General features: G+C 43.7%; 2 protein-coding genes and 1 long non-coding RNA gene across 4 annotated transcripts in view; 1 reads left to right on the top strand and 2 right to left on the bottom strand.

The window, feature by feature from the left end:
• Positions 1–12,189, bottom strand: part of LOC125642530 (homeobox protein CDX-1-like) — a 15,296-nt gene extending 3,107 nt beyond the window's left edge. The window contains exons 1-2 of the mRNA XM_048864070.2: positions 11,748–12,189; positions 1,599–1,744 (exon numbers count right to left, since the gene is read on the bottom strand). Of these exons, the coding sequence (XP_048720027.1) occupies positions 1,599–1,744; positions 11,748–12,189 (588 nt within the window). The remainder of the gene's footprint in view (positions 1–1,598; positions 1,745–11,747) is intronic.
• A 71,442-nt stretch (positions 12,190–83,631) lies between these two features.
• Positions 83,632–268,050, bottom strand: LOC125642670 (vascular endothelial growth factor receptor kdr-like). 2 transcript variants are annotated; one of them, XM_048864348.2, is made up of 30 exons: positions 267,084–268,050; positions 210,134–210,230; positions 205,670–205,893; positions 189,816–189,943; positions 184,150–184,312; positions 182,290–182,426; positions 180,339–180,519; positions 179,431–179,548; positions 176,430–176,605; positions 162,989–163,139; positions 157,191–157,308; positions 145,388–145,496; positions 137,011–137,304; positions 133,534–133,680; positions 131,342–131,467; positions 130,449–130,555; positions 129,001–129,136; positions 127,371–127,475; positions 124,790–124,906; positions 120,805–120,893; positions 118,651–118,816; positions 117,891–117,988; positions 116,767–116,889; positions 116,546–116,657; positions 109,103–109,202; positions 108,389–108,494; positions 106,138–106,262; positions 103,765–103,843; positions 100,431–100,531; positions 83,632–89,234 (listed from the first exon to the last, which is right to left on the bottom strand). In XM_048864348.2, the coding sequence occupies exons 1-30, from the start codon at positions 267,145–267,147 to the stop codon at positions 89,030–89,032; spliced, it is 4,002 nt and encodes a 1,333-aa protein (XP_048720305.2). In that variant the 5' UTR covers positions 267,148–268,050; the 3' UTR covers positions 83,632–89,029. The 2 variants fall into 2 exon arrangements, with proteins under 2 accessions (XP_048720305.2, XP_048720306.2); XM_048864349.2 differs by having other exon boundaries at positions 124,790–124,903.
• LOC142073230 (uncharacterized) lies at positions 142,492–219,536 on the top strand. Its single transcript, XR_012669996.1, has 3 exons — positions 142,492–142,626; positions 202,849–202,930; positions 219,489–219,536. It is a non-coding gene; the product is annotated as an uncharacterized LOC142073230 (long non-coding RNA).
• Positions 268,051–288,358: the final 20,308 nt, after the last annotated feature.

Here is a 288,358-nt window from a genome sequence, read left to right as displayed (position 1 = left end):
GCCCCTTCCTGAATGGCAATAAGCTATATGAGTATAACTACATCCACAGTGGGGTGGTGGTGAGGCGTTGTAACACGGTAACCATACTGGCATAATTAAAGCCCTAACATACAGCTTTTGTGATTAGAGGAGGCCTAAGATACAAGGTAACTCAAACATTACATGACTGGGCTGAATATTCACAGAAAGTGAAACTTGAATTAGTAATCGTGGGCATACGTAAATCCAGATATGAAGAATTTGTTTATCCAATCAGGGAATAAATATATATAATGTGACTCAAATGTCCAGTTAAAACAACTCAAGTGTCTGGTAGTCAAATATGTGTAATGAATTACTTGCTAACTCGCTGCAGCTCAATACTTATTAATGAAATTTAAGCCTGTTTCTCTACTTCACCATATGTTGTCATTTACACCTTTGTAAATTGAGGACAGACTGGATGTACAATGCTACCAATCTGATCTGGTAGCTTTTACATCCACTTTGCACATCACATGGTACAAAAAAGAGGAGAGTCAGGCACATTATTCATTGAACAACTGGAGAAATCTTGATGTTTTTGCAGACAATTTGCAAACAAAACAAGGTGAAATTGTTGCATATATTACCCAACAAGAATTATTCAGAGAGCTCAATCAATAAAACTCATAATTCTGTATTTCATTGCCTAGTTTCAGTGCAATGATTAAAGGATCTCCCAGGTAACATGAAATAGAACATATTATGTTAGCCCAAGGAATAATTATATGCATTGCTCTGTGGGTGATCCAGCTAGACTTCTTATCTCAGTGTCTTGCTTCCTGGACCAGCTGGAGTTGGAGGTGTTTTAGAGCTAGAGGCCATGTTTCCAGCTCAAGTGGTAGGAGGAAGAAAAGGCTGGAAGCACTGCAGGAGCAGTGCACAGCCATTGCAAACACCTGATTTAGGAGTGTGACATTGATGGATTCCAGAGCAAACTTTATTCAGCTCTTGGCTAGAATATAGAACCTCAAGATTAGAGGATAGAATGGAGGAAATATTGAGGGAGGAGGGAATCGTCAACGTCAAAAGGAACCCAGGGGATAAATAAATACCTTCCTAAATATACTTGAGCTTGTCAACTGGACTTACTATGTCTAAACTAAGGATGAAATCCTGGCCCCATTGAAGTCAATAGCAAAACTCCCATTGACTTCAGTGGGGTCAAGATTTCACCCTAGGACTTTTTGCTAAAATTTCCCACCAGGTTAGACAAGCCCCCTGGCAGCTGCTGGTGTTTTAAGACCATCTCATCTGTCCCTATTCAGAGCAGGTCTAAACAACACTGCTTAAAAGGCTGCCAGAGGCCAGTGCCTTGTCTGTACTTGCACTAGCATCATTGCCACCACTGGTACAGCTGAGTCCGTGGTAGCAATGGTGGGAAATGTGGAGATAAGGCCAATGGGAGTAATCACACTTTGCTGAATAAGTTACTGGTTTGTACATTGCAAACAGAGTCCAGCCATGTTGTCTGGTGCTTAGAGACATTAGGATGCTTGTGTTTTTAACCAGTCTTGTCATCTCCTGATCAACAATAACAATGCATGGGAAATCCGAGTATGTGAGCCATACTCTACCTGTCTCTCGGAAAGTCTTAGGTTTGCTGCAAGTTCAGACTTCCTCCTGATTGTAATGTATCTGTTGTAATGAAATTCCTTCTCCAGTTCTAATCTCTGATGATCTGTGTAAACCACCCGGTACTTCTCTCTTGTTCTTGTTTTACCTGTTTTGAAAGAAAATAGCTTCAAGCGAAAGTTTTTAACTTCAATAGCATAAAATACCTGTTTTACATTTGAAAAAATGTTCCTGAAAATTCGAGGCCTGATTCTTCTTTCACTTCCTCCAGGGTAAATCCATTGACTTCAGTAGAGTTAGTGTTGATTTACACCACATTTGAATCTGACCCATAGACTTTACTTTTGTTCTTAAGTAAACTGATGACAAATGGATGCGCAGATTTCTTTATCAGCACATTTTGGGGAGGAAGTGTGGTTTTGTGATTCAGGATTGGTAGTTAGGAAATCTGAGTTCTATTCCTAGGTCCGACACAGACTTCCTCTGCGGACTTAGGTAAGTCACAAAACATCTCTATTGCTCGGTTTCCATAAACAGAGATGATACCTGCCTCAAAGGGGGATTTGTGAGGCTTCTTTCACTGTCTGTAAAGCACACTGTCTGTCTGGCACTCTTGGTGCTGTAAAAACAATCATGATAATGATTGATATGTGCCGAGTTTATTATTATAGTTTGATTGGCGGCTCTTTTTGTCCCTTGGGTTAAAAGATGGAGACAAACTATCTCTGCCTGGATGTCATCACAAGGAATGGAAGTATGAAATATTTTCATTTGAAAATAGATAGAGATTGAGAGAATGATAATGCTTGATGTAGAGACCATGCTAAAGTTGCAGCATCCGGTGTTTTACTAATCTCGTTACATCATTTCAAGTCTGGGTCCGTGACATGGCTGAACATGGCTGACATGGACTGTTAAAAAGTAATTGTGAATGTCAGCAGCCATTGAGGACAGATCCAGACATCCGGAATTTCTGGCCATGTGGCTGCAACTTTATTAATTCCATCAGGATAATTTCTCGAGGTAAACAGTCCTATTAGCAGTAAAAAGGGGGAGGACCATAGATGCTCCTTTTGTCACCTCCCTCCCCTCCCCTTTGTCAAAGCTTAAATCCAGTCAGAGCATCACAGAACTAGTGATTATTAATAGCAGTTTAAAACCAAGGCCTTATCAGAGTCTGCATTACCCCAATGCTAAACAGCTCCTTAAAACTCAGAGCCTGCATTAGTCTCAAGGCCCATTATGGCCTGCAACCTGTCTGGAGAATGCACGTGCCTGGTAGGATGGCTCATGCTTACTCACAAACCCTTTTCCTGAGAAAGGTGTGTTAATGCCTGATTCTCAGGGAAAAGGGGGACTTCCCCAAAACCACCCAAAAGGCTACAACTTTATTAATTCCATAATGAGACAGCTTCTTCGGGCAGCCAGTCCTAGCAGCAGTAAAAAGGGAGAAGACCATAGATGCTTCCTTTCTCACTGGCCTTCCCCCTGTGTTAATGCTGAAGTCCAGATCATCATGGCCCCAGAACCAATCACAATGGGATCCTACTCCGTGACTAGAGCTCCTAGGTGCTACCTCATTACAAATAATTAATAAATTATATTCTGCCTATGGCTATGAATGATACCTGATCTAATGAGTGTGACAGACTTGTTTTCTTCTGGGGTCTCTGTTCACCAGGATTGAAGAACACAAGGTCCTACTCTCTGAATTTTTAGCCTCCATGATACATATAGCTCAGCCTTGGGCAAGCACTATGTATTAACATGTATTTAAGTAATCTGGACATTTCTCGTCAAATCTGTATAATCTGAAGACAGGCCTGAACATTTTGGTGTGGAAAAATATTTTTGTCCATCTTCATACTTATTATTCATATTTGTTTGTTTGTTTAAGAACCAGTCTGTCCATAAAGTCAAGAATACTTTCAACCAAGTCTGACACCTTCCCCAGGAAAGAGTCCCACTGATTCAGCTCTGAGTACATTGGTTTAAATCTGTCGTAACTGCACTGAAGCCAATGTAGATAACACCAGTGTTATGCTGGAGTGAGAGCAGAGTCAACCCAATCATGCTTATTCCAATAGTCAAGTTAGCTGTGATGCCAATTCCAAAACACTACTGACAAAAAAATTAAAGAGGTCCTGAAAAACAGCAGTAATTCTCTTCAGCCTACATAGATATCAAGTACATTTGTTTTCATTCATTGGAAGTGTAAATTGTTTGTTTAACACATGGTCACCTGTGGTGCTTTAATGCCTTACTTGATATTTTTTAAACTTCTTTTGATCTCTCTAGCCTGTGTTTTTGTTTAGGTTTTTTTCCCCTTTAAATGTGAATTTGGGGTCATTCTGTGGAACAAAATGCCTAAAATGTTTCCCTAAACTCTCCATTGTGGTGTTAAGATGAAGTACACAAAAGAGCTACAAGGTGATCTTATCATGAACTCTATTCACATTCAGAAGCCATACACAAATATCAGATCCCCTTTTATCTCCAAATGTACTTGATATCTATGTAGGCTGAAGAGAATTGGAATAAGCACGACTAACCTCTCAGTTTCTGATTTTAAGTATTAAACTCTTATTATCCATCAGGAGGAATTTTTATTAGCTTTTTAAACTGAAATAGAAGCTAAATACATTTGCAGAACTCAGCACCTATTTGTCTATACGTGTCTTGCTTGTTTATTATCATGCAAATACACTTCTGTTTCTTTTTAAATATGATAGTACTTTATGGTTCCTTTATTAAAGGCAGCAGAAATTTACAAATCTAGTTGAGATGGGTTGATTTTTTAAAAAGTAAATAAGAGCAAAATTCTCTATGATTTGCCTGGTGTGGCTCTTGATTTAAATATTCTGCTTTTCCTAGGTGTTCAGAATCCTTACGCACCCACTGGGAGAGGAGAATATCAGAGCTGAGGTCTGCCTGGCGCATCTAAGAAGAGAATGTTTTATTGTCCATTTAAGTCAATGGGACTCTTTCCAATTCCTTTATTGGGAGCTGGGTCAAACCCCCATTATTCATACAGCATTTTATATTGAGGGTGAAGGAATACGTTTTTCATACACTTGCCAAAGCTAAATCAAAACAAACTTCCCAAACCAAAAGTTAACCCCAAACCATTTGCAAGATTATGAAAGCCCTGTAATTCCATTCATTACATTTAATGACATGTCTCTCATTCTTTCTGGCCCAAATCCTGAGGATCTTGCTCAGTTTTTATGCAGCCAAAATTCCAAGGCTGTAAGGATTTGGCCAATAAACAACAAAGATGCTGCTGTTGGCTTTTTCACAGTCCTTTTGGAGACAATAATTACAGTTTCCCCCTCTAAAGCTGAAAAATAAATTTTAAATCCAACCTTTAGCCAACCCTCCTAATTTTACTCAGGTGAATAGTTTCACTGGAGTCTATGGAACTACACAGGTGAGTCAAGTGAGCAAAATTTGCCCTATTTGGCTTTTTTTCCCCCTGAGTCTTTTCCTGATGCCAGACTGGTATCATCAATGTGTGGTATCGATTTAACTAGAGATGTTCTCTCTTGGGGGACTCTGTCATGGAATTGCACATGTTTAGGCTTGATCTAACAGGCTAGCAGAAGTCAGAGGTCTAACCTACTTTGTAATATGCCCTCCAAGCAGTAATACATGGATAGCCTGGTTCTGAAAAGCAGCTTAAGTGTAGGGAAGTTTGAAAATTCATTTGAAAATGCCTTTGGAAAAATTGGGTTCACCTGACATTTACGACTTAAACTGCACCTTGCAAAAGGGTTTTAACAATTCCACAGAGGGAAGGCTAGTTACTCTAGCAATTTTTGTGACTCTGGTCAGGATCTAAGTGGGGGGAAGGGAAGAGCTTTCCCATTGGTCATAAAATTCACAGAGCATTTCTTCTGAAGACAATAAAGCTAGGAGAAGGCCTCTTTATTTGCTGTGAAAATCATCACCCTTTCCGGCAATATAACTGCTGAAGAAAAGAGGGAGAAGGAAGAGACAGGGCTGCATATCAAAGCAAAGAGAAGTGTTAAAAGGGTCTGTTGCCTCAATATGACAGATAGGCCTCAAACCCCAAGACAATGTAGCCCAGGGAAGAAAAAAAATACTCTCAGACCTCACAACTAGTTTACAAAGCAAAATAAATTAGCATTAGAACTGGCCCGGGCCCCTTTTTCATTGCCTCCTCTCTCAGCTGTTTAGGAGCTTCTGTCTTATGTGAGCTAACATCCTTCATAAAAATCTAGCATCTAACTATGCCTATAGAGAGAGCTAGATCAATACTACAGTATCATATTAATTATAGAGGCTCATATTTTGGTCTCAGTTACATAGGTGCAACTTGTGCCAGAGGGGGGTAATGGGTATACCTAATTAAATGGGAGGAACTGAAATTAGTAGAATGGAGAACATATTCTGGCACAAAATATGTTCAAGACACACAATTCACATCTGGATTCTTGTATAACCCACTATTTGAGGGTGAATGGATTGGAAGTATCGATTCAGTCCATTGCAAAGACAGAGGGCATTTTCAAAATTCAAATCCAAATCTGGGTTTTGATTTTGCTTGCCCTTGGATCCAGAGTTTTGCTTTGAGCCTGTCTCTAAATATGCCTGGGGTTACTTTGTAGAGTAGTGATAGAAAGGGCCAAACTCATCCTTGGGGTAACTTCCCTGACTTCAACAGAGTTATGAAACCAAAGCAGTTTTGAATTAATTAAGACAAGGAACACTTTCCCCCATTCTGTATAAGATATTCATTAATAGTTAAAATACAGGGTTAGCATCTTTCCATTTCAGAAGCATTACATTGTCCCAAACCTTCATACATGTGTATCTGTAACTTTACTCCCAGGAAAAGTCCCATTGAGTTAAGTGGGACTACACATATGAGTAAAATTACTTATTTGCTTCAATTTTACCAGGATCTTGCCCCATGTTTTCAAAGTATGAACAAAATTCTGTCTCAGATCTGAATGATGGGTCTGGGAGAAGAAGAGCAGCATACTGGAGTCAAGATCCATCATGAGACTTTAAGTGCAGAATTTTTCTTTTTGTTTTGTTGACTTCTGCCTGACTTGTAATACCTGGATTTTCTACTTTGAATCTAGTCTGTTGTTTTATGCTAAAACTCATGGGCCAAATTCTGTTCTTGGTTTTGCCAGTATAAACTTGGAGATACTGCACTAAGGTAAACCAAATTAGATCAATTGAATCCAAAGCAGAATTGCTCTCCATTTTCCCCCCACTACCCTCTGTTGATTGAATGGATTCCCTACCCAATAGTCTGATTTTTGGCTATCAAAAGTGTACAAGCTGTTGAAGGTGTGGATAGATTTGAAAGTGACCAGATCAGAAGAAATCTGCTTTTTGTGATTCTCTAAAGCCAAGGAAGCAAGGGATGAATTGAAATTCCTAAAAGTGTTACGTATATTGTTTTATATGCAGTGTTGTAGCAGTGTTAGTGCTCTCTCATACATTCTTTAGACATTCAGCACCTTGCAAGATTGGGCTTTTGAAAGGAATGTGATTCTTTCCCACAATATTTTCCCCTTTCTAAAGATGGTAAGGGATGGGATTTCTATGCTCTTCAAAGATTAGATAATCTTTGTGGGTAGTGCATGCGCCAGTGATGTCATCAGCATCGCTCATCATCAGGAAGTGTAGCCTGTGTCCTAAGAAAGCTGTAATTAAACAAGGAAGATATGCAAAAAGAAAAGGAGTACTAGTGGCACCTCAGAGACTAACCAATTTATTTGAGCATAAGCTTTCGTGTCTTCATGTGCAGGAAATTACAAGCTCTGCCCATAATCAAAGTTTCCCTCCTTTTCCCTTCTTTACACCATCAGAAACCCTTCTTACCCCCTTTCTATTTAATGTCAGGTCTTCTCTTCCACCCTACAGATGTGTGAAGAAATTCACACTGCTGGTGAAACTGCTGGAGAAGCAAGTTTTCACCAGTGTCACAGAAATACTTTGTTGGGGTATGGTTTCACTGCAAATTTGTTGCTATTTTTTCTAAAAACAAAAAGTGACCTTTCTTCCTCCTCAGTGAAAATGACAAAATAGCTCTATGAAAGTAGTGAAGCCAACTTGTGGTGATTTGTAATGTTTTCCAGGGTGGATTTTCTTCCACCTTCCATCAAAAATTGACCCTGTGAATACTTTTGAAAATATGGGGGGAGCTTCCATTTTTTTTTCACATAAAGCACCCTACAGTGATAGTTGGCCTGGCTTTGTTCTGTGCTCTGAGTGGTAATTTTTTGGAGGGCAGGGGGATAAGTGAGAGGAGCCTTGGTCCAGCTATATCATTGGATAAAAAATAGTAAATATTTAATATTCAGCATTTTCTCCGTGGAATTGCCCTTGAGCCTTTCTCTGAAGTCTAATACATTTTGTTTTCTTCTGCATGCTCAGCACCTTCATCCATGCAAAGACCAAGCACTCAATCCTGCATCCACTGCAGTTGATGAGAATGTTGGCATTGACGTTGGTGGGTGCTGGCTCAGAACCCAATCCCTCCAGTTCTAAAGCTGGTAAGAGAAGGCATTACAGCTCAAAATGAAGCATGTCTTCCAGCTTGAGAATGATGGACCACAGTCAGATTATCTCCCGAATGGTAATGCATTCTAGCACCACAAGACTTATAGGCTGGCCTCTAATATTAAATACTAAAACCAGAGTTTCCATTGGTGTAGCATAGTTCCATTGACTTGACTTTACACCAGGAGAGGACCTGGTATTAATATTGCTTTAAAAAAAAAGAAAGAAAAATGGCTTAAGGTAAGAGTATGTTGCATTCCTTTTTTTCCCTTTCCAGATCCATAGGAATGATAGGAATGAAGAACAAAAGGTGGAAAGATGACCAGGGGATAAGAGAAGAGTAGAGAATAGGTTAAACATTTTCCTTCCACATTCATCAGGGCATGAGTCCAGAAAACAACAAAGAAAACCCACCACAAAATCAGTGTAGGGCCCACACCTGTAGCCTTTACTCACATGTGTGGACTGCTCATGTGAGTGATCCTAATACAAGTAGCTCTGCTGACTTCAAAGGGAATTACTAATAGGAGTAATTTTTTGCAGGATTGCAAGGTTATCTTGCAAAAATCATCTCACTTTAATATAATTGTCTCAATAATTAAACTGTATTTTTATTGGACATGGCACTTAGCTGTATTGTTATAGTTTCACAGCATTTAAAGAGCAAATAGTAATTTATTCATCTGATTCATTTCTTCCACTGGTTGAGGGACTGTAGGTAAGTCAGCCTCTGAGCCTCAAGTTTTCCATCTGTAAAATAGGGATAATACGCTTACCTACTTCACAGGTTGTTAGATTTCTAATTCAACAGTGGTCCTGATCCTGCAGTCCTTGCTTAGGCAAAACAACTCTTGAAATCAGTGGTGATTTTAGCCTAGAGAGACTCCTGGATAGGGATCAGTGTCTGTACAGTACAAGGCTTTGAGGGTGCAAAGTGTAATGGATTCAATCCTACAAAGTGCGGAGCTTGCTGATCCCAATCCAGCAAAGCATTTGAACATGTGTAACAGGACTACTCATGTGCTCAAGGGTAATAGGAAAACTCACGCTCAAAATTAAGCACATGCCGAAGTGCTTTATTGAATCATGGCCTATACTTGTTGTGTGCTGCTGCTGTTAATTTTAATTCTGCTGGAAAATGGGGAAATATTTGCTCTTTTGAAAACAAAGATAAGAAGAAACAGGATTAGGGCTAGAATCAGGGCCCCACTTAGACAGCTGTTGTATCTGAGCTGAGCTTTCCTGGCTTAAAAAATAATTAGTAAAGGGAAGAGGAGGCAGGAAAGAAAAGCTGTTGTTTTGATACTATTGTTCAGAATGAAGCAAATCTTTGACAAGGACCTGAGGACCTGATCCAAAACCCATTAAGTCAATAGGCTCCCACTGAATATCAGTGGGAGTTAGTCCCCCATAGGCATTTAGGCCAGATCCTCAGAGATATTAAGGCACTTAATTCCCATTGATTTTAATGGGAGTTATGCTCCTAAATACCTTTGAGGATTTGGGCCTTGGATAATAATTATTTGTATATTTGCGAGGCTTGATCCTGCAAAGAGCTGAACACCTTCAACTCCTTTTAAGCACAAAAAAGTTGAGGGCGCTCAGTGGCTTGTAGAACCAGGTGCTGTAGAGTGGAAATGTGTTAGCAGCACCCTGAATTCCTACTAGGTGCCCCATGCCTCAGATGAGTGTGATGCACTTTATAGGATCAGGCCCTGGCAGGATGAGTGTGAAAGAGCCTAAGGTTTGCTAGTTAGATGGGTGATCGGAATGTTATTCTTTGTTATTTATAATACAGGACCCACAGTATGTTTGGCACTGCACAGCCAGATAAGGAGACAAGTTCCTGCCGCCTAGAAAGACAGGAATAAAAATACAGGTGGGGCTCAGGGGAAGAAAGAAAAAGTAGTGTGGGGTCTGTCGGAGTTCGACAATTCTGGCTGGGGGTGGAGCAAGAGGAGATTATTTTATTTGGAATAGGTTTTCCTGCCATCTGGTGTGTTACCGCCAACTCTCTGTAGCTCTATATTCTTGACAGCATTTCTTAGACTCCCACAGGGGCTTGTGGCAACCTGGGTTGTTACTTGGGAGACATAGTGTCACTTTTAGATTTGAGCCCCTATACTGAAAACACTTATGAGTAATCTCATTGCCTTCCCTGGGACTACTCACAAATAGGATGCACTATGCCAAGGCATAATGGCGGGATTAGGCCCCTGGTTTGCGTTTCAGTTGGGGAATGGTGAGTCAGAAGCAAATACGATTTTAAAAAAACCTGGTGCATATATTTATTTTTAGGGGGTGAACTGTGCTGTCCTTACTCATCCAGAGTAGTACCCTACTCCACAATTTATCCCACTGATTTCGGTGGGATTACTCACGGAATTAGAGACTATTCAGCATTAATAAATTTATCACAATCTGGCTTTAGGAAATCTGATGCACCATTTTAATGTATGATTTTCTGTATTTCTTTTGACTGATGATTTAAGATTTCTTTTTTGTTTTTACCCCAAAATTGACAGTTTTAATTCCTACTTTAAAAAACCCTCAACATTGCTTACAGTAGTGCATGGGGCAGAGATTGGGAGAGAAGAAAAGGAAATTTCATGAACTGCAACTGATTGAAGGACTCTGAGCACCTCCAAGAGGTTCTGAGTGCCTCCAAGAGGTACGGAGGCCAATGGGAGCCAGGGGCGCTCAGCACTTCACAGGATCAGGTGCCTTCACAATTAAGTTTTCCTTAGTTCTTTCCAGGCAGCCTTTTTGCTTCATTTTTGCTTTTTTGCTTTTCTGAATGCTTCATGACTTACTTTTACGCATAAGATGGTAAATGCAACCTATTGCTTTTACTTGCTCACTATTATAAATCAGAAATTGACCTGTCAAGGTATTTGACTAGCTGGGTAACCATGGATGTCTGTATTCCTGCCTTTTCTAAGACACCATCTATAAAGTGAAGTAAGCCCTTTCATCCACTCTCATTTATTCACTCTTGAAATGCTAATTTTTTTAAAAGGAGCTATGGTATTGACTCTGTGCTAGTGGGATGATACTACAGATCTTATTGAATCTAGTGGGCCTATTTACCTGAGTAAGGTCTGCAGGGCCAGAGAGAGCATTTCTATTATAATCCCTGTTTCTGACACATTTCCAGATATATAGTTTTGGCCTGTATTTTTTCACGCTTACTGTGAGACCAGAGGAAAAGTAATATGGAAAGTTACAAAAAAAATTCAATGCTTTTAAAACACTTGTGATCTTTAAGATTCTCACTGGAATCATATTCTTCAATGATCCAGTTACTCCATTTCACATTTTATCACAAATGGAGTAACTTCCCTGCATTGAGCAGTTTTTTTACAGCCCAAAGAGGTTGCTTCCCATGTGCCCGAATACTAAAAATTAGGAATGGCAATGTAATAAATCAGCATGTGATCAAAGACATCATTCAAGAGCAGAATCAATATTTAACTGATAGTAAAAGAACCCATCAAAATGATCAGGATTCTTCCTCTCACTGCATACTTCCTAGCTTTTCTTTTGAACTAGAAACTGGGTAAAAAAAGTGAAAGCCCTTCTCAGCATAAACCTCAGTACCCACATACCTGTGGAAGTGGATTGCACCGTTTTCCTCATCCATTCATAAGAGCTGTGCCTTTGACTGTTGGGAGAGATTTGCTCTGTGTTAATTGTACCTAAAGGAGGTAAAACCCCAGATCCAGCAGGATTCAGGGAATTGTAATCAGCAGAGCTGTAGGAGATCTGTCCCGGAGATGAGCCATTGATTTGTGCAGCAGAAACTGTACTGGAGGGTCCTGGGCCATAAGTATTCCAATCCTCCCTTTGCGTGCCATAGTGAGATCCCCAAGCTCCCAAAGACTGTCCTTGGTTGTCCATACTTGGCACATGATGATATCCCATGTAATCTGAATAGGATGGAGTGGAGACAAAGTTTTGCACTGGCAGGTTGTTGTTGTTGCACCTTACAGATCCTGGATACATGCTGGTTTCTTTATCCAAAAGATAACTCACGTACATGATGCTCATAGCCTGGCTTTGTCTTGCCAGGACATCCTGCTCCTCACAGTGTTTGTTTGATCTCTTCCTGCCTTCCTCTTTCTTTCTCTCTCTTTTCTAGCCCCAACTGGCTCTATAAATGACTCATGCTAGCCCTGATGTCTCTTTACTACACATGATTAACAATGGTGTTACCAGGTGCTGGTAGTAACAGTTTACTAAGGTTCTGCCTGATGTCACAGATAACTGCCTGCCCCAAAATTACATTTGCATTCAAATGAAGGGCTGACCATCCAGGCAGCCCCACCTTGCTGCTAGTTCTGGTGCTTCCTTTCTCACAGATTTTTTATGTATCCATCCTGGTCCCATCCCCTTTAATACACTCTGACCTGCCTTAGTCTTGGAGCCATGTTCCACACATAATTAACCTAAGACTTTCTTAGAAAGCTAAAGAAATAAGCTGGTTGAACACTAAGTGGTTTCTAAAGAAGTTTTTATATGAATACACTGAAAAATACAGGAAAATATGAGTAAGGAAATGCTCACCACTGTTGTTATTATTTGTTTCATGCCTGCAGTATGCTTGGTACTGCACAGAGCACAGGGGAGGACAGGTCCGTACCACAAGGAGCTCACAAACAGAATTAGAGTCGAGGCTCTAAGGCTATGTTTACACCAGCAAGCTAACAGCGGCACAGCTGTATCGATGCAGCTGCACTGCTGTACGATCTCTCGTGTAACCACCCCCAATGAGCCGCCACCGACATAGCACTGTGCACGCTGCCACTTATGCCAATGAAACTGATATCACTCAGGGGTGTGGGTGTTTTTTCACACCCCAGAGCGACATAAGTTTTGCCGACATAAGTGGTAGTGTAGAGATGGCCCAAGTTACATTTGTCTAAAACCAGATATCTGTCAGTTCAATAGTTCCTTCTCTGGTAAAGAGCCAGAATGTTCAATGCCAAAAATTCTCTTTTATATTGAAATCTAAGGACTACAGTACACAACACTTACTCAGTAGCTGTGCACTTACTCACACAGGCTGCCTCGTTGTCTTCAATCCTTACTCAGGTTGGTGAGTACTCACAAACCACAGCAGTTCTATTCGTTTTAACCCATATCGCATTGTTAAGGACATACATAAGAAGACACAGTGTTTACTCACAAAAAGAAAAGGAGTACTTGTGGCACCTTAGAGACTAACCAATTTATTTGAGCATAGGCTTTTGTGAGCTACAGCTCACTTCATCGGATGCATACATCATCGGATGTCTACTCACATGACTAGTCCCCTTGACGTCAGTGAGTCTATTTCTAGGTGTAAGTGCTTGCTGCTGTGAATAAGGATTGCGTAATCACACCCAGAAATTTAACAGAAAGACACTCTGTTAAGATTCAGAAGAGCCCCAAGTTTGCCATCATCTCCACATAAGTTGTGATTGCTTATCTGTAATTTCCCTAAATAAACCCTGTTTCAGTTGGGCCATATTCTGCTACCATTACTCACAATGAGTAGCACCCCGTAAGCATCAATACGTGAAGCAGAATCTGGCCCTTTATCTTTGAAAAAAACTGTATGAGCAGCTCAACTTTCATGAACAACCCTACAATAACAAACTTATATGGTATTAATAGAGCAAAACAATGCAATTAAAAAAATTCCCACTTTTAAGCTTCTAAGGGACTGTTTATTAATCAACAGTGAGGAGAGAGGGGATAGATTTTTATAAATGAGGTGAAACACCTCGGCACTGCCCCTTATGAAAGTGCATTGTATTTTAGTTTTTGGGAAAGCAGGGTCCCCTTTAATGATGTGGTACTTAATTGCACCGTTATTAATGAGCTGACATGTTAAAGGGATATGTCTGTTAAACAGGTGCAAAGTATAATGATGTCTTCCTTTCTTCAGAGGTGTATTTTTTCTTTAAGGGTCTTTTGCACTTTGACACTGTTTAAACTTACAGGTCCCTCCTTCTGATTCCCAGAAGGAAAGAATCTCATCACACACCTGACAACGCCTCTGCAGTTTCCTCTTATGAGAGATCAATAGCCTCAGGCCCTGGCCACATTAGGTCCTGGATCTGTGTTTGTGGGAATCTTTTTAGAACATGATAGTAGTGCTGGGTGAGTGGTGCAAACAATTTTCCATTACTATTTGTTAAAAATGTTAAATTAATTCACTTTGGCAGCCATGTGCCCCTTTGCAGTTTGCTTCCTGTTAGTGTGTGCATCACTGTTTTACTGACATAATTGTTGAAAAGGAATTTATAAAATCCTGGGGGTGAATGTTTGCAGAAATTAAATTTTGCATTTGTGTATATGCATATTTATTTATCTATTTATTGTATTATCATTGCACCTAGGGCCCCAGTGATACACCAGATCCCATTGTGCTAGATGCTCTACAATCACAGAACAAAAAGGCTCTTAAACTCATCCAGTTAGCTCAGGTACCCATGTGACTTATTTGGCCAAACAAATTTAACCAATAGGTATCAAATAGTTGCAAAGAACTGTTCTTGATCAATCCACAGAGTTAAAGAAAAAGAGAGAAATGAATAATGAATACATTTGAGGAAATGGATCTGGATAATCCACAAACACAAAAAGAGGTTAAGCTTGTTAAATAAATGATGGCTTATGGGTCAAATCATTCATCTGTACATGGCAGAGTCCTGAACATGTTGTTATATGACACTTGATCTATCCATGTGAGCGGCATGCATGTCAGCGGGATGCCACACTGGTATAAAATCCATCCGGTTGGATTAGGGCCTTGGTTTAGAGTTCCTTGTATAGATGGGTTCAAGCTGTATTGTGGAACCATGCTACAGTCCTGGGCCATAAAGTCAGTGGAGCTGTGCCACTTCACACCATGGGAGAAATCGTCTCCTGTTGGGAGAGAATATTTTTATAATACAGTTTGGTTTTATCTTTACCAGCAAGATCAAGCCCTATTAATTTCTCTCTCTAATTACCTTTCTGGTGTTTCTAGGGTGCCAGTCATTTTAGTGTCTACATATTTTGAGCCCAACACATGATTAGGACTCTATTCTGTTAACTTCCTTCATGGATTTCTCTAGTGTCTTTGACTCCCCCTTCCAGCACCTTGGAAACAATTTTAGGATCTAGTCAATGAGAGTTGTGGGCACTTAATAGCTGACAGGATAGGACCCTTAGCGAAATGGCTCAACAGAAAGATTGCTTGCTCTTTGCAGGAACTTCATTTAAGTTTCCTTTCCTCTAAACCCCCCCCACCTATTTTTGTACCCCTCCCGTTAAAAACACACACACAACATAACCCCTTCAAATGCAGGGGTAACAATAAATCAGTCAGAGAAAGGGTCAGCAGCTGGAGTGGAGCTCATTTACTGTAGCATTAGTCCCAGCCCTCCAGTTGCTTTCAGTATGTGTATTCAGCATTGTAGCCCTGTAACCCTTAAGAATATAATAAAGTAATGACCCACAACACCGCAGGGGAGATTGGCCTCAGCAGCATAGTTTGGATCGTGACCTGCTCTTCCCCAATGTTCTGGAATATTTGTTTTCCTAGACTGTAGCAATGCTAGAATTCTCTACATTACTGCCGTAACATTGTTGTAAGAGAGAATTGTTTTGAATCATACTGGTGATAGCATGGCTGGCTTATTTGTTGTCCCATTTGTTATCATCTTTCTATATTTTTATAAGTAAGGAAATATAAAATTCTTTAGCTAATGCCAATCTTTTAAAGTAAAAGAGTTAAGGAAAAATGAGGTTTCCCACCAGTCTGTTGTCAGTCTTAAATCTGGAGATCCCTATGTGGTGTAGTATAAATATCATTGACTTGTATATAATGTTTTTTTTTTAATCAATCACTTTATCTGTTATGATAATAACTCCCTGTTTTACAAGCTGGGAATAATGAGGCTTTCCACTTTCTGTTCTGGTTTTGCAACATGACTCCCAGAATCAGGAGCAAAGAGCAGCCTGTGTCTAGAAAAATACATTCCTATTGTTTATTCCTGCCTTTTTTCTGTGTCTTTGTTGTGTCACAGACCCATCTTTTTATTTTCTGTTGGATTTTAGTTTATGTAGAGATGTGTAGACATATTTGTATATTTTTATCTTACCAAAAATTGCTCACATGTAGTATGACACTTCTTGAAAATCTGTCATGCTGAGAAAAATAGTTTTGGTTTAAGCTAAGAATTTTTAAAACTATAAATACTTAACATCAAAGGGATAACAGAAAGACAAAAGAGAATGCAGGAAATAGTCAGCCTGAAGGAGTTCCCTGCCACTACATAGTTTCTGTATGAAACAGTGTATGAATCTATTTAGTTACGTTGCACTAATACAATACATCTAAACATTGATAACATCAAGAATCACGATTCACTTCACAGAGAGAGTCAACAGATAATGTTTTTTTGGCCCCCCTGAGTTACCCAATGTTTCTGAGGCTCTAAGACTTGATGCTATTTAGACAGAGGCTCCTAACTGGGATCTGGAAATTGAACAGTTCAAAGTTTGGGAAATTTTGGATCCAGGGTTTTAGTTCAGGCCCCTTGCAAATTTCAGATCCACATGTGGATTCTGAACTCCTCCCCTCCAAATTTGAGACCATTTGGATCTGGGGCTTTGCTTCAAGTGTTCTTTGTTCCAGTGATTTTTACATTGTTTTGGGGTGCTGAATGCATTGATTCAGCTATATTTGACTCCTGAGGCTTCTCCTGATGAGCGTCTGTTCTCTGACACCATCTGGGAGTCCCTCTGTTGTGCTCTGTGTTGATGGGTGATGCTTTCATTGTGTCTGTTCCTAGGGCACTAGCTTCCTGCCCCCTACACATACGACTCAACCCAAAATAGACTGGTTAATCAAGCAGCTAGGCACCACGCTACTTTGTATGCAGTAACGAAGATCGTTTCAGTATCTCATCTTGAAAATAGAGCACCTTTCCTCTATAGTTTCCCACCCAAAACCCGCCAACCTTGATTAAACAAACAAAAAAAAGAGATGAAAATCCAAAGCTGGTGCATTGTGCAATTTCTGGCATCTGTCCAGTTGTGGCAGGATCTTTAAGGGAAGCAGATACAGTGCAGCCTCTTTCCAACCAGATGATAATTTATCCACAATTCCTATCAGAGCTGGGTTTGGCTTCTGAGGTGCCTGCAGCATAAGATATGAATGAGGTTTTTGCATTGAACCATGCTACCTCCACAGCTGGTGGAACTAAGGCTTAAACCTTCTAGGGACATATTTTATCCTCCGTCATTGTGAAAACTGCCATAGATGATGTTAGGATTTCTGCACCAAGAATCAGGCTGTGATGTTTCACGCTTGTCTGGTAAAGTTGACCTGGGCCTTGTAAAATCTAGTAAAACATCGGTTGGTTTTTCCACTGATGAAAGAGCATGTCTGTTGTTTAGTATGGTGACTCTTCCAGCTATTCATAGCCATATCTCATCACTGGTAGGGCCTGCTGTTCGTCCTCAAAGCAGACATGGTTAGATTTAATGGGAATATATCATTAAAATCCCCTTTTTGCATGGGCAGTATTTGTTCTGATACTTGGTATGGGGGAAGATATTGATCTGGTATTCGGGGGAAATGTGAGAGCAGAGAGGGACTGAGATGTGTGTTACTTGCTGGGGGAGGGGTGTCTGGGAATCTTTCTTGGTATAATTGATGCTGTATTGGTATATTTTCCATCACCAGACCAAATAGGTGCTCCTTACAAGAAGCCATCCAGGGGTTTGAGGGATGGGAGTTGCTGAGTGGAGAAAGTTCCTTCCTGAATGGAAGCTGAAGAAACTCAGCCCTTTACAAGATTGGGCCCTTCCTCCATTCCACTCCTGTGAATATATTTTGAGGGAAAATATAACCCTAGTATTCCCTCGGTTTGTTGTCCTTGATTGGCTCTGCTAGGAAAGGGGCATATTCTGATCTAAATAATTTCATATGCTTCAGTGACCCAGACAGGCAGCCGGTATCACATCTACCTTTTATATGTGTACTATAGTGAGGAGTGGTTTCACCTTTTCCCTACTGAGAGCCTCAAGTGACACAGTGGGGAAAAAAGCTTGAGCCCTCTCTACAACACAGCTTTCACCATGCTGCCACCACATTGGAGCCGCCCTGGTTGTGAATTATGAGTCCTAATTTTACTATTGTAGACAAGGCTGTGTGTGTGAACAGCACAAGGGAGGAGAATTTGAATGTCGGATCTGAATGTCTTTGACATTTTAGTATTTTCAAAGCTTCCAGAACCAGATTGTGTGATTGGATCAAATGCTCATCTTTCGCTCAGCATGCATAAATCTTCCCCCTTAGTTATAATATTTGTGTGACTGCTTCTGACACCCCAATACCTTTGTGTTTGGCTCTGAGAGTTGTTGACTAATTTTGATCACTGGATAGATTAGCCAATAATAGGACTGGATTGTGATGATCCACAAAAGCATGGGAAAAAATAAATCTCAAAATTAATCAGTTATTGCATTCAGTGAACAATGTTTGACTTTTTTTATGCTTTTTAAAGGCATTCTTAAGCATTATAGCATAAAAGGATCTATTTCCTCTTCGTCTGTGGGTGTAATCCCCAAGCGTATCAAAGACAGACTATTTCTCTGAGAAAACAGATGCCCCATAGATCTAGTAAAGTGGGTAACAGGCCTGTGTTTTGGATTCATGCTGAGAAGCCAAAGTGCAGGTGGAAATGACAGATAGTCATAGAAACTGGAAAGAAAGGAATATTAAGCTAGAGATGAATCCCGAACAACCCCCAAATCCATACTCTCCCCAAATATGGAAAGTCTTAAATCCATATTTTGGAGTTTGATCATTGTCTCTCTCATTGTCATTCCTTCCCCGTCTCTGACCAAAGCAATGGCTTCTCTGCAAAACATTCTCAACTGCTTAGTTCTAATAGTTTTAACAGTCTGGGGTTAGGAAGAAACTTTCCCCAGAAACATTTATTGAAAAAAAAAAATTCCTCTATGCAGGTTTTACATTTTCCTCTGCAACATCTGGTACTGACCTCTAACTGAGACAGGATACCAGACAAGATCATTACATTGGTCTGATGCAGGTCTGGCAGTTCCTCTGTTCCTAAATGACCAGGCTTCCACTGCTTCCTTTAGCTATTCCACAGTGTAATAGATCTGAATAAGTGACTTTCTGAACCTCTGAAGTTGATCTCTTCCAAATCTCTAACCACATGAATACTCCTGGAGAATGCAGACCTACACATGTTCTCCTGGGGTTCCACTTGGTTAGCTAGAAACTGGCAGCACTGTGGGATTTAAGGTGTAAATATTTATTTGTATAACTTAGCCCTCCTTCTGGTGATGTTTATATTTAGATTTTCTCCTGTCTCCTTGCCCCTTGTAAAAGAAGGAAGAGCTTTGATGCAGCTCCAATACAATAAGGCTGACATCAGATGGTGAGCTCTCTTCTGTTTCATTTTGGAAACATTGGGGCCAAATTTAACAGCAGCATAAATAAATGCAACGGGGGTGGCTCTGTGAATTTGGCCTTTATGTTCCATAAAACATTTTATAGTAGTCCTGGAAAAGCAGAAGTGACTGTCACTTTTTTTAAAGATGAATAAGAGAGAGAAAAATAGTTACAGGATGTGCTGTCGGGGGGAGGGGGGAATACAACCATGGTATCTCCTTTTATTTTCTTATGAGCTGTTCACTTTCCCCCGGAGCAGCAGCAAGATGGATTTTGAAGACAGATGTTGCACTGGAAAACAAAGTCAGGGTTTCTTTCAACTGCAAGACATTGATCGTTTTACTTGTGTGAAGCAATGGGGACAGCTAGTGGTCAACTGTCTGAATCACAGGGAGACACCTCCCATGAAAAAGTGGAAACATTCCTTGTTCTGCATTTCAAAATTCTTGGTATAGTCACTGCATTCTATTCTGTTCTAATCTGTTCTGTTCTGTTCTGTTCTTATACTGAAGTGCTCAGTATTATAGTGTCTGAGCACCTTGAAGTAGAGCATTAAGTAATGTGACTAACATCTGCCACTTGTTTGTTCTCTCATCTTCTCCCCAAGGGGAGAACTATATGCAGTAGTGTTTTGTTTTGGATTTTTTTTTTATTGTGGTGATTTTTGCCATGCTACTTCAGCTAAGCGGAACACGTATGTGCTGAAAATCTGAAGTTGTGCATTCAGAGAACATGGAAGGCTTTTTCAAGTTTCAGAGTAACAGCCGTGTTAGTCTGTATTCGCAAAAAGAAAAGGAGTACTTGTGGCACCTTAGAGACTAACCAATTTATTTGAGCATAAGCTTTCGTGAGCTACAGCTCACTTCATCGGATGTCTCTAAGTGCTTTTCTCTTCCACTAGGTGTCATCAGGTGTGAAATGTACCGAGACAGATTCTCTGATCCATAATGTCAAGCTGTCTGAGCTCCAGATATCTACCCTGTGTGATGCAGGAAGACTTTTAAACACATAGGACTGGCACTCTCTTATCCTTCACCTTATGCAGTCATTTACAACAGTACAAACTGGGTATAAAGTGCTACCAGATGAGAACGCTAGTACAGCCACTGTGCTGTGCTGGAAATGGCTACACAATGTGCAGAGTAATGGTGTGTGAGACCCACAATCCTGTTGCACCAGTGTTGTATTCTGTTAACAAGAAGTTGTAGTTTTGAAGCATTTTTCTTCTGTTAATAGATATATACCGTTCAAAAAGGCTCTACTGTTGCTGTGTAAATGATTGAAACTTCAGAAGTCCATTGCCTCTCTCTGTTTTGTAAAGAGAGAGCTGAAACCTCTGAATGGATAGTCAGTGTGGTGTACTGGTTGTAAGACAAGAATAATCATCAGGATTCCTGGGTTCTAGTTCCAACCTCTGCCACTGACTTGTTTTGTGATATTGGGGCTGTCATTTAATTGTTCTTCAAAGTATTCATCTGTAAAATGGCAGTAAAATGGGTGTTGGTATAGTTTGATAAATGTTTATAAAGTGTTCTGAGATCCTTGGATGAAAGCTGGCATAGAAATTTTATTGTAAGCAATTTTCTTTTTCGTTGCATGAGACAATGGGTAATAATTATATAACACAAATATTTATTGATGTAGCAGCTAGGATGCAAATGGGAAAAACAACCACATAACAATCCTCATAATGTTGCCATCTCTTTCCTTAACTGTTATTTCAGGACATGCTGTGCTTTGAATTTTTAACACCTCATACTGGGCTGGATCTCCTCAGGCTGTGTGAGTCATGCCACTTACTTATGTGATGTGATTGAAAGTGACAGAACGCTTGCATTTGAACATGAGAAACCACTACCCAGTGTGACATGAAAACATTGGGCTCTGCCTGGTAAACTTTCCAGAACAAAGTACAGAAGGATTCGTGACCAGTGTCTGATGCCTTGTCAGTTTGTGTCTCTGGAGTCACGCTGGCCCTCCCCCAATCAATCTGATGCCCAGAGAAAGGGGTGGAAAAATCCAGCCTACAGGCAAGAGTCCCATGCAGGTCACTCTGTGTCTAAAATGTCAACAAGCCTGAGGCATGAAGGGAGGCTTTTCCTCCATGTGAAGAATCTACATTCACTGGGGTGGGCTAATGGATGAATTCTGTGACCAGTGGAGCTAGGAAAAATGTGACTAACATTGTGTTGGACTGATGTATTTACGTACCTGTGTATGTGTGTGTAGCACTACTGTTGAGTAGAGGGAATGTCTCAGACCTGTGTCCTTATTTATCCAATTGGGAATAAAGCCACATTATTTTTCACATATGAGAAAGTGACACCTTGACTTTTAAATCCCATCTGCTGGGTGAAGTACTTCATGCCCAAAGTAATAGGTTGGTGGTCTCTATGAACAGGGGTATCCTTAAACCGTGAATTATGTCACCTGAGATGTACCATGAGAGCACATGTACCAGTCTGCAGTTAGATATTGGCCTTGAGGTCCAAATGTGGATCGCTAGAACCTAGTTCCCAAATGCAGTGCTCTGGCACATGGAGGACCCCATCTCCGTTGCAATCAGATAGTACATTTTTTAAAAAGAGAATAACGTCCAAAACATGGTAGTCTGCGATTAGGTGACCCACTACGATAAACTACAGATACATTCCCTATCACAGCCACTACAGAGTAACAAGGTGGGTGAGATAATATCTATTATTAGACCAACTTCTCTTAGTGAGAGATAAGATTTTGAGCTTATACAGAGCTCTTCTTCAGGTCTGGAAATCTGACTTAGAGTATCATAGCTAAATACAGGTTTCAGAGTAACAGCCGTGTTAGTCTGTATTCGCAAAAAGAAAAGGAGTACTTGTAGCACCTTAGAGACTAACCAATTTATTTGAGCATGAGCTTTCGTGAGCTACATCTGATGAAGTGAACTGTAGCTCACGAAAGCTCATGCTCAAATAAATTGGTTAGTCTCTAAGGTGCTACAAGTACTCCTTTTCTTATAGCTAAATACAAGTTGGAACAGATTATTTAACATAAGTAGTTAACAGATACTTCAAGGGATGATTCAAGGTGAAGTGGTCCATTAACACCTGTCTAGTAATAAGGAGGAAGGGAAAGGGGAGAGGGAAGCAGTGGGAAGGGGTGTTGTTAGTGGGTTACAGATTGTTGTAATAAGCCATAAATCCAGTGTTTCTATTCATTCTATGATTTTTAATGTTTGGCAAAGTAATGAATTTAAGCTCCTAGGCTCGTCTTTTGAAAGTGCTGTGCAGGTTTCCTTTGAGGATGATGACAGATAGGTCAGATATAGAGTGATGGTTTTGTGAAAAGTGTTCACCCAGAGGTGATATGGTGTTTTGTCTTTTATCATTTTCCTGTGTGAGTTCATTTGAGAGCATAATGATTGTCTGTCTGGTTTACACAGTTGCTAGTGGGGCATGTAGTACATTGTATGAGATACATCACACATTGTGATAGACATGTGGAGGACCCATGGATCTTGAAAAGGTGTGTGTGGGGGGGGGGGCGGTGTTGATCATTGTAGTGTGGAGATATGGCTGCAGGTTTTGCAACTGTTAATCTGGCAGGGTCTGATGCCGCTTTAAGTAGTTGTGTCCTGGCCTGTGAGGAGCTTGCTTCTGATGATGGATTTGGTGAGGTTGTGAGATTGTTTGAAGGCCAGAAGAGAGGACTCAGGAAAGATTTATTTCAGGATGGGTTCCCCATCGAGTATGGGTTGTAGTAGTTTGATGATACCTCATATGAGTTCTAGTGTGGGATGGTAGTTGACAAATAGGGGTGTATGGTTGGAGGGGGTTTTTATTTCTGTACTGAAGCAGGTTCTCTCAGGATATTTGAGTGGCCTGGTCCATGATGAGATCTACTTCTCTGATGGAGTGGCCTTGTTTGGTGAAAGTGGTTTTGAGTGTGTTAAGGTGTATACCCCAGCTACTTCACCTTGAATGGTCCCTTGAAATATGTGTTAATTGCTTGTGCTAAACAATCTGTCCCACCTTGTATTTGGCTGTGACACTGAGATCCGGTTTACACCACAGACCAATATCGGTATAACTATGTCACTCAGAGGTGTGAAAAATCCACCCCCCTGAACAACCTAATCCCCCATGTAGACAGTGCTATGTCCACAGGAGAGCTTCTCCCACCAACATACCTACCACCTCTCAGGGAGGTGGATTAACTAAACTGATGGGAGAGCTCTCTCCTGTAGGCATAGAGTGTCTTCATTAAAGTGCTACAGTGATGCAGCTGCAAAGATGCAGCTGTGCTGATACAGTATTTTAAGTGTAGACTTGCCCAGGTAAGTGTCCCAGACCTGAAGAAGAGCTCTGTGTAAACTCAAAAGCTTGGCTCTTCCACCAGCAGAAGTTGGTTCAATAAAATATTATCTTACTCACCTTGTCTCTCTAATATCCTGGGACCAATGGCAACAGCAGCACTGCATACTAGTCATTCATGAACTAAAGAACAGTCATAGAAATAACCTCTCCTTAACATAATGTTGTCCACTAGATGGCACTTTTAATACATAGCAGAGGCAAACACTCCACTTCCTATTAGGCCCCTAAATCACCTGCTATTAGAATTAAGTAGATTACAGCTGGTAAGTGACCAAAATAAAGAAGGTTCAATTTACTGTGGCTCTGAAGCATCTTTCACAGCTGCTGGTACCATTTACATGAATCACTGATTAAATACCCAACCCAGTGTTGCAGAAAGTTGAACTGACCCAAACATTAAAAACAGGGGGAAAATCATCTTGATATTGGAAAAATAAAAAAAATTGGTTCCTTCCTTCTCCACAAATCAAAGTTTGTAATGTTGTTTAAACAGCAAATTCTCTGCTGTGTGTCCAAGCAGCAGCCAAACCAGGGCACTGAGATTCTTTAGTGATGGAGGGTACATGAGCTGGCATGATATTTCACTGGCATGCTCCATGCCTCTGCTTGGCCTCTCAACCCAGCTCATTTCCCATGCTGTCTCGGCTCTACCTGCCCACTGAGGAGAGGAGGAAGGTAGAGCACGTATAAATAAAATGCTGGCCTCTGCCAAAAACTGACAGCAACAGAGGGCAGAGTGAAAAGGGAAATAAGGGAGAAAGAATAAACAACACAAAGGGAAATAGGAGGTTGAAAGGAGGAAAGTAAAAAGGAAGCCCAATAATAATAGCGCATTTAGAAAGTAGTATTTTGTACTTACCTGATGTGTTTCATCCCAGTTTCAAAGCACTTTACAAACAATGCTGTCATGAAATAGACATGTATGATACCTATTTTATACATGGGGGGACTGAGAAGCAGAAAGACTAATTCATCCAAAGTCACACACCATAGAACCCAGGAGTCCCGGTTCTCTAACTCTTAAACTCCTATAATTTTCACCACTGCTGAAGCTGCACCAGTAGGAAATTTTACTAGAAAAATCAGTGAGGACAAGGAATGATTCCTGCTTTGTCTATGCTAGCCAGCCAAGCTGTGTTTGAAACTAATGTGGTTGGAGCCATGCTTAACCAGAGGACAAATTATATTTTCAAACATGGGTCAAAGCTGAGTAGTGGACCTAGGACCTAATAAGGCTGTGTCTCCACCATAGCACAGGCATTGATCAATCTGGGAGACAGATAAAGCACAACGCTTTCACCTCTGACCAAGAGTCAAGTTTCATTGAAGTGAATTTAGTGGTAATCTTAAATCACTTTCTTGTTCCAATAAATACACCACCTCACTTCTGCCACTTAGCACTTTACAGATGATGTTCAGCGTCTTAAATTCTTTCTTTGCAGAGGTACCTTAATGAGGTCAGGAAGGATGTTCTGGTGGTTAAGGAACTAAATAGCGATGTAGGAGAGCAGGGTTCAATTCCCAGCTCAACCGACAGACTTCCTGTGTATTCTTGGGCTAGTCACTTAATCTACCCTTTGCATCAGTTCCCCATCTGTCTCATAGGGATAGTACTCCCCTGCTTCACAGTGTTGGTGGGAGGATGAAATCCATTATGAACTGTGCAGAGATTACTATAATGAGGTCCATCTAAGTACCCAGACAGATAACTTCACACACACTACTGTACAATAACCGAAGAAGAATAAGATGAATTATATCTCTTTCAACAAGCTCTAGTTACAGAGGAAAATGTATTAAATTTCCAGGCCTTTTTAAGTGAAGAGTAGAGCCATGCAAATCTGCGGATATCTGTTTTATATCTGCGGACCATTTTGGCTAATTGCGGACTGGATGCGGATACAAATTTTGTATCCATGCAGGGCTTTAGTCAAGAGCTTTGCTCAGGGACTTCTACCTGAGCAGCCTGTGTTAGGAGCCAAAATTATTCAATGAACCCACAAAAAGCCTTTAAGCCATTTATTTTGACAGTGTCTTTGCTGAAGGAAGCCATTCAGAGTTAGCAGGCTAGCAATTAACATGGTTAAAAATTCACTATGAATGGGATAGGATTATTAAAAATAAATCCAATACGTTTGCTTCACCCATTCTGATCTGTTCAATGTCTTTCCGCAAATCCCAGGGTAAATGCATGAGCTGGAAGTATATGTGAGTTCAGTGTTGGAGTGAAACCTCCAGTGTCACCCTGAAAGAAGAAGCTGTGAAGTGTCTTGTGTAGGTGGTTTGTAAATGTACAGCTGTTGCTTAAATTGCACAGCATCTGCAAAATGAAGCAAAAGCCTGATTTAAAAATAGAAATGTGTGGGCGATGAGACAAAAATCTGCCTCTCTTGGAAGGTACCATACCTCTCTCCTTCACACAACTGCCTCTTTTTGTTGTAGCCTAAGTTTTCTAATTTTCTGGTAGCTTGGAGTCAGATGTTCAGTAACATAGATCTAATCCTCAGAACATCAGGGGTGTCACACGAGCAAAAAAATACAGAGGCAAAACATTTTGGTTTTGGAAAGACATGTCCCAGAGAGCTCTCTGCTTTGCTTCAGAGGAGCCGAGAGAAGGGGCTGCAGCAGTTTTTTGCATAAGTACAATTAGCATGTAGAAGTCACTGCCACAGGATAGTCTTCAGACCAAAAAGCTTAGAAAGATTCAGAAAAGGATTTGATAATTGTATGAATAATAATATTCACAGTTATTAAACACTAGTTTAAGGGATCTAAATCCTCATGCTTCAGACTTTAAGTTGCCTGGGGTTAGGTACAAATTTTCTGTATGTGTTGTCTGATTTTATTACTCATTCCTCTGGAATATTTGGTTCTGTGTTCTGACTGCTGTGAAGGATGGGATACTTGACTAAGTGGCCCATTATTTTGATTGTGCAGGGCAATTCTTATGTCCACAGTTATAGGCTATAAAATAATACCTCACACTTTTATAGTACCTGACATTCCAGGATATCAAAGTATTTTACAAATAATTTTCATCTTTACACTTCCATCACCTAAATGAGTATTTTGCTCAAACTTAATTGGTTACACCAGAATAGACATAGCTGATGAATCAAGCATGTGATATTTTGGGAACAGATGATCACCTGCATAAACACCTCTATAAATAGCATTTATAAATAACTTGGTATAATAATATACAGCAAGGGTATTTTGGGAATAAAAAAATCATGGATATCAAAGTGTTTTTGCACATTTGCTGTGTTTAACATCCCAAATCCACTCTTCCTGAATCTGTCTAGTTACTTATATGGCCACCTTTGCTGTAGCATATGAGCACCTCACAGACACTAATTAATTTATCCTCACAACACCCATGTAAGGTATGAAAGCATTAGCTACTTTTTTGGAGGGGCAGTTGGGACACAGAGAGATTAAGTGGCAGAGCAGGGAACTCAACCAAATATCCAGAGCCCTGATCCAATACTGTGACCACAAGTGTCTCCTCCTCTTTCACCTCCTCTCCTGCCCCCTTTCTTCCCATTGTACTTTTTTGTTATGTCACTAGTGGGTGTGTAACCATGAAATGGAGGACTTGAGCCAAGGAAGCTCTGGTGGGAGAAAATTCAGTAGCAGTTTCAACACTGCAAGTAAAAAGTAAATGTCAAAATTGCTCCACTGTATTCTATCTTCATTTTGCTGCAACCCTTTTGACCACAGACACTACCATCCTGATGTACGCTTTTAAATTCCAGAATAGGGACTAGGGAATTCTACTTTGATAGGAAGTTTTTACTCCTGACATTGCATGAATGGAGATATCCGCTAAAGATATAGGAATGAAATTCATGAGCGAGTCTAAACGATGTAACTTACACCTTCTTCTGTTCCCCTTCAATATGTAAAATTTGCCACTTTAGAATCCAGTTTGACTCAGTGGGCTGAATTTGAAGGTGATGTGGTTTTTGGGAGTCTGAGAAGTTCTAACTGAAGATGTGTCTACGCTACAGAGAATATATTGGCCTAGCTATGTCAGCATAGCTATGCTGGCATAACCGTATAGTACAGGCACAGCCTACACCGACGGAAGGGGTTTTTCGGTCTGTGTGGAAACACCACACTACCTCCCCAAATGATGCTAGCTGTATTGATGCAAGCCTTGTTCCATCAATGTAACTAACCCTACGCTGGGGGTTAAGTCGGCATCTCTGTGTCAGTCATGGGTGTGATTTTTTTCACATCCCTGACCAACGTAGCTATATTGACAAATGTAGCTCAGGTCTAAACTAATGTAATTTACATGGAGAGGATTCTAGATGAAGGCGTAAATTACATCAGTTTACATTCTCTTTGATTAATTTCCAAAGGTGGCCTGTAGTTCAGCATCTGAATTTAGGTTTAAGAAGGTGCTGTTTACAAATCACAGCAGTTAGCACAAGGTGGCTTTTCAGTAAGTTCTTTCTCTCTTGGTGTGTGTGTCTGCTCTGATGCTTCCTTGCCACAGAAGGGCTTAAAATTAAATGTTATAACCCCAAATCAGGCTCAGTCCCTTGCCAAGTAGCACAGAGATACGTTTCAGCTCTGTAACCAGCACAATATGGCTCTTGCCAACATGGCAGGATATCAAAGGCATTGTGTAACTAAACAGCACTCGATGTTGCTATGGCAGGCGTTTCTCAATAGCCATCAGCTTCATGGAGGAAATCTCATGAATATTGCCGAGTAAACAGAATTATTGTACCAGTGCTGTTAGTTCCACACAGCCTCCGGGGTTGAAAGGGCCGTTTGCAGCACGTGGCTGTCTCAGTTCATGAGATGCCCTCAGTGACACCACTTAGCAATGAGTCATAAATCTTAGAGAGAGGGAAGTGCAGTCCAGAGGGGGATTAAAAACTTCCATACTGAGTTACAGAGTGAGGAGTCATCACAACTCAAAATGGGTATAGTGTTAAAAGCTGGTTATCAGTAAACCAGCACAGCCCAAAACAAGCTTGGAGGTCACAATGGAGACCTCTGGTGTCCTACTGCTAACTCTCCAGATATGTTCCTGGCTGTTTAAGGGTTGTAGTCTTTGGTGGGAATTATAGAAACTAGAACATGTATGCAGATAATTGCCCAGCGGGTGTGAAAATAACCATGTAATTCTTCTACTATGATGCTTACATAGCATAAGAATGCTGGTGCTTTGTAGGTGGTCAGCTGCATATACGTATGGAAGAATATACGGGTATATCTGCAGTATCCAAAGAGTTAACTATGTGAGTAACAATGCTAATACATTGCAGTCATATAGCACCTTAAATCCAAGCATCTCAAAGTACTTTGCGAACATATGGAGAAGATCATATGTGTATATTTTCAGTCTTCAAAGAGTAAATACACAATAAACATTAATATTTTCACACCTCCATATTGTCTTAGATCCAAAAATGTCCAAAGTGCTTTTCAGTCATGAGTAAATTAAACCTCATAACACCCTTGTGACATAGAGATTAGCGTCATTTTGCAGATGGGCCCACTGAGTTGGCCAAGGGAACAGAGTGAATCTGTGACAGAGCCAGGAATTGAACCCATGAGCTCTGACTCTCTGCTCCTGCTAGCCACTAGACAATGCTCCTTGCTATATGATTTATTATATGCTTTACACTAGATCAACAGATGTTTAGCAACTATTCAAGCTTCTCCCATTCCCAGGTGATTGATGCCCTAGCTATTTCTCTCTGCAGGGCTTCTCAGGACCCAGCTGTGAACATCAGCTAGTGGCCTTGTTATTTTGAATTTCTGGGAAAACTAGCACATGGCAGTCCAGAATAGTTTCATTTTGAGGTGACATATCCTAATGTCATTCCTTCGCTAGTAACAGCATTCCGAATCTGCACAGCAAACTCGCCTGGACTGGAGAGCTTCTTTGATGCCTGTTTGTGATTTAAACAGGCTGGATGGATTGACACTGTGTGAAGGGTCACGTCTGTAGAGTTTTCATTCCTAACATATTACAAATGACTGGATTTTTTGACCTTTGTTGTTTCTCAGACTAGACTGTTTCAGTTAATGAGAAATTGCCGTGTAATGTCTCCTCTTATCCTCTCTTTGTAGGTAGTCTGTGCTTTCAGTATCATGAGAAATTTCCTGAGCTAGTGTGGGGTCAGAAGAATGCTAACATCTCTCTCTCACTCTCTCTCTTTGGAGGGGAGAGCTAAGTCCGGTCCCACAGGAGCCCCATCCATAATGATCTTTCATTGAACATTATGAAAAATGGATTATGAATATCTTAGCATCAGTTTGGTGCTGCAGTTCAGCTGCCCAAATAAATATGCCTGCTTTGATTTAGAACATATTCCCTGTGGGTGAGTTAATGAGCTCTTTTGTGAACCCCAAGGGCTCTTTCTTGTTGTCCAGCTTCCCATCATCTGACATACTTCTTGAATACCATGGGCATGGGCCATAGCAGATTCCCAACACTGCAGCCAGCTACTTTTCTCAACAACTGGGCTGAATCCATAAAATGTAGTTCTTGGAGATTATTAATCACTGACTTTATTTATTAAATACAAAGATTGGAAGCCCCCATATCATATACGTCTCTAATATGTGCAGCCATGTGTTCCTGCCCTCATCCTCTGCCTCTCTTTCTTCTTTGTTATTTTTCTCCCACTTGTCACACCTCATCCCTGTTTAAACTTAAGTTCTTTGGGGTAGAGACTCCCTTTTATTTTACATGTGAACAACTCTTGGGACAGTGGGGCCCTGATCCTGAATGGGACCTTGGAAAGCTTCTGTAATACAAATAATACATAATGATTCCACTCTGAAAAATGAATCTCTACCAGATTTGCTCCTCATGTGAGTTCAGGATCATACCTACTCATTTTAGTGACCAAAATAAAATAAAATAAAATAAAATTACAGTTTGATGTTTTTTGTCCTAGTCCTGCAGAGCCAATTTAGCTGTGGGAGAGGGAGCCGGAGTCTGTTCCTTCTTGGATATTTACCATCCAAATTGTTTTTTAAGTTCCAGTCAGTCGCACCTGTGCAAATGTTCAGAAAGCAATGAGGCTGCTGAGGTGACAATGATGACCTAATCTGAAGACGATGGGATTGCATAGGTGCAACTAAGGTCCTTAATTTTCCTGCACAATCTCTATTGCTGGTGATATTGAAGTGAACAGAAAAGGACCCAGCTTGACTCTATGGGTCTGAGCTGAGTTTGCAGGGCTCTTGGTCAGAAAAAAACATATTTTGGGGGGAAACTCTGCACAACTAATACAGGAAACATTCAGAGACAAAGTTAGCACCCCACAAAGCCATTTTTAATAAATCACTTTTGAGAGAAGAATTGTCCTCTGTCCTGTTCTCAGGATCAATTATAGCCCTTCATTCAAAAGCTGTTAGGTTTAGACTACTATGGAGATTACTTTGGCTATTAACATCAAATGACATCTGGCAAATCTACCAACAAAAAAAAAATCCATTTATTCAATACTCAAAGTATACCCACCAGCAAATAACCCAAACCGGCACACCCGTCCAACTTTTTTGAATATTAACATATGATAGACATGCCTGATTTATTAAATACATGCAATCAGAGAGTTCACTCCATTTAATAAAATCACCAGAAACAGCATGTTATGGGTAGTGTAAAAAGCACACACTGTAATTTCAGTACCACCCTGTTAAATAGCCTGATGGATTCTATTACTGTATGTTCCTCTAAAAAAGAGCTCTCTATTGTAATGATTATTTGTGATAATGTGTGATAATGATTTGTAAATCTGTTAAAACTTCCAAAATAAATAAATAGTTTTTAAAAAATTAACGTTTCTGATGATGCCATATTTAGAAAAAAGCCTATCCAAGAGGATCACCGTTTGGGACGAGAACATTGTCAATATTTATTTAAGTGCTACAAAATTATGTCAGCTGTTTGGGTCTGGGACTGTGTTTTTGTTCTGTGTTTGTGCTGCACTTAGGACGATGAGGTCCCTGTCCATGATTGGGGCTCCGAGGTGCTACTACAATAAAAATAATAATAGTAGTCCAGGTCTAATACAGAAAAGGGGCTCTCATATATAATATTTATAACCTTCCCTTTAAAAGAATAGCCATAATCATATATGTGATATTGATTCTTCAAGAACTTCATTGATCTTAACTCTCAAATGTTTTTCCTGCCATATTTCCTTCTTTGTTTAGAACAGTTTCTTTATTTCATTTAGGGCACCGGAAATAGTATTTGAGGCCCAAGTCTCTGTGGGTGTCTCTTTTTATAAAAGCCTTAAAACAGGATATCCCTTTTATCAAAATAAACATAACATTTTGTTTTTGGAAAACAGGAAGGGCAGGTCATGGACTGGATGGCAATAAAGATTGGTACTGAGATTTCCAAACCTGGATCTGAAACGTTAGCAAAAGCCGTACATAACAAAACCGTGAACCTTGTCTTTTGAAGGTTTGCAAGAAAAGGAAGCCCTAGCAGGAAATGTTAAAAGGAACCTGTTTTCTTTCCTTTGTCTAAGGATTTATCTTATCATCCACTACCATGGGCACTTCAAATGCAGACTAAGTTCTAAGCATTAGGACAATTCTTTTTATAAACCACAGGTTTAGATATTAAGTCTGCTGACCAACGCATAAATACAAACAAAACAATGTTTTCCTTTCACAGTGACCAACCCCATGCATCCGTTCCTGCTTTGAAAGATAAATAAATGTTATGAAAAAAACCGCAAACCAAACCAAAACTACTATAGTCTTGGTGCAGAAGTTTAATGAGCCATCTGTAGCTCATAATATCAACTCTTGGTAGGTCTGTCAAGTTGCAGGCGTATGCTCAGGTGTGGTTCTGCTCTGACAATTGACTAAAAACAGTAGCCTCTTCCTCGAGAAAGCTCTCTGCTCATGTTAGTGACGTGCATCAGCAATTGCTCCTTTTTTGTCCCTGTTAGCTTTGCACAGTTATTGAAGAGGGGTATAGATTCCATTCTGCCTCCAGTGTCACCAGTGGAATTATGCCTGGATTCCGTACTACTTCATGGATCATCAGTGGAATTTGGAGCTGGCATTTGATACATCAAGTCTCGTCTCAGGAGGGGGCTTTTGTATGTAAAATATTTTTGAGACCCATTTCCAGCTTCTAGTCCCTTCCCGCTGGCTCCTCCAAAAAATGGCTTGTTCTGGATCCTTTTTCCCTTTTAATTCCCTGTCCCATCCATAACTCCATCTATGTCTACTGAGTTTTGAGTATGGAGAGCGCAGGGAGAGGCCACTGAGGATTACGCGCTATTCTCTGAAAAAGTGATATTAGGAAGTGTGATGAGGAAATAGCAAGTGGATCCACCACTAAACAGATCTATCAGCCTAACCTATCCCTTCACAGGCCTCTGATACAACTACAGCCACAAGCCAATGTAACAACAGTAGGGCACATACCCAGCCATGCACAAGACACCAGGTTTGGGCAAAAGATACTTTCTTCCCCAGCTCTGCTTAGATCGTCCCACACAAACTTACTTATTCAGATCTTACATAAGAATGGAGGGGTGTGGAGCATTTGACCCTAAAGTGTGGGTATGGAGTAGCAGGATGCCTAGAGTACTAGTCATAGTACATGTCATAGTGTTTGGGAACCACCTGCAGAGGAGTTAAACCCAGTAGTAAGTGCCGTCTCTCTTTCTCCCTCTCTGTGTGCATGTGCACTGGCTGCTCCAACACAGAAACCCTAATAACATCAGTGGACTTGGTAATGCAGATGAAGAGTAGTACTGCACTTGTCCCTAGAGGAGATGAGATGGCCTGGTCATATTTCCATGCACGCAGAATATGCAGGAGTCCATAGCAGAGAACTGAATTTGAGGGAGAGGAGGATCTTCCTTTGGGAAATATCAGCTGTGACCCCAGCAGGCCAGGTGCTAGCTCAGGCCAGAGACCCCATGCCTCAGTGGAGCTGTGACAAATACATAGATGAAATCAGTCTGGCTCATCTGTGTGTTAGTATTGTTAAAATAGGTATTAGAATGATAAGAATGTGCTCGGTGTTTAGACTTTATTGCCGTTACGTGCATTAATCTCACTTATAACCTCTATATCCCTTATTGTAAGGTAATATATGAGCACTTGTATTATGAGCCTCGGTGACGGTGCAAATCACCGGACAGGAGAGAGACATTAACTAGTGTGAAGTGGTGATCTCCAACAGAAGGTCTTATGTCTTGTCCAACAGGAAAGGTCCCTTGTGGTGGGACGTTAAAGAAGAGAGTAGACATTGGTTGTCTGCCTTCCCTGCCACAAAGATGAGTCATGTAAGTGATTCCTCTTCTCAGCTGAATTTGCAGCTCAGAGCAAAAGTGAAGAGAGGGGTAAAAACCCCTAACAAAAAGCAGTCTCTCTATGCTGTTTGGACTCTGGGGGCAAGGTTTATTAGGCATAAGCAAGAGATCTCAAGTAGCCTGGGTTAGTCCTAAAGGACATATAGATCTTGCTTATTATAGAAACTTCTATTACTTTTTGAAAATTAAGATTGTAGCTCATTTGTGTATATGTTTACCTGCTCTAACCTTGTAAATAACTCTTTTGTTTTCTTTTCCTATTTAATATATCTTTATGTGGTTTATTATAGGATTGGCTACAAACATTTTTGGTGTGAAATCTCAAGTGCAATTGACCTGGGGTAAGTGAGTCATCTATTGGGACTGAATATTGCTGTTTTAATTCTTGGGGTAAAGGACCATCTATCACAAAGGTCTGCTCACCTGGGTGGTGAGATAGATCGGAGTGCCCGAAGGGTCTGTCTGTGAGTCCATGTTAAAGCTGTTACAGTGCCTGATGAGTTTACATTTGATAATTGGTTGGTGAAATCTAAGTACAGAACTCACAACCAGTTTGGGGTTTATCCCTTGCTTCCTAACAGTCTGCCCTGAGGTTGTCACTCATGCTTTCGAGTCACATCAGGCAGCATTACATCAGCATCAGCTGGATGACTGATTGGTGAGGAGTCGCTAAAGAGAAAGGAGCGGGGAGCATTCATATAAACTTGGCATTCCTTATGATTTGATCCCTTTGCTGCTCTTAGGTAGCGGTAGCTCCCAAACTGGGTTTTAGGCAAATCTTACCACTTCTGTTTGTTGGGTACAACACAAAGTTCCATCATGGTGAGATTTACCTTGGGTCAAGTAACTGATGGGAAGGATGCAGCAAAGATGCCTTGGAAGGCCTAGGTAGTCCTGGGGAATACTAGTGGAAAAGTTCACCTTCTTGTGGTTCTGGCTCAGTGCAGTGAATACACTTAGCCTAATATAAACAACCAACCACCCATTCCTAACCGCTAACTAATTTACAAACACATTGCTGGAAAGAGATGCAATGAGATTTCAGGACATGCCAGAGTGCCTTTCTGGGACTGCTGAAAGCATTTCGATTTGCCTGATGAATAAGTGACACAAAAAGCAAAAAGTTCCAGCTGACACCCACTGTTGCCTTTTCAGCAGACAATCCTGTCACTGAGTGAGGCAAGAGGGAATCCCAGCTATTCACACTCACACAACTCAATCCAAACTCAGCAAAGTGGGTTTCTCATTGCCAGCTGGCATGCCCCAAGGTGATAGCAGATCTCTGAGCACTGACCGCACCTGTTGAAAGACTTATTACTGTGATTTATTTTCCATTACATTGCCCGCGGAAATGGAAAGAATTGGCCTTGTCTGTTGATGTGGATCATGAAAAAGAATTATACTCCTGAGCAGCAGAATAAAGTAATCTCTTCCAGGGACCAAGTGGATTGTGCATGGCACAGAATTCCTGGAGTTTGGACAGGTCATCATGCAGTACTCATGGTGCTGAAAGGAACCTGTGTGCAAAGACCTGAAAGTCAGGAAACAAAGAGATGTTCCTCTGTTTATAAATGCTTCCACTGAAGTCCCCATATATGATGTGCAAAAGCAAAGAGACCTCAGGCTGGCCCAGGGTCACAGGAATTGCTGTGTCACAAGAGATCAATGGTTCTTTGAGTCTGGCATCCTGTCTCCAACTCTGGACAATATTAGATGCTTCAGAGGAAAGTGTAAAGACTCTATATGCACTAATTTGTGTTGCCTTTATATCAGCTTGAGAGTTTGTTTCATAGTGCTCCAAACACCAGCATATCATCTGCAATGGCTACAGCTTCATGTATCCTGGCATATATTTATGCTGTTCCATGTTGGTTATTAAATGTAGTAAGCACTGACATTTCTACGTGTATTTATTTTCCAGTATTCAGATCCTCGCATACACTGGACATTAGCCAGTTTACTTGTTACTGTATCAGGCATGTACCTGGTAATATTCTTCCTTGATTCTCTTGTACATGTCTAATAGATCTAGCCACAGTCACAACTTTCCTGTGCCATGGTTTCACCACTACCATCATGGAGTTTTTCTGCTCTATAGGAATTATATACCTTAGTAATTATCATCAACTTTTCCATTCTCAAAATATCTTTCATCATTTGGTCTCACAGAGCAACTGGGATTGTCCATGGAATGTGTACTATGAGATCCACAGTTGTACTCACTTTGTTCTTGTACTCCTCAGGAAAATGCTCTAATCCATGAAATGTATCTTTGTATTCTCTCATTTGGTCATCTGGTTTAGCAAGTGTTAGTATAATATCTCCTACTGTCATTACCAGTTTGATCAAGTGAAGATCCAACCACACTTTGAGACCAACTGCTGGTGGTGCCTCTGTGTTTACAATGTAGGATTTTAGACATGTTGTATCCTCGTGCTCGGACATTACAGTGTATCTGTTTCTACATCCAGTGACTCACTTCTATAACAAAACCTGGGTAGTTGTTGTAAGGGCTTATGTGAGCTTTAACTCTTTATACAATTTAGTGGATACTACATTGACTCGTATGTTTTAGAATGTGCTTACGTCCTGGATTAAGTGTAGTAAACAAATCTGAATAAATAAATATCTTGCAGCAGAGAGTTCTACCGGTTAATTGTAAATTACAGAAAAACAACTGATGGCTTGGTGGCATCATGCAATGGAAAAGCTGTATCCCTTTTGCACTTCCCCTCTGTACACCAACTCCAGCTGAGCTAAGGGACGGACCAATGGTACTTCACTTCTAGTCAAGATGAGGTTCAAACAATGAAAAAGGTTGCTGGTCTGGGTTTTTGAACAGATTCAGCCCTTATACCTAGGTTTTGTAATACAAATAGAAATGGTATGAAATTAATAATAATCAGTACAAAGGAGGGTATTTTTTTAAATGCAAACATCCTCCCGCATGCAAAGTTTGCAACCCAAACTCAACAGCATTGTACAAGTACACAGCAACAGACCAGGAACAAAAATGAAACTAGACCAATAAAGTGCTGTACAAAGGAAACAACAGCTGGCTAACAGTAACCAGATTTTTAAAAAATATTTCTTTTTCACTATTCTGAAATAGTACAACCTGTGCAAAGAATATTTTTAAACCATTTTTTCACTTGACAAGTTTCCTTAAAAAAATTAAATATAAATAAGTATGAGCTGCTTTAGGCTGCATGTTTCTTTCTTCTTTTTTTTTTAGGGGTTACAGATGGTGTTTGGGATGTGAGAAGGAGAAAATAAAACCTCATCATGTGACCAGACTATTTTTAACTGTAATACTTTTACCTTGTCTGTTTTTGTTTAGTAAGCACATGTGATGATCAGCAAGGAAGAAGGATTCTCAGTATTCCCTGATGTCTCTGTGGTGAGAGGATTTTAATGGTGGGAATGGGATAGGGTAGAATTTATTTTCTTGCACACTCAATGTATCATGGAAGATATGGGTATTATTTTTACTCCCCTCTGGTGATTGTGGGCACAGCATGAGTAATCTGACTTTCTGGACATAAGAGGGTATGCTCTTGTAGATCACCTGTAGCACCTGTAACATACAGAAAAATTGGCTTCTAGCTGGAGACTAGCTTGGCATAGAGCCCCTACAGATGTTAGTACATAGCAACATACACTATGTAAGTAGGACCATAGAGTGGGATTTCTGCTAAGTTCACTCTTAATGTCTGGACACAACTTGGCAGGCTGAGATAGTCCTTTGTTGGCTTTGTAGGTCATAGAAAGGTTGGTATTTAGGATCAGAGGGATGAAGCCAGGGTCCCTGTTGTTGGTTTTGTTTTCCCCAAAGGTTTGGAATGGAACCATTTTCATTTTGTGTAGGGGGTAGGGACAATAAATAGTGTCCAGATCTCCTGATCATTAGGGTGAGATTGGAAGTATTTTCCAGTTGGGATCCAGTGGATGGATCAGCAGAGTGGGTAAGTAGTTAGAGCACAAGTTTGGGAGCCAGGAGACCTCTCTTCTAGTCCTGACTCTGGCACTGGCTCATTCTGCAACCTTACACAAGTCACTTAACCTCTCTGTGCCTTAATTTTTCCATCTATAAAACAGGGATAATCATATTACATTCCTCCAAAAAGTTCTTTGAGCTCTTTGGATGACAAGGGTTATGTAAATGTGAACAATCAGCATTACTGATGTATATAATAAGGAGTAATACAAACTAGAGGAGGCATGGATACTATTACTGTGACATGAAATTTCTGACGAAGACAGAGGAGTTGCAAAAGAAATCCAGGTTCTTGAAGGTACTGGACAACAAGCGCATCCCTTATAAGCTTCCAAAACAGGATTGCAAGCTCATCTGTGTGGTCATGAGCTAGGTACAAAATAATTTCCCTGCCTCAGGCACAACCACTAATAAATAAACCAACATGTCTAAAAGGGCAAAGACAGACTCTGTTTTGCAAACACTTTTCAGCTTGAATGTTTCCAAGGCAGCAGTTTTATAGGTTGTGATTTAAACCTCAGGTCTGCCCTTTTAAAATCATTTAAAAAAACCTAAACTCTGTCTCCCCCAAGCTCACCATGTTGGCTGCTTCAGCCTGAGCCGCTCACTCTCCCTGTCAGCTTTGAGTCACCTCCACATCCACCCCCTCCTATCTCCACAACTAGGAGGCAGATGGTTGTTGCTGGAATTAGCGAGTCACTGGCAGTACCACCTGCTGCAAAGTTTCCTGGCTCTCATTAGCTTTGCAGTCATCCTTTCACAAAGGAGGAGCAGGAGGATGGACTTACAATGTTTCATGGGACTTCCTTTGTGCTCCCTTTCTACTGTGTGACACATATGAGGAATAGTTCCCTTTGCCATGCTCATTGGGCACTGTGGTTCACCCAAAGCAACAATGCTGTCAAGTTTCAGCTACAAGGCAGATCAATTAATGGCAGGGACAATGCATTTGTTCAGAGCAGAAAAGAGAATACAGAGGTGTGTACACGGGTGCCGGAATAATTTGTATAGTGGGGATGTTGAGAGCCACTGAACCAAACTGTACACCCTGTTTATGATGGAAACTACTTCAAGCCAGGAGGTGTGGCAGCATCCCCAGCACCTCTAGTTCCAGCACCTATGTGCTTCTTTAGTCCCACTGGAGTATGCAACCTCCTCTATAGGATGCAATAGTAGCGTTTGGACAGGGCAGATAAAGGCAATCAATGGCTGTAGTCATATTGCAACACAGGGCTTCCTTGCAGTCTCACCCTATGCCCACTTGGGGGGCAGCAGCATGGGACCCCCTTCTTCCCCCAGGAGCATTAGAATCTCCCCTTCTGAACAGCAACAGGGATTCCCTCTGCTCCCTAGAGAGGCAGGTGACCCCCAATAGTTACCCTAGCAGCCGGGTATATTGGCTTGGGTAAGTGGGTGGAGTTTTTCTCCTGCTGCCACACACAGAATTCTCTGCTGGAGAGGTACAGGCAGGGCTCTCCAGAGCAGTGGGTCATGGCATTACCATTCCAGTGGGATGCCAGGGGCAGTTCTCCTCTGTCAGAGTTACTGTTTCAGGCTGTCTGCTGACGTGGGCAGACATCACTCTATCATCATGCTTTGTTCATGTTTTCAAGGTTATTTTTGAAACCACGAGGGGTTAGAAACTTTTCTTTATTAATGAAAAGGGAGATTCTGATGGGCTTATCTGACCTGAAGAGGCGGGCACTAGGCACACACCTCTGTCTTAATCCGGCAAGATTTTATAGTAATTTACTACGTTAAACAATTTGCACCCTCCCATGCGAGCTAAGTATTAATCCCATTTCACAGCTAGAGGAAACTGGAGCCCAGAGAGGGTTTGGGCATGTAACCACATAGTGATACAGTTTCAGAACCAGGATTAGAACTCAGGAGTAGAACTATGTGCAGTATTTTTGGTGAACAGTTTGTTTGCCAGAAAACGCAATTCTGGTTGACCGGCAAACATTCACAGATTGGCATCGACTTCAGCAAATATTTTTGACCAAACTGAAAAATCAAAACATTTAAAAAAATGCCTAAAGAAAATGTTGTTCAACTCTTCGATTTGCTGAAAAATTTTGTTTTCAATTTGACCAAAAATGAAACTTTTTTATTTTTTGGAATTGCCAGCAAATCAAAAATCCGTTATTTCCCAGGAATTCCTGACTCCCAGCCCTTTGCTGAGATTACAAGATCACAAATCCCCATTATGCAGCTAGGTTGCAATAGTGTTCATGCTCGTTCATCTTTCTTTGAACAGACCTATTTAACATTGCAGTGAGATTGTGATAATCTCTTCTCCTGTTTGCACAGTGTTTGTCTTAACTGTAGAAGGTTGCGCTTTGTATCCAGGATGTAGACATATTTCTGAGCAGCTATTATCATTATTCTAAACACGTATTTGCCTTTTTTCAATTGCATTTCATTAAGGAATAATCCATGCACCGTGTGGACAGAGCTCAGAAGAATAAGACTGTTAAAAATCTCTATTATGACAGTCTTTATTCTGTTACAATAACTGGTTAGTTTGAGACACATCCAAAAATATGAAAGTGGTTGCCAGTCATCTGAATCTGTGCAGCATTTTGTTGTTGTCCTGCCTCAGCACAGTGGGCTGGACTTGATCTGTTAAGGTCCCTTCCAGCCCTATATTCCTATGATTCTAAAGTAAAATGTCTTATTCTGGGTTAGGGGTGTTCAGAAAATACCTAGTAACTCCATGACACTGACAGTCTCTGCAGCATGGAGAGTGTCTGCTATAGGTCACAGCTTTCAATATCTTTAACCAGTCCTCTTGTGTGCAAGTTGTTTTGTGTGTCTCCTCCTCCCTGGTTTTACCAGACATGACCTACCTTCACTTAGAGCGCTCCGCACTTGTACGTACCCTGCCTTTATATCAATCAACCCTCCCCCAGGAGGTATTTATTATTTGTATTATAGCAGTGCCTAGGGTCAGGGCCCCAGTGTGCTAGGTGCTGTGCACACACAGGAAGGGCCACTGCTCCACAGAGTTTACAGTCTAAGCAGACAAGGCAGGAAAAGGGAGGGAGAGAAAAAAAATCAGTGGCCGAGCTGGGAATAGGTTATCATCATTGTTGTAGGTAATTATTAATATTCTCATCCCCTTTTTAGAGTCTGTGCTAGGCCTCTTGGAGACAAAGCACACAACTCTCCACTTAGCTGGAGAGAAGCCTTTAGACCACCTTTGTGCCCTCCTGCTTCTGGGCTGCTCTGGGGGTCATGGTGACCCTTGGCGTGACTTTGACAGCCTCGGAGGTGGAGGTGAGGGCAAAAGATCTATCTGGCTTTAAGATTAAACTCGATAAGTTTATGGAGGAGATGGTATGATGGGATAACATGATTTTGGTAATTAATTGATCTTTAAATATTCATGGTAAATAGGCCTAATGGCCTGTGATGGGATGTTAGATAGGGTGGGATCTGAGTTACTACAGAAAATTCTTTCCTGGGTATCTGGCTGGTGAATCTTGCCCATATGCTCAGGGTTTAGCTGATCGCCATATTTGGGGTCGGGAAGGAATTTTCCTCCAGGGCAGATTGGAAGAGACCCTGGAGGAGGTTTTTCGCCTTCCTCTGTAGCATGGGGCACGGGTCACTTGCTGGAGGATTCTCTGCTCATTGAAGTCTTTAAACCACGATTTGAGGACTTCAATAGCTCAGACATAGGTTTTTCGCAGGAGTGGGTGGGTGAGATTCTGTGGCCTGCGTTGTGCTGGAGGTCGGACTAGATGATCATAATGGTCCCTTCTGACCTTAGTATCTATGAATCTAAGTCTAAGACAGGCTTTGGCATGATGAGATGAATGTTAATCTAAGTGGGGAGCAGTGAGTATTATGCTTTATTCCCACTTGGCAGCTGATCTGGAAGCTTTGTTGAAGTTGCAGTCACCCTCTCCATAGCGGGGTGGATGTAGAGATCTCTGGTGCAGATCATGTGAAACCTTCAGGTAAGAGGGCCCATAGGAGAGGAAAACTCAGAGAGGCTCCCCTCACAGAGTTGCCTCTAAATTCCTATATCAGGGGTGGGGTGAAGGGATGGGTCTTGCCTCATACCTAGCTCCCTTGTAGAAGCAACAGGTCCAGCTTCCAGGCTCTACAGATCCCCCAAGTTCAGCATTGATTTCAAGGGATCTGGCAGAGGACCCAGGCATCTGAGTGGTTGCAGGCAAGAAGACAGGCTGTGAGAAATGGGCCTGGGGCTTGATACCTTTTGAGTGGCATTACTGCGGATGCCAAGGGGATGATGCAAGTCACTTACACTGTCCCTCCCCACTCATCCACATGCCTACATGCAGATCTACTCCATCACGCAGAGCTCTCCACGAGGACCAGGCTGGGGGAGGGTGGAACAGGACAATGTAGGCACCTGCGACACACACCTGACCCCCAGCTCCATCCTGCATATGAAAGGATGTATCCATGCAGAGGGCGGGGCATATCTTTGTGTGCAGACCTAGGGGAAATGGTCTGCTCCACAGTGACAGAAGGAAAAGGGTGGGTAGGGATATGGTCAGGGAAGGGATGAGGATCGTGTCACTCTCCCACTATCTTTGCTGCTTTGGGGAAAGGTTTAGCATTGTCACATGCCTGCGGGGCCCCCTCTCTGCACAGAACACTCCAGACCTGTGACCCCTGGGCAGAGGGGTGGGGTGGAGGACTTGTCTTTTGTTGAAAGCATGGAATATAAAAGCCTCATGGAAATGCTTGTAAAAATAAAGTCATGGAAGCACCCCGATTGTGTAATGGGTGTTTGGGTGTCAGGGGCTGTAAAGGCCCATGTCACTTGGAGCTCTGCTGGTTAGAGATCAGCTGTGTAATAGCAGTATAACAGCACTCAGGAAAAAACAGTTCCAAGGGTGCTGTGTCTGGAGGGGCTGGGGTTTATATTTTTATAGTTTGACAAGCCCCATGCCTTCTTTTGGAATTCCCCCAGTGAGGAGCCTTCCCTCCCTCTTCCATGGCATCCAAGCCCTGGAAGTGATCTTCCACAGCTATTTGCCACGTTCACAAGAAATTTCATCACAACCCCAAGAAATGGTTTTTAAAGGAGAAAGAGGGGAATTCTTGGCTGCGCCGTGGGAGATGTCATATCTAGGTGGGAAAGCATCTGTAAGGCTCCCACGAGGAATGCTCATGGAGTGGGGGGCACCTGCTACGCACAGCCAGGTCTGTGTCTTCCTACTGCAGGAGGCATGCCAGGGGCACCTCAGGTGCAGAAGAGGGCAAACTTGAGGAGTTCTTACACCTTACTTATTCCCGAGTAGCGCACTGGTCCGCAGGGGTCAGTGCAGTCAGGGAACAAATTAAGGCAGCTCTCAGGGTTGCTCTAACCTGCATTAGGGAATGAAGCAGCCCCAGGCTAGGGAAAGAGGTACCAGCCACCTTCTTGAGGTGCCTGCATTGCTGTCAGCACCACTACAGGGATGCTTTTGCTCAGGTCATGAGTTGTTTGTTCTATCTTTCTGTGGATTTTTTCTTCAATTCCATTGCGCCAGAAGTGCACCGGAAGTAGACAGGCTGCCAGCATTTTAACCCCTGTAACATAGATTAACTACGAGCACGGCTAGACAATATGGTGGTTAAAAGGCCGGTTTACAGATTGTATCAGCGCTCCTGATGTTGCTACCCCAGTGGAGCTGCACCAAAGCTAATGCAATGACGTGAAATTTGAAGGAAAATGCTAGCATAGACAGTCTGGTGTGGGTGGGTGTGTTATGCAGAGATGCGTCTTCTTTCCCTTCTTAAGATTAACTTTAGCTTCCCCCTCCATATCTCATTTTGACCACTCTTCTCTTTAATTTCACTAATATTAAATGGATCCACCTCAGCTTTTACACGACACATTGTAGCCATGGGTAGATATTTGGGGGGGGGGGGGGGAATTTGGTATAGATAGCACAAGCCAATTTAGAAATATGAGTTGTTCAAATGTTTTTATACATGTGCATGTATATATGAAAAGCATGGTGTACATATATGGAAATATACACAGATGCATACAGTATGACCTTCCACCCAGTGCTGCCCAGGGGTAATGCTTGCTACTTCATCTCTCCCAGCATAGTGCATAATGGAAAAAATTTGATTCAGATAGCGAGATATAACTAATTTTGATACCTGTGGAAGGAAAGGAGGATGGATGGTGGATGCCTAGAGGATTGGTCCTCGCTGAGAAGATATACACACACAAACACACAGAGTTTTTGTCAATTCTGCAGAAATTTAGGTCTTGCCCTCAGGAACACTCAGTATGACAGTGCCCTATAGCATTTCTAGTGCAGGTATAGGATGCTGCCTGATCCTTCCAAAGCAGAAGGCAAATGCTAGAGCCTCTGCCAAAGGAATAATTGACTCCAAGTTCCTCCTCCACCTATCTTCCAAGTCCTGGGTTTAGGGTGAAGCAAGAGCAGATGAAAACACCTAGGCCTAAGCCAGAACTTTTTCAGGTTCTGCTCATAGAAGGCTGGGTTGTCATTCACTCTGGCTAGGGAAGGAGCCTGAATTCAATGATTACCAAATCCCTCTTCAAGAGAGTTTCTTTTATTGAGCTCTTGATTAATGCGCCCTTTGAATGCTCCACATTTAAAGTCCACACGACACAGTATGTTACTGATCTTGAATGCCGAATGAGCTCTGTGACAGAGAGTCCCTATGGTTGTAAGGAAACTCCAGGCCTGCATGTAACAGTCAGACAGTCAGATTTATCGCGGAGTTTCCTTGTTTTTATTAGTGGGTGGGACAACATTGAAGTTCATTCAAGATGTATTTTGGTTCTTGAACTTCCTCTGTTTTAGCTCATACTTCAGCAGGAAGAAAAAAGTAAATTGTAGATTTCAGAATTACATAATCTTTGTTTTTTCAAATTTTTATGGTTTATCAAATGATTCAACATTTTGGGCACATGACTGCACAGACAGGCAGCATAACACACATCAGACATCCTGGCGGATGAAAATTGTAATCATAGCACACTCACCTTTGGCTGGTTCTCTCCTCCAAAGTACCTTGGCTATTTTACAGATTGAAACAAGCGAGTGGGAAGTCTAATTGTCTAGCCCCTGTTTTGATTTGCTCCTTTATTAATAAATACTGCAGCAATGGTCTGCAGTACTGCAACAACATTATGATGGTTGTAGTATTTTTACAACTGCACTATTAAAAAATTTATTTTGGTACCTTCAATGCCCAATGTAGCTCAGATTTAGGTTCTTATGATGTTCCCCTTCCCACCAGTTATTCCATCAACCATCTAGCACATTTCTATCTCCTACTCCTGCCTTCTTTCATGCTGCTCTTCTACATGAGCTTTCCACGCACATTCCTCCTAAAGACTCACTTTTTCCACATAGTCAATAAACACCTATCTGAGCCAATAAAAACTATGTTCAGCTAGTGTATGGCTAGTAACTGATGGCTCTGTGGGTTGTGGACTGCATCGTTACATGTCTAAAGATGCTTTTTTCAAAGTGTCAAGCAGCAAGATTTTGAAAGACAAGTGAAAATTTCATCTCTACCCCCTGCTGTGTGAGCACAGCCAGGCTTATGCCACATATACTGCCCCCCAGGTATGCTTTTGTTGAGAGGACTACAATGGACAAATGTTTCTCAAAAAATGTTTCTTTGGGTAACTGGCAGGTTTTTTTTGGTTTTTGTTTTGTTTTTTTAAGTCAGGCAATTATCAATACATCTCTCTCCAGTCTGACTGCACTTGAGGTGTTAGCATTGATCATACTGTGGGTATGGGGGGAGGGATAGCTCAGTGGTTTGAGCCTTGGCCTGCTAAACCCAGGGTTGTGAGTTCAATCCTTGAGGGGGCTATTTAGGGATCTGGGGAAAAAATTGGGGACTGGTCCTGCTTTGAGCAGGGGGTTGGACTAGATGACCTCCTAAGGTCCCTTCCAACCCTGATATTCTATGGTTCTATGGGTAATGGCAGGTCTACCATAGCTGGCTACAGGGACAATGAATCAGCACATTTCAAATTGCTAGCTATAGCAATGGCCAAAACCCAGGACTGACTTGCTCTCCAAGGGGAGATTGGATTACCAGTAAATTGAAATGTATCTCCAGCAGGTAGTTCCAGTCAAACCCCAGTGCCAAGTATTTTTAAAAAGCACCTATTTCCCTTCCAGGAGCTTCCACACATTGGGCCAGCTGCTTGCCTTAATAACACCAGTGCACATGTAGTCCTTTATATTTATCTGTGTATCTACCACGGAAGTCTTATATAGATATCTGTATGCATGCATGTTTAAAAATTATTAAGTTGCCTCGTTTCCCTTTAAATAAGCAGCCTCGGTGGCAGATTGGTGGCTTAAAGCACTGACATTACTCATGTTACAGCTGAATGCGTCCCGTGGAATTGTACTCAGCTTGACAATGGAACGCAAACAGCAGGCACGAAATGTGACAAGGGCAATGCAAAAAGAGTCCAGCCCTCTCTTCTAAAATGGCGACCTAGGCCTAACAGAAAATGGAGTCTGTTGGTTAAATCATTGCGGGCTAGAGGCAAATGCTGCAGCTCACCAATCCCATACTGTGGTTTACCAGCCTCACCCTTTGGACTCTATACTGCAGCTGATAGTGACGGACATAAGTACCACTTACACTGAACTGTTGCCATTTCTTCTGGAACAAAATATCTTCAAGTCCTCTGGAAGCTGGAAATCCCAGGTAGCAGAGGGTGACCTCCGCCCAACACCTGCCTTTGAAGAAACAGTCATTCAGTCTGGCTTACACTTTATTTGGTAATAGACAGACATTTCACAGATAAGTCTCATTTGGCATCCATCTGCCTTCCTGGCTAACGCAGAGCCGTTTGCATGAGGTACTTCTGCTGATTAAATGTTTCACTAAAGCTCCACATACAAATGACACTGTAACAAAGCCCTGGCTATCTAGCAACGACTCACAGTTGCCACATTGCTGCACAGAGTGGTCACCTGAAACACCACAGAAAGAGCAGGTATGGAATGCAGACCCTTCTGCTCCGAAAGCACAGGCTCCGGACATTGAATTGCAGGAGAATCTCCACGAGCTGTTAGCAGTGTAGGGTTTACAACGCTTTGGAGTAGTTCTGACTGTCATGTGGAAGTCCATGGCAACCATACACACTAGTCAGTACTTTACAATAGCAGAAGCAGTCTTAGAGGTGGGCAAACTGGATAAGAAGTTTTGGGGACATTTTTCTCTACAAAATTCAGGCCTTCCCCTCCATTCCTACTGTTAAATATTTAGTCCATAACCACATGTCTCACTTCAATTACTGCAACCTCCCCCTCTTTCCTATCTCTGATTTGTACATTACAGCCTTCAACACATTGCACTAAAATTTCTCTCATATTAGTGCTCAGACCACATTTCCTCCTCCCCCACACTCCCTGCACTGACTTCCAATCTCCTTCCATATGCAATACAAATTCATCCTCCCCTCGGCCAACATGCCTGCCCCCCCCAAGTTGATTTCAGGCCTGGTCCTGGCTACATCTCATCTCCCACTACTTACTGGTTCATGCCATCTCCCCACCCTGTTTTTTTTTTTCCCCTTGACTGAATCTGCCAAGAAGTGTGGCTTCTGTGATGTGGAGACAGACTTAGACTCACCAGCTCATTTCACGTAGGACAAACAGCCCTCAGCTGTTAATGACTTTATGTCGCTGCTAACTTGCGATTGAACGTTTTTAGTTAAATTGACAGAGCAACGTAGATGCCTGCGCAAGCAAGGACATATACCTTAGAGAGCAAAAAACATTACATGCATTTTTTAGACCTGTTTTTAGTTGTTCAACTTCAAATACAATTGTTCTTGGGCTATTAAATAAAGAACAAAGCTGAAACAAAATCAGTTGTTCTAAAATATAAAGTAAAAGGGGAGGAAGAAGGGTTTTGTGGGCAAAATCCTTATGACTGACCTTCTCAAAACATACACTTTGCATGTAAGTACATCCACATGTGCGACCAAGAGATGTAAACATGCACTAATTATAGGTCTTGAGAAATGCCACGCTGTACTAGTGATGCTGCATGAACACAGGAAGGGACTACAGTGCCTCCCAGGGATAGATCTAAATTGTTGTGTCTAATTTTGGCCTTGCTTGGTTTCCTGAGGTTACTGTTAGCAAGAGGCAGCAGAGCTGTGGGTGGAGCAATTCATGGGAGCAGCACTTGCTTCCCTTCTTGGCAGGTCAGCCAGAGAACCCTGCTGGACTGCACGTCATCTAGCCTCTCTCGGGCTGCCGTACAGGTGATCAGGTGTGCCAGCTGGATACTGTTCAAAAGAAAACCCAGTGAAATTTACCAGTGAATCTTTAAATAACTTTCCCTTATCCTGTTTTCTTTCAGTGTTTAGATGATGCAGGGGCAAGCCATGCTTTTCCTGCTAAGTTGTCTTTTGCCTTTCAGAAATGTCACAAAATCTCAGCCCTAAATGACCTTTATCCTGTTCTGTAATGTGTAGCTGAGGGGACTGGAAAAAGGGATATGAAGCTTTACACTCCTAGGTCGCTATTTCAAACCTGGCCCAGGTAGCTAGTAGCCTAAGTGGTTACCACCTACTAGCTGTAGTATGAGTTGGATCTCAATCTACTTGCTAGCGGTTTTGAGCCCACCTAACAAGTTATTTAGCACCCATTTGTTGGTGGTTTTAGCAGATGTCTTAAGAACTGGATGGGGTAGAGAATTATTTCCCTCCTCCGAAGTAGGTAGGTCCCAAAAGGTCAGGTGGAGGTTCTTGGGGCAGCATTGTGTGGGGGAAGCTTGCATTGCTATCAAGCCAGTTAAGCCGATACAAAGAGAACGTCAATTTCACCTTATAAGAAAGCTACATTCACTCTTTAAAATACAAAATCCTGGGTAAGGAGGGCTCTGGCTGTCTGGATGAGCAAGTTACCTCCTTTTTCTGTAGAGGTACCAGGAAATTTTTTTTCTGATCATCAGTTCTAACATTTGTTTTTTAATAAAAGAAAAAAGGACATTTAAAGGACATTCTCTAGTAGTTTTGGCCCAAAATGTAGGATCTTAAAATTCCATGAAATAATTGATTTTTTTTTTTAAATTCTAACAAAAAAAAATTGTGTTTCAATGCAAACAATGCCAAACATTGAAACACTGGGCTAGGGCAGGACTGCCAGGAAATGAAACAGACTGGAAACTGAGTTGAAACAAGAATGAAGACAAGTTGTTTGCTTTCTTTTTTTTAACCTTTTGAATTATTCTTATCTTGCTCCAGCTGCATACATTGGAAAGACTCAATCAGATTTTTAAAATAGTTTGTTTTAGTAATCTTACCTGTTAGTAACACAGGTAAACACATTTTTTTGGTTTAACTGACAATGTACTTCACACTGTGAGGTTAAATATACTTAAAAACACAGTTGCCATTACCTGCGTGACTAATAGCACCTGAGATTAGTGAAATAATTGTCCCTTTAAGGTGTTTTTAGTTAATTGCATTGCAGTTTGTAAGTGAACACAGTTGTAGTCACCTGTAGCCATTTGTACTGTATGTGTATGTGTAACTACCTCTCCTGTGATAATCACCCAGAGCACCAGCACAGTTACAGCCTGAGAGAGTCCTTACATTCAGAAAAGTGCTTGCGTAAAAATGACACCTTTGCAGTCAACAGATCTTCTCCCTGTATATACTCAGATTGGTATAGGTATCTGCTTACTTAACAGAGAGAATGTGCTTTAAATTACTTTTTACTCCAGCTAGCCCTGCAATGTCAGCACTGCTAGGGCAGGGGGAAGGGGATTCATAGTCTGGCTCACACATCAGCAGAATTGTTAATTACATTCCAATTGCAGGGCCAAATGCTGCCCTGAGACCTGTTTCTCCCCCTTGAAAACAATGGGGCTGCCCAATTGTACATGATGACTGAATTTGGCCAGCAGACTCTCTATTACTTGTCGCAGTGTATAAGAATCTCTATTATTGGTCATGAGAATTGACTCAGATCCCAGGCTGAGTTTGAAAGGCTAGTAGTTAAGAACATTAGTTTACTTGTACATGGAGTGAGTGTGATCTTCAGATAGTGAGACTAAATAAACATGAAATCCCACTATGCAGTTTTCAGACTAGAACTGCACTTTATATATGTTTTAAAAATAATCTATATTCATAAAAAGACTATCAGACAACCTATGTCAGATGAGAGCTACCACCTCTTTACCTAGCTGGAGAGATTGTGCAGGTAAACGAAATGTACAAATTACCCACAAAAGTACACTCTGGAGAACACTTACTGATTGCTTGCAAAATGAAAGAAGTCAGTAGTTCACTGAAGGCTGATATGAAGAAGTAATATGCTTTTACAGTTCCTATGTTTAAAGATTATACTTCTATGAACAGGTTTAAAGTCCCCGCTTCATCATTTTCCTGATTTAATGGTTTGAGTAATCTGTTTCTGCCAATGTTCATATAAACACTGACAAAATTACATTCCTGTTTATTAAGCTATAGAGCAATCATGGAGCTGTCTACATAGATGCTACAAGGTACCTAATTCAGAGACATGGGATGCACCAAATACCATTCAGCTTTAAGGGGATGCAGACATCAAGCCACATTCTGAATTCAGTTACACTAATGTAAAAGCACTCAGTTGACTTCAGTGAGGTAACTCCATATTTACATCTACGTAACTGAAAGCAGAATATGACCAATTAACCTGTGAGAAGATCTCCATTGGCCTCAGTTGGTTGAGGTACTTATCTGGCAGCTTATAGTTGGGACTCCTGCATATTTCCCAGGTTTTCTGATACAGAACTGTCTTCTTGGATTGTTACAGATTTTTTTATTCTATTAATAATATTTATGTTACAGTAGTGTCCTCAGCCAGGTCAGCTCAAGACCCAGGAAGCTGAACATCTCTGTTTTGCAGCTAAAGGCTGCCCAGGCCTTCTCTGTTCTGACTTCTGCCAGTTCCCACCTGGGAGTGTGCACTGAAAAAGACTTTTATCCTTCCATCCTACTTCCCTTTGCACTGTCTTGGGTGATTTTTAGGGAAAAGAGTCCCCAAAGTAGAGGGAGAGTAAAGGACTATTTCCAGCTCAAGAACAGCAGGCACCACCAAAGTGCTCAAGGATAATCAAACCCTGATGCGAGATAGTGGGCACATTTGTCATGTTCTTTGCTAGATCAGCTTTGGTAGCATTTGCTGCCATGTAGGAAATCTGAGTATACCCCTGGACCTGGGCTCATTTTGCAATCTGGCAGGGCCTGAAAGCATCCCAGAATTGGCCCAGGCATGTGGGAATCCATTACTTTGAGAGACCTGGCTACCAGCAGGTAGAGGGAAATTCAGTGACAGAAAAAGCTTGTAACCATAACTATATATCTATATATATGTAACTATATATCTGGCTATCAGGAGGAGAGGGAGATCACCCCAGAAAAATGTTTCATGGGCAGATAAATGGTTAATATAAAAGATATATAAGAAAAACACATAACCCAGACACAGTGCACTTGCTCATGACAGTCTTGAAATAGCAAGTGACAAGGCAATAGAGCCACTCAGCCACAAGTGGTGAGATCCCTCTTTGCATAAGAGCAAATGTCTTCCTCTTCTCACTGAGTAAGCCTGACCATCAATGTAGTAACACTTCTTGTGCCTGCAATCTCAAACCCAAGCCCAATTAAATTCTGAAGGCTGAAAGTCTCTTCCCCGCACCATTGGAGTTTGCAAAGCACAGAGGAAAGAACTCATCCTACTCACAGCATGGCTCCAACCTTTCAGTGTGTTGCTACAGTCACAGCACTAGAACGTGGGATTGAACTGGGGGGAAGGGGAGAGTAGTGTTTCACTCTTGCAAACTCCACCCACAAAACCAAATTCCATCCCAAAGGATGCTAAAATGAGACGCCGCTCATTGTAGATTATTCAGATGTTCGAAGTTTGATCATGCTCTACTGGGCTCCTTTGGCTTGCCTCCCCTCCTGGCATCGGCTACCCCTTTGGACACTGCTAAGCTCCTCAGTGTTCACTACCCTTTAGCAGGCCTTAGGTGCACCACTGGTTCTTCTGGGTTCTTTGAGTGTGCCCCAGGTGCAGATGCCTGTCTGGGCTCGTCAAGCTTGATTGCTCATTAGTGGGGGTTGGAGGCCATTCAAAGTAGACTGCAAAGATCTTCATAACCTGATCAGATTCCTTTCTTGCATGCTTTGATTTGCAGTGAATAGTTATAATTCAAACAGCAAAACCATTAGTTGTTTGATTCCTATATTAACATCACTTTGGGATCAACAGAAGAAGCTCACACTTCTCTGAGCTATTGCTTTGGGCAGTCGGCTGACTGAATTCTCCACAAGTTATTTAAGATTTTCTCGACTGTATTCATTATTTAAAACCATTTCCCAAACAATTTATGCAAATTCTGGTCTATAGACCAGTCATGAACAGTTTGTTGTGTTTATTATTCGCCATTTGACAAAGTTACAGGTCTGCATTAGACCATTTCATTTTCAAAGTCTTTTCATACAGTTCCATCAAAATGTTGTCTTCACCCTCTAACAATCAATACCTCTTGTGATCCAAGCCTTTCCCTGTCTATAACACATGGTACCTGATGTCTGCAGTGTCTAGTGGTATTAGGTAAGCACCAGGGACAAGAGAACACATATGTCCCTTTCTCATTACACTGAGGCTGGAGTGTATTTTGGAGAGTTCAGTGTATAGGGTCAAATCCAGCCATTGTGTAAACAGGTGAAACTCTACTGAACTCAGTGGCCCACTTATGTCAGGAAGGGGTTTGTCCTATGATCTCAACACACACTCTTGTCAAGGAGGCTTCAAACAAACCCCGGGGAAATAAGAGAAATTTTTTGTTTTCATCTTGCTTAGCTGTTACCTTTTGTTTTTTTGGTATTATTATGGTAGCAGGTAGAGATCACAACCAAGATCAGGACCCCATTGTGATAGGCACTGTATAGACACATAGGACAGTCCCTGCTCTAAGCTTACAATTGAAAAAGACAGATGAAGGATAAGAGAAAAGAAGTATTATCTCCATTTTACAAAGAGGGAAGTTGAGGCACAGATAGATTAATTGACTTGCGCAAAGACACACAGGAAGACTGTGGCAGAGCTAAGAATTGATTTCCTGCATCCCAGCCTTGTGCCTCAACTACAAGACCATCCTTCCACTCTGGACTCAGCAAAAGGACTGTTCAGTGTCTTATACAGACCAGGCAGCAGCTGGTTTTGCTGAATCCTCGTTGGAAATGAACCAATGAAGGGAGAACCAGTAGCATATTGCTTCTGCTGCTGGGTTTAAAGTATGCACCTTTTCACATTCGTGAATATTTCCTCTTTTAGAAAAGGTTGCCTGGGTGAAAGGCCCGAGTCATTTTCTGTACAAAAGGGGAACAATGGTGGAAGAAACCCTGGGCTAGAGTGAGCACCTTTTCTTCTGAATGCTTTTATCTTCAGAGGCAAATTGCAGGCTTTGGGCTGTTGTGTGGGAACAATACTTAGGAAGATCTTGTTGAACCTTATCTCTTCACCTGAGAGCATTCAGCAGCCACATGGGTGACCTATTTTGATCTCACTGGGGTAGAAAACAACTGCATAATTAGGGCAAGTTTACCTTTAAATAGTAGTTTTCTGGATTAACAACAACATACGCAGCTGTGGATAGAATCAGGAATATATTACACTCATTGTGCCCACCACCAACTGAGGTTTGCTTTCTCTTTGGCAGGGTTTAATTTAACCTCCCTGTGTTCCCAATTTTAAAGTGTAGTTCAGTAGTTTGAAATATAGAAACAATATACATCAGGGGAGTTTAGAGCAATGGCCCATGGAGTTCTATAGCCAGGCCCATGGTTATTCGTCTTTAATAGAGGGACTTCCCATGGGGGCACATGTCCCTGTACACAATCTGTCATCTTGTAATATGAAATACAGTCCTGAATCCTTCCAATTCCACCTGGCCTACAAAGAAAATGTACAGGAACTCAGTACAGTACAACTCAATGACAACAGACATTTCCTTCTGGCAAGACAGGCAGAATGTGAAGGTGCCAGGACCTGCCTTCCCCTGAGGCCAATTCCTACTGGGAAAGCATTACCGCCACAATACACTACCACAGTCGGCATTCATTGGCAGGAGCAGCAGAGGCCCAAAGGACAAAAGAAGCATGGACACCCAGCCTCCCTCTCATCCCTAGACTCGCCCACTGGATGCCCAGCACCACGGCCTGTTGGCAGGACAACATGGGGTAATGGGCACTGCCTATTTTGCACCTATTCTGTGGCAAAAAGAGAATTGACACTCCGGGACTGTTGGTCTGACACTGTCCACCATCTGCAAATAAAAGAAACTGCCTGTGTCTAAAGAGAAAAGTCCCTCAGCCTGGCAGACATACTGAGTGACCCAGTCTTTTCTATCTGATGTACCAGTAAAAAAGATTTGAGAAATATTTTATGTATTAATGTTCACAGGCTAGTTAGAGTTTTTCAGGACATCAATCCTCAAAATATGGAAGAAAAAAATACTGCAATGATGCACACCACACTGCCCTCTATTGAATAGAATCCGCATTGCTCAACTCTGTGTCATAGGCCCTATGGCTAGCAGACAAAGGAGATTCTCCTTCATCTTAATTGCTAGGTATCAAGAGCATGTGAAATTCTGGGAGGCCACAGGATGCAGCACAGTGACGAACAATTTCCTGAGTGGGTCTTCCAGAGACAACTGCTTGAGCTAAAAAGCCAAGTTCTCTAGCTGAGAGCTTTAAGAAACTCATCCTTTGTGGATTGGGCACGGAGAATGGCACATAACACACTGACTGGAAGGTTACAGACTTCCCTCTGGAGAGAAGGAAGCTCATTCTGTGCAGCTGAGGCACACAACAGTTTTCCATTGAATGCATCCGATGAAGTGAGCTGTAGCTCACGAAAGCTGATGCTCAAATAAATTTGTTAGTCTCTAAGGTGCCAGAAGTACTCCTTTTGGCGAATACAGACTAATATGGCTGCTACTGTGAAACAACAGTTCAAAGTCCCTCCCGAACTACATGTCGGGGAACTTAATTTCCCAGGAAAAAGGAGGGAAGGAATCTGTTTAAAGTAGTTCTTCCCTTAAGGAAGAGTCCTATCAAATTTTACAGGGATGAAACCAATAAAACTATATTATTGAAATATTTCTTAATATCTGTAGAGCTTCAAAGAAAGATCATTGCTATAGATTTTGTTTAAACCATCCTAAAGATAACAGATGTAGCTTTTCTTTGTCTCACACTTTACAAATTCAGGTGCTGTCTAGGCTGGAAAACTGAGGACTGGAAACACTAGTGAAATAGTGACTTCACAAGACACAAAGTAAATGTTGAGCAATAAAGAGGGGAAATGAGTCTTAGTCACAAGTGTTTAAAGTTCTTTAATTCTTTGTGTTTAACACCTGTTTAACATTAATGATGAATTAACATTGTAGATAAAGGAGGTGAGTTAAAATTCATCCCTTCAGTTAAGGGATTAGATCTCCTCATGTCTTTGAAGGGGTGTAGATTGTGTTAGCTAGCTCACTAACCAACACCTGCTATAGAGCTGTACTCAAGTCAAAGCAAGTTAGATTTTGCCATGTGTGAAACTTAGATTTTAGCTCAGCCACCTTAGCAGGAGATAAAGAATGACTAGACTTACCTTCCCTAGAGTTTTAGAAGGCTTTAGTTAGATCAAGCAACAGGCTAACATGAGACCTTTAAATCCTAGTTTAGACAAGGCTACAGAGCTCAAAGGCAAAGGAATTGAAGTATCTGATATTTCTAAGGTTAAAAAAATAAAGATGCAGAAAAATAATTTTAAAACTTTCCAGGCCTTCTTCATAAATAAGAAAATATGGTGGACACTCAGTATTTCAAAAATCATCCCTTCAAACAACTTTTCAGAACCCACCCCCTTGGACAAAGCAAGTACGCAGGTATTGCAGACTCCCGTTAAACAAATGAAGCCACAGGACCCAACTTGCAAAATTATTTTTCCTTTGGGAGCTCCAAGAGTTATTTTACTCTATGCCAAGATTTTCAAAAGTGATTATGGAGGGCAGATGTCTCAGTTCTTGGATGCCCAAATTGAGACAACTTAAAAGGGTCTAATTTTTAGAAAGGAACGAGCACTCGCCCTCTGAAAATCAGGACCCTTTGAGATACCTTAATTTTAACTCCCCAAAACACAGGCTCCCTCAATCATTGGTCACTGCTGAAGATCTTGGCTTAAGTCCCTGGGGAAACCAGGTACCAGTAAAGAAGAAGCGCTAATGTTTTAAGAACATAGGTGGGGATAAAACTGCATAGCTCCCTCCAGTCTTTTACAGGAAACTATTTCCCTTCCACAGTAAGTAGCACAAGGAGCCCCAAATGCCAACAGGGGTTTTGTGATTTAACTTCTGAGATCTCCTATAAGTTTATGTAGTAAATAGCTGCTCAAAACTAGAAGAAGAGGCTCTAATCTTAGACAGGAAGAGATTGTCTGAATTACCTACATGCTCAGTAAAGCACTTAGCTTTCTTGTGGACTGATGGATAGAGTCAGAGACTCCATTTGCAGGTTCTGTTCTGAGGTAGCCCTAGGCAGCTTCCTCAGCTGATATGCCTTTTAAGGGCAGCCAGCTAAAGCACACTCCCTCAGGGCAGTGCCCTGCTGTTGAGTCAGCAGAATATGGGAAAGGGGAGTTTCCTTGCATACCCCTTCGTTTGTATTTATTTGCCTGAGAGTTTGGAGGAGAACAGTCAAAATGAGGAACTTTTGAAAGGAGTAAATCCCCATTTTGGAATAGAATGATGTATTTAATCAGTTTGCTTGCCTGTGCTGCAAAGCATTGTGGGAGGGGGAGGTTATAAATCTTCTGCCCCAGGAAGGGGGTGGTAACATTATGAGCTGCGGTGTAGGGGGAGAAAGTGCTTAGAAGTTGGGTTGCTGAAAACAGAGACAAGAAAGTCTTATGTTTCCTTTGTGTTTGGTTTTGATTTGGAAATAACCCTGCCAATGATAGTGTAGGGCAAATTAGTACTAGCTGGGGGATGAGGAACCTTCTAGGTCTTTTCTATGATGCCTCAGACATCTTTATTTTTTAGCTAAGGTCTCCATTTTATCAGCAAAGGCCTTCAGTTCCTAGCTCTTGCCTTTGAACTGTTAAACACTCAGCCCTGTTCCAGAACACACTGACCCATGAAGAAAGATTTGACACTCACCTTTATATAGTTTGGCTAGCTAGTGACCAAGTGAGATAAAGGAGCACTATTAAAGGGGTGTTGAAGCATCATGAAAGGACAATTATTATGTGGGGTAGTCCAAAGGGACTGATATAATTGAAATTAAGTACAGCAAATATAGACCTAGTATCAGGGAAATGTTGGTGCTGGTGGAAGCTGTGGAAAACTCAAGGGAAATGTTGAATTGTTTCGGACCAGACACAGCATTTGAAAATCTGCCATAAGGAATGCTTCTGCAATGGCTGGGTGGTGGAGTTGTGATCTAATAGGGTTTGTTTCATCTCTAATATCTGTTATTTATATATTCACTGTTGCCCCTCTCACAGTCTTCAAGGGTCTGTAAAACTCCACATGTTGTCTATGAACAGGGTGGTGAATCCTACAAGAGGGGATCTCCTGTGGTTTGAACTGCAGTCCTCTTTGGCTTTAAGCCATATCCTACCAGGAAAATGCAGAAGCCCTTGCACCTCACAAGCTTCACCATTAGATGTCTCTGTGACACACTGTTGCTCATCACTTCACACAGCCCTGCATTTTACATTGCAAGCAGGGCTGGGACAGTTATTGCACTGGTTTGCATTCCTTTTTTAGCAGCACACATGCATACAACCCTGTGGTGACAGCCACTTTAGAAATGCTGAGAGGTTAGAAGGAGGCTTTTAGAGTGGATCTTTGAAGTATTCTGCTGTTACATTGCGTGATTCAGGAGACTCTTTTCCAGTCCCAAATGTTCCTGAAATATGATCTTTGGAGATCAAATGCAGTTTACCTACATTAATGAGTGAATCTCTTGGTGTAGTGCTTTGAATGCATTAAGTGCTGAGAATGAAGATTACTGTAGCCATTGTCCATCCACCTCTCAAATCTATTTGAGCTAGATTTATTGCATTTAGTGACTGCCTTGAGTATAGGATGATGTTGTCTCCCTGTCCTAAAGGGAGTACAGTGAGGAATTAGTCTCAAAGATACAGCCCATCTCTGGTGGGAAGGAGAGGTGCCGGGTCTTCTATATGGCAGTGGCAGTATGGGAAGTAGGTATAGGGATTTCCCCATAATCATCTTGGGGAAATTTGCAGCTTCTGTGTGTAAGGGAGCAGTCTCTGTATTCTCATGAGTGCAGGGCCCGTAGGAAAATGCATAGAGTACATGAGTTGGGGAAGTCTAACTTGTGGTAGACCTAGATGGCTGTCAAGTTTACAAGAAACTGTTAACTTACTAAAAATGCAGAAAGTCTTTTAGAAAATGTTTAGTATAATATCTGCTTTAGCCATGACATTGCATAAGGATCCATCTTCCTCCCCCGAGATTGCTGCACTTCTATGACTGGTGATTAATCATTATAGTAATATTTATATACATACATCTTCTCTCTAACAATCTCAAAGCAATATCGATGTACACATTATTTAAGCTCCTTGACAGCCCTATGAGGTAGATTTTATAATACCTATGTCAGAGTTGGGAACAGAACTCCAAATTCCTGAGTCTCAGTTCCTTACTCTAATCATGTATAACTACTAGATAACAACACAACATAATTCTTGTGGGTGTATTTATATATCTATATATATATCTCAAACTAGTCTGTGAGTGCTGTAGAATCCTTCTAGATGAAAAACACTCTACAATATATTATTAATTTACAGTAGTGCCATAGGGTGTACATAGAAGTGAAAGGTGTAATTATTATGTGGTCAATGAAACAAATGTGGTCCCGTAGCTAACACACAAATTATGGATCTATGTTTGTTTCAATAGTGACCTATTAGCTGCAGAACTACATACACTTCAATGACAACACATTAGATATGGATTTGCATTCATTTGCATGGTGAGACATTAGCTGTAGACTTTGTTCCGTGGCCGTGGGCTAGCTAAAATATAAGTCAGCATGGCTTTTTACAGCAGCTTTTTATTCTATGAAAATTATAGAAACAAATTCCTATTAAGCATTACATATAAATAAAAGAAAATTTAGAGAAATAGTTACAAAAGTCAGCAACATTATAGTTAACATAAGTAGCCTGAATAGATTTTGACCGTACTCTAACCCTGCTGTGCACCTCAGTAACTAGGAATATATTTTCTTAACTCTGCAGTTCCTTGCTTTCATGTATTTTTATTAGAGCACTGCTATTTAAATAAGAGGATGTAAGTATGCGTGTATATATAGTCACATGCATATCCAACTCATAAAATATTTGTGAATAAGATTTTCTGGGCATAAGATAAGAGCTCTGTTATTATTTATCTGCTGCAGTAACATGATAGCATGATAATTCAAAGAGAGGCAAATGCATTTTATTCCATATGCCTTTGTGCCATTCACCTTGGAGAAAATAAGATAGAAGACTTTGGTGGTATAAAAATAGCACACGGCTAAGGAGTAGGTGGTTGGAATTTAAACTTGGGACACTGTATTTGATCCTGTTCTTTTTTCTTTTTCTTTTTCTTTTCCCCCCAGTCTTGCTCTGTAAATTGCAGTCCAAGTAGGATCAGAATAGTTGAAATGGTTTGTCAGTGAAGTCACTGCCAGAATGGGCACTCCATGGAATTTGTTCCTAATGAGATTATTAAGCCTGTGTTTACTCTGTGGACTCTGAATCACCGATGTAAACTAACACATTATTATTTTGCTGCCAAGATTGCATCAGTTCATTTTCTTTTCTGAGAGTTTAAATCCGATGCAGCAGGGTCCCCCCAGGAATGTACAGCCATGGTGTATGGTACAGAATGGTTATAGCTGCAAGAGGCTGTCTTCTTGAGGAGGGTCTTCGTCTTGCCCTGGGAAAATGGCCTTTACCAAATTGCCAGCCAAGTGAGTGCTTCATAATCATCAGAGGTTGGCTCTAACCAAAACCTTGGACTTTGAAATAACTGAATTTGGAATAACAGCAAACTTAGCAGGTTAGGCTTATGTCTTGATAATTAAAATAGTAAATATGTTGCTATTCTTATCCCACAGAAATCTCACATAAGACCACACTGGCTTTGCTGTGTCAGTGCCGTCAGATGCTGCATGACCCAAATATCAAGTAGAAAACCCAGCTGTGGTTTAATACATTTAATTTTTAAATAAAGCTTAAGGAGTTTTAGCTTCACAGCTTCTACCTGAGGGAATAATTTCATTCACCACTGAAGTGGAGGCATCTATAGATGAAACGGCTATGTAGGAGTTGTGTATTATTATTATGGGGAGGAATGAAAACCACACGATGACACTATGCAGCAATTTAGACTCGGAAGTGAAGAAAGATGCTGTCTCCAATTAAAACCCCAGGGGAAATTTGAGGAAGGAAAATCTAATTACTCAAGCAGGAATTTGGCCAGGACACTGAGTTTAATATCCCTATTCTTCCAAAAATGGCCAGGGGATTTTAAATGACAATTGATCACTGCTGGTTTTATGTCTTATCCAAAAGATGGCACAGCACAGTGCTCCTTAACACTATACTGGGACTTTGCTTTAGCATGAAGAGCATAAGAATTGCCATACCAGATCAGACCTATGGTCCACTGCTCCAGTATCCTATCTCTGACAGTGACTGGAAAAAGATTCTTCAGAAAAGCATACAAGAAACCCCCTGATGAACCAGTATGTAGTCAACTAGAAGAAATTGTTTCATTAATCCCAGGCAGTTAGTACAGGGGTGGGCAAACTACAGCTTGGGCGGCTGCATCCAGCCCTTCAGACATTTTAATCTGGCCCTCGAACTCCCGCCGGGGAGTGGGATTGGGTGCTTGCCTCACTCCAGTGCTCCAGCTGGGAAGTGGGGTCGGTGCCTTGCCCCGCTCCAGCTGGGGAGTAGGGTCGGGGCCGTGCCCTGCTCTGGCGCTCAAGCCGGGGAGTGGGATTGGGCTCCACGTGTGCCATGGCTCCGCAGGCTCCTGGAAGCAATGGCATGTCCCCCTTCCGGCTCCTACATGTAGGGGCAGCCAGGGGGTTCTGCATGCTGCCCCTGCCCCAAGCGTGGCCCCCGCAGCTCCCATTGGCTAGGAATCATGGCCAATGGGAGCTGCAGGGGCGGCGCCTTCGGACAGGGCAGCACACAGAGCCGTCTGGCTGTGCCTCCATGTAGGAGACATGCCGCTGCTTCCGGGAGCTGCTTGAGATAAGCGCTGCCCGAAGCCTGCACCTCTGACTCCCTCCCGTGCTCCATCCCTCTGCCCCAGCCCTGATCCCCCTCCTGCCCTCCAAACTCCTTGGTCCCAGCCTGGAGCATCCTCCTGCACTCCCAACCCCTCATCCGCAGCCCCACTCCAGAGCCCGCACCCCCAGCCAAAGCCTCCTCCCATGCCCTGAACTCCTCATTTCTGGCCCCAGCCGAGAGCCCGCACCCCTAGCTGGAGCCCTCACCCCCTCCCACAACCCAACCCCCACTTTCGTGAGCATTCATGGCCCGACATACAATTTCCATACCCTGATGTGGCCCTCGAGCCAAAAAGTTTACCCACCCCTGAGTTAGTGGCTGGTTTATGCCCCAAGAGGTTGAGAGGGTTTATATTCCATATACTTTTTGCTTTAATTTTTACTAGTATTACTGTAGATAGTCTCATTATTCATATAAATGTCCCTTTTTTGATCCTGCTAATGTTTGGGCCTCAAGAATATGATGGGACACTGAGTTCTGCAGGTTATTTATGCATTGTGTGAAAACCTATTTCCTTTTACCAGTGTTAAATTTGTTGTGTGCAGTTTCATTGCATTATGAGAAGAGGGAATAGGACTGATGATGTTGGGAATAGTTAAGAAAGGGATAGATAGTAGGACAGAAAATATCATATTGCCTTCATATAAATCCATGGTACGCGTACATCTTGAATACTGCGTGCAGATGTGGTTGCCCCGTCTCAAAAAAGATATATTGGAATTGGAAAAGGTTCAGAAAAGGACAACAAAAATGATTAGGGGTATGGAACAGCTTCCATACGAGGAGCGATTAATAAGACTGGGACTTTTCAGCTTGGAAAAAAGATGACTAAGAGGGGATATGATAGAGGTCTATAAATCATGACTGGTGTGGAGAAAGTAAATAAGGAAGTGTTATTTACTCCTTCTCATAACACAAGAACTAGGGGCCACCAAATGAAATTAATAGGTAGCAGGTTTAAAACAAACAAAAGGAAGTATTTTTTTCACGCAATGCACAGTCAACCTGTGGAACTCCTTGGCAGAGGATGTTGTGAAGGTGAAGACTATAACAAGGTTCAAAAAAGAACTAGATAAATTCATGGAGGATAGGTCCATCAATGGCTATTAACCAGGATGGGCAGGGATGGTGTCCCTAGCCTCTGTTTGCCAGAAGCTAGGAATGGGCGACAGGGGATGGATCACTTGATGATTACCTGTTCTGTTCATTCCTTCTGGGGCACCTGGCGTTGGCCACTGTTGGAAGACAGGATACTGAGCTAGATGGACCTTTGGTCTGACCCAGTGTGGCCATTCTTATTGTCTTATGGGTGCCAATTTTTGCACTATTCATTCTTTTTTATCTCTCTGCCATGTACCCATTTTATTCATCTCCTCTCTAAGCTACATAGTCCTGCCCTAATCTTTTTAATAAAGAGTGCTGTTTCTGAGGGAACAGTACTTCTTTCTGAATCACCCATACTACTTTTTGTAGGTTGGTGTTTTCCATGAGAGGTTAGCTTTTATATATATATAATCTCCATAATCCAAAGAATTAAAGAGCAATGTTAGTGTCTGTACAACGTATCAGCATTGTTATGTTCTGGGTCATTGCAGATTTATTCAGTCATCCATACAACTGGTTTATGCTTTAACCAGGTTTGATTTGGTCTATTAGGTATTAATTTGTTTTGCATCCTTGGAGGAAGTTTCACTGTCAGTGCAGGATGAACAGAGATTTTGTCTACTAGGAATTCACTCTTTAGGTCAGTTTATTCTTAACTCAATAAATGTTATCTCACAGGAGCTCAAAAATTCCTGTAGCTTTATTAGAGAATCAAATTTACATTAAAACACAGCCACAGGTGATTTCTCTTACTTAATATTTTGTTTACAGACCTGGTTACATGGACATAGCAAAATAAAGGCCCTTGGTATGATGTAGTTGTCAAGTAATAACTCAAGATGAAATCAGCATCTCATCACAGGTAGCAGGCCCATCAATGCTAGTATAACTCCAGGGATTTTAGTATTTAACACCAGGGCTAAGTTTGGCAAATTGCGTTGTAAGGCAGATAGTTTTCTCCACTTGTTATGTGACTGAAAATAATCTCTGTATCATCGGTGTAATTGTCTTCTCTAAGACTGAAGTAGGAAACAATTATTGCGTTTTTGTACCATGGTCCCTAGTGGACATAATGTTGTTTTTTATGTGCATACAGTTTAATTGTGGTGAGACTAATAGGCAGGAGAAGGAGATATAATAATGGATAACATGTTTTTATAAACTCTTCAGGGAAGCATGATTGAATCTATTAACCACATGGAAGCCATATGAAATGACTGCTCTCAAAATTAAAGGGAAAACAGAACATAGAAACAAAGAAATGTAGGGCTGGATGAGACCATCTACTCCAGCCCCCTGTGCTGAGGCAGGCCCGAGTATACCTAGATCATCCCTAACAGGTGTTTGTCCAACCTGTCTTTAAAAATCTACACAGCCTTACCTGGAAGCCTTTAACTGTCCTTATAGTTAGAAAGGTTTCCTAATGTTTAGGAAAGAAATTAAACCGTCTCTTCTTGCCCTTTCTTCAGTGGACATGGAGAACAATTGATCACTGTCCTCTTTATAACAGGCCTTAACATATTTGAAGACTGTTATCAGGTGCCCCCTCAATCTTCTTTTCTCAGACAGGCCCAGTTTTTTTAACCTTTCCTCATAGGTCAGGTTTTCTAAACCTTTTATCATTTTTGTTCCTCTCCATGTTCTGTGGGTCAAGAACAGTTTATGTGTGAGTATAAAAAATTTCAATGGTGTGGCCTCTTAGAATGACTGTAAACAGGTGTCCCATCATTGCGGTGCTCTGCACTGAATTGATGGACAGGAGAACTGGGTTCCATGTATGATTCCTACTTTGCCTGAAGAGACAGTGTGTTCAACCTCCTGTTTCTTGGCAGTGATCACTTCCGCTGATCAAGGACTTTGATGGACTCCAAACAGAGTTCTATTTCATCCTCCTTTGCCAGAAGGAATGGGGTCTACATTGCAAAGACATCTAGGATGGAGAAAGGGGGTTAAAGTTGGAAGGACAAGAATGCTTGGAATTCTATCAGGAAGCAATCTCTCAGAAATAAACCACCAAAACGTTACAGCATTACACCAAACATCCTTCATCATCATCTGATGCTACAGGCACAGCTCTTCTAGTTGTTAGGAAGAGCGTGGCTGAAGATGTAGTAGTTACAGGGAGCAGGTGGCCCAGTCTGTAGTGTTGCTGGAAGCTCTGTTGCTTCAGAAGGTTCTTGTTTGAGCCAACATCATGTATGTAAAGTCAGTAGGTGTTCTTCAAAAAAAGTATTATTTATTTCCAAGTTCTCTGCTCATGTTTAATCCCTGTTTTTTTGACCTGCCTAGAGTTACATAGGATTGTGTCATTGGATAACATTTTATATTTACAATAGATTTGGTACATCTGACTGGTATTAGAACCCCTTAGGACCTATCCATCTATTTTCTTTTCCCATCCAAACATACACATTGCTATGCTAAAATATGTGATGAAAGCCAGGACACTCTGAATTAAGTCTTGCACATCTAAGTTCCTTCACACAACGTGTGCTTGTATGATTTTTCAGAAAGCAACATCCCGCTCAGAAACACCCCCACCCTGAGGAACACATAATAAAAATATGTGAGCACAGTGGGTGAGTTAAAAACTGAAGGCCATATTGCCTTCTCACTTACACCAGTAATTAATTTCCTCAGGTAAAATTGACTTAAGGAACTGGCTAAGCAAATAAAAACACAGGATGCGAGTCTCCTCTCATTTACACTGTTACTCCATTTACTTTAGATGAGCTACTCCTGATCCACACTGGTGTAAGTCAGAGGAGAATTGGGTCTTGACCTTTTATTGGTTTAAAATAATTCTTAACTCTGTTTTATCTGAATAAATTTCTTCTCTTAAATGGTACTTTAAAGTTAGTTTTTAAAAGAAGAAGAAATAGACCAGGGAAGCAATCTTTGCTGGAGGGGAGATGAGAATTTATGAAAGTTGAATTATTTATCTTACTCTGTATGATATACTAACAGAGCTCCATCTGAAAAGCAGCCACCTTCCCAAATGGAATGGTAAATAAAAATCCTTTTACAAGTCTAGTTTCAGAGTAACAGCCGTGTTAGTCTGTATTCACAAAAAGAAAAGGAGTACTTGTGGCAACTTAGAGACTAACCGATTTATTTGAGCATAAGCTTTCGTGAGCTACAGCTCACTTCATCGATGAAGTGAGCTGTAGCTCACGAAAGCTTATGCTCAAATAAATCGGTTAGTCTCTAAGTTGCCACAAGTACTCCTTTTCTTTTTACAAATCTAGTGCTTTCCAAACACTAACGTACTGAATCGCAATACATGCCAGTGAGGCGAGGAAGTAGTAATATCCATTTATTAAAAATTGTAGTTATATCCCTATTTTTAAGGTGTGATAAACACAGTAATTAAACCTCACATCAATCCTTTCACATAGATAAGAATTATTACCTTATTTAAATATTTTTATTTTATTTATTTTAAGAATATATTTGAGGCTGAAAAAGGTTAAGGCCAAAAATTTTATATCATCTGCAAATCTTGTCACCTCACTGTTCACACCTTTTTTCCATTTAATTTTTGAATACATTGAATAACATAGGTGCCAGCATAGATCCATGAGATCTGACCATTTATTCCAACTCTTTGTTTCCTATCTTTTAGCCAGTTACTGATCCATGAGAGGACCTTCCTTCTATCCCATGACTGCTTAATTTGCTCAGGAGCCTTTTGTGTGGGATCTTGTCAAAGGCTTTCTGAAATCCAAGTACACTGTATCTGCTGTTGTGGGTTTCTTTGGCACTTTTCCCTCTACAAAGATGTTGAATTTAATTTCATTAGGGTTTCTATTACCAAGTATTTCAGTCATATTCACCTCCTGGACCAGATCCTGTGCTTTACTTAGGACCACTTATAAAGAGTACCATATGATCTTTACTTACCATGAGGTCTTTAGTTTTATAATTCTTTCAAATGAGTTGGAACGGTAAAGAAGATTAAAAAAAATATCTGTGGATAGTGGAGATCTTTCTTGCATTACTCACTGTAAATGGAAAAATGCAACATAGTACCTTCTTATGTGGAAGAAAATCCTGTTTATGAGGTGCATTAGAATCAATTGCTGTAATATATCTTTTCCTTGTGAAAATATGTCCCTTACATAATTCCATCAAGCTGTTTGTGTTGTAGTTGTTATATAAATACCATCAAAGTCATTGTTGCTATTGAGTGTTTTGCTGCATGAAGGCCAACCAGAGGGGGAAAAATTCATTTTCATCTGGGACCCCCTAGTTTTTTCCAAATTGATCTTATTTGTAACAACGTTAGAATGGAAATATCATATAATTTGCAGTGTGGTGTCTGGGCCAGCGATGCTTACGGGATTCAGAACTGGAAGGAGATAGGGATAATAAACAGGACATAAGTAGCCTGGCCATTTCCCTAATTGTTCCTTGCCCACTGCAGGGGATTTTGATTTCAACACACCAAGATGATGAGGTTTAGAGCATTTCGGATGATTATCAAATAATTGATGAAGTCATGGCACAAACAGTTGCAGAAGTTTCTGCAGGCAGTGCTCCTGGAACACTGCCAAAGTTTACATGACATGTCAGCAGAGGTAGCAAAATGGCCACTACCCACTTGGCCCAATAGACTTGCCCCATGATCTACCTCTCATTGCCTTCTTCATTGCCATCTTTGGACTGAACACTCATCTGGCAAGTCTCTCACAAAAAAGCCCTACATGCTAGGCGGGAGGGATACTCATGTTGAATGTACAAGACAGGCAGTCATGTTAGGCTACATATATATTTTGAAAGCAAATCTGAGCTATACGGCATGGAAAGAAGCTCAGCTAAGAATGAAACGTTATAAATGCACAGTGAAGAAGATGGTGGTTAAATGAGTTGGTGGCCCTGAGTCCTTTCCACAGTGGAGAGATGACCTCATCAATGTTTGTCACTAACTGTCCTTTCTCCTCTTTGTGGTCCGTGGCGGCTGGGATTGCAGAGCCATTGGCCATTATCTTTGAAAACTCGTGGCAAACGGGGGAAGTCCCGGATGACTGGAAAAAGGCTAATGTAGTGCCAATCTTTAAAAAAGGGAAGAAGGAGGATCCTGGGAACTACAGGCCAGTCAGCCTCACCTCAGTCCCTGGAAAAATCATGGAGCAGGTCCTCAAGGAATCAATCCTGAAGCACTTACATGGGAGGAAAGTGATCAGGAACAGCCAGCATGGATTCACCAAGGGAAGGTCATGCCTGACTAATCTAATCGCCTTCTATGATGAGATTACTGGTTCTGTGGATGAAGGGAAAGCAGTGGATGTATTGTTTCTTGACTTTAGCAAAGCTTTTGACACGGTCTCCCACAGTATTCTTGTCAGCAAGTTAAAGAAGTATGGGCTGGATGAATGCACAATAAGGTGGGCAGAAAGTTGGCTAGATTGTCGGGCTCAACAGGTAGTGATCAATGTCTCCATGTCTAGTTGGCAGCCGGTGTCAAGTGGAGTGCCACAGGGGTCGGTCCTGAGGCTGGTTTTGTTCAATATCTTCATAAATGATCTGGAGGATGGTATGGATTGCACTCTCAGCAAATTTTGCGGATGATACTAAACTGGGAGGAGTGGTAGATACGCTGGAGGGCAGGGATAGGATACAGAGGGACTTAGACAAATTGGAGGATTGGGCCAAAAGAAATCTGATGAGGTTCAATAAGGATAAGTGCAGAGTCCTACACTTAGGATGGAAGAACCCAATGCACCGCTACAGACTAGGGACCGAATGGCTAGGCAGCAGTTCTGCGGAAAAGGACCTAGGGGTGACAGTGGACGAGAAGCTGGATATGAGTCAACAGTGTGCCTTGTTGCCAAGAAGGCCAATGGCATTTTGGGATGTATAAGTAGGGGCATAGCGAGCAGATCGAGGGACGTGATCGTCCCCCTCTATTCGACATTGGTGAGGCCTCATCTGGAGTACTGTGTCCAGTTTTGGGCCCCACACTACAAGAAGGATGTGGAAAAATTGGAGAGAGTCCAGCGAAGGGCAACAAAAATGATTAGGGGTCTGGAACACATGAGTTATGAGGAGAGGCTGAGGGAACTGGGATTGTTTAGTCTGCAGAAGAGAAGAATGAGGGGGGATTTGATAGCTGCTTTCAATTACCTGAGAGGTGGTTCCAGAGAGGATGGTTCTAGACTATTCTCAGTGGTAGAAGAGGACAGGACAAGGAGTAATGGTCTCAAGTTGCAGTGGGGGAGGTTTAGGTTGGATATTAGGAAAAATTTTTTCACTAGGAGGGTGGTGAAACACTGGAATGCGTAACCTAGGGAGATGGTAGAATCTCCTTCCTTAGAAGTTTTTAAGGTCAGGCTTGACAAAGCCCTGGCTGGGATGATTTAATTGGGGATTGGTCCTGCTTTGAGCAGGGGGTTGGACTAGATGACCTCCTGAGGTCCCTTCCAACCCTGATATTCTATGATTCTATGAGTTGCAACAGAAAGTCCTGGCTGGAATGGGCCATAGAGACTCCGCTTTCCCTAGAGTTGGCCCCTCCAGGACAGATTGGATGCATGTTGCCAGAGAGGCATAGCACTTACGATGTTGCTGCCAGTGCTATATTTTTTTCTCTGGGTAGAAAGATGGCTTCAGTTTCAAGGACTGTCAATCAGAGAACTTCAAAGCAGCACTGAATTCACTTGGAAAACAGGAATGCATGTATGTCTGTGTTCTTCCATAGGGAAGGAGAAAAAGACTATGTATGACTGTGATGCAGTTTCCCCCAAGAGAAGAGAAAAAAACTGTAATTAGAGACATGCTCCACCTATGGGGTGATTGACTGATTGCTTCCCTGCTACAGGGGGCAGATCTAGATAATCCTCCATGAGATCCCCAGGCCTTGTGAGGTGCTTGAGGGAGCTCAGTTGGAGCTGGCTATGTGGAGGAGAGTGGTTGTGTTGCATTGTGGCTAGAAAGCTGAGGCACAAGAGTGGAGCAAACTCCTGTGGTGGGCTGCTGGCACAAGGGCCCAGGCACCTGGGAGGCAGTCCAGGCTCACTGTTAGATACCAAGGAGCCCCTTGCCTTCTGACATAGGGATGCCCTTAGGGTCACAGCCCAGTTTACCAAGCTATCTAGATCACGCTATCCTTGTCATTTTTTACCACTCCCCCAATTTTTGTGTCATCTACAAAGTTTATCAGGGATGATGTTGTTTTCTTCCAGGTCATTGATAAAGATATTGAATAGCCTTGGACCAAGAACCGATCAATGGCAGACACTTCTGTCAGTTACCTGTGAGACCATTTGTGAAGATACCAGGAGACAATTCAAAATTTTAGGACCTATGCTGCAAGCAGTCTACCCACCAACCCTTGTCAACACTATCCACCACTAATGTGCCTCATATCTGACCTGAACAGGACTTCATTGGGATAAGAAGACTGTTCAGTCTCCATAGCTGTCAGTCCTTGGCTTGTCTACTGAGACTGTCCAGAAGGCTGCCAATTGGACTCCTCTCACATGGCCACTTATCAACCTTCTTTAAAATGTCTTCACCTTTGTGAAAGGGTCCTCATTTAATTAAGGGTTAATTCCAGCTCCACTTCCCACTCTGTTTAAACAGAAGCTCAAAGGAACAACTATAAAAGTAGAGCTGGTTGGACAATAGCCTACATTCCGGGGGGGAAAATCTCAAAAATGTGAAGTTGGTTTCTTTTTAAAGTGGTTGAAATGGACTAATTTTTCCCCAAAAAATGTTTATAGATTTTTTTCTGTATTGTTTCTGTATGTCTATAGAAAATGTTACTGAAATGGTTATCCAAGTTTTTTGTTACCCAAGTTTTTTTCAACAACTGTACATTTCTCTAGAGTTTTTCATCCTACAGGACCCTACTTTATGAAATTATGTGTGCCAGGATCACTTGCTCAACCTTGGAATGCAGCTACTTCTGGGTTGGAATGTGGCTGCTAGCATCACATGGCAGATATTTAAGGAGACGAGGTGAAGAGAAATGTTTTAATTGAAAGTACAGAGGGAGTTTTGAACAGAATGTAACCCCTCATGCTTCCATCGTGCAATGGGCTCTATGAAGACCTTTGAAGTCAATGGGCTTCCATGCCAGGGTCTGCCCATGTAGAGATAATTGTAGAACTGGGGCCTGAAACTGGAGTTGATCAGGACCCAACTGGATAGCTGTGATCCGTAGGCAAAGAAATGTGTAAGGCAACCATTGCCTGGAGAACCTGTCAAAGAAGAGCCACGAGGATGATTAAAGGATTAGAAAACATGCCTTATAGTGATAGACTCAAAGAGCTCAATCTATTTAGCATAACAACGAGAAGCTTAAGGGGTGACTTGATTATAATCTATAGGTGTCTACATGGAGAACAAATATTTAATAATGGGCTCTTCAATGTAGCAGAGAAAGGTATAACACAATCCAGTGGGTAAAGATGAAGCTAGACAAATTCAGACTGGAAATAAGGTGTACATTTTTGACATTAACCATTGGAACAATTTACCAATGTCAATGATTCTCCATCACTGACAATTTTTAAATCAAGCTTGGATGTTTTTCTACAAGATCTGCTCTAGGAATAATTTTGGGCAAGTTCTTTGGCCTGTGTTATACAGGAGGTCAGACTAGATGATCACAATGGTCTCTTCTGGCTTTGGAATGTATGAATGTCACTCCTGACTTGTGAAGAGGAGTGGGGTGGCTATTGGAGGACAAGCTGTAAGTCCTTCCTTCCACCCAGGACCCAGCCAGTGCTAAGTTCACAGCGGCCATACTATTGTTCTGAAAACAGTGCAGATTTTGGTGGGAGCAAATGTCATCCAGCTTGTAGTTTCCTGTTGTGGCTCTGATGGGGGTATAGCTGGGAGGGTTGTTTAGGATTCAATACAGAACTCATTTTCCTTGGCATTTTATGAGCTAATAACCTCAGCACATCTGTAGGAGCTATTTACTGCCAGAGGGAGATAAAATTATAATTTGTAGATTTAATATTTTTTTAAATGCTCTTTTTGTCCCCTCTGCTTTGCTGCCTTTTCATAGCATGTTAGGAATGATTTGGGTTCCCTTCCTTTTTCCATGGTAGTTTATGAACCTGCAGCTAATAAAATTGCAGGAAAATCAAATTCTATTTCAATTCATTCCTAATTCATTTTTTTTTAAATGGGAATTTTCTTTGCACATCCTTGGTGTAACTTAGTTGACAGTGATGTGAGCTGCTTGTAAGGCTTGCTGCAGAATACATTTCATTTCTCATTCAAAGGACGTGCTGGATTTTAATAATTTCCAAGGGCAGGAGTTGGTACTAAAATAACAGGCTGCTGCTGCTGTTCCTGTCGCCTGCCCAAAGGTTTCCAGGCACCTGGAAACATGATACTAGAAACATGACTGCAAACAAGGGCAGCATGCTTTAGAACCTCCCGAGAGAGGAACGGGAGAAAAACAGAGAAGTCCGCTACCCATCCCTGCTAAATATATAACAGCCTCCTTCAAGTTTATGAATAATGGGGGCATTCCTCCATTGCATGGGGACCCATTATGGAAAAGGGGCAGAAGTGGCTCTCGGGGAGTACCCCCAGAATAAGGAGTTTCTAAGTGGCGTAGGGCTGCAGCATCAGCTCTTCCCAAAGCTGCCACCATAGAGGGTGTGCTGGGGAGGGAGACAGTGTGCATATGGCATACTTTGGTCCAGCTAGTCTGGGCAGCTGGATGGTGCCTAAATGGCCACGGGAGTCAGAGTGTAAGTTAGAGCTCTAGCTTACCTGGGGGAGAAGGGGAGCAGACAGATCACTAAGTAGCCTGAGAATATGGAGAGTACAAAGTTGGCTCAGAGTTACTTTTGTCCCCGCTTCATTTCAAGGCCTGGTCTGAATTGTTCAGGAACTGATGATGAGTCTGGAGAATGTGTCCCACAGAGGTGAATGTTCTTTGTTCAAGCTTTTCAGAGAATTCTGAGCCTGATAGTTGTTTGGGAAAGCGATGCTTCTGCTATTCAGTATTTGACATAAATGCTGTGTGGCTGGTTCCCTAAGACACACAAATGGGTGACTGCATGTTTTAAGGCAGGGTAATAACAAATGATAAGTAATGAACTTTTGCTATGTATTTTCATTCTCACCCTCCTCACCTAAGCGCTGTTGTGAGATTAAATTAATGTTTGAAAAGTGCTTTGAGATCCTTGGCTATAAGATGCTATAAAAATGTGAAGTGTTCCGTTTGGGGTTGTTTTTCACCCATTGTTACATTTAAGAGATGCATCCAGCCACTTGTCAGTTTCCTCTTTGCACCCATCTCAGCTCTCCAGATTAGTCTCAATAGCTGGCCAGGCTGATTGCTTATTGCCCTTGTTGCTGAGTCTGAACTTTGAATAAAACATTTCTTTGTTATTGTAGCTGATTGATGGCAGAACTTGGCTGAGGCTGGTGACTGAGAATGTTGATTTTTCCAACAAAAACTGTGTGCTGACATCATCAGTGATTTCTGCAGGGTTGAGCTGGAAAGTTCAGAGAGAATTTTCTTCTTCTGTAACATTGGTGAACTGGGACATGCTGATTCCTTCATTGGAATAGAATGAGTCATTGCTGGTTTTGTCTCTGCCCTTGGAATGAGAAATCAGATCAAGGGCCCTTTCACAAATATCTGTGTAGGTTGGAGTTAAAAGCCTAATGACATTAAAATAAACCATATAAAATATCCCAGTTGTGACCAGGGTCCGAGGGGAGCCACACTGAGGTTACTTAATTAGGGCAAACTGCAAAGAATGTGGCAGAGAATCCCCAAACCTTTTGTCTTTCCAGTAATTAGATCCACCAAGCTAGCTTCAAAACAGCTTCTATAATTTGGATTAAAACATAAAATAAGTTTATTAACTACAAAAGTCTAGATTTTAAGTGATTATAAGTGATAGCAAACAGATCAAAGCAGATTACCTAGTAAATAAACAAAACCGCAAACTGAGTTTAACATACTAGATAGGTAGGATATGAATTAGAAAATTCTCACCCTGAGCGATAAAGAGGCTCGCGGATTCTTAAGGCACAAGCTGCCTAGGCTTTTCAGCTTGGGTTTCTCAGGTTTTCATACACAGGCTAGAAATCTCTCTAGCCTGGGACCATCATTTCCCTGCTGTTTGGTCTTTATTTCTCAGGGGTTTCCAGGTGTATTGTTGTAGGGAGAGTGAGGTCCATGTGTTAAACTCGTACACTCGCCAGATTTGACCAGGGCAGGACGGTACCGCTCTGGGATCCTAGGCTGGGAGGCTGGTGGTTAGAGAGCCTGTGTGTAACTGCAACTGGGTGTGTCCTTACCTGTGTGAATGCTGGTGGAAGTGCAAGCTTGGAGGGCTTTGCAACTTGTCACAGCAGCACGTGTGAGAGGGAGCCCAGGCTGGTGGGTCAGAGGGCTCAGTGGTAACCCAGTTCCAGGTGGCATCCTGTGCGGGGAACCCATCACACCAGTAACCTGTTTCACTAAAATCAGTTTTCATGTCCACTCTTGTATGTGAGCTGTGAGTGAGCTGGTAATGGCTGCTGTGCTCGTCTACGTGGCTGCTATATTATTATTTATTGTTTGTGTTGTCCCATTGGTGGACATGATGGTTTACAGATTTGTAAAGGTCTAGTGTCATTCATTGCTTCATAAAGTGCTGTGAGGTACCTGGAGCAGGACTGGAATTCTCTTCTGTGTCTCTTCTCTGCATTCTGATCAGCCATCTTTCCACCCTCTAGATCACAGACACCCAGAGCAGTCATCTGGTGTATTGATTTTTGGCATGGTGTCAGTGAGTTCCCGCACTGGTTGTACAGTTTTCTCATTGCCACATCCTTGGCTGTTGTGCTTGATGAACAGATATCCGTTCTCTGTAGTTCCTCTGAAAGAGGGATTGAAATGAGTCTTAGCGTTTACGAGATCATATGCCAGTGGGGATATTGTAGCATCCTAATGCAGAATCCTTTTCTCAGCTGTCTTTCTCTCTCTGCCTCCTCCCACAACCTGAAGTGGTGAAGTTAGCACCACTGAATGTCAGAAGGCCTTAGCTGCCAGGATCTTTGCACAGTGCAATTTCATTGTTTGAGGCTGTGCGCAGACATTCCAGGGGCCAGTGTCCATTGTTGTCCTGCAGCCTCAAATTGCCCTTTTCTTGTTAGTGTGCCTTCTGGAGGATTTGGTTCAGCTTGTTCTTTCTGGTCTGTTGCACTCTGGGTTGTTACTGACTCTTCCTTGTTGGCTTGGAGATCACAACTCATGGCCTGAGGGTTCCTTTCCTGCAGCTGATTGAGAGCTCCTTAAAGCCCTAATCAATGAGGCTTATTAGGGTACATCTACACAGGGATAAAAGACTCACGGCATGGCCGTGGCTGGCCCAGGTCAGCTGACTTGGGCTCACGATGCTTGGGCTCTGGGCTGAAAAATTGCTGTGTAGACGGTCGGGCTTGGGCTGGAGCCAGAGCTCTGGGGTCCCTCTACCCTCGCAGGGTCCTAGAACTCATGCTCCAGCCGGAGCCCAAATGTCTATACTTCAGTTTTTCAGCCTGGAGCCCAAGCCTCATGAACCCTAGTCAGCTGACCTGGGCCAGCCATAGGTTTTTTATCCCTGTGTAGATGTACTCTCAGTTATGCCTATATTGCAAAGGTATGCACACAGCACTGACCAAATGTCCAGCATCTTGTCCAAGCATGCACTGGACCAATGTGAAATCTGGGAAGAATTCTCTGTGGAGGGAGTCTCTTCTTTGGCTTTTCTAAAGTCCTGGACAGGACGTTACAATTGGCAGGTATATTTTCATGCCTTAGGCAGTGAGAGCGGGGACAGCAGCTATTGCAATGACCTCCAAGTTCCTTTTATTTACTATGTAATGTGGGTTGTTTTGTTTGTTTTTTTAAAATATGTTGAGACCCAGCCTGGGCCAGTATTATCCATGCCTTCCCATTAATATGATGGCCCAGGGATGTGCCTGCATGGTGCATGACAGTGTAGGAGATCTGAGTTTAGCCGTTCACTCCCTGTTGACTGAAGAGTAAACAACGTGGAGCCAGCTATGTGTAAGCACATAGTGTGATGAAAGTTCTGTGCTCATAATATATTCATCCCATGGTGCACTTGGGCTTATGCATTTGAGGAGTTGTGATGGGTGGTTTTATTTCTTTTGGTAAGAGTTACTTATGCATTGAACAATCTTTATCCACAAGACTGACTGTAAAAGTTAAGGAGTGTTGACTGGCAGGCCAGATTTGTACTGAGGCCTTCTGGTGAACCAAAATCCAAGATGCTATGAGAATGCTATTAAATTGTTGTAGGATATAGAAAATGCCAGATACTTAAAACTTTTACTGGTACCTGTTGTTTGATTTACTAAGCAATTTTTGCAAGGAATGTACTAATCGCAAAAATAGAAACAGAAATATATCAGTAATGTACTAACAAAATAAGCTTATGAATAACCTTCTACTCTACTCCATCCAGTGAGGGTGAAGTTGCACTAATTCGTTTCTTTCTCTGCTGTCATTGAGAACTGAGGGGTGCTCGTTTCCTGCATTCTGGCAGCAGTGTGGTACTAGCCTGTATGTTTGCATAAATTCTTCTATACCATCCTTTAAGTACATTTCAATACCATGCATACTAAAGCAAAAAACCCTAGGAGGAGGTATCTCAGGATGCTTGCCTTTTACCTTCACTTGACGTCAAAGGGCTTGTTATAGCAAATTGGGGAAGGAGGGCCCAAACTGGGAAGGAAATATCCAACTAAGCAAATGTGCCCTTGAGACACTTCTGCTTGTTTATTTCAGGTCAGACAGCTTCCTTTGATCTGTGTCACTGCTGTTCCATCAGCTTTGGTTGGAGACACACTTGGAGTGTGTGAATTCACCTGAGGTCCCGTTTTGAAACATGCCTTAGAGAAATGCAAGTGGGCTAGCCGCACAATAATGCCAGGCAGCAGTGCCATCAGGAAGAGTGGGTTGTAATCTATCTGAAGGCAGCAGGATTTAACAGGATACTTGACACAAGCCAACCAACAAAATGTAACAGCTCCACCATCTCTTTTCTCCCGGAACCCCTTCCTATGCTGCCCCATGTGTTCTAAACTACATCTTTCATTTTAGCCCTGCTGTTCTGTTCAGTCAGCATTAGGTAAAACACAGTGTGGTGATTTGAGGCACAGGAGAGAATGTCTCTGGATTAAAGCTGTGCCATACCCTCACTCTCCTTTTGGTCTTTCCCAGATGGTCCTTTGCCCCAGATATCTTCAGTGGGCTTCAGGGGAATTCCCATGGTTCAGATGCTAATACAAAAAGGTGAACAGGGTTTCCCTGCCTCATTGTGTCAGGATGCTTTTCCCTCTGGTAATCACGTGGCAGTAGTTTTTTTAAAAGTTGTGAGGGCTGCTCCTTTGGTATTTCTCATCCATCATCGTCACACTCCACTGCTGAGCACAAAAGGCTTTCTACTCCAAATTGCACTGGCTCTGCCCGCCCCAGTCACTTTGGGGTCTCTGTATCCAAATTTAGTTTCACGGTATCTCTAATGGGACTTACCGTCACCAATTATACGTCACCACTTCACAGTGAATATTCAATAAGACCCAAGTATGTTGCTTGTTTCGCTTCAGCCTGTTTTAGCTTTAGTTACAAAATCAGAAGCCTTGCATCCTATTCTGCTAACTCCCCTAAGACCTCTACCAAATAACCTCTCCCTTTTTCACTGCCAGCCCTCTGCCCTCTTCTTTGCCCTCTGGCTCTTCTAGGCATTCCCAGCCTTTCTCAACAGTTACCTAGCAATCTGTAATGCTCCCATAACCCAGCAGTTTGCCTCCTGTCTCCTTCCATGTTGACCATCCCTTTGATGTTTACCCAGACCTCTTCCATTCTTTCCCTGCTGATCTCATTTTGCTTCTTGGCTGCTGCTTCTCCATCTACAACTCTCTTTAATCTGCTGCTGGCACTTTTCTGTGCTACAGAAGATCTGATGCCTCTTCACCCCTGTTCTATGCTACTTTAGATCTTTGTTGCCCTCACAGCCTTCATATTCTCCACTGACTCTCAAGGCCCTTCCTAGATCTCTTTGGTGGTCCTTCTGGCATGTATCCACAACCTTATTTTGCTAACCTAAGCCCACTGTTGTCACATTCTCTGCACTCACATTTGGTGGGTGAAGTTCATTTGAAGGTACCTAAAGGTATGTGACATTTCAGGATTAGACTGTGCCCTCTGGGCAGGGGCGTGAGGGGAAACCATGGAAGGCATCAGGAATGCCCCAGTTCCCCAGTGTTGCACGCCCTACTCTGCAGTCTCAGGCAATCAGTTGTGTGAGGTACAGTCACCTAATCTATAATAGATGATCCTCCCTCCATCCTCCTGAGGAAGTCACTAATTAATCCACCCTGCGGCAAATCCCATGCCTGCCTCTGAAGCTGGCGATCAATTTATGCCTATGCACGTGGGCAAGAATCACTAGTGTTAAACAATCAAGCCTGTTCTTATTGCAAGGTACCATGGGAATCTATGTAACTATCCACATTTTTCTTGAATCCTGCTGGGAGGATGGGGTTATAATTTTCAGCCCCTGCAGGTGATGGCAAATGATGACTGCCCTATAGGCCAAAGTGTAATTCTTCTAGCTTGTCTGGCCCCTTCTTTGAGTCCTTACCACTTTGTATGAGGAATATGCAACTCCTGCTACATTAAGCACCATCAGAAATCACCCGGTATTATTCATACTTTGCATCACCAGATGAAGGGATCTTGAAACAGGAGACAGATGCAGATAAATGCTCTTAACTCCCTACCAAAATCATTGGTCTCTTGTAATTTCCCAAAGCAATTCTGCTATGCATTCTGTTAGTGGCAAATATGTAAACCTAATGCAAAAAAATCACCCTGCACGGAGGGTGCAGGACTCTTGAAAAAAGGGCTGGATTAGCCTTGATTGAAATAAAACTTCATGAACTTCAGAGAAAACTGGAGAATTTATGAAAAGGATTACTGTCCAACTGTGCCATCCTTGAAATCAGTGGGATGACGTGAGGAGAAAGGGACTGTTCAACATAAGGGTGGCACAATATGGCCCTTAGTGAACAAAGAGTTTGACATACTTGGGCAGCTATATCTTGCATGAGTCCAGGGGAAACTACTGAGTGTTCTTTACGTAGGGATGATCTGTTCTTGAATGTCTTCTACACCAACAGGCTTTCACGGTAACATCAACCATGGATGTTTTTGTGCCTCCTGGTCATGGTTTCAGAGAAAAAACAGGTATATTGAGGTGGACAACACAAAGTCCACTCCTCTCCCGGTTTGTACTGGTGTTCCCCTGCAAGCTCCTGTTACTGTTATAGGGATCTGATACAGCAGTGTAGGTGCAGGTATCAGAAAGCAGTAACTGCCTTACCCACAGTACAGCAAGTACTAATAATAATGGTTAATAATTGCACTGGACTGAAATCAGTCAGAGCCAGTCATAGTGGCACATGGGAAAAACCCAGATTTGTCCTCAGGCTCTAGCTGCCCCTGTCTGGGCTGGCAGGAACTAGGTGTCCTGCACAGGCAATGTGTTCTGTCGAGGAAGGGGGCAGTGCGTGTCGGATTGCCATTGTTCCTTGAAATCTTCAGGCCTGTCCTATTCATTACAGACCAAATAAATAATCCCGAATGCACCAAATCGTGGCTCAGCATCATGGCACAACAGCATCGCAACTTCACTTACAACATTATAACTCAGTGACATGCTGTTAGCCCAGGGTGATGCTGTGTCAATAGGTGTCATGACAATCAGAATCAGAGCCAAACAATCCCAGTGTTTGGGCAAGTGGTGGTTTGGGTTTAGCACACTTTCCTCTCAGCCTGATGTGAGCATAGGTGCTAGAACTAGAGGTGCGGGGGGTGCTGCCACACCCCTTGGCTTGAAGTGGTTTCCATTATATACAGGGTTTACAGTTTGGTTCCATGGCTCTCAGCGCCCCCACTATAAAAATGGTTCCAGCACCGCAGGATGTGAGGCTGCTAAGTCACATTACACTTTATCTCAACCTCACAACATACTGGTGGTTTACTGCTTGCCTCAGTAGCTCTAGGAGAGGTAATTGCAGATGTTCTGTTAGGGACAGGCAGAAAGACTGTTACCTCAGTGCAGCACATCCATGTTTCCCACTCCACACCTGCTCTCTTTGCCTTACCCCTGCTTGTCTTTGTTGGCTTCGCTCGCTGCTATGACAACTTGTGACATTCTTGCTTGGGGCATAAACAGTGGAGGACAGGATTTGAAAAATATACATGAATAAAAGGTCAAATCTCTCCCAGGAAAGAATAAAGTTTTCATTTCTTTCAATGCATAGTTATGAAAAGCAAATTAACCTTTGGATGCTTGAGGAATTCATTTTGACAACAACACAGCTTAAAAATAAACAGGCGCTACTCCAAGCAGTGTGTCCAAAGATGCCCCAGTTTATTCTTCTACTGATCCAGTCCTTGCCTCTGCAGATCAGAATATATAGTTCTGGCTTATAAAGGTCATGCTGGCATTGCTCATCCAGTACAGCCTAGAGGGGCAGAGGGCACAGCACTGGGTATGGGACCTGCTGGGGCAAAATTCTCCATTTATTTCAATGGGGAAATGGGGGCTGCTTTGTGCTATTAATTTTGTTCATCTTAAATCCGCTGCCAGGTTTGAAAGTCTTCTCCTGCAATATTCCGGGGTGGGAACAAAAAAAGAGAATAAAATCTGTGTGGCAACGCAAAAAGGCAGGTGGTGTACCCATTCCTGGCCTAGCTCAGAGACTGTGCCTAGTTAACAGCTGGGTTTTCCCCACTCTCCATCGCTACTGACATGATGAAGTAAGGATCCTGGAGTCTCCTGCAGGGACTGCTTCCATGTTTGACTTTAGACTTAGCACAAAGATTATGGAGACTGACAACAAAGACTTGGCCTTTGAGGATATTGCAACAGGAAAAGCCATTATGACCAGGTGACCCAGTTAGCAAATGCTGTATCATGTAGGTGATGTAAATGGTGTAAAAAGTGAATGCAAAATGATATAATTTATGTGCCAGGAGGGAAGAATGGGTAGTAGCAAGAAAAAAACAGCCAACAGAAGATACTAGCTAAAGCAGTCTCCAAGTCCGCTTAGGGATGAATTTGACTCCTTGAGACCATGACGGGAGCAGGATCAGCCTAGTGTGCCTGCACGCCCTTCCTCTGCGAAAACGATTGATTCCTGCTTTCTAAAATATCCTCTCCTGCTGTAGGTCCAGTGCTTCCTACTGCCATGTAGGGTGACCAGATGTCCTGATTTTATAGGGACAGTCCCGATTTTTGGGACTTTTTCTTACATAGGCGCCTATTACCCCCCACCCCCGTCCCGATTTTTCACACTTGCTATCTGGTCTCCCTGCTGCCATGGCTCCTCTAATCAGACTCCGCCAGCAGATTTTATTCTTGTCCTAGCAGAGCTTCAGCATCTCTCCCTATCCTTCCAGTCACCTTCCTTTGGTTTTGTTTCTCTCTGTTTTGAAACAGCTCTGTATTTTTCTTTGGACTTTCAACTAAAATCAATCTGGTGAAATCAATAATGGGGGGGGGCAGGGTGGAGGGGGAAAGGGGGAAGAATAAATAGGGCAGAGTTCCAGCCTAAATTCCAGTGAACTCCTTGAAGAATTGGCTGCCCTGGTTCAAATTCCTCATGGTTAATAAAGCCAGATACTTCAAATGTGAGGAGTATTTTCTTTCAATAACCCTCTGAATGACATATTTATTAGGAAGACAAGGTGGGTGGGTAATATCTTTTATATTTATTTATTCATGTTTATTATTATCTAAATTGACCCTACTGGGGCCTTGAACCGCAGACCTCTTTTTCTAAAACCATGAGATGCTAACACTTGAACTAAAGAAGTAAGTCTGCTAGCTGGAAGGAGTAGCAGGCTGATTTTCTCTTGTGGGCCAGCCATTGGAGGAGGCCAAAGAGTCAGGTTCTCCTAGTATGGATGTCGTTTTTTGTTTTTTTTTTGCAGTGTGCTAGGTGCCTCTCACAACGGATGATCTGATATGATTCTACCTTGAGGCACTTACAAGCTAGTTAGGAACCAACAAAAATAAATGCATCCTTTTGAGTCTATGCGGGCGCTGCCTCCTCTGTGTCATCTTGTGAAGAAAATTCTACGTACCGGGGAGATGTACAGCCTAGTCCGTGGACTAAGGACTTCTCTTTCATTGTATTCTACTACACGGAGGCAAAAGACAGTTTACTGGGAGAACAGTTCAGATCCCTTAACTCCTTGTCTTGTGCTTTACCCACAAGACTATTCTTCCCAAAGGCAAGGCAAAATCAGGCACCTTGCAAAAGTTTAGCTGTAGCCGTGCATAATACCAGGCAATCAATAAATTATGTTATGAGCTAAAAATGAATCAAACCAAGTTAATTTTCTATATTTTCTTTCTGCCGTTTGATACATTAGCTTCATACAAGAGGAGGTGGTTCTATACTGCCTAGCAAAATTATACGAGTGATGCATTATATAAGCCACTAAAACATTTCATAGTTTACAGTGGAAGAGTGTTCCTGCTCATTATGTGAATGAGAGGAGACTGCTGCACTTCGCATGACATGTATCATTTAGACACATTTAGTTCCAGGACTATTTGGAACAAGGGATGCAGAGAAACTTTAAACGGTTCCAAGTGACCGAGTGCTCTGGAGTTTTCCAAACCCAATTGTCTAGTGCAAGACCATGCCAGCTTTTAAAGTGCACAAAGAGAGAAATATCTCTGGAACACTACGGATTTCTAATTAAACCCTTTGTGTGGAAAAAGAAACAGAAATGGATCTTGGCCAGTCTGTCTGAAACTGGCAGATGTTCCTTAGCTGAAAAGCTATCAAATATAGTTCAGCCAATAATAGTTAACCATACCACTGAAAACGGACAGGAGACATTGGAAGCTGTGATTAGAGGAATTTTACCAAATGTCAAGGCAAAGGACCTCATGTCATTTGAAGCTTTTCATTGAATTAATTTTATATATATAATTTCACATCTTATTTTTCTACATTTTAGAACCTGTCTGTAAGCTAGGTGTTCCAGATTCAGGAAAGAGCTCAGCATTTCAGTGGTCCAACTTTGGTTCAGGGGAGCCAATTTTTGAGGGTCTTTGCTGTTTATTAGAAAATATTTATTTGAATTAGATCTCTTTTGCAAAGCAGCTGTTTAAATGAAAGGGAAAACATCTTTGTGAAATGCTAAGCCACATCTCAAGAAACCCCAAATGCCACCATGTTCTGCAGTTGACTTGAGCTCTTTGTCACACAGCCCAAGGTAACACATTTGAGTCTTGAAGAGCAGATAGCCATGCAGCCATGTTCAGCAAAACTTGTAAGCCTGTGCTTAACTTTCAGTCCCATTCAAGTCAGTGAGGTTTAAACATGTGCTTAAGTGCTTTGGTGAATTAGGTGTCTTATTGAGGGGCATATCTTCAATCCCACAAAGACTTAACTTTAAGCATTTGAATAGTCCTATTGGTTAGTTTGTAGGACCTTACAAAAAATGGTTTGTAGCCTTCATGTCTAATGAGTTGTAGTTATCAGCTGCCAGTGTCTATACCACACTGTGCTGTGATCATGTCAGATCTGTGGATTTACACCAGTGTAACTAAGATCAGAATCTGGCCAACCATTTTCCCAGCATCATGAGCCTTTTAAGCAAATATGGCCATTAGACATCTTTGAGCTGTTACAATGTGGCAGGTTTATGTCCTAACCTTTGAAAACCATGAAGCAATTAATGCAAATTCCATTCCCTGTAAACCCTCTGAAAACACTGTTTCTTTATTTATTTATATTATGCTTCAAGGACAACTTCACATGAGACAACAGATGACACAAAGGAGTCCTGGGCTGTATAAATATAGACTCATTTTATTTTATTTTATTTTGGTTAATAGATACAATACAATTTTCGACTACGTAAGAAAGCGGAGTTTTCAGTGCATACATTCTTCAGCCAGACAGGGACAGGGCACCCAGACATTCCATAGTGATTTGAATAATACCATGGCACTTGCTTAGTTTATTTCCCTTAACTCCATAGTTATTGGGCTTTCCCAGCTTTCATTAACAGCTTTGACAGCTCAAGGTCTAAGGAAAAATGAATTGAATAATAAGGCTGGGCTGGCTCTTGTGAAACAGGATTATCAGGCAGGCAAAGACACTATTTGGTTCCTGCATTCCATGCTAGTCTTTGTGAGTAACCATATCTTTTAAGGCATCATATTTGGTTGGCATGCCAGTGAGCTCTTGCAGTTCAGCCAGGAACTGGGACTTTTTGTCCTTCTACACAATATGGAAACAACACTTGATACAAACAAACCAGAGCTGAGGTCGAACAAGGGAATTCATACCTCTCCTCCTGTTTTCTCCCTCCAATTAATTTTAAGAAGAAGGCCCTATGTTTGAGCTCAGAATTGCATCATCTCCTACAGATCCAGTGCTTTGTAGCATCGTATCTTGTTATGGACATTTTGCTGATGATATTTCATCAGAGACGTTTTATTCCATGGGATTGCCCAGGTGGGACTTGGGAGCTAGAAACCATTAATCAAGACCACACCCTTGTAATTGTATTAAAAGCAGATAACACTTCCCAGGCGAGATGGGACGTGACAAGACAGTGCCACTGCTGAAGATGAAATGGATTTATGTTTTAAGCTTTTGACTAGCTGGTTACAGAGTAAAGTGCCAGTGAACATTCTCCACAATAAATAGGAGGCAGAGAAGAAGTGATAAAGTGCCATGGCCTTTTGAAGGACTCCAGACAACTGCCCAACAAAGTTGCAAGAAAGAGCAGTGTTCACATTAGAGAGAGATCCAAACTGTGGAGTTTGGAGACATTTAGATTTGGATCTCAATACAGATCCAAATTTAAAAGGATTTAATGTCCTTATTTGAGCCTACTACAGAGTAAGGCCTGAGACATGAGATTTTCATTTTGATTGGAGGTACCCTAGCACTCAGGGCAGGGGGAGATGGATCCAGTGTCTGAGTTTGGGCCCCCCATCTAGTTAAGATAAAGTGAAAGAGGCAAAGAGTGATCAAACTGTCTGAAAGAGACAGGGGAAACAGATAGACTTCAGCTATAAATTCACCAAATTTTAGCTTGCTGGAGAAGCTCAGTATTTAAATACCCAGAAGAGAAGAAACATATTTTGTTCAGGGAGATGTTACATGGACAGTTTCTGATAGAGATAAAAAAGTCACAGTCCCCAACTCTAGCCAATGTAGGAAGTCTTAGGATGGGAAAAGGTTAAAGTTAAAGGTGAAAAAAAAAAAGTCCTGTTTAGATGATCTAGTCAATCCCCAGCAAGTACAGGATACCTGGGCAATATCAGACTGAAACCAGTTGTACATTTGATCTTAGCCAAAAGGCAGAGAAGAAGCTACTGGGAGAAGCCAGGAGGGAGGCTAAACATGATCTGAACTTTCCATGGAATTAAGTGTTAAGATAAATGGAGAGTAAGGAAAAAGGGGAACCAGGGAATATAGATGTCAAGAAACACCAAAATAATTAGATGGGTCTGGACCACAATCAGGTACCTTATCTTTGGCCTCTTATCTGGCCCCAGGGTTCATCGGGGAGATTCTTTCCCCTGAATGCTCAGAGTCCCTTTGCCTGATACTTTGTGGTTGCTAGGGAAAAACAGAAGGGGAAAGCACCATAAAAAGCCCAGCAGGTTTGCACAGGTTAATAACAGTTGTCGTTAAACTGAATCAGATTAGAAAGGCAGGCGGCCAACTGCCCTTTGGAGTCAAACAGGAATCCCTGAGAAGTCTGAAAAATCAAACATTACAGCACTTAGCAATTTGTCCTCCTCTCTTCCTCCTATCAGTAGATCAGCCTCGGAGTTAGACTAGAAGCTGTGAAAATCCCTCCCCTTTACCTTGAGCTGCACAGCTGATACCTGCAGGAGTGTTACAAGCCCACCAGATTCCTCCCAATCCCTGTTTTCTAACTGAAGCTACGTAACAAAGGGAATAAAGGAGAGCCAAAGATGCTAACAGCCAGAAGGAGAGTCACTATAAACTGGAAATGGGAGGGTACTGTTAACCGAGCCTGGCCCGCAAGCATTAGTGAAATGTTTAGTAAAGATACTTAACTCCGTTACATCAGGGGATCTCCGTCTTTCTCTTGATTAAAATGTTACAGACATATCATATAGAGGAATTGCTATATTTGCCTCTACTGGGTAAACTATATACACCAATGTAAGGAAAGAACAATAATTAAATTAAGGGAGGCGAGGAAAGGACAAACAAAATATTAGTAAATAAAATACAAGACACATACGTGAATAATACTTGTCAGGTAATAGTTCAGCTGGTTGCATTTACCGTGAAAAAGAAAAAGAAACTTCCACTCAAATAAAAGTTGGAAACACATTTGTCCAAATCTTGGTCATTTGCAGTTTTGTTCAGGACACTTCTTAAGTGCATTGAGGCTGACATAAAGGAACCAAACCCTCCCACCCACAGACAGGGATTAAGGGATTGTTGTCCTGTTTCCGATGAACTGGGCATCAGGCATGGCTAGCTCTAGATGCCTTCTGATCCTTGAATCACAAAGAGGTCCTCAGTTTTTAGAGGCCCATCCATGGAACCAGCGATTAAAATGGGTATAATTTTGCAGATCTCATGGAGAGTGCACAGGCCTGCATTTCTGTGTTCTCATGTGACATAAAAACAACTGTGATGGATGTTGGCTAAAAGCCATAATAAGACTCTAGATGCAGTACCCCCGTAAATAAAAGCACTCCCTTGGTTCCACTTAGAACACAACCCCTGCATCACTTTGGTTTCATAAAAGCCTCTGCAAATTGTGTTCTGAAGAAAGGTGATGTGAAAAGATGCTGAGTTTTCTTGGAAGCAATTAATTAGCACAGCAGTGTTTCCAATTTTATTTTAGAAATGGAGAGCACATTTATATACTTGCAACTGTTATTTTTTTCCCTAGGCCTCCTTATATTTAGATTTTGCAAGCAAAAGTTTTTTACACACTGTAATTTTCACAAGTTTAAGAGCAAGGTACAACAGCAAAAACTGTCTCACATTGACACTGTTAATGCTAGACCCAGCAGAGTTATATACTGGAGACATTTTTTTCCATTTGTCTTGTGAATAAATTATCTGCAAACCAAGTGCTTTATTATTTGACCAGCTCTATAGATGGTCAATTTAATGTTCACTGAACAACTGATCAAAAGAGCTTTTTGTCACTCTTTAGATAAATTATTCCCCCAATCAGTTTCTCTCATTATTTGACCAGCTCTAGTTAACACATAGTTACTACAATACAAAGAAGTGCAAAAATGACAATAAAGCAATTACAGACCACAACTTCCCAGCAGGTCAAATAGGAACAAGGGGCTTACTAGAGACTCATCTTTGTGAATTACTGCAGATCCCTTTTTTCAAATGGGAACCTGCATGCTTTTTCCAGACTAATTCAGGAACTAAAGAGAACTGGGATTACAATCTGAGGATCCCCCCATTTCAAATGCTTTACCATTCACAGTTAAGAGGGTGCTGGGCTTGGGATTTTTTTATTTGTTTTCCCCTGTGATAATACCTGAGTCTTCTTTCATGCTTATTTCAATGTCATCAAGTCTACCTAGTAATTTGAAAATGATTCTAATGTTCTGAGAGTGTTTGGTCTGTTTTCATTATGCTGGAGGAGTTAGGGAAAGATGATCACATTGTTTGCCAGGTGCCTTTTCTTCTTTCGGTTTGTGATCATTTAAAAAGATCTGTCCTCTGAAGAAAAGAGGTAATTGCTAGTTCCAGACCTGGGAAGGGACTGGAGGGCTTTCCTAGGCCTTGGAAAAATCCCCAGGGAGAAAATTAATGTAAAGCTCCTTTTCCCAGGTTATAATTTCAGGGGTTACAGGCTTGACTGTCAATGAGCATCTTTCTCAGCCTTGCTTTAGACTTGAGATCCTAGTTGCTTTACTCCTGCCTAAATTTGTAATGTCAGCTGAGATTACTTCACAGTGCATTAAATTACAAGGATTACTTGCTTACTTGTGAGGTTGCTGAAAGGAGGACATGGGTGTGCATGCTGGCAAATCTACAACCCCCCTGCTGCACATAGCATGTGGGGGGTGAGGGACAGGTCACTTTGAATTTCTCGGCTATGTAGATCGGGGATCCAGCCAGGCCTGAATAAGCAGACTGCGAAAAGTTTTCATTTACCCGCTTAGGGCATTACACACCACACTAGCAAGGTGGTTAGGCTGCATGGGCCCCAGCAGTATGAACCTAAATGTCAGATTGCTCCTGGTGTGGTACAGGTTGGTATTCCAAAAATCAAACTGTGTTTGGCATCAGCAGTGGAATCTAGGGGAAGTGCTTTCTTTAAAGATGTGTCCAGAAGCTAAACAGAAAAATTGTGTTAAAGTGTTTGTGTCCCAGTGGTATATGGCCTGCATTGAGTGCACACAAACATAGGACAATTTATTTATCTAAATTTATAAAGTCCCTATCCAAAGACCTAGGGTGCCGAACAATCATTATAAAATAGTGCACTAAAATAAATTGTTGTTCCCACAAAGGAAAAACCTGGGGAAATAGATGAGCTCTGTAGTGTGCCCAGAATGCAACCAAATCCAGGTTTTCTACGGGTACTCAGAGTGCCCATGCTCTGTGTATGTTGTACGGTTTCAAGGACGGATCCCAGAAGATGTACAAACACCATTAGAATACCAACCATAAGCAAAACAATTTGGATATTTCAAATACATTTTGGGAGGGACAAGGAGATCCCCATGTTTTTAAAATAATGTATGGTTTCAAAATCCACATATCAGTGTTTGGGGCTGCAGTTCTTAACTGCTCCCCTGACAGCATCTGAGCGTATAATCCTTGCAGGGTCTACGTGTGGCCAGCAGAATCAATACTGTTTCCACACCTGATCTGATTTGACCCTCAGTGACTTGTATGGAATGAGCAAAAAGGGATTGACATACCTTGCACGTCTGCAATTGCCACTGAACAGTCCCCGTGTGGGGAGTAAGGAGTGGGGGCACTTTTGGGCTGCAGCTCCTATTTTTGATTCTGGTCTGTTAACTAGATAAGCTGAAATATACCTTTAAGGTAGCTGCTCTTTAAGGGTTTCCATTCATATCAAGGACATTGTCAGTTTCCTTCTCTTTTTACCCTAGTCCTTTTAAAGAGCCTGTACAAATTATGGAGGCATGTGAGAATCCAGCATTGTTGAAAGAGGTGCAAAGATGGAACTGGGCTGATTACACTGGAGGGGCAGAATAGTGGATGACGGAGTTGTAGTCGGGCGGTGGGCTGTGGCATTCCAGGTTTGGATCCATGGGCAGGAGGACTGAGTCTTCCAGTGTGAAGTCCATGGTGTCCTCATCAGTCTGTACTGCTGGCTGGTATTTCACAATCTCATGCTCTGATAACATAGATTCTTTGCTCTTGCTGACAGCTCTCTGCCTGTTTAAAACAAAGACAAATAATTCAGACCCTTTTCTTATAAAGCTTTGCTCTTATCTGTCATTGGCCTAATATCTGTCGTTCCAGGATCTCAAAATGCATTACTGAACTGACCCTCACAACACCCCTGTCAAACACATAACTGTTATCCCCATTTTAGAGATGGGGGGACTGAGTTTGTGTCTTGCTCAAGGTTGCTCAGAGATTCAATAGCAGAGTCGGGAATAATATCTAGGAGTCCTTATGCCCTGTCTCTTTCACTCACCACGAGCCACCCTGCAAGGTACTGTATGTATCTTGGTTATAAATGCTCCTGTCATTGTTCTGACATCAGGTCAGGGAACGTGACATTTTGAAAGCAGAATCATGAGCTATGGTTTTTCTTTAAGTACAGTAAAAACTGGGATTAATGAATAATCTATGACATGCTTTGATTTATAATAATGTGGAGAGCACGAGGGCACTTTACATACTTTGTAACCCTTTAAAACTACAGAACAGTCTTTCAGCTAAGTTGCATGATGCCCAAACTGGTATCCTGCAGTTGGTGCTATTCAAGAGACCCCGTTTTGATTCCCAGCTGCCTTCTTTTACTCTAGAGCAGTGGTTCTCAACCTATTTACCATTGTGGGCCGCATATGGGCTCAAAATGTGTTATGTGGGCGGTATCCAATACTACCTGTATGGCCCTGACGATGTCACCTGGGGTCTGTGCTGATTGGGCTGCAAGTGGCACCCAGGCCACAGGTTGAGAACCAGTGCTCTAGGTGATGGTGTGGGGAAATAAACAATTTATGCCGCTAAATAGCAACCCCTATTGGTAGAACTAGAACTCCAAAGGGAGTGTGGACCAGTCTTCATTAGATGCCATCACATGGTGGCTTTGAAGAGAGGTTCACTTGAACCCAAAAAAGGTAATTATATGCAACCTCAGAAATAATATTTTGCTCATCTATAGTACCTTCCACCCGAGGAATTCAACGCATCTTTGTGGAGGAGATTTGGATAATTCAGAGATGGTGGTAATAAAGATCCAGATCTGGAAGTGGTTCTCTGAACTTGTCCACTGTTGTTAGGACTCTATAACTAACTGATCTGAATCTTTTTGCAATAATCCATAATTGCAAACTGACTCTGATCATGGCATTCCTCGTGTCTCACTTCAAAATGACTCCTGAACATGCTAGGGAGAGTTTAAAATGAACCAATTATTTAATGCTCAGACAGTAGGAGAACACATATCATGTGTACAGGTAAATAGCTACTTTCTAATGGCCTTGAAACAGAAACAGTCTTCAGGAGAGATTTGACTATTTATTATTATTTTATATATATTGCAGTAGTGCAGAGTGAGCCCAGTCATATTCCCAGATCCTGTAAGTGCTAGATACTGTACAAACACAAAACAAGAGGAAAGTCCCTGGCCCAAGGATCTTACAATCCAAATATAAGAGATGGGCCAACAGATACATACAACAAACAGAGGGAGCACAAAGAAACTATGAGATAAAACTGGTCAGTATGAAAAGCTCTAGTCACTGCACACCAGCTGTTTAATCACTGGTGCATGTTTTTGTAGGCATCGTGATAGAGGAAAATACTGACCGCAGCATCATGAGTCAGCCTACCTCACACCCCGCACTCCTTCCCATTGGCTGATTGAGGCTGATGTATGGCTGATTGAGGATGGAGGTGTGACCCTGCTTTATAGAATCATAGAAATGTAGGGCTGGAAGGGACGTGAAGAGGTTGAGGCAGGATTAAGTCAACATGGACCATCCCTGACAGGTGTTTGTCCAACCTGTTCTTAAAAACCTCCAATGATGGGGCTTCTACAACCTCCCTTGCAAGCCTAGTTCAGAATTTAACTATTCTAGTTAGAAAGATTTTCCTAATATCTAACCTAAATCTCCCTTGCTGCAGATTAAGCCCATTACTTCTTGACCTACCTTCAGTGAACATGGAGAATAATTGATGACCATCCCCTTTATAACAACCCTTAACATATTTGGAGACTGTTATCAGGTCCCCCTCTGTCTTCTTTTCTTAAGACTAAACATGCCAACTTTTTTAACCTTTCCTCACAGGTCAGGTTTCCTAAGCCTTTTATAATTTTTGTTGCTCTCCTCTGGACTCGTTCCAATTTGTCCACATCTTTCTTAAAGTGTGGCACCCAGAACTGGACAAAGTACTCCAGTTGAGGCCTCACCAGTGCCAAGTAGAGTAGAACAATTACTGCCTGTCTCACATGATTTTCCTGTTAGTACACCCCAGAATTATATTAGCCTTTTTCACAATTGCATCACCTTGTTGGCTCACATTCAACCTTTTCTGCAGTTGAGCAGATTTTCCCACTGTTTTCCCTCTTAAGTGTTTATGTTCTGGAACACTTGGTTGAAAAACAAACCAGCAGGAGACTCAGTTGGTCCAATGATTAGGTCACTAGTGAAGGACTTAGGAGACCTGGGTTCAAGTCCCTGTTGTGCCCAACACTTTCGGTGTGACCTCGAGATGGAGATAATTGTACTTCCATGCGTCACAGGCTAAATTCATTAAAACTTGTAATGTCTGTTCATGTACTATGGTAATGGGGACTATTTAAATATCTAAGATAGCTAGACCCAGCCCAGACTTAACAAGGAGGTTGCTGCTGGGGACAACACACTCATAATATTCCTATTTTTCATTTTCTGTTGTCCTCATTCTTCCTGTCGCCTTCTGTCTCTGGTTTCAGTACAGAGGGGAAAATGTCTTTTTCTCCAGAAAGGGAGCTAATATCTCTCAATAAATTATGATACGATAACCTTAGAAGATCTGGTCTCTTGCCTTGAAATCCTGAGCCTGTCCAGGAACTGAAGTTCGCTGTGAGCTACAAGTGTCACCAGCCTGGCTAGTAGAATCAGTATTGGTGTTTTCATTGTCAATGCTAATTGTTCTGGAGAGGTGCAGGCAGGCACGTCTTGTATATTGTATTGGCTCAGGTAATGTATCGGCTTGTATGTATGTGCACCAGCCAGTTTATAATGGTCACTTTTGAGTCATTCAGTCCTGTAATTCTCCATTGTTTGGTGAGTTTGTGTGTGTGTTGGATGATACTTTGAATATGCCAATCTATGAAGGGATTCATTCTAAGCCAGTAGCACTTGAGACGTTGAGTCAAATTCAGCCATCATATGAACAGGTGCAACTTCCTTCGACTTCAATGGGAGATGCGTCATTTTACAGCAGGGTCTATTTTGGTCTGATGTGGTTGTCCTCCCCAAAATGTCAGTACATCCTGCTCAAACTCAAGACAGGAAAATGAACCCACGATTCCTGCATGGTGATGCAGAGATCTAACCACTAGGATGCTTCTTGCATCTCTTCAATAAACTCCAATCCTGAGACTTCCAGGGTACAGAGAAGTAAACTGTGCAGACAAACTCTGCTGTGCTGGCCTCTTAGATCTGGACTAGGAGTTGAACTCAAATTCCTTGCATGGCAATGCAGATCATTACTCACTAGGTTGCCGCTCATGGCTGAAATAAGCTATAACCCTGAGAGTTCCAGCAATGTGACAGTCTTTTATTATCAAAATCTAAATTCTCTTCTTTCTCATTGTCCAGAGGAAAACACCAGCGGGAATTTCTTCAAAATGCCATACATTTGCCAGCTTTTCCATCTCCTCTCTTTAGATAGATTCTCCCTCTGGAATAAGCGGCAGAACTGTCTCTCTGCTCTACTGTTTATTTATGTACTTTTCTTTTATTACGTAGCCCTGTTGACTCTTGTCAGCTGACTCCACAGACATTCTGGCTTTTAATTTCCAGGTATTAAAGTTGTCAATGGAGACAAGGAGAAGCACGAAAGTATCTGTTTAACTTGGCCCCCGGCCTGTGTGCCTTGGAGTGCCAGATAAAAGAAATTTTATTAGGGTTTAGTTTGGCCACACAATGAGAAACTTTCAGACCCTTACTGGCTTCCACCAAGTGTTCTCCTTGTGTTTCTGTCCCATCTACAGCAGGGGACTGCATCTGGGAATAGCTCTGTCTGTCACCTAAATCACACTGATGTTTGAAGAGAGACTTAAACAGTGACATTTAATATTCGCTCCCAAGCCAGAGAAATGATGAGTTTGATCTGAAGTGAATTCTGTGATTAACCATCTATGGCAAATTGAAATGCAATTAACTTTCAGAAATGTTCCTTTCATGCAAAATGCATGTCCTAAATTAAAACAATCCAGAGGTCTTTACATTTTACCTTTTAATGCTCTAGAATGAAATGTCAGTAAATATAGTCTTTTCTTGCTCAGCAGGAGGGAAATGCACATATGCTTGGAATATATATTGTAGTGGTAGGCTGCAGCTTCCTTGTTCTGACTGTCCTTGAAATCTCATTTGCTACATAGAAACTGCCACATTGGATCAGACAGTTGGTCCATCTAGTCTGGCATCCTGCCTCCAGTAGTGGCCAGTACCCATTGCTTCAGAGGAAAGCAAAACCCCTCTTATAATTATGCTCCGAGTCAATTGTGCAATGTTGCATGGGAGGGAAAAATCCTTCCTGAGCCACACAGGTGAATAGTTTAAGGCCCAAAGCATGATGAGATTTAACTACTCATAGTATTACGTAGCTACAAATGTTAATAATGGTTCATACAATGACCTAATCCTGTTAAAATTCAGCCACAGTATTTACCTCAGTGAATTCCACAGGTTGACCTTTAGGTTGGCTGCCTAAAGAAGTATTTTCCTTTATTGATTCTGCCTTCACTAACCTTTACTTTTAAATGACCTCTTCTCCTATGAAAGAGAGTAGAGAGAGAGTAGAAAGAAGGGACTGGTTAGTTTTCACTATGCCCTTCATAATGCTGAATATCTCAATCAAGTCCAGTGGGGAGGACTGTGTGGGGAGGGTGAGTTCCACCTAAAATACATTTTGAAATTGGCCCAAGACAGTAACATCTTATACAGGGACCAATACAAAAATTCTTGAATTTGTGCCTGTAGGAATTTGTTACATTTTGAGAAGGGTGGTGGTGGAATCTGAACACTGCCATTTCCACACTCAAAACACGAAAAGTGCCACTTTTCTCAGGTGCAAGTTTGTATTCAGTGCTAGTTGGGGAAACGTTTGTTTCACACCCACATGATACACTTGTGAGACTGTGCCTAGCTCACATTACACACTCAGTTCTGGGCTCCTCTGCACCAGGAAGATGGCTACAAACTGGAGAGGTTTAAGTGTAGAGCAACAAAAATGATTAAGGCACTGGAGGAACTAACTTATGAAGGAAGATTAGAAGAAAGCAAATATATAGCTTGGCTAACCAGTGACTCATGGGGACATGCTAATCATGCCTTCAGGCTTTCTTTCTACAGTGCCCAAACCCTGGTGCCTAAACCCTCTTTGTAAATTGTAAACACCCACAGAGGGAGTTGATAGGTTTATAATTAAGGGCCTGTCTACTCTATTAGTAGAAACTTGTCAAAGGACCATACTACAAAACACTTGTGTCCTGTCCCAATTACAATATAGTTAAAATTTGTAGAGAGGATGGGAGCTTTACAGGGTTAATACTAGGTCATATGACTTGACAAAAGACTTGGACAAGTCCAGGTTAGCTTGATAATGTGACATGGTTAAAATATGGTTAGGTCCCTCCACACTACAGATTTTTACTGTATTCTACCTGGTCTCCTGGCATGGTGAAGATGGGCCTTGAAAGTAGTGGGATGAAACCAAGCAAAGGAAAGTTTAAGTTGAATATTAGGAAATGTTTCCCAACGGTGAATGTATTAGGTTGGGCAGGGAGGTGGGGGAGGCTGTGCAGACTATACCATAGGGGACAATCTTGCACTAGCTACAGGGAAGTGGACTAGATGACTGAATAGGTCTCTTCCATCTCACTCTTCTGTGAACCATTGATTCTGGTTTGAAGGTAAAGAACAATTAAAACACCCCAAGAAGTGGAAGCTCATTACTGGGGCTGTTTATTTTTCTGTAAGAGGGAGCCAGTTTCTAATGGCTCAGAGCTCAGTGAGGAATGCATGAGTGATGACTGTAAGAGTATTTCTTAGGGGCAGGAGACAACAGAGCTCTAAATAATTGAGGACTCCCCAGGCTTGAGGTAGAACACTCATTCCCAGTGCTGTGGAGCTGTTCACGTTGCTCTACCCAAGCACCTAGTCTTAACCAGGTAAGCCTCTGTGGCCCTTAAAAATCCTGGATGTGATCAGAGGCCTTGTTTAAGGAAAGACAAGCAACTGAGCTGTGCAGCGGCAAGTCCACCAATTTATGCCTGATGCTTACATCTTGTAATAATAATAAGTGAACTGTGGAGCCTCCTGATAGCTTTTATAGGGACTTAAGGAGACACTTTTCCAGAGTAATAGTAGGCATTATTTCATTGAAAAAATACCAGAGGCTTTAATCACTAGGGTTGTTTTTTCTCTAATAGTTGTGAGTCTGGTTCAGAATTTGCTTCGATGAATGAGTGAGCGCTGTGCAGTAGAAATCCAATACTGCTTTCCCTCTGGCAGGATCAGTATCTCACTGGTCAAGTGGTGGAGAAATTTGAAGGGTTACAGTCAAAAATTCATGCTTTTGAAACAATCATAAGGTACCTATCTATTGGCTGGACAATAACCAAATGGAAAACAAAGCTAAAAGGAAGCCATAAGAGGACCAATTCACCACTGGAATAAGTGATTGCAGTTGTTTTGGCATCAGTGGAGTTGTGCCTGATTATGCCAGTGATGAATTTGGCCCAACCATCTCAAATATACAGCCAACTCAAATGAAAGGCTCTGGCACAGGCTCCCCCACACCCAAGATGGTCAATTCCCACTGAATACAAGGAATAGAGGGCTGAGAGGCAGTGCAGCATACCATAATGAGCACAGGAACCAAGAATATCTTAGTTCTAGGGACTCTTGCCACTGCATCACTGTGTGACCTTGGACAAGTTACTTAAGCCAAAATTTTCACTGATTCTGAGTGGTGCAAATTTTGGATAGTCCCAGTCTGGGTCATTGCACTAGGTGCTGTACAAACATAGAGATAGGTGTAGTCGCTACCCCCAAGAACATACGTACGAGTAGCAAAAAGAAAAGTCTTCAGCTGTAATCACATACATCAGCCTGGAGCAACCTTATCTCCCACCTCTATTCACCAGAAAACAGGGTGTGGCACTAGGAATTCTGACCGACCCTTTGGAGCCACTTTCTCTGGGTGAGCAGTGGCCGCAGAGCAGGGAAGATCCCAGGGCTGCATATGAAAGCCTTCACTGTGCAGCTGTCTCTCTAAGGCTATGCCTACACTGTAAGCGACAGCTGTGATGCCCCCAGGTCAGGAAGCCATACTCGAGGAGAGCTAGCCTGAGTATAGATAGTAGTGTAGCCATGGTAGCGTGCGTGAGAGCAGTGGAGTCTTAGCCATGCCGACTCTGTACCCACTGGGTTCGGGAGGGTTTGTCCTCGGTCCAGCTAAGCTGTGCTGCCGTCGTCTGTGCTACCAAGGCTACGCGACTATTCATACGCAACCGAGCTCTCCTGGAGCTAGTGTGACTACGGCCACGTGAGCTGGGAATCACAGCCCTAGCTTGTAGTGTAGATGTGGCCTAAGGGTCGCCATTTCCTACGCTCCTTCCCCAGACACATCATATCTGAACAGGAACGCCAGACGCTGCCAAGCGCGATTGTTTGGTCTGAACCCTGTGCGCCGAGATTGCCTAAGACCGGCTCAGGCAAAGGCACAGCCCTCAGCGACAGGAGCTGGATGCTGCATCTCGGAGCCTGCAGCACATCAGCTGAGACCCAGTCAGGTGGGGTCAGGGTGCTCAGCCAAGATTAGCCCGACTAATTGTTTCAGAGCAACCGAGCGTCATTAGATCAGACAATAAAACCCCCATACAAACCCCATACCCAAGCAAAAGCCAAGCCTGCTATAGATCTTAATAATAACTTGATTAAAGAGTCTCCAGGAGGATTTTAAAGCAGTGCTTGGTGCTGGCATATTAATGTTACAAGATGAAACCTGACACTCTATCCTCATCCTTATGTCCCACACTTCCTCGAATGCTGATTTAGATGTAGTCCCTCTTTTGCTCTCATAAAGCCAACGTAAAATGCTTCTGACTTCAGAAATAGTTACTTGTCTAACAGGATTCCCAGGCCCAAGGTATCAAATTCAGCCTCAGTAAACTCTTGACACCAGCAAGTAGTGTTGCCAACTTTTCAACTTGACAGAGCAAGCAAATGCAAGACAAATAAACAGTGAGATTTCGGCAAAAAATAATAAACGCAGCCACCCTGGTTTAGAAAACATGCTAAGCCTTTGAAAGATTTTGGGTAAGAAGAGGATGACTGTTTGAAATGGGTCCAGGGTAAATGTTTTTGATAGAGAGAGATACACAATTAACAAGGGTGACATTATCTCCCCCACTAAACTAACACTCTTCTCTGACCTCTCCAAGCCATTTGGAGAATATTACAAGTGCTTCTCAGGGATGTTTTTCATGTTACGGGCGTGTAGGATCAAGGGATGACTTGTCCTGAAATGAAAGGATGCCAAGACCTTCCATAATTAATATCTAAATGAACATACCACTTGGGCCACAGAGATTCTGCAAGATAGTTTAAAAAAAGAGTCTGGCAAAAGGATCTTCTCAGCTGGGGTGAACTTCGAATGTTGAATGGAAAAACAGGCCAAGGACAAACACTCCTCTGTCCGCCATGAGATTGCTGGAGTCCTGAGAATGAGGTGGGTATGGATGCTGCTTGCTGCAGGCCTTGGCTCTAGATTAGATTAGATTTCTATCCAAATGCCCATGTGTGGACTGGTTGACACAGGAAGTACCTGGTCTACAGTTACAAATGGAATACCAAAAAAGATCTGGATTTAGAAGACCAGATATCCAGCTGGGGATATTTAATTGGAGCATATATTAAATGAAGTCAGTGGAATTAAACCAATTGACACTAACTCAGGATCTGGTCCAGTGTCCAGTTCAGAAGTTTTATTTGAGGCTTGAACCTTTACAGAGCTGGGCTGGAAATCTCACAAGAATAAATTCACTTCTGGGGTTTCTAATGTGTTTGCTTCTGAATGGCAATGCCATTAGAGAGCAGCCTGGCATGTGGGAATTTGGTGCTTCCGATGTCTACTGAAAACCTGAAGGGGCAGGAAAGAAAAATCCACCAGCTACTCATCTGAACACTTCTGAATCTCAGAAACAAAAAAGTTTCATTCAAACATGATTCTAAAAAAATGGGCAAATATCATCAGGGGAGGGCGGGTTTTATTTGAATCAATGCATCCACCCCTTGTGTGCATGTAGACACAGAACTTTGTGAGGATGCCTGCTGTCCCTTTTTAGGTACAATATTGGGTCCTTAATTCTCCCGCTGTCCTGCAGAATGAATTCTGCTGAACACACTGAGTTCCTTTCCTGCAGGACAAGCGGAATTTGAAAGCTTACATCAGTTCTGCAAGGATAACATGAGCCTGCTCTGTAACTTTTATCACATATCACAGACTGAGTCTACTCCTCCGAACGATAACTGGGACTTCATGGAGCTGAAGTGTGAAAAGCCAAGGCAAGCTTCCGTCATCCCTCCTCTCTGTCTGTCTGTCAGGAGCAAGTCAGTAGTCCCTCTCAAGTACTGACCGTTGCGCTCCGACTGTGCACTCTCTGAAATGAGCCTGCTAACACTATACAGAAGCAGTGCAAGCTTCTCCCGATATACCACACCTCACAAAGAAGGTCAACTGTGTTCTGTGGGGAATTGTAGAAAATACCATTGTAGACAAGCTGTGTTGAATTTAATAGGGAGAAGCCAAGTCAATAGGGTTCTATCTGTCTTAGATACTACAGTATAGGTCTTACAGAAAACTCCAAGCTGTTTGGTTGAAATTCATTGTCAATTCCTAACTAACTGAACAGAGAATGAGATCCTTGCCACAGATTCTTTTGAAGAAATCTGTAGCAGAGATACTATTCTCTATTAGATTCTGTAGGCTGACTCCAAAAACCTATATAAGGGTTAATATTTTCTATAGGACTTTTTTTATAAGAGTGGAGATGGAAAAGACCTGTTCAGTCCCCCAGGCATGCTCCCCCCCAACAATGCCTGATTGTTCTTTGCAGGGAGATGCAGAGCAAGAAGCCAAAGGCTGTTTGCTTTCTGAAAAATACAATTCTAGTGTGATCGGTTTTAATGGCCTTTGCTATGAGTGGACAAACACCCCTGTTCCACGTTGGCCCAATCCCTATGTGGAACCCAAATCTGCAAAGACTGATCGATAGGCTCCTGATAGTAGCAGACGGGAGAGTGAGAGGGTGTTGGGGACTTGAGTGGGCGACCGTGGGAAGAGGGAAGGACAGGACGAGGGGATTGTCATGGAGAAGGAAGTCTGGAGATCTTGGTTCTGAAACACATACAAGCCTTTTAGTGCTTATCCCAATTTTCTCATTTTTTCATCACTAGTGTTCTGGAAAGATCCATCTCATCCTTTACGTCCACAGTAGGCTGACATAGGTCTGGTAGGCACTGACATATTTATAAGGGCTTTTCCTCTGCTTGTCTCTGGTACTATAAAGTTTGGCTAGTTCTCGAAATTGTCCCACCCGTAAATAGGAACATTAGAAAGAGGCAGGGAAACGTTAACATACTCTTAATATATTCACTATCCTTATACTCCCATATTATGTTTGCCACTTGCACCACATTTGTGGTTAGACCCTGAAATAAACCAACTTTATTTGAAAGCCTGACCCCTCTTTGAATATGATGATTCAGAAGCATGAGGCAGCTTCTCCTTTGGAAAAAGAGTTAATTTGATTAGTGGCGCATCCTGTGCTGAGGTTGATGAAATTGGTTTTCGAGCTTCATCAGACTAATTAATGTTCACACTGTGAGCAGGGAAACACATGTATGAAAGCCCCGCTAGAGGAACAGCTTTCTTTTCAGAAGTCTGGGACTGTGTTTTATATGCAAACTGGTACCTCTTTTCTCTATGCTGTGACCAAAACTGAACTGCGCCTCTTCAGTTTGAATTAAGAACATCCTCTTTCTGTTGTAATCCTGAAGCCCCGAGCTGCTGGCGCTGCAGACTAAGTGTTCCATTTGGAATCAGAAGCTTTTTTTTTTTTTTTTACAACCTTTTCTGGACAGGACACTGACTCCAAAGAAATGTTCCCAAAGTACTCACGCTAGAGCCATAATCCCATAAGGCCAGGAGCGGATTTCCAGCCTCTTCAAGCTTTTCATCTCATCCGATGTCAGCACCATCCCGCTATCCGACTCGCTCTCCTGTACAGTGAAAGGAACGGGACATCAGTAACATGGTAACTGCAAAGGACAACACTGCAGCTCTGCCGCATTCACAGCAAGCGGGGAAAAGCGTGATGGAGAATTTGTACTGGGCAGCAATGAAAGCCACCGGAGAAGGAAGAGCAAAGGGGCCAGTTCAAACACCAAGGTCCAGCTGGAGTCTATCCTTCTCTCACTTACTCTTCTGAAGCATTTTTTTGTGCTGTGATAGGGGCCAGACTCTCAGTCCTGCAGGCTGAATTCCCTCATTTGTCCACAGAGCAGGTGAAGCCCAGGCAGGAGCAGTGCCAGGTTTCCTCATCCCTGGAGAGGCCACCCCTACGTGGGGTTGAGGCTCCAAGGCCAGTCCAGTTACTGGTCCCTCAGGCACTGACCGCCAACAAGGAAGTCATTTGTAGAGGTGATTCTTTTTTTTTTTCTTTAGGTACACATTAGTGTACTCGGAGCTGGAGTGAGACCTACCAACACATTCCACACACAGCACCAAAGAGTCTTCACATGGGCATTTGCCAAGCTGGGTTGGACTCAAATCAACAACCTACAGCACTAACGCTCTGTATTATGGCCCCCAGTCAGCAAAAGCACCGGCACCCGTACTTTAAAAACTCACCTCTATACAGCAAAGCACTTAACAACACACACAACTTTCAGCTCTTCCATAACGCCCACTGATTTTGAAGTTAAGTTCATGTTTGTGTGCTTTGCTAAATTGGGGCCTACGTTACCATTCCGCTTAGCCATCTGGGCCCCTTGGTACTTTTTGTTTGGCCTTTGAAAATTTGCCTTGTTTTTATGGAGTTAAAAATGTTATTGATCAGTTTTAAAACGGCCATAAAATGCAATGATATGCCCAGGGCTCAAATAATGTATACAGACGGAAAGACATTAATAGTGAGGGAAGATTGTGTCAAATAAAAATAGCAAACATAACTGACGATTCTTCTTTCCTATTTTGGCTTTCTGGTATCTTAAAGAGAAATTCTACGTACACATATCACAAGAAGAAGCTTTTTGCCATTTTAAACTTGAAATCTGTTATTAAACATGATGTAGGGGTACCTTCTAGATTGTGGAGCTGAAATCTGAATGAAGGTTTATAAAGTGCACACCCATTTATAGGTCTCCTGAGATAAACGCTATCTTAAATACCTTCTAGAATTGCTCTCCCTATTAGAAACACTTCTTACTGAACTAAAGAAACTGTAAGTGTGGTACCAGATTAGACCACACGAACTCCTTGCAAGGAGTATGGCACAGTAAACATAGCTTGCAGGGCTCCTTCTTTGTACTCAAGTGGACAAAAAAAAATCTTTCATCTGTCCTGCGGAGTTGTGAAGTTTAGGTCTAAAAGATAAAGTGGTGTTAAAATAAAAGGGAGGGGGCTCTGATTCAAAAGCTATGATTGTTAATTATTATTCATTTTTATTATCTGCACTAAGCTTATGTCTAGAGGCCATGAATAGGGCCAGTTTGCTAGTGCGCTAGGTTCTGCATAAATTAACAGGTAGACATGGTCCCTGTTCCAAATAACTATAAAAATTTTAAAAATTTTAAATGAAAACAGGTGGGTTTTTTGAGGGTGGGGGAGAAATTCTTTACAACTTAAATACTCCCCTTCAGTTCTGAAAAGTGGCACCAACAGCAGCTGTGCTGTGTACCTGAACCAAAAAGGGAAACTAACTAGAAATGGGAATGAACCTGTGATCAGTCTGCCGTCTGAGGAAGTGGGAAAGTGAACAAGTGGCATTCAGAGCGAACAGAAAATCAGACTGTTCTCGGGGGGTAGTAACACAAGTCAGAAACAGTGATTGTTTTTATTTTTTTAAATTTATGGGGTGAAATCCCAGCCCCACTGAAATAAGTGGCAAGGATTTCATGCCAGGTTTATATTTTAACAATAAGTGACCCCATAATTTATTTTTCAACCACATATTTATCTGAATTGCCGCTTTCATAGTATCTTTAAACAACTACAAGAAAACGAATTAAAAAACTACAGGTCACGAGCACTAATGCAGGACAGATGTGGTTGTGCCCTTTGAACTATTTGAAAGACTGACCTAATCAGTATTAATTCCTTTGGCATTTAATGCACTGGCACTAATCCTTGTGCACTCAGTAGTAAAGCGGATGACACAAGGGCTATACTTATCTAAGATATCCACTGCAATACAACTTTAATTCTGCCATTATTTTAATGTCACCCTCTTTCCTATATGTAGGAAAAATAGTACCACCAAATATGTACTGATTTTAGACATGCCCCTCATGATGAGGTCTTTGGAAAAGGGCTGCAGATGCAGGCAGTTGGGCACCTATTTGTGAGAGCTGTCTGTCCAGTGAAAGTACTTGTGTGATACAGAGAGACAGATCTGTAGAGGGAGCATATAGCAGCTCACAGGAATTCTTACCCTACAGATCCCTAAGACTGTGGAATAGGGATGGAGGTCTAGAAACTGAATATGGCAAAGGAAGAGGAAATAACAGGCAACAGTTCTGCACTGGCAAGAGGGTGGACTAGAGATCTGCTTTCTAGGATCAACTGTAGATGGACACCTCACCCTTCCCAGGAGAGTATATATTCATCAGTTGGAGAAGAAACTCCCTGCACAGGGGACCATGCAGGCTGGGGAGAGCAAGCGAGCGTGAGAGCACTCCCTGCCTGGGAGAGCATATGGGCCATAGCAAGAGACAAAAATGTGTGCATCCTCCCTGACCTTTACTTGCTCCACAGCCTGTGGGTGCTCACCCTCTCCCTCAGCCAGATGTTCACCTGAAGGCTTATTGCTGTTGAGTTTTTGAGCAGACAGGGGTTGCCCTATGGTGCCAGTGGCTCTGACTCTAAGGCAGGAAGCATGGGGAGAGATTATACTGAAGTTCACAGGGAGCTGAACTACAAAAGAAGCTCTTGAGTTATTTTATATGGACGGAGAAGAGAGACAACTAGGTGCTTTGTGACCCCAGAAGAGGCCACGTGAAGTTCCTGGCACTGAGCAGAGCTGGAGTAATCATGCTTTTAGCCTCCATGTGAATTGCTCCATGAAACAAAGTGCAGGATCCCCTTTGCCCTCCTGGATCCAGGGCCAAATCCCCATTGGGGTTTCTGTCCCCTCTCCCAGAATGAAGCACACACATGCTCCAGAAACTCTTTCAGTCCCTGATGACAGCAGGCCTGCAAACCTGCTGGAAGGGGATGTGTTCACCTCGCTTACCTCATTCATTACTTTCTGCTTCTCCACTGGCACCTCATCAAATGTCTTCACACTCAGCGGTCTCTTCTTACTGTTATTACTGAAAAGGAGAAGGGTGAGAGATCAGCACACAATCATCAGCCTTGGCTGGGATGATTTAGTTGGTGTTGGTCCTGCTTTGAGCAGGGGGTTGGACTAGATGACCTCCTGAGGTCCTTCCAACCCTGATATTCTATGGTTCTATGAACCATTCATGATGACCCTGTAACTTTCCTTCTTTCCCAAGTGGCTGCTGACCTGGCTCTGTAGCTCAAACAATATCCCTGACCCGAAGTGAGGTTCCTTCTTTAGATTTTCTTCTACATCTTGTAACCAGTTAGTAGGGCTCCGACAAGCAGCATCCATATATGAGTTATAAATGAGACCCCCCACCCTGGAGCTGCTGACAAAATCCACACTATCAGGACTTCAGATAAAAAGGGACAGTGACATGGACAACCCATAGTATTTTAAATGATAGGATAAGGGCTAGGTTCTGGATTCTCTTGGCCTACCAGGGGAAAGTCGTATGGCCATACACCACCATCATTAGCAGACATCACAAAGGACAGGACAGGGATATATATATGTCCCCTCCGTTTCCTGATCCTTCTATACGGATGGCAGACCATGGTCAATGCTGGTGGGAGCGCAAGCTGCAACACCTTAAGTGCAATAGCAGTTGCGGTGTACACTTCCACTGCACCCAGTAAGGCATGCCAGCTGCCTGCCTCCTCCACACACAGAATGCAGCGCCCGTCCGAGCCAGTCTGCGTCCCACAGGACAGTGGCTTCTAAAGCCGTTAGCCAATCCCAAGAGTTTATTAAATACAAAACACTGAAAACCAGTTAAAGAGCCAATCAGACCTAATATTTATTAAAGCAAAATGAGAGCAGGGCCAGAACTGGAAGCTTTGCAAAGTGTTATTATAACGCCCCAAAACCTTGGTGGTTCAGATAAAAGAGAGGCTGGATCCAACTATCCCTAGCTTTGTTTCTGAAAAACCCAATGTCCAGCTTTCTTGGTCCATCTTTAGACAGGACCAAAGTTTAAGGCACAGAGGGAAACTCAGTGACACTCAAAGCAAACCCCTCTTCCCCAGAAAAGTGTTCAAAGCCAACTGATACAAGCATGTGGGGGACTGAAACTGAAATCACAGGAGTGGGAGCTTCAGGAGAGGATGGTCCATCTAAAACACATGGGATTGAAAGCCTGCCCTAAAGGCAGCCAATGTGGCAAATCACTTTGGGGAAGGGGCAGGGGTCGGCAACATGTCTTTAGACGGACACAAGTGTCCATCCATGGTAAAATTTTTGAGGTCCGTGGGGGGTGCTCACCTCAGGCGGCTCCCCATCCCTGCTGTTGCTGGTGGAGGCGCGGCCAGGTGGCTCTACACGCTGCCACTTCCCCTCTTCCCCCACGAGCGCTGACTCTGCAGCTCCCAGCCCATTGGCCAGAAACCACGGCCAATGGGAGCTGTGGGGCCGGTGCCTGCAGACGGGGCAGCGTGCAGAGCTTCCTGGCCATGCCTCTGTATGAGCCTGAGGGGGGTCATGCCGCTCCTTCCGGGAGCTGCTTGAGGTAAGTGCCACCTGGAGCCGGTACCCCTGAGCCCCCCTCCCGGGCCCCAACACTCTGCCCCAGCCCTGATCCCCTTCCTGCCCTCTGAACCCCTCGATCCCAGCCCACAGCACCCTCCTGCATCCCAAAAACCCTCATCCCCAGCCCCACCCCAAAGCCTGCACTCCCAGCTAGAGCCCTCACCCCCTCCACACCCCAACCCTCTGCCCCAGCCCAGAGCCCCCTCCCACACTCTGAACCCTCATCCCCGGCCCCACACCAGAGCCTGCACCCCCAGCCTGAACTCTCACCCCCTTGCATCCCACCCCCCTGCTCCAGCCTGGAGCCCCCTCCTGCACCCTGAACCCCTCATTTCTGGCCCTACCCCAGAACCGCACCCTCAGCCCAGAACCTGTACCTCCTCCCACACCCCAACCCCCTGTCTCAGCCCAGAGCCCTCTCCCATCCCTCGCCAATGTCCGTCACTAGTCCAGTAATTTTGTCAAGTGTCTGTTGTGCAGCATGGTGGTGCTGACCCCTGGGAAAGGGTTTCAAAAGCAAGAGCCCTCAACCAGGGAAGGCCCTGCCCCTAGCCTAGTGCTGACTGAACCCAGGAACCATAAGCAGACCTGTTCCACTCCACCATAAATGCTGGTAGGCAGAGAAGACAATACATATGCCAAACTGTGGTGATCCATGCACTTACCTGCAGGCTTACACTACTTTCCAGCTTTGACTTTCTTAATTGTCTAGAGTCTTAACTTGAAACAAAAGTAAGAAAGCAGTGTCCGTACCCTATTCCCAATGCACTCCAGCGATTAATGCAATTGCTCAAGTTTTCTTCCACTGGGCAGGTCTTTGGGTTAGATTCTCCATCAGGGCATAATGTGATGTTCAGTGGAATATAGTCTTTACCATCCTAAATAATTAACAGAAGAAAGAGAAAACCAGTCAGGAAGTCAGTTATTCTTCCTGATGTCCTGGACATTATTGGCTATCAAGCTCTACTGGAACTATTTTCTGAGCAGGGCTCTGCACTACGAAAGCCATGTGGCTATTTGTTTTATTTTTGATTATTTCTTTAACGCAGTCACGAAGTTCTTTGCAATACACTAAATCCAGTGTTAAGGGCTTTGCTCAACATTCACTATCCTGTTGTCTTTCCACAAGGCAAATCTTTCATTTTGGAGAGATCCACTATGAAGAATGAATGAAAATTCCAGTGCTGGTTGCTCTTTGTGTAGATCCTCCCTTGGAGGCATCTGAGCACTAGCATTGCTTCATCAATCATGACAGCAAAGTGCAAGACCTCCAGGTGCCCTCGCATTCTAGGTCATCTTTTTCAAGCTTCTTCCCTCATAGCAACAACAGCTCTGCCGATGGTGCTAATGCGTCTGCTTGGAAAACTAAACTTTTTGAGCATGCAGCAACATTGAGTGATCTCTGGCTTGGGGGACACCAAGATGTTCACATCCATTAGAAAGCAGCTGGCTTTACAGGGATCCCCTGTTGCATCCTGGACAAACCTTCAGCCGATTATTTCCTACGAGTATTATTTATTATTATGCCCCAATCAGCCTCAGTTAAGTTGGGCACTCAAAAAAGAACTAGATAAGTTCATAGAGGAGAGGTCCATCAATGGCTATTAGCCAGGATGGGCAGGGATGGTGTCCCTAGACTCTGTTTGCCAGAAGCTGGGAATGGGTGACAGGGGATGGATCACTTGATGATTACCTGTTCTGTTCATTCCCTCTGGGGCACCTGGCATTGGCCACTGTCGGAAGACAGGATACTGGGCCAGATGGACCTTTGGGCTGACCCAGTATGGCCGTTCTTATGTTCTTATAGGGTCTCTCAGTTAGGCACGCAACTACATTTTCAATGTCTTGGCATCTTTGGTGATTTCCATGGGCTCAATGTAATGGGACTCAAAACACCCAAATCCATGTTAAAGCCCCATGTTTATGTATGGGAAAGGAGAGACCCAGACCCAGACCCAGACCGCATGTGTGGCTATCGCAGAGCTGGGAATTTGAAATGACTAATGCCTATTTATAGCCTATGAGCTTCTGTTCAAATTGAGCAGTTGCAGCTAATGACAGCCATTCCTTATTATTGCAGCCTTAAACCACTTTATTTCCTGTGCTTTCATTACAGCAGTTGCCACTGCATCCTTAATATAATTCAGCACCTACCTAAGTAAGCTATGAATTCTCAGCAGCAAGTGCTAATTATTACAATTATCTGTAGAAGTGGCTCCTTGTCTTCTTAAATCCATTTATCAAAATTCCCTTCCCTTGATTTTAATTCTGAGGCGTAATTAACTGCCTTGTCCCTTATCATGATTCCTGAGTTCCCTTTAATTTCCTTTGCTTGCAGCATAAGGCTCACAAACTCTTCCCAGCTTTTGCACATTGCAAAACAAGTGTCTTTCAATGTAGCTTCCCTGATTTATGAGTTTCCAAAAGGGAAGGGACCAGCAGAGAGAGCTTGATTTCTTCTTATAATGGAATTGACAGTTACATAACGGAGGTGTTGGGGTTTTTTTAAATGGAGAGAAAAAAGTTGATCTAACTATTATGAAATTGACAATTATGTAATTGACTCTTTGAGCCTTAAATGGCTTCATTTTGAAGTTCCTAAAAGTAACAATGAGCTTAAATACAGAGAAAAATGGGGCCGGGGGGTGGGGTGAGAGAGAGAGAGTTCAGACCAATTGTAGGAAGAGAACTATGCTACTGGCAGTTTGCAGTGTTGAAAACTAATTAAAATGTTTTGTGAGATAAAGAGCTATTGTTCCTCTAGGGGCAACTAAGCCTTTTTAAAATCAATTTACTGTAAGTTTCTGCTAGTTGTGGATGGATAAACGTCTCATTTTCTAACCCAAATCTCCTTTGAATATGTAGCATTTTCCACTCCTACCCTCACACCAATAGCCGTTTTCACTGTGTTCTTTGTGGTGATGTGAAGTCATGTCTTGTATTGGTGCTTAACCCTGGGATATCATCTCTGCACACATACGACAAACCAGTCGCACAGCTGTACCTGTTGCACGTTTGCCTGGAGGAGGTCTCCTAAGCGTTCAACCAGCTCTGTGAAGGTGGGCCGCTCTGTGGCAACTCCATGCCAACAATCCAGCATAGTCTGGTAGCTACGGAAAAACACATGGATTTAAAGAGAAACTCAGTCTGTGTTTCCAAACCATTTCTTTGTGCTGCGGCTTGTCTCCATCCTCATCTAGATGACTTCCCACCTGATACCTCCAATAGAGGTGACAAATCAGATCCCTGTGTTCAGAAGCATTGCATTACACTCCCAGTCATGTCTTTTCACTCCATACTTGTGTTTCAATCAATTCTCTAAGTTGTTTACACTGAGCTAGTTTAACTTTGGTCGCAGGCCCTGCTGATGTGGCTGAAAGCAGGTTACAATTACAGCTACATAGACACTCCCACAAAACTGGAAATCAAACAAATATGATAGTTCCTTGAACTGAGATTTCATACACCACAACTAGCCTGAAATGATCTATTAACCCCTTTGCCCTATCGACGGCTTGGCCCTACAGTTGACTTGATGGTTTGTTGTTATTGGTCTATGGTGTCAGGGAGCCTGGGGTAGGCACAACCCCAAAATTTAATAAATGGGGTACAAGAAAGACAATCTGACAAACCCTCCCCCCACCTCAACACACAAATCAAAGTCCCTTTTACGATGGTTAAATTGTCTGTTGTCCATGGCCGGGAGTAGAACTCTTACATTTCTGGAGTGGAATATTCTGGCGATCTCATCCGTGTTCCTTCTTTGAGGCGGCGGCAAAAGTCCTCATCAATTTGCACTCCTGGGTATGGTGAGGCACCTGCAGGCACAGACAGAGAGGGTGACCTCAGCTGGCTTGGTCACTGTCCATCTGAATTCAAAACAGCAATGGTGATTGCTGAGCATTCCAGCCTAGCTGGAAATTTGGAGCCTGATCCTAAAAGGTGCTGATGCAATGGAAGTTGCTGGTGCTCAGAATCTCTCGAGATAAGGCCCTTTGACTGTAGAAATAACATTGTGGGCCAGATTTACAAAAGAGATTTGAATTGCTTAAAACGCTTATGTGTCTAAGTCCCACTGAAAGTCATCTTTAGGCTCTTCACAAAAAATACATGAATTCTAGGTCCAAAGCCAATTGCATCCATCTGCTAAATATCAGCCCTTCATGATAATAACTTCAGCTAAAGCACTACATTGTCTGGCACATTCTGATGCTCCTAAAGGATCACAATACACATATATTTTCAGGGATGAGTGATGAAACCTAAATGGGTGTGGAGGTTCAGCTCAGTTCACAGTAGCACCCAATAGGACTTTGTTCTAGAAATGTCATTAGAACAGGAACTCCCTCTAGCTTCTGGTCAAGTTGAGCAATACATTCATACTAAAACCAGGGTCAGAATCACCCAGAAATGAAACATAGCAGAACAAAAGCAAAATGCATGTCAGTTTCATGCCTTAAATAATCTCCTGGGTTAAGAAGAAAGGTTCCTTCTAGTTTACCTAGATACATTCTGGTTTCAAAGTAATGCCCCATTCAGTCCCTGTGACATCCATGGAACTAGCTGCTCAGGTGAATAAGGCTGGGGGGTGCTATAGGCTTTTAGCCATGTGACACAAAGGCCACGGGAACCATAGGTCAGCTAAATCCCACCCCGCCCAGACATGCAACTGAACTCTTCTTCCTCTTGTTCAAGCCAAGTTAGTGTTGCACATGTTGGGCCGAATCCTGAAGTCCTTAGACAAAACTTCCACCGAGTAATGACCAAGAACCCTCAGAGTTTGGCCCATTATAAATACAGACGGGGAAAAATTGAAGGTTAGGGTCCCCCTGGGAACTGGTGGAAAGAAAATAGTTTACTCTTCCCCTAAGAACCTCAAGTACTTCAGCTTCTGCCTCTTGAGATCCCTGCATCAGACCTAAGTGGATTAACCTTTCTGGAGCCAGAGGGCCGGGAATACATCCCTGTGGGGTCTATCAACAGCCCTACTGGTGAGGTGGAGGAATTGGTAGAGGTGCAAGGCTCTCACTCCCCACTTGATGATCTCATGCCACTCGCTCAGGACCAAAACCCCAAGCAAGGTTGCTGGGCAAGGCCCAAACCCTTGTTACGTTAAGTTCCGATTGGCTAGCAGATGAACCAAACACACTGTAGGTAAAATGCATGGAAACATGTCTGTGTCAACTCACCACATTCCCCTTGTTCTCATTAGAAGCCTGTGAGGCCATGCCTCCAATAATGACATCTGTACTAATGTGACCAGGAAACCAAGGCACACAAATAAATCATGCTCCTTAATGCAACTGTCAGGGCAAGGAGAGTATATAAGTGAGCTGAGCTGCCCTGTTTTAGCCCTTGTTTTCCCTGTAGAAGTTAATTCTATGTCAGAACAGCAAGCACAGCAGAGACACGCTCCTGCTGTGAGAAATGTTCATTTTCTTCCAATAGCACCTAGGTTTTCACCCCTGTTTTCTGTTTCAGTGTGAATGTAATACTAGTTCAATTTGCTGGTCTGACAGCCTGGAGACGGAAGGCCTTTGTTTATCCACAGAACAGGGAAATCACAGCCCGCAGCAGGGCAAACTCCCCATTCCACCTCCTTGCTGTTCCCTGTTTAATGTGCCTCAAACATAACCCGGAAGAACCACTTCTAGGGGAATTCTGTCTCCAGGCCCATCCAATCCTTAACCTCCAGCCAGGGGAGGGAGGCACTTGGTGCCAATTGTGACTGCATTTTTGGACGTAAACGCAGTAGGAACTGGATTGCCGCCACCAGCTTATTTCACATGGGTCGCCCAGCAGCCATCCGACAGAAAGAGTAATCCTCATTTTGTCCTGTTTTACATAATACAAATCATCTTCAGTGCTGTTCTATTTCATGCACAGACACAGGGATGGAGACTCTCTCTATATATGGTGGGACGCATCCTATTCCCTCACTGAATTGGAGAGTGGGAATTTTCAGCCAGCTACGGCCTGTTGTGTGGCATTTGTGATTGAAATTACAGCCAAAGACCACATACGCAGATTGCAAAGGGACTCAGAGACCCTTCTGGGCTGAAGAGGACTATAAATTAGTGGGTATCCCTCCCACTGGAGTCAATCTGAGTTGCGCCTGCTTACACCAGAGTTTAAATTGGGCCTAGAGCTCTAAAAAGGTCCCTAGTTCATTATTAAGGATCCAGGCCGACTGGGTGAAATTCAGTGTTGGAACAAAGTCAAGGGAACTATGATAGTGGAGTAGAAGCAAAGGTCCAGAAATCAGTGGGAGTTAGGCACCTAAATATCTCTGAGTATCTGGGCCTATGAGCCTTTTTGGACATCATAGATTCTACAGCCAAGGCCCTGTAGGGTTCTCTAAGGTTTTCATCCATCTGGGGGGAAAGAAAAGGGGTGTGAGAAAGAGGCTGAGTTTACCTTTAAAAAGCATTCCCATCCCTTCCCTGAAAAAGAATATGAAATTCGCCTTCTCCTCCTAGCACCTCTGAATTCCCTCCTCCCCAGCAGAGGCTGTAATCTGTAACACAGCCATTTCTTTTCATAGTCTGGCATCCCTGAGGCTGGCCTGAAGAGTTTGGAAGAACATTTAATCAGTTTTGAACAGCAGGGATTTAATGGAATCTGAATCTGGGTCCAGCTCTTGAGGAATCTGTATGTGGTTTACTTCCTATAACATTCCTGCCTGATCTCCTGTTTTCTTCAACCTTGGGAATGCCATCATTTAGTGCATGCTTGTGGGCGGGAACAAGCCATGCAGAAATATTAGAAATTGAGAGAGTACCAAAAAGTGACTATTCCCCAAATAATTTAACTGCATGGGCCTTGCCACTTGAACCCTGATATCATGCACTGCAGGGCTGGCACTGTGGAAGTAGCAAAGAGCTCACTGAATCGGCTTGGAAGGCAGTCTATGGCAGCTTAGAGTCACTTGGCCACAGTTATCTGAAGTCCTTTGGTCTGTGAATGGGGACAGAAATCCCATCAGCAATGTCACAAAACAATCTGTTCTTGGGTTTCCCTGGTTTTAGTTGAGTTGGAAATATTGTGAGATTCGTTTCTGTTGTGCATCTATAGTTCCCTTCCCAGTTTTGTCTGACATCAGGACTAATAAAAGTCATAATCAGAATGATAATGTTTAGCTTGTATGGCAATGTAATGCCGACAGACCCGGGTCGGTGGGATCAAACCTGGGACTTCTGGAGCTTAGTGCATGAGCCTCTACCAGATGATCTAAAAGCCAACTGGCTGTTAGCTAAGCTATAGAGCAGACTCATTAATTGCACTCTAAGTGGTCTCGGTGCCACTAGATGGGCCAGAACACCACACCCAGGAGGTGTGTGGGTTACAGCAGCACCTTTCATCCACGGACCTCAGAATGCTTTTGAAGTCTTTAGAGTATGAATTAACTCGCTTACCTGAAATAGGTAAGAATGAATATACCTAGACTGAGACATACATTGGTATGCAAGTTTTCTGAACTTCGACCCTCCGAGCTGTCATGCTAGCTGAACTGTCCATCTTCACACAGTCCATCTTATACTTCATACAGGGCAGCTCTGAGGACTACTAATGCCGGTCTTCAGTATCTCTTAGACTGTGGAGTAGTTTCCCAGGAGAAGTGGGTAGAATCCCATTGCCTGGGAGATTTAGCCCTAGCGTGGACAATACACAGGAGAGCATGCTGCAGGCAACAAACCTGCATTTGTGAAAAGAGGGACTACATGACCTAGAAGTCCTTTTTCAACTCCGATTTCTGTGATTTGACACTATTGTAAGCAGAGACCTGTCCACCCAGCAGATTTTCACATGGAGGAGCCGCATATGGCTGAGATAGTGATGAGTCATCCCAGCTGTTTTACGCTGCAAGTTTAGTACATTCCAGCATGCAAAAGAGCAATCCAAACAGACCGAAAGTCAGCTCTGCTTTGCTAAACTGCACTGGCTACCTTATGCTAATTGTCCCTGCAGCAGAGTTTATCATAAGGAACAAGGCCTTGGTGAAGTGCTGGATCATGAAGGGCAAGATGAAAGCCATAGCCTGGTAAGTAAGCGCTGTGGACACTGTTAGCCTAAACAATTTTGGACTATTTGGGGTCATTTCCCTGTTTTTATTTACATACATTGATTGGGGCTTGTAGGAGGTGGGGAGTTTCACTTGGTCTGAAAATCTCAGCTACTCCACCTGGTTATAATGTGCAAAGTGAACCCTCAGCATTTGAAAGCTTGCCATTCTTGGGCACCCACTGTAGGACAGTGGTAAGAGAGTGGCAGGAAGGCAGGGAGGAGTGATTCTTGATATGCAACCTTTTGGCCAAGGTTGACCTCCTACCAAGTGGGGCCAGCTCAGAGCTCAAATGTATGGAGCAAAACACTCCTGCACATCATTATGGTGCATCTGGACTCTGGTATTGGTGTAATAATTTGGATTGTGTCTGCTAGGAAAGGCTGGGAAAAATGTGGGTTCGGATGACATGACATTTCCCTTGGGGGAATTCTTCTTCAAAACATTCAAAGATGTGGCTTGCATTGGATATTAAATAACCCTCTTTTTGAGCTCACTTTTATTTTAGTGGGCTAATAAGATGCTGATGTTACATTACCAAATGCTGGTTGTTTACATAATTACCTTTGATTGCTTTTTGAAACCCCGCAAATTTAAATTCCAGGCGAGACTGACATTCTGTAATGTGCCATGTAATTGATTTCAAAATACATTATCTGCCACCAACTGTGCTGACCCCATTTAAATAATTAGTAGCAAAACCAGCTACAATATCAAGATAAGCAATTCTTCCTCTGCAGGTTCACCTGTGCATCAACAGAACTAATGCACTCTGCCTAGCCTTTCAGAGGAATTTTGTAGGGCTTTATTTCCCGATTCAACTTTTGGCCCTGACAGGACCTATGTCCAAACCAAACTGCATTTTTTTCTAGTCAAAATCTTTCTTTTTAAAAGGTACGGAATCTGTGGGACCCAGTAAAAGCAGTGACTGTGGATGGGAGCCAAAACATTCCCTGCAGCAAAGACAAATAACGTTCTGTTCTCTGGACCTCAATGATCTGTAAAACTTTTATATAAGAGGGTTCAATCAGTGACAGAAACCCTTAATTAAAATTTATCATGTGAGCTGCAGATGTGACTAGTGCCAAACCATGGACATGCCTGGATGATCCTTTTGAAAACCCCTCTTAGGGAAAACAACCGGCTTTTGAATCAGTGCCATGGAAAGAGGAAAGTGGTTTGTGATCTACATCATAACAGGATTATAGGAAGTCCTAAGGATGGACAAATCGTGGTGTAATTTAGTGGATTCCTCTGGCTTCAGAAAGGACAGTCTAAATTTATGTTACTTTCAGACTGTTTGTTTTAAGTGGCCCCAATTAAGCAACTTAATTGAGAAAAGGGGCTACTTAAACCAAGCAGTCTGAAAGTAACTTAAATTTATTTTTAAAAGCATTGTAAATAAAAACAGAAGAATAAAAATCTACTTATTGAATTTTGTTATTATTACTCTTGACTTTCATTTGGCACTTTCTGTATTAAAAGGCCAGTGAACAGAATTTCACGCCTGTTTCAACACCACTCTTGGGAGTGGTTGGATGTGTTTCCAGCCCAGCGTCATTGGGGCTTCCTGAAGCATTTGTTGCCATTCACCAACAGCCAGTTCACTTGGGTCTTTGCAGATACCCCCATAGCGTGACTGTCCCCATTAATTGTGTCTCTACATGCTAATATACTTCCCTCGGTCTGCTGGCTGGCTGCCACAGCTGGGTCATGTAGAGTTCAAGGATCTGAGTTCTAGCCTTCCTCTCACTGTGACGTTCCCAAGGGTATGTAGCAGAATGACCCTTGTGAAGCCCCTAGGCAGCCATGGATGTGTTACACTACAGCACCATAATTCTAAGTCGATACAAGGGCAGAGACATATCCAGACTCTGGAGAAAGCAATAACTCCTGGTCCTGACTTTAAACAGTGAAGTGTCTCTTTTGCATGTTAATATAAACTACAGATGAACCCAAACCAAAGCCAGAGTTCCAAAACACTCCTGAGCTTCAAGGAAGTTCAAAACAGGTTCTGAGCACTGCGGCCAGCGCTCAGTCTCCATAATGAGCTAAACCAAAACCCTGAATCTGAATAGTCCCAAACTTTGGGGAATTCTGCATCCAGCTCTGAATTTGGCATCTTGGGCTCAACGTTAATCCCAGCCAATCTATAACTTGGAGTCATTGGAGGGTCACCCAGGACTGTTTAGAACTAAGGAGCTTAACTATATGGGGTTACTGATTTCATTTGTTTGGAAATGCTTATTAGGAAGCCACTGGACAACACTGAGGAAAGAGAAGATGCCCCACTGTGCGAGGTGGATTTGGGAACAGAGGGATCCCACTGGCTGTAAGCGACATTGTGTGGTTCAGTTTTAGCAGCCTTACCTGTTGGGTAAGGACCAGATCCCAGACTGAGCTTTCTAAGAAGTCTTGTCTAATGGCAGGATGAAGCACACAGAGCACTGATGTCCTCATTCCAAACATTCTGTGCCTTCTCAAGCGGCGTACACACACAAATACACATTCCTACCTGTTTGCTGCCAAAATGACTAATGGAGGCTGGCACGGGTTCTCATGTCAAGATCATGATGGCTGCAGCCAATGTTTGATTTTACTCATCAGCATTTTGAGGGGAAGCAGAATCAAGCCTGGGGCAAGAGCTGCCATTGTAGCTGTTAGCTCATGCACAAAAATTCCCTTGTGGTTCACTGTCTACACGAGCAATGTCAGACCCTTATGTCAACAATAGCGTAATTCTCTGCAACCTATAGGCTGTGTGGTTTCTGATCTGAAGCCAGACTTCTCATGGGAAAATATAGTTTGACAGGGAAACTTTCACCACTTTAAAAAAAAATGTTTCAATCCAGAGCAGCACTGCTTTGTGTTTGCCACACACTCTCCTAGTATCGATTGTTACAAATTTAAAATCTGGGATTTTTTTTTAACATGCATTAGGAGCCAAATGTTGTCAGTCTAGACTCTAGAGTAACTGCTATTTTACATTGAATTGCTGTTAATTTACACCAGACCAGCTGAGATCAGTATCCTTTGCTCTTTTGTTAAAGCCCTTTGCACAATAATATCATATTAAAAAAAAGTGTAAAATGATCTTACCCAGAGAAAATATTTCCCATAGTAACACACCAAAAGACCACACGTCACTCTGCGTAGTATAAATTTTATCAAAAATAGCCTCTGGAGCCATCCATTTAAGTGGAAGTCTTGCCTAAGAATGAAAAAGATGTGGCCCATGGCCAGTTATTGTGGTTGTTAATCTGCCCATTCCCTAGGGGGAGTAATATTGAAGATTGGCAGGTCAGGTCCTTTTCACTTACATCTCCTTTCCGTACATAGTCAGGATCTTTGTAAATATCCCTAGCCAGTCCAAAGTCACAGATCTTAACCACGTTGTTTTCCGACAGAAGGATGTTCCTTGCTGCCAAATCCCGATGAATACACTGCGAGGAAATGCGGACAAGTGAAATCAGAGGTTTTGCCTGAACATCAGGCTGCTAATGGAGTAAAAAGCCTGGAGACTCTTTGAAAAGTGAAAGAAAAACGAGCTCTTGTTGGACCTGGGTGGAGTGGGAAAATGTGTGTGGGAGCCTGCCAAAAATATACTGCCATATGATAGAAAGAAAATAACTTCAGCACAAGAAGTAGATTGAGAAACATGGTGGCTGGTCATTTCTCAGACTCTTTTCATGTTAAATAAATCCTGCTCGACCAGCTAAGATCAGAATGGATTTGCAACCACCACAGTTAAATATTAAACTCTATGGGCCAAATTTTGAAAGGAGAAGGCCCAGGGGCCAATACACCAACATTTGCATATGCAATTACCATAAGTGAGTGATTGCACATATGCAAAACTGTGCACACAATCTGATTTCTGGGTACTGTCATGGTAATCATCTGACAGATCCACAATTATGAACATATTTTTGCACATGGCTTAGACTCAGACTTCTTCAAAAACCTATAGACTATGGACTGAAATGACAGTGAGGCATTCAGTTACCAACAATTACCAGCAAGCTAAACGATTAGAACTACATTCCTCCGAAGTTATCAGAGAGTTTTTTCTCCATTGTGGAAGGATATTTCCTTCCTGGAGGCAGGAGGGATTTCTTCTATATCTGTCATGGAATTCAGATGACATTGCCTGATTTTTCTTCATGCCGTCCAGCTATGGTCCCATATCATAGTTGCTGTGCTTCCAGCCAATGACTGGTGGAGACTCCCTTTGGAGGTCTATCAATGGCACTCCTTACTTGACCAGAAGATTCAGTGGAGTTACAATAGTGTGAAATAAGCACAAGTGACAGGAGAATCAGGCCCAATAATATACTTAGTCTTTATCTCTAATAGCTATGGCTCTATGAAAGAAGCTCATCTCTTGTGGTTTATTGAATGACAAAGACATAAGAAGGAGGAGTGGCGCAGAAATAGAACTCACTTTTCTGGAGGCCAGGAACTCCATGCCTTTTGCCACCTGGAAGCTATAGCAAATCAGATCCTCCAAGGTCAGTGGTCGCTTTTGCAGATCCTCACCATCTACAAGAGACCACAGAAACATGAGAACCTAGAGGGAGAAGGCTAGACAGCTGAAAGACCTCTAGCATTAACCGTACCTCTCAAATCCTGGAGAGCACATAAAGAGGGATATTTGGGGAGGAAAAAAGGGACATTCCTTTTAACTCCATTAGATGAAGAGTTTTCTGGAAGGGCAGATTGGCAACACAAACATTCTGCTAAAATTTTGCTACCGTCCCTCCTCCATAGAAGAAGCAGCTGGTGTGTGTATGTGTGTTATTGCAGACCTTCTGTAGTGAGCATGAGGGGGAATGCATAAGGTCTACACTAGCCGTGCTTTGCCAGGATAGCTAGTGAAAGTGTGCCTCTTGTGCATTCAGCTTCTATTGGCCCCAACCGCCACAAGCAAAACAAGTTATTCCAGCAAAAGTGCAGTGTTGGTGGCACAACTGTGCCTACATTAGTGGTTATTGCTGGCCCAGATATGTAAATCACAAATTACCCCTCATCCTACCCCTACCTGACATAGCTATGACAGTAAACATTTGTAGTGTAGACCTAGTTGGAGTCTGCCATGACCTTCAAGACTTGTCAACAAGTGAAGAGACTTTGTAAAGCAAGTGACCCTTGGGGCAGGGCTTAGTCAGAAACAATGGACTCAGGAGTAGATAGGTTTCTTTTACCTTCTTCTTCCTCTTCGGAGTCACTGTAACTCTTATCTTCAATGAATCCTGAACTGGCTGAGCTTCCCGTGCTGGCCACACTCTCAAGGCGCCTCTTGATCAGCTCTGTTAAATCACTGTTGGACTCATCCAGACTTTTCTCTGCTTGGTCAGAGTTCTCCTGGGACTAAAAATCCAATAGAAATGATTTACCTTGGTGAAGTGGGATGCCCAGGCAGTTCAGGGTATTTAATGGAACAACATGGCAGAGGCTGGGACAGGATCTTATGGCGACGTCCCTATAAGTGTTTTGTAAAAGCACTTTTCAAATAATACACAGGGAACTGCACTGGGTAGGGAACCAAAACTGATCACTATAGCACACAAACAATAATGGTGAGAGGAGGAATTGTGGCATCAGGGAAAATTCCCTTCTCTTACATGAGGTATGTAGCCATTTATTTTATTTAAGTGAATTTAGTGACGTGCTATTACACCGCCATGAGTTTGGCTCCGGTTGCTGCAATTTCAAGCTCAACAAAGTGAAATTGCCTCTGGTGCTTTTCTCAAATTGGGAGGCTCTAGGAACATACAAAGTCCAAGGGTAATGACCACAGACACAAACATAAGTACAAAGTTTTATCTGTACTATAAGTTTTATTAAAGTCACAAGCAAGGTGATGATTACCCCTGCACATAGAAATCCTAAGAAAACCTATGCAATAATTATAACCGTAGTCATCCTCAGAGATATTTTAGTGTCCGATGGACCTCTCAAAAGATCATCGCTAGAGGGACAGTTCCTGCTGGGTTGTCTCTTGGGTTTTCCCATTTTTATCCAACCAGGGAACCCTCTTTTATATTGTAATTTTGACTACACTTAACACTCTATGTATGTGCATGAAGGTGTCAACCCTCTTTTTCCTTATATATATTTCCACACCCCATGAATATTGGGGTGCCCTATTTTCCATAGGTTGGTTGTAGTTCCTCTTATTCTCATTAGCATCTACACACAATATGTACCCTGTGGTCAGGACATATGTTGTAAAAGATGTTGCAATAAGGTATCTTGTGATCTTGTGGTTGATTTTCCGCCACATTACCTATTGGCACATCTTTCCAGTAGTCTTGTGATCTTACTGGCAAAGAGTCATTCTCTGGTCACTTAAATTTGTCAAGCATTCTTAAGTCTATGGCTTGGTATAGCTAAGCTGAAATCTTACAGGCCTTACTTGTAGGCCTTGTGTTTAAGCCCTGCTTTACTTAGATACACATTAAATACTTATCACTCGTAAATACTTAATAATCTTATACTTCTCTGATCCTACAACCTAAATCTATTTGACATACATGAATAATATGTAACATAGCATATGAGTTAATCATAACATCACACAGCACAACAATAAATGGATAATAAAATGAACTAATTGGCTACAGTTACCATATGTGCTTTAGGGTCCATGAAGAGCCAGATGTGACCACAAATATTAGAGACATCTGGAAAACCCACACACAATAACCTGCGTCGTACCTGGGAAGGATCAAAGGCTGCACTGATCCTGCTAGGATTTGAATCAGTGGTCCCTGTTTTTAGACAGACTGAGATTTGAAACAACCAGGCTCTCAAAGCTGCTATCCGAGTGTCGTATTTAGTCTTCTCGTGGAAAGAGGGGACTGACCTCACCTCTCCCATAACAGTTCTGGTGGCTAATCTGTGTAGCCCTCTGTGGGACAACAAGACTAGTGAGCTGCTGAGGAGGGAGATGGGATTGGGGAACCAGTGTTTTCATACCTAATGTAGAGAGACCATCCACTGCTCTTTCAAGCAGCTAGTGGCTGGTGGTGAGGAAGTGGAATCAGAGCAGTTTTTTTCTCCTCCAAGTCACATAATGGTGAATGTGCTGTTTCCATGAGCATTTGCAATTGATTATGCAGTATGGGCTGGAGGTGAGGGAGAGGCAGGGACTGAAACCCTACAGAGGAAGGAGTCCATTCTTCCTTCTCCTCTTACAAGTTGGAATTTGGTGGGCTGATGAAGCGCCAGCCTTCAGATATAACTGAGGCCCATCTAAGGCAAGTAGAGAACAAATCCTAATAGTAAGCAGCTAGCCTCAATGATCATGAATTGCCCATCTTGCAACTGCATAAAAAGCCAGTTGTTTATTTTACCTTATATGCAACAAAGTCCCCTCGTTTTCCTCTCAGGTAATTAGACAGATTTCCATATTTGCAATATTCTACGATAACCATTAAAGGACCTGCAAAGAGAACAAAAGCAAAGTGACCTTCACAGATGTAAAAGTGGAACATATGCATAGTGCATTTCTGCACTCCTGCCATGGAAAGGGTCTAGAGAAGGACAAAGTGTTTAACGTTAATTCAGCCCCATGATTTCCCTTGTGAAGTAGGTAAATATTATAAGCCCCATTATACAGATGAGGAAACTGGGTAATAAAGAAGTGAAGTGACTTTCCAGGCTCACACCATGAGGCAGTGGCAGAGGTGGGAAACTGAGAATAGAACCCAGGAGTCCTAGCTACTACCTCCCTCTTTACCTGTCAGACACCAATATTAAGAAATTGTTTCTCGTTTCTAGAAAAAGGAACATTAAACATACAACCCCCATATTACTAAATTCTTTTTTTTTTTCTGTTGGGATCCATTTCGTGGAACAGCCCTCTGGGTTTTCTGATCTCTGTGTAAATCTTTTTGTATTGTACAGAACTTCATGCCAGGGGAGGCAATACAAACACATATTTAGATTTGTTTGTGACACCAGATGAACTAAAAGTTTGCAAAGATATTTGATCTAAAGGCTTTGGAAGCACAAAGGGGCATGTCGATTTCTTCCTTTCTTATTCCTGGGCAAAGTATTTTTTAGTTTGATGTATTTGTTGATTTTATACAACTATGGATGTTTTTAGACATCTTTGCAAGTGCTTTTGCATTTCAGCCCAAGCCATGAGAGAATAAAATCTGCATTTCTGTGCAATTAGCCTCCACTGCATGGTTGTTGGGTTTTAGAAAGCAGCACACAAAATGCCTCAAATGTAGGGGAAGGTGAAGTCATGGGATTAGAATGCATGTAAACACCTATTATTATCCATCCTAAGTGGTCAGCCTTTCATCTCTGTAAACCTTGTTCCATCTGGAAACTTCAGATTCAGACTCTTGAGTTCAGACTTCAAAGGAAAAATGCCAAGGGCTGCATCAGGCCATTCAGTGAACATGCAAACCCTAAGCAATAAGCTCTTATCTGCATGTGTCAGAAATACACACACACAGTCTTGTGCCGTGGTGTACCTGTTTGGCTCAGTTTGACATAAATAAGTCTGAGAACCTGGGATTGAAAACAGAGCAGTGGGGAAGAGTTGATGGGGAGCAAACAGGGAAGAGAGACATTTTATTTGAAATCTCTCTACTGGCTCAAAATGAGGAAGAACCGGGTTGCAAACAGCACCGGGGAATGGATAACCCAGATAACCCAGAGGTTTTTTACTTAACTATAATATCATTGTATTATATTTCAAGGGCCTTTCAGCTGTAAGGATCCTAAAGTGCTACCACGTAGGCACTGTACGCCGTGGGCCTGCTCAGTACATGCCACTCCCATTGACTTCAGTTACAGCTGTGGGTGCTCAGCACCTTTGAAAATCAAGCCCAAGGTTCATATAGTACTATATATACACAGCACCACTCTTTGCATAAATGCAGTCACCTCTGTGGTGCCAGCTGATCTAATGTGGATATCAATGTCACCACCACAGCCTGTCTAAAGAGGGCATGGGCTGGAAGGCTATGACTGAGGAGCAGTCAGAACAGGAACTGATACACTGCAGCAAGCAGTCAGCTGCTCTGAAGTCTGCAAGCTGGGGGAGACCCAGGTGACTATAGCTCTGCAACTCATCTTTGATCCTGCCACTGGTCTTTACTGTCTCTTCTGTATCACTATGATGCCTCCGCCACCGCTGCTCCACAGCGTTAGGTTACTCCCCCAAACCAGTGCTGGCTTCTTACAGTGCAAAGAAAAGATCAGACGGAACATTGTCTCAGGAAACTAAAGTCAAATCTGGCTAGTGGATTCTCGGAAGAAATGCAGATTCCGGCCTGACTTTAAAGTGCCACCAAGTGCTTTATTCATGCCTCTGAAATGTTTCCTAGACGCAGCATCTTCATATTTTAGTTCCTTATTATAAAGCATATTAGAGCATGCATTAGTGCTAAGTGCTTAACATCAGATGCTCTGACAAGGTGTTTCAAAGTGACGTTGCAAGGGGCAGATATTGTTAAAATAATGTCTTGTGCACGTTTAATGGGAGCAATTATCGAGAGTACTATTACAAACTATATAAAACTTAACAAAGAATGAGAAAGCCCTGTGCTTAGAAATGGTATTTTAATGGAAACTCTTATCCCAATGTCTATCTTGTGAGCTCTAGGCTATTTTTCTTCAGTTTCCACCGGCATCGTTCAAAAGCAAACAAACTAGAGCTTGCTTGTAGGCTACGCAGTTAGTGCTCTGTAATGCCATATGGGAAACCTGCCTTCCACATCCAGTCTCTTTCTTCTCCAGGTTTTAGCAGTGACTTCTTTGAGCAACTAGTGAGGTAGCACTAAAAGGGCCTATTCAGCCAGAAGGACACCTGGGGACAAGTACACCTGGGGACAAGTACACTCAAGCAATGGATAGTCACAATAGGCAAAGGATCACGTTCACTTACATGGACCTTGCTATGATTAGAACTCAATAAGGTGCAAACATTAGGGTCATATTAGTGTTCACGTTAATGGCTAGTGGCTACAGTTGCATGAGACTGTTCTGGGCGTCTGGTTATGTCAAGCCATCACACTGATATTTTACTAAGTATTATCTCCCACTTTTCTTGGCTTGATTTGGTAGGAGGCACTGCCACCATGGCTCACAACTTCCCTCCCCCCTTAATCACAGGTCAGCAGCCCAGCGTCAGGGATAGCTTGCCTGTTCCTCTGAAATCCTCAAAACATTTCAGACCAATGTGACTCTCCAGTCAGTTGTGGTTTGCAAAGCTACTGGTCTCTTGCCTCAGCGCTCCTGCGGATTCCAAATCCATGGCTTCCAGATTAGGGCAGGGTCTGCCACTTGCTGTCTCCTGCCTGTTCTACTGTGAACTGTGAATGTCTGGTTTGCGGGATAATTTATCTCCTGTCATCCTGCCAATTATCTTAGTAACATTGCTTTTTTTCCCTTTGGCTTGGCAACTAGATGTCCCTTGGGAAAATGATATCTTTAATTCCTCAGACAGTTACCAATGTGGGCACCATCTCTCTGTCTCCATTTATTTTACCCTGGTTTCTTTGTCCTCAACCCTTCTCCCACATTGTTTGGAGATTGTTTTCAAGGTTCATCATAAACACTGAAGATACATCGATGGTAGATGTTACCCTGTAATTAAAAGCATAAAGCAAAGAGAGCCAGCACTGTTTTAAAGGGCAGGCTAAGAAGGGGAAGGATTCTCCACTGCTTAGGCAGTAGGCTAGGATCCTGGAGACCTGGGGTCAAGTCCCTGCTCTGTCAGAGACTCTTTGTGTGACCTTGGACAAGCCACTTAGACTTTCTGTGCCTCATATTCCTTTCTGTAAAAAGGAGATATTAGTACTTGCCAACCTCACAGGGGTGTTGTGAGGCTAGATACATAAAAGGTTGTGAGGTGCTCAGATACTGGGCCACATAAGTACCTTAGATAGATAGAAAAGTAGAGAAAATGAAGGGAACGTATGTGTTAGGAAGGAATTCAAAAGCCATCAATTACACATTGCCAAATTCTCCCCCCACACAACTTCAGTGGCAGCTGCCAGGTTATACTGTATTGTACTGGGCACCAGCTCATGTGTGTACACTGCTAGCACTCTATTGGTTGGAAAGTTAGACATGCATGTGTGTGCTGTAATAACACCCAGTAATAGAGACCCTCCCACAGGACATGACCCCTAATAGCTAACGAAGATTCTCCTTTTTGCCTGAAGAGTAAGGGCCTATGTTTCTGAAGCAGAATATCCTTTGTTCTGTCCCTGCTGATGACCATGAAGATGACATGGCTGCAGAATTGCTATTGCAACCGAGCACAATTACTGAGCATGGATTTGCTGAATGCTTTGTGGGAGGATGGTTTCTTACCTCCTGCTTTGGTGCAGGCTCCCAGCAGGTTGACCACGTTCAGATGGTGTCCTATGTGGATGAGGATCTTCAGCTCGGACATTAAAGCCTTGCACTCATTTGTAGTTGCGCATTCTGCTTAAGATAAACAGGACAAAGCCATCTTTACACAACAGGATATTTGTAACAGGACACAGAAAATCCTGTTTATACTTGAAAACAAAACCCACCGAGGTTACTTGTGCTATCTCTGCCTCTCAGACTCCTAAATAGATAAGAACTCATCCGCCTGCTGTGACCTTTCTGCAATGGAATAACACTTTGCCCTCTGGGTGTCTCTTGTCTTCTCTGCAGTGGGTCACCGTGGATTATTATCCTGCAGTAGAACCTTTCTAATGCTACCTAGATACTGGGAGAACCTTTGCAAAGAACTAAATTTTGCAAATTTAGCAAGTGAACAAACACATCCAAAAAAGCAAGGAGATAATGCAAGAGAAAATGTTTTTTTTCAGTGCTTGTTGGTGATTGCAGTTTAGTAGCAACTCTCTGCAATAATACTTCACAGGATCTACTTTTCAGAGGTGCTCAGCTCTCACCACTCCAAGTAATGGGAGCTCTAGTTGCTCACACATCTGAAAGTCAGGCCCCATAGTGTGCTACTCAGTGTACCCCAGAACTTTTTGTAAAATAACCAAGTCTCGGTCATATGAGACCTCACTACAGTGCTGTCGCTGGTATTAAATCATCCTTAACAAGTGGGCAGAGTGGCCATGTCTGTGTGTGAGTTGTAAAGTATGTGAAACACAGACTAACAAGATTCTGTTGTATTTCACAAAGTCAGGAGAGGGACCATAGCTCCTGAGTACTAGGCCTTGTCTGAGTTACATGGACATTTCCTCAGTATTGATCCTGCTTCTGACACCATATATTTTCCATATGGTTGGCACTGTAACTAGTGATTGTCTACTATCGTCTTTGTATCATTTTCATGATTAAAACAAACAAAACAAAAAGGGGTGGATAATGCTGGGTTGTTGCGTGTTTCCTACCACTGCGCGCAGTCTGCGTGTCTGACGGTTGGGGGTTAGCTTTAGAGCTCAGTGAATAACTTATAACAAATCATTTATTTTGACAAACTTAGCCTCTTTTTCTGGTTGCAGAATTGTCTATGAACAGATTTCCCAGCATCTTTGCATTTCTTATGCCTCATAAAGAGATAAGTACTCCAAGCCTGAGTCTCCTTCAGCAGGCATCAGTTTTAACTCCATTGACTTCAGTGGAGTTCAACCTGATTTACATGGCTTTGAGATGGGAACCAGGCCCAAGAACATTTAAATTGAACATCATCTGAAATTCTTTATGACAATCTATTACATTTACATTCTGCCTTCTATTTTGAAGGAGATACCAACAAGCTTCATGGAATTTACATTCATGGAATCACTGTAATGCTGCCACCTCTAGGGCCTTCTCCTTTCTGAATGAATAGATTCTCACCAGAGGTTCTAGTTTATTGATGGCTGCATTCACGGTGGGGATGGCATTTTGCGTGGTGATGGGGGGCCATGGATGAAGCAAGAAGGATGAAGCAGCAGCCAGGAGGAAGGTGTAAGGCACTGCCAGAAGACTTATTGGGCAGGGTTAGCTGGGAGGCAGCCTGCAGAAAACTGTGTGGGGTGGAGGAGCCAGGGGAGAGTTGGGTCAATCAAGGGCCTTTGGGAACTTCAGCTCACGTCTTGAAGAGGGGTGTAGAGTGGGACAAACAACAGCAGAGAGAGGGGGATCTGAAGACCTCATTGGCCCAGTGCAGGTCCAGAGAAGGTACAGAAAGCTGGTACTGGCAAGTAGCGGAAATCTGGCACTGAGGGGAGGGGTGAGTAGTGGAGGAGCAGGAGAGGCAGCTGGCAACAAAAGCCACATTGTGGAGCTGAAGGTGTTAACACTATTACACAGCAACACTATACGGCAGTTTGGGCTAGCGAGTGTAGCCCCACCCAAAGAAAATCACTTGTATATTTGAAAAGAAACCAAGTTACCAGTTAAAACCCACAAACCCATGCACCCAACATGCCAGATGATGTATTTATTCACAAACTGTCTGCAGAGGCTTTGTATGTAAATGTCATTTGGAAACAACATATGCTCCAAGTTCACCGGCCCCCTCCCCGCCTGGCTGGATGGTAAAAGCATTCCTTCATTTTAATAACTGCAAGAAAGTTGTCCCTAATTCACTCCCTTGGCAGCGCTCCTTTTCAACCCCTTGAACTGTTCCACATCTGGAAGGGCTGGGATCGATGGTTTCGACACAATTTCAGACTAATGCAATTACAGTCTGTAATCTGTTTCCCTCCTAACCCCACAGACATGGAGGCTGCTGTTTTCCTCCTCTAGGAATATAAGGCTACATCAGGGGCATAGTGTGGAGCCCACTTGTCATTTCCCACACGTTGACATCCCCTGTATGACGACTAATTGTCCCATGTGGCAAATCCATTCCCTTCCAAACCCAATGTCCTCAGGACTGGTTTAGAGCTGAGCACTGGAAACCTTGTTACCCACGTGTGTCCAGAGGAACTGTCTGAGAGCTCTCAGAGAAATGTACCTTTAAGCATTTTAACGGCAACTGTTTTGCAGGTTGAAGATTTATCGATACCAAAAGCAGATGCCTCCACGACCTTCCCGAAAGCACCGTGACCCAGTGTTTTACCTAGAGAAGAAAGAGTCAAGAATGAGCCGTAGGGGGCTGAGGACAGTCTGCATCAGCTAAGAGAGAAACATGCATTAATCTTAGCTTTGCAAAAAATATAGGACACCAGAGCCCAGGCACAGCATAGATGAAGAGTCAATAATAGATGTATGTACACGTGATCTGCCCACAATACAGTATGTAATATACTTCCCAGCTAAAAATGGCTTTAAACTGGAGTTGAGGCTGACATAAGAGAAAGGTAAAAACATTACATGCAATTATCCCCAAATCAACCCTTCCCAACCCAGAGTTCAGGTTGAAAGAGAAATCCAAAGATATTAAGGACATGCACAGCGAGGGCACCTAAAGAATGTCCACTCTCCCACCCTGCAGTTATTGACATGTACTCAACTTTAACTTCACGGCAACGTAGCTTTTATCTGGAAGCTGCTTGTTTTGAATTATTAAAAATGTCAGACATGAACACTATACAAGAAACACAAAGAGAATGGTCCCATTTGGGTTTTCCCCCTAGCCACTAGAACAGGGGTTCTCAAACTAGGGGTCAGGATGCAAGGTTATTACATGGGGGGTCACGAGCTGTTAGCCTTCACCCCAAAACTCGCTTTGCCTCCAGCATTTATAATGGTGTTAAATATATTAAAAAGTCTTTTTCATTTATAAGGGGGGTCACACTCAGGGGCTTGGTATGTGAAAGGGGTCACCAGTAGAAAAGTTTAAGAATCACTGGACTAGAAGATATATAGTGTGCATCTTTAAATCTTTATTTGATTTGAACAGTTAGGGTCATTTTTACCAGGACACTCTGACTGCTTCCCCTGCTCTGGAGCTGCACTAAGCAGGCAGAGCAAACTGGCCAGTTTCCCCCAGCTCCTGCCACCCATATTCCTCTGAAATCCCGTGCCTACCCCTACACTTCCCTGAACACACACCATTTCCTCCTCCCTCTGCTGCCACATGCCCCCCCCAGACCAGTTTTCCCCTCCCTCCTAGTCTCTAAATTCCCCTGCTGGCCCCCAGGATTCCCCCCTCCCCCTGAGTAGATTTTGTTCAATGGGTAGGTTCTGAAAAGAATTTTAAACATTAATCATAATTTTTTGGTCAGTTTCTCTTAATGGAAAGTTGCTTTCCGTCAACAAGGTGAATAACGTTCTTCTACAAACTATTTCATGAAGACCCGCCTTCTTTCAAAATATCTGCCTTCTTCCCTGGGGGAAGAGGGTGGCTGCCAATCCTGCCAAGGGACACTGCCTTCCTTGAGGACACCTTGGTTTCACTTCCACTGAGAACAACGGCAAGTGATAGCCATTTTGTAAGATGCCATCTGTATTTTTGAAGGAGACCTTTAGCACCACTCCCATGGAGAACAATCCTTGACTCTGGAACCACTGTCAATTCTCCTCCAAGGATGGAAGAGCACTGGCCATGGGGGCTAGGGTAGCCTCTGTCATCTGCTATGGTCCAACATTCAAGGCCATAGGATATCACCATCCTTGACATTAATAATGTCTGTACTGCTTACCAAGCCGCAGCCTGTCTCTTGGAAACTCCCATTTACTGCTGTCATATGGCAGACGGTCACACTGCTCGTCAAGGGGCATTTCCTCTGGGTCCATTATGATTGACAGGTATCCTGTTTTAATATCTGTGGCATCCGGCTAAAAACAGGAAAATAACCAATTCACAGGCTGTAACTTGAGAGAAAGGTGTGATCTAGTGGAATTTGCGTAGGCTCGGGTACCAGGCCTCTCTGAGTTCTAGTCCTGGTTCTGACACTAACGCCCATCTGTGGCTTTTGAAAATATCTTGGCAACACCATGCCTCAATTTATTCATCAGTAAAATGGGGAAAATAACACTTATCTATGCTGGCCTTACGTGTGTGTTGATTGGATTAACTAATTAATGCTTGTAAAATTCCTTGAAGATGTAAAGTCCCTTAATATCATTAGTCTCTACATACATTAGAGAAACCCAACACTGCTACTACTTGTGGGAAATCCTTGAGATTAAAGCAACATTTTTGAGTGCCTTGTTGGACAGCTCTCCAATTCCTTAACAACTCAAGGCATCGTGCTTTAGAAACAGGCTTACGTGTCAACATGGGTGCCACTGAGGGGAAAAGTCTGATTTGGGCTCCCCTTATGGCCACTTTATGCAGGTGTAAATGATGACACAAGATCTATTGGGTCTAGCACCTCTGCTGTCCTGGAGAGAGACAGAGTAAACTTGAACTTGAATGATTCTTCCCAGTTCTGTTGTAAATGTGGTGAACACTCATACAAATTACAGAAGATCAACATTAAGACTGTGGTTTGGGCTGCATCCAAACAAGAGAACTAGCATCTTGTACCATATTTTTTGTTTATATAAGCAAGAAAGAACAACCCTAAATATGATTTACTTTATCAAATACTCCTTGGACCTAATTTAGGGCCCACTTCTTTGGAGTCTCAGGAGAGAGGCCAAGGAGTAAATGAGCCATGGAAACATAATGAACTTTTGTGGTTTGAGCCCAGCTTGAGAGCAAACAATAGACTGTAACATCCTACAACAATACTTAAACCAGCGCTCCCTTCACTAACTACATTTTAGGGAAAACCTTATTTGAGATGGGCTGAAACCAGAACTGTAAGGGGTTTAGGATTTGAATGCCTGTCTCCAAACATTCTTGGATGCTTCTGAATCTATGTCAGATCCACAAGAGAAAGGGGCCTGTTTTCCTGATCTGATTGGATGCTGACCAAGATGGCAGAAATCTCATAAGTACAGCTGATCTCACAAGATGTCAAGTAATTAATCAAGAGGAATGTTGGCCTGAAATTTCACGAGAACAGCTCATACAGTTTTGTCACCATCGACCCAGGTCGACCTCAATCCTGAACTCTGAAGCTTAGTCTTAACTGGATCCAAGCCCAGAGCTCAGCTCTAGTCCATTTCAATTCCATGTACAATATGGAAGCTCTCTTACTTTTCTCATTTTCCGAATGAAAAGGGTCAGAAGAAGCCAAAAAAGGGTAGCTGCTAGACCAGTGCAGACCAAAATGATAACTTCAATATTGGACTTTTCTTCAGAGCCTGTAAATTAAATGCATCGGATTTAAATTCAGTGCGAAAATTAAATTATAAATAAATAAATAAAACGTGTAATTCCATCAACGATGCTTCATTTCAGAAAAATGGTAGCCATGAAATGCCATGACATGTGGTGGGAGCCTTTTCATTCACTTGCTGTAGGCAAGGATATAGGAAACCATCTCTAACCAAGAGACACAGAGACAATGGTTTGGCAGAGGTGGGCAGGATATCCACTGAGTGCCATTACTTTATATTATCAATGCTAAGTGTTCAAAGTATGATACTATGGTTCTCAACCTATGGATCATGAACAGGTGTCATGGGTTGCAATCACGCTGTTCTTTTCCTATGGCTAATTGGAAGGTGGTCCCAGCTAACTCTTGGCTAAATAGGAGGGAACCTTAAGGAGATTCCAGTGTGAAAAGGCTAGGAACTCTGTATTATATGATTCCCCATGAAACATTCAAGTTATATTGACCATATCTCACTTTGTGTAGCATATGTTGTGTCTGTGATAGAGTTGTTATCAGGGTGTTCCAGACATGAAGACATATTGACCTGCTTCAGGTCCTATGTCTTTATGTGACCATGTAAACTTCCTGGAACCTCAAAGGGGATTCACTTTGAGTTTTGAGCAAGGGATTAAGTCAGTTCCTACTTTATCCAAGCCTGCCCTGTATCTGTGTGTGGAGTGGGGGTGGGGGTTGAGGGTGTGGGGGCTGTATAATGTCTTTCCCCCAAATTAAGCCTGTTTCACCAAGCTTGTGCATGAGCTTGTGAACTCACCTTGTATTTTAATAAATGCTGAAGTGCTGTCATTGCCCATTTCATTGGAAGCCCTACACTCATAGAGGCCTTCATCATCTTTTTTCACTCGTTCGATGACCAGGGTGTTATTTTCCATGGAAATTCCTGTGTTAGAGGGATACAGTTTAATTTGATTGCAGAATATATTTGTCAAGAAAGAATGTCCAACAGGAGCTGTGTTGAAAATGGCCTCAATGGCCACTGCAGCCCTGCTCTGGTACCTCCAGTAGCAGCCACAAGAGATCTTCTAGTGCTGGTATGTTATATTCATCTTTGTTTGCGGTACCATGCTGCAAACCCCTCCCTGGCCACCTGCTCTCAATGCACTTGTCATGTTAACTCCACAGTGACAACTTTGCAGCCTGTGCAGAACAGGTGTATTTTATTCATGCAGCCTGATACTGCTCCCATGGAAGGCAATGGGGGCATGACTGGGCCCAGAATGAGCTCACTGGGACAAATGCTGCTCTCCGTTACACCTGCAAAACTCCCAGCAGGATTTGCCTCTGCCCTTCCCAGCCCAAGAGTTGCACTGCATTTGAGGAGATGTCATTAGAACATATTAAATACAACTCTCTTATTAACCCAATATGCTTTTCAGACCAGGCCGGAGGGGCACAGAGGGGCTGCACCTCACTGGGTGAGGAGTTCAAACTGAGTCCCCACCCACACACCTGGAGCTTATGAGCGACTGTATTGCCTGCTGAGGCACAATGCCTCTCCAAGAAGTGACCCCTCTCCTCCTCTGTGGAGGACTGTACCTACCTGGCACAATGTAGTGCTCAGTAGGGAAAGGAATTATGTAGATTGATCCAAGGTGGCCTGGCTAGGGCATAACGGGATACAATGAAGGAAAGGAAAACTGAGGCTAAATGTCAGTGAGACAGCAATGTCTAAGACTACAGCACTGCCTCCCAAGGGAAATGATGAGCACCCTGTCTCTTGAGACTTTTAAAATGGGGACAAAGCCCTGAAGAACCCACTATTTGGCTCAATCTTGCATTCATGAGGGAGGAGATGGCCTACATGTGGCCTAACTCAGCCTTCGCTAGCTTCACTTTCTCTGATTCGGTGACACACGATTCCAAGCTCATTTGGTTTACTAAGAAGATGCCATTAACAGAACAGGGGAAATACATTGGGCCTTGAGTCCAAAGGTTTTAAGTTTGCAGTGTGTTCTGCCCATGAATTCTGTTGTTGTTAACAAGAGCTGTGCACATAACTCACCATGCACAGCGCTGAAATATTTACCCTGGGGTGGTTTTTTCAGATATATTTTTTATGTGTTCATCAGTTGGATGAGTTACATGCTTGTCCCTCTCGAATTATTTATAAAACTTCACTAGCTGTTAAGAGCTTCTGCTCAGAACGGTCTGATCTGAGTTATGGAGGATTCTAGATTTCCTAACCCAAGAAACAAAATTAAAGTGAGAGGAACCAGTTACTAACATTGGTTTCTCCATGACATAAAGGGTATTTCAGGATAGAGGGGCCAGGAAAGAATTCCAAGCTCAGGCAAACATTCCAAGCCTGGGGCAGCACTGCCCGTGTGTGTGTTGGCTGAGCTGACAGCTGTTTCTCATCATTGTTTTATGCTGAGGGAAATAAAGACACAGTATATTATGCCCTGCAGCCGGCTAAGTGATCCTAAGTGGAGACACTACCATTGACTTCAACAAGCTCCAGATCAGGCCTTAAGAACATCCAGCAGTTCAGGCTCACATTTTTAGATAGTGCTTAGCAAGCGGTGAAGCGCCCTGCTTTTTGTACGCATAAAGAACCATCTTGGACATGCCTGATGGGCAGCTGGGTGCTCAGCACCTTGATTTCCCTTGCCAGTGTCAGTTCTGCACATATATGGTCAATTCTGCAGGCACAAGCAGTGGCATGTGCAAAACTGGGCACGTATAATCAAGCACTGGTTTGAAGCTAGTTGGTTATTTTGGCCTCTGTAATCCCATTTGCAAACCACATCAGCAGCCAGGTGTAGATAATGTGGTCTGAGTCATTTACAGCGTCCTGGGTTGATAGCATTTGGCACTCATCACGCACTGCTGTTAACAACTCCACCAAATGCCAGGCAGGGGAGAATCCAGGACCAACACGGCTTGCAAATCTGTGAACACGTTACCATTGTTTCCCTTTCGGCACCTGTTGTGGTCCACACTCACCTGAAGCAGGTGAAATGGGGTAGCCATTTTTCCACCACGCAATATGAGGCGTTGGGGTTCCATTTACTCTGCACTCCAGCATGATCTTGCCACTGACGTTAACCTCCCGGTCTGCGAGGTTCTGCATAATATGTGGCACTGCCTTTGCTGCATTCACAAAGGAAAACAACACACCATCAGCCCGAGGGCAGGTCTATACTTAAAATGCGACAGCAGCGCAACTGCCCTGGAGGCGCTTCAGTGAAGAAGCTACGGGAGAACCTCTGCCATGGGCACAGTTAATCCACCTCCCAGAGAGGTGGTAGCTATGTTGATGGGAGAAGCCCTCCTGTCAGCATAGCCCTGTCTACACTGGGGCTTTGGTCGGTATAAGAGCATCACTCAGGGGAGTGGGTTTTTCACACCCCTGAGCGATGTAATTATACCAATGTAAAGCTATAGTGTAGACCTGGCCTTAAGGAGGCATCTTCTAAAGACTTACATTTTCATCGGCACATAAAGGCCTTGCCCTAATGTGTTGGCTGCAGAAAGGTTTATTAATGAAAAAGGTGTGTAGTGAGCAAAACCAACAAACAGAGCATGTCTTTCATTAGGAATGGGCAAATTCATTTTGCTGAATTTCAAACCCACTAAGGGTACGTCTACACTACCCGCTGGATCGGCCGGCAGTGATCGATCCAGCGGGGATCGATTTATTGTGTCTAGTCTAGACGCGATAAATTGACTTCTGTACTCCAGCTCTGCGAGAGGCGCAGGCGGAGTCAATGGGGGAGCGGCAGCATTCGACTCACTGCGGTGAAGACACCACGGTAAGTCGATCTAAGTACGTCGACTTCAGCTATGTTATTCACGTAGCTGAAGTTGCGTAACTTAGATCAATCCCTTCCCCTTCCGCCCCCCCCCCGTGTAGACCAGGACTAAGTTTCACTCAGAGTTGAATGTTACTTAGTCCCTGTGAACAAACAAAGGATCAGGTTGGGGGCAGAGCAAAAACACACAAAGGGAGCGTAAAGAAAGGAGCAAAGAAAAGAGAGGAAAATGCTAGGAGTCTCTGTTGCCCAGTACCTTGTGTGCAGTCATTTACACCACTGCAAAGTTCAGCACGAAAGCGCTTTACCCACACTTCATATTCATTTTACACTGCTGTCAACGACTGCAAAAGGTGCAGGACCCCAGAGAACAAAGCCCAGAGTACGCTGTAAAAAACAGCCTGAAACATGGAGAATAGCCAGTGCGCATAGGATAAAGAGGAAGATCCAATACACGCAGAATCGGAAAGGGACATTGAAAGGCTTCATGGCTGGTTTTCTATAGTGGGAGGAGAAATGTTTTGGGGAAAGTGTGCTCATGTAGCATGCTCTCAGGATGAATTGCCTCCCAGCCACTACAGACAAATAAGAAGCAACTGGTAACTCACAGAAAGACATGTTCAAAATCCCAGCTCTTCTGTATGTGTACTAATAGCCTAGCTGTTGTTCCCCCCATCCCCCTGCCACTGTGTGTAGGTGTCTGTGTAGGTGGAAATCTGACTAAGTGAACAAAAATATCTGCAAGGGGAAAAGAAAGTGAATTGCTTGAATGCAATGTGCAGAAAAGGACTCGGTGTCTGCACATCTGGTTGTTGTGAAGGGTGGTAAGGACACTAGTTATGGGGGAAAGGCCAGTACAGGAAATGACAGAAGGAGTCATAGTCTCTTTCCCCCCTTGGGCCATTGGAAAGAGAAGAGCGATGCATTGATTTATTGTTTTAATAAGTCACCAAGGCACTGCCCACGCAGGCATCAGAACAGCGCTAGCTATAGTGTGGGTGAGAATTTTTTCCGTCTTTCTCTCTCTGTGTCTGCATGCGTGTTTGTAAATCTCATGATAATGTCTCTGTCTGCACTCATGAAGGACACTGCATTGAAACTGCTAGTAACAGCTTTACTTAACCATGACATGTGTAGCTAGCACAATATGGGCTGGTCCTTACCAGGCAGGGGCTTACTGCAGCATGTCTGTCCCTGTCTGTCTCTCGCAATAATCTAAGTGCAGAACCTAACTTCGGGATCACACTCAAACTTCCTGTGAATAACTGTGCTCTCCACTACATGGGTAGGCACAGTTTGCTTAGGGTCTCCCCCATGCTCCACTTCTGTTCCATGCTTTTTGTTCTCCGCTAGAAGACAGATGAGAATACCTGGGGCCTCACAACCCTTCTGCTGGTACCGCCTCCTTCTTAGAAGTCTGAGGCCTGATTGCCCATACTCACACGAGTATAAATCAGGAGAAACTCCACTGAAATTAGTGGGCTTACGCTGGTGTAAAACTGGGACAAGATTCCAGCCTGTCGTCTTTAGATAGCCACAGATAGCAAGGACACTGAGCTCTGTAATATTTATTATTGACACTAAATTTAAAGAGAGAGGTTCTTGGAGTCAAGATACAGAAAAGAAAAACCTGCTATTGCTTTAAATGTAAAGAGTGAATACCCTTCGATTCCATGCTCCTGGCCAATGTCCTTTGCAATTACATTTGACGGGCCTAAATCTTATTCATGGTTTCAGAGTAGCAGCCGTGTTAGTCTGTATCCGCAAAAAGAAGAGGAGGACTTGTGGCACCTTAGAGACTAACACATTTATTTGAGCATGAGCTTTCGTGAGCTACAGCTCACTTCATCGGATGCTTATGCTCAAATAAACTGTTAGTCTCTAAGGTGCCACTAGTACTTCTAATCTTATTCATGTTACATATAACCGTGGTAATCATCATGGGATGTAATCTCATTGGATGTTTTACCAAAGCATGACAGACCTTGGGTGGGCCACCCAAGGGACATGCTGGTGGGGTTGGCAAGATGGTAGGTGGTGCTCGTTCTTCTGAGTCTGCACTAAATCAACACCCCAGCGTGGAGTTAGGAGGACATGATGCTGCTGTAGTCGCTGCATGTGGTGACTGAAGATGCCACAGCACTTTGCATGGGAACGGGGCTGGTGCTCTGGTCAGGTGCCCCGTTCAGTACTGCAAACGCCAGGCTCAACCAGTTCTCCCTTGTTGTCTCAAGTGGCCAACCTATCCTAAGCTATGGTGCTTAGGCACTGCTGTGCACTGTCAAATAGCTGCAGCATGTCAGGGGCGTGGCGCATATGGGCTAAATAATTCCTGCATGTACAGGGCCATGTCTCAATGGATGGAAATCAGTGTAGCTCGATCAAATTCAATGGAGCTATGATGATTTGCACCAGCTCAGGATTTGGCCCACGGTTTGTAAATCAGGTCTTAGAGATCTGTAAAGCCATTTGGGATCCTTTCCGATGAAAGGTGCTACATGTGTAGAGGTCATTGTAGTCAACTGTTAACACAACAGAAAAATACATCCAGGCAATACCTGACTGATCCTGAGCACCTGCCATTCCCAAGGACATCGGTGGGCATGGCAGATGCTCAGCACCCTGCTCATAGTACCTTTAGTTGTTGTTTTCAGACAACAAGGCCTACCTTTAACGTTGAGCTGGGTGTGCTGTTCTTGCACTTCCGTGCTGTTGTGTCGATTCTGAGCGCTGCACTTGTACCATCCAGCGTGTTCCTTTGTGACGTTACTAATGGCCAGTGTCAAGGAAATGGAGTATTTGTCAATTTGCTCCTGCATGAAGCTGGCAGGCACGACCTGTGCGGAGGGGTAGTACCATGCCAGGTGATTGTAAATGTATCTGGAGGCTCTGCAGGTCAGCTGAACATCACTCCCAACAATGGTGGTGATCGGTCGGTCTGTCTGCAGACCCGATTTTACATCTAGGGGAAAGAGAAAACACACCTGGAATGAAAGCACAACTGAGAGGATTTTTGGCTGCTTGTTTTCACCTTGAGGGCCAAATTTCAAAGACCAACACAATGGGATGAGCCAGAAAAATGCAACCCCAAAAGCCTGCAATTGCACATGCAAACAAGCATTTGTGCTTGCAAATTGGGTAAATATGTGTTCACTGCCTGGTCCATGAGCCTTTCATAGTTTGGCCCTGAGTGTACTAAGAACTACACAATCAGTAATTAACTAAAATGATGTGTAGAATTAGTTAATGCGCTGAGGCTAATCAAGCTAACTTGTAATCAAGCGAGACCGCTCTCCATGCAGACTGATATGCACGCTTGAGATGCTTTCCCTCTGTCTACAGTCAAAGCCACAAGATATTGTTTTATCAGAGTAAAAAAAACCCACTCATATTATTGTTCTTCACAGGTAACATTGGCTTTCTCTACAATTCCACAATCTCCCCAACCCTAGAAACCTCCTTTATTTCTACTATACCAATATTTGTCTTCGTCACATCTGCCTCAAGGGGTATTTATTTGGTCACTGAACAGATGATTTAAAAATCCTTGCAGCTTTAACTTTTAATAGACTCAAATAAAGAAATATCAGGAGGTATGAAGCCAGTTCATCTGTGACAGAATCCTTGGGTCCTTACCTTTTTTGTGTTTTACTCCAGACAAAACTTCCACTGGCTAAGTGCCAATGTGAATCCCACTGAAGACAAAAGAAGTTGTTTCTGAGTAAGGACTCAGCGGTTTAACCCCAAGACATTATCCTCACCCTCTGTGTGAGCCACCAGAGAACTGGAGTGTGGGAAACATGGTCTCCTCGCCTCCCTTTTATTCTATTTCCAATGACCTGTCCATCCCAGAGCCTTACTTTCACAATTGGGGCCCATTAATAATAAACTCAGTTGGCTCTGGAATGATCTCCTTCTATCTGGCAGATCAGGATTTTGGAGCAAATGAAGTGGAGATCTCTGAAGACTCCCTTCCAGATTTTCCTTAAGACCCAGCATATGCTGGGACAGGACAATTAGGGAGTGTCCATTCTATATAGTCCTCCAGCAAGGATGAATGTTTGCAATAAAGCTGCTTGTTCTTTGCTTTAATGCTGCTCTGTAACTATTCATTAAAGGCCTCCTAATAATTAGGATGTAACAGACAGCACTTTGGCAATGACAGAACTTAGTGTAGGAGGAGCAACTACTGCACTTAACAGCATGACACGCTCCACAGTTGAGAAATACCCAATCTGCCACATATATATAATTCTAATTTTTTAATTAACATGGCCCACATTAAATGGATTAAAAGCTGGCTGATTGGTCTCAAAATGTAACTGTCAAGAGGAAATCATTGTCACAAGTGGTCAGGATGCCAGCTTTACATCTCAGCACTTAGGTCTTTTGCATTTGTGAAATGAAGAAAATGGCCATTGATTGTGGAGAGACTTTGCAGTATTAGAGCCTTAAAGTTCTACTTTTTCCACAGGGTGAATTCCACTGAGTGACTGGGGGTGGGGGGAATCTCTTCCTCCATGGTGGCTGGAATTAGAAGGTTTTGGGTATGCACTGTCTAGGGCGGGGAGTGCTAGCTGGAAACCCGCACAGAGGTTTGAGGCATTTCCTGGGTGAGCCTTGAGTTCTTCTTAAACTGTGCCTTTTTCTGAGCTAAAATCATTTTCAGTTTTCTAGCCTCCCAAATGAACTTTTCACATGCATGTTTTTCTACTAACTTAACATTCTGGGAGCACAGCGTTGGGTTGTTTTACTTTCTGTTTCTTCTGCTGACATTTTTTTAGTTAGCATTTTGAATATTTTTAGCTGGGACTTCTGTTATTTTCTTCCATCTCATTAGCCTTTCAAGAAGCTCTATCTGCTCTGATAGAATATTTATTGATTTTTAGGTACAGTGGAAAGAAAAAAAGTTTCTCTCTTTCTCTCTCTCCCCTTTCTCCTCCCTTGTCTAGGGAGGAATTTAAGTTTTGAAAGAATGTTACAGTTTAGTCCATCTCTAGACTACTAAGCGTTCACAATCCTGAACCTAAGATGTAATTAATGTCTTCTCTCTGAACAGACACTATTTTATAAGACACCTAATAAGTCTCCTGTAAGAACCAACCACGTGGCCTTTTCTCTTTTATCAGCGGTCTCTGCACATTTGTCTTCTGTATTGTATTATGGGCTAGTAGTAGCGATACTCACTCCAGTTGTGCGGGATTCCCTAACACAATTGGGAATGCACCATTGGGGGAAGGTAAAATGTCAGCATAAATCAAAAGGGAAGTCTGGTACCATTTGTATTTACAAGGAATTAATTGGTTTTAATTTCCTGTGCTTTGCACAATAATGTATATAATTTAAAACTTCTGCTGTGTCCCAAATTCCATGTCTGAGCCTGTCAGGATAGCGGAGACGCCTCCTGTCAGCCATAGAGAGTGCAGAAAGAGCAAGAGAGGGGGTGAGCCTGACAATCTGAAGCAACACAGATCTTTTCATGTGGCCTGTAAACATGTCAGGAATGAGCAAATTGATAGTGGCAAACATTTGTAGAATTGTCCAATTCCTAAAGCATTACAGTATTTGACAGCAGATTCTTATCTGATGTCTGACATAGAATATTTTCTTTCGAGTAGAGATCGTTCACTCCATTTTTCTGCATTCTTGTTACAGCCAGATAAGGGTGGAGGAGGAGCTGTTGTTATTGTTTATTTATTATTAATTATTATTAATATTGAATGCAGGAGCACACAGAGATGTCAGCCAGGTTGAAGTCCCATTTTGCTGGATGCTATACAAACACATAGGGCTCGATTGTAAGTTCTCAATGCATATGGGGTGGTATGTGGTTGACGTGCCCAAGTTGCAGACCAGAGACTAAAGGCAAGAGACTTCTCAGAACAGGAATTTCTGATATTTGCTCCTCTCGTGTTACAACAGATTCCAAAGTAGTTACTTCCAGTGGGTGTCCCTGACCAGTGGTGAGGCAGTCCTAAAGGTTTGATATATTGACCATATAGCATCTTCCCAATGCAAAATATTACTATGGGGCAACTAGGTGTCAAAACTGGGGTAGACAGTATAAACTGAAGACAAATCTGATATCTTATTGAAACTGTATGGGGGATTTAACTAAGTAGAATGTAAAAACTGGAGTAAGAGTTAGGACAGGACATTCCTAATTATCACAAAGTACTGTGAGTGCTTTACTTGGGCAAAGCAGCCAGGACACCTGCAGGAAGAGCCTAAAGAAGGTATAGCTCTGCCATCTACTGATATCATTTTCCCTTTAAAGATGGCCCCCTTATATGGTTTGGTTTTAGAGTAATGCCCAACCTCCCTGCAATGAAATGTATTCTGCTGGCCATGAAACATATTAAAAGTAGCTTTCAGTGCTATTTCCAGTGTCTCTGTGAGTTCTGTAGGCACCTGCCCGTAGAAGGACAAATGAATTAATCTGATATTGCAATAGGTCAAAGGGCGAGTTTTCTTTCCTTTCTGAAATGAATTTAATGTTGGTGAAAGTGCCAGGTTGGCGGCCCTGGAGTCTGAAGTATTATATTTTCACCCAGAACAGGTGCAGTCTGGACAACGATGTGCAGGTTTCCCCATTATTCCCCATTACACTGCATGGCCAAAACACTTCAACCCTGACCTGAAAGGACTATCTCTAGAGCAAGAGGGGAGTTCGGTCTCCATGGCTCATTCTGTACTTGGTTCCTTGGCAAGGACTCTCAACAAGGAACCCAACTGGCCCCAGTTTGGAGGAGGTTTGGTTACTTGTTCATTTGAAAGTGGCTTGAGATTCATCAAGTCATTTCACATAGGACAATAAGAGATAATGAGAGTTCAAGATTTTTGTGCTCGCTAGTGGTTGGATTAACCACCGAGCTCTACAAATGGAAGCTGAGCAGGCGCTAGACTTTGGGTGGCTGGGATCAATTCTGTTAAATCTTCTGCTCTCTTCACAAAGGCCCATCCATCATCCCGGTGTACTTTCAAACCCTGATTCCAGCCAGTGTCATCAAGCCTCAGATTCTGGCTGCATCACACTCAGCAGCCTGACTGCTAAAAATTGGATGTTGTCTTTTGCCCTACGTCTCGTTCTGCAGGGTGCTGTAACATGTCGGAAAGACTAAAACCTTACAGTGTGCGGCAGATCATGACCTGTTTTCATAGGATGTAATATTGACCTAGCATTTAGACATAGCTCCGTCTGATGTACAAGATACTCTCCTTCTCCACCTGCAGTCAAGTGTCCATAATCAGGACCAGCCTTATATGCAAATAACTGCTGTGGTCCCTGTGATTATGGATACCCCAGGCATATCTCACAAACCATCTCAGTCTCTCCCTCCAGCTTTGGGACTAGATGGCGAGGCAACTCTCCATGTGATTTCTCCAGCGTCTTAGGAGCCTGCGAATCCAAAACCCAGACATGTCTATTCCACAAAAGATGGGAAAAATTGTACATTTCCTTCTTTGTCAGCCTTGCACAGTATGGAAGGTGGGCAGAGTTTTTCTATATGTGAATCAGGCCCAGAGTTGTTGCTCTTCTGACATCTGCAAGGGGACTGGCCTCTTTGATGGAGTCACATGCACCTCTCAGCAAAGGATCATCCCACCAAGAGACAAAGCTGCAGGTCAGACTTGGTAATATTTTACCAATGGAATCTAAACAATTCCACTTTAGGGACTGTGCTGTCTGCATTTAGCAAGATTCAGTTTACTTGTGATCCATAAATGTCATCATTCTTCCTTAAACATCTGATTTATGTGAGTCGGTTGCTATCTTTTAATGTCTCTCCTTCTCCCAGGATGGCATGGAACTCATATGCTTCCCTTTAGGGGTGAGAATGTCTCTCCTAGCCCTGTTCATGATCTGGTATATTTCAGATGGAAAGAAGACAATTTTGTGATGGGAATAACCCTACATGGTTTGATGTAAGCAGCACATGGATAACGAGGGCTCATGTCACATTGTCTCTGGAATGTTAATATAAAATGCCTTCTGGGCTGTTCTCTCTCTCTTTCCATTTTTCTTTAGAGAAATTTATTACCAAGTCAAAACTCCTTTCAATGTAGAAGTCAAAGTTCAGCTTTCTTAGGTTTTAAGGCTAGACAGGACCATTGTGATCATATAGTCTCACCTCCTGCATAACACAAGCCATCGGACTTCCTTGAATTAATTCCTGCTTCACATCCCATAACAGTGGTTGAACTACCGCATATCTTTTAGAGGAAAAAACCCCACGCACTCTTCATTCAATTTCCAGTGATGGAGAATCCACCGCAACCCTTGGTAAGTTATTCCTGACTGTTAAAAATGGGTGCCTTAAACGTTTGCTCCCTGTATGGAAAAATATTGGCCTCAAACAAAATTAAAAGAAGGTTTGAAATATAAAACTTCCAACTGCTCCAGAGAAAACTAACCTTTCTGCCAAGTTGTCTAACAAACGTCTCTGTGGACAAAACAGCTTCATTAGTGGGGTGAAAGGTTTTTACCACTAACAGGCCCATGGGTGGCTGCCACCCTTTGAACCTCATCTTGTTCCACTTGTATTTCCCACATTGAGCAGCCACAAAATTGGTTTTAGTAGAGGATGGAGAGTATTAAAAAGCATTGTGGGTGGAATAGCAATGGGAACAGACTGATTTGATCATTGAGAAACCCATCCAAACATAATATCTGGCACTGCTCAGAGCAGAATGAAGCCTACATGAAGGTTCATATATGGCAGTGGTAAGTGTATAATTAATAACTGATCTCCAGCCCGACAGGGCTGTTTCTGGGACTTCTGAGATCTGTGCTGTCTCTCTCAGAAGAGCATCCTAGGAGGAGGGAGAGTCTTTTCCCTAGACCAGAAATTATTGGAACACAGAGCACTCTGAGCCAGTGTTCCCTCTAATTTTCCCCATCCATGTGCAGAATGGAGTTTGTTATGTGCACCAATATGGAGGTGATGTGTGAGGTGTTATGTACACATATTGGTGTACATAACAAAATTCATGTGGCGGGGTGGGGCCGAGGAGTTTGGAGTATGGGAGGGGGCTCAGGGCTGGGGCAGATGGTTGTGGGGGAGGGAGGCTGAGGGCTCCGGCTGGGGGTGAGGGCTCTGGGGTGGGGCCGGGGATGAGGGGCTCAGGGCTGGGGCAGAGGGTTGGGCTGAGAGGGGCTGAGGGCTCTGGGGTGGGGCTGGGGATGAGGGGTTCAGGGTGCAGTGGGGCTCCCCGGGGCTATGGTGGGGAGAGAGGATTCCTCCCCCCTCTCTCTCACAACAGCAGCACCAGGGCTGGTGGGGGAGAGGCGCCTCTCCCCCAGCTGCGGCAAGTCCAGGCCAGGTTGGGTTGGGCCTGGAGGAGAGGTGCCTGTCCCCTGGCCGCGACAGGTTCAGGGCTGGGCTGGGTCAGGACTGTGGGAGGGGTGCCACGGGAGGTCCAGAGCTTGGGGAAAAGCATCTCTCCCCGCCGCAGCCCAGGGTGCAGTGGGGCTCCCCGGGGCTATGGTGGGGAGAGAGGATTCCTCCCCCCTCTCTCTCACAACAGCAGCACCAGGGCTGGTGGGGGAGAGGCGCCTCTCCCCCAGCTGCGGCAAGTCCAGGCCAGGTTGGGTTGGGCCTGGAGGAGAGGTGCCTGTCCCCTGGCCGCGACAGGTTCAGGGCTGGGCTGGGTCAGGACTGTGGGAGGGGTGCCACGGGAGGTCCAGAGCTTGGGGAAAAGCATCTCTCCCCGCCGCAGCCCTGAGTGCCTGCGCGGTGCTTAATAATCAGCTGCGTGGCCATGCAGCTTAGAGGGAACTTAGACTCTGATCACCTCTAACCTATTCCCACCCCTGACAACCCCCAGTGCCGGGGGCCTGTGCAGAAGGGTCTTGTAGGGCTGCATATATTGGCCTTATGTTGCTCCTGCATTGGAGAAATACGCCGGGGGGACATAGCCGTCCTGTTATGGCCCCTGCATGCCACCAGGTAACAAGATTGGCAGTGAGGTTTGATGCACACATTCCTTCTTACCCTTATTTAAAAAATTACTGATATACTTTACAGGCATGGTCCTAAACGACACAGTGTACAAGAGTCCCTGCAGTGTGTAGGGCTATTACTGCAGTGTAGCTGGAACTGCGTGAAGGATTCATGCTGGATAGTTTCTTCAGTGAGTTTTGCCTTTTCTTGTGATCCTGGGCAGACTGCGATGCTTTCAGGGACATCTGTTGTTTGGAATTATTCCTGGATGAGTTCCATGAATGACTACTGTGCCTGTAGCTCCTTCCCGAGCAATATGCTGTTTGTATTCAACACTCAGCAACTGAGTTGTTTTGCATGAACAAGTCACACTGTGTGTCTGCATTCCCTGACAGGAGAGCTTCACTCTTCGTATCCATTTCCCGGTGCAAATATGAACGGTTGAGAATTTGACATTTGCTTTATATGAAGCGTCTGCAATATTTGTTTAAAATTTGCCATTTCCGTGTAAATTCCTGCTGGTAGAGTGTGTCCAGAAAGGGAACTCAGAAGGGAGGATGCACAGTTAAGATTCATTTGTTTAAACATTTGGACAAATATGCCTGGACATTTGGACAAATATGCCAGGGTGTAAAACCTTCTGATTTCACTGCTAAGGGATTCTACACTAACAGATTAAACGGATATGGGTTTGGAGTTGTGTTATTTGGAGAAATAATATAGAATCATAGAAATCTAGGGCTGGAAGAGCCCTCAAGAAGTCATCCAGTTCAGTCCCCTTAATTAGACATTAGACGTTAAGAAAAACTTTCTAACTACAACTGTGGGATTGGGTCAGGTCCAGATATGGCCCTTGCTTATCTTTGCAAACCTCATTGACTCCAATGGGATTGCACCATTGTAGGAAAGGGCTAATTTGACACCTAGGTGCCGGAGACCCCATGAAGTCCACTAGGGACTTTGCTATTGCCATTGATACTACATGGAAATTGCTTGGATTCGGTGGTGATGGGCAATGGTATGAAATCCTGAGATAGATAAAACAGTGCAACCAAGCTTTTATAAAGCAAGCACCCATCATCTGTGCAGCCTGTTATTTACCTGAGACATAGAACTTGATGCTTCTCTCCTCTTTACCAATCTTGTTTGAAGCCACACAGTAATAGATCCCTGATGCATTGCTATGTTCTGTAGTCAACTTGCTTATGATCTGCCAAGCAAAGGGAGAAAAAGAAAGGGGTTTGTTTTTAGTGGATCCATAGTGGGGCAGTGGGAAAGGGCGATAAATGCAGTAGATGAAAGTGTTATATTTTATGGTAGAAAAACTACAATTAGCAAAGGAATCACTATTAATGAATGAAGCCCAGCACCGGGCAAATGTTTTTCTCCATCTCCGTTTATCTCAGTCAGTGCACTTCCCTTTCCCAACCCCAGCAACTCCTCCCCTTTACTTCCTCCCCCTACAGACAGGGCTTCTCTTTGCAACACACCTGTGGGACATAGACACAAAAGAAAAATTCATGCAAGAACCTGAAAATACAGGGCTTCTCGTTTATTCAGTGCCAATAACTTTTCCAACAACCTCACATTCATGATTCTTTATTTCTGCTGTAAATAATTTTCAACAAGGAGAGGATGCCAAACTTTGTGTGGACATTAGGTAACTCTGAACCTAAAAATGGGTGATGTCCCTTGAAATGAGGTCAGTTGAGAGGTATGTTCCCCTGGGGCAGGAAAGTACTTGGCCCTGTCTTTGATGAGGTTTAGTTTGTTCTTGTAGGGATTCCTTGGGTCAGAGGCTGCCTCAACACAACAGGTCTCTCCTCTGACCCCGAGGAAAATATCAGAATTTGTGAAATGTAGAAGACACTAGCAGAAAACCCAGAAGACATTGCTAGGACAGCAAGCTGGATTTCAAATGGAGGGGACTCTTTCAGCATTGGTGGGGAAGAACTTCTTTCAATGGTTCAGTCGGAGATGTGGGCCAAGTTCAAGTCCATTCTTATTGTCTTGTGTTTCTGGAGATCTCTCTATGCTGCTCCGCTTTGATACATGCCCTTCTGAACAAACGGATTGTCTCATGGCTCTGGGTCATCATGATGCAACATCACACTATCATTAGGAAAAGTCAGCTGGTCTCATCTTATTTCTGGATATTTCATTGGTACTGCTAGCAAGGTGCTGAACCCCTTACAACTGAGATGCTCCTGCAAGATTACTTTGCATTTCTCTGGAGTTTTTCACCTGAGGATCTCAAAACACACATTTGGAACAAATATCACTTTCCTTGAAGTCCCTTTTAACGAGTTTGAGAGCCAGAACTTATAGCACTCCCCCTGGCCTTTTGGCCTTCTCTCGGAGTGCTTTGATGTGTAGAAAAGCATCTCAGGATTTTCTTTTTAATATCCTAAACTAAATACACACAAGACATTCCTTTTCTCCTCATAAAGTTTCACCTTGCCTGTGGTTGGAGCAGGGTGGGATGTATTTTCAGTGAGTTGCTTAAGATTTTCTGAGCTTTGTTGCTTTAAATCCTGTAGGGAAATGAGATTCAAAGGTTTGATCCCATGTGAATTTTACAGTTCACCTCTGCATAAGAACAAGTAAATGAAAAAGTGTCTTTGTTTCTCATGGGGACATACTGTGCTGTAGTTAAGCAAAACCAGGGGAAAAATCCAGTTCCCCTGGCCTCCAACACAGGAACAGTAGTGAGCCCCCAAATGCTGCCACTGCACTTCATTTCTGATGTGTCAACAGCCATTTCATGGGAATGAAATTGCACCAAAGAGGGAACATTTTTTGTACATTTTTTCTACCAGTCCTCCCCCTCCCCCCACTATAACACTTAATAATGGCCCTGATTCTGCAAAGTACTTGAACACTTTGATTTAACATTAAGCACTTGCTGAACTGGACCAATATCATCTGTATTATTATCAGAGCTTATATTTATATAGGTTTTTTTAATCTCCCAAACGATTTGTGCAGGAATTGCTGCAGTCAGGACTGCGAGTCAGCAACCTCTGAGATGAAATTGGACAGCTGTTTGACAGCTCACAGCCTCACTGCATGTCAGTTCTGCACTGGAAGTCAAGGAGAATACTAGGTAGCCCGTTAAAATGGCAGGGGAGAGGTTGCAGGTAGGCAGAATGTAATTATCCCTAGAGGAATTTGGCAAGAGCACCAAGAGAAACAACCCTATGCCTCTGAAAACTGCCATGAGATCTTACTGTCCACTTGCTGGTCAAGAATACAGGATTTAAAAAATTTAGTCTATATCCCAAGGAAAACCCTGATAGCAGGGAAAGGAGAAGAGAAGATAACTAGAAGCCTTGCTATGCAGATGTCATTTATCAAGGAAGTACTTAGATGTGAAGGTGATTGGAGGAGTGGGGAAACATTCCCCATTCTTCCAATTTGGGGGAATTTCTTGGGGAAATCTTACTGAAGGAAGGAGAGAGAGAGTAATAGATTTCCTTGTTTGCATATAATGCCCTCAGGTACCATGGTGATAAGTGCAGTATACTCATCTAGATATGGCAGATAAGTCCTCAGTTTAGTGTCTTGTCTTAGAAAGAGCACCTCAAGAAGCCCTCCAAAAAGTGGCTTTCACAACAGCAGCATTCAGCAGAGAAATGCATAGGATTTCAGTGGGGGAAATGAAGACTTCAAAGTGATTTTATTTAATAAGATGAATCCCTTGAAACCATTATGCATCAGCTTTTCACTCTGGCTTTATGCTTCTGGGTAAATCTCTGAGATCAGGAGTCCAATTATCTTTGCAGCATCTTAAATAAAGTTCTCAGTTGCCAGACTGCCCTAATCTTGTTTCAGTTTCCAATAAAATGATGCTCTGGAACACACAAATATTCCACAAGGGGTGTTAACAAGTTTGCACAAATCCCTCAGCCCCTCCCGTAGTAAAATCAGACAGGTTTGTCTTTCACTCAGCAACATATACCTGGCTGAACCTGAATAGAGTGGTTAGGAAGCCAGTACTGGGATCTGCTTTTGAAGTAGCCATGGACAAACTCGGCAAACAGGTTCCGTGGACAAGTAACCCCTATTAACCCCGAGGGTTAAAAAAAATCATTTCATACACAATGCAGATGTTTCCACAGATGTTCATCAGCTGTTATTCTAGATAGTTAAAAAAAAAACCAACAGGCTGAACAAACATCACCACCATTAAATATGTCTGTGCTTGGCCTTGAACCACAGGTGGAGATTAGGGGACTGTTGCCATCCCTTTTGAATTTAAAATAATTGTAATGCACAAGAAAAATGTGCAAAAGGAGGGTGAGTGTGGGGAGTGGGATGAAACTGAGCAAATGAAAACATAAGGCTAACATAGGGGAACAGAGGCCTAACAGTGAAGCCTAGTAGATTGGAGTCATATCTCAAGTGAGGTGGAGAAGACCTATCAGTTGGGACATTTAAAACAGAACTGGGGACAAAGCACTGAAGGATATTCTGATGGAATGATCCTACATTGCTTGCAGGGAAGAGCTAAATGATCCAGTGAGTCCTCTCCATCTCATAATTTCTATGCTTAAGGTATTCAACAGGCATGGACAGACCTGGAAAATTGTACGAGGAGTAGAAGTATCCCGACCATGTTGTCATCTGCTGGATCCAAACTTTTATCCTATTTTTCTCTGAACAGATCTTTTCAGCTAGAATACCGTGCTCTCTGCTGAGTTATAGGGACTGCTCTGAAGTCAAATCTGCAATTACTTTGAAACGACCCATGTTTGTAGTGCCGTTATCATTGACGAAAGGTGGCAAATTGATACTTGAGAGACTGTAGTCTTCTGTTTTCCCTCTGTAGCAGCCCACACACAAGTGCAGTTCAAGCTTCCACAACACACTGCCCCTTGCCAGCATGACTAGCAATTCAGCGGTGTGTCTAACGAATCCTCTGCTCCTCTGCCGAGACTGTGCATAAGCTGATTAATGACAAGGTATTGCAACGGCAGTTGTACTTTGGATACTTTTCTCGAGGGAGTTGGATTGAACCCCCATCAATCACTGCAGAGAGGCCACCAAATGCCCTGCAGGGCTGAACAATTTCTGAACGCTGGGGCTGGCTTTGAACTCTCAATATAGAAGGCTTCATTGGCCCTTACATAATCCCTGGGCCACCCAGTCACTCTAGTCCAAGTGCCACAAGATTAACTAATAAATAGTTATAATAAAAGCAAGTTAACTAATTAAGTTTAAAACCTGTCCACAAAAGAGATGACTGCAATCTCTAAGGCAAGTAACGAGAAGACACTGCTAAAAAAAAAAAAAACGGACGGGAATAGTCCAATACATTCCATATGTTTAACTGTGTAATGTTCCTGCACTGATAAAAAAAAAGAAGAACCTATTTTAGAGGCAGCCAAGATGCATTCCACAGTCACACAACATGAGTGTTCTAAGACAAGCACAGGGTAGCTCGGCTTTTCCTTTAAGCTAGAGTAAGCTGGAGCCAGGAAAAATAAATAATTTTTTCTACCCTTTGTTTTCAGTTCCTTGGTCTCATCCCTCCCTCTTCTGGCTCTAGTTAACAATTCTTCTCTCTTTCACTCCTTAGCTACATGTGGGCGAGGATGAGGAGGAGAGAAAGGGGGTAGAAAAGTGATCAGCTGTCTAACGGTGGCAGCGTGGGGAAGGAGATGGCTAGAGGGAGATGAAATTAACAGGAATTTCACTAGAAATCCTGCAAAGAATATATCAATTAGCTCCTTATTCAGTCACTTGGAGGGCAATGGTATCATACTTGTATTTCATTGTTAAAGTTGCTGTCTTAACTATCCCAGTCAGATCTTAGCATGTTCATTTAAAAGCTGATAAAGGAAGGTGTGAGGACTAACAATTAGATAAGGGGCCAGGGAGCGGACTGAGGACTTCTGGGCTCTTCTCTCAGCTCTATGAATGATTAGCTCTGTGTCCTTGGGCAAGTCATTTAATCTTTGCGTGACTCAGTTTCCCTGTCAAATGAAGACAATAGCTACCTACCTCTCAGGCGAATTGGTTGGCTTACTGATTGTAAAGTGCTATGAGATCCTCAGGTGAAAGGTGCTGAATAAGCACAAAGTATTATTATCACGTATATAAACATGGAATGAAAAAACCCCTCACTGGTGAGTTATGCATCATGTGGTTGTTTTGCTTACATTTGAGGGCCCTTTCATATAAAATACTTTGTGCCAAATTGTACTGATGGCCACTCCCACCAGGGTCCGACAGTCATGCTTTGTTTGGAAAATGACTGAATGGTGCATCATTGCTTGAAAGGGCTGGCAGGCTATTGGCTCATGGTGGTTCTGGGAAACCCACCAACTTAATTAGCAGCTGCCATTTGGAGCAAGGGAGCCAGTACTGCTTGCTCTAGACATGAACAATCACTACAGGCACGATCATTGCATCTTTAGACCCACCTCTGCTGTGAGTAACCTAGACTGGGCCTGGCCCTAGTGCTGATGGGCAGGGGGCTGACTGTGCCTGGAGCATTCCTGTACCCCGGAGTACCCCAAGCAAACTAGCAGGTCCTGTGCTCTGCAGGAGTGGTGAGACTGCTTTTGCCTCTCACCCTGGGATTCACAAACAAACAAACCCAAAGTGGGCAGGGCGGCCCTTGGCATGGCTCCTTGGAGCTCACCAGGCACTCTGGGAAGAAGGCTAAGCCCTTGAAAGGGATGGTGCAGCCCACCTATTGCCCTGTACACTGGAGAGCTCAGGGAGGAGTTGTGCCACTGTGTCCTGCCCTCTGCATAAGCCAGAGCCTACATGGCACAATCTGCTTTCTGGAATTTGGATGCCTTAACAGAACTCTGGGGTGTGACTGCTCACCTGGCCTTGTTAAACAGACAAACATGCTGCTGTTTTTGGAAGCTCATTTGAAATGTGCACACGTGTGGGGTGATATTTTTAAAATATCTTGTTAGCTGTTCACATATCTCCAGCTGACAAACTATGCAGCTCAATCCCTGTCTTGTGCACCCCCAGGCACTATACTTCATTCCTCCAGGGCAGTTTAACTCTGATGTTTTCAGCTGGAGCTGCTTAACTTCCCCCTAGGTCCTCCTGAAATTCACCAGCCAGATAAAATCATAAGGCTCCCCACAAAAAAAAAATCCAATCAGCCGCATGAACAGGGCAAACTGACTCATCAGATTCTGAATCACATATACACGTGTGGCAGAGAAAAGACCCACAGAAACAAGGATTGCATTATCTATGGACCCTGCTATTTTTTTTTTTTTACTATGACCTTTTCGCCCAACTTCAGATCAATACAATCAGTTTTATAATGGGAAAGAGAATAAAGGAATATTATCCCAGCATCTTTCAACCTGAAGGGAAAATCTCAAAGCAATTTATGTCCTGTGAGATGCTTCACCTGGCACTAAAATGAAGCCACTTCTGGAGGCGGCTTAACAGTTTAAGACAGGAAGTGAAGACTCCAGTGTCCAACCAAAACTGCAGGGAGAAATTAGTTGGCAGAACATAAATTGGCCAAATAGGAATTTGGCCAGGAAGTCTGAATTAATGCCCTGGTTATTGTGCATGCTGTGGTGTCCAGAATAACCTTAAGGCTGAAACTCACTCATGAGTCATCAGTCTTTGGGCAGGGAACTTCACAGAGGGAGAGCGATGAAATTCCCCTCCCGATCTGTGAAAAGGAATAATAACAACATCCCTACATCCCACAAGGATAATGTAAGACTTCATTGATTTTTGTGTGCAAGGCACTCAGAGATCCTAGCAAGGCATTATTATGAGATGGTTGGACATCTCAACTGAAAAATGTCCCCTCCAGCAGCACAGATCCCCTAGCACCTTGCTGGGTCATTGGATCGCTACTGATGCAGGGAAAACTCAGGGCTAAAAGAAAATGCAGTAGAGCCTCAACCAAAGTTCAAAACTCAGTGCACTTGATAGAGAGCAAAATTCTGGTTTTAGGGCAGCAGCCCCAGGAATTTATGGGGGATGGTTTCTGCATTTTCAGAAGGCAGGGCCCTAAAGTATTAGTGTCACTTTACAAACATGCATCTCTGCAGTCCTTTGAGACCCTGAAATTGAAGGAGTCTGAGACAGAGTGTAGTGAAGAGCTGGAGACGAGGGAAAATTCACCCTCCCCTTTGCAGGACTTCATCTATGGCAGGACAGGCTCAAGTCACACAGGAAAAATAACCAATTTCAGCTAATCCCATATTCATAACACAGTCAATAAAAGCCAGGTTAACCCAGTCTCCAACATCTTTATTATTTCATCTGGCTAGTCAAATGCAGATGAATTACTTGCTAGGACATGGTGGGAATGGATTGGTACATTTCCTGTCTGTTTCATTTCTGGTGGGAATAACCACTGATAAAAACAAGGAAAAGTCTGAAGGCTACAAGATTTCATCAGTGTCTTTTAAAAATTATATTCTATTATCCAACGGCTCCACTTAACTCAACACAGATAGCCTTGGTCTTCAGAAAGGGGGTGGGTTGGATTGTCCACAATGTAAGCTGGCAGACAAGAGGGGTGAAATCTGAGATTCACATAACCTAACTTTATTAATAGGAATAAATCTTAATCAAGACACAGTTATTAGGAAAGACTAAAGAATGCCTTTATAAGCAGCGGGCCAGGGGGAGATGAAAACGAATGAACGAATCATAAATTGTAAAATTATATAATTTATAAATGTATCTTTTAATTAAAGTTTAATAATCAAATATTTAAATGTGTACGTACAAAGGGTATGTACTGAGAGTTTGGGAAAGCACAAAAACATAAATACTTCAGCAAGACTGAAATCTAGAAAAAGCAACAAAGGCCAGAAAAGGCTACTGCAAACGGGGATCAAACAACAGCTGCAAAGTTATTTTAAAAATCCCAAAGGAACAAAACAGTTTTGTTGCAGAGAGATTGCTTACAGGGAGAACGAGTCATATTTAGAAAAATAAACTTGGGTGGAGGAGCATGGATCTATGTATCCTTGGCTATGTCTACACTACTGCGGTAAGTCGGCCTACGCGACGCAACTCCAGCTACGTGAATAACGTAGCTGGAGTCAATGCACCTTAGGTTGAGTTACTGCAGGGTCTACACCCTGGGGGGTTGACGGGACAAAATCTCCCATCGACTTACCTTACTCTTCTCGTCGGGGGTAGAGTACAGAGCAATCTGCAGTCGATTTGGCAGGTCTTTACTAGACCAGCTAAATAGATTGCCAGTGGATCGATCTCGGAGCGTTGATCCCTTCCGTAGCATAGACCTGCCTCTTGTCTTCACTACCGTGCTAAATCAGCGCCGCTGTGATTGATGCAGCGATGGCGATTTAGTGCATTGGGTGAAGATGTACTACATTGACAGGTGTAGACACCGCGTTAAGTCGATGTAAGTTACATCGCTCAGAGGGCTGTTTTTTTCACATCCCTGAGCAATGTAACTTACATCGACTTAAGCCGTAGTGTAGACAAGGCCTTATTAAGGTACTTACATGATAGTACCTGAGCACCGCACAATCTACATGTATTTATCTTCGCAGCAGGAGGAAACTGCTATTATCCCAGTTTTACCGATGTGGAACTGATGCACAGAGACAATAAGTGATTTGCCCAAGTTTAGTTCCTTAACCACTGGACCGTCCTGCTTCTGACTGTTTCAGGAGAAGAGATGGGGCCAAAGAGCCTTCTGCTTCTAGTTCACTGTTCTGAATTCTACTTAATGATGAGCCATGATTGATCAGAAGCTTATGGGAATTAAGGCAGTGGTCTCAGCCCATGGCTCCTGGGCGGATGTCATCATTAAGGAAGGCACCTTTGTCAATGGACTCAGGAAGGCAAGGACTGAATGAGTCACAGAAACCATACTAGACATGGTCTGTTCTGGCCAGGGATGGGAGAAGAAATTTGCCCTGTGCTGTCCCTGCTATTCCTGTTCTGAGGAAGGCTTTGTGAGCTGCTTTGAGTTGGGCTTGTGGTACTCTTCTCCCCTGTCTGTTAGACTAATGTCCACTAAAGCTCTGCAAAATGATCAACTTTCACTTCATCCGTTGTCATCAGGAGGATTATTTTTTGTGATTTTGTTCACGAGACTTTGCAGTTTTGGGGAAGGGTAATTGTTGCAGGTTTGGGCAGAGAAGGCAGCCTGAGGCTGAAATTCCAGAAACAATTGGTCAGATATTTGCCCTTGGCCAAAACTTGCCAGGTTTGCACCTGAAAGACTTTTTGGGGAGGAAGAATGGGAGGTGGGGTGAGGTTGGGTATTTGCCTTTTGTGTGGAAAACAAAACAAAATAAAAGAGTCATGTTTATGTTTTGTTGCAGTGTTTCAGGAATCCCAGCCCGATGCACAAAGCAGCAGCTGCTGCTGAAAGACTGGTGGAGGGGGGAATTTAAAACTGTTGCAGCAATTGCAAGACACCTTATTTGCGCCGTGGCTTTTAAAACTGATTTTCAAACACCCAGAAGGGTCTGTTTCATGATCACGCATGTGGGGAGTCTGATTCTCCTCTCACATCGGTTTCCCAGCGCCATTTGCTTCAATGGAGTTATTCCTGCATTATACTGGCATGAAGGGAGACGGAGATTGAGGCCCTTGTCTACACTGCCATTTACTTTGGTATAACTTACGTCACTCAGGTGTGCAAATAAGCTGCCCTCCTGAGCAACGTACGTTACACAGACCTAAGTGCCATGAGAGCTTCTCCTGCCGACATAGCTACTGCCACTCACAGAGGGGGTTTTATTATGCTGAGGGGAGAGAGCTCTCTTGCCGGCATAGAGTGTCTTCAGCAGGCTCGTTACAGTGGTGCACATGCAGTGCTTCTAGTGTAGACTAGCCCTGAGTTTATTAGCAAGAGCTCAGCAGACCTGACAAGGGTGGTGGCCTTGAGAACCACAAAAGCCAGGGACCTGAATGCTTTACAAAGGAAGAACCTTTGTGGGGACAAGCTGCTGTTATCTAAAGCAGTGGTTCTCAAAGCCGGTCCGCCGCTTGTTCAGGGACAGCCCCTGGTGGGCCGGACCGGTTTGTTCACCTGCCGCATCCGCAGGTTCGGCTGATCGCAGCTCCCACTGGCCATGGTTTGCTGCTCCAGGCCAATGGGGGCCGCGGGAAGGGCGGCCAGCACATCCCTTGGCCCGCGCCGCTTCCCGCAGCCCCCATTGGCCTGGAGCGGCGAACCGCAGCCAGTGGGAGTTGCGATCGGCCGAATCTGCGGACGTGGCAGGTAAACAAACTGGTCCAGCCCATCAGGGGCTTTCCCTGAACAAGTGGCGGGCCGGCTTTGAGAACCACTGATCTAAAGAGAAAGAGACTGTTGTCAGTTGCCAGAAGAGGATCTGAATTAAATAGCTTTTATTCTTCCCAAGAGGGGGTTTCCATGGTCTAATTTTCTATAAAATACAGCAGGCCAGGTTTGGAATGAGATCTCTGCCCTACTCATATGCCTCTTCCAGCAGCTGCTGAGATTCTTTACAAACAGCTGGGACTTTTTAGGTGGTTGCTTCTTCTCTACAGTTCTGAGACTAGAGGAGCAGCAAAAGACAGAGCCTATGTTAGGGTCCTGTGTTATCTAGACACATACAATCCTAAAGGCGAGGAAGCCACAGCAAGGAGACAGCTCCGGAATGAAATTGGAATTGTGCTTTTCTTCCCCTCACCCATATTTTCAGAGTTCTGCTTTAAATTACATTCAGCATTGAAAGTCTCCATGAGACAGACCAGATGGGAGAGGACTTGATTCTCCAGGGTGCTGATCTCTCTGGACCCAGTCCAGGGAAGCACTGAAGCACATGCTTATCTGTAAGCATGTGAGTAGTCCCATAAAGTTAACCATGTGTTTAAGTGCTTTGCTGGGTCAGCATCAGAAAACGAAGCCTCTTGCAGGATCGAGTCCCAGCACACCTGATGCATCTCCACACCTACCGCTGAACAAACAGAGCTGTGACACTGCCTGGAGACCCATAAATATCCATATATATATCATAACTAAGGGTAAAACTTGTCAGAGCCACACCACAGCCTCTTCTCCAGCGCAGTCAGCAGTCTACAGCTGTGGCGCGGAACATCTGAGGCAATCACCCTGGACTGGGATGTTCATGCATAAAAGGTGCCACCTCGTTTTTTGAAATGTTCCAGTTTGCGGTATTTAGACCCAGACCCAGGTGGAGCTTTGGGAAGTATCCTGTCTTCTGGAGCTCCCAAGCACACACAGGGAACATGCCCGCTGTGCCACCTCTGAAGGTGTGCAGCATGCAGGTCCTGGGCAGCCAGCTTTGCAGGCCAGTGCAGACAGACAGGTGTTTATGGTCTTACCTCCTTCTACCTGTTGTGGAGTCACTGGTGACCCAGAGGGTTAGCAAACAACCACAACTCCAGTGGGAGCTGCAGGTGCTCAGAATCTCTGAAAACCTGACCCAAGTTATCTTGAAGTGGGCACCCTCAAAATGGGTGCTTCGAAACTTAGAGGGCACTCAGGAAAATGTAGATGTCGAGGTTATTGTTATGGGGATATTGATGCTTCCATCCTTCACAGGTGTACTGTGAGCATGTTGGTGAAGCGCATTCCAGACCCAACGTGCTTTGTAAGTGAGAAGTATTTTGAGGAGCTTAGAGCTGAGTGCTATTCACAGGCCCCCTCTTGGGCAGAGCAGTCCGTACACTTTCTCAAGAGTGAGTGAGACTGGAAGGTTTTTGACCCACATGTCTTTGGAGAGTTTTAACCAGGACAAGTGACATCACTGCCAGAGACCAACATTCCTAAACAGCAGAGATTTGAAAATGATCTAATGGCTGTGGAATTTAAAGCATGTTAGCAGTTAGCGGGAAAGCAGTGCTTGAGAAACTCAGGGAGAGAGATTCTGTGTGAGTGCAGCAGCTCCTCCAAGAAACCCAGGATTATTCCAGGACATACCTTTTTTTTATCTCCATGCATTATGTATTTCTCCTCAATGCTCTCGATTTTGTTGCCTGTCCACATGTCTGCCTCACTGATGTTTTTCTGAACAATTCTTTTTCCACGGTGTCTGCAGCTGGAGGTGGAAAAGGGAGGATGCAATTGAAAAATACACCCATACTGTACATGGTCTATGTAGGAAGCATTCGAACAGAGGTGGTCTCTATCTGTACAGTGCCCCTGGACTTCTTGAAAGCTACTGATGATAACAAACTGATGGAGTTTTCTGTCTCCTTGTGGAAATGACCATCACTACATCTCAAACTCATTTTGGGGGCATGTTGAAATTTGGTTTAAACTTTGATCCAGTTAAATCATTTTCTGATGTGGCTTAAACCAGCCAGAACATGTGTCTAAACTATGAACTCTAGATTAGAATACAGGAAGAACAATGTGTTTGTAACAAACAACATTCATAGGTTAGAACATGGGCTGGTCCCATTCACAATGACTGGTCAAACTGTGTTAGAGACCATGTTAGTGTCAACATGGTTTTTAAACTGCATCTAAAGACCAGGGCAGGAGTGTTTATAGTGAGATATTCCACAGTTAAGAGGCACAAATATCAGCATTCTGCCACCATTGAAAATCCCCCAATTCTTTAAGAACTGCAAGTGATGTTTCTGCAAACTGAGGCCTTCAGACTACTGGACACTCCGGAACTCATGTGTGAGAATCTATCTAGGGTATTTATACAGCCCTGTTTATCACTACAACAATGCTGTGATATAGGGCATTTCTATAATCCTCCTTTTATAGATAGGGAACAGAGGCACCAAGAAGCTAAGTGACCAGCCTAAGGTCATATAAGAAGTCTGTGGTGGAGCAGGGAACTAAACCAATGTGTCCCCGGCTAGTGCAGCCTCCATAAGAAACTCCACTACACTCCCCAGGAAACAGCTAAAGACAGAAATACGGGGTAATTAAATCAAATCACTAAATTGTGATTTGCAAAACAGGAAATACACCTGCAGATCATTATAGTCATAGCTCATTAAAGATATCAAACACTTCCTGTATATTCTGAAATTCAGAACCCCACTCATTCAAACAGTGGGAAGTGAATGATGGCTTTTAATGTCCCTGCTTAGAAAAGCCAAGTAGGACAAATGCAGGGAAAGGGATTGGAATGGGTGCGTACTAAGACAACAGAGGAAAAAGAAGTAGAGGTTCCTATCATAATAATAATGCATATTGAAAATTAATTCAATGTTTGCATACATTCAAAAAGGGCTCATGTCATTCTGGGGTGTATAAACAGGAATGTTGTATGTAACACACTGGAGGTATTTGTCCCGTGCTCCTCGACACTGGTGAGGCCTCAGCTGGAGTGTTGTAACCAATTCTGGATGACATGCTTTTGGAAAGATTTGGACAAATTGGAAAGAGTCCAGAGAAGAGCAACAAAAGTGATAAAAGCTTTGGAAAACCTGCCGTAGGAGGAAAGGTTAAAATACCTGGGCATGTTTAGACCTGAGAAAAGCACATTAAAGGTGACCTGATAACAGACTTCAGATATGTTAAGGGATGTTATAAAGAAGACAGTGAATCAATTGTCTCTATGTCCACTGAAGGTAGGAAAAGAAATAATGGTCTTAATCTGTAGCAAGGAAGATTTAGATGAGATATTAGGAAAATCTTTCTAACGAGGGTAGTTAAGACCTGGAATAGGCTTCCAAAGGAGGCTGTGGAAGCCACATCTTTGCAGGTTTTTAAGAACAGGTTGGACAAACACCTGTCAGGGATGGCTTAGGTTTATTTGGTTCTGCCTCACTGCAGGGGGCTGGACTAGACGACCTCTCGAGGTCTCTTCCAGCTCTACATTGCTATGATTGAAATATATTAGACAAATACAGAGTAGGGCGTGCTTCTTATTAATTCTGAAGTTTCATCACAGATGGCACTCTTCAGAGGGCTTCCTGGCTCAGGGGACTAGAATCTGTGCTGGGCTAGGGATCTTTTCATTTCATGGTTGCCAGTTGAAATCCAGCCTAGGATGGGAGTGAATGGAATTGTTACCATGTGATTGATGGCTGGGCAGTGAATTCAGTTCAGATCCTAAAAGACAGGTGTTTACATCACAAAGTCAACATACATGACAGAAGTCTGCCCCCTTGTTAGCAGTTTCAGCAGAGATGCCAAGGTTTGGATGACCAGGGAGTCTGAACTTCTCCCCTCAGTCTTAGAGGCCATTGCACCAGAACAGGCTTATAGAAGGTAAAACTTGTGCAAAATAAATGTGACCTGATTTTCAGAGGTGCAGCACACCCATAAACCCCATTGATTTGCTTAGGAGTTGTGGGTGCTGCAGTTGTGACAATCAGGCTCCCAATACAGAAGACCTCCTCTGTAAGGTGCACATTGGAGCAGGAGTGTTTTTGCCAGGAGATCACAAGACGCACTTTGGATCAATAAATCTGTACTAATGTTGGTGTCTCCATCCAGCACAGTCTGATATGAAGGTGCCTTGTGTGGCTTCCTACAAGTAACAGTTCCCTCATAAGTCTGCATAAGGCAGGAACTCAAAGGAAACAAGTCAAATCACAGCTAGACTTGGAGTGAACAATGACCACTCATTGGGACTCCAGCTACAGCAGTGAGAGAGAGAAGGAGAGGAAATGAGACAACAGCAGGAAATGAGGGAGGGTGGGGTGTGTGTCATTTCCCACAGGAATCCTCCTACAGTTTCTGCTGAGGAGAGATAAGATTGCCTCCGAGGCCAGCAGAGGTAGACGCCACTCTGCAATTGTATTTAAATTGATAACATCAGGGACTGAATAGCTCGGGGAGTTGGGACTGGGGTTATGCCTGGCCTTTTGCTTCCAGGTTACTGGTTCTAATTTGGACCAGGTTGGCAGCAGTGCCCCACAGTTACTCACACACAGTGCCTGCTGTTGGTGGTATGTCAGCAAACTCAAATGCAGGGAAATGTTGTGCTTTGAGTGTGGAGTCTCGCAATCCCATCCGAGATGCAGGGCTTGGAGGAGATTGCAGGTGAGCTAGTGACACTTCCATCAGGATGTGTGATACATTACCCTGTAGTATTCCCTCTCTAGTCTTACTGAAACCCTTGTTAAACACCTTCAGTGATGGTGCCTTGAATACCCTCCATGGAAGCCAAGTGCAATATCTATCTGCTCTTACAAAGGTCTGCCAATTCCCAGCTGTTGTTTTATTCCTGGACGGACAGTATATTTGCTGGCCAAAAGCTAAACCAATTACCAGGCTACCCTTCACGTTCTTACGTGGGTGAACACAGGACTGCTGCTGATGCTTGGATCTTAGGATCCTGGTGGCTGCTGTCCCAAGTAACCCCACAGGTAATTTCCCTTTGGTAGCAGCTGCACTAAAATGGCCTTGTCTGGGAGATGCTCCTTGCGACCTGTCCATGTCCAGTGGCCTGTCACCAGACATGTCCTTGAAAAAGAGCTGAAACTGCAGCCAGCGTTACAAACATTTTCCACTGCTGCTTTTCAGACGACAGCAGAAAAAAAGGAGCTACACAGCACATTTCGCTCCTTATTCCCACATCTGCCTTTATCACTGAGGTGGAAAACCTGACTCCAGGCTTCTCACTGCAGAAAAGGGTTAAAGTGCAACTGGAGTTGTTACGTTTGGCTCCTGTATTTCCCTTTGGTGCTCACGAGGGGAAGCACTCGCCATTCAGATCTGAGCCCAGGGGTCTCCCCATGGGCTACTTAGCTAATATCTCAACAGGAACAAAGGAAACGTCTATTTGTCTAAAGAATCCTCCTGAAGCATCTTGTGTTTAACTCGCTTAGTTCCTGTTTGCTGGATTCTGACCTGCCGGCTTTCTCCTGCTTCTGCAGACTCTCGGGCTGCCTCCAGTCCTTTATCAAACAGATGTTCACAGTAAGGCCCTCTGCCATTTGCTGCACCTTGCAGTAGCGTGACATATACGGGTTGATGTGGGTGGATGACGACACAAAGTGCACTGAAGAAGATGGCTCCCGAGGTTCAGGTTAGACACAATTAACTCCTCTGTGAAACTGAACCTAAATCTTTGAAACATTTGTCCATCAATGATCCCTGAAGGGATAGAAAGTGGGGTCTTTTCTCTGTGATTGCTGGATTTCTACACTTAAAAAGAATACACTTTTCCTTCAGATCTGCCCTTGCTGGTCGCTCACACAAATCTGCCATTCCCCTCTCAACCAACCATATATTTGGCATCCAAGGATTCACAGGAAAAAACTCCAGCTAAGTCAAAGGGGCATTGTCAGGTTAAAGAGAATCTGGTCCAATTCTGTTACACTAAGGTGACCTATCACCATTCTGACAGTAAAAGAGGCCATAAAATGGGTGTAATTTACAGCCCGAGCAGTGTAAAATGGCCTTACTGTAACTGAGACCAAAACATCTATTAAACAAGCACAGTGGAGATCAGACCCAATGATCATAATGATCCCTTTTGGCCCTAAAATCTACAAATCTTGTGCTTTCGGGCTTCACACTCTGCAGGGGAATGGTTATTTGTTTTAAAAGCAGCTGTTTCCACTGGAATTTAAAGACTTGTCAACTTCTCCATTGGTCATAGAATCATAGAATATCAGGATTGGAAGGGACCTCAGGAGGTCATCTAGTCTAACCCCCTGCTCAAAGCAGGACCAATCCCCAACTAAATCAGCCCAGCCAGGGCTTTGTCAAGCCTGGCCTTAAAAATATCTAAGGAAGGAGATTCCACCACCTCCCTAGGTAACGCATTCCAGTGTTTCACCACCCTCCTAGTTAAAAAGTTTTTCCTAATATCCAACCTAAACCTCCCGCACTGCAATTTGAGACCATGACTCCTTGTTCTGTCATCTGCTACCACTGAGAATAGTCTAGATCCATCCTCTTTGATACCCCCTTTCAGGTAGTTGAAAGCAGCTATCAAATCCCCCCTCATTCTTCTCTTCTGCAGACTAAACAATCCCAGTTCCCTCAGCCTCTTCTCATAAGTCATGTGTTCCAGTCCCCTAATCATTTTTGTTGCCCTCCGCTGGATGCTTTCCAATTTTTCCACATCCTTCTTGTAGTGTGTGGTCATAGGTATTTGTAGAAGTTTTTTTGTACAAAACATAAATTTGGAGTAAAATGTGAATTGTGAGTGACCTTTCAAGGCAACTAGTCATGTCTGCCTTAATTAAAGAAAACAAGATGCATGATTCTTGCCCCGCATTGTAATATTCTCTCTCATGGAAGTGGTAAGGGGGTTATATGGCCGTCCCCTTCCAGATCATTAATGTGAATCCAGTTTGGTTTCATAGTAACCATCTGCTCTTTGGTGATCTGTGTGAAATGAGTTGTTTGGTCTCAGAACAGTTCATAGTGGACACAGAGCCCAGCTCGGCCCTGTTGCCAGTTGAGTGAATGTCTAAACTCCCATTTGCTTTAATAGTTCAAGATCAGGCATTTGGCCACCCCTCTCAGCTGAGGGGCTAAGGATTGAATAGACCTAATGAAGTGGATCTCTCCAGGGCAGGGTTCAGAAAAATGAGCAGGGCTATAGGGGGGAGCCTGCACTGTGGTTGTCCATGCTGTGGACAGATGACTTCAAGCTCCAAGAGCTTTCTGTTGGCCTGGACTTGCCCTTTGAAAAGTATAAAGAAGGGGCACTGGTCCTATACCCAGACATTAAAGTCTTCCATGTCACAGATGCCCAAGCATATTGGCAAGAGGATTTCTCAGAAAAAGAAACAAATGATATGTAACCAGCTCACCCTGAGAAGAGAGCCCCAGGAGTATGCACTTACAGCGTGTCTGCAGGGGCGCATGGCTCCCATTCCCACATGATCTTGGGGTCTGGAGTTCCGCTCGCAGTGCACTGAAGGGTTTGTGTGCTTCCAAGATTCACTTGTACGACCTTGTCAAAGTCTGTCTCCTTTTCATAGATTTTGGGCCTCTCTAAAAAAAACAAAACCAAAACCCCATAAAGCAAGGTGACAAATATTGCCCATCCATAAAGCTGGAGCAGTGTTATTCACTGGGCGGGCCTGGTTTTCAGAGGAGTGTATGTGGCTGTAGCCAGTGAGGAATGGTAAAGAAACGAGCTAGGTGCATGGTGACCAATGATACCAAAAAGGTTCCCACATAAAAGGTGTACAGTCACTAGCCTGAATGTTTTGTGAGGTTTTACAAAACATATAAACTCCACCACATTAATCCTAGCCGCCTTCAAATGCCATGAATGTTAGACGTCTCCTGGATAAAGCTACACAATGAAATTCCCATTGACTTCAATAGGCACGGGATTAAGATGTTACAGGGTGGTTCCTTACCCTTTAGGCAAAATCTGATGTTCTCTCCTAGTTCTTATACCGTGCTGCCCAGACTTCCAGTGTTAGTGGCTTAAGAGAATCTTATCAAACAGCTGGTGGTTTGGAACAGGGTTATCATTGTTCATGAACTCCCCAGAGCAGGGGTGGGCAAACTTTTTGGCTTGAGGGCCACATTGGGGAATAGAAATTGTATGGAGGGCCATGAATGCTCACAAAATTGGGGTTGGGGTGTGGGAGGTGGTGTGGGCTCTGGGGTGGGGCTGGGGATGAGGAGTTTGGGGGGTAGGAGGGTGCTCTGGGCTGGGACCGAGGGGTTTGGAGGGCGGGAGGGGGATCAGGGCTGGGACAGGGGTGCAGGAAGAGGTTCAGGTTCTGGCTGGGGGTGCGGGTTCTGGGGTGGGGCTGGGGATGAGAGTTTTGGTGTGCAGGAGGGTGCTCTGGGCTGGGATCAAGGGGTTTAGAGAGCGGGGGGGATCAGGGCTGGGGCAGGGGGCTGGGATGTTGGGAGAGGCTTGGGGGTGTAGCCCCCGACCCAGTGTCTCCCGGAGCGGGGCCAAGCTGCGTGGTGCAGCCCCGACCCTGCACCCTGGCTGGATGCAGCCCATGGGCTGTAGTTTGCCCACCCCTGCCCCAGAGTCTTTGTAACAAAGTCTTTTTGATTTGGACACCTTGCCTTCCTCCTTCATTACCTTGTACCACGCACAGGATACAAGGGAGAGGGAAGAATAGTAGGGATTGCAAAGTGCATGGTGCTCAGGGGGCAGAAGGCAGCTATAAAGGAGTGTGAAAAAATTCTCCCCACTAGTAAAACCATTAAATGAAGCCATTTGGGTTTGCAAAAATAGAAAAATATTTCTTAGTTGCTCTTCAAATGTTTTTAAAGAAAAAATGGATTCTTTTGTAGGCAGAAAATTGTCATTTTGCTACTGTGTTCCCTCAGAATATGATAAATTCCTATTTGGAGCCAAGTTGAGAACAAATCCTGATGTTGAGATTTTGGTGTAGTGTTGAGACTCCTGGAATTCTCAGAAACATCTCTCAATCCACATACAGGGTCTCAACAATTTAAGCAGCAGAAAGAGCAAAAAAATTGATCATTCCAATATGCAAGACATTTTCACCACAATCTTAAAAACAAGACTTTGGGCCATACTTAGTGCGGAGTGAACACTAAAATACTTGGATAAGCATCCAAAATTTTGGCAGCTTATTTGAACTTTAATAAAGACTCTTGCATCTGCAACACTGAGATCCTCTTTTGCAAACTTGACGTGAATAATCTGTAGTCAAGTGAACTGCCCCATTGAAATCAATGGATGACAGGTGCTTATACTGCGCTCATCACTGTAGTATGTGAAGAATGAGCAAGACATTGTCACACGAAATCAACAGGACTGCTGGCATGACTAAGTATTATTTGTGTGTGTAAAGGGTGCAAAATCAGAACTTTAGGCTGGAAATCTCATAAGATCAGGCTCAGTGAGACACTTCTAGTACCTATGGTTGCCAATGGGGAAGGGATACTATTTCTGGCTCCCGCAGAAACATGCTAAATGAAAAATGGTGGCATAACCCCCCCCAAAAGTGAACTGACCTTTTTCTAACCTCAGACAGGTTTGGGGTAAAAATGTGGCCTCTTTCTTTATGCAGACTGCTCTGCCCATCCCTAGTCATATCTCCTTGTCCGCTTCTCATAACAGGAAATCATACAGATTTATTCGTCTGGGTCCTTCTTTGGAACCCCTCTGAGTAGCTGACTGTGGCTGCTTTAAACTGAGGGCTTTTGACAAGTTGGGAAGTGTACAATAGATTAGATTTCTGTTTTTTTGGGTTGACTTCTTTTTTCTCCTCCCAAGGAGGCCCAAGATATGCAAATATGAGCTATTGCCTAACTCATCACTCTTGGACCCCTGCCCTCTGTTTTTGTCTCTCAGCCCTCTTCTCTGACTAGGGACTGACCAGCTTTGCTTTTCAGCTCTGATCCCATGTCTCTGTGGGATCCTCATTTTCCATTTCTCATGGCTGCCAGGTCAGACTAGGAAAGGTCTTCTGACCCCATCCCTGCCTGCAATTCTATCAGCCTTCCCCCTTAACAAGATTTGAGGGAGAGTTGTTGACTGTAGAGGGCTCAACAACATCCCAGCTTCCATGCCATAATGAGACATTAGTTGGAATAAATAACCTTAATTAGTGTTTCACTTTAGAAATGATTAACCTTCTGGTGTTAAGATATCTATCGCATAAGTTTCAGTTTTTTCCCTTTCTCCCCTTAAGTGGCCCTAATGCTAGTAGCACACACCATGCCACAAATCCACTTTCTACCCCTTCTTTCTCCCAGTAGAATGACGAAGTCGGGGTTATCTTGTGGTTAAGGCACATGACTGGGAGTCAGCAGGCCTTGGTCTTACTCCTGACTGTGCCACCAACCCACTGGGTGATGCTGGATAAGCTACTTCAGTTCTCTGTGCCTCAGTTTCCCCACCTGTAAAATGGAGGGAATAAAACCTACTATTATAAAGATTAACTTGTTAATGTTAGTAACCTGCTTTGAGATTCTTGGATGTAAGATGTTATTCCTAAGGGAAGAGTGTTACTGATCTGTGTTCTGCAGAGAAAGGCTACTTTTAATTGGTGTCTCTTTTCCCACCACTGAATCATTCCCAATCATAAACACCATCAAAAACCCCTGGTGGACAAGAGCCCATTTTCTATGCTCTCAGAACATTTTTCTGTTGGTTCTCAAATCTTTCATTCCGCTCGTCTGCAAAGAACTTGTACATGTGTTTTTTACCAAAGAAAGAGCATTAAGGTTAATATGGAAGAGTGCAAAAATATTGTGTTTTCTTGGGTGTGAGCTGTGAGTTTTGCACATAGACTATATGTATATGTGTGTGTGTGTGAGAGAGAGAGAGAGAGAGAGAGAGAGAGAGAGTGTGTGCATGCATGTGAGAGGGACAGAGAGAAAGTATTCTTGCGTGTGTAGGGGGTTGGGTAATACCCTTCAATATTAACAGAATTGTCTGTACTCTTGGTGAAATGATGAACATATTGGATGTCATTTAAATTATCTTTCCCAACAAGAAATGGCAATTTTTGTACTTGATCTAATTAAAATAATGATTTACCGGAGCGTCAAATTAATTCCTAATCCCACAATTACTTTACTGCATGGTGCTATTAAATATTACTTGAAACCTAAAATGAGTTGAAATGATTCATCAAATGCCATAATTATTTATGAGACTTAAGCAATTATTACTTAAAACTAAAGGGGTTTGCTGAAAAAACCTCCGGTCATTTTTCCCCCTCACAGTGCCACATAACTCAATTATAGCAGAGCTCGTGATTAATTATGGGAATGGCAATTTAAAAATGAAAAGTTTTTAAAAAAGCCTGGTTTTTTGTTTTGTTTTTCACAGTGAGCTGAACATTCTTTCTTCAAATGAGAGGTGGTGGTTTGTGGTTCTAGCAGGAGAATGGGAGTCAGAACTTCTGGCTTCTAGTCCTTAGCTCCACTACTAGGTGACTTTGGACTAGTCACGTCACCTCTCCGAGTCAGAGGTATCCATGCCTGAAGATGTATCTGATTCCCATTGAAATCAGTGGGAGTCAAACACTTCTGAATATTGCTAGACTGCCCGGTGGGCTGCACTGGTTCTTGGAATTTCCACAGCATTATGTGCTACAGGCCTGACCTCAGCCCCAGCCCCAGCATGCTCCCTACACCAAGGTTCGGAGGAGTTCCTCGGAGGACAGTCTCCAGCTGTCTGCATCTGCTGGAGGAATTTTCCTCTGGCTGGATCTGGAGCTTTTGGAGCATCTTGATGCTGCTCCAGCCCTTTTATCTGGTGCAAAGGAGCCAGAATGGGAGTGTGAATCTCACCCACTCTGTTCATGGACCTAATATAATGCCCATTGAAATCAACAGGAGTGTTTCCATTCACTTTAAAGGGCACAGGGTCAGATCCTCTTTGCAGAAATTCCCCCATCAGGGAATTGCTAAAAATCTCCATCAGTGGCAGCAATCCTGGGAGGCCTAGTGTTGATACGGCTTCTGCAGCCACTGGAGTTTGTCATCTAGTCCTGCTTGGAACAGGGTTAGATAAATGAGCATTAAAAACATTGGTGGGTGCAAGAGCCTTAACTGCCCTAGGACTCCTAATGTTAGCAATGGTGGGGATTTTTTTTTTTACCAACCCTCCTCGTGTAGACACAGCCAATGTGTTTCTCTGATAACTCCTGCCCCCACAACACACTTCCAGAATGGGAGCTCCTTGTACCTTTGTTCATTTGTATGCGTGAAGCACATGTGGGAATCCATTTTTAACAACTGCCAGAATCCAAATATATTTCTGGTCACACTTTAAATTACACATCTCAAATACAGATTTAATAAGACAGGTCTGTGTGTGTGTTTTTTTTTTTAAATATTAAACAAAATCTGGTGTGAATTTAGAGCATATAAAAGTGATAGACCAGCAACACTGAAGAGCTCATCAGATCTGCAAGCTTCCTCTGCATGGAGCTTGGCAATGCACCTCAGCCTAGATCTGCAACAGCCCTCCACTATTGTAGATCTGAATCCTGTCCATTCATCCTACAACTGTGCCAAAAGCACCTTGTTTCTGACCCACAGCAGCCTCTGCTATGCCAGTTCTGGGCTCTCCCAAACAGTTCAACCAATGCACCTTGATCCTGACCAGCAGCAGCCTCCGCTGTACCAGTCCTGGGCACCCTCAAACAACTCTGCCAATGCACCTCAGTCTTGATGTGCAGCAGTCGCTCTTACACCAGTCCTGAACCCTTGGGGGTGATATTTCTAAGTACACCTCCTGCAGCACCTCCTGCTGTCCTACACCTTGACCCTACAGCTCCACAGAGATCTGTCACTGCACCTCGGTCCTCTCGATCTGCTCTGTTGGCCACCCTTCCTCCTGAGCTGAGTTTTCTCAATTTAATCAGAAATCAAACCTTAAATGTTTCCTGTTGTGTGGCCACATTTCAAACGCACAATGTTCCAGTAGATTTATAATTCATTGAGGTGGATTTTTCTCTTCTCTAGTTTAAACTGTATTTCTAGCTCCTCTTTGCTGAGGGTGTAATTGGTGGTGTGGGAGCTGACCTGAATAACTAAAGACTTCCCTGCTGCTGCACTGTGAAGAGCAATCAAAAGCAGTTGCACGTACTGTAAATTTCAAATTGATCTGAGTGATGTAAATTTCACCTTCCTTTCCAGTGCTGCATTTAGGCTGTAAGCAATAGAGAGGTCAATAATTTGTAGACAGGTTGGGCCACTGACCCCAATCATTCCCCACTCAGTGAAAGAGACTGTATCTTTATTTTATGCCAGGAGTCATTGTATGGACTAAGAGTGTTGCTGTGGGGTCACAAGCTCCTCCTGCCACCTGAGAAACCCGCACATGCTGCCTGCTAAGTTTGAGGAGGTGGTAATGGAGAGTTTCCCTTGTAGAGCAGAATGTTCCAGTGACCTCGGCTTTGCTCTAGTTTCAAGGACCTGTGACTGAAATGATCCTCAAACCCTTGCCCCACCTGTGACTGAACTGAGATCTAAACTCCGTACACACTAGGCACTGTTGTTGATTGATTTTACTCATTAATCACGTAGGACTGAGCCAACAAAGCACTTAGGCACATGCTTGAGTCTAGGTTTGAACAGGTGATCTAGATATGTATTCATTATATATTTATACTTATTTTCTTTCCAAAGAAGAAACTTGCACAAGCGCACAGAGAGAGAGGGAGAGAGGAAAAATCAAAAACATTTTGGGCCGCATTCCATTCAAGGTTTTCAAAACACTTTCTGAACATGGAGGCCCTGCAAGCCACCTCTGAAGTAGATAAATATTATTATCCCCAGTCTACATCTGGGGAAACAGAGCTGGAGAGACTTGCCCAAAGTCACACAAAAAACACATGACAGTTACACAGCCATGAATAGAACCCAGGAGCGCTGATTATCAGGCTCCCACCCTGATGTCTAGAGCACACTCCCTCGTGTTTCTCTGGAACATGTTGGTTTGGAAAGGCAGGGCTGGTAACTGGAATATAAATTCATCAATTTTCTTATACTGTATAGCCAAAGATTTAAAAAGTTGTAGGGAGTTTTAACCCTCCAAGGACCATCCTGTGCTAAAATCACAAACAACTTTTTGGCTTTTTTTGTCTTTTAAGACAACTTTTGGACTAATTTTCTCTCTCTTAATTCTCTAATAAGGAGAATGACTCTCTCTCTCCCCAGCTCCACCCCATAACAGCTCTGCTTTCCGCCTTTGATTGACTCAGCCAAATTTCTGGAAATTGAGTTTTTTCTTGTTTCCTTTTTTTTGCTATGCAGAGTTCAAAAGCAATGTGCTCAACACTGATCCGCTTAATTGTTCCCAGAACGTGCAATTTTAGCTCTCTAGTTTTTCAAGGATTGGCACTGCCTGTTAGCCTGCTTTTCTAAAGGAAAAGGCACAAGTTAATCTACCTGCAGTGTTGGCTAGGAGCATGGGGGGCAACATGTAAACAACATGCTGCTGCCCCCACCTCCCTGCTGTTAGACTTGGAGAGACACTGCTTCAATAAAAAGCCGGGAGGAATGCTTAGGATATTTTGGCAAAACTCAACCAGTCCCCAGTTCCCTCTTCCTAAAATTGCTTTGGCTACTTCCAATGAAATGTGCTCCCAGGAGAGCACAGAGGACTAAGTGGAAGGCTAGAGCAGGAAGCTGGCAGTTTGTGGGGAATCACATAATATTAGTGAGAAAATTACTCATAATTTGCTAATAATTAGTGGAAGTTTGCCTATCGTCTTTTTTTTTTTTGCTCCTTTTTTGATTCACTTTCTCACATTGCAATAAATAAGTCAGTAGGTGTCCAGCCCCTCTCCCCCCCCATTCCCCATGTCTGGCAGTAGAAATTCCCCGTTTGAGGGAAAAGATGGGCAGACTTCTAATGTGCCAATTATTTTACTTACGTTACTATTCTAAAGCAAGCATCCCTTCTACCATGGCCCACACCCAATTAAGCAATACAGAGAATACGGAGGAGGAAAGGGATGCAACCCAATCCACATGCTCTGGGCTTGGACAGGATTTCATCAGAAACAATGGGGCCCCTCTATTTTTGTAGTTTGTATTTCTAGTTTGCTTAGCTGGCCCAGATGATGGAAAACAATCATTTCTGTTTCAGCTTTGCCTGGACAGCTGCTCCTCCAAAGTGATAGCAAAGAGATGGCTTTTTTGGCAATCCAGATGCTAAGGTGAGGGATGTATTAGTCACACAGATGAAGAGATGGATGGATGGATAGATATTGTTTCATTTTAGAGGCTCCTGCTTTCACATGTTTGTCTTTGTTCTCCTAATTCAGGCTTCACTTGGGATGTAGTAATAATATCAAGGAAGTGTGTGTTTTCCAGGGGCCCCTTACAGCAGTACTACAATGTCAAAACTTAGAGTGACTTCAGTGGGAGATCCACACCCACGCACCTATGACCTGATTCAGAGCTAACTAAAGTCAGTGGGAGTCTTTCCATTGACTAAATGGAGCTTTGGATGAGGCCTATCACACTGGACTTCTCTTCCCCCCGTGGTCTGATACAACTTGAATTGGCTGATCTTCACGGCCTGATGAAGACTCGTCTCTTTCCCTAGGCTTTTGCCTATGGGGCTTGTGGTTAGGATGGGGTCCTGTCTTTTTACTTGGAGGAATGTCATTTATTTTATGCAAATACCTAGCCTGGGAGGATATTATACACCGTGGTCTAACCCAGCCTGAGTTCATTGGCCTTTATGCAGGTGCTTAAGTTTATAAGTATAAGGCATAGAAGTTATGAGTGGAACAGGGAACCAATTCATGCATGAATGAGAATGCTAGGCACCATTGCCACGCTGCACCTGCCTAGTGCCGGGAGCAAAGTCTAACACAGCAGTGCATAGCTGAACACTTCATTAGCACAACAAGGATCACATGTAAGCCAATGTCTGTGCACGTGTGCACTCTTCACCCACTCCCATCCCGGCCTCATTTCACCCTGGGGAGTGGGTGCGTAAGGAGCCTGAGAATTACTACTACTGAGTGTTGAGGGGCTATTTCAAGTGCCTCATCTTGCTCTCTGACACAGCCTCCAATCTGCCTTCCCTGCTAGGCACCGCACCAAGGCTGGCGGGATCAAGGACTGTACAATAAAGCTAATTCCAAGTGAACGGCGCCACACTGAGCGGATGCAATATCTGCTAGGAAACACTAGAGGGAGTTTAGGAAAGGAGTCAGATGAGAGTGGGATAGGGGAGAGGCAAGATAATGGAAGTTATTTCTCCCATTTTGTGAGTTAACCTAATGTTTCCAGTACAATCTGCCCTCAAAATATGATGGTAAGAGGCTTCTGCATGTGGCATAAAGGGCTCAGCAAGAAGCCTGATAAATCCAGATTATTTGTGCGAGCGTGAGAATGAAATGCAGCCGGCTTGACCATAAATCGATCTCCCCTCCCCCCACTTTGCTTTGTAGTCTAGCCTAGAATACCTTTCCCCCTCCTCCCCCCCCCATTTTTCATTCTTGGCTGGCTCGGACTTGCAGCCGCCAGCTGTTTGCTAGGATCACCCTTTTCCCTTGCTCCCTCCCCTCCAAATTCTTCGGGACATTATTCTCTTGAAGCTTTGGCTTGCAATAAGAATTTAATCAAACAAAACAAAATCACAGCAACCCGCCGCTTCTTGGACAGTATTTGATGTGTAAATATGTAAAGAAGGAACACTCTGGAAATGTGATCAGCTACCTCCTGGAGACTCAAGAGTCCTACCCTGAACCAATGAGACCCGGCAAGGGGTGTGTGTGCTCCTGGGAGATTAAATTCCATCTGCCTCCAGGGGTGGTGGGAAAATGGGTGGCTAGTGGCATAGGCTAAGGAGGGAGTCACTTCTTAAAGGGGCATTTCTTGAGTGGTAGTGGGATCCTATTGGTCATTCATCAACAGGCCAGTCAACAATTGCTTGTTTTCGGGTGTGGAGTTTTTGCATTCAGTCAGCCTGGTTCCCATCAACATCTGTCATGGGTAGTTAGACGTAGTGGGAATTACAATGCACAATCTGATTTTGCCAGCTTGTGGTGAGCTGATGCCTGACCTGTAGCTCTGCTTCTCTCTTGCCAGTTGTGGATTCTATGGCCACGTCAGACTCGGGGGGAAATGGCTGGTGATGTTGTACTTGATATGGTTGTGCTCCTCTCTCTGTGTGCACATTATGCCCTAGCTATTCTGATTGCTGCAGTATAAGTGTATAGACCACACCTCCAAAGACAGCCTGCAGGAAAAGGTAGGCATTCTTCCCACTGAGATGGTACAAAATCAGCACCCCAGCATGATGCTGCATTGCTGAAGATGCCATCTCTCAGAGGGGATGTAAAACTGAGGCCCTGATCATTGTGTTCACTACAAATCCAGAGAGATTTCTGATGAAGAGTGTGTTAATCCCTGTGTTCAAATTCCAGCTCCAGTAATGACATTCTGCCTGCAGTTCCAATTGGAGAAATAAATCTCCGTTCCCTAAACATTGCTATTTCCAGCTCAGAGGCAGCTGTGAGTCCATCCTGGGCCAGGGGATCCATTTCCTGTATAAAGTGCCATAGAGTTTTTGGCATCCTACTGGGTGGAAGGCCCAACATATAAATATCTACTGAAACTCTCAGCAATTTATCCTATTTGGAAGGTAGTGAACTTATAATTTGATGCTGATGCTAATGATTAGCACTAAGGAGTCAGGTGATTTATTTAGGAGTTTAAAATACTGCTTAGTAAAGATTCTAGCTAACAAAACCCCTGTGTTTAATATTTTTGGCGAATGAGTTGCAAATGCCCAGGTCTGACAATGGAATGGACCCTACATTCTAACTGAAAATGAGAGTCAGGTCAGTTAATTCAAGATCAAAAATGTTCTTTTTTGATCTACATATACCCATGTAAGGTTGGCCAAAATAATCTGCCCCCTTAATTCAATACTTTAGTTAAAGTGTGCTGTGTAAGTGCATGAGGCCACGAATCCTAGACCGTGGGGACCGGCAAAGGCAGGGATGATTTGATGGGAGTTTTGTGTAAGTCATATCCATAGCAAGGGTAGTTTCCTCACTACTTGCAGCTGCCATATTAAAAACAATTGTGCTCTTTGCCAGATACTTTTCTGTGAACATTCTTCATCTGTGGGATGATCTTTTGTTACCAAAAAAGAAACACCTGCTGTTTTCCCTCCTTGCTTGTACATGAAACATCAGTCTGCACTTTACCAATCCGCAATATTCCTGGAGCTTTTGGACTTGCTGTATCATGATTAATGGCATTTTTGCACTGCAATAATTATTCCTGATTAATGCCTTCTGTTGTGTTGATCTCTGACAAAGGCTAAAAATGCACATAAGGCTCTGTGTGTGTGTGTATATACAGTGTACTTGTGCATAACACACAAAGATGAAAATATGTGTAAAACAGCTAATAGCCATAGATGGCTGTATCCTGCAATAACATCTTTTGCTGGCTACCCATGAGCAGTCGTTCACACAGACTTTTGTTTGTATAAATGTTGGGGGAATGACTGTTCTTCATCTGAACACCCTTTTCCGCATGCAAGCAAGGAGACAGGCAGCGGCAACAGTATTCATTGTTCTTGATGCAATCTTTTCCAGTTTAAAATGTATCATCCAGCCAGACAGGAGAAACCATACCATGTGACCAAGATGACCAGTCAGACATGAAGAGTAACCAACGTAGCACACACTCAGAATGAATACTGCAAGAATAACCGCTAAGCTGAAAATTATCCAGTCACACTGCTCTACCAACAAACAGCAACTGGGATCAACTCACGAACGATGTGCTCCAAATAACCGTTCAGTAGAGGAAGAATAAAAATCACAGAAATCAGACTGGAAAAGACCTACCAAGACATCTACTTCATCCCTTTGCTAGTGCAGGATTGTTCTCTATCATATATATTTTAGTGAAGGATTGGAATAGAGTAGGCTACATATTTTTGGGGACCAAGACTTATGGTGAAATTGTGGCCCCACTGAATACAATGGGAGTTTTGCCATTGATATCAATGGGGGTCAGGATTTTATCCTTAGTGTCTCTTTATTCCTTTCCCTACTTATCAGGCAATACTCCTGTGTGAAAGGTGAAATAAGAAATGCACAATGACTGGAAGTTGTGGGGCGTAGCAGCGCACATGCCACACAATAGTGGAATATTTTTTGGTGTAGAGAGAATAAAGGGAAGGGGGAAAAGCATTCACTATTGAAAAGAAAATAAACCAGCCTCAGTAACTTTTTCTTTGTTACAGCCTGACTGAAACTCAGGAAGCACAAAAGAAAGCCGAGCTAACTTTCACTAAACTCCTATTTTCCTTCGTGATTCAGTCTCTCTCTTCCACCAAGCTAAATGGCATAGAAATGAGGTGGCAAGGCAGTGGATGCACAGTGGGATAACATGGCCCCTTTTTTCCACCTCCCAAGAGATGGAGATTAATAAATGTGATTCATGTATCTATCTCTTCATCTGTCTCAAAACCCCCGTCAATGCAAATAGCTTGCTTCCGCTTTCCCGGGACTCTCTTGAAAATGAATCTGTCTCTCAAATGTTCCTGCTAGATAAAGGACAATAAAGAAAATGCAGACTTGTGAAGTATTTCTAGAGAAGGATGATTAATAGACATCTGAGACAGAGGAGCTCAGCTAGTTCCTCTGCTCCTACCAATGTGGGCCTTTTCTGCTCCTTACAGGCTGTTCTCCACTGCTTTGTCCAGGCTAGTCTGCAATATCCCAAGGGATGGAGCTTCTGGTACTTCTCTTGGGAAACTAGTCCCCAGGCTAACAGAGTTCACTTTTTAGGAATTTCCTTCCCCCCAATATTAAGCCTACATTTTCCTTTGTTCACTTTCAAACTATTGCTTTTCTCTACACAGTGCCACAGTAGTGATCACAGAGAGAGGGAAAAGATCCTGCACTCTCTGTGCCTTAGATGTAATGGTTCATTGGCAACTAATCGGCTTTATGTGACCCAGGCTTAACTTGACACATCTTACTTGTCACCTCGCTATTCTGGCATGTGTGTTAATTGCATTAAGCATAGATAGCCATGGAGTGTCATGGAGCATGTCTTGAGTGTGTCCAGTACAGGGTGACCATCTATGGCCAGACACTCTGCAATGTGAATTCTCTGTAGGGTGAAGATCCACAACCAAAGACCGTGATATATGGTGACCATCCATTATCTGACATTCTGTAATGTGTGTTACATAGCAGCCTGTGATGGTGATGCAAGATACATTTTAATACAAGATGACCAGGCACTGTGTATTATTTGTTACATATACATTTTTCTAGAGCGACCAGAGCAATCTGGAATGTCAGACCCTGTTCTAAAAGTGCACCCCACTGTCTTAGGGCAGTGTGGACTGGAACCTATTGGCATTCCCTTTTAGATTGAATTGGTTCTTGAATGAACTGCCGCTGTCCATGCATGCACTGATCAGTACCTCATAAAACTACAGAGTTTATGTGGCATGTGTTCTCCACTCCCACATACTTCAAGATAATCCCTGGGAAAACCCTTCAGGAGCACAAAATCATCTTTAGAGGGGACTCACAGGCCTGGAATTCATTGTTGCTTTTGCAACAGGGCAACCCTCAACTTCCCACTTCTGAGGAAGTCTCATCAGCCCTTATCCAGCGGTACTGCCTTGCCCCAGTCTGAACTCTGAAAACCCTGGGCAGCCTATGTTGGTGCTCTCTGAGTCTGACATCATATCAATTAAACAGAGAAATGTCAAAGGCTGCTCAATGTTCCCACTTGGCCTGGCGAGCAAAATGGCATCGTGAGTGAAATGAGAGAGAGCAACAGAATTATTTGGAAACATCAGGTGCTTACCTGTCACTACCAGCTGGATGGTGAGGTTCTCATGTAGGCCATGTTTAGTGTTGCTCAGGACTATGGTGTAGTTCCCAGCATGCTCTGGTCTCAAATCCCTTATGCCCAGCTTGTACTTCATTGGATCTGGTACATAGCAAGTGTGGTTCTCCTTGATTGGCTTGCCATCTTTATACCTGTTTTGAAGAGTGAGGGAAGTTCAAACGAAGACTGTCAGCACTGCATGCAGGCAAGCCCTAGTACACAGCAGAGGGGCTGGCCATTATCCAAATTCAGATTTAACTAGGTACATTGTTATTGCTGTCCTATGGGAATATCTGTAGGGAATCCCACTGGGCCATCAGTGCTTGCACTGAAAAAAACAACAACCGTACATGCACTCCCCTTACCCATCCTCGCCAAATTGATGGGAATACATTGGCTTCTTTGTTTTCCATATTTTAGCCAGCAACAGTGAAAGGAGATGATCAGAAGGCTGCCCATTCAAGGACTCTCTGTGATGAAAGTAACTGGCCTCTGTATTGAGAGCACCACTTGAACACACAAATCCTGGGCCACATACTCAAAAGTGTGTGTCCAACATTGCACAAGCAAGTTTCTAGGTGCTTTAAACTGAGATGGACACATGCCAACAACATCTGCATGTGGAAATTGGGTAGACAACTAACCCTCTGATGAGCATAACAAATATGCAGTGCAAGTGTTGCAATATGCACAGCAAATTGTGGATTTGCAAAAGCTTGGGCCACCAGTTTTGGAGCAAGCGAATTAAGGGAACAGATTATAATTAATTGTTGTTATTATTATTACTCATTATTGCAATGAGTGTGCATGGCCCTTTACAGCACTGGAAACATCCAAAGTCTGTGCCACAGGAGCTTACAATCAATTTAAAGGTGACTGAGGCCACTTTGAAAATTTGGCTGTGTACATGCAGGGGACGTTTTTTATTCTGTTTGGACAAATATTCTGAACATCTCTGTTTCCTCCCAGGGAGCATTTGTCATCTTGAACCTTCATCAACAAAGAGTGGGGTAGAAGAATCTGAATAAGGTTCCTCTAGTTCATAGATAAAACCACCTGCAAGTAGCAGGTGATGTTGTTTGGATGCTTTTGGACTTCAAATATTTGATGGGCAAGACACTACAACCCACAGGTCAGGCTGATGAACTTCTCAGGGACTCCAGCTGGAGAAATGTGACTGTGTTCAGTCTGAGAGTTTTGAAAGTCTCCTGGACAGTAATTTAAACAACTGCACTAAAGAGGACTCCAACATCAACATCTCACTGCTGCAGCATAGAACACACAGGGCAGACAATGTTGGTGGTCTCAGACTACTCCCAAATACGGCAATTTCCTTTCTCAACCTCTGCATGAAGTATGATCATTGCTGTAGAAAGAAAAGGGGAAAGTCCCCACTTCATCCCATAAAATATCCCCAGCTCTTTAAAAAACACCCCCAGCAACAGCTGGCTAATTTCTCTTATGATTTGAATTGAACCTAATGGAATTTCATACAACTTTACTATTTAAAAACAAAACCAAACCCCAAACAGTACCTACTCCCCCTTCTGTCTGCCAATCCTGCCACTGAGTCATTTGGACTCAGCACTTCTTGTTGGCCAACAAAAAATGCATTGTGGAGGTGCCAACTCACCACAGCATCATGGCAAGGTACGCTGAGTGTGGCAGAAGGCTTTCACAGATCTGAGCATGCTTTTGAGCAGCTGTCTGGTTTCTAGGCAATGGAATAGGGGATAGAATGCTGGTGGTCTTGGCCAACATTTCCCCTCGCCATAAGAAGAGGCAGAGAGGAAGGGGAGAGAGAGGGGAGAAAGAAGTCAAAGGGGAGATGGTGGAAGTTAGTGCCTCCTATGGTTGTTGAAGTGCTGCATCTTGTATTAAATAGTGATGTGTTAGTGCCTTTGATTGGCCCATAGGATTTGGCATGATTCCCCTTTGTTTGCTCTGTGTGTGTGTGTAGGGTTGTGATGGATACCACACTTTTGGCATTGGTGGATTGAGGAGAGACATGGTGGAGTTCTGTGGATCCATCAGATGATATTGCTTGAGTCACTTAACTGAATACATAGGGGGAACAAAGGCCATAATTAAGTTCATCTATTGCATCACTGGCCATAAAGGACTTTTCTTCATTGACAGAGGAAGGTCTAATAGGTCTTTTGCCCTTCCAGCATCTATGATTTCATGAAGCAGTCTAGAAACATTTGAGCTCTATTCTATTGGGTAGACAACTAACCCTCTGATGAGCATAACAAATATGCAGTGCAAGTGTTGCAATATGCACAGCAAATTGTGGATTTGGGATGATTCTGTGGATAGATCAGTATTTCCTGCATGCCCCTTGCTTCATTATTTATTTATTTATTACTGCCTAAAAAACAGGATCCTCAGAGATGATCTGGTCCTGACTCCCCACCTGCAGCCAAAGTCCTAACCCTCTGCAGCTGGCAGCTGCAGAAAGTATTCCCACATGGATTAGGACTTCAGATGGGGAAGCAGTGGCAGGAGCAGATAGATCCACTTTCAGGAGAATGTCCTGAGTCATAAATGAGCTGAAGAGGCAGACGTTGTCATGCAGAGAATGTTTCTCACAGCTTTCTGGGAGGCACTGGCTCCTTTTAAGATCAGCTCTGCTAATGGTAACACTGACAACGCTCTCTTGTACTTTTCCCTTTGCACATGACTGAGCAGATCCTCGCATTTCTGCTATGGGGTAGGGATGTATCGTTATCCCCAGGCTGTCAGTGCAGAAACTGAGGGGTGAAGTGACTTGCCCAAGATCATATCACACAATGAGTCTGTGGCAGTGCTGACAACAGAACCCAGATTTCATTGTTTCCTAGACCAGCAATTTAGTCAAAAGGCCACCCCTCTACGTTGTCTGCCATGTCTGAAGAAAGTGGCAGGTATATCTTTTCTTATCCCTTTCAGAAGATCACATTTTCCTGATCCTGCACAAGAGGCTGATGATGCTCACCAGGTAACAGTGGGGCGGGGAAAGGCATCCACCTTCACAGCTAGTTTCAGTAACTTGTGTCCTGCTATCCCCTCATAGTAGGGTCCTTTCTTATAGGAAACTCTCAGGAAAGCTTTGTCTGAAACAAATATTTTAAAAAAAGTCACACAATGGAAGAGTCTTGTCAGGCTATAAATACCCACAGCCCTAAATACAATATGCTCTGGAATGGGTTTCAGCATGATAGATCAGGAGAAGCTACAGACAATCGAATGGAATGACAAGCTGCCAGTAAGCTTCAGCCGTAGCTGTATCTGTTCTGTACCAGAACTAGAGACAGGCTCTCGCTGCACATTTTGGTTCTAGTGGCAGTGGTGGCCATTTAAAAATCAACCACTGCCAACAGCTACTACACAGTGGTATCTGATGATAACCCACGTTATCCATGGAACAGGAAATATTTGCAGTAACTGGGGTGTCCCTTGGCAAAAGTTGATGTTTTCACCTCAAAGGGCCAGATTTTCAAGGGCAGAGCACCCACAATGGGGGCCAGACTTTCAGAGGTGCTCAGCATTTCAGATGTGCTCATTTGAGCATTTCAGAGGTGCTCATTTGAGCAGCTGCTTCCCATAGCTCCTATTGGCCGGGAACAGTGAACCGCGGCCACTGGGAGTTGTGGGCAGCCGTGCAAATGTAAACAAACTGTCTGGTGGCCTGCCAGCGGATTACTCTCGTGGGCAACGTGCGGAACCCCGGGCTGCAGGTTGCCCACCACTGGTTTATGTCCTAAAGCATGAGGATTGATAGGCCACTCTTGTGACTGTATCCTAGCTGGTGTCATTGCTAATGGACACCTACATAATAAATATGTCCATCTCCTTAACAGTCCTGCTTCCCAGACACTATTCTGATTTAGATACAGAACTTACTGTATACTGTGATTGTAACATTGGCCTTCAGTACCATTACATTGGTCTCCAGTCCTGTTACGTTGACTACTCTGCATACGTACAAGCCACTGTCTTCCATGGTAATGTTCTGGATGGTCAGATTACTGAAGCCTTTATACACTGACTGACTTTTGTTCAAAATTGGTATAGGCTTATGATCCTGGATGACAGAAGAAAGAAAAAAAGAAAAGGGTCAACTTTTTGCTTATTCTGTTTCAAATACCCTTCAGTTAAGAGATATATACTCCAAAGACCTAGGCTGAAACATTTACACTTTCCCCCCAGAGAGTAGATTACTAATAATACACAAGAAGTCACAGCAGACAGACCTTTTCATGGAGCTTTTAATGTCCATAGACCTACAAACTAATGAAATCAAGTAACTCTTCACTAGTACCACGCAAGTGGGTAAATTAGTGGACGTACCACAAGAACAGAACCAATCAGGGGCTAATATCCTGACCCTGTTGAAATCAATGGCAAAACTCCCATTGACTTCTGTGGGGCCAGGATTTCATCTGTGTTATTTTGGGACTCCCAGCTGTAGTGTACATTTAATTCTTAGTCAGTATCAGTCTGTCTGGGGAAGAAAAAATAATACCTTAAATAGTAAAAGATCTATTTAGTAACCACATCCCAATGGAAAAGCCCTTTAGAACATGATACAGAACTGCAAATTTCAATAGAAATTTTGACCCTATAATATTTAATAGGGATCTGTACACCTCCTACATAGAACTCGAGCAGATGGTTCAAAGAAAGACAATAGAAAGAAGATCAACTTCTATTTCATTCTACAGATTTCAAAGAGAAAATTCAGTAGAACCACACTGGTTTCATCCTGATAAAATTCTACAGGTATTTCCCACCCAGGCTGTAGTTTTTGTTATTTTTCTTTTCTTGTCTTTTTTTAAAAAAAATTCTTTCATGAGTTTTGCCAAGAACCTTTTGAGGGGTCCCAAGTCATTAGATAACATGGAACATTCTTGTTTGCTGTGCAAGCCTGCAGAAGCCCAGAAATAATCAAATTTAGGGGTTTACACAGGACAGAAATGGAATATTTTTTAAATTGTATTGAATTGGGATACTGATCTTGGGGCTCTTTCTCCACAAGGAGAACTTTTAGAATTGCTGCTTCTTAGAAATATGTATTTACCCTAATTTTAAGAGCTGTTCGTTTTAGGGCTCAATCCACATGCTGCTGCCAGTGACTTAAATGAGAATGCAGGGCGCTCAGCAGCTAACAAGAGGAGAGGTTTAATTAGGGATGAATGAACCAACCCTGAACAAGACTTGATACTATGTGGGCTTCACTCCTGTGATTCCCAAGAGGGTGTTGAAGGGGCTTAGCACCTTGCAGGAAGTGCTCTGTATGCTGTGAGGGGTCAAACCCCAAATGACCCCCCTGCCCTACACTCCATTAGCAGAGCCTGAATCCTCACTTAGAACTTGAACCAAATTTTTAGTGAGGCTTGAGAAAGGCCGTTTTGTTTTTGATGAATTTTTACACAGTGAACAAATGCCTAGATTTATGGATAGCTGGATGGTCAGACAGACAGTCTGCCACATCTGCGGCTGCTCGATTCCCCATTGTCAGCGAGGATCATACGGCGGGATGAAGTGATGTGGGAAAGGCTATTCTTTCCCTGCAGAATGAAAAATGCCTGGTGATGCTGCAAAAATCCAGTTAGGAGATTTGCAGCCCAATTTTGCCAGAGCAAGAGGCTCAGAGAGTTCCCATAAGCATCCTAAGTTTTCAGCTCATCCAAACTGAAAAGACAGTCATGTGGGCCTCTCCCATTGCTTGTCTTAAGAACGACAAATGAAAGCAAAATTAGGCCTTACTAAACCATAAGAACAGAACTTTCATATCCATACAGTCGACTACCCTGATGCAACCAGAGACAGCCTTAAATTGTCAGCTACTCACTCTCCCCCCAGGGCACTGCCATTCAAATTCAATCCGTCCATTGAAAAAGGTCTCTGCGCTGCATTCCAGGCTGAGGGTATCTCCAACCAGCAGCTTTCTGGGGTTTGCTTTCAGAGCCAGGTTCTGTATTCTGCCCTCTGAAATGAAAGGAACAAAGGTAAGACTTCCCCCCAATCTACTTCAGCTGAATTTAAGAGGAGACCCAAATTTCAAATCCTTCCTCAAGATCTTGCTCCTCCTCTGAGGAGGGCAGGACATTAGCCTGCTAATGACCTCCGTGGGAGCTGCTGGGCACTCAGGCACTTTTGAAAATGAGATCACTGATGTAGGGACGTTAATCTCATTGGTCTATTGTCTGGGTTATGCAGGAGGCCGGATAGGATGATCGGAGTATGTGCCCTTCTGGACGTAAAATCTTCTTTACTCCTGCATTCGGGCTCCAGCCCTCGATCACTGGCCACATAATCACACTGATATCGTCCTCGTCCGTCCTTTCTTAGTCCCTGTCTTGGCTGCAATTTTCAAAAATGACTAGTACTGTTGAGCGCCTCAGTTTGGGGATACTAGAAAGGGGCCTGATTTTCACAAAGTGCTGAGCACCCGCCCTCTGAAAACCAGCTGCCCTCCACACCGGGCACTCCTAAGCCCCTACTCAATTGTTAAAATCTTGGTCTGATGTTAGCTTGTTAAACACCTTGGGGTAGGGATCAGGTCCTTTTATTGACGGTGTGAAGTATCTAGCACACTCTTGAGATCAGTAAGATAGTAAGGCTACTACCTAGTTCTTACATGGCACTTTGCAAAGGCAGTCAGTACCATTATCATCCCCATTTTATAGTTGGGGAAACTGAGGTACAGAGATGGCAAGTGACTTGCGCACGGTCACATAGCAGGCCACTGGAAGAGCAGGGAATAGAACTCCTGAGTCCAGTCTAGTGCACCATCCACTAGGTCAGGGTGCTTCCCTATTATAGGGAATAGGGGTGGATCCTATATTGGCCCTTAAGAGGTGGGACCGATGACCTTCTTTGATTTTGTGTCATATGTAGGAAATAATTACTCTAAGCACTGTAAAAAGAGCTATCCAGAACCTCCATCTGGCTGCCATACAAATTTCCTTGCCTGTTATTTTAAATGCTAGTTGTTGAGAAGGCTACCATGACCTAGTGGAAATGAAGTCACAGCGAACCCTGCCTAGTAAAATTTAAAATTTATGAGGAGGTGAAGAAAATATACACAAAACAAGGAGCACATTATTCGAAATGGGCTCAAACAAAGCCTCAGTCCCAAACACCTCAGTGTTCAAAATCCAGAGTTGACTTCTGCAGCTGGAGCCCATCTCGAAACACAATGGAGACGTTGTGGTAAAGTGCCAAGAGAAACCAAACAAAAACCGTGAAGTTTGCAAATGAGCATTTACATGAGAGTTTATATCATGATCTTGTAAGTTCCACAAATACCAGAAATGGGCAGACAAGGCCACTGCTTGGATTTGCAAATCCCAAAGCAGTGGTTATTTGAATGTAGGTTCCACTTTATCCAAACCAACAAAGCTTTGGTGGGATTTGAGGAAAATATTTCAGTTCTGTCCCATCTCTAAACTGGGCAATTTTTCAAAACCAGGGGTGGATCAGATCCAAGTTCTATTTGATCTGAACCACCAAAGCTCAAAGGGGAAGGTGGGTGTGCATAAAATGTTCCAGTTTTGACTCATCGCTAATACATACTAGCTATAAACCCCAAGAGTTATCTTGGAACTAGGCTAACCAAGGAATAATAACCACAAGGCTTAGCTAAGCACTAGAATGGTTTCTGTTCCATTGAGTAGCAGTTACTGCTCAGCACACAGGGGTCACTCACCCACTTTCTGTGGCATGTAGTAGGATGAGGACTCAATTCCGTTTACTTTGGTTGTACACTTGAGTATGCCTTTGAAGAAGTGGAAAGGAGGAGAGGGGATGACAAATCCTCTCTTGGGGTCCCACACCATCCTCCAGTAGCTGAACTCTGAAGAAGAAGGAAGCTGAAAAAGAAGAGGCAGATAGAGACTGCTGAGATTTTCCCCTTGCTCACACAGCAGAGAGAGAAGTAGCCATACCTCCTCTTCTTTGGAGACAAGATACGTACTTAATCCATTCAGAATCAATGGTGCAATCTCAAGAGGTACAAACAAGTAAGCCCCTAAGGCAGGAATGATAGTCTTGTGTTTAAGGAACAGAGCTGGGTTATATTCTGGGCTACTACAGACTTTGTGTGATCTTGGGCAAATAACAGGTTAATCTGTTAGAGCCTCACTTTCCCCATCTGTATAATGAGGATAATAATGCCAACCTTGTAGGGAGACTTGGGGTTACATTTTCTAAAGTGACTCAGGCACTTTGGAGCTAACCATAAAAACCTGATGGGAAGTAGGCAGTTTTAGAGATGAGTATACTAGAGCCTAACTGGACCTATACCAACCATTGGAGGTTGAATGTTATCAAAGATTTTGTTCCACTTAAATGAGACTGAGGACCGAGGGGATGAGATTGCCTACAATGGCATGTGGCCCACCTGTGTCTGCTAATAGCAAAAATCTGCAACAGCTGGAGATGGGGCACTAGATGGGGAGGGCTCTGTATTACTACAGAGAATTCTTTTCCAGGTGTCTGGCTGGTGGGTCTTGCCCACATGCTCAGCATTCAACTGATCGCCATATTTAGGGTTGGGAAGGATTTTCCCCCAGGTCAGATTGGCAGAGACCTGAGGGTTTTCACCTTCTTCTGCAGCATGGGACACAGGCACTTGCTGGTTTAAACTAGAGTAAATGGTGGATTCTCTGTAAGTTGAAGTCTTCAGATCATGATTTGAGGACTTCAATAACTCAGCCAGAGGTTAGGGGTCTGTGACAGGAGTGGGTGATTGAGGTTCTGTGGCTTGCAAGGTGCAGGAGGTCAGACCAGATGATCATGATGGTTCCTTCTGGCCTTAGAATTTAAGAAAATATTAATTAAAAATAAAGAAAATCTAATGAATACTGTACACAAATACAGTATATGTACTAAAAAAGAAAAGGAGTACTTGTGCATCCGATGAAGTGAGCTGTAGCTTATGCTCAAATAAATTTGTTAGTCTCTAAGGTGCCACAAGTCCTCCTTTTCTTTTTGTGAATACAGACTAACACGGCTGCTACTCGGAAACCTGAGTATATGTACTATATATGTAGATTTTGTATGCTGTACAGCATCCATTTGAGCCAGACTAGCCATTTTTAGGTGGGGGATGATTGGTATTTTATGGATAACATGCAGTACAGACTCCCCATTAACTAAAAAACCTTGTGATTTTTTAAAAATCGACCTTGAAAAATTCTGGATTTAAATTGTAGAAAAAAATTAGGTATGGAAAATCAAACACTAATAGTGAGGTGGGTGGGTGGGTGGAATGACTGCCACTCACTGAGGTTCACCCATCCCTGCCCATTTTACAGCTGGCAAATGGAGGCACAGAATGGCTAAAGGAGTTATTCAATATCACACAGTGAGTCTCTGACAGAATTGGGAACAGATACCAGGAGTCCAGACCCTTAATCTCCAGCTCTAGCCACTGGACCACATATCAAATGCTAAATCCATCTCCACCTCTGAGAGCAGAGACTGTTCAGAAGTGGTGGCTGGAAAGAAAGTAACTCTAGATGACAATATAACACAGGCTTGGGATGACCACAGAGCACCTGCAGTTGCCACATAATAACTAACAATGTGCCTACCCCCCAGAGAAAAGAAAGGTGCTAGTGTTTATAATGTGCCTTTCAAAACTAAATCAAGAGGAGAGTTTCACCAAGGAAGTTTTGGATTTTCATGAGCCAGCACAGCAAGTGGGAACATCACTTGTGACATAACTAGTCCTGCTATTATTCTCATGACTGTGCTGCACTCTTCTGTACCCAACAAGGAATGATTTGGGGTGGTGTGAATGACAGATGCAATTTAAACAGTGTTTGGGAGAAATGATCCTGCGTGGAATGAATTCCAGCTCCCAACTTTGGGAGCTGTTGCTGGTAATATTGGAGGTGAAATTATGACACTGATTGGCCTGACATCACGTTAGTTCACTGGCTTTTCATATTCACTATGGAGCGGAACAAAGTCAAATGAGTTGTTACTACACGGTAGCAATTAGGAGGCGGAGGTGGGATAAGACAGGTCATCCCTTGTAGAACAATAGAGCACTAGGAATTATGGATTTCAGATCTGGATCTGAACTTCCTTAAAGTGGTTTAAGATTTGCTGTATGGATTCAGGACTTTTATAGGGCTAGAACTAAGACCTGAAGTTTGGATTAGATCTTGACTTCCACAGAAGTCAGGGGTTCAGATCCAGTCTAGATATATAGAGATGGTTCGTTGCGCAGTGGCCTTCTCGGTATGCAGGTGCCCATCTAACAAATAGCACTCTCAAAACTAGCACTTAATCGATACCTTTCTTGGCAGTTACAACAAAGAGGCCAATGACTGGGATGGGCTATGGAGGCTGGAATTGCCCTCTGAGGGTTTCCTCCAAGTTCGTAATGAGACACATGGGCAGAGCAGTATGTGGCAAAATAAAAAAGCCACTGCTTTTGCGGTACCCGTTCAGTGGATAAATAGATCGTTCAGAGCTGTCAACTCTGTCATGCAGCATTAAATACATGTTAGAAGCTTAAATTGCAAGTCCAGCCCTAGGATTTTCGTGACTCAGATGAGATGTGGTTAGCTAGGGTCTGTTTAGTATTAGCAAACTGCACCCTTTCTCATAAATATTTAAAGGAGAGAGTGCAATCATTTTAAAGTATAATGGTAATTTAAGGAACTTAATTTATGATGGAAAAAGTACATTTGCTACAAGAATAATAAAGTGTAAGAAAGCTGAATTTCATGGTTTCAGGGTAGGTATGCTTGATGGCTAGAAGAAGAGAAGAAAAAAATAGCCCCACTGAAGAGACGCCTTACAGCAGTGCACACATATTACATTTCTTCATAAAATATATATTTATCCAAAAAAGAAAAGAAAAAAAGGAGCTGACCCCATGTTAAGGTTCCATTCAGTATTTTTCCTCTGTATTGCCTATTGGAGATTAATTCTGGGAAAGGATGTTCTAAATTTGTCTGGTCACTTTATTCCCCCTGCCCTCCAAGCTTCCTCTTTACACAGGAAGCAGCCACTGTGGCTCCACACAGCAGCAGGAATTTCCCAGGCAAGGGAAAACAACGAGTGGGGTTTCCATATAAGGAAGTTTGGGATGGCATGAGAGGCTCTCTAGGTGTAAACACACCTATACAAGTGGGTGCATCCTCTCTGACGGCGATGTCTCCCTCACCCACTGCCACCTTCCTTTTGGGCTATAAATTCCACTCCCACGCCCATCCGCCTGTTAAAGCAGAAAATCCTTGGATCAGATTCCTTTACAGTTCACAGGGGAAATGTGCTGAGATTTCATTCATCTCCATTGCCAAATGGGTATCATCAGCTTGTAGGGAAATGAAGGACATTTGCTTGTGTACCGAGAAATGGCTGGTGGAGAGACTGACTCAACACCAGGTGGAGAAAGGATAATGCCTTGTAAACAGGGGGATAACCCTTCAAACCCAAGGACTTCAGGGCTTGGTCCAAGCTTATAGAGCTATGTTCATCCTTGGGGTAAGTCCAGTGAAGTCAGCAGAGATACTCCAGGGATAAATTTGGCCCTCTAATGCTTTAATAAGAGGGGACTTTCTCAATGACCCCACTAAGGATGAGGGGAAGGTATGGGCGAGCACTGCTTATTCCAGTCAGGGGAAGGAACAGGATTCTGAAAGTGGAGGAGGAGGAGATGCACTCAACCCCGTTTCTCCTCACTTTATCCCCTGTCCATTGTACATAAACAGCGACGTCAGTTGGAGTTTGGCCACTGGCTTCAATGGAAGCAGGGGCGGCATCTCAGGCAATCATTTCAGGTGCTGGTTGCTTCCTGGGAGGGGGAGACATAGAATCTTATCATAGAATCTCAGGGTTGGAAGGGACCTCCGGAGGTCATCTAGTCCAACCCCCTGCTCAAAGCAGGACCAATCCCCAATACTGCAGTCAAGAGGAGGGGAGGGTGTTCAGCACCTCCCAGGAGGGGCTCACTGTGTCACAGGATTAGGCCCTACATTTATATGTTTGGCTTGTAAAAAAAATGCAGTTAATGCAGCAAAAAGATTTTAGCTGCACTTTCCCTGGAGATTGGGCATTTGCACCACCAAACCCACCAGCCCAGTTGGTAGCTACTGGCCCCCTTGTCAGCACTGCCAGTAGAGAGGCAGAAGATTGCATTGGCAGGGAGAATTAGCTCCTTTCCTATGCCAAGAGGAGGACTCTCCAGAACAGGCTGAGGCAGATTGGCAAGGGCAGAGTGAAGGAAATGGCATTGCCACTTCTCATGCTGTGTCTCTTCCAGGGGTGGTAGGACAGTTTCCATCTTCAGTCCAACATGCAAATAGAAAGAAGCATGATCTAGTATTTAGAGCACAAGGTAGGGAGCCAGGAGACCGGAGCTCTATTCCTGGCTCTGCCTCTCCATGGGCTTCAGCTATCTCTTACTGAAGTCAATGAAGACACCTTGATTGAGTTCAGTGGGCGAGAATCAGGCTCTATGGCTTTAATCCTTTCATCGCCCTCTCTAATAGGCAAAACTGGCTCTGGACTCCTTGGACCAAATGCAGTCCTGGCATAAGCAGGTACAAACTCTAGTGAGGGCAGGGGAAGCTGCACCAATTTACACCGGAGTTTGGCACTTTGCTGCAAAATGTGAAATAGAACAGACAGGTGTAAGAGTGCTGAGCAGGTACCAGGCTACAAAACTGGCTAGCTTTCCGTCTGAAAGACAGAGCCAAATTCTTCACAGAATATTTTACTTTCCAAAATAATTAGCATCTTGTCCTCTGTCTTTGCCAACATATTTAGAAACATCAAGAAATAAATTGGGGGAAATAATTTGCATAAACTCAGTCTAACACTAACAAAGGCCACATGTGGGGGTCAGTAATAAAGCACTGTGAAGAAGGATTAAGGTAGATTTTGGAGGCTTTTTCCATTCTTCTAGTCCAGGTGGGCAAACTTTTTGGCCTGAGGGCCACATCTGGGTGTGGAAAATGTATGGCGGGCCATGAATGCTCACGGTTCCTGGCCAATGGGAGCTGCAGGGGTGGCGCTTGGAGCAATGGCAGTGTGTGGAGCCCCCTGGCTGCTCCTACACATAGGAGCCATAGGGGGACATGCTGCTGCTTCGGGGAGCCACACGGAACCACAGCACATGCAGAGCGGGGCAAGCCCCTGACCCCGCTCCCTCTTGGGAGCTCGAGCGCCAGATTAAAACGTCTGAAGGGCCGGATGCGGCCCCCGGACCGTAGTTTGCCCATCCCTGTTCTAGTCCCACTTTCCTTTGCTCTAAAGCTCACCCACCTTCACAAGCTCTTTTTTATAGTTGTTTACCTGGCTTTGACTCTCCAGATCTCTAAGGGGTTGGGTTAATCTGAAATTTCCACTTACCTGTCGAAGCTTGGGTTTGATATCTGGTGAGGTGACGCGGCAGGGTATGACAACCACTTCAGTAGTATTCAATACATATATCACTTTGGGATATTCAGGGTGAATCTGAACAAATGGATTCTGGTTGTCTGCAGGAGACAGAACAGAACGGTATTGGTTTGCAAAATTGTCCCTTGGGTATGATTGGCATTGCAACCTTGTCATAGTAATCTTCTGTTTAGGTAGGATCTTATAATGCACCCACACCGCCCTCCTTAGGAACATGAGGAGTTACACCTGTTACGGTATTACTTATTCATGGAAAGCAGTGTAGTCTAGAGGTTACAGCCAAAGACTAAAAATCAGTGCTCCTTGCTTCTAATTCTGTCTCTTACAGACTTGATATGTGACCTTGAACATGTCACTGTCCCTCAGTTTTCCAGATCTGCAAAATGAGGGCAAAAATACTGACCTAACTCACAGGAATACTGAGACACTTAATGAAAAGTGCTTTGAGATCCTTGGATGGAAGGTGTTATCCTAGTCCAAACTTCAAAGCTGTTTATATTATTATCATCATAAACAGAAAGCTTTGCTGAGGATTGCACTCCTGTATTGACCTAACCATTTATTTGTATCACACTGCTTTTCAAATTCACTTTGTGAATGGAAAAGCCCTATCAGCTACAGCTCTGGAAGACTGTGGAATACTCCCCATAGGGAAGTGGTGGAAGCCCTGATGCCAGAGACATCTAAAACCAGACTAGAAGAATCTGTTTTGCACTGGGAAGGGGATAAGTTAGTTGACCTCGCAGATCTGTAGGGCTTCCTTTATGTTTGCTATAATGTATCAGATTGGAGCTGACTGAATAGTAAAAATAAAAATGAAATTTGTGACTGTTTTAGCAAATAAAATTGCTGAGTTTGGTGTGCTGTATTTCATGGGGATTTACTATTCATTATTTGTGAGTATTCAGATAAGCATCAGGGAGTCATGAAAATGTTTGTGAATCCCTAAAATTTCCTGAATTTTATTACAAACGGTGATTCATCGAAAAATTTGTATTGAAATTAGGATATTGCTTATCCACTGTCTATTATTGTCCTGTTAAAAAGTTTCAGGAACCAATCAGGTAGGAGAAACTAAATCATCTGACTTATTTGCCAACCGCACTTTACATGAATTGTAAGCTGTTTGGGGCAGAGGACTTTTTGTTATGTGTATGTACATTGCATAGCAACATGAGGCCCTATCCTTGGTTGGCACCTCTCAGTGCTACTTTCACACAAAATAATAACTACCATGTACAATGAATAGTGAATAACTCAAGTGAAGGGTTTGAACAACCCACAGCCTGAAAGTTATTCTGCCATAGCATTCTGTGAACATTTATGGATAATGAATTTGCCCAGAGGAAATTAGGATCTGTATTCAAATGAACGCTTAACTACCCTAAAATGGGGCTATGTTTGGGATGAATATTATCTGTAAGGACTATCTCACAGGTCACTTTAGTCTGGTGTCCTGCCTTTAGCAGTGGCCAAATACCTGATGACAATAAAAATACCCATAGTGCACCTGGCCGGTTGGCCAATGAACTATACAAAGGGAAAATATTCCTTCCTGAGCCACTCAGGTGATTGGTTTCTGTCCTGAACCATGGAATTTGTTTACCTTTATATCCTAGGGTTCTGTTTTCTTCTCCTTATGCACAAAAGACATGAAATGCTTTTATGGAGAGGTAAAAGAGACCACTAATTAGTCTGCAGAAATACAAATGCTATTTGTCTACAACTTGTCCCAGTGCCCCATGGTCCTGTGCCAATACATTAAATAGTCTTGGGCATAATTACCAAATCAAGATGGCAACATTATTTATAAAAGTTTGGTGCCTCTTCCCACCCTCCAGCAGAAAGAGGTTTTCCAAAGAACAGGAAAGAGATAGTAGAGTCCTTGGTGTGGTTGTTATTTGACTTTGTATCCACCTGCCACATTCAGTGCTGAGGTTGTAGTATTTTTTCAGGAGGTGTTTTGCTGGACAGTTCCCCGATGTGGACCTGAGCCAGCTGCGGCCATGCTGTGGGTCTTTTATTCTGGTGTAGACGTTCCCTGAATGTCTATTATTTCACTGCTGTGAATCTGGTCAGCATATTAGTCATATTTATCAGAACCAGAAGCTCAGTTCTGCTGGTGCTTGGTGGTGGTCATTAATGACCATCAGAGTATACAGGAAATGAGATTTGGGTTGCCCTTTCCTTCCAAAAACACAATACAGGTGACAAAAGAAAACACAGAACTGTCTTGTATTTTCTCACCTGGATTGGGTTTTCTACCCCATGACTGCGAATTCATTTGGGAATATCACTGTTCACTCCTTGGCTCAAGTGATTGCTCTTTGCTTAAAGAATGTCACTAAAAAACACAAATGCTACCACTGATCTATGGAACTAATCTTCAAATAATAACCAGCTCTCCTCTGCAGCCAGGATTCCTTCCATCTATCAGAGAAAATTCAGCTCTTAAAAATACAAGTGTGTGTGTGCGTGAGAGAGAGGAGCATTATATAGGAAAGTGGATTTTTGGTTTTTTTTTGGTAGCTTACTTAGTTCAAGTTTTTTACTTGCTGGACTAGCAGTAGCAAGCCTAGTGATTCAGGAGTACTGTCCAACTTGGTTACCTAGACGCAGAACCAGAGAATGTGCCGATGTGGCTACTTTTGTGTGTACCCGAAAAGGTCAAATGTATATGGACAATGCTTTACAAAAGGCACTTGGGTCACTGTGCAAAGACCAATAACACAGGATTAATGTCCAGGGAGAAACTACAAACAGCTGATCACAAGCTCTTCAAAGCCCTGTCTGTACACTTCCTGAGCAACAGTGAATTTAATGTGAGGGATCAAAATAGGAGGCAAAGAATTCAAGCCAGAATGACATCTCTCATTTCAAACTATGTCCTTTCATTTCAGCTTCCGTTCTCTGGCAATGATGGAACTGATTGCTCCCTCCTTTGTGTTGGTCTATAAGGAAATACATGCTTTGGAGCAGGGGAGGGCCGAAGGAAATATTATGGACGGGATGTTAATTAGAACCAAAATCCTGGATAAAGGAAGTTTTAGGCACACATCTGAATTTTCTGTCTGGCCCTTATCGCTACACTGGGTTGAACCAAACCATTAGCAGAAATTGGGAAAATTTGAAGCCAGATCAGAACTCCGTGGCTAGGGCCTAACTCTAGTATTCATATTGATGGGAGTGTCATCTCCCATGGAATGGCACAGCAATAGGTTGTAGCAATGAATTTTAAAGGCACATGTCCCATTTTGTCCAGTGCTGTTTGCAAAGTGGATCTGCTACATTCACACATTTAGTCATGTTATGGGGCATGTGTCCATGCTTAATATCTGCAGTGAGTTTTCATCCTACTTTGTACTCTGCAATGTCACTCTCTGGCTAATCGGTACTAGCGAGCATCCTGCTTTAAAAGCAGGGACACCCTGAGCAAGTTGTGAAAGTCTTTTCCACCTGCAGGCGTGACCTGTCCTTGTATTTAGTTATGGTAAAAACAAAAGTCACTGAGTTCATATATGTTTGCACCAACAGTAAAACTTCATCTGATTTCTAATTGCTTTTTAATGGCAGCCTGACCTGAATTGCCATTTTATGTACATGTCTAGCCAGTGGCTAGGATTAAACTATCCCAGAGCATGAGCTGCAGCCTCACTTGGAAGCCAAATTATATTAATCCATTCTCTGCAATGACAACCTGAAATCTGGATGGTGTTTAAAAATGTCTATGGAGTTGAGTAATAGATAAGTTGGCAAAGGCGCTTTTTGGGTTATTAGTGACTTGGCTGGGAGAGGAGTTGATGACCTGAGATGGGATAGGCTGTTAATCCCAGTGTGCACTTAATCAGGATCATTATTCTTACTATATTTAGAAATGGGGAAAAAATCAGGGTGTTGATATTTTTATGGGTGATTGTTTTTCACATGGGACATAGAGTTTTTCTGGAGAATTACTGCCCTGTGCATTAGGCAGATTACTGGAATTCCTATCACAGTGCTTCATTCAATTTATGAAGTCTAAGCAGGAGCCACTCTTCATCACAGCTCTGCTCCTCTCACGCTGCAGTACAGTCATAAGGCCCAATCCTGGAATCTTTACTTATGCTGAAGTCAGTGGACTGCTCCTGGGTCGAAGATGCGAGTATGGATTATGTTGGCAGGATCTGGCCCCGAATACTGAATTTATGGCATAAGATTTATGGCAAGAGACCATAAACACAGGGTCGTGATTTAAGTCTGGCTTTCAGTGGAAAGTGCAGCTGGGAGTGAGGAGGAAAGGCATTACAGCCATAAATTCAGGAACTGATAGCAGAAGGTAGGATGAGTGAAGCTAGGGAGACAATGCTTTGTGCATGAAAGGTCCTCAGTGTACATCTATGAAAATCTCAAGAGTGTATGGGGGTGGGAAATCAGATCATGAAGACCTGAAGAATAACTGCATGGTTAGCAACAGAGCAAATCTTCATTCTGTTTGGTTCCCATTTGTCTTCTCCTGTGCTGAGTTCTGAGCACAGGCACCGACTTTTCGATATGCTGGGAGGTGCCTGACCACTGGTTCTGTCCCAGGCCCCGCCCCCACTCCACCCCTTCCCTAAGGCCCTACCCTTACTCTTTCTGCCCCCGTTCCACCCCTGCCCCGCCTCTTCCCGCCCCATTCCACCCACTCTCCTGAGCGCACCACACCCTCTCTCCTCCCCGCCAGTGCCTCCTGCACGCCATGAAACAGCTGCTCGCGGTGGGCGGGAGGCGTGGGGGGGAGGCGAGGTGGGGAGCTGATGGCGGGGGAAATGGAGAACCATTTTTTCCTCGCGGGTGCTCCAGCCCTAGAGCACCCATGGAGTCAGCGCCTATGGGTCTGAGCCTTTACTACTGCTCCTCTGGGGAAAAGGTCTATGAAGAAACGCAACCCTGAGGCAAGCAGACTGGAGGGGAGACACCCCCCCACCTGGCATAGAGCTGGAAGCTGGACACTTCACTTTACAGATAAACTAAGCTGGGACAGTTTAGCTTTGTCTACATTGGACTCTTTTACCCAGAGCTAACTGATTGCCAATTACCCTAAGGTGGTTAACATGTTTGTAAAGACTGGTGTGGACACTGCCTTTACAAACATGTTAACCATCTAAGGGTACGTCTTCACTAGCAATGTTAGAGCACTGCTGCAGCAGCTGTTTAACACGGCTGTGTAGTCGTGGCACGGCGCTGGGAGAGAGCTGGTGCACTGTCTACACTGCCATGTTACAGCGCTGAAACTTGCAGTGGGGACAGGGGGCACACCCCTGAGCGAGAAAGTTGCAGCTCTGTAAAGTGGCACAGTGTAGACAAGGCCTCAGTTAACTGGCAATCAATGAACTCCAAGTAGAAAACAAACAAGTTGAATGTAGACATGCCCTTCCTTAAGTAAAGGATGAGTGGCTACTTGCCTTCACTCTGTCCTCAGAGAGGATCTATAGTCCAAGCCTATGAGCCAGCTGGTATAAATCAGTGTAGCCCCACTGACACCGTTTGAGGATCTGTGGCATGTGTACTGTGGGTATCTTCACAGAACAATAACAGAGATGCACACACTTCCTCACCCACCCACATCTTGTGAGCAGCTGCATGTACAGAAATCGATGGGAGTGGAATGAACTCAGCACCTTCCAAGACTGAACTGATACAGAAAAAATATTGGAGAATAAATGTGCCGTCTTTTATGTCAAAGGGGTGACATTTTCCCCTGCAGTCAGGCATGGCAATTTCTCCTGAGTTAGGAAGGTGATTTGCTCCCTGGATTCTATCTTACAGAAACACCGTTCCATCCTATAGGATTGTAGCAGGGTGACTACCCCGCTCTTGCCCTGCAGGGGTTAAAGCAGCCCTGGAGAGGGCTGTGAATGGGAAAAGCAGGCTGATTGGGAAAGCAGCCACAGCTGTGGCCAGCTTAATCAGGATCCAGCAGGCCTTTATAAGAGGGCTGTGGGCCAGAAGTGAACACAGACTCTCTTTCTAACTTCCTAGAGAGAGAAGGACCTGGCTGCCTGGGAAGCGAAGAAGGGTACCTAGAGTGGAGCAGGGCTGGGGAAGGGCAGAGGGAGCTGAGCAGCTCCAGTTGAGCAAACCCCCAGGCTGCAGGCCTAGTGAAAGGCCTATGAAGGGTCCTCGGGCTGCAGAGGGGCAGCCTAGAGATAGGCAAAGGCAGCTGGTCCAACCCCCCCTTGCTGATGATGAGTGGTTCATAGACTGCAGTCTGCCCGAGGGAGCGGGAGCTAGATGGAGACTGGCAGTGGCCAATGAGGCAAGGTGCGGGTAGAGGGTTGGGGGAATCCCCTGGGTGGGGAGACTCGGATTGTGGGTTACTGCTGGGGCAGAACCCTGACAAGGAGGGCACTGGGGTCTGGGAGGGACACGTGGGCCAGTGGCAGGCGAGACACCGGCCTGCAGAGGGCGCTCCTGGCTAGAAGAGCTAATTCCCAGAATGACTGACAGGAGGCGCCGCATCGGTGAGTCGTCGCCCCGTGACAAAGATCTTAAAACAAAAAGAATTTACTGTGGGCTGTAAAACTCGTTACACATGCAGAAAGACAAGAGCTGAAGAATGTTAGTGACTTATCAGCTGTTGCTGTAGCCCCAAGGCGAGGGAAAGGCCCCTTCTCTTGGGTCCCGCAGACTGGCTGTCTAGCTCTACAGGTCAGTGGAAGTTTGCAGGAAGCTGCCGTCAGGGCAGGGTGTTACTGTTTACCCAACGCAGCTCAAGCTCCAAGCAGGAACATACTGCTTCCCCAGCTCTTCTATTTGTGTAACAGGCAGGATAGCTCAGGGGAAGAGGGCCTGGTGTCTAGCTGCAGTCACAGAGCCAGGCATAGGCGTCAAGTATGTTGCAGACAAAAGAAATTCAAAGATCAAGTGCCTACTAGACCCTTGTTTAACTTAAGACAGAAAAGCCCCTAATGTTTAAACTTTTATTATGTCCAGTAAAAGATTAATTATTTGAGATGATCTTAGGGAGGGTCCCTTTTGACTCAGCTGTAGAATAGCAACTGCCAAGCCAGGGACCAAAATGTTCCCATCCCAGTTCAAGCCTTTACTCTGACAGCACGCACAGTGCGAACACAGCAAGGCCCAGCCCAGATGTGGCGCTCTTCTGGCCATTGATTACATCTGTTCTATTGTCTGGTTCAGTGTTGTTGTAGCTGTTTTGGTCCCAGGATATGAGGGACAAGGTGGGTGAGGGAATATCTGTTGTGGGACCAACTTCTGTTGGTTGAAGGGACAAGATTTTGAGCTTCATGGAGCTCTTCCTCAGGTCTGGGGAAGGTAACCCAGGAGCTCAAGGTAAATACAAGATGGGACAGACTGTTAAGCATAAGAGACTCACATGTTGTAGGAGAGGACTTAAAATGAAGTGGGTAGTACGCAGCAGGATGTGTTACAAATTGTTGTAATGATCAATAAAACTAGTGTCTCTATTAAGTCCATGGCTTTTAGTGTCCAGCAGAGTTATCAGTTTAAGTTCCCAGGCCTGTCTTCTGAAGGTGTTGTGCTGGCTTCCTTCAAGGACTGAGAGATGAGATATGGAGTGATCGCTTTGGGGAAAGTGCTCACTCGTGGGTGAGAGGGTGTTTTTATCTTATTTCTGTGTGAAATTTGAGAGTGTGGTGATTGTCTGGTTTCATCCACATAGTTGATGTCGGGGCATTTGACTCACTGTTGAGGTGCACCATATGTTATAATATGCATGTGTAGGACCCATGGATCTTGAAGGTATGTTGCAGGGGGTGTTGATCATCATAGCAGTGGAGACATGTCTGCAAGTTTTGCATCTGTTCTGGCAGGGTCTGGTGACACTTTGAGTTGGTGTGTCCTGGTCTGTGGGGAGCTTGCTTCTGATGATGAGCTTGGTGAGGCTGGGCATTGAAGACCAGAAGAGGGAGTTCAGGAAAGATTTCTTTCAGGAGGTGGTCCCCATCAAGTGTGGGTTGTAATTGTTTGATGTCACATGTGGATGCCAGTGTGGGATGGTAGGTGAGAGCTAGGGGTATGTGGTCAGTGGGATTTTTTTTCCAGATTGAAGTAGGTTCTCTCTGCGTTTTATGGCTCATTGCAACAACATGTAACACACTCTGCAGCCTCCTACCCTCTTTTATCCTATGACTGCAGAGGAGTTAATTGCCCACTTCAGTTTAAGTGGCTTCCAACAACATGTGTCAACTCCTTATGTTTAACAATCTGTCCCCCTTCTGTTTAGCTTGGGCACTCTGGTTACCTTCCCCAGACCTGAGGAAGAGCTCTGTGAAACTCGAAATCCTGTCCCTTCCAATACAAAATATTACCTCCTCACTCACCGTGTCTCTAGTTGGGTGGCATCTGCAGCCTGGGTTAATGTCTTCTGTGGACTAGGCTATAGTAAACTTATTTTCACTGGATACCTAAACCAGAATTTGAAACCCTTTTTCCCCAAAAGGCTCAGAGTCCATTCCTGGCAAGCTGCTGAACCCAGTGGGACTTGAAAGCAGGCAGCATCACACAGCAAGAGCTCAGCGTCTGGCAGAATCAGATCCCTTGCGAAGCAGTATCTCACACAGTTCTCAGGAGTCAAGAACTGAAGGCCCTGTGGTTTCAGAACTTCCTCAGAGGGGCACACAAAGGGTTTCTTGTAAGATTTTCAGTATTTTGTTTCTGGTCTGGTTGCGTGCACCATGAGAACAGTTTGTTTTGTGATATCTGTATCATTTTTAAGGCAAGGGGATAACACCACCTCTGAGGTAGGTCAATGTAGTTAGGTTGACATAGTGGCCATGTCGACACTGTGTTGCTTACATCGATTGTTGCTGCCTTTCAGAAGCTGTCCCACAATGCCTCACACTGACAGTTAAATTGGTGCAAGGACGGACACAGTAAACACAAGGAGTGTAGTGTGGACATGCAAAAGTGATTTAATTACCGTGGTGACTGTACGTCGACGTAACTCAGGTCGACATATTTTGTAGTGTAGACTGACCCTTAAATTTGTAGTTCTTATGAAACGTGTGAAAGCTCCCTCTAATATAGAAGGGTGTTTTTACAGTACCACTTGGCCTGGAACATCATCAGCCAGAATTTGTCTCCCAAGTTGACAGCAGTCTGAGTAATTGCTAATTATGGCACAGTTAGATGTGTCTGGTTTTGGGTGTCACTTAGATATTTCAGAGTAACAGCCGTGTTAGTCTGTATTCGCAAAAAGAAAAGGAGTACTTGTGGCACCTTAGAGACTAACCAATTTATTTGAGCATGAGCTTTCGTGAGCTACAGCTCACTTCATTAGATATTTGTTATCACTGAGGAGGACAGGATCACGTCCTCCTGCAGTTCAGTCAACTGCAGTCACTGACTTAGTGGCAGTAACTCATGCTGTACTGTCTTGTCCTAGCTTACACACTAACTCAACCTGAGAGTGCCTCTTAGGATCTGAGAGACTGTTCAGAAATGAAGGTACTCTCCTCCTTCCTGGATCAGGACAGTAATGCTCCCATGCCCAGAAAGATCATATTGGCGGCCTGCAGCAAAATCTAAGCTACATTCCCATTCTGCGCAAGTCTAATTCTCACTAGAACATGCCTGCCAAACCCTTCCGTCACTGTGTGAGAACCAGCTACTTATCCGCTTGGCTCAGGGCTGAGTGAACAGGGAGCACTAGCCTACCTCGGCTGGCTGAGTGTCTGGCAGAAAAGTGCAGCTGTCTCCACAAAAACAACAAAACCAAAGAAACCCAACCCGCCGGCCTCCAGCCGCTGTTCTCATTGGTAGTCTCCATTGCAAAGCAAGCCAAAGTCAGTCCTGTCACCCTCACCCTGTGTGTCTGCATCTCACATTCAGATTATCGCTGCAAGCTGTCAAGAGAATTAGGGAGGCAGAAATCAGCTTCAAAGAATGTCAGAACCAAAGATGAGCTAATGTGAGCGGTGCTTTCATGCTCTCCCATCCTCTCCAGCCATCTTTCAGTGAGGAAGAATTGAGGGAGGGGGTTTCCTGTACCAGAACTGAAAGCATGTTACATTTGGCATATAAAGAAGAGACAAGGGTGGATTTGATCTGTTGCTTGGTCCAGTGTTTATACCCACCCCCTCCTCCCACGGTTTGCCTCAGTGGGGAATTGCTCTTGTGACTGACTGGGCATTTTTTGCTGTTCCAGCTCAGCAGCAGCGAGATGTGTGCTTTGGCAGTCGGCAGTCCTGGCTGGGTGTTTCCCTTCTAGCTGGCTCAGGGGGAAGGAGAGGAAAAGGGAAACTTTAGATGTTCTCTAGGAGGTTTTTTGCAAAAAGGACTGAGCTGTTCCGTGTGAAGCCAGGGTGATGGTGGTGTGAAGGGTCCGGTGAGGTTGGAGCCTCGAGGCAAGCTGGATAGCTGGGATGCTGGGCTTTCTAAAATACCTGACTGAGTTTGAGAGAAGGAAGCCACTTAGAACTCAGCTGGTGCCTCGTGAAATGATCTGGAAGAGAACTAGAGGCACATGTGCTAAAGTGGGAGTGCAGACAGAAAAAGGAGATGGTAAAAATGGCATGACAAGGCCACATACAGATTCTCTCCATCGCTTCCCCATCCTTTTTGATCAGCTTAAAAAAATCAAAGGCTGATTGTTCTACCTGCCAGCCCTACAAAGCTTGTGCTGATACCTGGAAGCCTTGCTGGGCTCATTGTGGCTCATGGGTTATCAGTGCAGCTGATCAAATGACGTTCTGTGAATTATATTAGCTGTGCTTTTCCTCTCTGTCCTGCTCCCAAGTTCCCTTTCCCTGTGAGTGTCTTAATTATTCATATGAATTTACTGAGTAGTTGGAATGAACAATTTTCTGTCAGTGGGTTGTTTGCAAATGGGTTTGCGGCAGTGAGTTGCTGTTCACAATGAGTCACTGGTTTCCTAGACACATGATATTGATTTTGGTCCCTGATTGGATGCCTGAAACTCTTTTTAATAGGAAAATAATGAATAATGAAAGCTGTTGTTCAGCACAGTTGCCCTAGTTCCCACAAGAAGACTGGTGTAGTCACATATAGAGCTGTCATGGTCTAAAACAGGGGTCTCAAACTCAAATGACCATGAGGGCCACATGAGGACTAGTACACTAGCCTGAGGGCTGCAACACTGATCCCTGCACCCCCCCCCCCAGAGAGCGCAGGGTGCGGCAGGGGGTTGGGGTGCAGCAGGGGGCTCAGGGCAGGGGGTTGGGGTGCAGCGGGGGACTCAGGGCAGGGGGTTGGGCTTCAGGAGGGGTGTGGGGTGCTGCAGGAGGGATTTGGGGGGCGGGCTCTGGCCCGGTGTGCACCGGGGGCAGGGCAGGCTCCCTGCCTGCCCTGCCCCTGCACCGCTCCGGGAAGCGGCCAGGACCTGGGGAGAGAGGGGACACAGGGGTCTGTGTGTTGCCCTGGCCGCGCCTCCAGGCACCACCCCCCGCAGCTCCCATTGGCTGGGAACGAGGAACCATGCCCCTGAATGGTCACAAAGAGCCACGAAGAGATGCTATCCTAGACTAGACTGTTCTACTTAGTTCCCTACATGGCACCCATCCCTGTTGTGTCTAAGCTCTGATCTAAGCACAGCTTTTGTCCTGATTTAACTATTTCAGGTAGGGGGTGTGATTTCCCCCCCCAAATAATTAAATCAGTACTGTGCACACAGTTATCCTAGAATAGCATTTATTTGAATAAGCTATACTAGTATAAGGATCTTTTTACTGAATCCACACTAGGTGGGTTGTACTGCTTTAACCACTGTATTCGCCTAGTTAAAAGCAGTGTGATTTTGTGTGTGTGTGGACAAGACTCAAACGGCAATTTAGAGTTTGAATGAACGTTCCCAAACAGATGGGCAACAGACTATATTCAGGCTGATTTCAAAGGGTGTCCTTAAGTTTGGGATAAACATATAAATTTCTCATTGGGGGCAGCCTGACTTAGTGGAATAAGGATGGGGCTCCTGGATTCTATTCTAGGCTCTGATAGTGTGACCTTGGGTACCTTCCATGACCTCTCTGCATCTCAATGCTTGTCTGCATCTGCAGTGCTGCTGAATCATGTTGAAACAGTTGCTATATTCCATGCCAGAGGCTGCCCCTTTACAAATGTTACACAACCTAGAGGCAAAGTGCTTAGAGACCCTGTCAGGATGCAAGACCCAATATTATTACTGTCATAGGGATGTCACAAAGCCCAGAATATTTACATTCTAACCCTTCGCTAACTTTTAGTTCCAGCAGAAGTTGTGGCATGTGACAGGACAAATAACAAAAGAAAACGCCTGTTAATTTGCAGCTGCAGCTCGAAGCACAAAAGGCGTCAAGCAATCGTCCAGAATCAAGTTTCCAAGCCACCCCATCCAGCTGACAGTCGATGCCACTTTGAGAGACCAGGCACTAAGCTTGATCCCACCACCACTGGGTCCTGTACAATCTGACTGATGTGCAAAGGTCAAGGCTCAGTTGCAATGGGAGGGGGGAGGGCTGCTAAATGCCAGATTCTCACAGCGATGTGAAACTCCACCAGGGAGGCTGTAAAAACAGACGCAAGCACAGGAAATAATAGCCAATAAGCAGGACTTCCGAGACAATCATGTTCTCATTTTGGTATCAAGCAGCAAGCCAGGAATGAGGGGAAAAATCCCATTCCCCTTCCTCTTTGGTGGTAATAGCTTTGTAATCTCAGCAGAACCTCCAGCATCTGGGGTTTGTCTGACAGTTCTCACCCTACCTGGCTCAGTCTCACAAACATCCATGCTGCACGCTACCCAGAGCTGATCCTTGTGAACTCAGTATGCCCCATCTGTGTGGCAGTAATAGGAAGCTTCATTCCTTTATTTTGAGGTAAGTGATGTTCTTCTAAATGTACATAATGGTGCCCAGATACCACAGGGACGATTGCCTAAGAAATGTACGTTCTACTAAAGAGGAGGATGATGATGATCCATGTGATGGGTGTCTGAACAATACAACATAGAGGGCCTCACTGACCATCCACTTTCTTGGCCCAACAGCTATCCTGCCAGGGCAGGGCAAGACAGATAGATACTTCAGGAAGAAACGAAGTGTGCGTCTTCAGGTGGCACATATGCAGAGGTATGTAAAACAGCTAGTTTGTTGGGGGCTTGATCCCACCCTCAGCCTGTCAGGCCATGCCCTAGAGGGAACCAGTGGTTGTTAGCTGAGCTACTTTTCAAGAGTTCTCTTCTGCACTAGATGGGAATCCCACTCCGCACTGATACCGTAGGGCCTGGAGAAGAGACTCTCTCAACACCCTTTCCTTGCCTCACTAGTGCATCTATGTAACATAGGGCATGAATTGTCCCATTCGCTCTATACTTTACTTCACTTCCTTTTCATAGCACGGGTGGATTTCAGATGAGAATGGAGAGGAACCATGACCCAGGTGAACTAAATCTGACAGCAAGAAGATGTTTTTCAGTGATTTGGATATAATGGTCAACTAGCATTGATTTTTATAGGGGTGCCAGAACAGCCAGTTTCAGCAGAGCGAGAGGCCAACCTGTAGTGTTTATAAATTAGCTGTGTGCTGATTGCTTCCATTGTAGGCAGGGCTTTATAGCCTTAAATCTTTTCTTAAGGAAAGAGCTCAGGCAGTCCCAGGAGGTCCCACAAGATTTTCTGCTTGTGCTTCTGTCAAAGCAGTTCACATTAAATGTGGTCCCTGTAAGCCAGTGAGGGTACTGAGTCAGGACAGGGCATCGAGTTTCCAATAAAGTGCTTCCTGCAGTTCAGCTATTGGGTTGGGTCAATACAGGCGCAGGCATCTGAGTAACGTGTAATCAGAAAAGGAAACAGGTCAGCACATGAATCAGTGCAGATAAAGTTCAGGGCATAGGCTAGCAAGGAAATAGAATTCCTGACTGAGCGGGAAGGGAAATACAAAGGGAAAAAGAAAATGGATACAGGAACTAACAAGTAACACTAGAAGCTAAATTCCAAGAGAAGGAGGGACTTACTGGGAAGGAAGAATAAAGATGGAAGATATCTATTTTAGTACAGAGAAGAGGGGAAAGAATTATCCAAATGAATCAAGCAGTTATATACCAAATGGTTGAGCAATTGGGTTTTGATGTCTCTGCATATTGTAACCTCTTTTGGACTGGGAATCATGCATTTTGGGACTTCTGGGTTTCATGAGAGTTAGAAACAATGCGAGATATAATCAGTCTTCTGCATGAATCTTTGTGGGGACTAAATGATAAATTAGTCTGTGCAAGTATCTGCATCAGTTCTCACTGATGTAAGGTACAAAAACAATACCATATAACTTATCTGACTAATCACAGCTTAGCAACTCTATTTGAATTTGGAATATCTAAGATCTGTAGACTAAAAAGTGAAGAATGGAATACGTTTGAGGAACTCATGATTTTCTTGTGGATATTCCACAAGCAGAAAAAGGCTAAATTAAATGAACACGGTATTCATTTTGAATTATTCACTTCACCATAGAGAAGAACATTGTTTTCTGTTGCACAGTCCACATGCGGTTGCAGCTGAATCCACAAAGATACTGACCAACTGGAGCGAGCTCAGAGAAGAGCAAAGTTGAGCAGTGGGCTGAAAGGAATGACTTTTGAGAATTGGGGTGGGAGGCATAACCTCTGTAAGAAACGCACTGGAGTTTACAGCCAAGACATCCTGGCTGCAATCAAGGAATACCCTGCTGCAGCCTTGGGGCTGTGCTAGATAAACAGGAGAAAGAAGCTGAAGGAAAGAGGGAAGGGGAGGGTATTAGAGGCTTTGCTACGGGTTGCAGGCCCTAGCACACTCACCTGACCTCGGCCCTAGAGACTTTTGATTTTTAGATTGTGAATAGGTTTCTGTGAGACCTTATGACCCTTCCTGGATGCCTAAGGGGAAAGGGAGCCAGCCTACCTACCTCCTAGAATAATAACAGAACTAGGAACCCTGTTGTCTGGGTTTGTTTTGGAGGCCCTCTTAAATGGGACACTTTTGGTTGGTTGGTTTTGGCCTTCTACTTCTTAAATCCCATACTGAGAGATTTTCATAGCTACACTGGTATAATCTTGCTTAGCATATGTCTACACTGGAGGTAGGAGTCAGATTCCTAGCATGGGTAGATAGACTTGTACTAGTGGGGCTTGAGCTAGCATGCTCAAAATAGCAATGTAGATGCTGCTGTACCGGTGGAGACTGAGGCTAGCCACCCAAACTCGGAGTCAGGTGTGTCTGTCTATTGGGGCATGGAGGCTCACTCCTAGCTGCAGTGTAGACCTACCCAAGTGACGCCTAATTAGGGTGGAGGGCAAAGTTGTCTACAAATATCTCTTGGGGGGTAAATACCTAGGAGGGAGAGGAATTATTTCAGGTGGCATAAGGGGGTTTCAGTGGGAGCAGCAGGATGAAATTAAGAAAGGAAACCTTTTGGTTGAGTGTTAGGAAAAACTTCCTGCCTGTGAGCTGCACAGGGTGTGAAATAGTCTCTCAAAGGGAGCAGTGAAATGAGGGGTGAAAAGAAATTAGTACATCAGCTGGGACACACAAAACTAGACTGGACAATGCACTAATCCAGTCTAGGGATTGGACTAGATAGGTCTCTTCCATCTCTAACTTCTGATCCTGTGAAACCAGGAGGAATGAAAGTAAAAACAAAAAGTCAATAAAACCTCTTTAGAATATTCTGTTTCTATTTGCTCTGATGGTGGGTGGAAGGGTCAGGAGAGCTGTTAATGCATCTGAATTGGTTTACCTGCCCATAATTAGCAGGGGTGTGTCCAACAATGGAATATTACTGACACCGCTAATGTGGGAACGTGGAGAGAAGATCTAGAAGGATAAAACTCTTACCTGTAACGAACACATACGTCTTGGCCATGAGGTCTTTGTTAGAAAGGAGGTGATTATAAACACAGGTGAAGTAACCGGTGTCGCTGGCTATGGCTTTGTTGATTGTGAGCCTGCTGCAGATCTGCTGTACGTTGTCTGAACACTGGTGCTCGGATATGTGCCACCTGTGTGGCACGTCTTTGTGTGGTTCATTTCCCCATAGCCAGGTCAAGGAGGCTGCTCCCCTGTCAACACAACACAAAATACAGATTCTGTCATGGCCTCCGGCATAATGGGTGGAATAATCTACATTTCTTAGGCCAGGTTCTCTGTGGCCAATGTCTGTGATTCCAGTTTTCATAAATGTGCCATGTGGTGAGGAATGATAACACTGTTTGTGATGTATTTTATGAGCTGTTAGCTTTTCCAGCACCTTGAGGGAGCTAAGGCTTACGATGCAGTTACCCTGCCCCCCTCCCTGTGGCACTGGACATTTCCTGAGAGAAGCAATAGCAAATGCAAGACCATTTCCTGCAGGCTGGAGGGACAATGTACTTTTCATTTTGAAGAAACAATGTGAACATGAGCTCATTTGAAGTGGCTACATTTATTGCTCTGAAAACTTTAGAAGGCATCAGATACATCTGTAAACTTCTCCTGAGTTAGGCTCTCTGCACATTTTACCAGTTAAGTTAAAATCTCTTTTTTTCCTAACACTGGGGTTAAGGAAGGGAGAGAAGACCATTCATGTAACTCTACACCCCACGTTTTCTTTAATTAGCAGTGACTGCATCTTGATTTTTGTGGAGTGTCTGGAAGTAGTTGGATTTCAGATCTTGTAATATATGCTTGCGTAAGATACATATTTCTATTTGGCCCTTCACTGATCTCAGAACACAGGAGTTACCACAGCCTGGCAGATATACTATCTCTTCCATCTAATGTAGTGTCCTGTCTCTGATGTCCGATACATCCCACATTCTGCACTTAAATATCTAGGGCTATTAGGGCCGGATTCAATGAGTGTTTCCATTGACTTCAATTAGCTTTGGATCAGGTCCGTAATACAGTCCTGTCGCATAGGATGTGTAGAAGCGCACAGTTGCAGGGATAGATCCTGGAGGCATTGTGTCTCAAGGAGGCATTCCAGGAGCTGTGGAGGAGCAAAGGCCAGAGTGGCCCCTGCTACAGGATTCATGAGAGCAGTTCTGTTTGATCAGCATGGAGAGGGAGGAGTCATGGACCAAACCTTCTCCAGACTCCTGTGGACAAGCTAGGGTCAGTGTTTAGTGCTAGTTTGAAGCATTTCTCTTTCTCCATTGGTGCAAGGACAGGATGGGGAGCTCTTTGTGCCTTTCCCCTCTCCTGGATGACTGCACCAGGCAAGACACAGTCTGGCCTTTAATTTTAAAAGGACACTGTGTTCACACTATCCTTACTCAGTGGACTGCCATTGACTTCAGGGGGACTGAGTAATGACCTCTGGCTTTTCACTACTGTGAGTAGTAATAGAGGGAGAACTCCAGGCAGGGCATATCCGTTCAGTGCAAAGGCACATGTGCTCCACAAGTATTGTTACTATATCCTGTTGTGAGTTCGTGTTAGTGAGTTGCTCTACAATCTTCCTCTGCGGGTCTGGGTCAGTTGCCTCGTATAGGCGTAATGGGTGCCACAAGGGAGTGTGTGTCTGCCAGCAAGGTCCTGTTGCTCCTTAATACAAACATCCTCTTGGTTCTCAACTCTGTCCTTTGTTGCTTTCCTGAAGATGATGATGGAGTTGGGCTGAAACCTGGAGGCTATTCCCAGCATGTGGGTAAAGGAGAGTGCTGGGTAAACGTGAAGCTATCCTCTCTGAGGGCAGCCTCACCCCCATCACTGGATGTGCTGCACTGCACCACAGAGATGCTGAAACCCCAGCCTCATCCATCACACCAGCTTCCTGTATTTAAATGCAGAGAGGAAAGAGGCAAGGCAGACTTATTGTCCAGCCTTTTAAGGGGTGGTTCAAACTAAGAGCTCTTTTTCTGTGGAGGAATTCTCCATCCCCACCCCTTCTTCCCAGGCTCATGTCAAAACGACCACCCTTAGCAAAGGAGGGCCTCCCAGCAATGCCTGTCATTGCTCTGCCTCAAGGGGAACTGCAGAGCAACATGTGGTCTGTCCCCTCATCTGCACTCACTACATTACACGGTCACTGGGGCACCTTTCCAGTCCAATGGCGGAAGAGTAGAGTAATGCCTCCAAGGCTTAGAGGCAGCCTGGTTTAACGGTTGGAGCATGGGCCTAGGAGTCAGGAGACTTGTGTTCTAATCTTGGTTTAATGCTGATAATGGGGGGCAGTGAAAGGACCCACATAGAACAGAGGGAATTTCACTCTACTCTCAGTTCTGACAGCTATTGTGCAAATCATGCTTCTCTCTTTTGCCGCAATCCAAACCGTCCCAGCTCCCTTTAATGATAGGAATAAGTTCAGATGACGTGTTTTAGACCAGTTCTTTAAACAGGGTTTTGTGTGTGTGCAAGACATGGCACTAGGCTAATTTACACCTGCTGAGGACGTGATGAAAGTGTTCCAATGTTTAAGGCACATGAATCATGGGCAGAAGTTCCAGCTTTTGTACCTAGCTGTGGCAGAGACTGGTTGCTTTACCTTAGACAAGTAACTTAACTTCTCTGTGCCTTGATTTTCCCCACGTGGATAGGGAGAATTACACTTTTCTACACCCAGGGGTGCCATGAGGACTTATGACTTAGTGGCTCTAAGGTAGTTTGAGTTTGTGGAGGCACTACAGAAGTGTAAAGCATGTTATTTATTCTTTCATCTGACAATACATGGATGAGGTGATAAATAAATTTAAAGAGCAACCAATTTAAAAAACAACTGAGAACCCAACTCTTTAATTAGCACCCGAGCACCTTGTAGAATTCACATCCACATAACACTGTGAAAAGAAATAATGCAGCTGGATATTAAAGGACAGTTTAAACTTTACAGTCATCACCAGTGTCCACAGCTTGCCAAGCTATAAATACTATCTTAAGGTTCTTTTGACCTCACAAGCCAGTACCAGCTGCAGGTATCAGGAAAGAATCTCCTTCAACTGTATAACAATTGAACAAATTAGTGAGTATTTGATGGGGGGGGGGGGGGTGAGTGGATTTGCCGGAAGAAAGGGCAACACTATTTTAAATGGACTGACTGGGACAAAATCAGAGGTGACATAAATATCAGTGTAAACTACAAGTTAGTAAATCAATGAAGTGGTAGAATGAGTCTAAGCTGGTGTCATTCACATGCTGAAGGAGTGAGTGTGGGTTGGTGGCTGGCAAAACAACCAACAGGATGTGTCAGGTGTAAAATAACGTGTGTGTGTATGACTGTTTGTAAGCAGGGGTGTCTTTTTGTTGTGTGTTTGTACAGCACTTAGCACAATGGTCTATGATTGGGCTCCTAGGTGCTACAGCAATATAAATAATTGTGTATGACTTACTTTAATGTCAACCTTCTCACATGCTTATGCCAGGCTTTTAAATCTTCTCACACCCTTCTGCTGGGTGGTTATTTTTGCTACAAGCCTGTCCTCCTGTTGTGTAAATCACATTCACAATTACTTACCCTGATTTATACCACCCCCTCTGGGGCCTATCGTCTGATCCAGCGGAGCTAACCTTATGTTTTCACAAAGCTGAAAATTCCCCAACTCAGTGTGTATTTACTACTCCGGTCGTCTGCCAGTCAACTGCAAGAGAACACTTTACAACCCAGATTTGCCAAGGCTTATCTTCCTATGAATGCAAGTCTTGATCCCAAATTTGGCCCCTTCCCTGCAGGTTTTGCACACTGTGTCAATGGGTGAAAAGTCTCCATAATTTATGACCAACAGTCTGCGTTTTATGAGGCCTGGCTACCTTTGATTTAAAGGATATGATCTATTCAAACAGGAGGGGTCTTTAAATGTACATATGCTGGTTGCTGTTTATTTAATTGTCATCTTATAGGCTAGACAGCATTTGGGGTCAGCTTGTGTACACAGAGAAGGCTGATTGCCGATTGTGGTCAACAAGTCTGTCACTTATTTACACACACGGAGTGAAATAGAGAATTTGCACACAGCAGAACTGAACCTTAGCTAGGCAAATCCTTATCCGAAAATCCTCAGTATCCGAAAATGAGTTTTGTTTTTTTTTGTCTCCTGATATGATCCATCACTCACAAGACCATGGAAGTCTTTCCATGGACTTCAGTGGGAGTTCGACTGTGCCCATTTGCAACATAGAGGGTCCTATTGATCTGAAGAAGTTCTCTCCCCTCCATTCTATTAGACTAAATAAGATCCTACTCCACATGAAAATGCATGTCGGGGAAAAATATAGCAAAAGCTCCCCAGCTGCAGATGAGGAGTACCCTTTTGATCCTGGGGTGGTTTTGTGCCCAGGCAGCCAATACATATCAGGGAAATCGGACACTGCTGGGGCAAACCTCACCTGCATGTTATAGCGAAGAAATCTCCTGCATTGATTACAATTTGATCTTCTGTAATGCTTAACTCTGGTTTCAGTAGCACTTCTTCCAGAGCAAGACCTGAACCAAAATAAGGGAGAAAATACACAGTTAGGAATGTTTTCCAGGGGATACATTTATTAGAACAGACACAATCGAATATGAAGGAGGCTTTCTGTAGTTCATATCTTTGGGGCCAAATTCTTCTTTCACTAAACTCATGTAACTCCACTGTAGCCAGGGGCTACATGAGGTTAAGTGAGAATGGAATTTGGCCCTTTTCCTTTCCAATGTTTATAATGTCTTCTCTAATGTCTGAAAATAACATTTCTTTCCCCACTTCTGTTTCATCTAGAGGTGGATCCACTCCATGTTACTCCCATTTTAGGCTAGACTAAGTCTATTCATTTCCATTACACTGACATAAAAGTGGAGTGCATGAGGCCCTCAGTGAATAATTCAAGTTGTTGCAGGAGACAATACATTTTAAGTGTGTGGTTTCCTTTAATGAACGACATACGTGGGGAAAATTTCTGGGGAGCAACTGCCTTCCCTTTATAAGTCTGCAATATCCAGCATATTAAAAAACAACAACACAACAATGACAAAACCTGCAGTATTCCTGAGTAATAGCCACAAATACGGCAGTGACACTTGCTTTGTTTGGGGACATTATTGTTGCAGAGTATAGCACTGTTTCATAAGGCAAATTTACAGCCGTGTTTGTGGTCCTAACACCAATGTCAGTCTGTCACATGGCTGGTGTGGAAAACTCTCTCCATAGGGCAGTCATCAGCTTTTACTGCATGCTATCCTGACCTTCAAATTCCCTAGGGCTCTCTAATAACCGGCAGTGAGGATGCTAAGAGTATGTTTTATTTTGCCCCCTGTGACGAAGTTCCTCCTCTACCTTGGTGGGTCTTGCGCTTGTTGGCCGATTTGCTCGCCTCGGAGATTCATGGCAGCCCTCAGTTTGGCTGTTTTCGTGAACCCACAGTCCAGGTCAACTCCTCCTGTGTCTGACCAGGAGCTGGGAGGTTTGGGGGGAACCTAGGCCCGCCCTCTACTCCGGGTTCCAGCCCAGGACCCTGTGGAATGCAGCTGTCTAGAGTGCCTCCTGGAACAGCTATGCGACAGCTACAACTCCCTGGGCTACTTCCCCATGGCCTCCTCCCAACACCACCTTTATCCTCACCATAGGACCTTCCTCCTGGTGTCTGATAATGCTTGTACTGCTCAGTTCTCCAACAGTATGCGTTCTCACTCTCAGCTCCTAGTGCCTCTTGCTCCCAGCTCCTCACACGCGCACCACAAACTGAAGTGAGCTCCTTTTTAAACTCAGGTGCCCTGATTAGCCTGCCTTAATTGATTCTAGCAGCTTCTTGATCAGCTGCAGGTGTTCTAATCAGCCTGTCTGTCTTAATTGTTTCCAGAAGGTTCCTGATTGTTCTGAAACCTTCCCTGTTACCTTACCCAGGGAAAAGGGACCTACTTAACCTGGGGCTAATACATCTGCCTTCTATCACTCTCCTGTAGCCATCTGGCCCGACCCTGTCACACCCCACATTATTAGTAAATCATACTTAGCATTTTCCAAAGGTAGATCTCAAAGCAGTTCATACAGATTGGTTAACATGTTATCCTGGTTTTACAGATGGGGAAATGGAGGCACAGAAAGGTGAAGTGACTTTGCCATGGTCACACAGTGAGTCACTGGCAGAGCACAGAGAAAAACCCATGTTTGCTGATGCCCACAATGGTGCCCTCTGTCCATTATGCACTGCTGCTCCTCTCTTTGGCAGAATTTGCCATTCGACTGAACTCTTAAAGTGGTCCTGTCAACTGATTTCAAGGTCCAAAGGTTAGATTTTGTTTTAAAAGGGTTTTATGAGACCTAGCCTAGATTGAAATGTATGTATTCATGGTAGAGTTCAATAAATGTAAACATCAGCCTCCTCTGCTATGAAGCCAAACACAGCTGCAGAAAGTGAAACTGACAAGAAACAAAAGTGAAACTGGCCAGAGCAGTTGTCTTGCTCACACTGAGGGAAGAGTAATCAGTACAACCACAAATATGCTTCGATTTGTTTCTCATTTTCCAGAGCTATGACATTAAAGTCTTATGTTTTCTTTCCCTGTATGCACTTCAAATCTTCATCTTCTCCCTCACATTGAACTTGTTAAGCCAGAAATCCTTCGCTTGACTTATAACAAAGGCATTTTACTCAGCAGTGTAGCGATGTTAACATATTGAACAAAGAGAAACAGAGCTTTCAGATGGATGAAAAAGTGCTTTCCCTCCTGCCACTCCCAAATTTCTCTTTTAAAAAATTCATGTGAAATGGTCTCGGCACTGCACGTTCCTTCCGCGAAAAGTGACTCACTCCCATGTACAGCAGACTGGCTTCTTTCGTGAGCTATTCAAATTCCCGTCAGAAACTCAGCAGAGGCTAGCTAATACCTGAGAGCTCCAGCCTTCTAAAAATGTTGCTTTCTAAAGACGGCGCCACTCAAAAACATTTTGCGAGAAACCCTCAGCAGGTGATACCAACTCTCTTCCTGAACTGCAAGCTCCCTCTCAGATGAGACATTAAACCAAGGTCTTGACCACTTGTCGTCATTAGAGATCCCATGGCACTTGTTGTATGACGACTGATATTATATAAGCTCCAGGGTCCTGGCCAAATTCCAGATTTTGCATTCTACCCTGTAGTTTCAATTTCACTTATTCTTCACTTCTTTGTTTGAAAATTGTTACAGCAGGTGATGTCATGGGTGCACAGTAACTGCTGGGTTTCTAACATGTCCTTTGCATAACCACACCCACCTATGTAACTTGACACCTATTGTTACAAATCTACTTTTCAGCTACTTCAGTTCCTCTAAGACAACACATTTATCTTTTCAATAACAACTGGTTCCTGTAACAACCTGTCAGTGGCCAGTAGATTTGGAAATATTTTTCAGTTTGTCATTTAATTAGCCAACTGAGCTTTATTTGAGTCCTGTGTGTATCTAGCTGGTTTTCTCAGGATATAGCCGCTAATGTGACTTGGGCTAGCTACATGGTGCTACTTGGCAATACTGGGTATGTAACCAGCCGACTGCGACCGGACATCGTCGTGACCGACATGGAAAAGAAGATCCTCATGGTGGATGTCAGGGTGCCATTCGAAAACAGGTCACTGGCTTTCCACAACGCCCGAGCTCGTAAGGTGTTGAAATACACCCCACTGGTCGACACCCTGAGAGCCCAGGGCTCTGAGGTCCAGATCCACACCCTGATCATGGGAGCCCTGGGAGCATGGGACCCTCACAACGTGCCGGTGCTGAGAGTGTGTGGAGTCGGTCAATGCTACGCCCGGCTCATGCGATAGCTCATGGTGTCTGACCCCATCAGGTGGTCAAGAGACATAGACCCGGAACACATCATGGGACACTGTCAATACCAGATCAAATAATCGAGACCGCTGGTCAAGGAAATAACCCACTTCCTTCCTTCCCTGAGAAACCAATGGACGCACCCCACCCATGTCCTTATTCACTACACCAATACTGACTTGGACTCTTAATACATTCTATGGGTGGTGTACCTGAGATCACTTATCCACTGATGTTTTAAAAACTCCCGCACGCCAATCTGGGTCTATGCTAGATATGTACTATGTATGTATCTTGTGAACCTTGTAACCGATACTTGTAATCCCTCATAACCCAAGCCTGACCCCAGATGTACAATACCTTCCCTCTTAACTTCTGTAAATTTGACTTTAAACATTAACTTTAAGAAAATTTTTAATTCTTCACTTGGTCCCTCTGGTTCCTGCAGGGCTAACGTGGATCTTAAGTGGTGCATTATGCTGGCTTTGTGCACAAGACTGAATTTCATCTTTAATGAGTGAATGCAGCATTGTTGCACTGGCTCTGTCGTGCCATACCATCAGCACGTTCTTGGCTGGCACTCGCTGATTAGATCTGAGCTGCTGTTGTTACTGGTGAGCAAGGCAGTTGTGAGGTTTTCATAATACTTGAAAATGTTTTTGCAAAAGACAAACGTGTTTTTCAATTACAGTGTTTATGTGGCTGAGCTACCTCTTTCACAGAGTTTGTTTTGGCTTCAGGAAGCCAAAGAACAGAATAAACAAAATGTAATTTCAATGCTTTTCTCCCCCATGCAGAGGGGGAAAATCCTTACCACACATACACTTCATGACTGCAGCCAGGGAACAGGATGGGTATTATAAACACAGCGTGTGCCTTCTCCTACTTGCCAAAGCCATATTAGAGAGTGGACAGAAAAAAAAATCAAAGGTGAAATGAAGAGGGTGGACCAGTGGGAAAACTGAAGCCGCATTGAATTAGAATCACTAGATGCTGAAACTAGCAAGGTGACCCCTCATGAAATTTACGTCCCTCCTACAGTCCCACCAGGGCCTGACTTTTCTTCCACTTTCCAGATCATTGCCCTGTTGGCCAAGAGATCATTTTTCTTGGAGGCTGGGGGCTGCCACAGGGCCTGGTGGGAAACAAGAATGGGAGTCGCCCTATTTTAATATTTGATTTATTTATTTGGAGAGGCTCAGGGGGTTGAGAAGCCAGTGGAATTATGAAAGTAACTTCCAGCAGAGAGTGGCAGGGCAAATAAGCTAAGTCATACTTAACAAAACATACCTGAACCTTCCTCCCCAAATACTGCATCCTAATATGTATTTAGTTAGAGCTGGATTCTGGCACCTGTATTCACACTGAACAATACCATCAATAGGATAGCTTGTGGCAAGAAGGTACTGCTCAGCTCGAGGACAGGTGGCAGAACTGAACCCTTAGGGGTGAGACATGCAGCTCTTACTCTCCCCTGGTGAGCACTTACTCACAGGAGCAGGGCTACTGATGTCAGGGTTGAGAAATCTAGCCTCAAAAGTCCTGTCAGGTCAAAGTTAAAGTCAATGTTTGCTTTCATATGAAGAAGCTTTTAAAAGTCCTTGGAAGCTTGTCCAGTGCACTGCTTATTTATTTATACTGCAACATGGTGAATTCTATTGCTGCCCTGCTCAGTGTATTCAGGTGAGCTATTTAGATTTTATGGCTCTATCAATAAATCTCTCAGCATTTACCAAAAAGATTTTTTTTAATCCCGTGCACATTCAATCAAAATGTCAACCAGCCACTTACAGAATCTCCCTTAAAAGGCTCCATTGTAACTCCCACAGGCCTCAATTCTACAACCCAATCTGATAGGGCAGATTGTCCCTGGACCTGGACAGGGTCCTGCTGAAGTCAGTGGCCCCTGCCCACCCAGCTCAGATTGCAGAATCCAGGCCTAGGTTAACTTTCTCCTTTTCCCCAGTAAATAATTCTTGTCCTTCTCTTAGTAGTACAAGGGTCATGACATTCATAACAAGTGTTCTTGCCAACTACCTCATTACCAGAGCAAACCTACAATGAAGAGGAGGCAGGAAACGCGTCTCCACTTTGCAGTACAATACATAAAAGCAACAGGAAACTCATATCAGACCGGTGACTGCTCCTGCCATCTTCTCCTCCCTGAGTTATTGGTGGGTACACAGTACAGAGGGGAACTGCAGTGAAGTCAGTACAGCCTGTATTCATTGCTCTGCAGGGTTTGGTTGGGGAAGTGGGTGGCTGGTCTGGTCCCCTCTTATTCCCACCCCTTGCACAGATCCCTGGGGTCTGGGATGGGAGGGAGGAGCCAATACTGCGGACTGGCCCCCATCCCCTTCTGCACAGTGAGGGCCACATCTGTGTACAGCATACCCTCTGCATGCAGATCTGAGGGGAGGTGATTGGGACCCTGGGTAATTTAGTCCAGGCTCAGCACTTAAAAGAAAAAGGGTTTACCATCTTAGCATGATAATGATTTATTTGTATTACTGTAGCATGTGGGTGTGGTCAGGTCCATTATGTTAGGTGTTGTACGGGCGTAGAGTAACAGACAGCCCCAGCCCCGAACAGCTTACAGTCCAAGGCATCGTCACCAACTCTCATGATTTATCACAAGTCTCAGGATATATGGTATTTTTTCCTAAAGCCCCACTCCCTGCAGTCAGGTGATGTGGTAAACATCTCATTAAAAAAGTCACTTTCTTGATCTCATGGTTGAAAAGAGAGTGAAAATGTGAACCCTGAGGGCTCCAACACTGGAAGATAAATAAAAAGAACTCAACATTTATCATTATTTTTTAAATCTCATGGGTTTTGATCACTTGGGATTGGCAAAACAGACACATGGTGGGGAGGGGAGATACAGGCACAAATAGAGGATGTGACTGTGCCTAAAATCTTACAGCTGGTCGACAGTAGAGCCAGGAACAGAACCCAGCTTTCTCCTGGCTCCCAGCCAGTACCCTCGCCACTGCATCATGCTGTTTCTAAGAACTGTTTCCAGGGAGTTTTTTAAAACATTTCTTTGCGATGTTGAAAACAGAACCACAACCACGTTGTGCAAGTGCCTGGAAACCAAGCTGAGTCAAATGCAAAAGGTAATCCAGTAACTGTAAAGGGAAGAAAATTATGTCCAAAATTCTTTCACTTGTAATAATCCAAGGTATCATTTGTTGTACAGGTCAAGTCAATTTTTAATTTATGATTTTAAGCATCATCTGTGCAGTGTAACTGCACAACTCCCTAGGTAGCAGTCTTGAAAGGAATACCGCAAGTGCTTGGAGAGATTGAATATGTACATGTATAGGGACAAATAATGTCAGTATGAAATCTGATGAAAAGATCCATGTGTCCATTCTGGTGGTGAGATATAATAGATGTGTAGGCTGCTGTTTGACTTCCAGTCCAAGCTGTTGTACTATTGGTTAAAACTATAGTAAAGAACAAAATTGTCAGATACACAGATGAACATAATTTGTTGGGGACAAGTCAACATGGTTTTTGTAAAGGGAAATCATGGCTCACCAATCTACTAGAATTCTTTGAGGGGATCAACAAGCATGTGGACAAGGGAGATCCAGTGGATTTCCAGAAAGCCTTTGATGAGGTCCCTCACCAAGGGCCCATAAGCAAAGTAAGCTGTCATGGGATAAGAGGGAAAGTCGTCTTATGGATTGGTAACTTGTTAAAAGATAGGAAACAAAGGGTAGGAATAAATGGTTGTTTTTCAGAATGGAGAGAGGTAAGTAGTGGTGTCCTCCAGGGGTCTGTACTGGGATCAGTCCTATTCAAAATATTCATAAATGATCTGGAAAAAGGGGTAAACAGTGAGATGGCAAAATCTGCAGATGATACAAAACTACTCAAGATAGTTAAGTTCCAAGCAGACTGCAAAGAGCTACAAAAGGATCTCTCCCAACTGGGTGACTGGGCAACAAAATGGCAGATGAAATTCCATGTTGATAAATGCAAAGTAATACACATTGAAAAACATAATCCCAACTATACATATAAAATGATGGGGTCTAAATTTGCTGTTACCACTCAAGAAAGATCTTGGAGTCATTGTGGATAGTTCTCTGAAAACATCCTCTCAATATGTGGCGGCAGTCAAAAAAGCGAACAGAATGTTGGGAATCATTAAGAAAGGGATTGATAATAAGACAGAAAATATCATATTGCCTCTATATAAATCCATGGTACGCCCACATCTTGAATACTGGCTGCAGATCTGGTCACCCCATCTCAAAAAAAAATATTGGAATTGGAAAAGGTTCAAAATAGGAAAGGGCAAAAAAAAATGATTAGGGGTATGGAACGGCTTCCATGTGAGGAGATATGAATAAGACTGAGACTTTTCAGCTTGGAAAAGAGATGACTAAAGGGGGATATGATAGATGCTTATAAAATCATGACTGGTGTGGAGAAAGTAAATAAGGAAGTGTTATTTACTCCTTTTCATAACGCAAGAACTAGAGTCACCAAATTAAATTAATAGGTAGCAGGTTTAAAACAAAAGGAAGTACTTTTTCACACAATGCACCGTCAACCTGTAGAACTCTTTGCCAGAGGATGTTGTGAAGGCCAAGACTATGACAGTGTTCAAAAACATAGCTAGGTAAGTTCATGGAGGATAGGTCCATCAATGGCTATTAACCAGGATGGGCAGGGATGGTGTCCCTAGCCTCTGTTTCCCAGAAGCTGGGAATGGGTGACAGGGGATGGATCACTTGATGATTTTCTGTTCATTCCCTCTGGGGCACCTGGCATTGGCCACTGTCGGATGACAGGATACTCGGCTAGATGGACCTTTGGTCTGATCCATTATACCTGTTCTTATGTTCTTATCTCCCTTTTATGTAATTCAGCACAAGGAAGAAAGGAAATGTGAGCCATGACATAAAAGATGGTCTAACACCTGCATCAGATGACAAAGAATAATTAATAATCAGACAGGAGGCTGCTATCTTGACAGCTACATAAAGCGTTTTAGGACTAAGACCCTGAATCTGCAAAGACTCATGCACACAAATAGCTTTATGCACATATTTGACCTCAATAGTCCATCCATGTGTAAAATTGCACTCATATGTATGTCTTTGTAGAATTAAGCCCCAGGAAATATAAGGTCCCACTAGAAATCACTGAAAATCAGATAGTTTTAAAGTTGATTTAGGGGGAAAATATATATGCTTAACATTTTCTTTTAATTTAATTATTGATAAGAGTTTGGGTTTTTATTTTTTAACACTAAGACATTTTATCCTAAAGTGACTTGATCCTTTTATCCAAATTAGAAAGTTTGTCTCAAAGTTGAAGTGTAGACTAGAAATGTGGCTGGACTCTGAAAAGTGACTGTGAAAACACAATAGTGGGGCTGTAAAAATAACACCCTGGGTTGTGGCTTGAGTGTCATCACCGGTAGACAAAGATCCTGCAGCTCGCGCATGGTGGGGCATAGAATGGCAGCAGTTCTACTGGCGATGCAAGAGACAGAACAGACGGCAGCTCAGTCTCCTATTGCTGTTTTGCCTCGGCAAGGCTAACTGGAGTAAAAAGCAATATTCCGTACTTTTGATGGCAAAGTCAGCAAATCTGATTCTGAGAAAGCTCCTCTGATGGGTCATAAGGTGTTATTTTTACAGGGGTATTTTAATGATCATAATCACACCAAAGGAGACCCTACTCTCACTTGAGGGAGGAAGTGCTGCTATTCAGTGAATAGTTGTGTGCATGAAGACCGAACATCCATAATCGTTTGTGGATTTAGGTTCAAGGTCACCATTCATAGGAGGGCAAGAAACAGCTGTGCGACCAGCTCTCGTGATTTTATCATGAGTCTCACAATATTTGCTATGTTTTATTAAATCCCCAGCTCCTGAAGCCATGTGATCATGAAGGAATCTCAGCTTTTTTCTTTCTTTTTTTTTTTTTAAGGTAACTTTCTCTAGCCCTTGTGGTAATGGGGAAAGCTTGAAAAATACCAGAAGGTAAATAAAGACCGCTTATCCCAATTTTTAAAATCTTATTATTTATGCCAATCTCATGATTCTGGGGGGGATGATTTTTGAATGTTTGGGATTGGCAATACTAGAATCAGATACTAACATATAATAGGGTGAGATGCCTCATCTTCTCCATTCAGAACACATAGCTTCCACAACTAAATGGCACTGTTGCTACTGCTTTGGCCTCATCTGCAAGAGAGGAGGGATGTTGTGGTTAAGGACCTGGGCTGTAACTCAAGAGATGAGAACATAAGAATGGCCCTACTGGGTCAGACCAATGGTCCACCTAGCCCAGTCTCCTATCTCTGACAGTGGTCAGGGCCAGAGCTTCACAGGGAGTGCACTGAACAGGGCAAATCTGGAGATTTCGGTTTAATTCTTGACTCTGGTATAGACTTCCTAGGTGACCTTGGGCAAGTCACTTCATCTCTCTGTGCTTCAATCCTGCATCTGTATACTGGGGACAATCGTACTCAGTTTGCCTGCCTGTTTAGCTTTCAAGCTGTCTTTTTCTATGTGTTTGCAGAGTGCTCAGTGCAATGGGGCTCTTTAGGTGCTGCTGTAATACAAATAACAGAAGCAGTATTAGTCTGTGTGCACATTGCCCTGCTGAACAACTCTGTCAAAGATTTCTCAGCATAGCATTCAAAGCTTAGGATAAAGACAATATTATAGTGGGAATGTCATAGGAGTTAGAGGAGGTATGGTTTAGACGGTGACTTACCTCAGATCTTCACCAGTATAATAAATGCCCTGCATGCCTGGTGCTGACATCCACACCCTTCTGCGTGCTGCCTAAACCATGCTTATCATCAATCACCTGATTCTTCAATGCTGGGAAAAACACTCAAAGGTGATGTGAAAATAAAATACAGGCCCGGAAAACAAAACTCCTTCAAGAAGTGAGAGCCGGACAATAGCAACCTGCCAAACCATCAGAGCAGGCAGGAGAAGTTTCAAATGCATGTGTTTCTCAGGCATGTGGAACAGTCACATTTTTAAACAGAAGCCCAGTACCAAGCATACAGAGGCAAGGCAGCTACTTAATGGCCTCCAAATATAGGGCTTGGCTGTAAAAGAAAACTCCTAAGGAAGATTGCTGATAAGCCTTTCTCTGTAAATGCCATGAAGGTCGTGGAGATGGGCCTGTGAACCAGAGCAACGGATGTCACCCGTGTCAACCTGTACGCCCTCACGGCCATCTGGCTCGTCAGCACCACCAACACTGCTCTCAATACCATCTGACCATTGATCCACCCGCCCTCTTTCTTGCTCCCTGGGAAAATCAGGACTGATGTAGTGTCCTGAAGCTGGGTGCTGACAAGTAGGTAGGTTTCTGTGCCTTTTTCTGGGAGAAGCCTCCTGTGAACTCGGTTTGACAGTAGAAGGGAATGTCATTGTGGCCACATTAGAAAAGGCCCATGATTAAAGCTTTCTACACACCATAGATTAAATGACAGGCTGCTGCTGAATGTTTCAGGTATGGAGAGAGACAGCAGACCGGCAGATGAATTTTATGTTTCAGGTACCTAATATCCTGTTGATTTCAGGGCTATGATTTCAGGGATGAGGGCTGCTCACCAAGTTCAGCTGGAGACTAGCTACAAAGAGATAAAGTACCTGGCAGATTGTGTAAGGTGTGACAAGCAGGCAAACCATCAGCAGTGGGTAGTTTCTGTTTTGTCACATAAAATATGAAGCCACATTTCCAGTGAGTTCACACTACACTCACTAGAAAGAAGATTTTGCAAACACAGGCCTATCATGGCCACACCTGATCTATGTGGTGAATTTTCACAGGTGCTGAGTACCTACAGCTCAATGAGCATCAATTGGATGCTACACAGTTTATAGAGCACTTTGAAACTTTTTTTGAGTTGAAAGGCATTGTACAAATAGAAGCAATGTACCTTTCCCTAAGAAGTTGTGTTGATATGATTATTTATATAACAGGAATGCCCATAGACCCCAGCCAACATCTGTGCCCCATTGAGCTAGATTCTGTATGTACACAAAACAAACAGCCCTTGCCCTGGACAGCTTACAATTTACATAGACAAGAGGTGGGGAAAATGGATACAACATACAGGCAGCCGATTAGCAATTGAGGGATTAATTGATTGAACTGTTCCAGGTCAAGCTGGGAGACTCTGGCAGAGCCAGGACTCAGATCCAGGTTTCCTGAGCCCAATTACTTGTCCATGAGACCATTCTTCCCTGCACTGAAGCTACACAACTTGGCAGGAAAATTGGTCAACATTTAAAATTGTTAAACCTTTAGGTTTTGTGGGGTTTTTTCAGGGGAAATGTATAAGACAGAACACAGAGAGCCACACATTCATGGACATTTCTATGAGTGTAGACGAGTGTGTGTGAGCAGAGCACTGGAAAACCTGCCCAAAGTTACAGGTCCAGGTCTGAGAAAAGGTTAACGCAGTCATTCCAAGCAGAGTAAAACAATCTATAGATCTGCTTTACCGACCGTTAAAAAGCTGCCAATAAAGACTCTAATCCCAGAGATGTGTCAATGGGCAAAGCAATGGGTTTCATATTTTTGCTGACTTTCCAAGCCAGGGGAGTTAATATGAGTGTAGGTGATTCATGAGCCGTGTAGTCCACACCTGTTCTTGTTTTCAGTGCTGCACAAACAGACCGCCTGGTACGGCTCGGCTAAAGGCAGTAGCTTGGGTGTGAATGTTTCCAGCATCAACAAAAATAACATCATCCATCCCCAGTGGATGGGAGATCTCCTGTATCGCAGTAAAAACAACTGCTTAGCAGAGTCAGTGTTAAAAGATAAGAAACGTTCTCATGGGCTTTGCTGAGTTCCTGCAACACTGTCTTACCCAGAGACACATCAGCATTTCCTGACAAACTGCCACAGGGTCACTCACACTGGTTTCCTCCTCTAATCAACAGCAGCCCTTTGGAGGGGTCACTCAATTGCCTTGCCTGTTGACGTTTGGAAACCCTGTGTTAATTACCAGGGCCTTTCACCCTTTGTTTCTCTGCTTTAGAAATGCAGCCGTCACATTCTGACCACACCTGCTTGGAGGAAACTCCTCGAGTGGCCGACACCATACTCTTTCCTGATTCTTACCAACCACTGTATCAGTTACAGATTTATGGAAAGGGGCCACAGAAAGCGGTGGCAGGTCAAGACTGCTTGGTCTTGAACTGCATCAACTCATTAATCAGAGTCATTGTCTCCTCCTTGACACCGTGGTGCATAGAGAGCTTAATAATGACAGAGACATTGCCACTCTGTGTCCAGTTTGAGTTATGGAGGGGCCATAGGCATGTCCTTTCTTCATAGTTTTATGACAGATCCAGAATTTAGAACTTCAGGCATAAGATAAACATGAGAGCTGGGAAAGTGGGTAGCACCATCTGCAATCAGCTGCAAAGTGATATTCACTCAAGCGTGGTTTGAAGTATTTGGGAAATGCAGTAATCTCATAGCTATGGAAAAAAGGCAGGGAATGTTATTTCATGGTCAAAATGATGGCAATTCCTTTGGGAAAGAGAAGACCTGGCACAGCTCCAGGATTTAGAAATATGCAGAACCAGTGGGAGGGAGAAAGGAGTCCATGCTGATTTGATGCACGAGGGACTCTTTAGAAAAACCAAAAAAGGAAAGGGGCTGCATTAGCCTTCCCCTATCTAGTCCTCCCAAAAGACACTTTTAGGGTTACATATGCAAGTGTTTCACATCTTATTTCCCAGACACTATTACTAAATGTGAGCTGCAGACATGTCCTTCAGTTCTTCATCCCACGGGACTGACTGTAAGGAAAAGAGGTGTCTCTTCTCAGGACAGGACTTTAGTGCGGGTGAAGTTACTTATTGACAGGCCTGGAGAACGAGGGCCACTGTTCAACTCTAGCATGGGCATAGCATGGGCAGCAGCAATGTATGATCTCACTGCCCTACCAATGGGTTTGACCCAATCAATGCTCATTGACATCAATGGGAAACTTTCCCTTAATTTCAATGGGGTTTGATTCAAGCCTAATATGTCTTACCAATAGTGTGGAGGAAATATCAATAAGGGTGAGACAGCAGATCACGCTCCATCTGCCCAGCCACAACCTCTCTCCAGCTGCCATTTGGACAGCAGGAGGCATTTAACAAATCTCCTCAATGATTTTGTTGCCACCTCAGCTTCACCCTACTGGAAATGCTAGAACTGGAAGTCTCTTCTAGAGTCTTGTGTAGAGACAAAAGTGGATCTCTGCCAGGTTTTTTTCCTCCTTCCCTGGAAGCACCAGGTATTAGCCACTAACAAAGGCAGGATAGCGGACCGGATAGCTCCGTCTCTAGTCTGATCTCATGTGGCCAATCCTATGTCCCTGTGTTTGCTCAGAATTCTCATAAGGGATGAGTTTTGGAGGGGGTGTTTTTGCACTGATTTATCATCGCTTCTCTTGTGTGTCAGCCTGACACCTCTTTGTAGATGCAGACATACTTAAACATGGGCTGCACGTTAGGGTTTCTAGTTTTCCAAAAATGCTTTGTTCACTTCCCATTAATCTAATCAAGATTGCTCTATGCGGGATCATCTGTATGTTGCACATAGTCACTTAGACAGTTTTGGATGCCAAAGAAGGAATGTTTTAAAACCCCTTTAATTAAATTACTTTATTATTTTGAGTACTTATCAGCAGATTAGCTCATTTATCAAAGGTGACATGTGAGGCAGGAAAGTCAACAGCAGTGAGTCGCGAACTTCATGTATGTCCTTGCTGCGGCAGTAAACACTGTGTTCGCTCACACATCACTGGGATTACATTTGGCACCTCTATATTTCTTTCAAACTTATTTGTTTTGTACAGCTGCAAATAATGAAAGCAATCGTTGCGCTGACTCCACTCCAAGAATTATTCCCCAACTTCTGAGTACGTACAGAAAGAATCACTCCTTATTGAAATATATTCTGATGTGAGCCAGGACCTCTGGTAAAAAAAACAAGTGGTAAATTTGTATCTGCCCAAGCAATAATTTCTCTCCTGTTCCTACTTTGCTTTAATATTTATATTTAGGTTTGGCAGAATTTGATTTTTTTTATCGTTTCAGTTGATAATATCAATGTTTATTTTTAAGAGCTTTTACAGAATTTTTTCTGTTTAAGTTTTCACACGCGTAAAAGTACGTTTTTAAAGCATTTTTTCTATTTTTATTGATTTAAATTGTCCCAGTTGTGGGAGATTATGTGGGGTGTCAAAGAATAGTTGCTCCAACCCCTCAGACAGAGACAAACACCTGCAAGATCTCTATCAAGCATTCTTACAACTACAATACCCACCTGCTGAAGTGAAGAAACAGACTGACAGAGCCAGAAGAGTACCCAGAAGTTACCTACTACAGGACAGGCCCAACGAAGTAAATAACAGAACGCCACTAGCAATCACCTTCAGCCCCCAACTAAAACCTCTCCAACGCATCATCAAGGATCAACAACCTATCCTGAAGGATGACCCATCACTCTCACAGATCTTGGGAGACAGGCCAGTCCTTGCTTACAGACAGCCCCCCAACCTGAAGCAAATACTCATCAGCAGCCACACACCACACAACAAAAACACTAACCCAGGAACCTGTCCTTGCAACAAAGCCTGTTGCCAACTGTGTCCACATATCTATTCAGGGGACACCATCATAGGACCTATCACATCAGCCACACTATCAGAGGCTCGTTCACCTGCACATCTACCAATGTGATATATGCCATCATGTGCCAGCAATGCCCCTCTGCCATGTACATTGGCCAAACTGGACAGTGTCTACACAAAAGAATAAATGGACACAGATCGGATGTCAAGAATTGTAACATTCAAAAACCAGTTGGAGAACACTTCAATCTCTCTGGTCACTCAATTACAGACCTAAAAGTGGCAATTCTTCAACAAAAAAACTTCAAAAACAGACTCCAACGAGAGACTCCTGAATTGGAATTAATTTGCAAACTGTATACAATTAACTTAGGCTTGAATAGAGACTGGGAGTGGATGGGCCATTACACAAAGTAAAACTATTTCCCCTTGTTTATTTCCCCTCCTACTGTTCTTGTCAACTGCTGGAAATGGCCCACCTTGATTATCACTGCAAAAGGTTCCCCCCCCCGCCGCACCCCACTCTCCTGCCGGTAATAGCTCACCTTTCCTGGTCACTCTTGTTACAGTCAGTATGGTAACACCCATTGTTTCATGTTCTCTGTGTATATAAAATCTCCGCACTGTATTTTCCACTGAATGCATCCGATGAAGTGAGCTGTAGCTCACGAAAGCTTATGCTCAAATAAATTTGTTAATCTCTAAGGTGCCACAAGTCCTCCTGTTCTTTTTACGATACAGACTAACACAACTGCTACTCTGAAAAGAATAGTTATTTACTGACACTAGTTAGTCACTGAAATTCAAAAATACTAAAGTTTTATGATCATTAAAACACAACTTGTCAACATCGCAGGTCAAAATATACAAACTCGAATAAGTTCTCAAGCAGCATTTTTCTTATTTTGCCTCTCTGTACATTTCAGTTATTATTGATGGGACTATTTCTCTCCTCAGTTTGGATGTGTACAGTGAAATCGATGTAGATCAACATTTACAGACAAAAATATAATCTTCCCAACCCTATTTATGTTTGACTTTTAGCCTGAAATTCAGAAGGGGCTTCAGAACTATTTAATCAAAGAGAATGGCCGTTGTTACAAAGAGGAGCTTTCTGAGATCAGTGTTCTGCTCCAATTGCCCATAGGAGAGGTTACATCTTTCTAACTCTAACATAACAAAAATCACCACAACAACCATTTCCTCTTCTGTGTAGATACCCTTATTATTTCAGACATTTTAAAAAAGCTAGATCATTGTTAACTTTTATGTTTCAATCTTAATACCTATTACACACTTGTCAACAAGCATAGAAATATACAAACGGGTTGTCATTACATACAATTAATCCATCATTTCCCAGAGGGTGATGTGCAACCCACAGTGGGCACTAAGGGGGCACAGCACAAGTTACCTCCAGGCTGCCCTGCTAACAAGGCAGGGTGAAAATGGGTATGTGATTGATTTAATTTTTCTGAATGGGGAATCAGCTTTTAAAAATTTGAGATGGTACAATAGGCCTTAAAGGGACCATTTAATAATTCACCTCTACTGTCAGTAGAGGTCAGACTTTATACTGTCAACATAAATACTAGGGAAAGTTTTCTCTTAGCTAACCAGGAAGGATGTTAACAGGATAGCTGGTGTAAATTGATATAACTGTATTAAAATGATGCTGATTTACACCAAGTAAGAATCTGGCCTTCTATCTTCAAATCCCGAAGACAAAAAAAAAAAAAAAAGAGAGAGAGAGAGAGAGAAGTATGTTATATACGTAAACCTATCATTATTACCTAACATCTTTGAACCATAAGTACAATTATGGAACCATCTTCAATTATACAATAACAAGAAAACATGATCTATTTGGTTGGGCATGTCTTTAAAGAGAGCTGGGATTTTATTTGGTCCAGATTGAAAAAAATCAAGGGAATTACACAGGCAAAAATGGTTAAGATTGAAAATGTAAAGGCACAAAACTCCGACGGCTGGTAAATGTGGGGTATGTCTGCGCTGGAGCGAGGGGCATGATTCCCAGTCACACAGACATATTGGCACTAGCTCTCATGGACTGAGCACACTGAAAAAAGTAGTGTCACCATGGTAGCCCTGGCAGTGGCTAGCCGCCCTGAGTACAACCAGCCTGACCTCCGTGAGTACATAATCAGGACGGCTGGCCCATGCTGCACCTCGCTGCAGCTACCCTACTGTTTTTAGTGCACCAGCTTGATGAGCACTAGCACCAGGATGTCTCAATGAGCTGGGAATCACGCCCCCCAGTTCTAAGTGTAGACGTAGCCTTAGGTAAGTTTCGTTGGCCGCATTGCATAGATTAAAGCACTGGGAAATATTTAATTCAAAAGCTGTATGTTTAAGGGGGTCAGGTTGTCACTGTTGAGGGACATATAGCTCTGTGAGTTTAAATTCTCAGCCATCATGCTGCATTTGCACAGATACTTGGCAAGTAATAGTCATACACAACACAGCATTTCAGCAGACTGAAGAAACCGAAATACTGACCTGTATGTTAACATACCCATTTCACAATAAAATACGACACTATTCAGTACTCTCCAGCTGTGAAAGGGTTTGGAAATACCCACAATTGAGACGCTAGAGTGAATTTAGAATAAATGGGGGGAAAATTAAGAGCCCAGGTCCTGCTGTCTTTACTCCGACAAACATGCATCGTGTTCATGGCAGTGAAAGAACTTTCACTATGTTCAGCCCCTCCATTGGGTGCACAAAAGGGGAGGGGGGCTCCTGGCTCACACTCAGTCCCCAAACACCTATGAACTAGATAAAACTGAGCCCGCGGTGGGAATTTCATATAATGGCCATTTTAAGACCTGAAAGAGACATCACCAGCTTGGTCCATGGACAATGGACTGACCAAAACCATGCAACGTGGATCCCTTCTAGGTCATATTTTTCCTCCTGGAAATCTTCATACGCTGCAATGATTTGTTTGCAGCGGAGATGAGTCAGGGGGGCCAGATGAGGAATAAGGAGGACTCTGGCTTACACAGCCCTTCCTTTGTTAAGCATTTGTTAAAAACTGCATCTTGACAAGGCCACCAAGGTCTTAAACTTGATAGCACCAGATTTCAGAGAGTGGAGGTTTCAGTTCAAGTGATTTGCGAGCCAGGGAGTAAGACAACCAGCCCCACATCACTACTTATGGTTCAAACCTGCCAAAGGATTAAGAGCTTCCAATGCTATTACATTTTCTTCAAAACGGAAACTCCAAGTTTCCTTGCGTGTTGCCAACTATTATTTCAAAGTATCTCTATTCCTCTGTATTCTGGGATCTTCGGACAAGTATTGAGAGCCTGAAGCTAAGGAAGGAAAACTTTTAGGATAGATAGTAAAGATAGGCTCCAGATGCAAAATCTAAAACCACATTTCTAACACCTCAAGCTTCAGGGATGTTTGCCTGTAAGGTTTTGGATTCAGCCCACTATGATTGTTTTGTCAGTTTCCCAAGTGTTAAGCAAATCTAACAACAGTTTTGTCCCCAATCCCCTCTTCTGCTCTTCTGTTTATTCCGCTGTCGCTGCCATTTTGTCTAAATTTTAAACTGTGAGCTCTCCGGACTGTCTTTGAGTTATTTGTTGTACTGTCTTTGAGGATGATGGGATCCTTACGTGCTACCATAACAACGATAATGTTCTGAATGTGGATTTTGTCATCTTTCGGCCTGTAAAGTAGAATCAGAATTCTGGAGATCTGATCATGAAAGCGATTGTTCATCTGCTCCCATTGTTGCAAGATGTATGATTTTGCAGAGCTGAAGTATATCTTCTTCAGGCTGAACTATAGCAGACCATGGAATTTGTCTCCTCAATGAAGTGAGGCCAGACCTAGCATCTGGGATATTTAAAGTAAGACTGGCCAAAGCACTAAAAGGCATCCTGTTAGGAACATTCCTCCATTGAAACTAGATGAACTACAAGTAATAATCCAGACCCTCAAGTGCCCATTTAGGGCAGCTTTATAGTCTTTTTGTGGTCCAACAGGGCCATAGTTCTGGGCAGTACTTGCCCTATTGGGTCTTTTCCATTGATGACTTCTCTGAGGCTAGGTGGTTAAGGCATCATCATCACCAAGATTCAAAAATAGAAGACCAACACAAAGATTTCATCTCTATACTGAAGGCTTAAGTGGGACTTAAGCAATACATAGTTCTTGTGCTGCCCCCTCTACACAGGGCTGATTTCCCCACTCTCTGATCTTCCCTGCAGTTATTGAAAGTTATTGTGACCCTACGAGCCCCACAATGCCAATTGGGAAAGCGTTCTCTGTTCTGTAACAGCAACTCCTACCAGGCCTGGCAAACTCACTGCATCTAGTACACTGCTTTCACAGCATTTATCCAACAAAAGGTTGCGTGAAGTGTCTATAAAAAGCTTATGTCATGCTGATCCGCATAAATGTTGCAAGATGTACATAGGGATGATATTTAAGGAATTGTGTGTATGTACTGAAATTGTATTTTAGAGTCTGTGTCCCAGGCATGGTTGACAAACAGGTTTTGCTGGACAAAGGGACAGATATTCACCTGCCTGCCTAGGTTCAGATGGAGATCAAACATTGTAAGCCAACACAATGGAAACTTGTTTGGCATATGGAGTTAACATAGGCACATGAAGACAACTTGGAGCTAGCACACCAGGGAAGGAACCATGGTGGGGTCATCGTGACTCTGGGGCCAAAACTTTGGGGAAATACAAAGCGAAACAAAAGGACATTTTGGTATCCAACACGGAGGAAGCAAAAGGATGGCACTTTTTGCATTCATGACAGGTGGATCCCAGCCATGTTGATTGATTGTTTTAGGTGCGAAACGACTTGAGACTAGGATTTGAGTCTGTTAAAGTTACGTGCAGACTCTTAGAAGCATGTTACACTTTTTGTTTTATATGTAACCATTTCTGTTTCCATTATCCTTACTCAGTGTCTCTTAAATCTTTATCTTTGATAACTAACTTAGGATTGTTTTTGCTATCACTATATCTTGGGGCTGGGAAGCTGCCAACGTTCTCAGTCGATATGGCTTCAGTAGCGAACATTTCCTTGAAAAGAACCTCCCCGCGCGCTCATCTTACTCATTGGCCCAGAAAAGCAGCAGACAGGGGGAGTGAACTAAATGGATGTGGCGATGAAATTCTGAAGAGGGACGTGCAGGCACCGCTGAAGTAGAATGCAAATGCACCCACAATTAGCTTTCAGCCACTGTTGCTGTTATCATTCCACAAGTTATAAAAACAGAAGCAAATGAGCCAAGCCCTCCTGACATCAGCACTATTAATTCTCCATACTACACTTTGATGTATTTGATCGAAATGCCTGGATTGTTTCTGCTGGGAACGGGAAAATGCTAAGTGGTGGGTAAAACTTGACCTCGTGGGTAATTCTTTTCTTTCTTTTTTTAATACACCCATTAAGAAGAAAAGGCTTTAAAAATATCCCTTTTGACCTGACACCAAAATCTGTTTTCAATCTAAACTCTTCCGTTTGTGTTTGTCTCGTCTGTGTCCCTCTTTCAAGGGAAGTTTTTTGGTTTTTTTTGCTATTTTGGAAAGACAAAATAAGTTGTTTGTCTGAACTGGGGAGGGAGGGAAAGAACCCAACGATATTCTTAAACACCAAAACAGTTTCAGTTGTAGTTCCTGAGCTGCTGCAGGCTAGGTGTATTATCCACTGTTTGAAACCTCCTTGTGCAGATTGGGCTAACGAGACCTGGAAAGTGGTTTCTTTGCTGGTTTACATTAAACTGGAAAACACCAATCAGATACTGGAGATGGGCACAAATCATTTCTGATGTCCTTAGTGACACACTCCGTCATGCTTCAACCATTTCTGGGCTGGCTCAGCCACGCCGTTACCCTTACGTGACCCCACCGTCTCCCCTGTTGGTTAGGCTTTGCGGCAGCTGTGACATAATGTTTTTGATGGCAGGGTCTGGAGGAATTCTGCTTGTGGCAAGGCATAAATCTGCTTTGCATTAGCACTCCACATATTTATCAAGTCTTTATACCACATGGCTGCCTGTTGACAAACGTCCCCCTCTTCTCCAAACTGGCTAGTCTGGCTAAAGACCAGGGAAATACTCAGAGGAGAGGCAGTGTCCGATCAAAGCCTAGAAACGGGGCTTCAGGTAGATGACAGGATGCGTGTGATGGCTAAATCGAAGTCCACTTCCTTTGTGCTAAAGCCTGACCCATGTGTGTAATCCTAAAGGGTTTGTGGGAGGCCAGTCAGCAAAGAAATTAGTGTTCTCACCGTACATCCTCAGACCTACTCTAGCTCCCACAGCACTGTGGGAGCTAGAGCAGGTCTGGGGTTGTGCCCTGCTGTAAGGGATGGCCTGGCTGTGGAGTCCATCCAGTTGGCCATCTCCTCCTCTGAAACAGCCCAGGCAGAGAGGACGAAGTTCCTGGGGAGTATGAATACACAATGGACAGGGGAGAAGTGCTGGCCCCATCTAGGCTCTCCACATCTCATTTGCACTAGTTCTGCCATAGTCAGTGACGTCCATAGCCCCAAAGAGTGGGGAGAATTGGCCCAGTAGGATCCTGCTTTTTAAATGTGTTTTATTGTAATAACTTCCTTGAAACAGAAAATATTTCCAGGTGCCCTTAGCTCACCACTGCTCCTGTTCATGTCACTGAGTCCTTTTTACCATTAAACAGGCCCTTTGCAATGTTGCTTTCCCAACAGTTTCCTGTCCTCAGCTCCGGAGTTCACTGTAATTCCCATAAATAGACAGATCCTGTGGGTCAGTATGGATCAGCCAGCCACACTGTGGATTCAGGACCCACACCACAAGCCAAATTCATTCCCACCTTGGTTTGCTCATAGAGTCAGCAAATTCAATGTTAAGAACAGCTAAGTGGAGGAAGCAGCTTCTACTTTTCAGAGTCCTTTTCTGTCTATAGCCACCCTTTGAGGTGTGACCGAAGAACTAGTGAGAGGTACGATGTATGTTGCATGGCTAAAAGAAAAGGAATTACAAACATCAAATGAGAAAAAGAGCAATACAGTTTTGGGCCCCACACTACAAGAAGGATGTGGAAAAATTGGAAAGCATCCAGCGGAGGGCAACAAAAATGATTAGGGGACTGGAACACATGACTTATGAGGAGAGGCTGAGGGAACTGGGATTGTTTAGTCTGCAGAAGAGAAGAATGAGGGGGGATTTGATAGCTGCTTTCAACTACCTGAAAGGGTTCCAAAGAGGATGGATCTAGACTGTTCTCAGTGGTAGCTGATGACAGAACAAGGAGTCATGGTCTCAAGTTGCAGTGGGGGAGGTTTAGGTTGGATATTAGGAAAAACTTTTTCACTAGGAGGATGGTGAAGCACTGGAATGCGTTACCTAGGGAGGTGGTGGAATCTCCTTCCTTAGAAGTTTTTAAGGTCAGGCTTGACAAAGCCCTGGCTGGGCTGATTTAGTTGGGGATTGGTCCTGCTTTGAGCAGGGGGTTGGACTAGATGACCTCCTGAGGTCCCTTCCAATATTCTATGATATTCTATGATTCTATGATTCTAATACCAAGACAAGCTACTGAAAGAGAAGTACCAAGAACATGTACCAAAACAAGAGCCAAAATGGCAGATCAAAGAGTGATGCAAATGTACAACGATAATTAATAAGGATTCCCGACCCTCCAAAATCACACACATCCATGATTTGCATCACTAAGAATTTTGAAGAACTAACCATTATAACAGAAAACAGATCGGAAACATACTGTGGAGTAAACAAAAAACTCAGCAAGCCAGAGCAAGCATTAGTTGGGGTCCTTTATCTGATCTTCTCAAAGGTCTGTTTACTCTTAGTCTTGATTAGTCAATAAAATTTTTAATTCAGCAAATGAGTGTTGGCCTGGCACAAGTTGCCTGGGTTATTCAAGGATTTCGGAATATGCTGAGGAAAAACAAACAGGTTCCTTGTTGTCTCATACTGGATATGGTTAGATATGCATGGGATATATAAAATGAGAGGGGAAAAAAGCTGTGTCCATGGGAAAGAAAAATATACATTGGAGGAGCAAATATACCACACTCCAAGCAAGACTGTTTTTTCCTCTGCTCTGGATTTACTAGGTGTCCAAGCAGAAGATTAGATTCTCATGACCACGCCAAGCTGTGGTTGGCCACCATCCCACTCTTCTGACTAATGATCTGCAACATTTTGATTTAAAGAGGCATGCTTGTCTTCCAAATGGAGTAGGAGTTTGATGATTTTCTTGCACTCTTTGGAAAAGGTTATATCAACTTAGAGCAGATTATTGGTTAGGGTGGGAGGAAAGTTGGGTTTTCAGGCTGAGGCCTTGAATGCCAAGTTGTAACCCCTGATTAAAGGATCGTACAGTAGAAACAACTGCATGGCATTAACTACATAGCAGTGGCTCATACAGGAGCAACAATAATAAAGGAAGGATTTATGGAGATGTTGGGGTGTTTCATTTTGGTTTTACTATGAGGCAACAGGATGAGAAAATCCTCGAGGAGTCCCCAAAAGCTCCCTCTGAAACAGAAGTGAGTTGTAAGTCAAGGATCTGATCCTGCAAAAGTAGTAGCGGTGACTTGAACAGGAGTTCAGTGGAAGAAAGGCACGCAGGGTCAGGCCCCAGAGAACTGAAAACAAAGCATCAACTCAGCAGGAGTGAATTGTGTTTAGTATAATTGGTTCTGCCAAAGAGCTGATGCCATTCCGTGTGTGACGGTGCCCCTCATAAGGCTGTATGGAAATATGCTTATGAATGTATATATGACATAACTAGAATATGTTTTATGCTACATATGCCGTGTAACATTTCTTTGTAAAGGTTATGATCTACTGAATATATTAATCCTATTTGTATGCATGTATCATTTTTGTATTCAAAGTTATGAATATTGGCTGTGTACTTGCTTGATATTTAAGTAGCCTTTGTAAAGCATTTGGTCAGCTTCTTGAGAAAGGAATGTACAAATTAAGTGCCCAGTCAAGAAGCACTTAAGGGACAATGGATTTTGGAAGGCTCCAATCCACATAAGAAGTCTACATGAGGACGTTCCAAGTATCATGTGAGCAATGGCTGCTGCCTGTAAAAACTGAATCATGCATGGACATATGACTTGCCCAGGTGACTCTAAAACTCCATCTTTGAGCTGGACTTTGCATAGGAGAGAGGAGGGGGTCTCCACCCACAAGAGAAAGTCTATTTAAGCCTGAGGGAAACCCCTCTATTTGGTCTTCAGCTGGCTCAAGAAACTGGAACAAAGGACAGTAACTGTAGGGGATCTGAGTGATTGCTGGACTCAGACTAAAAGGAGACTAGTCTGTAAAAGGAAGCTTACTGGAGTACCGCTGAGGGTGAGATTTTGTCTGTATTCAGTTTTCTTAGACATAGACTTGCGTGTTCTATTTTATTTTGCTTGGTAATTCACTTTGTTCTGTCTGTATAAACTTTAAACAGGGTAAAACAGATTTATTTGGGGTTTGGACCCCATTGGGAGTTGGGCAACTGAGTGTCAAAGACAGGAACACTTCTTAAGCTGCTTTCAGTTAAGTCTGCAGCTTTGGGGCACGTGGTTCAGACCCTGGGTCTGTGTTGGAGCAGATTGGCATGTCTGGCTCAACAAGACAGGGTGCTGGAGTCCCAGGCTGTCAGGGAAAGCAGGGGCAGAAGTCGTCTTGGCACATCAGTTGGCAGCCCCAAGGGGGTTTCTGTGATCTAATCCGTCACAGCATGGTCCAAGATAAAGGGGATGATGACTGGTTGGAATGAGGCTCAGAATAAATGCAGGGTCCACTCATTTAGATCCAATTGCAATACCTGGCCCTAAAATGATAAAGCACTTTCTATTTTAAGCCCAATTTTGACTTCTCTTCCAGACATACATGCACTCACATAATGCAAGAGGAATGGGGGGCATGTTTGTTTTTTCTTTTGTAGAATTTGTGGTTAATCAGAGTTGCTATTTTCAAATTATGGGTCTTGGAAAAAGTACTGGGTTTAGGGATTTTAAATCATTATAAGTTGCTGTTCTTTTGGCTACTCAAATGCATCTCATCTTAAAGCCTTCAAAAGAGTTTTACAAGGATCTATCTATCTAAAACACCTCTAGCAAAAGCCAGCTATTGAGCTAAAGAAAATGGGATCTGATTCATGTGTGTGCGGTGGCATTTTATTGATGCTACAACTACCATAAAAAGCTAAACAAGCAGACATGCTGATGGTTAACTCCAGCTTATGGGCCTGATTCTGATCTCATGTCTGTTTCATTGCTATCAGTGGACTTCCTCCTGATTTACAATGGTGTAAGCAAGAGGCGAATCAAGCCTTCCATGTCTAGCTTGCCTAAAAAATCACAACAGTAAGCCTGACCTGCATATAATTTCAGATTTTGTATGTATTAGTAATGCTCTGTATGACTCATTTAAACTCTCTCTTTGCAGCTCCTCAGGGCGCAACATGCTGCATACCTTGAACGTGTAATATTTCTAGTCTTGCTTCATTATTGCCGTGTACAAAATGGCCTTATTTTTCTCTGCTTTACTGAAAAATATCTGAAACTGAATGCTGGGAAGGAGAAGAGGAAGAAAAATCTTATGTTTTCCTTTTTTGGAAATTCTGGAGATATTTTGCAATTTTCACACAGACCTTAATCATTTTAAATATCCTCTGGCAGGGTCTGTAAAGGCTGCAACTCCACACGGCATTTACAATTCAGGTACCAATGCTACCTCTCTGGCCTTTTCTGAGCATCTCACCTCAGTGGTTGAGGCACAGTCCCCCAAAGCTGTTCCAACCTGGTTGTAGTATCAGTAACCCACAACTACTAACAGCACCTACACCAGATCAAAGTGTGATGTGTCACCCTGTACCACCCAACATCATGTACCTCCCGTCTTTCTCACCCGCCATCTCCCTGTATTTGATGCAGAAGGGTAGTCTGTGTGTGTGTAGGGGGGGGAAGGTTATATTAATATACAGTACAAGACCAGAGTGTTGTAATTCATATATCCAACAGCAAAGCAGGGGAAGGCAGAGTTAAAGCTGATGTAGGCGCCATAAGTATACATTTTCCCATTAAGGTGCACCAAATGAAGATATCATTTCTGAAAACCTGGATTCTGGAGCTTGGGGGAAGATTAGTGATGTGCAAGCCTCTTTTTCACTCCTCCCTGACCCCTACTCTAGCTGCACAGTTTGGGGTCTGCCGTGTTTGCTGACCCTCCAGAAAGGCAGCCGGAAGGGAGGATTGGAAACTGCTCTGTACATGGATACAAATATAAATTAGGCTTTATATTCATATCTCCCTACATTCAGGATCATTCCCAGTCCCTCCACACCAAAACTGGGGGGAGGGCACTTTTGTGTGTTTGTAACACACCAGTTACCCCTCAAAATATAATCAAAGGGATGCACAGTTAAAAGTTTTTTTCTAGTGAAAATGCTGACTTTCCATCGCTCATTTTGAAGATGCATTTGGCTTCTCTGACTTCCACCATGTGCCTTCACATCTTCTCTTCCCTTTTTTCAGAAACTAGCTACCACCCTGCCCTGCTTTGCACAACAACCTTCGGTCTATTTACCGGTTCGAAAGGAAATCCCATGTCACAACCCTTAGGAGCACAAGGAATAATGTCCGGAATTCCTTTATCTATGACTAGGGTTGGCTCACAAGCCCTTTCCCGTCTCTTAAGTATACACAAATGTATTCTTTTCCTTTTGTTAAAGCAACAGTCTCCGCTTTTAATTATGCTTTTTTTTAAAAAAGAAGTCCTGCCTTGGCAGGATTCAAGAACAAATGTTTTCTGCTCTTCAGGCCCCTTTGTTGTTCAAGGTGAAGAGTAACAATGAAGAACAAGGAAAAATGAATCACTGGTCTTTGCCCTTCATAGTAAATTTGACCTCCACTGTTTTTAAAAGTACCTAAAATTGGTTTTCTAAACTAATCAAGGAAACACACTGATGAGTCTCGCGTGCTGATTGCTCTTCATAATGATTTTGGTTGAAGTGATCAACCTCAGAAATGTGTATTTGGGTATTGATTTCTTTTTTTTACTCTAAACCTTTAGGCTTCTGCAGATGCTTTCACTTCAATTTTTTTGCCTCATGAAGAGCCATACTTGTCACTTGCCAGGGACTGCACATAATTTGTGCCATGATTGCATGTGAGCTGGGTGCAATGGCTCTTGTTTTCAACAGAGGTTTACCGCTCTACAAGGACCAGCAGCATTCCCTTTTGAGGCAAGTGTTTGATGGTAAGGGTGAGATGCTGCAAATAGTGTAAGTGGGCACTGTGCAAGCGTATCCCACCCCACATACACACATGCAGCATGCTGTCAATGCCCTACAATCCTGGCCTGCAAGAACCTGGCTATCTAAGTCCCAGCACTTTCCTGAAGTGACACTGCTGATCTTTTCCAATAGTGTAGTGGTTAGGGGTCTTCTGATCAGCATTGTCCTGTAGGACACCTAGCTTCCTAGGTTGGCTGCAGCTTCTTGTTTCCTAAGCTGGCTGAGGTGTGGGGTACTATAACATATTCAGAACCTGAAGGGGAAGAGAAAGCAGGAGGACAATCATCACTCAACATCAGCCTTTCCTGAGATTAGGGAGAGAAAAATGGCCGCCTCTCCTTCCAGGCTAGAAAGACCATCCCTTTGATTATATTTATATTTTATTTTATATAATCCCTTTGATTATATTTTGAGCAGGTAACTGATGTGTTGCAAACACACAGAAGTGTCACTTCCCTCCGAGTTTTGGCTGCAATCTGGGATATAAAATGGGGGAATCTAAATTAGGAAACTATGGGGAGCAAGCAAGTTGCAACAGCAGTGCTGGCATGAAACCCTGTGAGTGAGGGGTGGGAGAAAGAACCTGTCTAATAAAAGAAACGACGTACCACATACTTCCAAAAATAAATGATCCGAATGTTATCGAAATGTTCTAAACGTTGGCAGCACTGGCAGATGCTGCGGCTGACCTGTTGCTCTGTTCACTAGGAACAGCCCTTTTTTTGCAGTTCATTTTAAAGAAAGTGTTTAAGATCCTTCACTTTTCAAGCATTTATGTGCAAAAATACAGGTTTGCCAGCACACACATCCTAGGGGAATCCCCTTTTCTCGCCATATGTTGCACCTTTGGCTCTTCTCCTTGACTAGTGATGACACAAGTATAAGAGCCTTGCTGCAGTAGGAATAGCTCAGCAGCTGAAAATTTACTGGCCCTTTTATTTATCCTCTGGCTGCTCACAGGCAGAGCCAGATATGCTGTCCCTGAGTCATGCACATCACTGCTGATGTCCCTCATCAGGCTCAACCCTGTGCTGAATCCAGAAATCAAGCAGTTTTTAGGAGCAGAAACACAGAACTAAATAGCTAGGCAAGTCTGAGTTGCCCAAGGGCTCCTCCCCCGCCTCTGCTCCCTTCAAACCAAAATACGGGAAACACTCAGAATGCACTCACACCAAAGTCCTGCTTACGCTCGGGACATTGGGTGTGCTCATTAGGGTGACCAGATATCCCGATTTTATAGGGACAGTCCCGATATTTGGGGTTTTGTCTTTATAGGCGCTTATTATCCCCCACCCCCATCCCAGTTTTTCACACTTGCTGTCTGGTCACTCTAGTGCTCACTGCACATGGAGCCCAGACACAGCCATTTAAAAAGCCTCCAAGTCAGAGAATTCTACTGCAAGAAATTACATATTAGTCACTGGGGCCAAAGCAGTGACACGGAGTTGCATGGGTCAGCCCTGGTACTGGACTGTGGCACCAAATTATCCCACTGGTCCATTTTTCATTCTGTCTGTTCAATGCATGAAAGAGGCCTGTCTGGATAGCAGAGGGGTGCACAGCTACCACAGACCCTGAGAGCTGAAGGATTAGTTCCATGGCCTGCCTCACCTCCTGTTAGAGAGTCTAGAGAGACACCAATTCACCTTAGCCACCGTTTCCCCCCAGTCCTCAGTTGTTGTGCCCATAAATCATGTATAAAGCAAATGTTTGAGTCTCGCCATCAATGGTGTGGGGGGGGGGGGTAGGAGAGAAGGAAGCATGTGCATGTTTCATTCCACCTCCACATAAAGCTCAATGAGACTCTCCATTCACAGAGCTAGTTCTTCCATATCATCCGTGTGAATAATTCTAGCACGCTCTTATCAGCATTTCCCCTAGGGTCTGGAAAATGGCATTTCTCTGTCTTGCTGGGACCCGCCACACACAGATATTTGCCACACTGTGGTATGCCTGCACCAAGGAACCTTTGTTAGTCATGTTGCCGTGACCACCACAAGCGCAGCCCCCTGTCAGAGCAGGATAACAATTAAAACATTATTCTGAAAGAATGAACTGGAATTGCTTGAACCACAAAGGAAGTTCAGGCTGAGTTTAGGCTCAAGTGATAGGGAAGAACTGGGTGGTTCTTATTTTAGCCTAGCCATTTCTCTCACCCCGAGTCAATACATCTTAATGCAGCTCATATGCCATTTATGGTACACGTACTGTACCACTTACAACTGGAAAATGCAACGGCTTCATTGAAAGCTTTGCACACCATCAGGTGGGTTTCAGAGAGATGAGTTGGAGCTGCCATTTTTTGACCCTGATGTCAGACTCCCCCACCCTCCTCCAAGTGCAGAGATTTTCAGGTTTGGGAATTTGGTTTGGCCCTGAGCAGTCCATTCACAAAGTTAAAAACCAGACCAGAACTCCCTCAGAGTGCTGGCGTGTTCATTATTGAGATTTTGCCTTTTACATTATGGAAAAGGCACAAGCCATGACATTCAAACGCTGTTCAGCTTCTGAAGTGTGTGGGTGTGAAGGGCTGGGATTTTGTTTAGGGCTGAAACTTTACTCCCAGAAGTTGTTTATTTGAAGAGAACATGCCTGGGCTCAGACACATCTGTGTGCAATGTGGACACCTAATTAGAGCTTGCAGTTACAGTGAATGCATGTGTACATGACCCGTTCGACATTTAACTGGTCATGTACACACACAGTTACCAAGACTGTGCACACAACTGTGGACATGGTGTACACATATTTTGCAGGCACAATTCTGAAAACTTGGGGGTCATAGCGCACGTGGAGAATTGGCCTGCTAGTAGAGCTCCCTCCACCACTACTGGTTTGCTGACATCCAGGATCACCACTGTTCCTAAACACAGGAAAACCAACACTAGCAAAGGCCAAAGCCCCCTCTCCCTTACACAAATGTAGCTCCACTGATTTCAGTGGAGTTACTCCTAACCGACACCAGCGTGAGATCAGAATTAGGCCCAGTGTAGATTCAATTCAGATTTACAATTGAAAGATACAGGCTTCCATTAACTCTAAGGAATCCCATATGCTCCTGCCCCCTATGCAAGATATACCCAACTCTTTGTACTGTATGAGAGTTGCAACAGTTTGGGAAGCATTGTTCTGAGAGGAGAAAGGCCCATTGCAAAATGGGATCCCCAATGGGTACTTTTACAGGTGCTGTAAAGAAATACATGCCTGAGAATATTGCAAAGAGATGACTCTGCTGTGCTACTAGACCTAGAAGAGAGTTCTTCCAGGAAAAGCATCACCATTTGAGCAGATCAACATTTCTGGTGTGCAAGATCATTACAGCAAACTCTGATTTCTGAGGCTGCTACTAAAGAGAGTTTAAAACCTGGCAATGCTCATATGATTTCAAAAGGTTGGCAAGTACCAGAAATACCTATCACAAAGTAACCAAAGCCCTGGCCGTGTGTGTGTGTGTGTGTGTGTTTCAGAAATACCTTCCATTTTTTTGTTATCCTGCCATTCTCCGATGTTGAAAGGGGTCACAGCAGGCTGTTATTCCCAGCAGAAGTGTCGCTGTGTTGAAAAGTGGAATTTTTCAGGAATTTTTCATTAACGTTGGCTCCGGCAGATAAAATAGTGAATGTGCCAAAGACAACAAGCTTGGGAATATGTTACTCCTGAGCACAAAGATACTGAACCCATAGCGTGGTCCAAATGGATCGCTGTGTCTGACAAGCAGAATGATAGCCCTGAAAAGTGATAATGACCCGCTAATTTTTAAATATGTAGCTGCTGTACTCTTAATTAAATGCCAGGAGAGACTGTTCCAGGGAAAACTCATTTATGTTAGCTCCCTTTCAAGTGAGTGAAACTGCTCAGTAAGGGATTAAGCAAATGAAATTCTTAGTCTGGCTGCAAAGATCAACTTTCGACACCTCCAAATAATTTGATTGTTTTTTTTTTTTTGTAAAAGGTGCCAGATTATCAGCCCTGGAAAGCAAAGCCAAATTTGTCCAAAAACCTGGCATAGTACAGAGTTCACTGTGCCAAACTTTCTCCTACCTCCGACCTGTTCTAAGGGTGAGAGAGGAATTCAACATCCAGAATCCAGTCAGTCCTCAGCCTCTCAGCTGAGACTTCATTGAGCGGGCGATACAAGGTAGTAATTCTGTGATGTGGACAACTGTCATCTGGGGATGAGGCACACCAGCATACCTGCTGTGTTACGTAACCCTTTGGAGATGAACAGAAATGTACATCCTCATAAGCATTTGTCTGACTAGCCCCAGCATTTCAAACACAAATAATCCTTCACATAGACAGAAGCGTCACAAATTGGCTAGTCCTATGTCTACCCAATGCAGCTGTCCCTCGGTAAGTTCTCCAGTGTAGCCGCCCTATGCTGAAGGGAGAGAGCTCTCCCCATGGCATTATTAAACCATCCCCCAAATGAGTGGCGATAGCTATGATGGTGGGAGAGCATCCCACCGACATAGCACTGTCCGCACCGGCGTGTCTGTTGGTGCAATTTACATCGGTTGGGGGTGAGGGTTCATACTCCTGAGTGACATATGTTTTACTGACAAAAGTGCTAGCATCGACATAGTAAAAGCCAGAGATGTTTGACCCCCAGTACATGCATGGATTTTATTTTTTTGGTTTGTATATCTCTGTGTGCTATGCATCTATTCCTGTGTTGAAGTATCTATGTACATATGCTGAGTTCACAATGTGAATGGTGCTCGAGTATCCTGTGTTCTCAAAGTCAGAGGGTCTTTTGTGGAAACGGACACCTAAAATTATATGTCAACTCTCAATTTATTTTTGGGCAGGTGCTGCTGTCAGATGAGAATGCATGAAATTGAGAAAACATAACTCTAATATGACAATAATAATTCTTGGCACTTCTTCCATCTGAGGATCTGCTGCAAAGTGCTTTACAGACATCAAGGGATTTAACCTCATAAGATGCTTGTGACGTTGCTAAGTAATCTCTGTTATACACAGTAGGAAACTGAGGCACAGATAAGGAAGTACAGGAAGGTCATACATGAAGTCTGCAATAGAGCCAGGAATTAGGCCCCAGGTAACTTAGCTCCCAAACTTATATCTTAACCACAAGATCCTCCTTGGAAAGACTGCCTCCAATTACAGTGGGAGTCAGACTGAGCTCATTCTATGCCCCTACACAAGGTAAGGCATGTTCCTAGTTTGTAGCCTCAAACTGTGCAATTACACAGAGCAAGGGAGAGGTTAACAAATGAAGACAAATGGAGATCAATGTTTCTTAGCTGTCTTATAGAGTGATGTTCCAATTGCAATTCATCCCTCCCAAAAACGCAGGAGGACGCAGAGAGCGTTCCTCAATAAACAAGCCCCAGATGAGTTGGATTTCTCTCTTTGCTTCCTCAGCTGTGGTGAATAAAATATTTCTTTGTAAACTTGTTGCACAGGCTGATAGCAATAAGGTTATTTATGCTAGCACTAATGGGTAAGAAAGCATGCAGGCTGTGGAGAGACCAGGCCATCATCTGAGTTCAGCGTAGGAACTTGATTTCAGTGACAGCAAGAACAAGTTGATTTCACTTCAGCATCCTATGACAGCTCTTTAAGAAGCATCTCAGATGCTGGCGTACCTGGGGGATGATTAGAACAGCTAACAAACTGGAGTCCTTTAGCTGCAGCAGATACTAAAGAAACCCATTAGAGGGAGCAGGAAATTAGCTCTGAGAACTTCCCTGTGTTTGCAGACACACTTGACATAAAACTAAGACAAGTTCACAATTGAAGTGACACCTTTTATTTATTTATTTGTTTGTTTGTCCTGTTGCCCTGTTGAATGCACAATGATCATTGTCCCCCCCAGGGAAATTAGCAAACGGCATTGGAGAACCATGGACGGGGTTATGTGTGAAAAATAGATGCAAGTAAATCTTCTGGGAATGTGACCAGGGTATTGATAGCGTGAACCTTGACCATATACACAGCAGGCGATGCACATGGCATGCCCAGCGGCTTACCAGCCAGTGGGTGATGGGAGTGGTGGATGGACTACAGGGTGTTTTATAAGATGGTGTCATGTGTTTTATAATCTGCAGAGAGCTGTTTACAGAAAATAGGATAACAATGACAGATCTATTCTTTTCTAAATCTTTTTCATCTGCTTGGCTTCATTTCTATTCAAAGTCTCCTGTGGCACAACATACTAGGTGCAAAAGAGCAATGGTCAAAACCAAGGCATGTTCCAGCCTATTCAGAGGACTGAAGAGATGCTGATTTCTTACACATCAGGATAAACTTAATAACTTAATGACTTTTTTTTAAGCTGGTGATGGAAGTGAGGAACTAGTTAAGGTCCTGTGATTTCCCCAGTCCCCGTAAGATCAGAGCACTTCACAATCTTTAATGTATATCCTTTAATGTATATAACTTTAATGTAGATCACACAGGGAGTCTGCAGCAGAGCAGGGAATGGAAGCCAGGTTTCTCAAGACCTTGGCTAATGCCCTAACCACTGGACTGTCCTTCCCCTCTACCGGCGCTAGCTCTGGCCAGGCACTGTGCTAACTTCCCTCATATAGTTTCACCAGTGCACTTCAATCCTGACATGCAGCAGCCTCTGCTCTTCCGCTCCTGACCCTTCCACTCACACCATGATGTTCTGCAATGCACCTCCATCCTGGCCAACCTCTTCTATTGTGAGCCTCTCTTGAACAGAGCCTCCTTGTCAAGCAATATGTCCAGCAAGGGGCTAGTCTGAGCACATCAAACTCACTTCAGCTGCGAAGGACCAAGCCAAATTTTGACCCATGTTCCCAAAAGTGTAAAGCTAATGCCTCAAGCAACTGCACCATCCAATTCCAGAACATCAGTGACTAATTAGTTTGTATATAATAAAATTAGTCGAAGGAGTGCTCGGTTTCCTCTTGGGATGATTAATAGTGAGTAGGCTCACAGGAGAATGCTGTGGCTTTAGCGTTAGCTCTCTTCCTACTATTTAAATTAGAACAATACTGACCAAAAAGAAAAAGGAGCCTTTCAAAACCCAGCATTACCACCTACTCTCAAGGACGTCTGTTCAACCCCGGTTACCTGACCTCAGCTGACACACCAAGAACTCTTCACTAAATTGCCTGTCAATTCTCTTGTCATATACTTCGCAGATAGAAGCATTCCACTCAATAGCCTCTACTACACCCCAGCACAGCACGATCGAGGTGAGTTCTGGTCCCCAGCAGAACCCGAGGTTAGTGCTAAGATAGGAAGGAAGGTCCTTAGGGAGGTCAGATGATGGTCCTTAGGGAGGCAAGAATTTCTGCATTCTACTACCTCTTCTGTGACTTCCCTTCTAGCCGCAGGCAAGTCTGTTGCTTAGGACAATGTTTTTGAAAGTGGCTAGTGATTTAGGATGTCTCAAACAGGGCATCCAAGACTTGAGTCACCACAAAAAATGTAAAACAAAAATAAGAGGCCACTTTTGGGCCTTCACTTCTGTGCCTCCATTTCCTCATCTGTAAAATGGACCTAGTGCTGTAAACGCAGCAGCTCTTTCATGGCTTCTCAGTCTATGCGCGAATTTAAGGACTCCCTATGTGGTGACACTAGGCAGAACTGACTATGTTAAAGAACCAGAGAGAGCCACAAAGTTTGCCTGTGTCCAGAAACCTCAATAAAGATCCCTCTTTATATTCATTGCAGCCTAGTCCTGTCTCTCCTCTGCCATGAGAGACACTGAACCTATCCCACGGGAAAATTGTTAGGTTTAATCCACAACATGCAAAGCAGTATTGTTGTTATGCTTTGGAGTGGGCAGCCATGCAGCATCCTAGCACACATAAGGGACCAGTTACATTCAGCACATTCTTTCCCGAGAATGCTATTCCCCCGTGGCTTGCAATCCAGCAGTCAAGATCTTCTTGTTTTCCAAAGCTTCTTCAGACTATGCAGGTTTTTTAAAAAAAATCATAAAATCTATTTTTGTCACTTTAAAAAAGTCATGACACTGAACCTACAATTTACATCTGTTAGCACTTCTTGGCTTCATTTCACTTCTTGGCTTCATTCAATGTCGATAAATGCAAAGTAATGCTCACTGGAAAACACAATCCCAACGACACATACAAAACGATGGGGTCTCAATTACCTGTTGCCACTCAAGAAAGAGATCTTGGAGTCATTGTGAATAGTTCTCTGGAAACATCCACTCAATGTGCAGCAGCAGTCAAAAAAGCCAACAGAATATTAGGAACCATTAGGAAAGGGACAGATAAAAAGACAGGAACTATCATAATGCCACTGTATAAAGCCATGGTACGCCCACACCTTGAATACTGCGTGCAGCTCTGGTCACCCCATTGCAAAAAGATGTATTAGAATTGGAAAAGGTGCAGAGAAGGGCCACAACAATGATCAGGGGGATGGACCAGTTTCTGTATGAGAAGAGATGAAAAAGACTGGGACTGTTCAGGTTGGAAAAGAGACGAATAAAGGGGGACAGGATCGAGATCTATGAAATCATGACTGGCGCGGACAAAGTGAATAAAGACGTGTTATTGACCCCATTCAAATAATACACAACCCAGGGGTCACGCAATGAAATTAAGAGGCAGCAGGTTTAAAACAAACATAAGGAAGTACTTTTTCACACAACGCACAGTCAACCTGTGGAACTTGTTACCAGGGAATTTTTTTGAAGGTCAAAACTATAACTGGGTTCAAAAAAGAATGAGATAAGTTCATGGAGGATAGATCCATCAATGGCTACCAGTCAAGATGCTCAGGGATGCAACCCCACACTTTGGGTTTTACTAAGCCTCTGAAGGCCAGATGGTTGACAGGAGATGGATCCATCAATAAGTACCCTGTTCTGTTTCTTCCCTTTGAAGCACCTGGCATTGGCCACTGTCGGAAGACAGGATACTGGGATAGATGGACCATTGGTCTGGCCCAGTATGGCCATTCTTAGCCTATCTGATCTCTTTTGAAAGTTTTATTTATATTTATTCATATTTAATTAACATTAATATTTGTATTAATATTTCAACTTGCCTTTCCCATTTCACTGAGAACTACAAATAATTTCCATTTGCACTCAAGGAATCACGTATAACCAATGTAAACAAGAGACATTTTAGACTGTACTGATGTTCACTGTTTGCTGCTTCTTGTAAATGTACACAGATATATAGTAAATCTAGAAAGCACAGGGGTTGTTTTCAATTTACTCACAATGATCAGCAGTCTGATTTTTTTTTCTGGAAAAATGCTACCTTGTGTTGCAAAATCTCAGCTTACATTTAAAATAAAAAGTCTCCAGGGTTTATTATTGCAAAGAAAACTAATAGTGTGGTGCCTACCCAAGCTTGCAGGTGTTACATGGTGCCCTTTGTTGGGTCGTCAGCTTCCGAGACTGAACCTTGGACTTCTGGATCTAAACACATAAGGCTCTACTGCCTGACCTAAAAGGCAAAGCTGTAAACCATGTTGTACCAGGCTCACCAACCTCTACCTGTGGCCAGTCACCACTGGTTGGGGACAAATCCATACTGAGTGGGTGTGGCTTACACAGGAAGCCTGAAACAACAGCTCTGAAAGCAATAACTGCTTTAGTTATCACAATGAACCCTAATGCTGATGCTTTTAATGATGACATTGTCAACTATTTCACTGCAGATCATAGCATGCAAGAAAGGAGAGGAACAATCATATTATGAAGATCTGCACACGCCACAGTGAGTTATCTCATTTTGGCATTTCAGGTGGGTGGGCTTGGTTTATGAGCAAGGCTTGCTTTATAGGTGGGAATGGAAGATTACCAGTACCACTCTCCCCTCTCTGATTCTATCTCTATTTCTATATCACTGACATGGAGATCATTACTAGCACGTTAGGTACAGCACAGCCAGGAGTGGATTGGCCAGTTCCACCACATGGAGCTGTGTGTGTGTCACATCTCGAGTATCTGGGGAGGAGTATGCCCACTAATCTCCTTTCACCAAGAGCATGTGTAAGCGGCAGCTCCAGAGACTCCCTAAGCCTGTAGTAGGAGCCACATGCCCCTACCTTTGATCCCTCTGGATTTTCCTAGTGCAGAGCATCGCTCACTGGACTATGGACTGAGGACCATATCTGGCCCTTTACTCAGGACAAAGGCTGGCACTCTGTTCTGATAGGGTCCATGCTGTGCACTGCATGGGATGGCTCCATGGCTCATGACACTTGGTAGAGAGAGGGGTTGACCAATGCTTTGTCCCCTATCAGCTAGCCTAGGAGATGCAGAGATGACAGTGGCCTTTCCATCGACATATATGTTCCTCTCTCCACTCTCCCTCAGAGCTGTGTATCTGGGCAGCAGAAATACTTCTTTACAAAGCAGAATAGCACCTGGTGGATGCTTTGCAGAATTGCAGTGGCATAGTTACTAGTTACTACAGCACATCTCCATGACGTGTCTTTCAGATTATTGAACTTCTCCACTAGACAGTTCTATTAATGGATAGATTTGATCTACATTGATCAGAGTTTCATGCCCTTAACTGTATGCCTCATTTTTCTGACTTGTTTAGGTAATTCTAGTCAATCATTTCTCCAACAATGATCGGTCCTCATTGTACATCATTTCCCAAGCTGTAGGCCACCTGCTGCTGAAAGAAAGATTTAAAACTGGTTTCTAGATTCTCTTGGGGTAGAAGCAGCTGTAAACCTGACCCATAGGGGGTGCTATAATCTAGTCTCAGGCAAACAGTAAAACAATAAGAAATAACCTGTGGGCTTCCATGCCAGTTAAATGGCAGTTTATCAATTTAAACTGCCTTGAGATGAATATCTTTGGACCAGAATTCCCAATTCAAGTGGGTAGCTCAGACACCAACATGATAGATAGGTATAATCTCTCCCATCAGTGTCAAACCTGTGTTGCTTAACAAAGAGACAGCAAATCAATGTCTAATGTCAAAAAGAAGGGGATTTTTTAAAGCATGTTGAAAGTGTGATGCAGTGGAGAGGAATGTGCAGAGCAATGCCCTGCACTGAAAATGCACCTGGATTTGGGCTGGCGCTATGCAAACATTTCCACATACAAATCCAAACCAGCTCATTTTGAGTTTTTCCACCAGACCCAATCAGAGCGTGACATTTCCAGCCTTTTGCCCCAAGTTTTCTCAGTAGCACAGAACCATTATTGCAACTGAAAACTCTGGATTATAGCCAGGCCCACCGACCAGGGTTGGGGTGGGGGGAAAGGGGCAATTGCCCAGGGGCCCTAGCGTGAGCGAGGTGGTACCAGCCATGGTGAAGGTAGCCAGGCGGGCATATGGAAGCCCTGGCCATGCTGGAAGAGCGCCCAGTGACTGTTCTGCCCTGAGGCCCGGAATTGCTGTCAGCAGGCCTGATTATAGCCAGACAAAAGACCCTCTTTTCTCTTGCTGCATTCTCCCAGCAGAAACTCTCCAAGAGTTCCGAGCCTTCTGGACTCAGGCATGAGGGATGTTTAAAGCAACAACAACAACAAGATGGCACACTTTCTTGGGCCTATAAAGGGAGATTCTCTCTCCAAAGGGTATTACCCTGCACTGAAAGGCTAGTTGAGATATCCCAGCCCCTCTTTCTGTCTGGCTGTGTTGCATTAGCCCTGGTCTACACTACAAGTTTAGGTCGAATTTAGCACCGTTAGATCGATTTAACCCTGCACCCGTCCACATGACGAAGCCATTTTTGTCGACTTAAAGGGCTCTTAAAATCAATTTCTCTGCTCCTCCCCGATGAGGGGATTAGTGCTGAAATCGACATCGCCAGGTCGAATTTGGGGTAGTGCAGACGCAATTCAACGGTATTGGCCTCCGGGAGCTATCCCAGAGTGCTCCATTGTGACCGCTCTGGACAGCACTTTCAACTCAGATGCACTAGAGAGGTACACGGGAAAAGCTTCAGAAACTTTTGAATTTCATTTCCTGTTTGGTCAGAGTGGCGAGCTCATCAGCACAGGTGACCATGCAGTCCCAGAATTGCAAAAGAGCTCCAGCATGGACCAAACAGGAGGTATGGGATCTGATTGCTGTATGGGGAGACGAATCCGTGCTATCAGAACTCCGTTCCAAAAGACGAAATGCAAATATATTTGCCAAAATTTCCAAGGGCATGATGGACAGAGGCTACAACAGGGACCCGCAGCAGTGCTGCGTGAAAATTAAGGAACTCAGGCAAGCCTACCAAAAAACCAAAGAGGCAAATGGCCACTCCAGGTCAGAGCCCCAGACATGCCGCTTCTGTGATGAGCTGCATGCAATTCTAGGGAGCGCCCCCTACTATCCCCCCACCCCTGTCCGTGGATATGTGCAAGGGGGGAGTCTCATGCAACAGGAATGAAGATTTTGGGGATGAGGAAATTGAGGAGGAGGATGATAGCACACAGCAGGCAAGTGGAGAAACCATTGTCCCTGACAGCCAGGAACTGTTTATCACCCAGGAGCCAATACCCTTCCAACCCTCCCAAGGTGGGCTCCCGGACCATGAAGCCAGAGAAGGCACCTCTGGTGAGTGTACCTTTGTAAATATAATGCATGGTTTAAAAGCAAGCGTGTTTAATGATTAATTTGCCCTGAAGACTTGGGATGCATTCGCGGCCAGTACAGTCCCTCCTTTTAAATGGCCAACCCAGAGGGTGCTTGGTATGGGAAAGGAGGGCGTTGCTGTTTGAAACCATTCCCACATGTTATGAAGGTTGAAGAAGCCGAAAGACTGTGGCTTACCATGGCTGCCTGCAAGCCGAATTCTGTTGCCCTGCCCTGCATGTGTGATCTCTCACACCAACCCGGTAGGCCCTCAATATAAGAGGCAAAATGCAAGCTTGTACCGAAAGCACATGTGCTATGTAATGTTAACAGCTTGGTTCACCATGAAAGAGTCTACCCATTGTTCTCTAAAATGTGTCTTTTTAAATACTACTCTCCCTTTTTTTCCCTCCCACAGCTGCAAATGTTTCAACACTCCCCCCTGTCATCTCCATCACAGAGGTTAGCACAGATAAGAAGGTGAAAAAACCACACTCGCTATGAAATGTACTCTGAGCTCATGCAGTACTCCCGCACTGAAAGAGCTCAGCAGAATGCATGGAGGTAAACAATGTCAGAGTCCAAGAAAGCAGAAAAGAATGTGAGGACAGGAAGGAAGAGCAAGATGAGAGGTGGCGGCAGCGTGATGAGAGGAAGCAGGGTTCAATGCTGAGGCTACTGGGGGATCAAACTGATATGCTCCGGTGTCTGGTGGAGCTGCAGGAAAGGCAGCAGGAGCACAGAACGCCATTACAGCCCCTGTGTAACCACCCTCCCTCCTCCCCAAGTTCCATAGCCTCCTCACCCAGATGAAAGAAAAGCGGGGGGAGGGGTGCTCTGGGCACCCAACCACTCCACCCCAGAGGACTCCCCAAGCAACAGAAAGCTGGCCTTCAATAAGTTTTGAAGTGCAGTGTGGCCTTGTCCTTCCCTCCTCCCCTCATCCACCATCCCACCCGGTGCCTCCCTCCTCCCCCACCCCTCCTGGGCTACCTTGGCAGTTATCCCCCTATTTGTGTGATGAATTAATAAATAATGCCTAATTTTGAACAACAATGACTTTATTGCCTCCGCAAGTGGTAATCGAAGCGGGGAGGGTGGTTGGCTTACAGGGAAGTAAAGTCAACCAAGGGGGCGGGTTTTCATCAAGGAGAAACAAACAGAACTGTCACACCATAGCCTGGACAGTCATGAAACTGGTTTTCAAAGCTCCTCTGACATGCAGCTCACTCTGCTGTGCTCTTCTAATCGCCCTGGTGTCTGGCTGCGTGTAATCAGTGGTCAGGCAATTTGTCTCAACCTCCCACCCCACCATAAACGTCTCCCTCTTACTCTCACAGATATTGTGGAGAACACAGCAAGCAGCAATAACAATCATAATATTGGTTTCGCTGAGGTCTAACTGAGTCAGTAAACTGCGCCAGCGCGCTTTTAAACGTCCAAATGCACATTCTACCACCATTCTGCACTTGCTCAGCCTATACTTGAACAGCTCCTTACTACTGTCCAGGGTGCCTGTGTATGGCTTCATGAGCCATGGCATTGAGGGGTAGGCTGGGTCCCCAAGGATAACTATAGGCATTTCAACATCCCCAACAGTTATTTTCTGGTCTGGGAAGTAAGACCCTTTCTGCAGCTGTTCAAACAGACCAGAGTTCTTGAAGATGTGAGCGTCATGTACCTTTCCTGGCCATCCCACATTGATGTCAGTGAAATGTCCCTTGTGATCCACCAGTACTTGCAGCACCATTGAAAAGTACCGCTTGTGGTTTATGTACTGGCTGCCAAGGTAGTCCAGTCCCAAGATAGGGATATGCGTTCCATCTATCGTCCCACCACAGTTAGGGAATCCCATTGCAGTAAAGCCATTGCAGTAAAGCCTGCACATTTCCCAGAGTCACTACCCTTGATAGCAGCAGCTAAGTGATTGTGTTGGCTACTTGGATCACAGCAGCCCCCACATTAGATTTGCCCACTCCAAATTGATTCCCAACTGACCCGTAGCTGTCTGACGTTGCAAGCTTCCAGAGGGCTATCGCCACTCGCTTGTGAACTGTGAGGGCTGCTCTCATCTTGGTATTCTTCCACTTCAGGGCAGGGGAAAGCAAGTCACAAAGTTCCATGAAAGTGCTCTTACACATGCGAAAGTTTCGCAGCCACTGGGAATCATCCCAGACCTGCAACGCTATACAGTCCCACCAGTCTGTGCTTGTTTCCTGGGCCCAGAATCGGCATTCCACGGCATGAGCCTGCCCCATTGCCACCAGGATGTCCAAATTGCCAGGGCCCGGGCTTTGAGAGAAGTCTGTGTCCATGTCCTCATCACTCTTGTCACCACGCTGCCGTCACCTCCTCACCTGCTTTTGCAGGTTCTGGTTCTGCACATACTGCAGGATAATGCGCAAGGTGTTTACAATGCTCATAACTGCCACGGTGATCTGAGCAGGCTCCATGCTTGCTGTGGTATGGCATCTGCAGGAGAGCAGAGTTGAAGCGGTGGCTAAAGACGGATACCATGAGAATAGACATTTATAGAGAATGATGAGACAATCTGTGAGGTGGATTCATGAGAGCAGGAGAGCAGAGTTGCAGCGGAAGTGGTGGAGGATGACGGTTAGCACTGTGCACATTTCCCGAGGAAGAACACACGTACCCAGGAGCCCATGACAGAAAACATGGAGAAATTCGCTATTAGACAATAGCAGCAGAGCAGAGTTGCAGCGGAAGCGATGGATGATGATGGTTAGCAGACATACTGCACCGTCTGCTGCCAGCAGCACCCAGGACACAACAGCGGTGGTGTCGGTGAGCTGAGCGGGCTGCAAGCCGTGGTATGGTGTCTGTGTGGAAAAAGGGCACGAAACGATTGTCTGCCATTGCTTTCATGGAGGGAGGGGGCGACTGATGACATATACCCAAAACCACCCACAACAATGTTTTTGTGCCATCAGGCATTGGGAGCTTAACCCAGAATTCCAGTGAGTGGCGGAAACTGCGGGAACTGTGGGATAGCTACCCACAGTGCACTGCTCTGTAAGTCGATGCTAGCTACAGTAGTGAGGACGCACTCCGCCGACTTAATGCGCTTAGTGTGGACATACGCAATCGACTGTATAAAATGGATTTCTAAAAATCGACTACTATAATATCGACCTAATTTCGTAGTGTAGACATACCCTAAGACAAGTTTAGGTTTAGCCTGCTGGCTGGTGTTGGTGACCTGTGATATATAGGAGGCCACACTAGTTGATCTAGTGGTCACTTCTTGCTTTAACCTCTATGACTGTAAGTCTAGCTGGGGCAATGGCTTCTTCTGACATGTTGGAGAGTACAACTGGGAAGAGAAAGGCCAGTACTTATGGCTAATAGTAATAATAAATACTTTGCACAAACAACTCCAATAAGAATTAACGACAGCCCCCAGCAGGAGACAAAGTATGATCCATCCTCTTCATCTCATTTATTAAACATAGGTACCTGACCGTGGAGTAAAAATAGTTCAAGCAGCTACATTTCAAGATCCATGGTATTAAAATCACACTTTATTATTACTGCTTGAAAACACACTGTTTTGTTTGATCAAAGGCTTCCTAACAGAATCTTACTTGGCTCACGTCAAAGGACATGAGTCACTAAGTAAGCTATCCTATTCCTCTAGGTCGCCCTAACTAAAGGAATGTGTGGAACAGAGTGGATCAGTAGATAATCTAATGCTCCCATAGAGTAAGGAGAAAGAGGAGTGAGATGGCTTTGAACACATCCTCCGTCTCTCTCGTCTAATGATAGTGACTGGTGATGAGAACATTGGTTTACAACACTGTCTGGATACAAAAGGGGTGCAAAAAAAAAAAGACTTGATAGATTCTTGTGAGCTCCCTCTTCTCTCCACACTTTGGTTCCTGCATGCTTCTTGCTGGGGACTCTCCCCTTCCTGAGAATGAGTCCATCCCTTTGACCTCTACTTCTCTTTCATTACACACAAAGTTGTTTTGGAGGGGTAAGCTACATTTTATGTGTGTATGAAACTTACAAAACCACAATGGGCTAGAGTGTGGTGCTGACTGTATTAATTTGCCTTGGTGTGAAAACAGTCAGAAAACAGCCTGCATATCAGTGCAGCCCAGAATGCCAAGAGAAATTCCAAAAACATAAACAAATAAACCCTAAGGTCCAGTTTGTCTCTTCAGTAGACAAAATCAGAGTCTGCAATAGCAGTGGATCAAGCAATTAAACTGTAAATGTAGTCATTAGCAACTTCTTGGTAATTAGCCTCTCAGTTCCCAGAGACCTGTGGTATCATTACACGTTGGAAAGTTGTCATTAGGCTGCGATGATGAAGTGTGATGAAAATGTGGCACTCTTTCCAAGCAGAATGGGCTAATCAATTTGAGATAGCCAAAGGAGACACTACCCCTAGGAATCTCTATACCAAGCCCCAATGCATGCTGAAGTAGGACTCTGGGAGTTTAGTGAATCTCTCTGGACATTATTACAGGGCCAAATCCCAAAGACCTGCCTTAGCTGTTACTCAGCCCCTACTCAATGGGAAGTTTGCCTGAGTAAGGACTGCGTAAAACCTGGGCGTGGGATCTTCAGCACCAAAACAGATGTGAGTTAAAGAAGCAACTCCATTAGCTAGTAACAGTAGCAGGCTGTTATCCTCTATGTGGACTAGTCACATGAGGAGGACATGACACACTTTACAAGTATGTTACATAAGCAACACAGGATTTGCCAACATGATAAAAAAAAAACCCATAGTTTAGAGCCCTACTAAGAAGCGTCAGTGCTTTGACTGAAGAAGTTCTCCCATCTTACCTATATTATTCCTGGAAACATCAAATAAATTGTAATTTTTAAAAAAACCAACAACTCTGCTTTTGTTACATTAGAGCAAATCCAGAGTCACTCCATGGTGTTCAGCCAAGCTACTGTGGTTTTACACTACTGTATATCTGAGAGCAGAATTTAGCCCAATGTATGACAATGAAATAAAAACAACATCGATGCCATCCATTTGTAAAGGAAAAATGTGGAGTGGTGGGAAGGTAGATGGCTCTCTCTGCCTCTCACTGTGTAATAGCTTAACCTGTGGTTGAAAGGGTCTCTGGGTGACATCATTGGTTACAGTCACTTGAATCATCTTTTCATTGTAATAGCAGAAGAATCTTCTAGCCTGGCCAAATTTGTTGTTTTGTTCTCACCTGCGGCCTTGTGCAGCTGAAGCCATTTTTAACTTCCTTGCTCTGTGTACATCTATAGCTAGCTCTCGATAAAGTGTCGTGTCCTCACCCCACGTTATATTATTATTTCATCTGATTATTCATGATAGGCATTGGAAAAAAGCGCTCCCTATACTCCCTCCAAGATATGGCAATGGGGCTTAAAGATGGACCAATCTCGTCTCCACCTGCACAAAAGTGCAATTACACGATGGAGTGAGTTGCTTCTTTGGCAATCTCAGTCGTTCAACACAGGCAGCCCAAGAAACTGAATCAAATGAAAATCTCAGTCTTTGGAAAGCGCAGGGAGCAATTTTTCAAATCATGTTCCTTCCCCATATGTTAGAATGAGCAGGTGAGCACAAGGTTCAGAAGTTCGGCACAGAGGCTTTATCCTCCTTGTTCTAGCTGGCAGGCCAGCTCAGGCTGTCTCTCAGGGAAACTTCAGATACTGGCTTCAGCAGGCCCAGAAGTACCTCGATGAAATCGCTTGTGCTGCTTTGGACCTTCCAGTTATGGCTGAAAAAAGGCAGTTCGGGCATTTCATGATATTTTAAAGTAGTTAACTGACTTCAGCGCTTCTTTGCACTACAGTAATGCAAATAATAACTAAGAATCAGTTCATTAGAGTTTGGAGCTAACAACCATCTCAGCTGTTATTAAACCCAAACTAAATTTGCCCATCCTAAGTCAGAAAGGTTTGTTCAAACTGTTAGACTCCTCCTGCAACCTTTACTTAGGTGATTCATCTTTGCTCACCTAAGTAGTCCCATTGGTTTCAGAGGGAAAACTCGTGTCAAGACAGCTGGACTGGGCCGGTGGTTTTCAATCTACACACTCAACAGTATTTATTACCAGCTTCTTTTATTTTTATCTAATGCTTTGGTGGAGAGAGATACTATTGTCAGTAGCGTTTGTTAGGCGCTTCAGAAAACAACCAGAAAGATACAAGGCCAAGTTCAGTGGTGCTGCATTTATGTCAGTGATGAATTTGGCTAACTGTCCCTGCTGCACGAATATTGTAATCGAACCAGACACATAGTACAATGCAGCAATGCAGAGGTCGATTCTCCTCTCACCTGGAGTACTGTCACTGAAAGCAAAGGCCTGGATTTATGTCTTGGTGATGGAGAGCAGAATCTGTCCCACTGGAATTACACGAGTGCAAGGGAGAAGGGACTCTGGCCCACAGCACTCGGGGTGATCTGAAAACTTGTGTATCACAAAGTGGTGCAGGATTTTTGGTTCAGATGACTATATGCCCTCTGCACCCTTCTTCATAAGGTGGATTCATGGAGAGAGAGCCTTCATGGGTGACATGCAATTCCAAGAGAGCTGTGACAGTGGAGAGAGTGGGTTACTGCCACACAAGGCAGGGTGGGCTAGTGACATAGGCCTAGAGATTGCAGAATATTGTGCATATGGGGGATTTATTTTTCTGTAAGGAAAGACAGAGACCTTGTGGTTTGCTAGTTACCATCCACAAGGCTTTATTTTCCTCTCTGTAAACACAGGCACATACTACTGTCTTGCAACAAGCATTTCCTCTATGAAGAAGCACTGTAATTAGGACTGCAGCTAGAAAGCATTCCAAATACTACAGCATGGGCATATATTACTGGCCCATCAGGAGGCAGTTTCAAGCAGGCAGAGCACCGTGTGATGAAGCATGGAAAAAAGATCTTTTTATAGCCACTGGAGAATAAACACGGTACATTTCTGTATATTGGAGATGGGCCTGGATCACAGCCCCAGATCCCACCACTTCCAAATGTCTGGGAAGTTCAGATTCAGACGTATCACCACAGATGACTCCTCTGTCTATAAAGGGCCAAAACTAAATCTCAGTTTCTAAAGACTGAGGGAATTTGGGATCTGGATCAGAACTTTGTAGTGGCAAGCCTGTTTCTGCTGTATAGCCACAATTACTGATTGTGTCCTTCTGTGGATGGGGGATAAATCTGTTTGTTGGATCACTAGTTTTGATAAGTTAGACTAGGGTCCTGCAATGTGGTAAAAGCTAGAAAATCTGTTTTCCATTTATTGTCAGCATTTTCCAGTTGTGCACCCAGCATTAGTTGCCATCAGTGGGAACTGAGGGTGCTAAACCACCATATAGGGTTGGCCCCTTAAACAGCAACTGTCTTCTTTTGGGAGACCTCTGTGAGAAATATGTGCTGCCAAATTCTGCTTACAATTATACTGGTGTAAATCCAAAGAAACTCCATTGGAGACAGGGCTCCTATGCAAAATTTACACCATTGTAACCATGAGGCAGAATTTGACCCACTGGGTGAAATTTCCTAACCTCCAACCCCAAGGAAGCTAACATTTTGACTGAGGTGTTTTGGATTCATGAAGGTTAAAAAAATGAACAGATAATAACAGGATCAAGCTTCCTTGACCCTCAAATGAAGAACAATTCCAGACAGCCTGCAAGCTCCCTTCTGCACTTCCTTGGCAATCTCTTTCCCACAGTTAAGAAAAACACAGGAAGATCTAAGGAAACCTATGTGGAAATGCAAAAGACGAAGGCATGTGATCTGAAAATAGAAGGAAAGTCCATACATTTCCTTTACATACTGGTCTGAGTCCAGTTTTTGGCTAAATTTTGAAATCTTTGGGACCATATGCTTTTGCCATTCCCTCTAGGGCATAATGGGAAACTGACTTGTTTGGCCCTTTATCACTTAACAGATTAGACAATGTGGTTTTCTTCTTGCCCAGTAACTTCAAGAATTCTTTCACAGTGCTAAAAACTACTACTTTAGAACCACAACAAAGGCCCTCTGCATCGGCTCAGAGCACACCGTCGGCCAGTTGTGAATCCCTTTGTGATTACACATATTAGGGAAGCTTGCAGAAGTCACATCTCATAAAGTTCAGCACGGTATGAAGACTTACTGCATCCGACTGCAGAAAGCTAAAGAGATTAAACTGCAAACCACAGGCAATCCCACATTGGCTTGCCAAATCTCTGCACTAGTCCCAACTTAAAAGGGAAGAAGCAAACTTAATTTGGGCACAAGGAAGAGAAATTGTGCAGACCTCCACTCGCAGCAGGGCTCAGAAATTCCTCTACGACTTTCAAAATGTAACAATTTTCGTAATCCTGAGACCTGAGGGTAGATTGGGTGATGCTTTGGCAGAGGGAACGGAGAACAGGACGTAGTGAGAGCAACAAAGTAGGTACTTAAAGGGCAGACTAATCAAAGGACTTGAAGGTGAGGGCACTTCAGTGCCTCTCAAAACTGTTTCTATTCACTGCCCCCTAAACACTCAATCAGAGTGTGTAGCTTTGAGTTATCCTGTTAAAAAAATGGCAACATTCTCACGGAGCAATAGGTCAACCTGCTTAGATCAGTGGATTAGTTAGTAAAAATTTGCATAGTGCTTTGAAAATACAGGGCTTGATTCAGTTCTCTCTCATAGTGGTTTTATATCAGTGTAACTCCAGTGACTTCACCAGCCCACTAAGTTTACTAATTCCTTCACAGTGCTGGAAGCTTTCATGGTATAGAACCACAAGGGCTTTGGTGTCTGTTTGGAGAATCAGACTCATGAAGAGTACATATGAATGCAAAGCATCATCACTATCAAATAGAAGTTTGTTTCAATACTGATAAAGCAGGTTGGATCAGGTCATATGATGAGCCCAATGATAATCATTTGCACAATTCAGTTCTGCTTTTATTCTCTTTGATGGTTCTAAGTGAGCTGTATCCCCAGCACAGAGATGTTAGATCAGCCTCACCCAGTGAGAGGCAGTCAGGTGTGCTCTTTGCACTACCATGGGGTCAAGTTGAAAACTTAATTAAAAATCTGCATAATATTAAAACAAGATGCCACCAGCTACCTACCCATGTGCAAAGCCCGTGGGCTGGCATGTGCCAAGCTAAGCAGCAACACCCCTCTCCCCCAGCTCTTGCTCAGCTACCTGGACCTTGGATCTCGTCTGGTGCAGAGGGCAGCCCTAGATTAAACCCCCACCAACACAGAGAAGTTGCAGAGGGGTGGGTTGAGGGTGAAGCCTGGATCTGGTCCCACCCCCACCTCACTGGCCAGGTGCAAGAGGAAAATTAAATGCTGCTCTTTGCAGAAGCCAGAGCAAGACAGCAACAGGGGAAGAATTGTGACACCCTAAGGGGTTTCCCAGACCACTCCTGGCATAGTGCAGCTGCGCACTGCCTTTTACTCAGGGCTGAGCCTGAAGGTTAAGTCTAGCCCTATAGACCTAGCCACATTTTGGCTCACTTCTACTGTGAGCCCAACACTAATTATTCCCAGTACAATTAATGGGCCCGATCCTGGCCCTAGCTGCGTCTGTGGCATGGAGCCCCCAAAAGCTCCATGACATGGCCAGTTTCTGCAGCTGTGGGTGCTTTGGCAGATGTAGAAGAGGAAGTTCCCCTCCAGTGTAATCATGGCCACTCAACCCCCTTTGCTGCCCTGGGGCAGAATCTGTGACTCCACCCATCTTGAGTGTCCTTCCAGCTCAGGCCAAACCCCCACGCCGCTTTTTCCTGAAGGTCACTGGCTCTTTACCTGCAACATCCATCTACTGAAAGGTGGGATGTTATTTTTGCATATGCTCCACCATGCTTGGGCAATGACCATTGTGTACCTTCAACGTACAGACGGTTTACATTTCACCTCAGATGTTCTCCTCCTAGCCTCTATCCTACCAGCCTTCCTCCTTTTCCTCATTTGAGGAACAATGGGCCTGGATGCATTTTTAAGAGTCCATCTGTCATACAAAAAACATCTCCATATGGTTTGCTCTAATATTGCCTTGCAGTCCTAAGCTTTCTCCTGGTGCAGCATTGCTCCCATGGTAAACGTCAACCCTCTATTTATATTAAATGACATTTCCAGATAATAATCTGCACTGGTTGATTTTGGCAGGTTCTGCTGTTTTCTGTGTTGCCGTACAAAAAATAAAATAAAAAATAAGTGTCTAGCCCAGTCAGATGAGAGACCATTTATTCCAGTGACCTGTATAAACTTTTACACCAGGATCTCCACTTATTTAAACAACCTATCTTGCTGGCCAGAGTGGCTGAATACAGAGCTAGGCTCTCTGCCCTATTTCTTTCCCATGTCATGAGGTACATCAGAGCAAGAATGCCTTATCAGCATTAGAAAGGCTTAATATTCTGTCAGGCACCTGAGAAGAGCTGTGAAGGAAAATGTTAGGGGGCTGTGATCTATTTTGCTCCCCGGGCTGCTGGGATAACCAAAATGTCCTTGAATTACTGCCATTTGCAAGTCCCATTTCAGTCTCAATAATGGGGAAGTCTAGCCAGTGCAGAGGAGGAATAAAAGGTGGAGCACCCCAGGAAAATGTAGAAAATATTAAATGAATTATGCAACTACACGGGGGTTAGCCTCAATGTTCTGGCCAAACTCTCGTCTGGACAGTTAGAATCTACCTATCTGAAATTCCCCCTGGAGTTTTACAAGGTGAGCTGAAAACAGCTTCCCCATTCCACCTGCATTTCAGTGGTGGAGAAAGTGACCCCTGTTGTATACAGTTTGTGAAGTATTTTGGATGAAAATGCAACAGAAGCATAAGACATTCTATTTCAATTCAATGTGTGCATACAGCATAAGAACATAAGAACGTAAGTGCAGTGCGCAGTGGCAGTCAAAAAAGTGAACAGGATGTTAGGAATCATTAAAAAAGGGATAGAGAATAAGACGGAGAATAATCTTATTGCCCTTATATAAATCCATGGCACGCCCACATCTTGAATACTGCGTACAAATGTGGTCTCCTCATCTCAAAAAAGATATACTGGTGTTAGAAAAGGTTCAGAAAAGGGCAACTAAAATGATTAGGGGTTTGGAATGGGTCCCATAGGAGGAGAGATTAAAGAGGCTAGGACTTTTCAGCTTGGAAAAGAGGAGACTAAGGGGGAATATGATAGAGGTATATAAAGTCATGAGTGGTGTGGAGAAAGTGAATAAGGAAAAGTTATTTACTTGTTCCCATAATATAAGAACTAGGGGCCACCAAATGAAATTAATGGGCAGCAGGTTTAAAACAAATAAAAGGAAGTTCTTCACTCAGCGCACAGTCAACCTGTGGAACTTCTTGCCTGAGGAGGTTGTGAAGGCTAGGACTGTAACAGGGTTTAAAAGAGAACTAGATAAATTCATGGAGATTAAGTCCATTAATGGCTATGAGCCAGGATGGGTAAGGAATGGTGTCCCTAGCCTCTGTTTGTCAGAGTGTGGAGATGGATGGCAGGAGAGAAATCACTCGATCTTTACCTGTTAGGTTCACTCCCTCTGGGGCACCTGGTATTGGCCACTGTCGGCAGACAGAATACTGGGCTGGATGGACCTTTGGTCTGACCCAGTATGGCCAGTCTTATGTTCTTATGTTAATTACTGTAAAATTCTTTCTGCTTAGTTTTGAATCTGGCAGTTTTAGACAGGAAAATTAGTATAACACTAGTTTTTAAAAAGAGTTCTGTACAGTTTATAACATTTTTCCACAGTGCAGCAGATATTTAGAAAATCACATTAGCAGTGGGACATAAGACTTGCTTTTATAAAAAGTGAGCAATGGTCTATTTAGTCCAGTATCCTGTCCTCAACAGAGACCAATGATGGATTCTTCTTAGAAAGGCAAAAACATGACCACAATATTGCAATATTTTCCCATGGGGCTAACTTTCTTCCTGACCCCAGCCAGTGATCATTTATGCTCTGAAGCATGATGATTGGGATGGTTTCCTAGTACTGAGGTGTGTTGTCTTAGAAATGTACAGGAGACGAATAACAAACCATCAATAGTAGTAATATACTATTTGTAGGTCTGGTTGAAAAATCAAAACCTATTTTCACAAAAATATTTGAAATATTAAAGGTGTTTTTATGTCAAAAAGTTCAAAATAGATCCACTTTTCATTTTTTTTGAAAGTTTTCATGATTTTATTTTAGTATGGTTCTCAAAACCACTGGAAAATGTTATTGAAAAAGGTTACTGGGATTTTTGGCTTACTGAAAACCATTTTTGATAAAAAATATCAGGATTAAAAAAACAAAAAAAGCATTAAGTTTTTCATGCAAAATGACAAATTTGTCAATGTCAGCTATTTCTTGGGGAAAAAAAAGTTTTTGAAAACAAACAAACCAACCAAAACCACTTTTTGACCAGGAACAACAGCAACAACAAACACCATACACCCAAACAAATCGCTTTTCAACCAGGAAAAAACCCCACCTTTTTTGCCAAAAATTTCCACCAGCCTTTCTATTTAGAGAATAAAGACTGTAAATGCAATAAGAGTCAAACAGAACCATTTCAACCTTGTGCTAAGAGGAATCAGAACTAAAATATGCAACAATGTCAAAGAAGGAGGAAATGCCATGACAAGCATGGCACTATTCTAGATGATTTCAGTACATCTACATATTTCGGAGCTAAGCTTTTTGGAATAGGGCTGGTGATTGCTGGGATGAGCAATGGTCTGCCTATTACCTCTTCTGATTTGAAATCAGATCTCAGCTTTGCTATGGTCAGGGTGCAGGACCTGTTGCTGATCCATGGGTATGATTAGGTTTTAGATTTCCTTAAGGGAAAATACAACCTATCAATGGTCTAATAAGATATAACTTTTGTCCTCAACCATCAATACAGTGACTCCTAAATGTTCTTCGATTCCCTGTGTGCCATCTACACAGGTCATGGTGGTAGTCTCCAGACCTGTGACATGAGGCTGATTGGCAGAGCGATGGTGGCAGTCATCTCAAACCAATACTAATTAGCTGCAACAGAGTACTTGAAGTCCTCTACTGTGGCTGGGGTATTAGCTAAGAAAATATCCTTTCCCTTGGTGTCTGTCCCAAACAGAGGAGGAGGCTAACTGGTTTGGCAGCAGCACTGCTGAGAAGGATCTGGGAGTTATGGTGGATCACAACCTCAACATGAGTCAACAATGCAGTACTGCTGGAAAAAAAGCAAATGCAATTTAGAGTTGCATTATCATGCAAGTCATAGGAGGTGTTACTACCACTCTCCTCAGTGCTGGTTAGCCCTCAGCTGGAGTACTGTGTCCAGTTTTGGTCACCGCTGTATAGAAAGGATGTAGAGAAACTGGAAAGGACCGAGAGGCGAGCAACAAAGATGATCATAGGGATGGAATGCAGGCCATATGAGTAAAGGCTGAAGGAACTGGGTATGTTTAGTTTGGAAAAGAGATTAAGGGGAGGACATGATAGCAGTCTTCAAATACTTGAACAGCTGCCATAAAAAAGATGGAGAAAAGTTGTTCTGTCTTGCCACAAAGGGCAGGACAAGAGGCAATGGGTTCAAACTACAGCATAGCAGATTTAGATTAAAGCTCAGGCAAACCTTCCAAACTGTAAGAACAGTAAAACAATGGAACAAACTGCTGTGGGAAGTCATGGAAGCTCCTTCACTGGAGATTTTCAAAAGGAGGCTGGATAGCCATTTGTCCTGGATGGTTTAGACACAACAACTCCTGCATCTTGGCAGGGGATTAGACTAGATGAACTTTACGGTCCCTTCTAACCCTATGATTCTATGATTCTATGACACACAGATCTGCCCCTGTTTATTGTCAGATATAGATAAGGCATTCTCTCTTTCTCCCTTCTCTGTGCCTGGCTCTGAAGGGGCATGGATGAAAGTGATCTGGATGAAGCTCTTGCTAAATACAGTAGGGGTAAGACTACCAGATAAGGAGTCTATGAGAGGGTGCACTGGGTGATAGCTGTCCCTGGCCCATTTCTGTGGGAGTACACCCACCCTTTTCGGTAACAGTTGCAATATGAGTGTGCTCCTGGATTCCCAGAAAAAACTGGTGGCCAGAAATGCGTTTTCCCACCTGTGCTTGGCCAGGTACTTGTTACCAATTCTCTCTGATACAGAAATTGCCATGGTAATACATGCCTTTGTAACCTTCAGGCTGCACTGCTGTCTTATGCCCTATATGGACAAGCTCTGAAGACCATTCAAAAGTCACTGTTAGTGGAGAATACAGCTGGCTGTGTACTTGCAGTGTCAGCCAGAGGGAGTGCATTACAGCAATTCTCTGAGGACTGCACGAACTTCCTATTTGCTTCCAGGTGCAATTCAAAATGTTGCTACTGATGTATAAAGGCCAATCAGTTATGGAATCACCTATTTCCCCACATGCTCTAACAATAACTGAGGTCAGCTAGGGAACTTCTACTACCGGTGGCTGGTGGCAGGGTATTCATGACTCTTGCCTATGGAATCCAGTTCCTCTGCTGGTCAGAAGAGCTCAAACTGGCCCTTTAAGGCAAGATGTAAAGCTCATGTTTACTCCAGGTATATTTGTGAGGAATATATGGAGCTCGTTTCTGAGTTTCTGGGCTGACCCTTGCTAGCAAGTGTTTAAAATGTTGGTACATACACCCAGAGGCACTGTGAGGGAGTGTTTTATAAGTCTCTGAATAAACCAAACCAAATATGTGGATTCTAGTAATGAAGCTCTGGTAGTTTACGGTGCTATGGTGCCTCAGCAGATCTGTCTTCCTGATAAGTCTGGTTATTGATTATTGTTGGTGGAAATTAACCGTACCCCAAGAGCCTAGAGACACACTTGATACTGACCATAAGGAGACTAAAGAACCAATAGTCTGGTGTTTTGAAATATACCCATGGCTCAAGGAACACTATGGAACACTACTGGCAGGAGAAATTCCACATCTCCTATATACCATCTGAGGTGCCATGAATAAGTAGCATGGTAATCCAGTGAAATCCTCATGATTAATGAAATAATGGAAGACCACATGGCACATGGAAAAGCTCTTCTAAATCTCATTAGCCCAATTATTCTCTTGCACTAGCATAAATCAGGAGTAACTCCAGACACACATTTAGAAGGAGAACACAGCATTGATGCACAACCAGGTGTAGAGGAAGGGGTGATACAATCTAGAGTGAAGAAGATTGCTCACGCAACTTCTTTATGTATGGACCTTAAGAATTGCACCCCTGAATTATTCTGTTCCCCATGAAGGAAGTGATTTCATGGATTCAACTTGCCCCATGCACAACAGAGGGCTCAAATATATGCTATAGCCTCAGCTTTTGAAGCCTCATCTTCTTCAGGGGGTTTCAGATGATCAAATACAACTTGAAATGTTCCCATAGAGGAGAAAGATACTAAGCCCCACAAATTGCTATTTTAACTAATTGTTGAAGCCTCAAGGCCAGGGGATCAGAAGTGTTAGCTGGGGGGGGGGGAATTGGGGGGAGGGAGTCCTTCAAATGCAGCAGACTTCAAGGACATTTTTCTGAAGATACATCTTTCTCTATTTCCAAATATTTTAATGAAGCGCTGACCCCTTTGAAGTATTCAAACCTGAGCTCCCATTGCTGTTGGTAAGAGAGCTGATATCTAGTGAGGGAGCCCTTGTAAACTTATTACAGGAAATTCCAGAGCCAATTCCTCACTGGCCCATTGGCCGCTGAATTAATTAGGCATTACTGTGTGGGATTTCATTGGATGTATCACATCTGCAATGTGGGTGGGGGTCTTCCAGAAGAAAGCCCAGGGCAAGGACAGGGAGGTGATTAAGAACAAAGCTTGTTAGTTGCTCAAAGTAAAGTACTAAGAATTCAGGGCCTCTCTGAGAAAGTTCAGCTACGGCTAAAAAGAAGGTTCTTCTGGTGGGCGCCTGGGAACAGTTAGTGCTGAGTAAGTGCAAAACTGGAGAAGAATGTGAGTCATGGACAGAGAATGGAGCCTTCACTTCCCCACAGGAATCTGAGGGTCAAAGCCCTGGGATGGGTGGGGGAGAGCAAGTGGATCATCTGCTAGGGAACCAGGAACAGGTAGACTTTAGAGCAGTGCACGCTTTCCAAGCTTGCTTTCCTTCTCTAAAATACAAAGGAAGAGCTTGTCTGCTCCCCAGGTGAGTTCTCCCATAGCACTCACGCTGCTCTCCTGAAAACCCACCTCAAAGCCATTCTTTCTCTCAACTTCAACCAGGGAAGTCCCCACCGAGGCCAGGGATTCCGACTGGCAGCGGCAAGCGCCATCTAGCGGCAGCTCCCCAGATCTGCGCCCTCAAGGCACTTGACTCCTTGCGATGTCCGAGCCCCGAGAAAGTAACTGAACGCATATCCAGGAGAGAAAATCCCAGGCAATTAAAACAACTACATAGTTGAAAGAGTTGCATCCATAAAGGAAACCAAATTGAACTCTGTGACAATTCAGGCTCCCCCACCCCCGCCCCAAGGACCGAGCCGGACTGCAAATTTCCCCTCTCACAGGTCCCCAGAGCTTAAACAGAGTTTGCTTGCTTTGTTGCTTCATGTCGGGTGATTCCAGATGCCCCCACGTAACGCGCAGGAGCCCATGGCGCTAGGAGGTCAGTGTACTCAGGTGCATGCCTGCGTATAGCAGGAGAAAAAAATAAATACGCGGAAAGTTCAGCCAGCCCAAGTGTTGCCTTTGGCCCCCTGTGGGCAAGGTGCTGGGCCAGGCAAGAAAACCCGGAGCTAGAACCATATTGGACAGGGGCACCAACCAAGACCCACACCCACACCCACGGCGGAAGTCGTTCCTCTCCATCCTACCCAGGGGTTTATCATTATTTTTTCTTTAAATCAGCTCGCCGGCATCCAGGAGTGGCTTGTTTGGAACTGGTCCCTGTGATATGACCCGCTTTGGCAAACAAGGTGGCTTGCTGGGAAGGGGGGAGGGAGAGAATCAGTTCCAACCTGGATACCACACCCGAGCGAGCCAAGCCAGGAGAGAAAGTTGTCGGAGCAAAAACGCACTGTGAAATCAAAGGAGAGTGAGTGACAGAAGAGAGATTGAAAAAAACCACGTGTAAACTGCTCTTACCTTGTAGCCAAAGCAGTCCGTGAAGCATAGAAACAGCCAGGGCGGTGCAGGGCTTTGGAGTCATGTCTGGTGCAGATGTGAATTAGGAGTGTAGCCTTTATAAACGTGCAAGGAGGGAGATCTGTCAATAGGGTCAATTTCTTTCCAGCACCAAGTTTCAAAGCCTCCAGGCTGGGTAAGGGCGGGGAGGGGGAAAGAACAAGGCGTCCAGCCGTTCTCACTTGTTGATGCCAGTGAAACTGCGCTTTCCATTCACGGCTTCCCCCCTTTGCTACAGATTTTGTTTGCCTCGCTCTCTTCTTGACGGCCAAATGTTTTTTTTTTTTCTCAGAATAACTTTATTCCTTGGTTCCCCTCCCCCCCCCCCAACTCATGGGATGATCTGGGGGTTTTTGTTTGTTTGTTTGTTTGTTTTGGGGTTTTTTCTTTTTCTTTTTTCTAAATCGGATGAAAAGTAGAGAGATCAGTGAGAAGAGCAGATGTTATACAACTGACCAAAGGGGTTAACAAAGCAAAGTAGCAGCAACAAAAAGTTTGGGTACAAAGTTTCTTCTGCGGCTTCTGAGTTTTCTCTCCTCCCTTGGGCTGGGTTCTGTTTAAGGTGTCTGTCACCCAGAGCCTCCGCTGAGGGCTGTTTATCCAGGGGGGTGCAGGTGCTGCAGGGATCTGGAGGAAGAAGCCTTTAAACTTTCTCAGGCTTGCGAGACTGGGGGTGTGGGGGGTGGGGAATAACAAAACAAAAACGCCTGCGTCCCAGCAGCTGTTGCAGCGGACACGAGCCCACGGGATCTCTGCTACATGCTGGTGGGGGAATCAGAAGCCCAGGAGCAGGCGAGCGGTTCGGCTTCTTGCGAGGAGTGGGGTTTGTGCCGGGGCAGATCACAGTTTAGGTATTTCTCTCTCTCTCCCCCACCCCTCCCAGTCTGATCTGCTTTTGCTGGGATGTTTGATGTGAGCCTGGGATTTTTTATAGGGAAAGAAGAAGAGGAAGGAGAGACGTCAGCAGCGCAGCCGGGGGGTGTTTCGCTCGCTCGCTGTCACTTTTCCAGTGCTAAGGCTCCCAGGGCTGCTGCTGCCTGAGATAAGGCAAAATCAGCTGGGATTTCAAACCCCCACCCTCACCCCCCACCCGTGCCACCCCTTGCGCTGGTTCTCGCCTATCTCGCTCACAGGTGGGCAGGGCAGGCAGGTGGCAGCAAGCTCAGGCTCCAGTCGAACGAGGGGAGTGGGGGGCAGAGGCTGGTCGAGGCAGCTCCTCCATGTGCCCCTGGACTCCTTTCCACCGCATGGGTCTGGGCCTGGGCTTGGGGGCTCTGTACCCCAAGAGGTGCAGTTGTTGCTGAGCTCCCTGGTGTGCGCCAGAGACGCTGACAAGCAAAATGAAACACACAAGAGAGTGGGCGAGGAAAGAAACCTTGCCCCAGTTTTCTGCCTGTGAAGGTGTTGGAACAACCTGGGAAGTAAGGCAGGTGCTCAGGATATCGGCTTTTGGTGTTTCTTTCCCTCCCATCCGCCAAGCGACCTGAGCAGAATACACGGATTTAACAGAAGTTGGTTTCCTGATGTCAGTTTGATCAAGTCCTTTTGGAATGTAAGTGGTATTTTACCAGAGTGCAGCTTTAAAATCACTTAAAATTCACATTTTTGATATTGAGGGATGCAGGCCATTTACTGGTGTGTGTGTGAAGGCTCGTGTCTATGTGTGTACACACAAACACACACACACACAAGCCTGTGGGATGGTTTGAGCAAAGAGTGGCAAGAATAAAGAGTTGATGCAAACAGAGCACTGGAAAAAGAGCAGGGTTTGCTTTAACTTACAAGTTTTGGCACCCCTATCATATAAGAAATCATTGGGATGCTGGTGCAGCAAGGCAGATTGCCCCTCAGTTTGTAGAGATATTTAGGAATGTTTTCATCCGAAATGAAATAAAGCAAACTCACTTTTAAAAAAAAGTCTATTATGTGAATATCTCTATCTGACCTGTCTTAGGTTTTGAGATAGCTCCAACCACTGCCTGGTATCTAAGCATATTTCCAGGTATTTGGGTGTAGACAATGCCACCCACACAGCTGAGCTTGCTGGCGTGTCCTCATGCCTTTGCTCTGACTATGCCAAGCCCTTAGCATGGGAGAGCAGCACTCCCAGACCAGGAGCTGTGAGAACCCTGGAAAATGGATACAGTCACTGTACCCTTCCACTCCTGCCCAGAGTTGGACACTCCTCTTCCAGATGCTGCTGATCTTCCAAGGAAGAGGATGTGGGCAGTTCAGCCTAAGTCCAGACTTTTCACAAGAATGAATGTTAAATGCCAGTGGTTTGCCCAGCTGTTGTTAGTATAATAAATTAATAACTTACCTATAGCTTACAGCTCGGATCCTAAAAGGATTTTATAATCTGTATGCAGGGGGATCACCCACTCAGCATGGAAATGCACCCATGGCTCAGATCTCAATGGGGAGCCATTCTGTGCTATCAACACTACCCAGCAACAATAATATACCTAAGTTATACATCACTTTACATCTCCAAAGCTCTACAATAACATGAATCTTCCCAGCTCCCTTGTGAGGCAGATCAGTATTATGGGGCTCAGATCTTATGCTGATGGGGGACAGGTAGATTATTATTCCTGTTTTATTTATGGAGAAAATGAGACACAAGCTAAATGATTTGTCCTAGGCCACACAGTAAACCAGTGGCAAAGCTGGGATTCAAATGAAAATGTTCTTGCATTCCAGTCTCATGCTCATTCAATTAATCTTCAGAAGAGGAAGTGAAAAATACCCTGTGAATTGGAATCTAGGAGGGAATCTGATAACCTGGATTTTAGTGAAGCTGAACTTTGGACACATTCTCTGTGCCCATTTTTTGATACATAAAAATCTTGTTTTTAACTTTTGATGCATGTAACAAATATATACCCAATACTGAAATACAGTCACATCAGAGCAAGAGATTAATACAGCTGAACATACAATTACAGATTTTAACTTGCAAGAGAGGTGACCAAACATCAGCTGATCAGAAACATGATCCATGAAAGCTATACACACAAACTCTACAATAAAGTGTAATAATGCTGAATGTCTGAGTCCAGAGAATCATTTCCTACAATAATGCATGATGTACAATTAGGATACAGTGTTCTCAGTACCACAAGAGGTTATCGGGTTGATACGAATATTAATAGCCAAGTCACTTCTAATACAATACAAGGAATGTACCTCTCCCTTTTGTATTTTATAAATTAACTTCAGAGTATACATCCTCATCCAAATCAGTGTACCAATTCTGAACTGATGGTCTGGGATAGAAATTCCTTCTGCATTTCAGTCAGCTGTGGAGAGTTACTTTTAAATCTCATAATAGTGGATAATAGTAAAGAACAGTCATGTAGGATTAATTGTGCATTTCAGGGGAAATAACATTTCCAGTTAAAATTTGCAGTATCTAATATTTTGGCCTCATAATCACAAATGTTGGGGGCATATCTATAATATGCCAAATTTAATCACATTCCTTCTAGATTGGTTGCACCTCCAATAATATTTACAAGATATATCTTTCCAAGCTCTTCAGAGCCCAACAGATTTTACAAACTATCTTATTTATGCATGCACTGTACCTTTGCTAGCCTGGTACTAATTTTAAATTCATAATCCAGAACCTCTTTCCCATTGTTTAGGAGTAGACTGTAGGTCAAAATCAGTTTCCCACATGGATTCTGATTTTCAGAAAGCTCTGTCTGACGACCAACCCAAACAGCAATAGATAAGAACTGGGTAGTGAATGTGCCATTCCTGAAGTGTTCAGTCAAACAATTAGCAATATGAGAGTTTGGGGGTGTGTGCACAATTTGGGGATTGAGTGACGTTATTAGCCAGCTGCAGTAAAATAAAATTCTTGTCCTTCAGATGCTTCAAATGTATCTTTATCTATATTTCCAAAAGCTGAATGCCAACATTTGTCCAAATTACCCTGGGGATGATTTTATTTTGAATTCTTTATTTTTCTCAAAATTGATATAAATTAGTACCAATAGCCTATATTGTTCTTGAACAAAGCTAAGCCTTCACAAAATATAACAGACTTACAGAACAAAATCGTAAGGTCCATTCCCAGAGACAGAAAGAAGCAATTTATTAACTGTAACATAACTTAATCATAAAACAATTATTCTTGCCAGTAAAAGTATTCACCCAAGAAGTTTGAGACCCTTTTACAAATTTGAACTAATTCAGCCTTACAACACACCCGTGATTTAAATAAAGACTACAGAAAGATTGTTTCACCAGCTAATGAAATGCAGCCATCTCTAGGGTGGAACCTGGAGACTGTTCAAATGTACCCATCAAATCAATTACATAAAAATAAGGAAATGAAGACTGCTGTATCTAACTAAACTGCTGGGGGGTTTAGATGGGGAGAATGTAAGTATCTGAATTAGAATTTGGCCATAATTCCAGGGCTATCAGCTCTACTCTTACCTACCGTGAATGCGTTCTTTAGAGCCAGGTCTCACAGGGCAGGACAGCCTCTGTGTGCTGAACTGGATGCGTAATCTGGCAGCAAAATTGGCTTAACCAACTCATGGAAGATCTTTCCAGGGTAAGGGTGATCCTCTGGTAGTACAGAGCCAACATAGGGGCCTTCCTGATGTTGATGTAGCAGGGGAAAGGGCTGCAGAAAAGAAGGTGTGGTTGGCCCCAAGTAATCTTCAACTGTGTTTTCTGCCCCCAGTGGCCATTGCAGCCTGTCCAAGTGAGAGCGCCTCTCACAGCTCGGGGGGATGGCCATTCAGACAGCCACAGCAGAATCAGAGTTTTAAGCCACTGCCTTGTGCTCTGAGCAGTTTAGTCTTAGCCAAAGGATCTGGCACTTTATGTCTACAGTTAGTCAGCATGTCAGCCAACAGACGGCATCTCCTAAGGCAGTGCTGTTGGGTCATCGCTGATTCAGATGGAAGGGTACTGTCTAGTGAATCACCAATACCACTTCCTCCAAAGCATGGGTGTTCTCCAGACAAAAAGCCCTTGTGCTTTTAGCTTGTGAGACTGGATAGACAACAAAGTGGCATAGCTGCAGGCTAGTGAATGTTTGGCTTGTATTAGGTGTTCAGAACTGGTCTTTATCATAGATAAACAGGAAAGCTGATGAGCAAATGATGCACCATACTAGAAGAATATGGCCATTAAATGAAAGACACCTATGTCTGCTCACAATCTTTGTTGGTGGGAAGGATAGCAGATTCCCCAGGAGTTTTATGGATGACGAGCAGGGAGGCCCTCACTTTTACATCTCAACAGGTGATGATATTTAGGAGCCCCGTGACACTTGCATGAGAATAGAGAGAGACCTCTTTTCACTGGACCATACCACATAAATCAGATGACAACAAGCAGACATGATGCTCAAAGTGTGCATTGCACTTTACTCCACTCCATTGGGCGTAAAACAATGTCCCATAAAGTCAAATCCTCTTTATTTGAGATGAGACGTTTGATAGGCTGGTATCTGGTAGGGAATCTAATAGTGCCCAATAAAGGTGTGTGCTACCCCACCTGCCTGGCAGAGACCTGGCAGTTTGCCTCCTATCTGACTCATGGAATTAAGTAGCACAGTGCATGAAAACAACACCATAATTGCACGTCGCTAAGCTACGTGAGTGAAAAGGTACTCTTCACTTCCTTGTGTACCTTCTCTAGCTAGATTCACCTTCATCAATCCCACCCAGTGATGAGCTGCCAAAATCTTAACAACCGGTTCCCTATAAAAAGTTCTGATTTAAGGGATGTGTCCCAGTATGTATTTTTTGTACCAACAGGGTTACCATACGTTTGTATTTTCCCGGGAGCAATTTTTAAAATTTAAAAATTCCTCCCGGATGGCGATTTAAGAACCAAAAAGCCTGACCTGTCCGGGAAAATACGGATGTATGTTAACCCTGCCTAAAGGTCTTTTTAAAAAAGATGGGCCTGAAGTACAAATGAGCTCCGTTTCACATGTGTGGGTCCCCGCCACTCCCTGGGGGTGTGCTAGGGTGACCAGATGTCCCAATTTTATAGGGACAGTCCCGATTTTGGGGTCTTTTTCTTATATAGGCTCCTATTACCCACCACCCTTGTCCTGATTTTTCACACTTGTTGTCTGGTCATCCTAGGGTGTGCACATGTGTGGGTCCCAGCTGCTCCATGCCCCCCTCATTGAAGCAGGTGTGCAGGGTTACTGCCCTGGGAACTGCAGGGCACCAGTGGACGTGGGGCCAGCTGCAGACAGGGGCGTGGGGCAGGGCTAGTTGGAGGCAGGGGGTGCAGGGCTGGCTGCGGAGCTGGCTGGAGACAGGAGGGTGCGGGGTTGGCTGGAGGCAAGGGGGTGTGGGGCTGGCTGGAGACAGGGCAGGGGCTGACTGGAGGTAGGGGCTGGCTGCAGGCAGGGCAGGGGCGTGCAGAGCTGGCTGGAGACAGGGGCTGGCTGTGGGCAGGGCAGGGGGTATGGCAGGGGCTGGTGCGGGCAGGGCAGGAGGTGCGGGGGTGGCTGGAGACGGGCTGGCTGCGGGCAGGGCAGGAGGTGCGTGCAGCAGGGGTTGGCTGGAGACAGGGCAGGCGGTGCATGCGGCAGGGGCTAGCTGCAGGCAGGGCAGGCGGTGCGTGAGGCAGGGGCTGGCTATGGGCAGGGTGTGGCTGGAGACAGGGGCTGGCTGCGGGCAGAGGGTGTGTGTGGCAGGGGCTGGCTGTGGGCAGGGGGTGCAGGGGTGGCTGGAGACGGGCTGGCTGCAGGCAGGCGGTGCGACAGGGGCTGGCTTCAGGCAGAACAGGGGGTGTGTGAGGCAGGGGCTGGCTGAAGGCAGAGGGTGCGGGGGTGGCTCCGGGCAGGGGGTGCGGGGGTGGCTGGAGACAGGGGCTGGCTGTGGGCAGGGTGCTGGGTTCTCATGGGGAGAGCAGCTCGGAGCAGCCCGAGCAGCAGGACACAGCCCAGGCCCAGCAGAGCAGCCGGGGACCCACTGGGCAGCATCGGGAGCCCCAGGGCCAGGGGTCAGGGGAGCAGCAGCAGCAACAGGGCTCATGCGCAGGGCCAGGCGGCAGCCCACATGGCTCCGGCAGTGCAGTGCCCCCGGTGGCCGGAGGAGGAATTACATCACTTCCCGGCCGGAGCCCATCAAAGCCTCAGCGCCCCCTTCAGGGAAGCAGGTTAACAACCGGTTCTAAAACTGCTTCAGAATTGAACAACCGGTTTGTGCGAACCAGTGCGAACCGGCTCCAGCTCACCACTGATCCCACCCCATCCCCTTCCCGTACACAGAGTCCTAGGAGAGGCAGAAATTGACCAATAGCAGCCTTCCTGTCACGGGAGAGCTGCCATTGGCTGACAAGGATTGCAGCACCATTCAGCGCGTGGATCCACCCTTCCGGCACTAGCTGCCATGGTAGGCCTCCATTCATCAAAGCCATTGTGTAGTCCCTTTGGGAGCGGAAGACAAATTAATAGCTACAGTCTGTTCGTGTGCACAATACACAGGAAAATAAAAACCTAATGGCAAAAGTTCTTGATTATACGTAATATTCCTGCCATAAGGCAGGAGCTGGTGAAAGGTCTGGTTGGGAAGTGACTGTCAGTACAGTCTCCAAGCACTTTACCCCGTTATACAAATGGGAAAAATGAAGCACAGAGAGAGTTTAAGTGATGTGCGCAAGGCCATACAGGAATGCCAGTAGCAAAATTGGGACTAGGACCCAGGTCTCCTGACTTCCCTCCTGCAATCATTAAACTACACTGGCTATCACATTTACAGCAGCACTGGGTTATTTAGCAGAGATTTTAAAGTAAAATATAAGAAAAGTAATATAATATTCTCACCTATTTTGTTTTAATAAAGAAATATTAGACATTAGAAGAAATTCTCATCCAGTGTGACCTGGCACCCATCCCTGCTGGCACCCAGCCCTGCCTGGCACTCATCCCTGCCTGGCACTCCTCCCAGGCACTCATCATTTTCCCATCTTCCATGCCATCCTATACCCCATCCCAGCCTAACCCCAATGGTCCCAGCCCAAGCTATCTCCAGTCCTTCAGCTAACTCTACTTACTCATGTTCTCACATTACTACTCCTTGGTGGTTATGGGCCAAGGGCCCTGACAGAGAGTGCCTCTTGCACTGATGTGCTCAAACACTGGAAGGAAGAAACGCATTTGATTTCAGCTGGAAATAAGGAAAATTAAAGCATAAAGACAATCTCCTCCCATTATATGACTTGTATATATCACTTGTGAGATCTGGTTTGTTTTTTAAACTACAGTATTTGGTGGGGCCGGGGGGGGAGGGGGGGAGGAGGAGAGGAAGGGAAGTCTGAAATTCCCACTGTTTGTATTTTCTCTTTGAGGTTATTTTTGAGCACTTCATTGTAGCTGTTTGACTATAATCCTTTAGAGCTCAGAGAGCCCAGGGATGCTCCTTGCAGCTGATAAATATAACCAAGGCCCCCCTGGGTCCATACGGCTCTGAGAAAGGATTGACTGGTTTGGAACTCTAAAGAGACTTTGGAGCCAAGCGAGTAAAACAGGAGACATGTTAAGGAAAATCAGCAGCAGCAGAAACAGCACAGGCTTGGGGTTTGATCTCAAGTACATGTTTTTGGTTCTGTCACAAGACAACAAGGCTAAGACATCAACATGACGAGGGCAGGGAAGTTCAAGAGCCTGGTTCGTCTATATGCGGTGTTGAAAGAAAACAAAAATATCCTGCCCCCTTGAGGCCTCTTTGTCCAAGTCATCAAACTGAAACGGCTTGCCTCAGCCAGAAGCCTGTTTTCAAATGAAAGGGCTTTCCTTGGATGCACTCTGAACTTCAAAGTGTGAATGACATGGGCTTCCCCCAGCCGTAGGCCTCAGACTGAGCAACCAAGAATGCCTGTTTATTTAACTTGGGATTCTGACTCTTACCTCTCTCTCTCTCTCTCTCTCTCTCTCAGTCTGGGGTAAGTGGGGATTTCCTTGGCACACCAAATAAGAATGGCAAACACTATCCACCTAATCAGTAGGATCCCTCAGACATTTCTCTTGGAGGTAGAGGTGCTTGTTCACATTTCCCCAAGCACACATGAAAAACAGAAATATCTGATCCAAAATAGCTGAGATGAAGGGTGGAGACCCTGGCTAGAAAAAAAAAAAAAAAAAAAAGAGAGGAAAACTTCAGCCCCATAAAGCTGCAGAAACAGCAAGATAGAAAGGGGCTAGGGGGCCTTTAAAAGGTCACACGAATCAAGTCAGGATTGACTCAGTCCCTAATCCCAAATTAGACTTCCCCTCTACTGGTTTACAAACCTAGTGACGAGGGACCCCAGCTTTCCACATCAATCTTTACATGGCACTTAGTCCAAAGCTTTCTTAAAATCCAAGTCAGCTATGCCCACTGCTTCATCTCCTGCTGGCTCCTTGTCATGTCCCTAAGGAACTGAAGTGTAACTTGCCCTATTGTGTGTTTCTAACCAGTGTGCACCTGCCCATTTGCTCACCCATTGTTTCCTTCTTTTAAGCCAATATAGCATTTGTGAAAGGCGCAAGATTGACAGCACCAGTACTGTGTTTATCTACAGAACAGGCAGAGCACTGGCAGGATCAGTATACTCTTTCTATCTCAACCCTGACCTGGAGGGGCCAGCTCTGGAGCTGAAAGGCTAAGTCAGACTCAACCAGCTCATCAGCCAAGCATTCTGAGAACCGCACTTGACAGTCTAGGGAAACCAAAGCACCCTTGGGAATTGCACCCACCTTCATGTGACTGGCTGGCTCATGGTGCATAGTAATCTTCCAGTAATGTGAGAGTGTGTGTCCTTTGTGTCCTGGCGTTCTTTTTTCGGACCAGTGCACTGGCTAAAAAAATACATTCAATTCTCCTTTTATCACACTTCCATCTCTCTGCTAAATTTCACATGTAAATGCTTCATGTCTCCACGGGACAAACATTGATATCATCATTTACACTGGCTCCAAAGTAAACCAAAGCCACATAACTCCATTTTACTGAGACTCTGTGGTGAAAATAGCAATGCACCATATAGAGATGGTGGAAAGAATTAAAGGGACACTGTCAATCAAAATTAGGTTTGTGTAAAAACAAGCTCTCAGTTAAATTGAGGGCCAAAAGAAATGTTCCCACTCTTTTTTTTTTTCAATTCAAATGAAAACAGTTGCTGTGACATGAACACACTTTGGTCTGCATTGCACCAGCCACTGCAGTGCTAAGACTCTCATAGTGAAACTGACTTCACTAATCTTTGTTGTCCAAACTGGGAAATATTCAATAAAGGCATGACCTAAAGTCTGATGAAGCCAATGGAAAGATTCCCACAGACTTCAATGGGCTTTGGATCTGTAAACAATCATAAACAGTAATCATAGAATCATAGACTATCAGGGTTTGAAGGGACCTCAGGAGGTCATCTAGTCCAACCCCCTGCTCAGAGCAGTACCGATCCCCAATTAAATCATCCCAGTCAGGGCTTTGTCAAGCCTGACCTTAAATACCTCTAAGGAAGGAGATTCCACCACCTCCCTGGGTAACTCATTCCAGTGCTTCACCACCCTCCTAGTGAGAAAGCTTTTCCTAATATCCAACCTAAACCTCTCCCACTGCAACTTGAGCCCATTACTCCTTGTTCTGTCATCTGCTACCACTGAGGACAGTTTAGATCCATCCTCTTTGGAACCCCTCTTCCAGTAGTTGAAAGCAGCTATCAAATCCCCCCTCATTCTTCTCTTCTGCAGGCTAAACAATCTCAGTTCCCTCAGCCTCTCCTCATAAGTCATGTGTTCCAGTCCCCTAATCATTTTTGTTGCCCTCTGCTGGATGTTTTCCAATTTTTTCACATCCTTCTTGCAGTGTGGGGCCCAAAACTGGACACAGTACTCCAGATGAGGCCTCACCAATGTTGAATAAAGGGGAACGATCACGTCCCTCGATCTGCTGGCAATGCCCCTACTTATACAGCCCAAAATGCCATTGGTCTTCTTGACAACAAGGGCACACAGCTGACTCATATCCAGCTTCTTGTCCACTGTAACCCCTAGGTCCTTTTCTGCAGAACTGCTGCCGAGCCATTCGGTCCCTAGTCTATAGCAATGCATGGGATTCTTCCATCCTAAGTGCAGGACTCTGCACTTGTCCTTGCTGAACCTCATCAGATTTCTTTTGGCCCAATCCTCTAATTTGTCTAGGTCCCTCTGTATCCTATCCCTACCCTACAGTGTATCTACCTCTCTTCCCATTTTAGTGTCATCTGAAAACTTGCTGAGGGTGCAATCCACACCATGCTCCAGATCATTAATGAAAATATTGAACAAAACCAGCCCCAGGACCGACCCTTGGGGCACTCCGCTAGATACCGGCTGCCAACTAGACATGGAGCCATTGATCACTACTAATAAGTAAACTGATTTTAAAAATCCTTTCACTGTTAATAATCTAAGGTGCTATGAGTAAAGCAGAGAAGGGAATTGGTTTATAATGTGAATTTTAAGGTGGCAGTATTCCACACTGTGCACAAAATAAAAGTGTAACATCACACACTGTGTGGGTCATTGGCAACAGGGACTGAAACTCAGACCACTGGCATGAGCCTCTGCTGCATGAGCTAAAAGACCCACCTCTGTTAGGAGGTTCATCCACTTCTATGTGTAGTGGTTTAACCACCACTTCAGGAGGACAGAGCACTACACTGAGTAGGTGTGGGTGACAAATGCAAGGTTCCTCAAAGCAATCAGTAATCTCCTCAAGGCGGGGGCTGTGTCTTTTCAGTGCCTGTAAAGCACAGTGCAATCCTGTGGATCTATTTATATAATAACACATTATTAAAGGCAATTGTGAAATGAAGGCAGGGCAGAATAAACAGAGGCTATGGGAAAACAGTGGGACAGCTTCATGTTATCTGGCCAGTCTCCACTAGACCATATGTGGGCAGGTTGCTGGAATATGGAGTGAATAATACTTTGCATTTATATTATACAGAGTCACTGGGAAATCTCAATGGAATTTTATACATGAACCAACTGGCAATCAGAGATTCTCAGGTCACATGGTAAGTCAGTGACAAAGCCAGGCCTAACACCCACAAACACTGGTTCGGAGGGCCCTGTTGTAAACCGCAGACAACGGTCTCTCCCTTATTCCTCCTGAACCACTGTTTGTCACCATGTGTCTCTATTTAAAAATATATTTCAGCAAATTCTGTGCTCTGAATGCTAGAGATTAAAAATACAATTTGTTGGATGCTATTTGGTGTGAACAGCTAATGAAATCTTGCAGTTCTCAGGAGTTTGGTGGGTAGGGCTCAGTTCATGTGGATACTCAGCCATTTTGGCTCCAAAAAATCTACCCTTTTGCTGATGATCATTCCCCCAGCCTGTGGGGTTGCATTCCCCTGAAGCCAATGGGATGCACAGGAAGGATGGTCAAAGAATTAGGTCACTAGTTTCCTGTGTAGCCATGAGCAAGTAATTTAGCCTCTCTATGTCTTAGTTCCCTAGTTGTAAAACGGAAACAACAGTAGCTCACAGGGGATCTATAAGATAAATACATCAATGATGATGAAGATCCCAGATACTATGGCAATGGGGCCATACACATATACACACACCTTAGATAAACCCTGTGCATGTTCTCATCCTGGGAGGGGGTGTCACAAACAGGTCAAGGAAGGTTGTGACCATCCTCCTGAATTTGGGGACATGAGCACCCAAAAAACACAGGATCTAAGCTAAGGAAATATCTATTAGCTGTGGATAAATAGCGGTTGTTACATTTACTTAGGCTGGCTGCTAGAGGGAGGCATGGACGTATTCACTAAAACCAGTGTGTTACACTTTGAACATGAAAAGCTCTATGTATGTGCCAGCTGATTATTATTAATTTTTCTTCTTTATTTATTTCACTTAGCTTAATCGCAGTAAAAAGATTTTGCACTGGTAAGATATATCAGGACCAAATGAGAGGGGATTGATAGTCACATTTTACAGAAAAATAATATATGACCTGGAAAATAAACAGAAGCGTTTAGTGAAATGAAGGGACCATGTCTGAGTTAGAGCACTGGATGGGACTCAGGACACCTGCATTCTACTCATGGCTCTGCAGCTGGCCTGCTGGGTGACCTTGGGCAAGTCATTACCCCTCACCGTGTCTCAATTTCCCCATCTGTAAAATGGGGATAATGATACTGGCCTCCTTTGTAAAGTTCTTTGAGTAGAACCTTCCAACTCAACATGAGCCCAACAGGACCTGACTATAATTGTCAAGTTCAGGTTGGGTCATCTCTAATCGCCTCCTCCTGCCCACAGATTCGGAACTGCAGTAGCTGTGTGCCCCACATGTGCCCGCCATCACCACCTCGCTCCACTGTGTGTGCACCCACTCATCACTGCACCGACACCGCAGGCAGGCAATAGTCAGACACCGATCATAGGCACAGAGCATAGGGAATGGGAAGCCACCGCCAGGCCAAGCCCCAGGGAATGCGGTGGCAATGGCCCTGACACCCGTTAGCGGGGAAGTGTTACGATCAGATCAGATTAGTTCTGAAAATGACTCGACACTCTCATGTGGGATTCAGGTAGGCAGTGCTCAGCTCAGGTTCAGGTCTGGATCAGGCTTTAAAATTAGGACCAAGCAAACCTCTATCTTTGAGATCTACTGATGAAAAGTACTGTATAAGACCTAGGCATTATTATTGTTATTACATATAATAATAAACAAAAAGAGTAAGCACACTGCAAAAGCAGAATATAAATGTTTCCAGCACAAAAGCAAACCAAAATCACCAGATTCACAGAAATGACCCAGCTCTGAAATAAAATTTTTCTTCATCGTGTGTTTTGTAGAGCTTAAACACCTGTCCTATTATTGGCTATTTGATAAACATTTCAATAATAATTCAATAATTAATACCCCTAAATAGTCTCAATGATGACACACCTGGTTATTTTGCATGTGGGTTTATTAAAAGCACAGAGGAAATTTCATAAAGCCAGGGACAGAACTGGGGGAAACAAAGGACACATTTGGCTGCTTTGAACAAGAAACACAGGAATAGAAAATCTCTGCCCTGTGGGCTGAGTGATGTTGTGCTAGAAGCCTTGGCTTCTGAATTTCCTCACTTTGGTGTTTTCTATTCTCAACCTTGCCAGGAGGGTTTTTTTAAATTTCATCTCCCTGCTTTTCTTTTTTGTAATTTTCTTTTTATTAGTTTCTTACTAGTTGGAATTAGGATGCAAGTCCCTGCTCAAAGCATCTTTTGTCCATGAGGTGCACAAACTCTAGTCCTCCCTTCAGGCAAGGGTTACTCTAACAGATGTTAAAAAAATCAGAGAAAACCATGGCACTATAAGATATATACTAAGCATGACTCTTCCATCACTTGCTTTTTGTTGCATCCCATCTCCCTTCCCTAGTTGGTAAGTTGTTGGTTTAGTTGGAAGCTCTCTGGGGCAAAGAACATCTCTTCATCTGTTTCTGTTGAGCACTAGCCCACCCAGAATGCTATATACATCATAATCTCCAGGTAACTGGTACAAAGTAATTAAATCTTTGTGGTTTGAAATGATACTGTAGGTGGCAAATCTGAGAAATGAGCAAGTATCTTCTACTGTCAACGTTAAGTATCTCCAACTGATATTTTCACCTGCCCTTGCTGGTCATTTTGGGGCTAAACCATCCTAGAATTTTTTGATCACACAAGAGCTCTTTTCAATGACTTTGAACATTTCTTGTATAGGACAAACCACGGTGGATCAGACCACTGGTCCACCAAGTCCTGTGTCATAGAATCATAGAATACCAGGGTTGGAAGGGACCTCAGAAGGTCATCTAGTCCAACCCCCTGCTCAAAGCAGGACCAATCCCCAATTTTTGCCCTGATCACAAATGGCCCCCTCAAGGATTGAACTCACAACCCTGGGTTTAGCAGGCCAATGCTCAAACCACTGAGCTACTCCCTTTCGCAGTGACCAATAGCTGAGGCTACACCTAAAACTAGTGTCTCCTCCATAATGCAGCTGGCCAGTGGTGCAATGATCTATGTGGGGAAGGATGGGCGAATTCCAGCACAGTTTATAGAATATACTGTACAGCTTGAGATGTGATCAATGCTCTCTTCTCTAAAATGACCAAAGTTAGTACAGGTGACAATATTATCTAGCCACTCTGTCTGATAGGCCTTTACTGTTACTTTGGAGATCCCTGCCTTGCCAGCCAGAGTTCTGTATATTCACTGTGGCACGGCAGCATGTTGCTAAGGAATTCATGACTCCATTTGGCAGGTCACACAACGTCTTTCATCTCCAGAGCAAGTGTGATCTTTTCAGAATTGTTCTCTCTACTGATCAGATGATAGGGTGACTGGTAGCAGTTCCTGAAAGGAAGTGTTTTAAATTGGCATGAAGACATTGCAAGATAAATCACGTGGAAACATTTGGTGTGAAGGCAGGCAATGCCACTGACACACCAGAAATGCTGTGTGCGTAAAAGGCTACGCAGAATGATTCAGCTACTTCAAAGGAGGGCCCTGTAAGCAAACTCCACTGAAAATGCTTTGTCCTTAGCTTGTCAGACAACGCAAAAGGACACAACTCAATCAAGAATTTCAAAAAAAGGACTAAACATCGCGAAAGGAGTTGGGAAACAGGGTGAAAAAATTGTACTTCTCTCTGTCCACAGTGTGTCACCCTTACTGCACTCCACTGCTCAGTTGGACACCTTTCCTATGGGCCCAAAATATCACTCTTTTAAAGGAGCAAACTTCACAGATCTGTTTGTGACTCCCATGCTAGCATGACAGAGGCAGGGCAGGGATTTTAGTGAATGTACCGTTAGCACATAAGGGACTTGACCATTGGCTTCTTAAAAAAAATTGTTTTCAAGAACCAGTTTTGGGGAATGATCCATTTGGAAGTGTCAGGCATAGAATATCTGTTGGGCTGGTGTGATGTCTGTCCTGGAGCAGCCCCCTCCCCTCTGGATCATATTGCACCATGTTGGATCATATTGCACCATGCTAGTCCATTGCTGTCCTACCTTTCCATTGCACCAGGTAGTCCCGTCACCAAACTGCCATGCCGTTCTGTTGGACTCTTGGCATTACACTGCACCAGGCTATCCCATTGCTTTTCCAATTTTGTGTGGCACTAAGCCACCCTGTCCCCTTCTACCATGCCATTGCCATCCTGATATTGCAGCATGCTATGCCATCCTGTTACCCTCCTCACCATACAGGGTGCCATGTTATCCTATTACATTTCCTCCTGGCTACTGTACTGTCCCATGCCATCCAGTATCCTGCTGGCATCCCACAGTGCTATGCAAATCCATTACATTCCCAGAGCCCTGTTATGATTCATTACATCCAATTGTATCAGTTATGTTGTGGTGCTACAAAGTGATGTAACAGTAGATGTCTGACATATGCTCTGCAAGCACACTCCACCTGGGGACAAAACAGAAGGAATATGCAGTTGTCTGCAGAACTTGCTTCCTATAATAACCTCATGGTTACTTTGCTCAGGTCGGCAGTTCTCATAGCTCATGTGGTGAGAAGCCAGAATCTGGACTTCAGGTTCGGGTGCAGTCTCTTCCTCTCTGCAGTTAGATTGATTTGGTTACACTCCTGTGATTTTATCACGGCTACAGGCATAGATCTGTAGAAAACATATCAATGGGAATTGATTTCAATGGGACTGCTCAAGGTAAAGGTATCAGAATCTGGCTATGGGATCAGATATGGGGAGTAACAAAGACAATTTTCTAAGTGCTTTTAGAATATTAAAAGCACAAAACCAATAGGTTTCTATGAAATCTAATTGTGTTTCATTGCAATTATGTAAAATCATATAAGCGACACCTTCAGCGGGTGTAAACTGGCAGTCAGAAGTGCTACACCCATTTACACCAGCTGAGGTTCTGGCCCACTGACATTAGTAAAGAATGAGAGCTCTGCTCTAGAGTTCGATAGAATGGTCCAAAAATTCTACACTAAAGTCAGCATTCTGGGTTAAATTCTGTTGGATTCCTCCAGAAGGAATAAATTAATAAAATAATCAGAAAACACCACCACCACATGGTGGTTGAATCGTGATATCCTCCAAACCCCTGAACTCAACTGGAGCCTGCATTTCAGACATGTGTCTCTGATAACCCTCTGACAGGTGGTGTGGAGAGATGTAATGATATTCATGTACCACCAGTATGAACTCTAGGCTATGTGATCTGATCAATATCTCAGCTCTGACTAGATTAATCTTTCCTTGATTAGAGAAAACATTGTATCTAATTGGGTAGGAAAATGGCCACTCTGCAGCTAGTGATCTCAGTTTTTGCCATCCTGTTGGCTCCTTACCCACAGAAAAGTTCTTTATTTGGACAGCAATAGGGGGTTTATACTAGCGAAGAAATACTTGGTGATGGTGAAGAATTATTTACTGCTTTATTAATATGTGCCTGCCACACTTGAGATTCACACAAAAATCTGATGGGGAAAGAGACCCAGAGATTATGGGCTCTCACATTTGTTTCATAGTGTGGACCACATTTTAACAAAAAGTGTGTCCAGTGGCCCCCCTCCCTTCCCATTGGTGCATGCCTGGCCTACCTCTCTCTCTCCTATGGGTTGTGTGCCTGTGGCAAATGCAGCAATTGCTACTGTGCACAAGTCACATCAGAAAAGTACGTAATGTTTTTTTAGCTTCTTTTAATGTGATTTAGCCACTGGAAAGCAGGAGCAGCCAGCGGGATGTGAGCAGCCAGCTCTCAATGTGCCTCCAGCAAATGGACCACAGGTCATAGCTGGGGAGTATATGAAAGGGAGAGTCTGATCAGACTGTAAAGACTCAGGGCTTGTCTATGCTACAAAATCAAGTCGACTTTATCTAATAAGAATTCGAGCCCCGAATTAATGAAGTCAATTGTGCATGGCCATACCATGCTCATTGTCTCGATGGAGTGTGTCCTCACTAGCAGCGCCTGCATCGATGCACAAAGAAGTGCATTATGGGTAGCTATCCCAAAGTACAACTTGCTGTAGTGTGTTTTGGGAAGTTTGTGCAATGCCTCATGGGACCAAAACATTGTCGCAGGGGAGAATGGGCACGTTGCGTCGGCATCCCATAATGCACTGTGCTCCCTCCCTCATACCAATGGCAAACAACCCAGTGGTTTTCATGTCTTAAAACTGCTGTGCATACACCATAACCGCAGAAACATGGAGCCTGCTCAGTTGTGCACTTTTGCTGTGAGCATCCCAAACACCTCGCGCCTTCTCCTGCAGTATTTCCAGAACCGAAGTAGGGTCTGCCACACAGAACATAGCGATGTCCTGCAAGCAGCCCTGCTGCAAGCTATTGAAAAAAACAATTCGCAGTTGCTGCCGGCAGTCACAGAGCAGCTGCACTCTGCTGCGTGCCTTTTCTGGTCCCATGAAACAAGCACTGATTGGTGGGAATGCACTGTTTTGCAGGTACATGATGACGAGCCATGGCTGCAGAACTTTTAACTGTGGAAGGCCACCTTCCCAGAACTTTATGAAGAGCTTTCCCCTGCCCTGCAGTTTAACAACACAAAAATGAGAGCTGCTCTGACAGTAGAGAAGCGAGTGGCGATCGCTATTTGGAAGCTTGCAACACCAGACAGTTACCGGTCAGTGGGGAATCAATTTAGAGTAGGTAACCATGGGAGCTGCTGTGCTCCAAGAGTGCAGGGCCATTAATCGACTTCTGCTATGAAGGGTAATGAGTCTGGGAAATATGCAGGACATAGTGGATGGTTTTGCTGCGATGAGGTTTCCTAACTGCGGTGGGGCGGTAGATGGCATGCATATCTTCATCTTGGCACCAGATCATCTTGCCACAGAGTACATAAACCAAAAGGGATACTTTTCAATGGTGTTGCAAGCGCTGGTGGATGACAGGGTGCGTTTCACCAACATCAACGTAGGATGGTCAGGAAAGGTTCATGATGTGCACATCTTTAGGAACTCGGGCCTGTTCAAAAAGCTGCAATCCGGGACTTTCTTTCCAGACAACAAAATTAACACTGATGCCTGTAGTTATTCTGCGGGATCCAGCCTACCCCTTGCTCCCATGGCTCATGAAGCCATACACTGGCTGTCTGGACAGCAGTAAGGAACGGTTCAACTATAGACTCAGCAAGTGCAGAATGGTGGTTGAATGTGCCTTTGGTCATCTGAAAGGGCGCTGGAGAAGTTTACTAACAAGGTTGGACCTTAGTGAGGAGAACATCCCCATGGTTGTAGTTGCCTGCTGTGTGCTCCATAATATCTGTGAAAAAAAAGGGGGGAAATTTTCTGCAGGGGTGGGTGGTTGAGACAGATTTCATGGTAGCCATTTCTGAGCAGCCAGACACCAGGGCAATAAGAAGAGTACAGCAAGGGGCGCTGCGTATCTGCAAGGCTTTGAAAAGACATTTCAATAATAAGTCACAGTAATGTGAGCTGCTTGTCTGCATTGTGCTTTCTCAAACCTTCACCTGGCTTGTATCACTGTCCCTGTAAAGCCAACCCCTTGCCCAAGCCCACTGTTTCTACTTAATAAAGAACATTTATTTCTCGAATCCATTTACTTTATTTACAAACATAAGTAAAGAGGGAGAACAGAAAAAAAAGGGAACCTTGGGGAAAAGGGGTTGTAAATTTGGAATGGGAGAAAAATTTTCAGCTGTGTAATGTAACACCTCATTCCAGACCATCAAAGGTCTGTGAATGGATGCCTTTTGTTCCTTGTACCCTCCCCCGCCCAAGTTAAGTGAAAGGGATAATGGACTTTTTGCCCATGTCTCATGGAATGCTTGTGGGAGGGTGATTCTACGCCAGGAGATGCTGGCTGGCTGTCCACCAGGATCTGCAGAGGGATTCTACCCACCTGCTTCTGTTCCTGCAGTTCAACCAGATGCCTCAACATGTCTGCTTGGTCCCTCATAATCCAAAGCATCTCATCCTGCGCCCCACGTTCTTGCTCATTAGAAGCTTTCCTGTTCTCCATGTCCATGTCTAACTTCTCGGACAGTGAAATCCTCCATGCTCTCAACTCTGTGTCAGCTGTCCTGGAGGCGTTCATTATCTTGTTGAACATGTCCTTCCGCGTTCTCTTTCTCCTCCTTCTAATCACCAAAAGTCTGCTTTCAGGTGTTGATGACACGCCGAAGGACACATTTCCGGCTGTCAGTCATGGGAAAAAATAAAAGAGCCATTGTACATGCATAAAACATTTCCATAGCAAGGCCATTTTCATAAAAAACCCCACCCTTATTACACTAGGTGCAAGCCATAACATAATCAGAATCCGTAACCATTTACTGTGCCGTTTTGCTGCTCCAGCCCTGGTGAGTAGGCCCCCTGGGTCATGGGTGACCGCACTTTTAATGAAGTTTATGGCAGGCTCATGTAGAGGGAGCAGAGTTAGCTAGTCGAACAATGGCCCTTCACCATAGCACCACGGGAAGCTGTTTATGAACGAGGTGGGGGGGGAACGTTTTCACTCCCAAATTGCGGAATCGCTCATGTGGGGCCCCAGTTCCCTATCAGCCACTTTAAATTACTTGCTAACCCATGCCGAGCATAGTAAAGGCACATTAGCTGCCGCATGGTTTGGCGATCCAGAATGTGGGGGGCGGGGGTGGGTCTACATCCCCTTTTTTCGTGTAAGAGCACTTCTAATGAGAACTTCCCCCCTTTCCCCTAGGCGACCCTGGTCCTTAAGCTGCTGTGCTGCGTACCACAATAATGCCAAGAGAATTAATTCAGGAATTGCATGGGAAAGTGTCCTACCATGGTGGAATAAATAAGACTGCCTTGCCCAGAAACCTCTGCAAAGGATTGCGGAGTACCTCCATGAAAGTTTCCTAGAGATATCCATGGAGGATTCCTGGGCTATTCCAGTCCACATAAACTGACCTTTCCGGGGGCCACCCTCTGTGTAGCTGGAGCGGCCCCTTGTCAGCAGAGAACCACAGCACCTTGCTTTTTCTTCAAAGTAAATATGCACTAATACCACCAAATGTGTGTGCCCACTAAAGTTTAACTGAACTTTCATTGTAACTGTACACTCACCAGAGGTGCCTTCCCCAGCATCATGGTCGGTCACCATGATGTCCTGCGACCCACAGGGTTCCAGGTTAAAAATAGTTCCTAGCTCTTGGGGAGAATGGATCCACCGCTCACCTGTCTCCCATTCTCTTCCTCCACCTCTTCCTCATCCACCATATCATTCTCCTTGTTGT

The sequence above is a fragment of the Caretta caretta genome, chromosome 9, assembly GCF_965140235.1.
Source record: "Caretta caretta isolate rCarCar2 chromosome 9, rCarCar1.hap1, whole genome shotgun sequence".
Lineage (NCBI taxonomy): Eukaryota > Metazoa > Chordata > Testudines > Cheloniidae > Caretta > Caretta caretta.
The sequence above is the reverse complement of the archived record's forward strand: the minus strand, read 5'-3'. Positions and strand labels throughout refer to the sequence as shown.

Excerpts from the sequence above, each read along its gene's own strand:
- LOC125642670 (XM_048864348.2), bottom strand. The coding sequence starts at position 267,147 with ATGACTCCAAAGCCCTGCACCGCCCTGGCTGTTTCTATGCTTCACGGA. Across the intron at positions 127,476-129,000 it reads AAGAGACAGGCTGCGGCTTG|GTAAAACACTGGGTCACGGT; the intron begins GTAAGCAGTACA and ends TTTCTTCTCTAG. Across the intron at positions 106,263-108,388 it reads TCCAGGCAAACGTGCAACAG|GATGGTAAAGACTATATTCC; the intron begins GTACAGCTGTGC and ends TTAATTATTTAG.